Here is a 288,358-nt window from a genome sequence, read left to right as displayed (position 1 = left end):
AAGGTATGCTCTGTGGATTTAAAGGTTTTTTTGGTTGCTCCTGAGGAGGCAGATTTTGTTCCATTTTGACTAGGGAGCAAGCCAAGGTACTCATCTTTTGGGGGCAGGTGAGGGCCGGAGGCCTCACGTTGAATTAGCAATAAATTGGTCAAGGACAAATGTGCAGCATGTTTTGGCATTGGTAGATACAGGTGCAGAATATAGCCTGATATATGGCAATCCAGATAAGTTTCCAGGGGCCACAGTTCGTGTAGATGGCTATGGAGGACATATGATTGAAGTCAAAGCTGTGTCATTGCCACTGGCCATAGGACGATTACCCCCTCATGTGTACACTGTATATACATCCCCAGGAGCTGAATACATCTTGGGTATGGATGTACTTTATGGTTTGCATCTGCAAACAACAGTTGGAGAGTATCAGCTGTGAATATGGACAGTAAAGCCTATGTTACGGGGATATGCTAAACATGACCCACAGGTGTTACCCATGCCAAGACGTGTAGTTAACGTAAGGCAGGATCGCCTACTGGGAGGACACGCAGAGATGGGTGCCACTATATTGGAGTTAGAGAAAGTTGGCATTATTTGTCCAGCTCGTAGCCCATTTAATGCTCCAGTATGACCAATTATGAGTTCCCCTATACTGCTACATGTAGAACCTACAGATCCAACAGTGTTAGCGGATAAAGTATCGTCTCATAAACCAGGTAAGATATCTATTCCTGCCACCATTCTTTCTCAGGATGGCAAACTGGCATTTATCTTCCCAGAGGGGTGAGAACTTCCCCTATTGGTACCAATAACCCTTCTGTCTTTTGGCCCATAGTGTTCTGGCTGCAGGCACCAGAGTCGACTGGGTACCTACATACTTTTGTGTGACCAATGTGTCAGCCTACTGAATATGCACTGAACTGCCCATCAGTATGACTGTAGGATTCCCATGGAAAATCACAACAATGGTGACAACAAACCAGACATGTGTAGCTAATAGTGGAAAGGACAAAACTACAGGACAAGCCTTAAGGCATATTGAACAGACAATAGGTAATATGAATGTAAGGGTCATTTATCCTTGCTAAGGGAACATCATGGAAGATTCTGAACATGCAGATTGTATGGTATGGGACCCTGAAGGAGTGGATTGTGAGGAAAATGGAGTAGTTTATTCAGGCCCCCTCACTTCAGGTCTGGCTGGGTGTGGTGCAGCACATCCTTTGTAAACAAGTTGTGTGGGAATAGAGTTAGTGCACATGCGTGCCTGTGTATCTTTTGGCTTGTTGCTATTTTTGTGTGCTCTTCGGTGTGTGAGGTAGCATCTCTGAATTGCTGGTCAGCAGAGCTCACATCTAAAAATAAAGTCTATTATTTCTTCACCCACAGCTCCAAGGACCTTTTCCCTGTTACCTAGCTCATAGACCTGTGTGTGAAGGGTTTGTGATCCAGTCTGGACAATGGGCTTGAGGGGTCTGTGGGCTTCAGTCCTGACCCTAGCTCTACAAGAGCATACTTGATACCAGCTCTTTTCTCAATGCTTCGCATGGATTATCTCATTTAATAGAAATAACAACCTACTACTGTCATCTCTATTTTACAGATTAGGAAACCGAGGCACAGAGAGGTAAGTAACATAACTAAGGCTGCACTTGTAGGAAGTGGCAGAAGTGGCCCATCTACCTGGGCAGTCTAGTCCTGGAGCCTGCGGTCTGGTTGGAACTGCCAAGCTCTGCTGCCCCACCCGGTGGCTCCTGTGTGTATTCAGGTCATGTCCATGTAAAAAGGGGAATTCTGAGAGCCTTACCCAACTGCAGATGGATGGCTCCATGGAAACTCTCCTATAAGAAAGACAGGTTGCGGAACCGAACTTGACCATGCTTGCTGCAGCAGTGGGTGACAGTCACACACATGACTTTTCATGAGTAGAGAGAAAGGGGCTACATAAATCTTAACCTCCAGTTGCTCATTTTGAGAAGAAAAAAAAAGCAGACCCCATCAGATGTTCTACAAACATTTAACCAGTGCTCATAACCCAGTGCTGCGGGACAGGAGGTTCTCCAAACCCACATGGGGTTTTTCAGATGGTCGTTCCTCAAAAGAAAATGGCAGACCTTATTTGGAAACATGTTCTTCACAATCTCATAACCTTTTGCCAATTTTAAGGCTGTGTTTTTTAAAGGTTATTCCCATCGGCATCAGATAAAGACGGAAAATGTCCATTGGATTTAACAACTAGGAGACTGTTAATGTGGATAATTTCAGTGGATTAGTGAGGGTTGAAGCAGGTAGCAGACCCAGCACTGAATGGAAATTGTAAAGAAAAGATGATCTTTTAAACTCTTGTTTTGTAGGAGATGGAGAAAAATAGCTTTGAGCTATGTTTGATCACCAAAGGGAAAATAGATTTGAGACAAATCAACAGATGTTTTAAGATTCTTGAGCATAATTAAGCACTAAAGTGACAAAGGCTGTAAAGAGGGAAAGGACAAAATAATCAATGTCACAGCTCTAGAGTAAGCGAGGGGACGGGGATGAGGAGGGGGAAGCCAAGTTTCGCAAGGGGGATTGGAAGTCTCCTCACCCAGAGTGGATCGTTTCCACCCATCGTCATTACTTTCCCTGTGAAGTCCACAGGGCTTGGGCACTGTTCATTGATGTCAATGGCCATGACTGCTAGTTTGAACCTTGTTTTGAATTTCAAGTGAAGTATCCTGAAATAAATACTAGGGTAGGTATAACAAAATTGGTCAGGATTTTGTGCAGTAGCAGGGAAGAAAAGAAAAGGCGGGAATGAGAGGGCATAAAATGTTGCCATTTAAGGTCTTGAATATTTTATATTTAATGTTTTGCTAACAGAGACAGTTTGAAAATGTCAGTGCAAAATTAGTAAGAAGCTTCACATTCCCTACATATCCTCTATAGCCCTGTCAGATTACTGCTACCGTGTATATATTTTGTGTGTGCTCTTTTTACTTTGATTAACCAGGATGAAAATATATATACATATTTATATTTTTTTTATATATATACATATATCTCAAGTCCTATACCCTGCAGTCTGGTGATCAGCTTTCAAAGCCATGCCTCAAATAAAAGAATGTAGAAATCTACCAAAATTATTGAAACTGAAAAGTAGTTTTTGTAATAGTAAACACAGGAGTGAATCAGTATTTTTTGAGATGCTTCATTATGGTATTTAGAACTTCTGACATTTATTTGAAAAATGAAAATTAACATTTTTAAATGCTGAAGTGTGTACTTGGTTGAGTCTATAAGATAGAGTTCATTTCTACTCTCATGCTAAGCCTGTATCCAAAGCAGGAACAGTTGCTTTGACAAGAGTTTTTCCAAGAAGGCTACCTTTCAGGATCACTGGGTAGAGAAATCATAATCATGCAGAGAAACTGAAACCAAAGCTCTTACATGTTCATTCTATCCCACTGGCTGCAAAGCCCTTCTCAGTGAAAAGCAATATGTAAATCTTTGCTTGATTCGAGCGAGTTCTTGTCCAGGACACACTCTCTCCTTTCACTGAGTAACTTTCCAGAATACAAGTTTGTTTTGAGATATGCAAAATCAACAAAATCCAGCATATACCCATGATAGCCTGAAATGGGTGTGGGATTTCTTACACCTGTAAATTAATAGGTGTCAACCTATTATAATTATAGTTATAAAGAAATGTTAAGTCTCTCTGCAGTTATTTTCTGCAAGTTGTTTGCATTTTTTATTCACATGCTATTCCAAGACTCCCTGGTAATGGCTGCCTCATCAATCCTAACACCAGACATGTTTGAACAGGTCCAATTTCCACCAAACCTTCCCATTTAATTATTTCCCTTGTACCATAAACACCAATGCTCACCCCCTTCTTTAGCACTGGCCTGTACTGAAGTGTGAAATCACAGAGCTTCCTCCCCAATGATGGTGAAGGTGAAGGTGTTCATTAATAAGACAAAAAAAAAAAAATTGCCAGCATTTATTGCATGATTTTATACTAGGAACTGAACTAAGGTTTTACACACATTGACAATGCTCACAATAACTATTAGCAGTGTCCCCATTTTACAGATTAGGCAATTGAGGCTCAGGGAAGTTACCTGCTTCCCGAAAGATACTCACAGGCACCATATCCCCTCCCATAACTTCACTGCGAAAAATAAAACCAACAAATCAGAAAATCCTTTTACTTCACCCTTTTTCTGTACTCATGTGTTCTGTGCCCCTCCTGATACAAAAAAAAAAAAAGCAAGTTTCCCTGATCTTATCAAAACCCAGTCTTTCCACTTAAGTATGTGGTTCTCTCAAGATCTCAAGACATATTTGCAGCAGTTGAATTTTCTCTCTCCTGCATCTTTTTTCATTGGATCAGCCTATAGACCTGCCCTCATACTTCCCTTTTGTTTTTTTTTTTTTTTTGTCGTTTTTTCGTGACCGGCACTCAGCCAGTGAGTGCACCCGTCAGTCCTATATAGGATCCGAACCGCGGCGGGAGCGTCGCCGCGCTGCCAGCGCAGCACTCTACCAAGTGCGCCACAGGCTCGGCCCAATACTTCCCATTTTGAAGAACACTTTCTTGGATTCCTTATTCTTCTTTAGGTATCATACTATATTTGTGGTTTTTTCCTGTATTAAATTGTCAAAAGAGCTGTCTATAGCTTATGTCTCAAATTCCCCACCTTTCACTCTCTTTAACACACTCCAGTCAGGCTTCTGCCCTTGCCACTTAGAATCAGCTCTTGGGGGAGACAACTACAGTCTCTATGTAGCTACTTGCAGTATCCACTGCCTCATTTTACTTGACCTCCATAGCTGAACTAGAACTTAACAACCACAGGGTCATGGAAGATCCTAGGTCCCCAACAAAGGCCTCCCTATATCGTGTCTAGTTGCCATGAATATAAAAATGAAACCTTCCATGTCAGTGTTATTTTAGTTTGACAGACACTCCTGCAGGAAGACTCACATTACATGAGGCGTGAGACTAAGGCGTCTAAAGAATTTTCTGCACTTTCAAAGGGGCACCTGCTTCCGATCTGTACATGCAGGATGTCTGTAAGGGTTGTAATTTCATAAGAAATGAACTTTTACAATAGGGAAAATATCTAGAAAAACAGAAAAAGTGTAGAAAATAGAAAAATAATGAACTCCTGCAGGTGAGGCTTAACTCACTTATTAGAATCCCAATGCTAAATGCCCTTGCCCATCAAAAGATCTCAGAATATAGCTGAAAATGAATATCACCACCAGAGAAACTGCTCCTGAGTAGCAGAAAACTCCAGACTCTGAGTAAAAATTAGACATTGTTCATAACCCCACCGGACAGATCAGATCTTAAGGAACTGTGCTCAGTGAACTACCTCCAAGGTCAGACCCTACCCAGGAAGGGGTTCAATGATGAGCTCATGATCCCAGGGCAGGGGCCACTCTTGGACAAACCTGAGCCCCATTTTTGAAGATGATACAAGGATTATCTGGACTGAAATAAACAACTGCGAAGAAAGGGAGAAAAGTCAGCTGCTCCTATGGAAAGGCTGAAATATCTTCTGTGGTCATTCCGTCATTGATGCTGTGACTGAGGCATCCTCTAAAGCAGAAGCTCTTTGGAATAAGTTGGCAACTCAAATCTTCAATTGAAGTTTTCATTCTAGTTAGTTATTGTGTGCATTTCAAAAACAAAAATGGACCATAAACACAAAATTCACGGAACAAAACAATGAAAGTTCTGGACCTTCAGGAAGTACATGGAAGAAGGTGGCAGTAGCCTTCTATTCTCTGGAGACCAAAGGCTCTAGAAAAAGGTATGACCTTATGAGTTCTGCATCACACATTTTTTTTTCCCAGACCCGAATCTTAAATAATCTAATGTGCAACCTCTGGCAATCTCCTTGTTAGGGCAGCCTGCGAATCAGTGACCTCTCCTCCCGCCCTTACCATTAAACTAATACGTCCTTATAGCTCTTGTTATACCTGCAAGATCTGCTCATCTACTCTTGAAACAAACTGACTCTCTATTCTCAGAACCCAATACTTCCCTGTCCTGGTGTGTCTTCTGGGTTGTTAGTGCCGTAGGTATCGGTGATATCCAGTCTTTCACCCATGAAGACTTTCTTACAGTATCATTTCATGACTTGTATTTCTATTAGGTGCCTCCCCGCACTGGGTCATGACATGTTTTGAAAATAGTATACAATTTACTTCAGCCCAGATGGAATATATTTAAAACCCCTTTCTAAGGATGAATACTCAATTTTTTTTCTGCCTTTATAAAATCGTCAATCTACAACGCTCTATGCCCAGAACGTGTGCACTAGAAGAGACCCTTGCTTCCCTGTCTGTCTCGAAGACACTCAACATGTTGAATGAAGACAATCTGATAAGAAATCCACGGTCATGGTAAATGCTGACAATCCCCTCTGTCCAAAGGCCATTATGTTTTCACATCTGGAGACAGAGGAGGGTTTATGCTCTGCAACCAGATTTCCTTGGGTTAGGGAATTACACTTTCTGCCAGGAGCCTTGAATGCCCTTATTTTACCTGTTTAAAAGCAAGGCAGAAACCTTCTGCCTTGGACCAGATCCGCAGTCCGTTGGCACACTGGGACTGCTTTCTGTCTGGCTGCTCCTGCGCTGGCTTTGCTTCTCCACACATTCCACACTGCCTGCCACTTCCACCTGCATTTATATATCAATGTCTCCAGACCATTAGGGCCAGACGCTGAGGGCCTCATCAGAGAAATTTCTAGAGGGGATATATTGTGTATCCTGTTACTCCACTCTTGCTCAATATGTCAATATGACAATGTATGTTGCCCGTAAACAAGGTTACTTTCTCTCCAGTCAATGAGAAGCACACACAGAAAATGAAACAGAGGTAGGTTTACCCTGAGATTGTCACACAGAACATATTCCTGCTGGAAAGTGACCTTCCATACTTCCTGCCAGAGGAATTGGAAAATTATTTCTCTGTCCTGAAGTTGCTAACTTAGGATGATGTGAGTTTTCTATGGTTTCAATGTTTATCCCCTCCAAAATTCATGTTGAGATTTAATTGCCATTGTAACAGTCTTATGAGGTAGGACGTTTTAGAGGTGATTAGGTTTTGAGTGCTGTGCCCTCATGGGTAGATTTAATGACTTTTAAAAAGGGCTTTTGCTACTTTGACTTACTAATACCAGACAAAATAAAGTTTAAGGTAGAGTATTACCAGAAATAAAAAGGACCATTTTGAAAAAAAAATGTGTGTGTGTGTGTGTGTGTGTGTGTGTGTGTGTGTGTGTGTGTGTGTGTGTGTGTGTGTAAAGGGCTTCTGAAAGTGGGTTGTCTTTCTCTGCTCTTCACACTCCCGCCCTGTAAGGAACAGGGCTCTTCCCCTCTGGAGGATGCAGCGATCAGGCTCTTACCAGACATCAAATCTGCTGGTGCCTTGACCTTGGAATTTCCAGCCTCCAGAACTGTGAGAAAATAAATTTCTGTTCTTTATGAATTACCCAGTCTGTGGTATTCTGTTATAGTAGTACAAAACAGACCAAGATAGGGTTGGATCCTGCCAGAAGACACTTTTCCTAACACCTTATGGAGACACAGATAAAAACACTTGCATGCATGGAGCTTCTAGGCAAGCTCCCAGTGAACCATGAAATAAGGTGGGTAAACACATCAGGCTTTAGATAGTAATAAGTAATAAAGAAGAAACACTGAGCATAAGAAATGTTGGGTGGAGGGAGTGATGAAATTTGTCAGTGTTGCCTGAGAAAGCCTCACTGTGAAGGTGACATTTGAGGAAAGACCTTAGTTGACTGAGGGATGAGTTATATGGATATTGACAAAAGAGGTTTCCAGGCAGAAGGGATGCAGCAAGTGCAAAGGGCCCTGGGGAGGGAGAGGGCCTGGTGTTCAAGGAACTGCAGATCTCTCATGTGGCCAGCAGAGCAAATGCAGGGGAGCGGGGACTGTGGGGTAACAGGCCAGGGTTCTGTTAACAATGCTGGCTTTCACTCAGAATGTAACAAGAAGCCATTGGTGTGATTTGAGTGCAGAAACAGCATGATCCAAGTTAAGATTTTAAAGGATCACATCAGCTGCCACGTTGTGAACAGACCGCTTAGGAAGCAGTTTCAGACATTGCAGCAAAGGAGGACAGGAGCTTTGTGATAGCAGGGGAGACGGAAAAAAGGGGTAGGACACTGGGGTACATGTCAAAGGTAGAACCGGTAGGATTTGCTGATAATCTGACGTGGGGCATGAGAAGAAGTGAAGCTCCAGGATGACTCCAGGCTTTTGTTGGTGGCACCAAGGGTGTCTTTTTGTATGTGTTTGCTTGATGCTTGTTTTGAGTGGCTGGAAGGACTGAGTTACCATTAATTGGACAGGGAAATATTCAGAAGAAAAAATAAATTGCTAAAAGTGTTGGTGTGGTCTTACTTCATCTCACTAACTCTTTTTTTTTTTTTTTTTTTTCATCTGGCCTGTACGGGTATCTGGACCCTGGACCTTGGTGTTACCAGCACCACACTCTAACCAGCTGAGCTAACCAGCCAGGCCTCCATTTCATTAATTTAATCGATAAAATGTATTGTGCTGCAGTTTCATTGATGCACTATGCTAGATGTCAAAGACATAGTAAGGAATATGATACTGTCCTCACCCTCAAGAAATTCACAGTCTAGTAGAAGAGAAAGCCGTGTAAGACGGTGTTTCAAATAATTTACTTCTCCATCACGAGGATAAAGTTTGTTACCGCGGAAAAGTCAATTTATCACCCCAAGGAATATGACTAAACAAAATCATCCCCCGCCCTCATTAACTATGAAGAAATAACGTGATGAGGCTCCACAACGTTAAGTGAAAAGGTTAAAATGTCCTCATCCTGGGCGCGTCCTAACCGCTAAGCCCTAACCTGAGTGGGTGTCAGCATCCAGCCCACCCTCACCCCAAACAGGTGGACAGGTGACTTTGTATGAACAGAGCTGTGTCGTAAGAATAGCTCTATTTTTCTGTTTTCAACAATTCCCTTCATCTTAAAGCATCAGCAGTGCAAACCCAGAAGGACAGAAGAAGATAAAGGAATAAATCAACTGAAAATAAATTGACGGTGTTCTTCTGAACACAGCAGTTTGGCAAATTGTGGGAAAAGTGCCGACCCTAAAACTCAAATAGCCTGTCGCCATTCTGCATGCGCTGTTGGTTCAGGAGTCCTTTCTTAAGGTGTTAAGATTCTAGACTCGGGGTAAAAATGATCCCATACTTTATTTTGAATCACTTACTTAAGATACAATTTTTTAAGTTACACGTGGTAGATGTTCTGTGTTTCTCATCCCCCTCTCGTTTTTGGAATATACAAACGCTTCTTTCTGGTGTATATAGACAGCAGTCTTCAGCTATATGCAGCTTTCAGCCTGTCTGGATTGAGTGATTAGCATGTGGGTTCTGCAAATACTTGGCATTTTTTATTTCCTCCTATAGCTAAATTTGGTCTGTTATAAAATTTGGTGATTTCTCAGCAGGAACAAGAAAGAGAGCAAAATCAAAACTACTCATAAACTTTCTTCACAACATGGTTTAGTAGGTGGCAAGTTGAAAGAATTTACCAATTACAGGTTTGTTAAAACTATATGAGTTACTGATACAATCTCTATATGCTGAAATAAACTGCAGCTTACCAAGTTCTTCTTGCCTCTAACGAAGAAGGCTTGAAAGCAGAAGATGTTTGAGGATACCGGAGTGTCTCCATTGTGCAAAAGACACCACGTGGGTGGCAGGAGAAAAATAGGCATATCCCAATGCAATCTGAGTTGTAATCTATTTGCAGTACTGCTGGGCCAGATCACAGACCCCTCTGCCACATCCTTTTTGAAAGAAAAACTGAGTAGCCACCGGCAAAGTGGACATGCTTTATTTTTAGATGTGAGCTCTGCTGACCAGCAGCTCAGAGCCACTGCCTTCCATAGGGAAGTACACAATAGCAGCAATGAGCCAAGGGGTACATGGGCACATGTGTGCACTAACTCTACTCTTATGTAACTTGTTTACAAAGGATGTGCTGAATCACACCCAGCCGAATATGAGGCGAGAGGGCCTGACCAAACCAACTCCACTTTCCTCACAAGTATTAGTTAGTAATGTAAATTTGGGAAACTTCCTTAACCTTTCTGAGCCCTAGATTATAGATTATTAAGTAGAATATGGCAAGTATTAGATGAAATATTTATACAGGATGTATAATTAGATATACAACAAATGGTAGTTTTTGTTAATACTTCTGTGGTAGTCTCTGGCCAAGAAATCTTTGAAGTAAAGAACATGTTTCTTTGGGGCTGAGCTCTTTCCCACAGTAGAATGCTAATTCCAAGGGAAGATGACCTATTTCATGGTTGGTCAAGGCCTCTGACTTCTCTCCTTCTAATTCTCCCAAATTCCAGTGTTCTTTGAATGCAGACATGGAAGAGGAATTGACTCACTCGTTACCCTCACCTGCCAGATGACTTCTCTCTCCCATGCAAATGTGAGCAGAGCACTAAGTCTGTGTTCTAAACCACAGAGGATAAATGCAGTGGGTGAGTGGTTGTCTACATTATGCCCTAAGCAGGTCACAGGTGGGGTGTCCCGTCTGAAGGACACCGTACTCGTACCTACTCCATTGCTTCACCTTAGAGTCTGAATCCCACCCACTATCCAAAAGGCATCACTGTCAGCTGAAATCCAAGTTCACTTGGCCCCATTACCCCATTTACTTTTCTTCCTGGCATCTATTGCTGTCAAGAATCACTGCATCAGTTCCTCGGTTGCTCGGTTGCTCGTCTCCCCCTGGCAGCACCCAACTCCAGGAGAGCAGGAGCTGCACTGCCGCTTCACCGCAGCGTTCCTAGAGCAGTGCCTGATGCGGGCAGGAGACACACCATTTGCACACCAGTGCCACCATCAGCAGTGTGGGAGTTGGATGACGTAACGTCTCAAGCTCAGCCACAGGATCAACACAGCTCAGCCTCTCTCTGTATGGAAGTGACACTCACAATTTCCACTCATTTTTCTCTATCGTATGACCAGAGCAAACCTCATCCCATAGCAGTGCCAGGTGGGCTTTACTGGGAGAGAGGGAGAAACGGGCTTTCTTACTTGCCTTGCTGAGGGGTCTCCTCTCAATCCGGAGAGTTCTTACTGTGGGAGGTTAGTAGGATCAGAAATTCAGCTTCTAAACTCCCCACGTGGACCACGGAGCTTTACCTATTTGGATACCGGGGTTACTTCTCAGATTCTCAGCACCAGGGTAACTTCTCAGATTCATAGGTCCTACTAAAAATATGGCAAAGGTGAAGAATCCCAATCTTTCTCTTTCTGATTGCACCAACCCCAAGCAGAGACCAAACTGTCCCGGCTCTACACACCTGCTTGCTCAGAGTGTAAGCTGCAGCCAGACCCTCCCCACTGCTGCAAGTATACCTGGGAAGGACCTGAGGCCATTTGACCTTCTGTCAGAACTGTGTTCACTCCAGAGGATCTTCTGCAGCTCTGCAGGGCTGCGTGGCTGTCTCAGCTCCACCCCCAGTGGGGCATGACCCCTGGCTCAGTGGCTGCCGTCACTTTGTGGCTGTGCTTGAAACCCGTCTGCCTGTGACACTTCTCTGCCCCTGCAGACTCGGATGTTCCTTGCATAGATCATGACCACCATGTGCACAAGTGACTAAAATATGTACAGGAAAGGACACATGCATCTCTCTGTGGCCCAACCCATGACTAGGATCAGGAGCTTGCAGTTTCACCTGGTCTGAGACGCTGAAGATACTGAAATAAGCCACAAGACATTTGTTGAGATTTACTCAAATATTCTTTTATTTTTCTGGTTTCCCATTTCCTACCTTGGTAGGAAAACATCATAATTGTTACACGCAAGGCATTTAGTTGATTGTGTGTACTTATAAGAGTTCTGCCATGATTCTTATGGTAACATTTTCCCCTTCTGGAAGGCCAGGAGGCAGGTCCCCTGTCTCCCTCCAGCAAGGCAAGGACAAAAGGCCCTGTGAAATCTCTGTGCCACTCCTCTGGCCTGGGGAGGTGCCCCTACGGTGCCCCAGCATGCCATAGGTGCAGGAACCCAAGCATGGTCACTGCTGCTGCTGTCCCACCCAAGCCCACTTGGTCCCCAGAGCTACCAGGAGTCTGTGCGGGTTTGCAGGATCACAGCTACCAGCCCTGTCCAGCCCCACTGCCACATCCCAGTAAGGTATGCTGTGCCTCAGGGTTCCAGAGGTCAGTGCCCCAGCTCTTTCCACTTTTCCAACACACCTCACTGCCCCCGAAACCCAGATGTGCATTTAGGAGCCGGCCTGGGGATGTACTGGAGTAGCCACCACCGTTCTCAGACTTCTTCCCCTCCAACCTGCAGTGTTGTGCTGACTCACGCTCACAAGCCTGGATCACGCTCGGATGCGTTCTCCGTTTGAAGGCTCCACAACCACATGTGCCTGCTCACAAACAGGCTCCTGGCAGGCAGCTCCCCAAACTCAGCTGACCCACAGCAATGGGCAGGCTTGAATTCTTCCCCAGGAGGCTCCTCAGGGCTTCCGTAGAGTCTTCTCTAAGAGAAGATTGTCCCACCATTTTGGAAAAGATGCTCGGGAATTCCTGAATTCTAGCAGTGATGGTAAGAAGCCGCATTGCAATCTGGAAACCCTGCTAGAAAAAGCAGAGAAACTTCAGGCTGGACCTGAGCAGGCTGGAGCAGCTCTCCATATGACCGGACTGCCAGCTCTGAGACCTCTGACATATCTGAGTATTTACTCTTGAAAGGAGTTATATATCTTGATGGAAAATAATTCATTTATAAGTCAAAGGAAACTGAGAAAATGAAGACTTTGGGGAGAGGAGTTCTGAGGTGTGTGTCCTGAAAATGGATGGCAGAGTGAGGGGGAAAAGGGACTGCAGTGGGAAGGCTGAGGGCACAGACAATAAACTACATGCGGACACACCACAAGGTTTGATAGGGTTAGACTGAAAGCAGCGTGGCTTGTATTTCAAGCAACTTTGGTAAATCAGAGATTAGGTACTAGGGGGCATAATTATAATTTAGTAACTATTGTAGATTATAAACTATTATGTATGTGTAATATTAAATTATCATTCTACTTCGAAAAATAGTCTCGGTTGTTTATATTATGGCTATCTTGAGCCAGCGTTCCCATGGGCTCTCTGGGTAGAGCTGATCATATTTCATTTCTAGGATTACAAGTTTTAGGACTAAACCTGTAGTAATAACAAATTTATAAGCTGATAACCCTTTTCCACTGTTCTTCCCTTTCATGCTAACATTTCTTTTATGCTCTTGAAAATAAGTGTGACATATGCCCATGAAATGATTTTAAATAAGCAAATAATAAAGACATACAGTAAACATTGGAGAATCTCGAGTCAGAATAGATTCCGTGGCCTCCAACTTTATGTTTGAACCTGACCCTGCCGGAAATAGAAAGCATAGCTATCATACTAAGGAAAACCTTCAAGCAAAGATGGGCTGCCTTCTCTTAAATCTATTCTAAGTATAGAAGTTATTCTCTGTCCTAAACTCTAAGGTTCAGGAGGATAAGGATCATAATTATTCATTATTGATTATTCAATTATTCATAACAATATCTGATACATGGTAGTTCTTTAATAAATGTTTGCAAATGAGTAAAGAAATTTTCTATGTGATTATTTTCAACTTAATAAAATGAATAATCCATTACTGAAAGTGTTTTTACAAAAGTTAATGATTGATAGCCAAATTATAAATTAGGTAAAAGTGATCTGAGACATAATAGTATTGGCTAGAGGAAAATTACTTTGGTTGATAATTACTACACACGCACACACACATATACACGTACACACGTATCAGAGAACAATTTGGTGACACCTAGACTTGTTTGGTAGTGGAGTAAAATATTTTGAGATAGCATTTAAAAGATACTTATCTACACTAACAACATGAATACACTTTTGTTATGAAGAATGATACAGTATTGAGAAATGAAGGTCACTTTCTTCTTCCTTCCCAATCCCACCTCTGTGCAGGTATTTTCTCTTTTTTTATTTTTTTTATTTTTATTTTTTATTAGCACACAATAATTGTACATATTTGTGGGGTACAGTTTGATATTTCAATTAAGTATGCATTGTGCAATGATCAAATCAGGGTATTTAGCATATCTATCACCTCATACATTTATCATTTCTTTGTGATAAGAACATACAAAATCTTCTTGTCCAGCTATTGTGAAATATACAATACAATATCTTTTAACCATAGTGACCTTACTGTGCAATGAACAGAACTTATTCCTCCTATCTAATTGTAACTTTGTACCCATTGACCAATCTCTTCCTATTCTCCCATCCCCTAAATATTGAGATACCAATAATGGTGTAATGGAGTCGTGCTCAAAGCTCCATGGGGACACAGCAAGATGAGAAATTAGCCCTGTCCATGAAGACTTCGTAGAGAGGTGACCATGGAGGTGGATTACAGACAATTTCGATAGGACAGAGGAGGAAAGGTTTTCCAAGCAAAGAAAACAGATTCTCAAAAACCTGGAAGCAGGGTGCAAGCATCAGCTCCATTTTCATTAGAGTACAGAGGACATGGGGCAGTGATGCAAATAAGATTGGGAAGACAGGTGAGGTCAGACTGTCTATGGCCCTGCGCATGTAGAATTTTTCTTGCAGGCAATGTGGAACCACCAAAATTTTGAACTAAGCCAAAGCCTAAATTGTAAGATATTTTGAAATAATATTTTATCGAATACTTTGTAGACCTATGAGAGCTGGGCCATTGAGAAAATAGAGTGATATAGATGTCTGATAACGCTTCAGAAGAGAGGCTCCAACCTTGCCACGTCACTCCCTGGGAGGCACTGAGAGAAGCTGTGATGTCATGAGCCACGCTGCACTCCAGCGAACTCAACAAACTTAATTTAGTATCGTGTATTAATTAAGGCATTGCAAAGAATCTGGTTCATCATCCCTAACAAAACTAAGATGAATCCTGATTTTCTCATATTTCAATGTTTCATTTCATAATTGCACATGTGGAGGCAAAAGAAAAATCAAACTATCCCCAAGGCAATTAACTAGAATTAAATATGTAGGATTTCCCTGAATTGTTTCTTTAAATACTCTTTGGAAACTCCATATTGACAAATGTGTGATGGTCTTTACATATGAATTTTCTCTTTAGAAATGAAAGTACCTACTAAATTTAAAAATACTATTATGAATATAAATGGGATTTCAAATACTATGGGCTTCAAAATGTTTCTATCCTATATGATAAGAAATGAAAGCCTATAAGTACAAAAGTTATGATTCAAAGGCAAGTGTTTTATACTCTGTATATCCATTATGACATTTTATTTCGGGAAGACATCTCTCTGGAATAGTGTGACTTTACTTCTCACACTTGGTGGAGAGCTGTTTCTAGGTAAGTATATGGAGTTGTTTCAACAGACCTTAGTATTATAGATTTTCATGGCAACTACTTTGACTCCATTCTTTCTATTACATTGAAATTCAGTGACTCAGAGAGTCAGAGCACTAAGTATGTCTCTCTTTTCCTCAAGAAGATTTGTTCATGTATTTTTCATGGAATTTCAACTCTTTTAGATGATTATAGCCCTTCTGAAATTGCTGTTGTTCTATTGTCGTTTTCAAGGTCCACTTAGGTACCCAAACCTACCCACATTTTTATCCCTGGTATGGCAGTTTAGAAAAATGTAAAACATTACATAGCAAAATGAAGACTGTCTTTAAAGAAAGATGGTGATTTTTATCTCTCTTTAAAGGAAAGCTGTGGAGCTCTTAACCAGCTCAGGAGCCTGGAGAGGTTAAATAACTTACCCAAGGTGACAGCACTTGTAAATGGCAGCTGTGGTTGGCTCCAGTCTTCACAGCCTCTCACTGACATCCCAGGGCTTCTGCTCACACTAGTGTTACGCAACTGATGTTTCAACATGGGTATTTCTGGATGCCTGGACTCAGGCAGAGGAGGAGTTAAAATAATGCCTTTTTCTATGTTTATTCATTCAAAAAACATCTTTCACATAGCAGGTGCTGGACCCTATGTTTGCAACAATAAACACTGTTCTTGGCCTGAGGAGTGCTCAGCTGAAGGAGGGTGAAGTCTCACAAATAAAAAGAGAGAAGCACTGTGGTACGTTAAGTGCTGCCAAAAGGAACATGGAAGAGCAGGGAAGGAACTAAACCTTCTCCCACCGTCATAAAGTGTCAGAGCAGGAAGGAGATGTGGGCGCGGGATGCGCCGGCTCCCAGAAGCTGTGAAGCTGTGGGAGACAGCAGGTAACAAACAAGTGAGGGGCCGCCACAATCGAGAATTGGATAAATTCAAACTTTTTTTAAAACTTAAATCCTTAAGATAGCTCAGACCCTAATTTTCATTTGACCTTTTAAATTTGATAAGCTACAAAGTCCCGCCCATATTTCCCAAATCAAGCCGTTTCTCAATTTTCATTTTCCCCATTCTAACCAAAGCCACCTCTAGCCTCATAACGTGTTACAAGGATGGAATATTATTTGGTTCCCTAACTCCAGTCTTAAACCTTTCTAATCAACCCCACTTGTAACTGCTGGATGGATCTTCTTGGAATACATACTTGGCCATGTTATTTTCATTCTTAAACTTTTTAATGGCTTTCTGTGGCCAAAATAATTGGTTTTCAAGCTATGTTTGCAATCCACCCAACTTTTTCAAGGAAAATTTTAGACACAGAACTCCAGTGACTAACACAAATTAAAATGTAATTTATTTGCAGAAGAATTACTCCTATTACACTTTGGCACAGCATTAATAGGCATCGTTGCTACTACCAATTACAACTTAGAGTCTTACTACCCGCCAGCAGCCTCAGGATTGTTTGCGAGCATGTTAGAAATTCTGAATCCCAGACCCATTCCAGGCCTGAATGGAAAGCAGCACGTTAAAGATCCCCAGGTGACTCATATGCACATGAAGATGTGAGAAGCACAGACTTCAAGTACTCTAGCATTTTGAAGTCTTCTCTTATTATCTTTTGAATGATTTCCGCATCTGGCCCCAGCGGTCTTCATGAAGGTGAGCGTCCAACAGCAGCACATTTGTCACTTCATCTCACGCCTCCATGCTCCAGGTGTTCTGGACGCCTTTCTCTAGGACCATGTCCTGAGCTCATCTCCCTGTTGCTTCACTATAGCCTACTTGGTTTTCATCTTATTTCCTACCAGATTGAAAGCTTTCAGAGATCAGAAACTCTGAATTGTTTGGCATTCAAAGCGTTCACAAATGGAATGGAACTGGTAGCAGTCACTGGTAAGAGAAGTGAATAAAAGGTAGTAATCGAAGTCCAACGCCCTAGGCTCTAATTCCAGTCCTGCCAAAAACCAGCGTACCTTAGTCAAGTCACCTATACCTTACAATTCCAATTCTGCTTCTGTTACATGAGGAGTGCTTTTGAACTCTAGGATGACATTACACGTGAGTGGTGATGGTGGAGGTGTGTGAAACACCTGCCAAGACTATAAATTCCAATTTGTATTCATTGGTGTTAGAAAACTGATGTCCATTCTACAAATATACTTCCTTAAAAATACAAAATTACAGGGCCGAGCCCGTGGTGCACTCGGGAGAGTGCGGCGCTGGGAGCGCGGTGACGCTCCCGCCACAGGTTCGGATCCTATATAGGACTGGCCAGCGCACGGTCACGAAAAAAAGACAAAAAAAAAAAAAAAATACAAAATTACAGCTAGATAGGAATAATAGGTTCTAGTGCTCTATAGCACTGTAGGGTGACTATAGTTAATAATTTATTGAATATTTTCAAATATCTAGAAGAGAGGATTTTGAATATTCCCAACACGAAGTGATAAATGTTTGAAGTGATTAATATGCTAATTACCCTGAACTGATCACTACACATTGTATACATGTATCAAAATTTCACTCTGCACCCCATAAATATGTACAATTGTTGTGTCAATTAAAAATAAAATAAACCACTTGCTTACAAAGTTCACAGTTTGTTAAACAATTCCACTCACTATAGCAAAGCAGCTCACAAGACACACAAAAAAAGTACACATAAAAAAATGTAGAAAATACAAATAAAGAAAAATCAACACTTTCAAACCAAATTCCATGGATTTATTAGATTTCAGATTACATAATTGAGATTTACATTAGTTTGTATATTCACCTAAAACATCTCATTTCAAAAGGGCTTTAAAGAAAGCTTATAAGATGCTTATGATAAAAGCCATATGAAATCACAAAATGACATGAACTAAAATAAAGAAAAATAGGACTGGGAGTATGAAATGAAACAGAGAATGAGGCCCAAAGATGAGGTAAACTTCTGTTAGGACAACTGCTTTGTGTCTGTTCTAATACACAAGTGGCCAATGGAGATCGTGAAGTCATACTGAGCTAAGCTTAGTGCCCATCCTGGAAAGGGAGCCCTTCTCGGTCAAACAATTTATAAATTTCACAAGGTAAACACAAAGCAGGTGCTGAGAAACACACTTATTTCCGAGGTCTTTGTAAAGAGAACATGGTTAGGTAAGGAACTGTGCTCTCAGAGACATCCTATTAGGTGTCATGATGGGTTTTCATAGGGTATTTATTGGAACACTCCTTATAGTCTGATGGCATCAAATTCATTTTTATTTCAGTAAATTCAATTCTATAAGACCTGACAGGAACAGATGACAATGTCTCTAAAGATCTGACATCGTTCAAGGGTACATCTTAGAATATGTAGCGCATAAGATGGGCTGTGTCATTTTTATAATCAAGATTTGATGAATATTGGAGACAAAGAGGTGGAAACATTCTTCCAGTAAGTATCTGGAAGGTGCCCATTTAGTGCTGGTAGTTGAATGAAGACTTGTTTGTCTCGAGACAATGGGGCAGTGTTAGGTTGGCCACCTTTATGAAAGACAAGGGTAATCTGCCCAAAGGTCAAGCCAAATTTTATTAAGACAATTCTTTTGCCTATTTCCTAAGGCACAAATGGACAAGGAAAACCACAAAGCTATTGTTCTCTGTGTGACTCATAACTTTAACCTTGAAAAATTTAAAGCAGGTATAAGAGACAACTATGGAGTGCCAATGGGAAAAGAACCGTCTCAGTACACACAGGGAACAAAAGGATTTCATCGTACCCGGATTTAACTTTAACAAATGATTTTTTACTTTCTCCGAAACAGTATTGCTCATTTGGCCAGATGGAATGCTGAATGGAAAATTTTAATAGAGAACATTTTAAAGACATGGAAAAAATGGTGGTGCAAAAGTTCATCAAAACGTTACTGGCGTTGGGATTATGATTTATATTAATTTTTCTTTATACTTTATTTTTCGAAATTTCTACGATATGTGTGAATTACTATCACAATTACTGATACAATAAATATTAAACTGATTAAAAATACAAAGATAAAGATGTTATTTCTTTGCAAGTTTAGTGAAAACTGCTTTCGAAAGAGTTACCATGTATATAATTCTATAGTCAGCAGGGAGTCTGAATTTCTTGGCCAAAATACTCTGGCCTTTTTTATGGGAAAAAAATTACAAATTAATAAAGATGAATTGCCTGGAGATAGATTTTAATGAAAGTGAACATACAGCAGCAGCATATTTATTACCTTGAATTGATGACTTAATAGAGGCAGAACTGGTAGCAGAATGCATATTGTTTAAACTACCCAAGCACATCTGGTCTTATCTTATTAAACAAATAATGCAAATCCAGGTAAAATTAAAGACCTCCTCGTGTCCACTGGAATTATGACAGAAAACTTTCCACATAGCAAAAAAACATCTGAGGGAACACAGGAACACCTACAGAAAATACTTATTCAGGTTAAATTAGGTATGTGTTGGAACAGGAATAAATCTGAAAATTGATGAACACAATTAAAGACTTACTTTGCTTTAGGAAAACTTGAGAGAATTTTAGAATGAAGGAGAGAAAAATAAATGTATAACTACATTCTAAAAAGCAGGCAAGTTACGGATCCTACAGAATCACACTTTATTCATGCATGCATCTATTCATTAACCATAACTTTTTACACGAGCAGTGTGTGCCAGCCTCTGACGAGGCACTTGTGATAGAGTGGAGGGGTGAGGCTGATATCACAGAGCTTACAGTCAATTGGGGAGGAGCAGATAGCGCCCTAAAGCATGATATGGATATGTGCTTGTGATATAATAAATATTGTTTTTTGTCCCTGGTTCACAGCTGACACACAGTTCCTAAAACCCTTGGAAATCTCCAGATTGATGAGTGTCTTCTGCATGTTGATGAGATGACCAGCAGCAAGGGCCCTAGATAGCTTCAGGATGGGGCTGGCCACCAGAAAGACCACGGCAAGACTAGAGGTTGGGACTTTCAGCCTCACCCCCCAACTTCCAAGGAGGGGAGAGGGGCTGAAGATTGAATCGATCATCAGTGGCCAATGATTTAATCAATCATGCTTATATAATGAAACATCCATGAAACCCCCAAAATGACAGAGTCTGGAGAGTTTCCAGGTTGGTGAACATATCCATGTGCCAGAGAGTGGTGCACCCCGACTTCATGAGGACAAAAGCTCCTGAACCTCGGACTCTTTCAGACCTCACCCGATATACCTCTTCATCTGGCTCTTCATTTATATCCTTTATAATATGCTTTATAATAAACTGGTAATCATAAGTAAAGTGTTTTCTGAGTACTGTGAGCCCTTCTCAAGCAAATAACCAAACATGAGAAGGGGGTGGTGAAAACTCCAGACTGCGTAGCCATGCAAAAAATATGTCGGTACCCCGGGCACCCAATATTTGCAATTGGCATCTGTATTAGTCCGTTTTGTGTTGCTATAACAGGAATACCTCAGACTGGGTAATTTATAAAGAACAGAGGTCTATTTGGCTTATGATTCTGGGACAGGTGCATCTGGCATGGGCCTCAGGCTGCTTCTACTCAGGATGGAAAGTGACAGGCAGCTGGCAGGTCCAAGCAGATCACATGGCGAGAGGAAGCAAGAGAGAGGAAGCAAGAGAGAAAGAGAGAGGGGAGGTGCCAGCGTCCTTTAAACAATCAGCTCTCACGGGAACTAATAGAGAGAACTCACTCATTAACCCCCCCATTAGCATTAATAGCATTAATCCATTGATGAGGGATCTGTCCCCATGACCCAAACTGCCACATTGGAGATCAGATTTCCATGAGCTCTGGGAGGACAATACACCCAAACTCCATCAGCATCTAAAGTGGGGCAGTCTGTGGGGTCTGTGCTAACTCTAGGTAATCAGCATCAGAATTAAATAAAATTATAGGGCACCCAGTTGGTGTGCAAAAAACTAGTGAATTGGTTGGTGTTGGGGGGGAGACCCACACATCTGGTGTGAAAATTGCTGAAAATAAAAACAGCTCAAAATAGTGCTGTTTTAGGGAAGCCCCATAACAGATTTAGAGAGAGATGAGGGAATGAGTAATGTCTAATTTTTGAAGTTGCCTACAGTTGAATTGTTAATAATCCTTAATAATTGCAGCCAGCATAAGTAAAATGCATTAATGTGAACTCTTCACTACACTATCAGTTAACAAAGGGTTGTTATTCAATTTAGGTTTATCAGATGAATTAGCTGACACTGGGGACTTGACCTTCTCCCTCCTGTTCATCACTCTGTCTGGCCCACATTAGCATTCAGTGAGTACTTGTTGAATGAATGAATGAACTGTTAAGTAAGGGATTGCCTGTTCGGATCCTTACTGTTACTTTTCATTGCCTCTCTTAAAGGGATGCACAACAAAATTTTCATATATTTTAAAAAACATGTATGGAAAGAAATAGGGATGCTATAAAAATTGTCTGAAATTTGTCTTGGAAATGGCCTTGAAATTTTAAGGCAGTTTGAAAATCACAAAAAATTTGATTAAATACTTGAAAGTACTGAAATCACCACTCTTGTAAAAATCACAGGAAGTGCTGACCCAGATAGCATGCTACCAGGATAGCACTCTATTTTGGTGCATCGTGTTTGAATCTGTGTTCTGTTTTTCAGAATAGAACAGTACAGTACTTACTAGGAACGTTTTGTTGACATTTGCTCAGAAAAAAATTTCCCCTCTTACATGTGATTTTATTTTATAAAGCAACAAGAAAAATATTCCAGTAAGGCACAACTCTAGCTTAATATTTATGTAAAAATAATTTCTCCTTAAAAGATTATGTTTAAAAAGCATTGAAACAAATTATTCCTTAAAGAAAGAATTACCTGTATGATTTACCTTAGAGATTTGTCTACAATTTATTTTCTATTTCACATAGGCTAATTACCTAACCAAAGCTTTTACTTTGTCTTAATACTTTTACTAATACAAAGTAAAGACAAGACAGTATTAACTGTTCCCAGAGAATTCACAACCTAGCTATGTAAACACATCAAAAGATAATTAATATACTAAAAGTGAAAAAAAATCGTGAAATATGTGACAGTATATAAATAACAACAAAATCACATGATGCAAATAATTAATAAATAGCTCAGAGAAAAGACCCTCTACAGTGGGCTAGAGGAACTCAAAATGACTTCATACTGGGTTTGGACCTGGGAAGATCTTAAAGAAGAGAGAGGATTTTGACTGGCAGCCCAGAGACAGAAGAGCCTTCCAGCCTGGGGAATCGTAAAAGGGAATACAGTGTGGTAGATGGAAACTTCCTGTGACCTCTCTTGCCCCCTTTAGCTCCATATAGTCAGAGTAAAAGTTAAAAGAGGTATTCTATGCAAAATTGGAATTCTAGGGAGATCTGTGTTAAATATATATATTCATATATATGAATACATATCATAAGAATATTTAATACATATCATATACACATATAAATATATATAGGATCTGAATGACACGTATACGTAGATATTATGTCAGCGGGCTCAAATCCTATCTGTGAACACAGACTGCTCCCAGACCTAATTTCCTGACCCTCAAAGTTTGCTTTTCCTGGAAAGCCCCTCAAAGAAAATGCCATCCTTTCTTCATATCCATTGATTTCACTCTCAGGAGCTAAAATCATCCCACAATCGGCCAATGAGAAAAGCTCCAGGATGCAGTTCCTCCCATCACGCGGCAAGATCGCGTTTGCGTGGCCAGGCTCTTCGGTTCTCTGATTGGTTCCATTAGCAGCACTAAGCCACTGCTTCCACGTCATTCTAAGCTCTCCTTAGCCAACAACCACATTTTCCTACCGTTTTTCACAGGCCCCTTCAAGCTGACTTCTGCGAGGCTCCCAGCATGGCTCTAGTATGTGACATGGGGCCAGAAACCACTTCATTCAAGCACTCTGTCCCTTTTTTATGATTTTCTACTGATGCTGATCTTACCTTCTGCTAATGATTTAGCAGAAGTCCCAAAAAGAAATGCTGTTTCCCTTTTGATCTCGTTTAGCGTGTGGCACTCATAAAAACAATTCGAATTTATTGAGCACTTACTACGTGTGAGTATTCTTGTATTCAAGGCTCACAACCACCATTTCACATAGGAGGAAAAGGAGATGTAAAGAGATTAACAAGTTTGCCTATGGTTAAAAGAGAGCGTCAGCTTCGGCCCAGGCCTACCTAATTCTGATGCTAAGTAACCACTTTCCAGCCGGGCCCTACAAAGGGTTGCGTATTCTCCTAGCTTACTGAATTCGCTTCCCAACTCCTGAAGACACTTCCCACCAGCTGACGTAGGTTACCTTAGTCTTAGAGCCCTTTTGCTATTATTAATCTTTGTCAATGTTGTAGCTAAAAGTAACCTACATCTCTCATCTTAGAATCTTCTCAAATCTTCTCCCCTCTCTCCCTATCACCTCATTTTTTCAGTCCCATTCGTAGAAAATTTCTTCGAAAAATTGATTATATGCAACGTCTCCCATTTCCTCGCATTTTCTCTTGATATCATTCTAATTGGGCATTTGCCTTCGCCACTCCATCGAATCTGCGATGACTTCCGTGAAGCTAAATCCAGTGGCCAGTCCCAGCCATCACCTCACGAGCTCTCAGCCTCGCCTGCCACGGTGGCAGGCTCCCCCACCCAGGGGACACACGTTTCCATGGGCGCCTCCACACCCTTCCCTGAGTCCCTCCGTTTCAGCAGCCGCTCCTTGCACTACACCTTGCATCTTCCTCCTCCTCTCCCCAAACTCTAAGTACTGCAGTGACTCCGATCTCAGTCTTCCAGGCTCTTCCCTCTCTAACAGCTGTCTGTCACGTATTGATCTTACCCAGTTTCACGGTTTAAAAGCTCCCACCTTTATGTCTCCAGTTTCTCCCCCTTACTCCTGACTCGTATACCTAACTGCTTACACACTGACACTTCAGCTTCCTTTCCAAAAAGGGACTCAAATTTAACATGTCCAAAACCAAACTCCTCATCCTCCCCTTTAAACTTGCTTTTCGAGACATCTTCCCCAAACCAGCCCATGGTTTGGCCATTTTTTTTTTTTTTTTTTTGTCTTGGGCAAAAATGTGCAGTTCTCTTAACTCTGCTCCTTTCCCCTTACCTCACGTCCATCAGACTGCACTGACCCTGTGACACACAGCCTCGACTGCTGCCTCCTCCACACCAGCCAGCGTTCTTCCCCAGGCCACTGTCACCTCACACCTGGACCTCTGCAATAAACTCTGTCATCATGGCCCATCATCGCCATATACTCCCCAGGAGGCAGGCAGAGTGAGTTTAAGAATAATAATAACAATAAGCTAGATTATGTTAACTCAGCTGCTCAGATCCGTGCTCATTGGCTCTGGCTGCCACAACAAAGTGCGACAGCCCGGGTGGCTTACACAAGAGAATTGTATCACCTCACAGCTCTGGAGGCTGGAAGTCCAAGATCAAGGTGCGGGCAGGTTTGGTTTCTCCCAAAACCTTTCTCCTCTGCTTGCAGGTGGCACCTTCTCACTGTGTCCTTACAGGTCTCCTCTGAGCATCTGTGTCTCTGGTGTCTCTCCCATTCCTAATCACTTCATTTAAGGGCACCAGTCACACTGGATTAAGGCGCCACCCTTACAACCTCACTGAACCTTAATTCGAAGGCTTGGTCTCTAAATATAGTCACACTGGGGGCTTAGGCTTGAGCACATGAAACTGGTGGAACACAGTTCTGACCACACGGTGTCACTCAAAGATTTTCCATCTAGCTCAGAAACAAGCCAGTGTCTTTTCAGTGGCCATGTGCAAACATCCTTCTCTCCCCTCTCTCCCCAGCCTCTTTGCCATCCCTAGAACCAGAAGGCACTTCCTGTCCTTGTCACTGTTCCCCCTCAACACAGTCTTCACCTCACCCTACACACACCTCAGGTCTGTACTCAAATGCCACTTGCCCGTGAGACCTTCCTTCCTGATCCACAGTCATCGTTCCCATCTGCACGCCACATCCTCCTTTCGTGCTTTACTTTCCATCAAGACACTTGTCACCACCTCTCCTCATACTGACACGACATACATCTTACCTATTTATGTGCTTAGTGTCTGTCACTAAGCGTTTCGGTGGCTGAGGTTTTTGTCTTGCTTAGTGCCATTCTCCACCATCTAGAACAGGAACAAATAGTCTCCTGTCGAGGTGACATCATGACTGTTTTCAAGGGTATACTGCTGATAGGAATTATTATCTACTTCTAGGATTTATTTGATGTTGGCCAAGAAGTGGCCTCCACTTTCCCCTACTTATTAATAAACTTTTACTGGTTCTTAGACACTTTCCGGCTGCTGACTTTGCACAGCTACTCAAAATCCATTATTATTTCTTGTTTCTTTGCTGTATACTTAGAACATGCTGAAATCAGCACACACAAATTCATAAATTCAGACCTCAAGGGCTTTTCAATGGAAGCCCATGGTTTATTGAGTTGTTAACATGAATAATCGTACTGAAAGCAGTTGGAAATTTTAGACTAAAGAACAGAACATTTATTGAGTGCATACCAAGCACCGGGTACTTCATAGGTATACGGTTTCGTTAAACCCTTACAACCAGCCTATGTGTTATTAGTGTTACTACTATTAAATCTATTGATTTGATTGTCTTCTCCCATCCAAGAGCCTACACTATTACTTTAACTTGACAAAATTTGGTTTTTTTCTTCAGAGTATGCATAGTTAATTTACAACTTTTAAGAATTTTATAAAACAAGAAATATATCTCCTCAAGTAAGCTATTCTCCTGTCTGTACACGCCTCTGCCTTTTCTCAGGCATGTACACTTGGAAACAACCTTGCTCTCAGAGGCTTAGTGTAAACAGGAGCCCAGGAAGGGAAGAAGAGGTGCGTGGCCTCACCTAGAAATCTCCAGAGCAGAGGCTTGCAAATGACATTCTTTAGAACTCCTCAGAAGTCCTAAACAATTCTCCAAAACCTGCGTAATGTAGTCATTAAGAGTATGAATTCCTGAGTTCAAATTCCAGCTCTTCCATTTACTAGCTATGTATCTTAGAAAAGATATTTCTCTTCTGTAAAAGGATGGTGAGGGTGATGGTGTTGATGTGATAGTACTCATAGAGGTGCTATGAGGATTGGATGAGGAAAATGTGGTAAATGTACACAATGGAATACTACTCAGCCATAAAAAAGAATGAAATTCTGCAATTTGCAAGAGAAAATTATGTTGAGTGAAATAAGCCAGGCACAGAAAGAGACACATCACATGTCCTCACTCATACGTGGGAGCTAAGAAAGAAGGAAGGAAAGAAAGAAAGAAAAAGAGAAAGAAATAAGGAAAGACTACAATAAAATGTTGAACTTGCAGAAGGGAACACCAGACCTACAGTTACTAGAAATAGGAAAGCAGGAGGGAGATGTTGGTTAGGGAGTACTTGGGTAAGGGACACTATAGAGCTAGAGCTAGCGTCTGGAGCTCACAGACCCCTCGAGCCCATTCACAAATCCTTCACACACAGGTCTATGAGCTAGGTAACCGGCAAAATGGTCCTTGGAGCCTTGGTTGAAGTAGAAACGGTCTTTATTCAGCACGCACACACCTAGGAGTTAAACAGTCCCCTGAGAAACTCAGAAACTCAACTGCTACTGGCAGAGTACAAAGAAAAACTGAAACTGAGCAACTGTCAGCACAGAAAACATGCTCTATTTTTAGAGACGAGCTCTGCTGCAAGCTCTGCTTCACACACTCAAGAACACACAAAAGCAATTAACTTAAAAGATACATTGGTGTACATGCACACTAACTCCACCCACACACAACTTGTTTAGGAGAAATGTGCTGCTCACCCCTCCCTAAATGGAGGGAGCCTGACTAAATTATCCTATTTTCCCCACAGACACAAGGAGTAATTACAATTTGTAATGACGAACATGCTAATAATATTGATTTGATCATCACATACTGTACACAAATACTGACAGTCAATTCTGTACTCCATAAATATGCATAATAAAAAATAAACAAATACATAATTTTTAAAAAAATTAATTTAATTAATTTAATGTAATTAAATAATACATAAAAACGACTTAGAATTGTACCCAGAACCTGTAACAGCATTCAACAAATGTAAGTTATTATTCTACAGGTTGTTTTTTTCATTTGTACAAAGTGCCACAAATTTCTTTTCTCCAGATAATAAACATTAAGTTGATTTCCAGTCTTTCACCTTAATAAACAATGTCAAGTTAAACATGCTCGTGCACGTTTCCACAGGCATATGTGAAAATTTGCCTATGGCATACACATGGAACAGGAATTGCTGAGTTTGAAAAATGTTTGTCTTCATTTTGTCTGGATATTGCAAAATTGTTATCTAACAAGTTTGTACTGTGTTATGGCCCCCAGCAGTGAATGACATCCCCACAATCATTTGATATTATCAGGCTTTACACATGTGCCTATCTGATGAGTTTGCAATGACGTCATTAGATATTCCATTTTCAGTTCCCTGATTATAAGGTGGAAGACCTTTTCATTTCATTGGCCTTTCAGATGTCGTTTTCTGCCCACTGCTTACTTACATCATTTCTGCTCCAATATGTTGAGGTAATTCACAAAACCAGCCTAGTTCCAGCAGGGAAAAGCAGAGCCCCTCCCCCAAGCCCTGCCCCACCCCACCCCACTCCACCCCCCTCACCCCTCACCCCTCACTCCCCTCACCCCCCTCACCCTCCACCCTGGCAGTGGCTGGAGCAGCGCGTGCGCACGGAGCGGGAGGAGTCGTCGAGTGTGACGACTCTGAAGACCTGCCGCCAGGCTCCAGGGCCAGCTGTACTTAGCCTGCTCCCGCTTTTTCGTGAGGATTTTTAGCTAAATTTATAGGAATTACCTACATCTTCCAGATGGTAATTCTTTGTAATTTCTACAGTGTGTGGCTGGCCTTATCACATTTTATGGTGTCTGATTCATAGAGGTTGTCAATGTTAATGTACTCAAATCTATTGCCATTGTGTTCTATGAATTGTGATTTTGTCTCTTTCTGAAGAAGATCTTTGCTCTCTGAAGGTCGTGAAGCTTATCCTATGTTTTCCTCCAAATAGATTAAATTCTGGTATCTACGTTTGGGTCATAAACGATTTTGGCACTTTTTTAGTACATAGTTTGAGGTGAGAATAGAATCTATTTTAACTTGTTTTAATGTAACAGCAGCACAGTCTGTTGAAGAATCTAGATTTCTTCACTGATTTGTAACGTCCTTCTGTCATATAAGAAGTTTCCATATATTTATGTGTCTAGGGCCTCTAAGTTATAGTTCAATACTGTTTTATCAACTATTGCGTTCAAATAAGTCTTAATATTTGATTTGGTGAGCCTTCGGTTTTCCTTGGCTTTCCATGGTTCTTTATTTTACCATCCAAAGTACGACCAGTTTATCAAGTTCCACTTATTGCTGTTGCATCGAATTAAAAAACTTAGTTACACTGTATGCAATCTCAATAAACGTCTGACCAGGAATTTTTCTTTTTCTTTTTTTTTTAGAAATTGACAAGCTGATTCTAAAATTAATATGAAACCATCTAGAATATGGAAATCTAATAAATTCAAAGCCGTCTTTAAAAAGAATAAAGTTGGCAGACTTACACTATTTGATTTCAAGTTTTATTATAAAGCTGTAGTAATCAATATATCATGTGCTACTGGCATAAGGATTGACAAATACATCAATTGAACAGAAAAGAGAGCCAGAAATAAATGCACATCTCTATTGACTTCTGATTTCCAACAGTCACCAAAGCAATGCAATAGAGATAGAAAAATCTTTTCAACAAAAGGAACCGGAAAAACTGAATATCCATATAGGGAAAAAATGAACAATAACAATCACCTCAAACGAAATACAAGCATTAACCCAAAATAGATTATAGACCTAAATATAAAAGCTTAAACTATAAAGCTTCTAGAAGAAAACATAACAGGATATGTTTTGGGACAGGCAAAGCTTTCATTAATAGGACACAAATTAAAAACCGTAAAAGAAGAGGTTAATAAGACTATTAAAATGAAAAACTCTGCTCATAAATAGATACTGTTAAAAATGTGAATAAAAAAGCTACAGATTGGGAGAAAATATTCACATATCTGACAAAGACAACCTATAAAAAGAACTCCTTCAACTCGATCATAAAAAGATAAACAGCCTAATAAAATATGTGCAAAGGATTTGAACAGATACTTCACAAAGCATAACATATGAATGGCACATGAAAAACTGCTGAGCATCATTAGTCATCAAAGAAATGCAAATTAAACTATAATGAGATACAGCTACACACCCAGTAAATGCCTGAAATTAAAAAAGACTGATCACACTAGATGTTGGTGAGGACAAGAAGACTCAGAACTCATACAGTGTATGCAGGACTGTAAAAATGGTAAACCTCTCTGGAAAAAGATAGGGTAGTTTCTTATAAAATAAACACACACCTACCCTACGACTCAACAATTCTTTTCCTAGATACTCACCCAAGAGAAATGAGAGCATATGTCGGTAAAAGGATTTGTACAAAAATGCTCATAACGTCTTTATTCGTAAAAGCCCCAAACTGGAAACAGCCCAGTGCCATCAGTGAAAGAATGGGGGAAGAATTGTGGTATACTCCAGTGCCATCAGTGAAAGAATGGGGGAAGAATTGTGGTATACTCATTTAACAAAAGGTTAATCAAAAATAGAAAGGAAAGTGAACTAGTCTAATTTAATCCCAATCAAAATTTCAGTGTGTGTGTGTGTGTGTGTGTGTGTGTGTGTGTGTGTGTGTGTGTGTGTGTGTGTGTGTGTGTGTGTGAAAATGCAAAAGCAAAACAGTTGGAGAACTCACAGTTCCAGATACTAAGGCTTGGGAGCAAGCTATGGTAACTGACACAGAAACAGAATAGAGGGTCCAGAAATGCACTGATACCCACAGTACAGCACAAGTGACAGTGCCCGGTAGCGGAGGAAAGGACATTCTTTGCAGTAGGTGAACGGGGATTAATTAGATGTCCATGCAGAAAAAAAACATGCCTATTTCGTACCTCATATCATACATAAAAACCAATCATAGATAGAACATAAATCTAAATATGTTAAATAATAGAGCTCTAAGAGATATTATAAGGGGAGCTCTTCAAGATGCAGGGATAGGCAAAGTTTTTTACATAGAATACACATGCATTAACCATAAAGAAAATTTATGTTCTTAAAATTAAGAAAATTTGTTCATCAAAATTCATTATTAATACAGTGAAAAGGCAAAAAAAAAAAAAAAAAAAAAAAAAACCCAAAAACCCAAAACCAGAAATTATTTGCAAAACATATATTTGTTCAAGGGAATTGGATCAAGAGTAGAGAATTCCTCTTTCCATAATAATGAATATACTAATTTTCCTGATTTGAGCATTGCATACTGCACACAGTTATTGATATTCAACTCTGTTCACCACAAATATGTATAATCAATTATGTTTCAATAAAAAAAGACTTGAGAGGGCCGAGCCCGTGGCGCACTCGGTAGCGTGCTGCGCTAGGAGCGCGGCGACGCTCCCGCCGTTGGTTCGGATCCTATATAGGAATGACTGGTGCACTCACTGGCTGAGTGCCGGTCACGAAAAAAAAATATATATATAAAAAAGACTTGAGAATTCGTAAAAACCAAAGAAAGAAGAATAATCCAATTTATTAATAGGCAAAAAAAGCCTTAGTCACTTCACATGAAATAGTTTTCCAAATCTTTAGTCATTAAGTAAAAACAAATTAAAACCAAAATGAGATATCATTATATACCTGTTAAAGTGGCTAAAACCAAAAATGAATAAATAAATGAATAACCAAAACTAAGTGCTGACAAAAATGTGGAACAACTCAGACCTTTCTTGCACTGCTAGTAAAGTTATAAATTGGTAAAACCCCTCTGGAAAACATGCACACAGCCTATAACCCAGAAAGTCCAGTGCTAGGTATATACTTAACTGAAGTGCATGCATGTGTGTACCAACAATGTCCATAGCAGCATAAAAATTTAAAATTTGACTTATTTAAATATCTATTAATAGCAGATAAATTAATTTCAGTATCTTCATAGGGTGGAATACTATACAGCAATGGAAAACTGATGAATTATTGCTTCATGCTACACCATGATAAATCTCACTATAAGCAGTTTGGATTCAGAGAAGGAGAACAAACTGTGAGTGGTAAAATGCCGGAGACCAGCTCCAGTCGAGGTGGGGGTCTTTGAAAGAGGGATGGAAAGGCGGCGAAAATAATAAACACAGGCAGAGACCTCGGTTCCTTTGAAGCACGTTCTCACCCTGCAGGCTGTCAGCGCTGTCGCAGCCAGAGCAGCTAAAGCAGCTGAAGCAGCCTTCAGACTGAAAACAGCATTTTTATTTGTTACACAACACGGGGGGGTGTTAATGTGGGCATTTTAACTACATAAATCTTTAAATTTATTAAGCCAATAGTTAAACGGAAACTTTTCTTAAAATTACGTCAGTTCTCATAAAATTAATAATCTACAAAGTTAAATAAAACTCAGTGGTCAGCCAATTCTTTCTAGTGATTATATCTGTCGTGGTTGATTAGTCCGTGACTCGCCATTCTTGACGTTTTTCACCATTGTGTTTCTTTTTTTTTTTTTCTTGCCCTCGTATTAACCTTAAACTTATTACTACCAGCAAGCATAAATTAGTTAAATAAACCTTATATATATTTTTAACTTTTAAATACTATAAAAGAAAATGCTAACAATTATATTTAAAACTTATAAATCTAACAAACTTATAATCAACTAAAAATTTAATGATTCTCATATTTCTATAGGCATGAACCTATTGTTCATTTGGAAAAAGAATAAAGGATATTTGAACAGCTTTATCATGCATGTACTTAATATAACGGCTGTGTGGCCCAGTGTAAAGTGTCAAAGGGCACAGCACCATCCCTCACAAAACCAGGTGCGTTCTAAATTCCATCTATAATCTTTATTTTTAGGAGGGAAAGTTGTGCATCATATGTTTTTGTCCCAATATCTTACTAAGATGTTTTTATTTAACTTAGGACACCAATGAGTAACAGGGTTTCTACGCATTCTTTCTCATAAACTTAATTCTTTTTATAGTATCTTTTTCCATTAATTCCAACCATTCTCTTACCATTAATATAATCACCTGTAAGTGACGTTTGCCAACTTAAGTCATATTTAGGACGTCCCCTAGGAGGGTGCCAAATTTTTCCTTTTCCCATTTTATAACCCATATAACCATTTACCCAGATGGTGGGAAGAGGATGAGGATTTCTATTGTTTATTAATTTCTTCAGTAAAAACAATTGCTCATGGCTATTCATAACGTGTTTTTAAAACATCCATTGGTGTAATATATTGACTCAAAAGGGACAATTTGGAATTGTTCAATCTTCCCGGATCTTTTGTGGGATAATCTAATTTTATGACAACAACTGTTTGTGTGTCATTTTTTGCATCTTTTGGAAACTCAGGAAACTGCCACGCTGACCAAAACATCAAAAGAGAAGGCGAAAGCCGCACCACTATGCCAAGGCAGAGATCTTTACAGTGAAGGCAAGTGCTGGTAGCTGTGGCCGTGCCAGCAGCTCTCCCTCCGGGGCCTTGCCAGCTTGGAAAGGGCAGCCCAAGCTATTCTTTTCAAGACCCTGCCATGGCATGGACCGCGCCATCAAAAGATCTTTATTATAGGGATTAGAGCTTATGCAACTGTAGAAGCTTGTTAAGCAATCTATCTAAGGCTGATGCTACTACATCTGTTCTGGGCCTGAAGCCCATAGGGCTGGCAGGTGGAAAGGAGATATGGACATAAAGTAGGGAAGCCTCAACACACTGGAATCTACAAAATGAACTAGCATCCTACTCTCACTTCCCTGGAGCCTATGTCCGCTTCTCTTCACCTGCAAGTTTCTACGTGAATGACACAGGTGGTCTGCAGAAGAGCTGGCACCCTTGGCCACAGTTCTGCACACACCCCTGGTCTGGGGGAAGCTGGGGACATGGGGTCCCAGTTGCTTTCCTAAGGAGATGTCATAGAAGCTGAGGGCACCACAAGCCCAGCTGCTGCCGCATACTGACACTGGGCACCAGCTGTTCCACACCAGGGCATGTGAGCTGTTCTAGGGACCAACCTTGCTCCAACCCTTCAAGCACAAACATGACCACCACTTCACTTCCTCCTTCACCGTAATGCTCAAATTTGGTCATTCTTGAACCATTCCGGGAAGAGAACTCGAGGAAATAGAGTTCCAGGTAAGCTAAGGAGACATGATAATAACCTACTACACTCACAAACATAGTAAGCGGGAAATGTCACTTGGGTAAAGTTCAAAAACGGAGTCAGCTACCCTAGAGTCATAGAACTTAGAATGGTGATTATCTTGGTGAAGTAATGACTGGAACATGATGGGAGGGAGACTTCTATGGTGCTAATAACAGACTATTTCTTAATCTAATGGTGGATACTTGAATATGCAAACTTTATAAAAATCCATTGAGCCACTCACTTGGAATTTGTGAATATTTCTATTTTCAATTAAAAATAAACTAACGAATTTAAATGCTGCAATTAAACTTTTAATAACTCATAAAAAGAAAACCCCATAATATTGGAAATGTTTTTATACCTACTATTTGTTGCAAACCAATTCAAATATCATCTATTGCCTATTAAGATATCAGATATGAACCTAAATCGAATGAAGAATTAGGAAGAGAGATTAAGGGTAAATTTCTGCATTTTAGAAATCCAAGAATACTAATATTGCAGTCTGTGGTGCTTAAAAGGTAATATTAAAATTGTTTTTTCCATTACAACCAGAAATAAACTGGCAGACAAACTATACCCTTCTGTTGCAGAATTCATGTTGAAAAGGGAAAAGATTCCACCAATTTGATTACTATTCCAACTTCTATTTCCTATTATAAAGCTTAGAAAACTTTGTTTCTAATCTCTAGGATAAAAATCTGAATAATTATGTTACTTGAAGATTACATTTTTTTCACTGAGTACTAAAGATAGTGTTTTTTCTATATAAGCACAGAGTTTAAGAATATTTTTAAGAAAGTTTAGTTTTTCATTTCATTTTATAGATTAAATACTCAGGTATACATTCATCCAAGGAAGTACCATTCAAAATGTTTTTATAACAGTTTTCCAAGGAAAGTAGAAAGAACAGCTGAAAAGCTTCAGATATCTTAAATGAACAAAGGAGAAAAATCACAAATCCCAAGAAGAAATAATCCACTGTATGGAATAGTTGCCCATGAAAAAAAACCTATAAAACAAACAAACAAACATGAGTATCAGCCCTAGATATGGAAAAATAAAGTCATCTAAAAGAGAATATCAAAATATTAACAATTATTGAGTAGGTTAAAAGGATCTAATTTATAAAGTAGGAACAGAAAACCTATTAAAAGCACAGGAAGAGTTAAAAAATAATCAAATGGCTTGAAATAGCAATATTGTCATTCACACACAAAGAAAATTTAAATAGTAGAATAGACATAAAGAGAAAAGTAGTGAATTGCATCACAGACCTAAGAAAATTATCTAGAATAGAGCGCCCAGATTAAGAAGGAAAATAAACTGGCATTAATCTATAGCAATTCTAGAAGAACTGCTTTTATTTCTAAAAGAAAGAAGAGTGATAACGTTAGAAATAGTAATGAACAGCTGAAGTTTCTTCAGAATTGTTAAAAGGAGCCAGGCATGAAAACTAAGCAAGACAAGGAGTCCCAAGCAAAACAAATAGAAATAAAATCTATGCCATTAAATAAACTATAGCACAAAAATGCTCAACGGTACAGACAAAAACAAAGTTTAAATGGCAACACTGTCCCCCACAGATATGTACAATTATGTTTCCATTAAAAATAAATAAATAAATGACAAAATTTTTTTTAAAAAATTTAAAAATTCTCTCACCCTTTGTTTAGGCAGACTTAAGTTTAGACTATGTCCCGTTCTCCTCCTACATTGCAGTGGCCTTGCATAAAGTCTTCCTTATGTGTTTAAAAAAGTTAATTAATTCAATAGCAATAAGAAAAGAAAATGCAGATTGTCTACAAAGAAGCTACAATTTGAAATCATATTCCTCATTAGCAGTAGAAAATGGCAGGAAAAAGGATATTTCTAAAATGCTGAGGGAAAACAACAGCCAGCTTAGCTTCATGAAGCCCAGGTACAGATGAACTCAGCATGAGGGCCAAGTAAAGGTAAAGAAGACCGCAGAATGTAAATTCCTTGTCCTCCCCTTGTTTTAATTTTGCAACTGGAATGTGCTTGCTTGTAAGGGACGCCTAAGAGTGTGTTAAGGGTTAACAGTTAATTGCCTTTTCGGCTCCTGTAATTCTGTGGTTTTGCCTGGCTGTCAGCTTGGCCTGTGCCTGTGAGATGCTGGCAGGCTCGGTTTGCAGAAAGCCCCTTAACCACATTTCCTGTTTCTGTGACCCAGTTTAATGAAGCCCCTTACCCACATTGTGAAGCCCCCAACTTGGGTGACTCTGCCTGGACACAGACAGAGCCAATTAAAAGTCTTGCTTGCATGCTAAAGAAAGGTATATAACCCCAGTTTTCCCTGCATTTGGGGCCCAGGAATTTGGAATGGAAGTTCACCTGGGACCGCTAGCATAGTAAATCATCTGACTTCCCCGTCTCTCTGAGTGTCTGTGTTTCCTTGGTTACTTTTTCCATAACAAAGGCATTTTAAGATAAATGAAACACAGAGATAATTTACCACCCACAGAATTTATTAGAAAGAACAACTGAAGGCTGTTCTGTAGCAAAAAGTGAACAGAGCCCAGAAGAAAAGCTTGGGATGCAAAGTAATTGATTAATTTGTCTATGATTTTAAATCACCACTGACTATTGATAACAACAACTTTTGGAGGTATTTTTTAAAAAGTGTATACAGAATAGTAGAGAACAAGGTATGGGCAGGAGTGATCCTGACCTAAAACATTTTAAGGTCCTTTATTTTTTTTTTCCAAAGGAGTGTACAGATTTTGATTAACTTTAGACCCTATTCTCATTTTAAAAATTGAATGGTAACTATTAAAATAATACAAAAATCAGTGTGAATGAAAAACACGAAATAAGATAGGGAAAATAAATCCAAGTATGTTAATAATCAAAGTGTATAAAAGTAGATTTAATTTGCCAGGAAAAGTCAGATTTTTTGTGAAAATCTAGTTAATGATTCTAAACGACAAACTTAAACATAAAGAAAAAGATAAAGGGCTGGTAAAAGTTGAAAATATTTAACAAGTACAAACACCACCACTAACAACAAAACCACTGTACAACTGTATGGTATCAATATTAGTTTCAAGTAACATAAAATTTAAAGCAAAAATGTTATTAGCTATAAGGAGATTGATAACAGTTAGAGGAAAAATTCACTAAAAAGATACAGCAATCCTGACCTTACCAAAACCTACCAATAAAGGTAAAGAAAAAAAATAGTTGAAGTAATGCAATTCAATGCAACTCAATGCTGGAAAGAGCTTCCCCCACCCGCAAGCAGAGTTTGAGTGACCTGCGTCGGGATGGATGTGTTCACTACTGCTAGTACCCCAGCTTTAATTCTTCTTATTAAAAGAAAAGTTAAGTCTCAAAAAACCATCTGTACAAACTGCTTTAGCTTACTTAAGACCAAGGTGAAGATTGCCAAAACTGTTTCCTGGCCATGTCCCAAGGAACAGCACGAAATTGTCTCTAATTCACCATACGTTCTAAATCTAGCATATTCATGTCTAAATCCAACCATACTTAACATGCTTCTTACTTTCCTTTTCCTCATTGCATGGAATTTTAACCATGTTCTTTTAACAACTCCTTGTAGGAAATCTGACACCACCACCTCATTTCCAAAGTGAGCTGTTAAACCCAGCTTTAAAGAATTTCCCATGTAAAATGTCTGCTTTTTCTCTCCTGGCTGGCACATTTTTTGACATGTAGCATGACTATTTTCTCAATTAAACTGTATTTGATTGAAGATATAAAATTGAGATTAAAATAAATCTCTTTCATATACTCACAAGAGTATATAAAGGATATTTTTTAAAATTGCCAAAATCAAAGCCATTAAAGTGAGAGGTAAAACTATATCTATTTTTTTCCATCTAAAAATACCTGATTATTCTGTTACAGATTATTCCAAAGCATTTTAAATGTTTTTTTTCCAAAACAAACAAAAAAGAACAGAAGGCTAAAACTTTAAAACATAAATCAGACTTTTGAACAAATTCAGTTTATTTCATCATTAAAGATAATGAAACTTTAGACTATAGTTTCAATGTGAAATTGCAATGTTAATTTTGGAAACTGTTCATGACTATTCATGGTGAGGAAGTTTTAGATTCACTGAATATACATGTTGCACATTGCAGAAAGTCATAGCTTAAAACCCCTCTAGCCAAGAAACCTGTGACTTCTAATTCAAGTTAATTTATGTTATCAATTTGTGGATATGTAAATCTTTAGTAGATATTTTTATCTACAAAGACTGCAATAACAACAGTGACAACTATTTGTTTTCTACAATGTTTAGTACCCGTTTCTAAATGAGCACATTTAATAACATTTTTCCAAAAAAATGTTTTGAAATTTGAAAAATGTTTAAAGTGTTTTGAGCCTCTAGATGTTTGTTCCAGTGTGCTGAGACCTACCAAATTTGTAGCACAGTCCAGAGGCTCCAAATTTTTAAAACATTTTTCAGAAGTGCCTGTTGTAACAAAGGTATCTGAGAGGGAATATGACACAGAGGTTATGGAGTTACTGCAACATAAAGGAAAGTTTTTTGAGAATCTTATGAAGGTTACAGACCCTGTCCAGACAAATGCACACGTCCACAAAATTTTGTGTATAATTTTAGGAATTTCAAAAAAAACCTGAAGTCCAATCCTTAGAACCTTACTCTAGTTCAACCGCCTCACTGGGAACCAAAGCTCAGAGAGATGCAGGACTCAACATTCAGGGGCAGAGCAGACTGACCCCAAGCCTTGCTGTCTGGGTTCAATACTTTTTTTCCTGCACTGCACTCAAACTTGAAAGAGGTGACAGAAACATAAAGCAAGGCATCGCAATGCCGTGTTCCCATTAGATATGAGGTGAGCTCTAAATGTGATAGAAATTATGGGCATAATAACTATCTCCTAATATATTTAGTGGTAGAAAATAACCAAAACAAACAGCAGAGTGATAGCCTGCACACAAGTGGCAGAAGTAAGTCCCACAAACTGAGTGATAGTCATCAATATTAAGGTAGTTGTTGGATGAGAGGAGGAGGGAGGGGAAGGGAGGGGAGGCAGGCACGAATGTGTTCTTCAGCACAAAAAGAAGTATTAGTCTAAAAAGCCACACTTTGGCCAGGGTTCACACTGCTTAATCTACAGAATTAACTGAAAATGTGAAGACGGTATATAAGTCCATCATAAAGTAATTACAAAAGGAGCAAATATTGTTGTAACTTTTTTTGAACTCTCGGGAAGACAGACCCTGCTAAGATAAAGGCCTTTGCTCAAAGGGGCAGCTTTGTGCTTGTAGAGGTGAGTTCCAGGGTAGACACGTGTCTCCTCCCTGCTCAGAGCCAAGGTGCTGGATGGAGCCCAGTTTTCAGAAGAAAGAAGCCATTCTGCACAAGAAAGGGAGAAGTATTTGAAACTCCAAGTAGAGAGAAAGTTGGGAGAGGGGAAGACAGAGGGAGGGGAAGGGGGACAAAGTTGAGATGCCGGGGAGGTGGCGAAAGGACTAGGATTGGTGAAGTTCTTTTAAAACTCACAGAATGTTTTATATGAGCAGCTGCTTTATGGAAACCATTGAATGGGCTGAATGTTTCCTTTAGGGCGATGTAGGGGCCAAAACAAAGCTGTTGGTTCTGAGAAAACCCTTTGTGACAACAGATCATACTTCCAAAGAAAGTTACAGAATCTTCCCTGAAAATGTTTAGGCTAAATTAGTTATCCATTTAGATTGAGAGGATTTAGGTATAAAATGAACTGCAGTTATCAAAATCTACTAAGTATCTTCTTTAGTATTTTTTAGCCTGTGGTTTTTAAGATTCTGTGATTTGCTTTCTTCAATAGCCTTCATGTTTTAGACACCAATTAGAAACAAGAATTTCAGTTACCGAATTTAAATATATCTGTGAAATTCACTCACACACATAGATTTCATTACGTTCAGTGAAGCAAATAGAATCTGTTGTTATGAAAGGGACCTTTGACAGCTTGTAATTACATAAAAATAAATGCATCAGCTGAAGAGCAGAACAGAACAAAATTAAGACGTTGGCGTTGGTGGGTCTCATAACTAAAGTTGTAAGAAGCACTTAATACTCGGTAACTTCGCTGTTTTGTGTAGCGGTATTAAAATGGTAATGATTCACTTTGCAGCAACTTGCGAGTAAGTATTTAATCCTTCTCACATCATGAAAGTTAATTTTTAGAAATGATAGACTAAAATATGTTATATTAAAATCTGCTTAGTTAATTAAGCCATGGAAAACTAAGATGGCAATTTCAATGGGAAATCGATTTGATTCAAAACCAGGGCTAATTTTATAGATTATAAGTAAATGATTGGCTCTAATATTTATAATTAAAAATTCCAATATTAAAATTAAAAGTGCCATTATTAAATTAAAAGTTCATCAAAAAGATAAAAATTGGCATCGTCCAACTAGCTTTACAAATGGCGTGACCAAGTTTGGGTTGGAAGAGTTTACAGAAAAAGAACTTGAAGACTGGAAGTTTTTAGTGTAGTAATTAAAATTCTACCACTGAAGAATAATATAGGAAAGGAAAAACAATGCTTGAGATTGATTAGAATGATCTCCTACCTTCAGGCTCTGTTTGTTTGCACTAAGTTCCGATTATAAAGCCCAAAGCCCTCAAGTCGGAAGCTAAAATCCAAATTTAGGATCAGCAATCCCTGGTGTGCTTCCTTGCCCCTCAGCCAAGACCACCTTTCCTGGCCCAGGTCTGACCCCCTTCCCCACATGTGCAGCATCTCTGTTCAGAATACCCTCTTCCATCCGCATCTGTCAATCAGCCGTCAGGAGGACTCATTGAGAGGCAAATTAATTTCTCATCTAGGAATAATTCTACCAAAACTCATCCCACGGCCCTCTTCTTCCCTGCAGCTGTTTATAAGAATGTCATAGACACACAAACAGCCTGATGATACTTGAACTTCTCCTCTGAGGAAATAATGATCTGAAAAACAATTCAGTTTCAAGGAAAGAAATTTGCTAAGGACCAGTTAGAAAGTGGCTCATGTAATATTTCTGTATTTTTATTTTCAGAAAGCAAAGCCCATTATCTATGATTCCAAGTAAGGACATCTTTCAGGTATAAGATTTTATAAACATCAATTAATTATATATTTTGCTAACACTTCCATTAAGCTGATCAAAGTTATATTAGATTAGGTTAGATTAGAGTAGATCAGATTAGAGTAGATCAGATGATTAGATTAGTTTATCTGTGCATATAAGTTTCAAATGCATATTTTACTATTTAAATTTTCATTATCACCATTGTCTTTATTAGCAACCATTAATGAGGTTTCTTTTTTGTTGTTGTTACAAGTATTCATTTATATTGTATTTATTGAGTGCCTTGAAGTATAAGTAACACTTTCCCAGATCAAGGGAGTAATGAAGAGCGTTCCAGGCAGTGGTAGTAGCACGACTCTATTTGGTGAGTCTTAGTAGCCAACAATAGGGCAGGGGACTGTTACAGGCTTCATTTAAAAGCTAGTCTCAGATCAAAATTTGCCACACATACAGACATTCATTATAAAATCGGCATAAAATAGTCCTATAGCCAGTTCTGCAAATTGTATGAAGTCCACAGCACTTTTCACAAAAAAGGTCTCCCAAGGCAACAGTGACAATATTCTAACTGTAGAACTTTGTCAAGCATACTTTCACAGTCAGGCACCAGCGCTCTTCCAATCAGAGGGTGGACCGTTTAGGAATCCAATCCAAAGCTCCATCCTAAGCTACTTGGCTCTCAATATTGTTCTAGTGTATTCACACAATTATGCAGATATCTTTAAGATTTTTCTAGCCAATCCATATATCTTGAACAGCATGAATTTCACCAGTAAATGCCATTTCTAAAGCCCATTTTACTTATTAACAATCTACAGTTTTCATCAACAGAAACCAATTTCTGGCATTCGCTATGCTCACTTATTGACTGAATGCAAGGGCAGCTGAAGCACTCGTGGTAGCTACTCCTGCAGTGCGGTGCTTCAGAGGAAGGAAGGGTGACAGTGAAGGGGACAGCGAGAAAAGCTACACTTCTCTATGTATGCCTTGATTTATAGAGTTGACACTGAAATCAGAAAGTTTATTTACGTAATTGGTTTAAAAAGCAAAAAGAAGAACCTGCCAATTAATTTTAACCTGTGCTATAGACTGAACATTTGTGTCCCTCCAAAATGGAACCCTCATGAGTGGGATTAGTGCCAATAGAGCTTGCTTCTCTCTCTCTCTCTCTCTCCTCTTCACCATGCTAGGATACAAAGAGAAGACAGTCATTGGCAAACCAGGAAGAGGGGCCTCACCAGAACCCAACGATGATAGCACCCTGATCTCAGACTTCCCGACTTGAGAACTGCGAGAAATAAATTTCTGTTGTTTATAAGCCATCTGTCTATGGTACTTTGTTATAGCAGCTTGAATGGACTAAGATAACCTGTTTTCAATAACCATGCTGTTAATAAAACAATTGGTATTAGGACCCTGAAACTGACATCATCTAGCATGAGCTAACAGTTACACTTCTAGATACATACACAACAGAAATGTTTACACAGATGTACCAAAACACATGTACAAGATTAGTCATTTAACTAAAACTTGAACAAAATAAATGTCTATCAACAGTAAAACAAAATGTGTTCTAACTATCCAATGTAATACACAGCAACAAAAACAAGCTACAGCTATGGGCAGCTATACACATGAAGTCCATGAACTGTCCTGCAGAAGAATCTAGACACAAATGTATCTACCTACCTCTCATCCATCATGGCATCTCCTTCATTTAAAGTTCCAGCACAGGTAAAACTAGAATAGAGTGTCAGAAATCAAGGTAGCAGACCCCTTCGAGTAAAACGGAGGGAGTCATGTCTGGCACTGAGCACAGGCGAAGTTTTTCCAGTGCTAGTAACGTTTAAATGTTTTGGTCTTGATGTTGGATATGTGGACATTCACAGTATAATACCTCATTGAGTTGTACATTTGTGCTTTTTGTTCTTTTCTGTATTTTATTTTAAAATAAAATGCTCTTCAATTTCTGACTCTACCTTCCTACAGGTTCTTCAATCAAGGCAAAACTATTACAGCAAAATATTTTTGTTATAATAGAGATGAAATAAGTATACTTAGCCTATTTAGATGTACTCTTTACATTTTTTAGATTGCTAACATCCACTAGCATTTAAAATGTATTTTTATATTTTAGCTAATTTATAAAATTCTTAAAATTAGATGTTAAAAGTGGAAGGTAAAACCTGAGTAAATTTGGCCTTGAATTTAATTATTTTCAGAAGTAAAAACCAGGAAACTCCCCACATTAGCTTATATTTTTCAATTTATATGATGATTTTTAGTGTTATTGAATATAGTAGGCTTTCTGAATAAAAAGATAAATATAATCATGAGTGAACTTCAAAATTCAAGAGAAAATCACAGGGAAAGCTTTGGTATTCATTACTGATGTTTCCAATTGAAAATCAGAAAAGAATAAAATATATTCTTTTAAGAAATAACTGAATTGATTTACATATTAAAAATGTTCAAGTTTGTTTCAAAATTTTATTTAAGAGTTTTTTAGATTAAAAAATGTCACAAATTATTTCAGAATTTAAGATAGAATCAGTAATATTATCAGTTCACGGTCTCATCAGATGCAGCTCTAAAAATTCTATGAAGAAAATAAAAAATATTTCATCACCTAAGGAAAAATACATTTGTATTAATCCCTGTCTGTTGCTTATAACAAAATAACACAGAACTGGAAACTTTGTAAGAAAACAAAATTTATCATTTACAGTTTCTGAGGCTGGGAAGTCCAAAGTCCATCTGGTGGTGGCAACAGTGACCCAGAGGTCTCACATTGCAAGATGGTGGAGGCAGAGAGAGCAGAGAGAGCAGAGAGAAAGACAAACTCTTCTCTCTCCTAAAGCCCTCAGAACCACACCCCTGACCCCCATTTTTAATCCATTCACTGTATCATGGTCCTACAATCTAATCACCTCTTCAAGGCTCCACCTTTCAATTACCATAATAGGATTTCCCACCCTCCTAACAGTCATAGTGGAGGCCAAATTTCTAATACAGAAAACTTGGGGACACAATTCAAGCTTCAGTGGGTTTGGGGAGACATAATTCAATCCACTACAACATTGTATAATCATTACCCCAACTTCACAGTGCTGCTTGTTACACTTCTCATCCTGGATGTATATGTAGATATGATTATTCAATTCAATAATTTAATGATAACTATAAAGTAAAAATTTTGCTATACCTTATAATTGGTGTGGAATAGAAAAATGAAAGAGAGAGTTCAAACACGATAGAAAGAATGAACTCTGGCAGAGTCTACTAGCTTGAAAAGTAACATGTGGGACTCCGATTCAGTTAAGAGGGTGTTTTACCCTGGGCCTGAGAGTCATAGACAAACCTTGGCAATTTTACCTTTTACGCCTATGAAAATAAGTGGATAAAATACTGAGACATTTAAGAGAAAGCCGTGGTGAAAGGAACTTTCAAAGTCACCATTAGATGGAGTAGAGACACAGGCATTGGGTCTCCTTTTTTTTCTTGGTGAAGTGTCATCTTTCTGACTCTGTTTGGTTCAAGAAACAAGGGGGCTTGATGTTTGTTACTATAACTGAGAGAGAGGTTAAGTTCTTCTTGAAGGGTGTGCGTGAGGAAAATGGAGTCAGTCTAGTCAGGCCCCCTCGCCTCGTGTCCGGCTCGGTAGGATTCAGCACATCCACTGTAAACAAGTCACATAAGAATAGTGTAACTGCACATGCACACCCATACTCTGCTCGGCTCGTTGCCGTTGTTGTGTACTTTCAGTACAAGACACAGGGCCTCTGAACTGCTGGCCGGCAGAGCTCCGGACAGAAAGCATGTCTACTTTGCCACTGGCTGCCAGAATCTTTTTTCAATTATCTGACTCATGACCTGCACAGGATGGGGTAGAGAGGTCTGTGATCCAGCCCAACAGGTGTGGAAAGCCAGAGTAGAAAGGATCATGGCAGAGCCCAAAATGGATCTTCTCCATTCTAGCGAGATCCCACCTTACGTAGAGGTCTGCCTCAGGGGCGTCTGTGTCCCCACCCCCATCCTAAAAGCCCCATCTAAGATACTGGGTGTTGATAGTCAAGAGAGAGCATGCTGAGACATGCTGCATCTGCCAGTGTTCTGCAGCCTCTGACTTTTGCTAAGTTTGAGTGTCATGAATCTTGCGGTATGTGTGTGGGTGAGTGTGACATTTTCCCATCTAGCTCAGCAATCACCCACAGTAAACTGGGACTGGAACAAAACCCACAGTGTTTTGTATTTACAAAGGTTAATTATCTTGCTGTTACTTTAAAGTGCCCACAAAAACACCAAAACATATGATTTTTAACAAGATGTTTTTGTGACTTGGTTGAGTATCAATTATTCTTACGTGGTTTCTCGTTGTAGCTCTTCTTCCATAATCAATAAGCCATGGCTTCTGCTCACGGTGCACATTACCCAGGGGACTACATGTTGAGGGAGGATGACCAGAGTTTGTCACCTTAATTCTGAACTAGGAAACATACAACATCCCATATTCATAAAACAGTGGACACTTCAGCAATTTTCTCTCATTTTTCAATTATTAACAAATGCTGTTGATGAGATTATCTAAAATTGTGGTCTTGGTAGTTATGGCACTTGCAGTGAAAGTGAAGGATGAGATTATTGCCTAAACCTTACCAATTCATATTTTTTCGCTGGCTGTATTCAAGACTGGTGGGATTACATTCTGGTACGAGTGGTGGCATAGCAGAGCTACCAAATGAGCAGGTCAACTCCCACTTTCCCACCACTAGTGCTATGCAATGTGGAAAAAGGTGAAGGTCACTTGCCTTCCTTAAATTATTGTCGATAGTAGGAAAAATTATATTTATAACATATGTATACTAATATTAAAACTGAAAAATATGCATGAACCAATTAGAATGAAACTACAAAATGCTAGCTGTGGTTGTACTAGGTTAATGGGTTTTGAAATTTGTTTTCATGCTCTATTTCCCAAATACTCTAAGATTAAATTATTTTTGTAACTTATAAAAATGATCGTGTTAATATGTGTTACATGTGAAAATATGTTCTAAAAATAATGGGATTAAAATTACATATATACCCCCATCTATATATACATATATATTTAGTTAGCTAGTTAGTTCATTTTTCATCAACTTCAAAAAGTTCATGGAAAAATGGAATTAAATAATACAAATCCTTTCCATGAAATTTTGAAGTATCCTCATATGTTAAGATCTTTTCACTAGAATAGTAGAAATGCAGGCAACATTTTCCGTATGAATGAATAGAATCAATATATTAATTTTAATGCTATCTTTGATAGTGTCACTTTGACTTTCACTTCAATTACTTATATACATACAATTGCTTCACAAATCCATTTTTTATAGTTATCTTGTAACTTATTATGTTGAGGCTGCATGACGTACCTCGTGCATTTAATTCAATTTAGTTTAATTTTTATCAATTTTATATATATTTTAAATATGTGGTATGTTTATATTTGTAACTTGCTATTGTATATACAGAATTCTGAAAATTCAAATTATATCTCATACAATGATCTCATAATTAGGAAGTTGTTGATTAATAATTTGCTTTTCCAAAATGTTTGGAAATATTTCCAAATGTTTATTATTTAACATTCAGGAAACAAAGTAAAGAATAAGGATTAAGGAAAATTCCTGACATCACACACCCAAGATAATATTTAGTTTCATATTCTTTAAAACTTTTGCACTCATAGAGAGAGATACTTTTATTTTAAAATAAAAGCTATCATTTTATAAGACTGTTCTACATTTGTATTTTTTATCAATACATCAGGGATGCCTTTTCAAATCAACGTAAATTTACCTCATCATTTTAATGGCTGGTATTCCACTGTAAAGCTATAGATAATTCATTTACCCAATGCATAATTGATTAGACATTTCATAGACATTTCAATTGTTTACTAATTTTCACTACAATTAACAGCATTATAACAATCTCATAGTTTATCTTTGCAACAGTGCCTAAATATTTTATGAAAAATTCCTAGCAGTAGAATCACTGTTTGAAAACAAGCGTGTATTTTAAAAAGGCTTTTGATGGATAGAACCGTGTGTCTTCCAGAAGCATTTAACCAATAAAAACTCCTATTAGTAGTTTATGAAAGTGTCTTTTGTCCAAAACCCTTATATCACTGAATATTATTTTTTTCAATGTTTGCTAATCTAAAAAACAAATAGTACATCTTATTTTTATTAGCAATTCTATAGTTATTAAAATGATGGAATATTTTCCTTATATCCATTGAACATTTATGTTTCTTGTGTATGTATTGTCAGTTCATGTCCCTTACCATCATATTAATAGTTTATAGTTGCACAATTAGTTTCCTTTATTAGCTTTATTCTTTAAACTTTCAATGCTTAGGACAGTGTTTTCCTATCAGGCACCACTGGTACTCGGGAAAGAGCAAGTCTTCACACGAGGATTATCTCGTGTATTTCAGGATATATGTCACTCCTGGACCCAGCCTGACAGATGCCAACAGCACTCCAGGCTTCCTGACAACCAGTGTCCCGCTCACTTTCAAATACTCCCTAGGAAGGCATAAATATATTAGCAGAAGTCAAAATTGTACTAAATCATAAACCTACAAATCTGTTTATTATCTTCCAGTATTTAGTAGTAACAAAAAATTCTAAAGTGAATCTATGTCTATTTCCTTACTAACTAAACAGTTATTTTTCTCTCTAGGTGCTGTCAAGAATTTCTCTTTACTTTTGATATTCAAAAATTCTTAAATTGTGATCTCTTTAATTCCACTAAAAATTAGTAAAATTTTCCATACCTATTCATGTTTTTCTTCATTTTAAGAGGAGATTTTTTCATTTTTTGCCACTACATCTTTTCCTCTGTTGGCTCTGTTTTCTCTTTCTCTGTCTGAACTCCTACAATTTACTTACTGTATCTCTGGAATCCGTCCTCTACGTCCTTTGTCTTGTCTCCCCCCCAATTGCCACGTCTTTCATTTACCTCCATGTTATGAGGCCATTACCCTCTTCAGTCTTACACGGATTGTTTCCTTTCTAGTTAAAGTGCTGATGACACCTGGACCCCTCACTCGCGCGAAGACTTTAGGTCTCTCTTGTGGTCTGCAGAATTCTATTTCCATCAGACAAGCACCACTGAGACCTGCCAGTTCTCAGAGCATCCCTCACACTAGATGACAGAGCAGAGATTTTGATGAGTTGTTTCTGTAGTATCAACAGCAAATAACTAAAGGACAAGAAAAAGGGAAAATAAGTTTAAAAGCAAAAACATCCAATAGAGAAAAGCCCAAGAATGACATTAAATGAATAAAGGGGAAGGAAAATAAATGGTGGATAGAGGTAACAAAAGAAAAGTTGGCAGAAAGAGAAGGTGAAAAAAAGCTGGGGAAAATGACACAAAATCAAAGAGACTAGGAAGAGAAAAAGAAGGAAAGTTGAAATAAAAATATCTGTTAATACGAAAAGGAGAAAGAGGAAAGGGAAGAGAGTTGGGAAAGAATGGCAGGGACGGAGTGTACGGCACCAGCTTGCCTTTAAAATTAACTTTGTTAAAACAGTCTTTAAAGGATATGAAAATTCATCAACTTAAGATTTAGTTACACTTAATAGTGGCATGAAACCATGGCGATAATTTTAACCATTCTAGATTAATATTATGAAATCTGAAAAATGGATAAGGGCTTCTCCTATGAAAAAGTCCATGAAAATACTCACTGAACACAGAAGAAGAAATGTAAGAACTAACAGGACAATGATCAAAGGCATTATTTAATTGGACAATTGTCTGGAAAAAATGCATTTTTTCAGGTTGCAATATTTACTTTCAGACACTGAAGTACACTGCACATGCTGAAAGAGTAATGCACATATGGTATTAGGGGCAAAAAGAATATGTTCTGTCTCAGAATACACCTGACTTCTCCCAATACGTTTATGCACTGGAAGAATCTGAGCCATTAACTTTTATTTTATTCTATTTATTTATTTATTTATTTATTTATTTATTTTTATTTGGTCGACATACATTGTGGCTGATTATTGCTCCCCATCACCAAAACCTCCCTCCCTTCTCCCTCCCCCCCACCCCCCCAACAATGTCCTTTCTGTTTGCTTGTCATATCAACTTCAAGTAGTTGTGGTTGTTATATCTTCTTCCCCCCCCCGGGGTTTGTGTGTGTGTGTGTGTGTGTGTGTGTGTGTGTGTGTGTGTGTGTGTGTGAATTTATATATTAATTTTTAGCTCCCACCAATAAGTGAGAACATGTGGTATTTCTCTTTATGTGCCTGACTTGTTTCACTTAATATAATTCTCTCAAGGTCCATCCATGTTGTTGCAAATGGCAGTATTTCATTCGTTTTTATAGCTGAGTAGTATTCCATTGTGTAGATGTACCACATTTTCCGTATCCACTCATCTGATGATGGGCATTTGGGCTGGTTCCAACTCTTGGCTATTGTAAAGAGTGCTGCGATGAACATTGGGGAACAGGTATACCTTCGACTTGATGATTTCCATTCCTCTGGGTATATTCCCAACAGTGGGATAGCTGGGTCATATGGCAGATCTATCTGCAATTGTTTGAGGAACCTCCATACCATTTTCCATAGAGGCTGCACCATTTTGCAGTCCCACCAACAATGTATGAGAGTTCCTTTTTCTCCGCAACCTCGCCAGCATTTATCATTCAGAGTCTTTTGGATTTTAGCCATCCTAACTGGGGTTAGATGGTATCTCAATGTGGTTTTGATTTGCATTTCCCAGATGCTGAGTGATGTTGAGCATTTTTTCATATGTCTGTTGGCCATTTGTATATCTTCCTTAGAGAAATGCCTAGTTAGCTCTTTTGCCCATTTTTTAATTGGGTTGCTTGTTTTCTTCTTGTAAAGTTGTTTGAGTTCCTTATATATTCTGGATATTAATCCTTTGTCAGATGTATATTTTGCAAATATTTTCTCCCACTCTGTTGGTTGTCTTTTAACTCTGTTAATTGTTTCTTTTGCTGTGCAGAAGCTTTTTAGTTTGATATAATCCCATTTGTTTATTTTTCCTTTGGTTGCCCGTGCTTTGGGGGTCGTATTCATGAAGTCTGTGCCCAGTCCTATTTCCTGAAGTGTTTCTCCTATGTTTTCTTTAAGAAGATTTATTGTTTCAGGGTGTATATTTGAATCCTTAATCCATTTTGAGTTGATTTTAGTATATGGTGAGAGGTATGGCTCAACATAATTAAAGCCATATATGCCAAACCCACAGCCAATATCATCCTTAATGGGCAAAAGCTGAAAGCTTTTCCTTTAAGAACAGGAACTAGACAAGGATGCCCACTCTCACCACTCCTATTCAACATAGTGTTGGAAGTACTAGCCAGAGCAACCAGAGAAGAGAAGGAAATAAAGGGCATCCAGATTGGAAAAAAGGAAGTCAAACTGTCCCTGTTTGCAGATGACATGATCCTATATATCGAACAGCCTAAAACCTCTACAAAAAAACTCTTGGAATTGATAAATGATTTCAGCACAGTAGCAGGATACAAAATCAACACACAAAAATCAGTAGCATTTCTTTTCTCCAATAGTGAACATGCAGAACGAGAAATCAATAAAGCCTGCCCATTTACAATAGCCACCAAAAAAATAAAATACTTAGGAATTGAGTTAACCAAGGAGGTGAAAAATCTCTATAATGAGAACTACAAACCACTGCTGAGAGAAATTAGAGAGGATACAAGAAGATGGAAAGATATCCCATGCTCTTGGATTGGAAGAATCAACATAGTGAAAATGTCCATACTACCCAAAGTGATATACAAATTCAATGCAATCCCCATCAAAATTCCGAAGACATTTTTCTCAGAAATGGAAAAAACTATCCAGACATTTATATGGAACAATAAAAGACCACACATAGCCAAAGCAATGCTGAGCAAAAAAAATAAAGTTGGAGGCATAACACTACCTGACTTTAAGCTATACTACAAAGCTATAATAACCAAAACAGTATGGTACTGGCATAAAAACAGACACACTGACCAATGGAATAGAATAGAGAATCCAGAAATCAACCCACACACTTACTGCCCTCTGATCTTCGACAAAGGCACCAAGCCTATTCACTGGGGAACCGACTGCCTCTTCAGCAAATGGTGCTGGGATAACTGGATATCCATATGCAGGAGAATGAAACTGGGCCATTAACTTTTATTATCACATAATCAGATTGAATTAAATAAAATGAAGGAAAATGGAAGAGATCTATATAAATAGGAGTGTATTTCAATGAAATTTCAAAATCTATTGCTTTATAACAAATCATTTAACAGATCATCTCACGTAGGTGTTATGAGATTAGATGAAAATGAAAATGTTACATAAAACAAAAAGCTGCTATGGTTAAGGAGTGAATTTCAAAGAGAGGTGGAAAAATTTTGTTACATAAACTACCTGAGTTGAACAAAAGATAAAAGCAAGTCACCTCATAGTCACTGCACTAAAACACTGATTATTAACGGTGGTCCACTGGAACTCTGAAATAAATCTCCATTGCATTGCTCATAAATTTCATTCATGATAGTGAAAAGAAATGTTTTGAAATAATTCATGTTTATCTATAAAAATTAAGAGTGTATAAAAATCATCTGGAACATCTATCATCTTTGATAGGTGCAAGAAAATTTTTGAAGCATCCACCTTATTTATTGTTTAATATATTTGTTGCACTAATAGAATATGACAAAAACAGCATATATATATTTTAAGTACTACCTTATGTAATACTTATAGAGTATGAGCACCACATCATGGTGTTCAGCTAAATTTTATGTTAGTGTGAGCATAGTTATTACTATATTATAGCTATGTATATACATGAGGCACTTTCCAACAAATATCTGCTAGTTAGGACATTTAAGAGAATCTTCCTTATTTACATATCTTTGCCTTAATGTTAACATTCTGTTGGAGGAACCAGTTAAAAGTGTCTCATACAAGCAAGTATACTTTGAAAAAAAGAAATGATGTTGGCATTCCTAAAAAATGATAACTTACTAGATGCTAGAAATTGTGCTCTATATGAGTATTTTATGAACATTAACTCATTTATTTCTTATGACACTCCTATAATTGAAGTCTTAATTTTTACCCTCATATTATCAACTAGGAAATAAAGACATAAAGACTTTATACAGCTTACCAAAGGTCATACAATGATCAAGCAGAAAGAGATCAGAACCCACAATTTCTGGACTCAGAACTATATGGCCTTTACATAATCAGAAAGTTATTAATTTTCCGAATCATTGACTGTTAGAGATATGGTAATTTTAAATGCAGCGAGTCCACGTGTCCTAGAGTTAAGAAACACAGACACATTTAAATCTCTAGCTTTACTTGTGATGCATTCATGAATATAAACAAACTGAAAAGAAAAAAGGAGAACAGCAATTTTAAAACAAAAACATCAATTAAAAAAATTAGGGATTATTTTTGCAAGCATTTTAATCATGACAAAAATCCCGTAGGGATAGCTCTCACCAGAGAAAAAACTGTAGGGTCTAGGAATAGAACGTGGGTTAACCAGGACCTCTGGCACAAAGTGTTGTGTTTTCTCACTGCATTACAGTGTTCAACTGAATTTTAAAGTCACAAATTTAAAATTATAGTTTAACACATCACCTGTGCCAATTTACATACAAATATAGTCACAGCAAAAGCCTTTGGCTTATAGACAATCTTATAAAATATAGAGCTGAGACCAAAAAAGAAACCTAGAATAAATATGTCAGAAAGGGGGTGGATTTTATAGAAATCCTTATTCTCATTTTACTTTTAATTACAGAAGGGGAGAAAGACACTGGTAAAAGCAGAAATGAATTCTACACTTCATTGGAGTGTGAGAGAAAGAAAAAAAGCTAGTATTTATATGTACTTTTTCACAGCTTTTTTGAGATGTAATTCACATGCCATACAAATTCACACATCTAAGGTATACAATTAAAAGTTTCTGATGTATTCACAGAATTATATAGCCATCACCACAGTTTCAACTTAGAGCCTTTTTATTAGTCCTTAAATGTCTATTAACCATACCGTGTGATCTTTTGTCACTGAAATCTTTCAGCTAGTATAATGTTTTCATGGTACACCCATATTGTACCATGTATCAATAATTTATTTCTTTTATGGCTGAATAATATTCTACTGTATGGATATATTATCTTTTATTTATCCATTTATTGGATTGATAACATTTGGATTGTTGATAGACATTTGGATTGTTTCCACATTTTCACTGTTATGAATACTACTGTGAACATTTCTATACATGTTTTTGTGTGGAAATATGTTTTGATTTTTCTTGGATAGATAAATAAGATAAAATTTCAGGGCCACATGACAATGTTGCATTTAATGTTGCAAGGTACTCCCAAATTGTCTTCCAAAATGGCTGCAGCATTTGACATTCCCTCAAGCAATGTACAAGGGTTCCAATTTCTCCACATCTTCACCAACTTGCTATTATTTGTCTTTTCCATTATACCCTGTCTAGAGAGTGTGAAGCAGTATCTCCGTGTGGTTTTGATCTGCATTTCCTAAATGGCTAATGCTGCTGAGCGTTCTCCCATGTGCTTCCTGGCTATTTGTATATCTTCTCTGGAGAAATGTCTGGATCTTTTGCCCATTTTCAGTTGGCTTGTCTTTTTTTTAGTGAGTCCCTTATCAAACATATGATTTGGAAATCTTTTGTCCCATTTCATGTGTTTTCTTTTCACTTTCTTGATGGTACAATTTGTAGTAGAACCATTTTTTTTTCCTTTTTTATTTTTAATATTCAATATAGTTAGTTTTCGTGTCCTTTATCAATTCCACCTTTTCCCACCTTCCCCCATCAACATATTTGTTCACTTATCATAACAAGTTCAAGGAATTATTGTGATTGTTGTGTCTTCTTTTATTTTTCCCCTGTTTGTTTGTTTGTTTGTTTTATGTATGTATGTATGTATGTATGTATGTATGTATGTATGTATGTATGTATGTATTAGCTCCCACATAGAAGTGAGAGCATGCAGTATTTCTCTTTCTGTGCCTGGCTTATTTCACTTAATATAATTTTCTCTAAGTCCATCCATGTTGTTGTGAAGGGGTAGTATTTCATTCTTTTTTATAGGAGCATAGTTTTCCATTGTGGAGATATACCACAATTTCCTTATCCACTCATCCATTGATGGGCATTTAGGCTGGTTCCAACTCTTGGCTATTGTTAATAGTGCTGCAATAAACCTGGGAGTACAGGTTTTCCTTCAACATGAAGATTTCCATTCCTTTAGGTATATACCCAGCAGTGGGATAGCTGGGTCATATGGTATACCAATCTATCTGTAATTGTTTAAGGAACCTCCATACCATTTTCCATAAAGACTGTACCATTCTGCAGTCACAACAGTTTAGGAGGGTTCCTTTTTATCTGCATCCTCACCAGAATTTATCATTCTCAGTCTTTTGGATATTAGCCATCCTAACTAGTTAGATAATATCTCAAAGTGGTTTTGATTTACGTTTCCCAAATGCTGAGTGATGTTGAGCATTTTTTCATGTGTCTGTTGGCCATTTGTATGTCTTCCTTTGAGAAATGCCTATTCAGCTCCTTTGCCCATTTTTAATTGGATTACTTATTTTTTTGCTGTTTGAATTCCTTGCATATTCTGGATATTAATCCTTTGTCAGATGTATATCAAATATTTTCTCCCACTCTGTTGGTTGTCTTTTTGTTCTGCTAATTTTTTCTCTTGCTGTGCAGAAGCTTTTTAGTTTGATATAATCCCATTTGCTTATTTTTTCTTTGGTTGCCTGTGCTTTTGGGGTCATATTCATAAAGTCTACACCTAATCCTACTTCCTGAAGTGTTTCCCCTATGTTTTCTTTCAGGAATTTTATTGTTTCAAGATGTACATTTAATTCTTTAATCCATTTTGAGTTGATTTTGGTATATGGTGAGAGGTACTGGTCTAGTTTCATTCTTCTACATATGGATGTCCAGTTTTCCCAGCACCATTTACTGAAGAGGCGGTCACTTCCTCAGTGTGTAGTCTTGGTACCTTTGTTGAAGATCAGGTGGCTGTAGGTGTATGGGTATGTTTCTGGATTCTCTATTCTGTTCCGTGGGTCAGTGTGTCTGTTTTTATGCTAGTACTATGCTATTTTGGTTACTATAGCTTTGTAGTATAGTTTAAAGTCAGCTAGTGTTATTATTCCAGCTTTATTTTTTTGTTTGTGCTCAGGATTGTTTTGGCTATTCATGGTCTTTTCTTATTCCATACGAATATTAGAATTGTTTTTTCCATTTCTGAGATAATGTCATTGGAATTTTGATGGGGATTGCATTGAATCTGTAGATCATTTGGGGTAGCATGGACATTTTCACAATGTTAAGTCTTACAGTCCAAGAGCATGGAATGTCTTTCCATCTTCTTGTGTCCTACCTAATTTCTCTTAACAGTGGTTTGTAGTTCTTGTCATAGGGATTTTTCACATCCTTAGTTAACTTTATTCCTAGGTATTTTATTTATTTATTTTTTGATGACTATTGTAAATGGGCTAGCTTTCTTGATTTCTTTTGCTGCTAGTTCATTGCTGTATAATTTTGATAATGCCTAATTTGTCTATTTTTTTATTTGTTGTTTGGGATTTTGATGTATGTATCAAGCTTTTGCCTGACCCAAGTTCATAAAAATTTGTGTTTGCTTCTTAGAGTTTATAGTCTTAGCTCTTACATTAAGGCCTATAAGACATTTTAAGTTAATTTTTGTGTATGGTACAAAAAGAGGTTCAACTTTATTCTTTTGCACGTGAATATCCAATTGTTCTAGAACAATTTGTTGAAAAGACTATTCTTTTCCCACTGAATTCTCAATTAACCATGAACATAAGAGCTTATTTCTAGACTCAGTTCTGTTCTGTTGATCTATATGTCTATCCCTATGCTTGTACAATAATATAGACTTGTAGAAAGTTTAGAAATCAGAAAGTGTGAATTCTCAACTTTGTTCCTTTTCAAGGTTACTTTGCCTATTCTGGGACTCTTTTATTTACATATGACTTTTAGAACTAGCCTGTTAATTTCTGGGGGGATAAAAGACAGCTAGGATTTTGATAGAGATTGAGTTGAAGATGTAGTTAAAAAGGAATATTGCCATCTCAAAAATATTAAGGTTTCTGATCCATGAACATGGGATGCCTTTCCATTTATATATGTCTTTTAAAATTTCTTTTAACATTGTTTTTAGAGTATAAGTTTTGTACTTATTTGTTAAATCAATTCCAGAGTATTTTTATGTCATTGTGAAAGGAATTTGTTTTATTTCATTTTCATATTGTTTATTGCAACTGTACAGATATATAATTGATTACTGAACATTGATCTTGTATCCTGCAACCTTGCAGAACTCATTAGTTCAAAAAGGTTTTAGTGGATTTTATTTACAATTTTCTGCAAACAAGATCATGTCATCAATAAACATTTCTTCATCTCCAATCTATGTGCATTATATTTATTTTTCTTGCCTCATTCCTAAAACTTCCAGTGCAATATTAGCTAGAAGTGGTCAGGGTGGACATCTTTGTCTTGTTTCTGATCTTTGGAAGAAAGCAGTCTTTCAACACCTAGTATGATGACAGATATGGGTTTTTCATTGATGCCCCTTATCAGGTTGAGGAAGCAGCTTTCTATTCCTAGTTTGTTGGATATGTTTATCAGAAAAGAATGCTTCATTTTCTCAAATGCTTTTTCTTTGTCTATTAAGATAATCATGTGGTTTTTGTCTTTTACTCTCTTACTATGGTGCATCACAATGAATTATTTTCAGATGTAAAACCAATTTTGCATTCTTGGGATAAATCCCATTTGGTCAAGCATTTTATATGCTGCTGGATTCTGTTTGCTAGTAATTTGTTGAGGATTTTTATATTGATATTCAAAAGAGATATTCATCTGTAGTGATATTTTCTTGTGAGGATTTTGTGTGGTTTGGTATCAGGGTAATATTGGCCTCATAGAGTGAGTTGGTAAGTGTTCCCGCACTTCTACCTTCTGAAAGTGTTTGCAAAAAACTTATATCAATTCTTCTTTAAACATTTCGTGCAATTCACCAGTGAAGCCATATGAGCATGGGCCTTTATTTCTGGGAAGTTTTTGTACTAGTAATTCAATATCTTTATTTGTTATGTATCTATTCAGACTTTCTGCTTTTTCTTGAGTCAGTTTCAGTGTTTTGTGTCTTTGTAGGAGTTCGTCCATTTCATCTAAGTTATCTTATTTGCAGGCATACAGTTATTCATAATATTTCCTTATAATCTTTTTATGTTTTTAAGGCTGGTAATGATATTCCCTCTCTCATTCCTGATTTTAGTAGTATTTTCTTTTTTGTTGTTTTTCTTTTGGTTTGTTTTTTATCTGCTTATTTGTTTTTGCTTTTGCTTTTTTTGTCAGTCTAACTAAAAGTTCATCAATTTGTTCTTTCATTTATTTCCAACCTAATCTTAGTATTTCTTCCATTTACTTTATGCTTACTTTGCTTTTATTTTTTTAGTTTATTAAGGTAAAAGGTTAGATTATAGATTTGAGATTTTTCTTCTTTATAATGTAGGCTTTTATAGTTAAACACTTTCCTCTAAACACTGCTTTAGCTGTATCCCATAGGTTATAGTATATTCTGTTTTCATTTTCATTTATCTCAAAGTATTCATCTCCTACCCAATTCTTTTGTGCTGTTATTATCTAATATTTCACATTTCTATATGTTATAGGCCCCACAATGCAATTACATACATATTGTCTTATGCAATTGATTTGTAAATCAGTTTAGAGAAGAAAGTATACTTATGCTATCTTTTATAATTACCTATGTAATTAATTTATTGGTGCTGGTGGTGGTGGAGGTGTGTGTGTCTGTGTGTGTGTGTGTGTGCGCGTGCGCGCGCATGCGCGCGCGCGTGCGCATGCGTTTGAATTAATGTCTTACTTTCTGCCTGAAGAATTTCCTTTAATATTTCTTGTAAGGCATGTCTACTAGCTTTTGTTTATCTTGGAGGTCTTTATCTTGCCTTCATTTTTGAAAGGTAGTTTTGCTGGATATAAGGCTGTTGGTCGACAGGATTTTTATTTTTCTTTCAGCACTTTGAAAATGTCATCCTGTTATGGAAAGAACATGGTGAGAAAACAATCCCAGCCACTTGGAGAGATGGAGAGTTAGGAATTTTATTACGCTAGTGGGACAGGTAAACTAGCAGGACCCAGGTGGACTCGTGTCCTGAGATCCTGGGACCCTGAGTGCGGGGAGGAGCTGTGGTTATATACTTTTCTTGAGCAGGCATGCAAGCCTTTTATTGGCCCTGTCTGTATCTAGGCAGAGTCACACAAACTGGGTGCTTGAAGGAGCTTTACAAAAGCAGGAAATGTGGTTAAGTAGGTGCTGTTAGTTTCAATTTCTAAATATATCTTCGGCAAGCAGTTTTTGTGAATTTAGGTGGCTCAATCAAGCAGGCAGCAGAGCCACAGAAACCCAAGAGGCAGACTACTGTTTAATCAACTTTTAGGGGTCCTTTGCAAATAAGCACATTCCAGCTACAAGGTTACACAAGCAAAGGGCCTTAGTTCAAAGAACTTTCAGACCCCAATATTCCCCAATAATCCTACTGCTCTCTGGACTCCATTGTGTATGATGAAAAGTAAAATGCTAATCTTGTTGAGATTCTCTTGCATGTAAAGTCATTTTTCTCTAACTATTTTCAAGATTTTTGTGTGGTTGGCTTTTAGTATTTTCACGCTGATGTGTCCACGTGTGGATTTCTTTGTGTTTATCCTATTTGAAGTTCATGAAGCTTCTTAAATATGTAATTTTTTCATCAAATGTGTTTTTAATTTGTTTCATCAAATGTGTAGTTTTCAGCCATTAATTTTTTGAATATTTTTTCCGCTTTCTCTCTATCTCCTCTCCTGTAGATTCTTTCATTATACACATGCTTGTGTGTTCAATGGTGCCCTACATCTCTCTGAGGTTCTGTTCATTTTTTCATCATTTTTTCTCTCTGTTCTCTTGATTGCATAAGTGCTATCAATCTATCTTCGAGTTCATTTATTCTTTCTTTTGTCAGCTAAAGCTACTGTTGACCCTCTCTAGCGAATTTTCCATTTTGGTTATTATTGTTCTCAATTCCAGAATTTCCATCTGGTTCATTTTATATTTCCTGTCTATTGACATTTTCTATTTGTTGTAGCATTGCCAACATACCTTCCTTTAATTTTTAAGCATGGTTTCCTCTAGTTCTTTGAACATATTTAAATCAGCTGCTTTGAAGTGTGCTTTGTCTCCTGTATATTGGTCACACTTTACTGGGTTTTACTTGGTTGGGGGGGGGCAGTTACTGCATGTTTCATATTTTTGTTGGAAACTGGACATTCTTCTACATAATATATTATAGCAATCCTGGATTCTGATCTCCACTCCCCAGGTTTGTCATTGTCCTTTGCTTATTTCTTTGTTTGTTTAGTGACTTCGCTGGACTTGTTCAGAGAAGTCTGTTTCCTCCTCAGTGTGCAGCCTGTGATGCGATCTCCTCATAGGGTGAAACTTTGGGCATGCATACAATGTTCCTGACCACCCCCTCTCGGATGCCTGTGGGTTTTGCCAGGTTCCCTTTGATGGTCTCTTTCCCTTATCTCCCTGTTAAGCTTCTGTCTGGTCATCCTCTATTAGTAACACACCCAGTTTTTAGCCTCCACTAAGTGCTAATTGATTGCTCTATTATTTTTGACAACAATTGGGGTGTAAACTGTTCCATAAGGGGATCCAATAACAATCCAGTGTCCCTTTTCATAGGTAGTCTTTGAGGCCACTTTTTGAGGCTTCTTCCAACCCCAGGAGGTTTCTTTTTCATTTCTTTTCCCCTAGTTCTCTCTGTTAAATTTCCAGCTTGCATACCATTTAGCTTTTTGCTGCCCTGGAACTACCATCCACCAACCTCCTCTTAATTGCTTATTCACAAGATCTTCATTGTTTTTGACAGTGACTGCCCTTAGGCGTGAACTTCCCTACACTGTGTTCCAAATAAAATTTGTCCTCTTAGTGAGGGTTATGAAGTTCCCTATTCTTACAGCCTGAAACTTTGACATCAGCCTGCTTCTCGCAGAGTGACATCTCTGCTCTATGAGTGGAACACTGAGTTGAGACAGTAGCCCTTGGTCTTTTCAGCTTGCCTCTCCCAACACAGAACCTCCACCCTTTGTGACCTAAGGAAAGGGCAGAAGTCACTCAGTGTTCTTGGCCTGCACACTTGGGTTAGAACTTTCACCCTACAGTGGAGGCTGGGTAGAGGGTGGGTAGGTAGAATCCCAGACCTCTCATCCACGCTTACCTGGATTAGAGTTTATGAGACAGCTTGGTGCTCTGAGAATGAGAATGCTAGAGAACTACCACCACTGGGCAAAACCAAAACCCTGGACTGGTAACTGGGGGAGAGGGAGGCTGTCTTCCGGGCCACACCCAGCAGAGTAGAGCTTCCATCATACCGAGCTGGGCAGAGAAGGGTAGGAGTCATGGTTCAAATGTCACAAATTCTCATTGTTTGTACCATGATTTAGAGGATTTTTATTAATTATTTCTCTATTTGCTGTATGCCCTTAGGATGATTTCCAGAGACTTTAAATGATTGCTTTTTAACAGTGTGCACCAGGTATGATTGTTTTATTGGGGACAGAATCTGTGAAGATCTTCACATCACTGTTCCTGTGCTTTTCCTCTTTATATATACTTGTACCTTTCCTTTTAAAATTTGTATGTCTTTGTTTTATAATGTAAATAGTAGGCTGGTATTCTGATATAATAAATTCATAAATGCATACAATTTACAAATTCATATGCTTATACTGGCCTGTCAAAATCCTTCTTACTGGTAAGGTGCTCAGTTAGGACAGCCTGGAGACTTCACCCCTTATACCCAGGCCTGGTAGCTTCCACATGCCACTTGGGATATATTTAGCTTTTCTGTCAGGGAATCATAACAAGTGCTATGGATCCCCAGCGCTCTCACCATCCCAACACAAAACTGTTGCCAGTTTTTTCTTTCTAGGCCAACAAAAGAGAAGTTCTGGCTCTGAGAACATGTTAGTTTGGGCAATTAAAATACATCAACAGCTTCACAATTTTTGACAGAAATCTATAAACTGCATCTTTTACTGGTTAGTATGGACGGTTTTAGAGCAATCATTCACATTTCTTGCCATTATGCTTCCTGTGAAATATGTAAAAAATTATTATTATGTCCATAATAATATATCTCCACATCCATCTTGCTTATCCTTTATGAGAGCAGTATTTCTGAAGAACAGTCATCACTGTCTATGTAGGGGAATAAATTGTAGGGGAATTGTAGAAAAATATAACTTTAGTATACGCAGTTTTATAACAAATGCTTGCTAAAAACATTTTAAGTAAAGCAGCTTCTCAGAGGCCATACAAAGGTCAGGCGGGCCAAACCCACTAAACATTCCAGGGAGGGAATGACCCCCACCCGGTTCCAGGAACTGACTAGTTCCTTATCTAAAAGCCACCTGGCCAGACCCCGGGGAAGATAAACGATTGAGAAATGCGCTGTTCCTTGTCGGGGTACCAGCCTGCTAAAGCCCACCTGTAAATCTAAAGGCACCACAGATCTATCAGGGTACCAGCCTGCTAAAGTCTACCCATAAATCTAAAGGCGCCACAGGTAACCAACAACTCATCCTGTCACAAAGATCTGTTCAGAAAAACTGTATAAAAAGTGCTTGTGCTGTAAACTGGGGGTCGCTTCTGTCCAGGAGACTAAGTGACCCCAGCATGCTGGAATAAAACTCCTCTTGCCTGATTGCAGCGGTCTCTGTCTCATGGTCTTGGTGGAGTGAGCCATCCCTGCATGTGTGGGATTTGTGTGTGGTGCACGGGTCTTACATCTACCATCTGTAAGGTAGAGAAATAATTAGTGAGGTATTTCACTGGACTTTTCTGGAAAATTGACTTTTCCCCTTTTGACTTCTACCTTTGAAAAAGTTGGCTTTAAAAAGAGTGTAATCTTTTCAATTATCTGTTTTCTTTCTTTTTTTTTTTTTTTTTTAAGTTACGTTCTGTGTTTCCATTTGGTCCTAATCTTTGTGTTTCTATTTGGTCTCAAACATGACAGCATATTTCCATACGAAAAAATCATCAAGTCCACCAGTGTGATCATTTCCGGAATGCATTTGACAATCTGCCTCTTTAGCACGTGGAGCAAACGTCTTCAGGTGCCCGTCCCGTCCAGGCAAGGCTGCTACAACCAAGCCGCTCTCCTGCGAGGCAGGTGCATGCAAACCTGCGTTTGTCCACCAGTAAATAAACGACCGACGTACACCAGCACTCAGGAAAAACTGTAGTAATTACAGCCGAGAGCACCTCTGCAAGCCGAGAAAAAAACTTCATAAAGCGGCTTCTTAAAAGTCCCGGGTCAGCGCTCACGGTGCGGGGCGGCCTCAGGGAGCTGGCGTGGCCCGGGAGCTGGCGTGGCCCGCGACGTTTGCACCCGAGCGGAGCCTCGCGGCGGCGGGACGAGGCCGCGCTTTGCGGGAGTGTCCCAGAGGCAGCGGGGCCGCCGGAGCCCGAGGGGTCCCGGGAGACGTGCCGGGTGGAGGGACTCGGGAGCCTCGCCACGGGGGCCAGCCCCCACCCGGGAAGCCCTGAGACGCCGAGGACGGGAGGGCGCCGACGCCCGGGGGTGCAGAGGGCCAGGCTCGGAGGTGGGGAAGTCGCGGCTGGGGTCCAGCTCCGCGGGAGGCGCCTCTGCCCGGGGACCCTCGGGGCGTGCGGCGGCGGTGGCGGGGACGCGGGCGGGAGGGACGCGGAGGCAGACCCCGTGGAGCGCGGCTGGAGGGGCGCGGGGACGCGCGGAGGCGCTGGAGAGGCTCCGGGCGACGGGCGTGGACGGAGGCGGGACGGACAGGGGGCGCGCGGCGTCTGGAGGGGCGCGGGGACCCGCACGGTGGGGGCCTTCCCGGCGACGGCGCAGTGACCCGGCGAGCTCCTGGGGACTGCCCGGCCCCCGCCTCCCGCCGCGCCCCGGCCAGCCCCGCCCGGAGCCCGGGAGCACAGTCGTCGCTGCGGTCGCCGAGGAAGCAGGACGGAGCCGAGGCCCGCGCTGTCCGGGGAGAAGACAGCGGCGTCATCCCGTCCGGAATGAGGGGAAAGGCAGTGGCAGTTCGCGCTCTGGGACCCCAAGAAGTCCAGCAGGTAAAGAGAATGGCCACGTCCCCTGCCACCACCACCGCCCGCCAGGGGGTCCCGGCCCGCACCCCAACCTCTGTGTCCCCAGAAAGCGCTTTCCCGTGCCGGGCCCTTGAGGGCGCCGGGACCACCGTGCAGAGCAGTTGACGCGGTTGCCCTTTCTTGGCCGGAAAGGCTTTGCTAACTGATCTGCCTGCACTCTGAAGTAAGACTTAAATAACTTAAATAGGACTTAAATAACTTGGGGGGGGGGGACGGAGAGAGAGTGATGTGTGAGAGGACAGTGACTTTGTTCTCTGTAAACTGATTCTGCCAGAAACACTGAGGAAGCAGCGCGTCTGCCCCAGCTGAGGGCAAAGCTGCACGGGGGTTTCCCGACCAAAGAGCCCTAAACTAAAGCACAGGTGGCTGGTGTTATCTTCATCGGGATCATAACTTAACGATCCTCAACCGGTTATACTTGTCATCCCCCGTTAAGTGCCACTAGCTGATATTTACATGTTTGCGTGCTGCCACTTGGGTACGTGTGATAACGTTGTACAAGTGGGTTTGTAGTGATGCACTCTGTGTACGAGGATATACACGATATTCTTGTACTAATGCACCTGGGTGTTCCTGAAAGCCGGTATATCTGTGTTTGTAAGGCAGTGGAATTGTATGTGCTTGGATCTTCTTGTGCTTTTCTTCTTAACGTGAGCAGGCTATAAAGAAACTGTAAAAAATAGCTTGCACAATGTTATGCAAAAAAAAAAAAAAAAAATACTTAAGCTGAAATCTTGTTTTTGGTGATGAAATATTGACCAGGTTTGGTGCCTCTGGTATTAAAACTTCCTTTTGTGACAGTGTGCTTCCAAACAAAGTGACTAGCAAAGAGACATCCACTCCACCTGTGTGAAAAATATCTTACAGTGAACTTTCAAAGTTATACAATAGTCATATTTTCAAATATTCTCCTTTCCCTAAATTCTGTATTTTCACCTTTGGTATTTGCTTTTGCCGAATCAAATATTAGATACAATACTTAGTGGATGTTACATTTAAATCATCAGTAGGGCATGTGTCCTGGGTAACAGTTATAATCTACGAGATAATCTTTTCTTAATATCAGAAGAGTAATGCATTTAATAAAATTATCAAAAGTACGTAGCGTACTATAAAATAAACTTTCACATTTAATAAATTGTTTGCTTTTTTGAAACTACTAAAAACCTCTCTGAGATAATGAGAATAATAATCATTCCATTTTTAAAGAAGCATTTTAGTAATTGTGGCTAGCGAATATTTGAAATCACTTTTATTTAAATATGCATATACCTATATATGCACGCACTACTACGTTTTAATCAGCATCGTTTTGTTATTCCAAAGATAAGAAAACGATGCTGATTAAAACGTAGTAGTGTGTGTATATTTATCAGACGCTGATTTAGATGTTTATTAAGTAGACTGGATACAAGAGATTCTCTTGTACTCTGGGTAAAATAGGTAAGTATCTGTGGACATGGTTATAGTTAAACAAAAAGAGGTAAAGATAATTTTACTTCTTTTTCTGTAATTGTACTGTGGACATGATAAAGGTGGTATAATAATCCAAACATTTAATGATCTAAAGACTTTGCTTACGATGCTTTGTAATGTTGGAAATACCCCATTCCTTTTGTCTTCTGTAGTTAAATGTGTGTGAGATAAACAGAACTGGTTACGTGTTGACAGTGGTACTAATACAGTGTTTCTGTGCAGGTATTCCTCGTTTGAAGTATACATTTCTGAAAGTCTTCTGAGGACTTATAAATTATTAAACAAAGTAACTACGTTAGCCAACTTGTATTTTTAGCATATCAGTTTGTTATATGTGAGGGAAATATTTGTGCTGGAATAGGAAACAGCAGGTAAAGTAAGGAAACAGTAAATGCGAGATTCGTAATTATTTTAAGGTCATGGACCCTTTTCAGTATCTGGTGATAGTTACAAATCTGCTATCCAGAAAAATGTCTGGACCTAATACCTAACTTGAACTCTATTTCAATTAGGTTAATACCTAATTTAGACTCAATTTCAGGTGGGGACTCATTTCTGGACCTCTGGCTGAGAACACCTAGGTTAACAGCATGTAGGTGGGCTTGGTTGCTGTATAAACGAAACCTTGAGTCATTCTGTCATATCAAACTACATTATGTAGTAAACTATGTATCAATTCTGTTGTAAAGCAATGTAATCGTATTTAATATAAACATTATGTCAAACTACACAGTTTTATTACCAATGCAATTATTAAGCTTTGTACCTTTACCTCTGTGTTCTAGCACTTGCTTTGAAAAGACAAGTGCTACATTGATTAAGCTCCTACTTTAAGTAAGGCACTTTAGGTATTCCATCCCACTTTTTAAAAAAAAATGTTTTTATGACTTTTATTAGAAAAAATTGTTGATTCTTTACAGATTTTTTAATTGAAGTTTGATTGGTTGTACATATCTGTGAGGTGCAGTGTTGAATATCAATACCTGTGGGCGATATGTGATGCTCAAATCAGGATAGTTAGTACATTCCACATCACACAATGTAATCACTTTTTGCAGCCATCCACCTTTACATGCAGCTTGTGATTAGGACTCCAGTTAACATGGAAGGAGACTGGGCGCAGAGAGGCTGTAATTTGCCATAACAGCTAAGCTGCAGAGCAAAGTAATAACAAAGACTGACACCAATCCCATCCATCCTGTTATGGCACAAGACCCAAGAAAACGTTCCCCTGGTCAGCCAACATTTCATTCTTCTTGTGAATGCACATTATTCCAAATCACTCGTCCATATGACTAGTGCTAGTAATACATTTGAATCAAGGGAAAAGAAGACCATCACATTTTGTTGTGTGTGGAAAATATATGTTTATTGAATGAACAAATAAATTTCAAGAAAATATTTGGAGTGTAGGTTCTAGTTGCTGCAGAAAATGCTTAGGTCTGAGTTGCTTTCAACTGAAGTCACGTGAATATGGTAACTTAGGTTTACAGGATTTGGCAAAAATTTTTTTTTAGGAAAAAGATTTTTAAAAATTATTTTTACTTATACATATTTATGGGGTACAGAGCTGACTATCACTATTTGTGTACAGTATGTGATGATCACATCAATATTATTAGCATGTTCATCATTACAAATCATAATTACTTTTTGTGTGCCTTACCCAATTACTCCTTATGCCCCCTCCTGTGCTCGCTTTCCCACTTGTAGTAACTATCGGTCTGTTCTCTCCTGAAAGTTCACCGTCTCATTATGGTCTATTTTTCTTTCTTTGTTTCTTAGTTCCCACTTAGGAGTGTGGACATGTGGTAAAATTAAGTCATATAATGAATGGTCACCATTAACCCTTACAACCTCACAGACCTTTCTTTTGGAAGCTCTGTGGAGGTCTTCCTGTATGTCTTCCTCCTCTAATTTATATTTTTCTTTGACTTTTTAGTAAATTAAGTAAATACAAGATTTTGATAAAATAATATCTTATTAACCTAGTATTCTTTTAGCAAGTCTTGAGATGTGTTCAGCATAGTGGAATGGTGCTTCAGCCCATTTGTACTTCCTTTTTTATGAAAGATTTTATTACGTTTATCCTAAGTGTCAATTCTGTCACCCTTCATGTATCATCATATTTAACTGCCTCATTTTCTCTTCCCAGTTTCCAAACTTTGAGATGTATATCAGTGGGAAATGGAGTTCTGGTGTGGTTGACTCAACTGAAGTAGTAAAAGAGACATAGTGTGTCCCCCAAGTTTTATGTATTAGAAACTTGGCCCCCGCTGTAACTGTTAAGAGGGTGAGAAATCCTATTATGGTAATTGAAAGGTGGAGCCTTGAAGAGGTGATTTGATTGTAGGCCCATGCTGTAGTGAATAGATTAAAAATGGTGGTCGGGGTGTGGTTTTGAGGGCTTTAAAAGAAGAGGAGAATCTGTCTTTCTGTCTCTGTTCTCTCTGCTTCTACCATCTTGTAATGTGAGACCCCTGGCTCACTGTCACCACCACCAGATGGACTTTGTACTTCCAAGCCTCAGATACTATAAGCAATAAATTTCGTTTTCTTTATAAATTACCCGGTTCCATGTATTTTGTTATAAGCAACATAAAATAGACTCATACAACTACTAATCTGGATAACTAGAAGCCACTATCTTTTTGAGTATTGCTTCTCCCTGCTTTTACCCATCTCCTTCACTAATTCGCAATAGATATATGTTGGACCTTCTCATTTCTGTCCTCCGCTTAGTCTTCGGTTGCTGATTCCCTTACTCTACATCATGATGGTTTATTTCTGCAGTGGTTTGTAATTTTTGTGAGCTCATCTACTCTGAAGTATTTTTAGATAGGCAGCTCAAATGCCCTGGGTGTGGAGGTGTTCCCAGGAGGGCTTTTGCTTTTCCTTCTGTCAGGATCTCAGGGATTTTATGGGTCCTAGGCCAGTTTTTATGTAAATTTCATGGTTTGGGGTTACATTTGTTGTAAATTTGGTCAACCCACACCGACAATGGCACAGGTCTGTGGTTGGTGTGAGCTCGTGACTTTGCTTTCTTTCCAGCCACTTGTCCTTCTGTTGCAAGGGTGAAAAGGTGCGATACCTTTCCTCACCCATCACAAGGGTCAGGGCCGACACTCCTGTAACGAAAGACAGGTTAGCAAGAGAAAAGCATAACAAATTCATTTAATAAAAGGTTTACATGACACAGGAGCCTTCAGAAATGAATACCCAGAGACCCAAGGGAAACTGTCTATTTTCATGCTCAGGTTCGATGAACAATGGACAGACAGCCTCGTAGAAATGCGATTAGACAAAAAAGGTACGACCTCCCGGTAATAGACTGAGCGGAAAACCCAGCAAGCCTGTCTTCTCTGATTGTTCTTGGCCTCTGTGTAGCATTCCTTCCTCCTAGGTAGGGGGCAGGACCCCTCGGGAATAAGGGTTTTCAAGGGAGAAGGGAGAGAATGACCTTTCTAGGCTTTATGGCTTGCTTTGGGAAAGAGGAATTCTGATTTCTGTGACTCTCTCTGGGGGAGAAAGAGAGATGTGGGAGACAGGAGGGCAGGAGATGATCGGAGAGACACTGCTTCTGAGGCCTTCCGATCTCCTTCACTTCAAAGTACTCAGCATGCCAAGGTGCTGTACTTGGCGGTGTCATGTAAATCCACAGCCTTAGAGATGGAAGGGGGTCTTTTACCTTCCTTGCATGGTGGGGACTCTGGCCTTGCTCTGGCCAGAGGCCAGTTAGAATGTCCTTGGTGGGTATCGAGATTCAGCCTCAGCTTCCAGGCCACAAGGGGTCTAATAGCCTGTGTGCCACTATGAACGGCGTCACCTCCCACTGTCTCTGGCTTTGATTTCCATCCGTGTTTCTCGCCCTTGGAAATGTTTCGTTCTTTCCTATACGTTTGACTATGTATTTTAAAAGCATTATATTTTGTGAGAATTTGTGTGTCGTTTTTCTCAATGCATTATATTGGAAGGATATTCATTACTTTGGGGGGGGACAGTTTTCATGTAACTATTTTTAAAGAAAACCGTGAAATGAAGAAAAATTAAATGCTACATCATAGTCTGAGCTAGATTCACAAGAGAACTTTATGACATTCATCATCCAAAATTAAAATAAACTAAATTTTAACCATGCTTCTGGAAATTTAAAATTAGTTATAACAATATTAAATGATGTATTAAATAATATTAAATGATTATATAAATAAAGACAGTTCTTGGTTACTTATATTGATTATGTAATATGTGGATTCTTTAGGTTGATTTTCTAAACAGTTGATAATTCTTGGCCTGCCTTTACCATTAAGTTTTTTTAATTTAGTAATATTTCTCCCAAATGTTAGTTGGAAAGTGAGAGTGGGCATCAGGACTGTTTTATTATTACTTAGTAACCTTGGATTCCAGTTTGAGAAGCTGGTTGCTGGTAACTAATAGATTAAGTGAGGTTTGGTCGTTTCATGTTTTCTTGTGATATAAAACTCAAGAGCACAGTATGAATTTGTGATCAAAATGTGTACACAGTACCAGTTGATGTTAATTTTGGGAGGAGCAGAGGGATATAAGAATGTAGTATAATTACCAGATTTCTCTCTTTGATTAGTAGTAATAATAGACATAATAGACTTATTTTTAAAGTAGTAAAACCTGACTAAAACCTGACTTGCATATCTTATGGTATAGTTGATTTCCAATGAGCTATATCAAGGGTTGGCAAACTTTTCCACAAAAACTCAGATAGTAAATATTTTAGGTTTTGCAAGCCATAAGGTCTCCGTCACAACTACTCAAGTCTGACATGTGGTGGCAGCCATAGACAATACTTAAGCATGTAAGCATGACTGCGTCCCAGTAACATTCTGCTTACAAAAAAAACCAGCAGACCTTATTTATCCCAAAGGCCATAGTTTGGCCAACCTTGACCTATACTAATAGATGCAATCAACTATAGAGAAATAAAATGTTTACTTGTGAAGTATTTTCAACATAGATTGGAATATACATAAACGTTATTTTTTGAGAATTCACCTGATACAATATAGGGATACGGTCATACGGCTCAGAAAATTTGGCAGAGAAGGCATTAGCCTGTTGTATCTTTTCTTTACCTTCTCTACTTACTTTCTGCTGTCAAGATTCAGAGAATGAGACCATTCACAAACAACAAAAAAGTTGCTTTCCTCTGTGCAGCTGAAACTTCAAGCTGAGAAAATTAATGTTTGAAAAGCACATCCAATGTGTAAAAAAAAAAAAGAATTTGTAAAAGTTAGTTCAAAGAAGTATCTTTCTTTTTTTGAAAAATAATACTTTAAGAGTTGTATCACTGTGAATGTTTTACTCATTGCATTGCATTAAGAACCATTCTTCAATTTTACCACTATACAAAACTGTTGCAACAGCACCAAATGAAGAAAATTAGAAAACTTTATATGTGTAACCCATATTTTAAGTGTGGAAATGGTTTTGTACTATCAGGTAAGCCATGATAATTTGTATGGTTATTATTTCATAATTTCATTACTGCTTTCTTTAATCAAATGATGTGATCCAGAAGATCCTTTTAAAAGAAAAAGCAGGCTTTATATAAATTGAAAATAAGAAAAAGAATCCTAAAAAAAAATTTATAAAGTGTGCCTCTTCTGACATTTGAAAGATTTTGCAATTTCAATAGACTAAGTATTCTTAGTTTCATACTTAAAAAGGTTCCAGGTATTTTTATGTTGCCTAATTTTTAAAATATTTACTAAATATTGAAAAGTGATGTTATTCTTTGTTTGCTACCCATGAAACCGTTGGGAGATATTGTTCCACTTCATAGATTTTGGTTATGTGGAGATGTTTAAAAAATAAAACAAATGGCCCAGAGTAAGGAAAGGAAAGGTTTTTTTGTGCATATATTTGTTAAGAATATTTTCCTGAAAATGTTTTTCAGTAGTCTAAGTACTTCCATGAGAGTTAGAAAGTGAATCGAAGGTTTGGACATGTTGTTCGCTGGTAGTAGGACAAGAGAGTACAGCAGAGCCTTCAGAATACAGCAGCACGCAGCCTGTTTGTTCCAAGGGCACATGAATTCAGATCTTGTTGCAGAGAAGTGTGAGATTTCTTGCACGAGGACTGTTTCTGTGCTTGAGTTAGGGAAGTAATAACATACCATAAAAATAGAGCAGAGGAAATTTTTCCTTAGGATAACCTTTTGACCTGATTTCTAAGTTATATCCAAAATGTAGCTGAGGTCATTTGTCAATTCCTGCCTCAGTTAAAAAACAAACAAAACAAACAGCAGTTTATTTCCTGCACTCAGAAAAGAGAGGCCAGACATCCCTGAACAGTTGTCTGTATCGTCCCATAATGTTCTTACAGCTCCCTGGCCCTGGTCTCAAGCTGCCTACTGCACACGTCCGCCCGGCAGTCCCCCACCCCACACTCTTTGTCCAAATCGGAATGCTCCGCCGTTCGCTTCAAACCATTCCTGCTCTGGTTGGTTAATGTGGCTATAGATTCCACTCTTACGCTCCCGCACAGTGGAGCTAACACCTTTCCTGTGCCCACTTTACCAAGTTGGGGCTAGTTTCATCGAGCCTAATGCCACACAGCCCCCCAGTTTCAGGTCGGTCTGGAAGCCTCTGCCTCCATGATGCTATAGACAGCAACCTGGGATTCGCACCACCTGGGGCTGCTCAGCATAATTTACTCCACCCTTTCAAGCTTTCAGCATAGAAACCTGTCTTTGAACGTTCGTGGTCCCAGCCCCTTTGCAGCTGTGAAACGTGATGGAGCAGCCGTCACCCATTTCCCTGTCTGAGTCTCTCAGCCTCCTTTCCTAGGTTCCTCTTCCTGGTAGCTGGACCCACGCACATACCCTGAACTTCCCTGACACCGGTGCCATCTACCCATGCACCCGTCTACCCATGTGCGAAAAGTCCAGCTGAGGATCCGTCCTGCAGTGTGAGTTTCTTACCTTTATCCCAAAGGTGTTTTTTAAAAAGTCCCATCGTGTTCATCTTGACGGTGCCGCACGGTCACGGTCTCCAGCCTCAGCAGAACGGACCTGAGTGCGCCTCACCATCCAGTCCTCAGGCTTGCCATGTTCCATGTTCCGTCCCATCAGAGGCCACTCCACGCCTCCAGCGCCCTCCTATGGCCTCTGCCAGCCTGGTCCCTGCCCCTCACCGCAGAGGAGCTCTGTCCTGCTCGGCTGAGACCTGCCCGACCTGCGCCATGTCCCTCCACCCTCCAGGCGCCCTCTCTGCGTCCTCCCTCCTGCTTTCTCCATCATACTCAACACTGTGACTTCCGTGACCCTCCCCTCCACTGACACCTTTTCACATTTATGGATTAGCTCAAGATTAGGTGTATAATTGAGGATTACATAAAAGGAAGACTTTGAAAGAGATGGTGGCTGAATATATGTCTATTTTATTAAATGCAGAAAATAGATTATCAGCCTAGTTATAAACTATTTAAGTCAATCTTGTTTGGGACCCATTGTGGTACATTTTTGTTAAAAAATGTCTATCAACTTATTTCATTATAATGTTAACCCATTTGGGCAAAGAATGTTTTAAAACAATTTTTTGAACAATGAAGGAGCATGAACAGAATGAATATTGCAGCATTATCCTCAAGTCAGTAATCTGTATTTATATGAAACACAGCAAAGAATAAATGCCTGGTATTTCCTGGACTACATTTTGAAGAACAAATGTTGAGATGAAGAAAACAACAAAAGCGCATGGGGGGTGAGTGGGGGGGGGACAGTGAATTTTTTTAATGCAAAAATGAATTGACTTTCTTTTCTAACATCATTTCTTTCAATAGGAAACAAACTTATTTACTTTTATGTTTGATATGGAAGGAAAAAGACTTGGAGTTATCTTGCTCCTGGTGTATAAACAATTTGCATCCAAATATATTGGCTGTGTTCTAGAAGTTTGTTTGCAAATCCGAATATATTTTCTCAGAAATGTATCCTAATCTGTTATGTTCTAAGGACATTTTTGCAAATATTTTCATTTTAATGTAGCTACCTAATAATGTTTGTTTCACAAAACCTGAACATTATTTATAGCATCATTTCTGTAATGTATCAGAGTATTTCATGCTCAGAATTGGCCCAAAGAGTAAGGACACAGTGGGATGAGGTCACAGTGACAGTCTTGGTAGAAAGAAACCAAGTGTGGTTCTGTGGGGAGAATGAGATTGTGTGTACCCCTGTGGGCAGCTTAGCAGAGATGAGGTCGTGGTCACTTGGAGAGAGACAGACTAGCGAATGTGAGGAGGAATTTTTACCTCTGATATTTATGAATCAGTAATGAGCTATATGTCTGCACAGTACAGCCTTGATGTGAAAAAAGATTAACTATTTCTTTCAAGTATACAAAAAAATCAAGGCTCACTTTTGGAACCTAAAGCAATTACTCCATTCTGTTGAGTTGAAACCAGCTGTCAAACGTGACTAAGGCTTCAGTCATGCCCTGGGCATGAAGGGGAACTGAAGAGAATCATGTCACTCCCAAAGAAAGCCGTCACTTTGCCAGGTGTTGAAAGCGGGACGAGCTCAATAAAGGAATCAGGAATCCTAAAAGTCTGGCTTGCTGATGTCCCCTTTGTTTTCACCCTCAGTTCTGCGCCAAGTTTAAGCTTTTACCAGAGCTGAAATTCACTGTTTCCCTCTGTGACAGGATGAATGATTGTGACCACCCCACCCCACCCCCGCCAAAAAAAATTCACATGTGGAAATCCTAACCCCCAATGTGATGGAATTAGGAGGTGGGACCTTTGGGAGGTGATTAGGTCATGAGAGTGGTGCCCCCATGAATGAGATTAGTGCCTGTACAAAAGAGACCCCAGATTCAAATTCTATTTTTGGCAAAATTAGGAGACAACCAAAATCCAAACCTACAAAATCAGTGGAAAGTTGTCAAAAAGTGGGGACTGAGCAGGTATGTGTCTGTGAGGACACTGGAGCTGCAGACTCGGAAAACCCAGCAGAGGGTGCTCTTTGAAGGTAAAGGGTTTGTCCTGCACTGTGCAAAGTCTGAGTGTCTTATTTACAACAGTGAGGATGAGACACAGGAGCTGATGACAGGATGCAGAGGAGGCGGGAAATGAGGAGCCACACAGATAAGCCATATGTCCAGGAGGCAGTCTGTCTGTAACCTTGAAGCCCAGGACGGAGTGTCCATTGTTAAAAGGAGAAAGAAAGAGCTGACTGAGAAGGGAAGATCAGACAGACAGAAAAACTCTGGGTCATGAAGAAGATTACAGTCAGACCAGAACATATCCCACCCTGGTACAAACCTACTCAAAAGAGCTGATGAGAGGGAGAGAGAGAAAGAGGAAAGATACAAAGTGGCAGGTCAGGTAACTGGGTCAGTAGAAGAGACGAGCAGTATTTCACTGACCGTGTCAGTCCTTTCCATGTTGTTTCTACATCTAGTGTGTATCTGGACTGCAGTGTTTTGCAGCAGTGGTTGTCAACCCTGACTGCCCATTACAGTCACCTAGGGAACCTGAAAAAATGCTGATATCTGGAACCATATCTATACCAAGTAACTCAGAATCTCTGGTGGGGATCCCAAACAAGGGCATTTTAAGCATCTCCCAGGATGATTCCAATGTGCAACCACAACTGGGGACCACTGCTCTTAATGAGGAGGCCTCTGGCTCTCTGTGACCTCATCTGTCCTCCTGTCACACCATGTTCCATGCCTGCCACAGTTGTGTTTCTTAAACATGCGAAGGTCATTCCTGCCTCAGTCATTGTACTTGCCATTTCCTGTTTGAACCATGCTTTGCCCTGCTCTTTTTTTTTTTTTTTTAAGACTATTTTTAAAGCACTTTTAGGTTCACAGCAAAATTGAGTGGAAGGTACAGAGATTTCCCAATACCGCCTCCCCCACACATGCACAGCTTCCCCCACCACAGTGATACATTTGTTATAGTAGGTGAAGCTACACTGACACATCATTATCAGGAGAGTCCATAGTTAACATTAGGGTTCATTCCTGGTGATGTACATTCTTTGGTTTTGGACCAATGTATAAAGACATGTACCCACCATTATACTACCATACAGAACAGTTTCACACCCTAAAAATCCTCTGTGCGCTGCCTATTCATCCCTCCTGCCAAACTGTCTTCCAAACGGGCTGAGCCATTGTGCCTTCACACCAGCAGTGAGTGAGCGTTCCGGTTGCTCCACATCCTTGTCAGCATTTGGTGGTGTCAGTGTTTTCTGGATTTTGGCCATTCTAATAGGTGTGTAGTGGTATAAAATTGTTTTAATTTCCATTTCTCTAATAACATGATGTGGAGCATCTTTTGATGTGTTTATCTACCATCTGTGTATCTTATTTGTTGAGGTGTCTGTTAAGACTTTTGGCCCATTTTTGAATCAGATTGTTCATTTTCTTATTGTTGACTTTTAAGGGTTCTTTGTATAATTTGGATAATAGTCTTTATCATCTTTTGCAAATATTTTCTCCATGTCTGTGACTTGTTTTTTCATTCTCTTGATAGGATCTTTTGCAGAGGAGAAATTTTCAATTTTAGTGAAGTCCAATTTAGTCCAGCAGTTCTTTCTTTCACAGTGTTACCTTTGGTGTTTCATATAAAAAGTCATCATCAAACCAAAGTTCATCTAGATTTTCTCCTTGTTACGTTTTAGGAGTAAATGGCTTTGCATCTTACATTTAGGTTTATGATCCATTTTGAGTGAATTTTTGTGATGGGTTTAAGGTTTGTGTACAGATTTATTTTTCTGCATGTGGATGCCCAGTTGTTCCAGCACCATTTATTGAAAAGACTGCCTTTTCTCCATTGTATTGCCTTTGCTCCTTTGTCAAAGATTAGTTGACTGTATTTGTGTGGCTCTATTTGTGGGCCCTCTATTCTGTTCCATTGATGCATTTATCTATTCCTTTGCCACGATCACACAGTCATGATACTGTAGCTTTATAGAAAGTCTTGAAGTCTGTTAGTGTCAGTCCTCTAACTTGTTTTTCTTCAAAATTGTATTGGCTATCCTAAGTATTTTGTCTCTCCATTTAAACTTTAGATCAATTTGTCAACATCCACAAAATAACTTTCTGGCATTTTAATTGAGATTATGTTGAATCGGTAGATCAATTTTGGAAGAATTTACATCTTGACAATACTTAATTTTTCTATCCATGGATGCGAAATATTTCTCTATTTAGTCCTTTTATCAGAATTTTGTAGTTTTCTCATATAGATCTTGTATATATTTTTGTTAGAATTCTACTTAATGTTTCATTTTTGGAGGGTGCTAATGTAGATTGGTATTGTGTTTTTAACTTCAAATTCCACTTGTTAATTGCTGGTATGTAGGAAGGCAGTCAATTTTTGTACATTAACCCTATATCCTGCAACTTTGCTATAATTACTTATTAGTTCTAGGAGGGTTTTTTTTGATGATTATTTCAGATTTTCTACATAGACAATTGTGTCATCTGTAAAAAAAATACAGTTTTATTTCTTCCTTCCTAATCTGTATCTCTTTTATTTCCTGTTTCAGGATTTTCAGCACAATGTGAAAAGGAGTGGTGAGAGGATACATCCTTGCCTTGTTTTTGATGTTAGTGGGAAAGATTTTTGTTTCTTAGCATTTTTAAAAAATATTTTATTTTATTTTGTTGATATACAATGTGGTTGATTATTGTGGCCCATTACCAAAACCTCCCTCCCTCCTCCTTCTCCCCCCTCCCTCCCAACAATGTCTTTTCTGTTCACTTGTCATATCAATTTCAAGAAATTGCAATTGTTGCGTCTTCCTCCCCTGCCGGTTTTTTTTTTTTTTTTTTTTTTTGGTGTGTGTATTTATTTGTTTATTTTTAGCTCCCACAAATAAGTGAGAACATGTGATATTTCTCTTTCTGTGCCTGACTTGTTTCACTTAATATAATTCTTTCTAGGTCCATCCATGTCATTGCAAATGGCAGTATTTCATTCGTTTTTATAGCTGAGTTGTATTCCATTGTGTAGATATACCACATTTTCCGTATCCACTCATCTGATGATGGACATTTGGGCTGGTTCCAACTCTTGGCTATTGTAAAGAGTGCTGCGATGAACATTGGGGAACAGGTATACTTTCGACTTGATGATTTCCATTCCTCTGGGTATATTCCTAGCAGTGGAATAGCTGGGTCATATGGTAGATCTATCTGCAATTGTTTGAGGAACCTCCATACCGTTTTCCATAGAGGCTGCACCATTTTGCAGTCCCACCAACAATGTATGAGAGTTCCTTTTCCTCCACAACCTTGCCAGCATTTATCGTTCAGAGTCTTTTAGATTTTAGCCATCCTAACTAGGGTGAGATGGTATCTCAGTGTGGTTTTGATTTGCATTTCCCAGATGGTGAGTGATGTTGAGCATTTTTTCATCTAGAGGAAATGGATAAATTTCTGGACACACACACGCTCCCAAAACTGAGCCATGAAGATGTAGAAAATCTGAACAGACCAATAACAACAAAGGAGATTGAAGCTGTTATCAGAAGGCTCCCAACAAAGAAAAGCCCAGGACCAGATGGATTCACAGCAGAATTTTACCAAACATTCAAAGAGGAATTGACACGGATTCTTTACAAACTATTCCAAAAGATTGAAACAGACACAAATCTCCCAAAGTCATTCCATGAAGCAAACATCATCCTGATACCAAAACCAGGTAAAGATGTTTCTTAGTATTAAACATGATATTATCTGTAGGATTTTTTTGGAGATATTTTGGGGGGTTGGGGGGTGGCTGGCCGGTAACAAGGATTGAACCATGGACCTTGGTGTTTTCAATACCACACTCTAACCAACTGAGCTCACTGGCCAGCCCATAGATATTTTTTATCAAGTTAAGGAAATTCCCCTCTATTTCTAGTTCACTGAGAGTTTTTATCATTCATGAGTGTTGGGTTTTTTCCAAATGTTTTTTTCCTGCAACTTTTGATATGGTCATGTGATTTTTCTTCTTTAGCCTATTGATGTGATGGATTGGATTCATTGTTTTTCAAATTTTAAACAAACCTTGCATACGTGGGATAAATCTTACTCGGTCATGGTGTATTATTCTTTTTATACATTGTTGGATTCAATTTGCTAATATTTTGTTGAGGATTTTTGCTTCTGTGTTTATGAAAGTTCCCTTTCCTTGTAATGTCTTTGTCTGGTTTTGGTATTAGGGTAGTGCAGGCTTCATAATATGAATGCATATGAGGGGATGAGAGCGTCCCTCTGCTTCTGTCTTCTGAAAGAGACTGTAGAGAATTGGTGTAATTTCTTCCTTAAATGTTTGGTATAATTCACCAATGAAGCCACTTGGGCCTGGTGCTTTCTGTTTAGAAGGTTATTAATTATTTATTAAATTTCTTTAATATATATTGACCTATTCAGATTGTTTAATTCTTTTTGTGTTAGTTTTGGTAGATTGTGCTTTTCAGGGAATTGGTCCATTTCATCTGTGTTATTAAATTTGAGAGCATAAAGTGTTTCATCAGGTCTATAGTAACATCCACTTTTTCATTTCTGATATTAGTAATTTGTGTCTTCTCTCTTTTTCCTTAGTCAGCCTGGGTAGAGGCTTATTGAATTTTTTTGTCTTTTCAAAGAAATAGATATCGGTTTGGTTGATTTATGTTTATTAATTTCCTGTTGATATTTTATTGATTTCTACTCTGATTTTTATTTTTTCTTCTGCTTACTTTAGATTTAATTTGCTTTTCTTTTTCTAGTTTCCTAAGGTAAAAGCTTAGATTAGTGATTTTTAGATCTTCTGTTCTAATATCTAATTCAATGCTATAAATTTCCATCTAAGCTCTCACAAATTTTGGTGAATTGTGTTTTCATTTTTATTTACTTCAAAATATTTTTTTAATTTCTCTTGAGGTATAACTTTTGACTCATGTGTTATTTAGAAGTACATTGTTTAACCTAGTATTTTAAGATTTTTCAACTATCTTTCCGTTATTGATTTCTAGTTCAATTTCATTGTGGTCTGAGAGAAAACACTGTATGATTTATATTCTTTTATATTTGATAAGTTGTGTTTTATAGCACAGAATGTTGTCTGTCTTGATGACTGTTTCATGTGAGCTTGAATAGAATGTGTAATATGCTGTTGCTGGATGAAGTTGTCTACAGATGTCAATTACATACAGTTGATTGATATTGTTGTTGAGTTTAATAGTGTCCTTACTGATTTTCTGCCTGCTGGATCTGCCCATTTCTCTCTTTTTTCTTTTTTTGACTTTTTTTTATTTTTATTTTTATTGTAACAGTTGATTGTACACATCTGTGGGGTAAAGAGTTGAATATCAATACCTGTGTGCAATATGTGATGCTCAAATCAGAATAATTATCATATTCAACAATATACAGGGTCATCGCTTTTCATAGCCCATTACCAATACCTCCTTTCCCTCCTCCCCCTTTCCTACTTTAGTAATCTCTGTTCTCCTTTTGACAGTTCAATATATTATTGTGATTATTGTATCTTTCTTTCTTTTATTTATATGTTTATTTTTTAGCTCCCACTTATGAGCAAGGACATATGGTATCTCTCTCTCTGTGCCTGGCTTAACATGATTTTCTCTAAAGTCATCCATGATGCTGCAAATGGCAATATTTCATTCTTTTTTATGGCAGAGTAGTGTTCCATTGTGTACATATACTACATTTTCCTTATCCAGTCACCTGACGATGGACATTTAGATTGGTTCCAACTCTTGGCCATTGTAAATAGAGCTGCAATAAACGTGGGGGTATCTCTTCGACATGATGCTTTCCATTCCTTTGGGTATATACCCAGCAATAGAATTGCTTAATCATATGGCAGTTCTATCTGAAGTTGTTTAAGGAATCTCCATACCGTTTTCCGTAATGGCTGCACCAATTTACAGTCCCACTAACAGTGTAGGAGGGTTTTCCTTTTTCCACATCCTCACCAGCATTTGTTGTTCTCCATCTTTTTGATAATAGTCAGTCTAGCTGGGGTGAGATGATATCTTTATGTGGTTTGGATTTGCATTTCCCTGATGCTGAGTGATGTTGACCATTTTTTCATGCGTCTGTTGTCCATGTGACCTTACTCCTCTTACAGATGTTAAGGAGTTGTTGATTCTTCTGTTTGTTCAGTTTTTTTACTTTTTGTTAGGATGGAGTAGTGACTTCCACATTCCTTATATGCCAGATGTGAAACTGGAAGACTGCCCTGCTCTTTTCATGACTGATTCTTGATCATTATTCAGGTATCAGCTCATGTGTCATCCCAGGAAGACTTTCCTTGATGGTTACATTAAAATATTCTCCTAATCACCCTACTTATTCTCTTAATAAATGTGTCACCAAGACAAAAAAAAATGTCCTTTTTAATATTTAAATGAGAGAAACTTTAATATTTATTGACTGTTACCCCTCAGCTAGAATACAAGCTCTCGGAAGGCAGAGACCTTGTTTGTCTTGTTCAAGGTGGTATCCTCAGCACCTAGAACAGTGTTTGACATGCACTAGGTGCTCATTGAGTCAACAGCAGCAGCAGTAGCCCCGTCAGCGTCCTCTGGCCTTGCCATATAGCTGATTTATGTAACCCAAAACAACTCAGCATCCCAGAAAGACAATCTTAGCTGGTCATTAATTCCATTAGCTTCTATATAAAATAGTGGACATTTCCATAGACCTACCTAAAAATGAATTTTTTCCCTGTTTTAAATAAGAACTGAACTTGTCATCTATTCTAGCAGACAAACATAAAAGAAAATCAAACAAAAGCCAACTTTTAACATGTATGACCAAGATGATCATTGATGAACCATAAATAGACATTATTGACACACAACTGCTATTAATATGCATTCCATTTTGCTATAATTGTATTTCACCAAATATCAAATGCCCATTTTTCTCACATTTTAATAGCTCTGAAATTGAGATGAATATTACAATCAGTGGTATATTGTAGTTTAATTTGCAGAGATATTTCCTTTCTTAGTGGCACAAAAATGATGGTGTTTTAAAAATCATCAGTCTTAGATTTGATGAGATATGTTATGTGAAAAAGTCAAGGACTTTATCATGAGGTTTTCTGAGTACTTAATATGTTTATAATTTTTTTTTAAATTTAGAACTGTCATCTTAAATTTTCCCACTGGTTTTCTCTTGCAAATGGTCTTCCTCTACCTTCATCTCTGAGCGCCCCAGAGCATGTGATAACACTGGACACAGTCCCTCTCAAGCATATGTGTCAACAAAGAGGATGTGGATTTCTTCCATGACCCACAGGTTCTGTCTGCACAACTAACGGCAGGAAGTCATGCACACTGTGTTCACCATTTCTCTACATTTTGATACTTCTTTTTACTCTTGGTTCCATTACCCTCCTTCCATCTATCAGGAACTAAATGTATTCCTATACCACCAAAACCCTTGGGGGGAGAAAAAAGGCCAGTTCTTTAGATTATTGCATTGGTTTGACTAAAACTTGTATTTATTAGATTGTTTATGTTGTAAGCAATTAAACACCAACTGTACAATTTTGAACAAAGAAGACAATTTACTGAATGATGTAATTGAAAAGTATAGAATTTAGGCTGATTTAGGCATGCCTTCATCCATGGCCTCAAACATTACCATCAGTTTTTCTCCATTTCCCAGCTCTGTCTTCTGCTGTATTGGCTTATTTTTATGGCTGCTAACAAACCCAGGCTTAAAGCACTGTCAAATTCAAGTCAAGCAGAAAAGAAAGTGTATCTTCCTGGTCACTGAAACAAAAAGCAGTAGGATTTGGCCTGATTGAGCCTAATTGGCTTGGATTGCATCCTTCTAAAATGATGTCGATAGCCAAGAGAATGTCATGCTATGATTGGCATGTTGAGAAACAAAGGGAACAATGAACAAGCATGTACTTACAAGTGCTTTCTGAACTGTGTTCATTTTAAAGGCATTTTAATGTTTTTAATTTTCCATTTTTAAATGAAAAAATCTCCTCTTGAACTGTTAGTGAGCAAGTGTAATTTTATATTATTGTGGAGAAATACGTGGAGCTACCAGATTTTTCTTCTTGTTGCTGAAATTATACAAAATCTAATGCTTGATACCAAACAGCTTTATTTCTTTCATGTGAAGGAACTGGGTTGGATCATACATATATTATATAATGTGCTTAGACCAATACCCTTCATCTGTTTCTTTAATTGCAACCCTGCCTTTCCAATTAAAAAAAAAAAGACCAAAAAAACAGACTTTGTGATCATTTGCTTATTGAGGGAAGAATATATACATTAGTTGGAATTATTTAAATTAAACTATGCAAGATGTTTGTCATGGCCAGCTGGCATGTGGCAATGCTATTAGCTGAGAGAGAATAGAAGAGAGAAAAGTTTAGAGAACTTGGAGATATGATGAAAATGTAGAGACTTTGCAGCACGATGACTCTGAAATGATGATGCTTGTAAGTCCCCGAATGTGAGGTGTCAAAAGCTAGCATCCTTCTCCTCCTGTTGTCTTCCTCTCCACCGTTGTCTTTTTCCTCATGCCCCAACCTGGTCATCTTGTATACCCTTGTGACCTCAAGACACAGCATTTCGTTATCATCATCCCTTTAGTATCCAAATACATATTTCCAGTGGGAAAAGATTTTTTGAGCAAACAGAATTTTGAAGACTTCCCAGTAGATGAGGATGAAAGGCCAGCAGCACAGGGACTCTTGGAAGTGATGTGACTGGGACCATGCCAGCTCCATGGGAATTCCCACATCTTTGTCAGACCTGAAAGTACCCTGTGGTTTGGTCAAAGATGTTAACCTGCACACATCATGTCTAGGGAAGTTGTTGACAAATGATGTTAATTTGAAAGCTAAGCTATTAGGGGGGGGAAAGATAATTTGGTTTCATTGTGTAAAAATGCTGTTCTGTGGTCTGCCTGTGAGAGTTAATTACTAATTTGAACACATTAATGATTAAGTATAACATTTAGTCAAAATACCTTTATCATATCAGCTATATCATTAAGTAAGCCAAAATGCCTTTATCGTAAAGATTGCATGTAATATAATCTGTAATTCATGTATGTTGTTTCTTTTTCATAAATTCACTGTCAGCACTAAGAAATAATTGTAATGATAGCTAACCATTTAATGTATGTTTTACTATGCATCAAGCATCTTTTGTACATTATCTCATTTCATTATTTTATTAACCTCCAGTGGGAGATGATATTATGCCCAATATTGACAGGAGAAAATTGACCATTAAAGAAGATAATCAACTTACCTAACATTACACAACTATCTGGCAAAGAAGCTGAATTTAAAGCTCAGCTGACTCTAAAGCCTGGAATTTTTAGCCATTTGTTTTTATTATCTCTAGGGAAAGAAGTAAAGAAGATTTTAAAACTAAGACCCCGTAGTGTTAATCAGAGTCAGAGTACAGTATATCAAACAAGCTGTGAAACCGAAGAGGCTATCAGGAATCTGAATCTGAATCAGGGGATCTAGGAACCTGAGCCACAGTGGCCAACACCGAAGATCAGATTCAGAAGGAGGAAGGCCGGGGTTGAGGCTCACACCGCAGCACTGAAGGGACGCAGGTGTCCTGTAGAGGGGCGGTTGCCTGTGGACCTGAGCGTCTGCTCACAGTTCACCTCTCCCAGCTTTTACTCAGGGGTCGCCCCACCCCATCTCTACCCCAACCCTGATACGTTTACGATGTCACGGTTGTGTGTTGTGCGACTTCATGTCTGTGTTTCAGGGCCTCCAGGCGGCGTCCACCAAGCTCTAAGTATGTGCAGCTCCTTCTCCCTCTTTTTCTTCTCTGTCTTCTGTTCAAGAAACAAAGTTGGTAGCTATTTCAGGGTTCAGAATGATGATCTCCAGACTTACTTATGAGTTGATAGAAAACATAGCACTTAGGAGAATAACCAGCACATGTCTCAGGATGTGTTGACTTGTATACATTTAAAAATTATGTTCATGTTTTATTATATTGTGTGTAATGAAAAAATAACACTGGTTTCCCTCTACTCTTACTCAGCAGCTATCAACACAGAAGACAGACTTCTGACTTCTGTGACCAAATGTGTGGAGATTTCCCCACACTTCAAACAGGACATTTCCCAGTGGACACCCACTGAGGATCTTCTAATTCAATTCAGTTCTGACACTACCTACCTGGAGATTGTGTCAGATCCCACAGGTTGAGGGCTCAGTCCCCAGGACTGCCCCCACTTCAGATGCCAGTTGCAAGCCCAGGCCTCTGGAACTTGAATCAGGCCTCCCACAACCCCTTCCCCGGGTTCAGTTCGTTTGCTTGAGTGGCTCACAGAACTCTGGGAAACACATACTCACATTTACAGGTTTAGGATATTACAAAGGATACAGATGAAGAAATGTGTAGGGCCAGCTATGGTGGAAGGGCCATGGGGCTTACCTGCCCTTCTTGGGCGCGCCACCCTCCAGGAACTTCCACGTGCAGCTCTCTGGAAGCTCTCCAAACCCCAGCCTCTTGGGTTTTTATGGAGGATTCATTACATAGGCATGATTGATTAAACCACCGGCCTCTGGTGATCAACTTAACCCTCACCCCCTTGGAGGTGGCACTGAAAGTCCCACCTTGGTCTCCCCTGTGACCAGCCCCCTTCCTGAAGCCATCGTTAGCATATGGAACGACTCATCACTTTGGAGATTCTAAGGATTTTAGGAGTCGTATGTCAGGAGACAAGATGAAGACTAAATATATATTTTCACAGTATCACATATATCAACAAATCAAGTACGTTTGAAACACATGCAAATTTTAGAAAATTTAAAAGGATGAGTTAGTGATAGTTTGTGCTGTTGGAGACTCAGCTACCACTAGGTTTCTTCCAAATAGAATTAAGTTTTCCTTTATGTGCTTCCATAGCCTGTGGTTCATATCTAAGTTATAATGCCAGCCGTCCTATTGAGTAATTATTTAGCTATCTGCCTCCCCAGCTGGGGAAAAAAAGCTACTTAAGCACAGAAAGCATGGTTTACTTATCAGTTTATTTATTTAGCAGATATTTAATGAATATGTAGAGACTAAGGAAATATAGGTATCAAGGCTCTGTCCCTGCTGCAAATTTAAGGTCAAGTGACGAATGTACAGGGAACAGACAAGCAAACGGTCACAGATCATTCTATACACAGTGCCACGAGTACTCAGGAGGTATTTAGGAGGACACCAGGCTTTCAGAAAGGAGGAAGGTGAGTGAGAAAGGGTTTGAGGAGGCAAAATACTAACATAGAATAGTCCCTACCACCGTTGAGTAGATCCTCAGCAAAGATATGTGGTGGTTAAATGCTGATTTTTTTTTTTAAGTTTGAAAGTATTGAGAAAAATCGTAACCTATTTACTGCCCACTTTCTGAACCATCTAAGAGACAGACAAAGGATGAGGCCAGCGCAGGTCTGTCATTTTTGTTACTCGTAGAGCTGTTGAGAATGCACCCTAGGAGTGCAACAGTGGCTTCCTACTGCTACATTCTGGACAGGGACTCACACACACACACACACACACACACCCCGCAGGCAGCTCTGGATGGTGACAGGCCCCTACTGGGAAGGTGGCATCTGAAACTTGCAGCATGACAGATCAGTGCAGCCGGTATCCTCTCTGCAGGCAGGAAGCCCGGCTTGACATCCCTACTGAGCATGGAGTTGCTCATGCAGGCCCACCTCCTTGTTCCAGCTGGTTGAGGAGCTGTATAAATCCACCTTCCCTGGGAAGGAAGTAGTGAACATGGCAGAGTCCAGCATTGTCACTACAGTGCAAGGAACATTCTCATAGAAGGAGTAAGTGTTCCTGTATAAATGGGCATTTTCACAGATTTTCGTTCCGTAACCTACTTCCAGTGTCTCTGGGCACAGACCTTCCTGGTTCCTCCATATCCAGACTTCCAGTATTCTCTTTTTTGATTCTTTTCTTCCAAGTTTATTTTATATCAACTATTTTTTTCATAACTCCTACCATCATCTACTTTCTAATACCTGGCCAGAAATTCCTGATGAAGGTAAAAAAAATTTTAAGAACATCCATGAAATATAACTTGAGTATTTTTACTTGATAAATACTACTTTTCAATAAGAACAAATTTATTTACATTTTATAAATGCATGTAATCTTCTCTTTGATCATATCAGGTATATGAAACACCAAATAAATGTAAAAGGAAATAAGTTGAGTAGAATATTAATGTTACCAAGAGATAGGCACAGGTACCTTTAAGCAGTAATGTATCTTAATGTAAACTGGGAATGCGAATTGGGCTGCAACTACGATTCTCTGCAGGAACTCTTAATGTCAGACGTCAGCGCAGCAGCACTTCAGAGTTTGATAAGAAGTTATTTCAATCCAGAAGTCTGTGCTAAATGAAACTAATTATTAACCAGTTTTAGAGCAGAATAGATAACTTTTCAGACATGAAATTCAGAGAGTCTGTTTCCCAACCCCCCTTTCTGAATAATCATTTGAGGGTGTACTGCACCAAAGCAAGGGAGTAAATGAAGAAAGAACATGACAGAAGGTTCAGGGAACAGCAAGCCCAGCTCAGGAGAGCAGCAACTCCCAATCAGGACAGCAGCTGTGCAGAGGCGCCGCCAGCTGGAGAGGGACAGCAGGAGGAGATCTAATGACGGTGGTGGTTATTATTGGAAATCTGGCAGAAACTCAAGGAGATGATAGCGGTAGAGAATGCGAGAAATGAAAAGGAAGACAATTAGCTAATAAGGGAGGTAGAAGTTAGTCATCCCAGAAAGACATGATCCAACCATGACAGAAATTATTTAAATTAGGAAATGAAGGCAAGTGCATTTCCAGAAGAAAAATGGAATTGATTCCAAATAGTAGATTAAATTACTAAAAGCCAAGAGACGGCTAACCTTTTCTGAGGAAGACATATTTAGCAAAATTTAATCTCATAATAAAGAAGATAAAAAGGTATTCGGAAACTCCAGCAGCAAAAACCCTATGGGAGAGACATAGTGTTGCTATGAAACAAAAGATTTGGAGGGATATTTTTAAAAGTAGATTCCATTCAAAACTGATAATAGAAACATTGAGAGGCACAAGGGTTGCAAAATCAGTATTTGTCTCTGAAAGGAAACATAGATAGCTGTGAAAATGTGAACACTGCTTATTGCATTTTTACTTTTTTGGTCAGTCTTAAAAGGTGAACGGAGAGAGGGTTGGAGACAGCACTGGGGCGCAGGTGGGAGGCCCAGGGTCCTCTGCTGGAGAGCACAGCACCAAGATGCTGTCTGCAATTGCGGAGCAAGAAATGGATGTCTAAGTAACCTGTTGGAATCACAGAGGTGACCACAGAAGGACCTGAAAGGAATGATACTACTAGGTAGGAAAAAGGAGAAGATGGCTGCTGGGTCATAATGTGCCCGAACTAAACCAGCAGATCATATCCAAAGCCAGTCCACTGAGATACAGCAATAGGAGGTCGCTTAAAGGCTAAGCCCACGTATGAGAAGGAAGATGCTCAGACAGATGGAGGTGGAGAAGGGGTGGAGAGAAGCAGAAGGTAGCAGAGATTTTATTATAAGCCCGTCTGATCAATTTCCTCTTTGACATGTGTAGGTTCCATTTCGATGATGATTCTTAATGCATTTCCTGTGATTTTGACACTTCCATTCCCTGACAAACTGAGAGTCACTGACCAAGCAGTCTGTACTTAATGGAGTTGTGCTGTCTATGTCCTACAAATTATGCCAAGTGATATGTTCATGGAATAATAATTCAGAATCTCGTGATCCAGTTCAGTGATTACCAGTGGATAAGTCATGACGCTTCAAAATTTTCTCTTCATTTTCTCTTCCGAAACCTGTTTTCTTTTTCTTTTCATCCTTCTTACAACCTCTTATTTCTCCAGTGTCTCAGTGATTCCTTATTTATTACGAGTGGGGTTTTTCTGTTTTCCCTGACAGCACTGAATTATCATTTTACGCTAAGAATTGACTTCTAAACCCCCCAAAATTACTGTGAAAAACATAAAATACTTATAGTTAGTAGTCTAGTAATCAGACTAATGTTTTTATTGGTTAACAATTATACAGGGAATATGAATCATCGTTGTTAAAATGTGTACACTTGTGTGATCCCTATTTGCAAATAATCAGAGAACCTGGTGAGTATCATTCAAGCAATTACAGGCCAGTTGAAATCTCCTCTAGCTTTCAGTTGTGTGTAGAATTGTTTGATCACGTCATTTGCTTATGTTAAAGGACTATGGCCATCTGTTTCAAAGAATTATAACTTTAATTGATGGCAAATAATTGAGATGGTATTTTAAAAGCTTTAAAGTTTATCAGTTACAAAACAATTTAATTTTGTTTCACATTAATTTGCCCCAAAAACCATACTTTTATTACTATTATACTGACCTCTTTATAGGGTAGTTCCTATGATGTCATCTGGATTGTATGTTCTATTTTTTTTAAGGTTACTGTGTACATTATAGAATTAGTATCATAGGAAACACTGATAAGGCTGGTTTAACTATTCAGAGTTAAACTCACTGTGGGCTCACTACATGAGTTCGTGGTCTACTAGAGAGGACAGGTGTATAAACAAATGATGGCAATGGAAATACATAACCAAAGCTAAAAAATGCATATAGAAAGCTGACAGTGACATGAGAGCAGCCATTTAAAAGTCAAGCAGTAGTTCACCAGCAGAAGATGGGAGGTAAACCTGGTAAGAGATACAGCCTGGCTTCCAGTGTCGTTGTGAATTCTGTGGTTCCTTACGGAATCTAGAGCATAAGGGACAGGACAGATGGTCAGGACCCAATCGTAAAGGGGTGTGTGCTGTGTGAAGGACTCAGTACCATATCCTGGAGGCTTGCTGAGGGGCTTTAAGCAGAGGAATGGTATGGACAGAATGGCCTGTCCTCAGGGTCTCTCTGGCACTCTCTTGTCTCCAAGGTGTAAGATGGAGTGTGGCAGGATCTTCTACAGCTGTCAGGGAGGACAGAGAAGGTGTGTCCCCACGGGCAGGCCAGGACAGGAGGGCAAGAGGGCAGGCTGGGCAGAAGAGAGTGGAGAGGGGATGCACAGGGCGCAGGGACAGGCAGGCTGGGGAGTGAAGGAGGCTACCAGCCTGTCTTACTCAGCCCGTGGGGGATGGAGTCATAAGCCAAAAGGGAAAGATGGATAGAAGAGCAGATTTGGGGGGTCCGTGAGCTTTGTTTCGGAGGAAAGTCTGAGGCAGTTTGGGGAGATTGAGTCATAGGAACTCACAGCTGTGAGTTTATAGAGTCATGAGAACTAATAAAATGGAACTGTCATGTATTTGTCAATTTCAGCTGGGCCGTGAACACGGCCTCATAGGTTTCACTAGTAAATTTACAGCCCAGCTCTGTCCTTTTCACACTGTGAACTGTCTCATTCCCCATCACCACTCTCTCCCTCCACGGATAACCTTGCCTCCAACTTCATGTCGAAAATAGAAGTGATTAGGGCTGGCCAACTAGCTCAGTGGGTTAGAGCACAGCCTTGTAACACCAAGATCACAGCTTTGGATCCCTGTACCCGCCAGCCACCAAAAAAAAAAAAAAAAAAAATGTTATTAGTCCCAAACTGACCACATCACCACCAGAAATCCCCGATTTTCACTAGTTCTGAAAGTGATCTGTCCAACCCAACCTCTCATGCTGTGCAGCCGTCAACAGGGTTATCCATGCCCAGGCAGAAGTGAGGAGGGTGAGAGCTAACTGGTGACCGTGCTAGTCAGGAATGGGGCAGAGAGAGAACAAGGGTGAATCCTAGCAAGGACCCCAGAGGTGTGTGTGTGCGGCCGTGCTTGGGAGCACCTTTGTAGTGGAACGCTCAAGTATCAAATGGCCAAGCATCAAATGTCAAGCCAGGGGGCTTTCTGAGTCATTTCTACCCATGCCCTTATTAGCTCTGTAACCTTGAACAAATTATTTTACACCTAGGTGTTAGACTAGTTTTTCTTTAAGGTTTCTTGTAGCTTTAAAATATTATGATTCCATTGAAAACATATCAGATGTGTGTGTGTGAGTTACAAACTTAAGCTAGACTTACATTAAAAATGTTGAAGAACTTGTTTTAATAATTTCAACTAACCAAAGGCTTGTTTAGTTCATTCTCCTGAAGTACGAAAAGTATATGTTGATCGTATTAATGAACACTGTCTGTAAATGTGAGCACAGATTGAATACATAACTTGACTAATATTTTTGCAAAGCCATCCTCAAAACATTGAAAAGTTCATTACAACAAAACCAATCTACTGGTCGATGAAAAGGCAGGGCCCTCAACGTGGAACCTTTAAGTGCATGACATTTCAGCCAGAATACTGAGTTAGGAGTTTCAAATTTTGACTTTTCAGACATACACTGATACAAAAATACATCTCATATCATTATTGTTAAATATATTAGATACTTTTGTTAAGAATTGACATTTGTACTGTAATTTGACATCTAACTGAATTGCCATGGTAGGAGAAATACTAATGTGTAGAGAACTCATGAGAGATATATATAAGTATCTTATAAGTGTGTAATTAGTTGAAGCTGTTTCAGCTTTTGATTTGAGGCCTGCAGCTGTTGGTGTGACAGCATCAAGTTTCAAAAGAAGTTAGAGTAGGAATAAACAGATGAAGAGAAAAGGTCCCTGAGAAGAAAATAAAATAAAAATGCAACACATGGATTATCACCGCATTGCTTCCTGTTTTCAAGGTTTAGTGCTAAACAAGTTTCAAATATATAATTTAGTCAGTTTAAACTCATGCTGCAAACCAGGCTACGTAAAAATAATGCAAAACGAAAGATTAAGATTATTCAGAAGTTTGGTATTCCATTTTCTTTACATCTTATAAAAATTGAATGATCAAATTATTTTTAAATAAAGACAAATTAAGATCACATAATTACATTCACATAATTTGTTAAGAATAGTATGAATATTAGTTTACCAAAAAAGATTGTTATAATTTTAACATGTAGAGTTTGTTTACCTTTTGTTTATTACGATCATTATTTGAGGTGTTCTCCTCAAATATTAAAGTTTGTCACTTAAGAGGCTTAAGGAAAGTAATTTTTAAAGAGTGACTATTACATGATAGAATGCAGTTTATTTGAATGAGAGTAGTATACGTGTAATAAAGTCACAAGTTCTAAGTGTCCCATGTCAATTTGAAGTGATTTTTCGTGAGATTTCTATCAACATTAGGTTCTACTGGAATCTAGTCTCAGAAGTTTTTTTGCTATTCATTTGAAATAAAGTTTATTTTAGAAAGTTATAATTATATAAGACTATCATAATTCAGGGTTTAAATGTTGTAGTGTTGGTTTTGTAAGACGGTTCGGGTTTTGTTTTGGTTTTTTTTCCCGTTTGGTTTGGTTTTTGGCATCCTGAGAGCTGTGTCCTAGAATTGGTTCCCAAACAATTTTAAGTATGGTATGAGCTGTTTATGTCACTGAGTAAAATTAGATTTGCTTGTTGCTAATACGAGGGGATGAAACAGGAGACGTGGCCAAGCACGTGAGAGCCTTTTCTTCCAGGCATAGTTGATGAAGCTTCAGTCCTTCACTTTTGTTCTGTAAGGAATGAAAAGTTTGAAACAATCTGTCTCAGACAGAGCTCAGGCCGGTTGTAGTTAATTCACCAGAGTGCTCTTCAACATATTTGAGGTAAGTAATCAGTTTTAACTTGAATTTTATATAATTACAATGTGTAGCTTAGAAACCAAAGTTATAAGGTTTCTCGATTCTTTCCTTATAGATGACATAATAGTTAAAAAATTAAATTTAAAATAATGTTGACTAAATTATCTCAAAATAATTATATGTTAGTTATCAACAAAATATAGCTAACTTCTCATTTCAACTGTAATTCTGACTACTAACATGTATTTTTAGCATAATCATGTATTTCTAATATTCTCAATTTGTAGAATATTAGTGATAGCTTTTCTATAATATTGGGCATTAAATTGTATACTGTAGTTAGACTAGACTAAGTATAATCTTAAAGATCACCTACTTGTAATTCGAATCTTAAACCTTTGTGGTAGAATTACATTTGCTCTACATTTTATTGATAGTTTTGTTATGGACATTAAGAAATAGACTAAAATTCATGAGAACAAAAGTCATGTAGTTTTATAAGTTAGGAATAAGCAAAACAAGATCAAAATATCAGCCTGTCTCCCTAACTATTCGTGGAGTAATAAAAGGAAGAATATTCTCTCTCTAAATCAGGAAAAAATAAAGTGTTGCTCAAAATGTGTATCAAAAAGTAAACATGCACTAATGCTGTGGCTTACTTAAATTGTGGGCTTGCCCTTTGTGTTTCCTAAGTTGGTGTGTAGCAACTGGAAAACATAAGTTGTTAAGGAAAAATGCATCTCACTGGTTGGAAGGTTTGCCAGCAGAATGGAATAACTCACTAGTGCAAGATGAACTGCAAAATGAACTATGTTTATTTTTTGCCTATTTCTTAGAAACATTTTGTAGAGACGGGTACAAAGAGGCACACTTACACGGAATTTCGAAACTCATGTTTTCAAGTTGGGGTAACTTTATAGTTTCTAGAATTTATTTAACATTTTCTGTTGAAGCCAAATGACAAGTAATATTTTCATGTAGATAGATACAGAATTCCAAAGACTGATAAATCTAAGTTTCCAAAAGATGCCGGCTAAGCTTGTAGCTAAAATGCTAAAAATAGAATTGTTCCTTATTCTTTAAAAATGCAGTTTCTAAGCTTCAAGGTGTTATTGTGATTGTTGTATCTTTCTTTCTTTTATTTGTTTATTTTATTTGTTTCTTTTATTTGTTTATTTTCAAAAGGAGGGAAGACAACTGAGGTTACCAGAGGTGGGAAAGGAGTCAGGGAGGAGCTAGTAAAGGGCCATAAAAACCAATTGCATCGTGGGATGGGGAATATACTAACTATCCTGATTCGAGGTTCCCATACTGCTCACGACTGTTGACACTCACCTCTGTACCCTGTAGACGTGTACAACCAATCATGTTTCCATAAAAAAATACCTACTTTCTAGTCATTACACTAAATTGCAATTAAATTTAATATGAAAATTACATATGGATTGTAAAGGGTGAGCGGGTGTCCGATTTGCCCCGGTGTTGTCTATTTTGTACAGCCTGTGTCCTCCCTCCGCTCCCTGTTCTGTGGCTCATGCCGTGGTCTCCTAGCGGGAAGGGAAAAACTGAGTGGTCCTGAGGATGACTCTGCTACCCTCCCCTTCCTTTGGGACCTGCCTCAGCCCTCAGGACACCTTTCTTTCCTCCCCTCCTTTTCTCTCAGCCTCGTCACATCTGTCTGGCTTTACTCTTCACTGGACTGACTGCAGAGCCAGACAGTTCTGTGATGTTCTCATGAGTATTGTAGAATGCATGACCAATATACTTGTCATTTCAGACGCCGGCTTCATTTTTAATTGTATATGTTGTGCAGAATTTTATGCGGAAATGGGTACAGGAATATTTAGTATTTGTGGATTTGCAAAGGTCTCAAGACTTCCCTCAGAACCCCTCAAAATGCCACCAAGTCTTCTAGACTTCAGTGTGACCAATGTGTGGCGTGCCACCAGGGAAGCAGGAGGAGGCTGCGATTAGGGAGGGCTTGCTTTTGCCCAGGCGTTTGTGATTCATCCTAAAGCAGCAGCAGGGAGTCACTGGAACATATGACACAGAAGAGCAAGGTCACATTTATTCTTTGGAAGGATGGGATCACTCTGGTGACCATGGAGAATGGATTAGGGGTGCTGGAGGAGGCAGTGAAGGGTACCTTAAAACCTAGCTTCACCTTTGTGACTATGTTGACTCTAGTTTTAAAATTCTCAGTTGGTTTTACTTGTGAAATGTCTTTGATAAGTAAAACATCAGTGAAGAAGCAATGATTAAGAGTTTAGGCTGTGAAGACACCACTTTCTACCTATACAACCTTGTGTGATTTACTTAATTTCTGTATACCTCAGTTTCCTCATTTGTAAAAGGTGGGGAGGTTAATCACAGCATTCACCTCCTGTGGTTATAATGAATAGCAAGTTCAATCCATGGAAGGCACTTAAAAGTTTCTGATTTCTTAGTAAATAATAGCTTTTATCATCATCATCATCATCATCATCAATCACAGGAAAACATATAGCCTCTTATCCTGACCTCTGCTGACGGGGCGTCAGGGAGGAACCTCAGGAGAGGGGTTGTGAGTGGCCAGGATCTCCGGCCTGCTTCTCCCGATGCCCTAAGAAGGTGCCATGAGCCCTGCACAGGCAGGAGACTGCAGGCCGAATCTGTTTCTGCTCCTGCAGAGACCGTTGTCCACATGCAGTCATGGCTCTGTGGAGGGCGTGTGCATCCCAAGATGCAGATAGAAACCCTCCCTACCGTTCTCTAACAGTGGAATTTATGAAGGAAGGAAAAAAAAGACTTTTAGGTTTCTCTTGAGAATTTTCCTTCCATTTCATGTAAATAAAAACTTTATATGAAATATTCTAAAATATTTCTTGGTGAAACTCTGAAGTGTCCTGTCCCCATACTGGAATGCATTTGAATGTGTGTATTTGGCAGTGTTTGAAAGTCACTTTAAATCACCCCATTCCAACCAAAGAAAGGATGATGCTGAGGGTGGAAGTGAGGGGTGGGCCTGGAGCTCTGTGTCTGGTCTGTGACTGTCAAGGCAGTGGACATTGCACATCCACGTTTGATAGGAACCATAGTTGTATTGACCTCAAGAATTCCATTTGCTTTAAATCTGATTTAGAGTCTTGCAACTAAAAGGAAGTTCAGCTTTGTTGATAAATTGAGATAACTTTCTTAAATTTGTCCTTAATTTTGCATGGATATTTTACAGAGTTACAATTTAATTAAATGTTATTTTTAGGGACTAGGCAAATTGAAAGTTTTTTGGGGTTTTTTTTTTTTTTTTTTTTTTTTGAGAGTGTTACAGTTGTTTGCCTGAAAATTTTAGCTTCAGTACAAAAATCAAAAGATTTAATAAAATAGATGATAGGCTACTTTATTCTCTGTTTTGTTAATACAGTTTTCATGTGTAATTTTTCTTTCAGAGCATTCTAAGCTCTGTCTTCCTTTGTAAATAATGTCACACTTAAGGGTCACGTACACAAGATAAGTGGTAGTGCAGTCTACGTGGGTCCCGCTCGCAGGGCCAGTACATTAACTGGAGAGTGTTCCCTTAATAAATAACCTGTACAGGAATTGCATCTCAGGCTTTACTTCTAGGGAACCTAATAAGGATAGATGAAGTGTTCTACTGAGAAATCCATCAGTGTATCTGATCACTTTTGTAAGTCCCAGTTTTGCCAACAGCATTTGCTTAGGCAGGTTCCCCAGGAAACAGACTCAGATTTGCATGCTGGCTTATTTGGAGTGCACCTTCAATAGAAGCATCTGGAGGAGAGCGAAGGCAGCACACCTGGGCACAAGGAGATGTGGGATGGCAGTGTGGTTGCAGTGGAGCTGGGTAGACCTTCAGAGTTGCTCCCAAATGTAGAGAGGGGTCTGGGCGCTTGCACCCAGCATGGATCAAACGTTGACATATGATTATCCAAGGGACACATAGCCTGAGTGGGGTGACTCAGTGCATCTCTCCTGGCAAATGAGGAGTGGGTGTCCTGGTTCTGAAGAGTGACCCGGTAGCACACGGCTGGAGTCCCCCTCTTGCATCACTCAGATTCTTTTGCTTTTGTGTACTTAATTTGGGAACAGCTCCTCTGGGGTGCTCATTGGTCTGTTCCTGAGGAAGCTCCTGGAGGAACGTGAGTGGGATGCGCCGCAGCCTCCACTTACGCAGCTGCTCTCGGGACTGCAGCCGATACGCACCATGTCTCCTCCTTCCTGCCCCCAACTGCCCATCCAAGACTCTCCCCACTGTCATCTAACCCCTTTGGTGGTCGAGGGAGCCAGCCTGGTGAGGGGACCCTGACGTTCACCTCTGAAGGCTTGCAGACAGATGCATTTCTACCCACTGGGGATGTGGCACATTAATGGCTGTTGATCTGGGTTGCACAGACTGCCTCCTGGAGCACCCCCCGTCCTCACAGAGCAAAGCAGGGGCCTCAGCAATGACTCTCAAGGACTGTCCCACCACCCTGTCAGGTGGCGATAAGAGCAGTGGGTCCCATGGTCATGTACCTTATGCCACACTGCCATTGCTGTAAAGAACGTCACTTGGTTTATTTCCACATCATCTAGGATCCCACATCAATGGATCCATCTAGGATCCCACATCAATGGATCAAACGCTCTGTAAGTCCTCATGCTGGCTGAGGTCCTGCAGGCAGAAAAAAACCCACACCCAACCTATGTGTCAGTTCCAGTCAACATGGTGTAATCAACTGGCTGCCGACTGGCCACTTGGCTCTACTGAGGAATGGCCTGTGTTCAGGTTTGGCATTGGTGTGTGTTGAGCAGTACCTAGGTCAGCCTTGCTGACGGGAGCCCTTGCTGCTGGACCATGCATGGCCCCCATCCCTGCCACCATTCTAGGCTACCCTGCATGTGAGCCCATCGTGGGAGCACGGAGGAGGGCGACGGTAGCTGGCCAGTGTCGGCCGGCTGAGTGACTTTGGTTATTTGGTGCTTTGTCTACAGTGAACGCTCTGCAGGGTTTTACTGTGGATACAAAGATCTTCCCCCTTTGTGCTCAATGGGCCCATCCACAAGCCTCTTCTCCAGACTTCTCTCTCCTCCCTCTTCTAAACTCTTCCCTTCCAAGCTCTGATAAACCAGCCAGGCCATTCACCACCATCCGTGAGAGCATATATATCCTAGCCTCAGGTGACTTCTGTTTCCACGAGAAGAGGAGCAGGTGCGCTGCCTGCTCCTTTGTGGGGAGGTTTCTGCACACCACAGTCTTTCAAATGGCCCGTAGTTCTCTGCTGCAGATGGCCTGGCCTTATTTCAAACCCTAGAGGTCTGTGTTGTGACTCTTCCTCCGCAGCTTGCCAGAATACCACTGGCATCCTTTCCCATCACAGACATGTCAAACCCCGCAGGGGTCCCAGGATGTGCAGCCTCAGCACTAGGGCTGCCTGCACCACAGCCTGGACCTACTGCAGAGCCCTGTCTGGGCCCCCCTGAAAGCTGTCAGCCTTCTGTGTCACTCTGTAAATGTGTCAGAGTAATTTTTCCAAGTGGAATAGACTGCTTCTAGAATCTGAAGTGGTTTAAGAGGCATTATTTTTTCTTTACAATGGTGGCAGGTGCAAGAGACAATCATTTTTTCTTTTCTTTACTTTTTACTCCCTGTATGCCCTAGAACACTGGACCCCTAAAAACCTCACTAACTTGACAGATCCCAGGATCTTGGCAGGATTTATGTCTCACCTTCTAGACACGTGTTTTACTAACGCCTCTAATATATTTACCACATTTGCTCATCTGGTTTAGTTAACAGGATATATGGATCTAGCGGACAAATGCTGTGTTCCAAGAATGTCTAAGATGCCCCAAGTCCCTTCTGAGTATAAGAAGGCAGAGGGCAAGAGAGTTAAACATAGCCATGGGGCAAGCAAGCACTGTAGTCCAGCCACGAAAACGTGAGCCACTTCTGTCCTAACTGTGAGCTGAACGGGAAAAGTGCGTCTGCCAGCTGCATGGCTGCGCCCACGCCCCTGGGGCCATTTTCATCAACAGGAAGGGGCGAGGATGTGTCCCCTGGCACAGCAGCTGCAGGGGACGTCTACTCGGCGGAATGCTCCTCTAGAATATGTCTGAGTTTTCTAGGGCCACCCTGGTGAGTTGATGGGGACCCCAGCCCGTGTCCTGTGAGAGGGGCTGTCATCTCTGCCATTTCTCCTGGGATGCGGCGGGCAGGAGAGGACGCCTCAGAGCCCTCCTCTGGGCCTTCCCCGCTGCAAGCGCTCTTATGCCACAGGCTGAGAAGCTCCCCAGGTGTGCATTCCTCCAGCCACCAAATGCGTCCCTTTCGCTTACGTGTCTGTTCACCAGGGCAATGACTACTTGGTAGTTCTGTGGACTCACTGTTCTTCGGTTTATCACCGCATGTGTCCTCACTGTATCAGAGAGGCATTGATGACTTTGGGTCTCTGGTATCAATAGTAGAGCTAGATTCCATGTCCAGTGTCCTCAAAATGTCAGGAATTGCTCTTTCCGCCTTGTTGGTAACTGAATTAAATGGTCTTTGTTTCCCTTGGAGAAGGGCTGCGTGAGTCACTGCTGTCTGGACTTTCTCTGGTGTCCCAGGGTGCTTCCTTCTGGGGACATCGCCTCTCCTCAGTCAGGGATTTCCAGGGCTGGAAACTGAGCAGAGGGTTGGGGTGTGTGTATGGGGTGTCCCTCATTTCTCTCGATGTGTGGGTCGAGTCACCGCCCATCCATCTGCAACTCTCCAGCTGAGTGTAGGCCATTGCTTTCTCCAAGTGTCCGAGAGCCAGCCTAGCAGCGGGTCAGCACCATCTTCCTAGATCCTTGCCACAGTGTCAAATCCAGTGTCATCGGGAGATGGTCCGTATTGTCAGTGCTCCTTTACCCAGCTTTGCATTCTGTCTCCCTTTTTCAGCCCTCAGCATCCGTCCCCTCCTTACACTGCCCTGTGCTCTGACAGTGCTGAGTAGGTGCTGCCCATCCTTTGGGAGTGGTCCCTCTACTCCCTCATCGGGCACCGCACTTCTCTTCCTGGGTTTCATGAGATTTAATCTTTGTCGCTGGCTGGGCAGCCGGGGGGAGGAGGTGAGCGTGTTGTCACCTCCTCAAGTGGGAGGGAGGAGAGGGTGCAGTGTGCCACATATGTTCCAGGGACATCTGGAGTTGTCACTTCTTGAGTACTTTGTTCCAGATGTTTCATCCCGGGTCTCAGGGTCCCCTGCTACCCTGTGAGGGCCCTGCTCCTGACAGCAGACTGGCCTGGAGAGAGAACTCCGTCTTCTCTGGCACCCCCCTCCTGCACAGTGCCCGGCCAGCTCCTGCTCATGCTGCCCCCATTGCAGAGGAGGGAGGCTCCCCCTGTGCTGCAGGGAGGCCCTGGGCTCTGCCAGTTTTCCCTGCCTCATCCCAGCCTTGCATCACCTTTCCCCAGCGCCTTGATGAGCCCAGCAGAACCACGACTCTACTGTCCTCCTAATTGTCACCTCGTCTGAGGCCCTCGAACACTGCACACACCATGCCCCAAGATCACTGCCTTCTACTGGTGAAGGCTTTAGCAGTGATGCCTCACTGTGTGTCCTGAGCTGTCCCTGCTCCACCCACTGCCAGAAATAGGGTCCTCGTTGCCAGTGACTGACAGGTGACCCAGTTCCAAACTACCATTTTAGATTTGCTTCCCAGACTACGTCTGGCCACCACCTCTGCTGCGTGGGTTTCCCCAGGAAACACTAAGAGACGGAGATTTGCATGTGGGAGGTTTATTGGGGGTGCTCTAAGAGCAACTGTAGGGGAGCTGAAGAAGCTTGAGTGGCAGAGGAAGAAGTTGAACTGTGAAGTGGTGACAGCAGGGGCCTAGGCCAGGACATGCGATGTCCTGGGTTAAGGAAGGGGCCCAGCCCTTGAGCTGGCATTGGCCAGTCATTGGCTGCCCGGGGAGCTCACCTCAGGCGAGTCAGCTCTCTTTGGCAAAGGCAGTTCGTGTAGGGAGCAGGCGTGAGGTGTGAGCAGGAGATAGGCCTGGCTGCGGGAAAGAGAGCTCCTGGTGACACAGGAAGACTGTGGCACCCTCACTACAGCATCTGCTGCGGCAGCCTTTCTAAAGTATTTGTGTTTTTATAACTATTTGACTTTTTCCTGAATTTTTAGGAAGTCATTTTCTTTTCTTGTTTTACTTCTGTTGGTATGAACAAAGTGTAATCACATAGTACAACAATTAAATATTGTGTTTAATGGAGATTTCATGGTTGATTTATATTTATGCATCTAGTCAACAAGAACTGGCAGGGTTCTAGGTGCTGGGACCAGCCTCACAGAGAAAAAAACCACCTTGCCCTCACAGAGGTGGGACAAATGATATGGGAAGAGAGATGCAATATTTTTTAGATGTTTCATCAGATAGGATATAGGATAAAGGAGAGAAAACTTTTATTTAAAAATAATTTGCTAAGGTTCAGAATTAGGGAAATAGGTTAAAGCTGCCAGCAGAACTGACCCTCTGCACTGTCCTATCCGGTCCTCTAGACCCCCAGCCAGCCCTGTGCAAATTCAACCTTAAATAGTGGTTACATTCAAAGAGACATGTCAAAGGACAACTAAATAATTGTCCCTTTACTCTGAGCATAGACAATTAGAAGTCATTATTATTTTGGTGACTGCTTTGATTAAATCATATTCTGCTATCAAAATATTTTAAGAGAACAAAAATAGAAATGTTTAAGTTTTTCATATATATCAGGAGGAATTAACAGTAAAAAGAATTTTTACATAATATCTCCGGTTTACATATTTTAGTGTGAGTATACATGGAACACACATAAACATAAATTATATAATAATTTTAGTAAATTGGTATTTCAGTCTTGATTGTTTATGTTAATGACATTATTGAGTTCTTCTAATTCGATGTGAGTAATATGTGTAGTAATAGTTTCCAGAACTTTGTCAAGATGCAGCATCATCATGTTCTATGAAATATTAAGATGATCTGATTCAGAGACATGAATCTATACTTACTATACAATAATAATAAGTACTATGATGCTTTCTCTGTAGTAACATTATTCTAGGAGCATTGCATTTTCCATTTGGAGCTACGATGACAAATTTTATGGAAATATAGGCCTCCGGATATGTAGGATACATAAATACATTGGGGAATGTATCACAGCAACTATAGGGTTAACTGGATTGGCTGTGAATGTTATATGTCCAGTGATAATAAAATGGCTTTGTTTGAAAGAAGTAATCAGAGGGATGATAATCTTTATGAAACTTATAATTCTCATGACATTAAGTCATTGTAATTTACCAGCCAGGTTCACAATCCACATGTTGTGAGAAAGACAGTCAGCAGCTACGAGGAGTCAGATGAACCTTAGGACTCTGGGAATCACAGCTGTGAGCTTCATTCACAGCATCACGGGACTTAGAAGAAAACTGTTGGATCACTCATGATAGCAGGAAGATCTTTATGATGCCAGTAAACAGCCCTGTGAAACCCTCATGTGTTAAAAAAAATTCCTGAATAACTGAATAATTGAAAAGTATTGTTATTGGATGCTACATTTTTTAGTTGCTATAGCTTTCAGGAAAATGATGTGCAATCAAATATTCCAAATATTTGCAGGTACTTTCTGAGGAATTTGCAGATAACTTCTGGATAACAGAACACAAAACAACAAAAACTTAAAAATATATAGTTTTCTAAAAGGCTACATATTAAATCAAGAAATAAATCATCTTTTTCATTTGATATTTAATTCAGAGAAGTATATATATTTAAAGGCAAAGAGATAAGCCAGGGTCAAATAAATCATGCTTTTATGTGCCACTTTTGTTTGGGAGTCTTAGTGTTAAGAAACCATAAGTCTCCGAGTAAATCTTCTCTACCATTTTCTCCAGAGTTTTAGGAGGACCTCAGACTGGAGTAGAGTTTGGGGAAGGAAAGGAAGAAGAGAAATGGCAAAGAGAACTCCAGTTGTTGACGTAGCAGGTGCAGATATCAGAAAGAGACGTGGTTCCATGGACCACTTCTCGGGCACGAGACAAGGTGTCAGAATGACACAGCCCTGCGGTAGAGCGTTTCAAATGTATTCCATCAAATGTCAGGATGCATCCTAGAAGTGAGGTGATCAGGAGCCCCCAGCTGTAAGGAGAAGCCTAAGAGGCCATTTGGGTTGACCAGTTGACAGAACTGATCATCATAAAAGTTTTCATCACAGCTAAATAGAGCTTGTCTTTAAAACTCAGCCTGGTTTATGTGAAAGAAAAAGGGAAATACCTAAGATGGTAGAGCTGAAAAGCAAAAGTAGAAGCAGTGCTTTTAAGATGCTAATCTTCCTCCCAGATCCAACCTATTCATCTTAAGAAGGTAGAACTTTATATGATCTTGAACTTTAAAATATGCCGTTCAAGACAGTGCTTATGGGCCAACTTGCATGCTAGAGAATGGAGGATGCTTGACCACTTCAGTGTGAAATGAGGGAAGTTTCAGCCTGTGAATTATGATATGTGCATCAATCATACCATTACAGCAGTAAAAGGCTCTGGAAAATAATATGTAAATGTGTCATTTTCCCCTTTGTTAGATGGTTCCAGTTCTTTTTCCAGCTATTCGTGGAGTTTCTATTGAAGTTGGTATGATCTCTGTTAAAGAATAGGTATGAGAAACATATGAAGTCTGGGGAAAGATGGAAAGATTTAGGTTTTTAATCATGATGCTCTATCATAGACACGGAAATCTGTTCCACAAATGCACTGTAAATGAGAATATATTTTACTCAGTTGCTTTTAACAGTTATAATAATAGAGCCCCTACTGTGTGCCAGGCACTACTCTGGATGCTAAATATATAATGAACAGAGCAGACACCTTTACTGTTCTCGTGGAGATAAGAGTCAACAAAAAGTAAACAAATAAATTTATCATTAAAATGTTATGGAAAGAACTCAGTGAGGAAATGGTTCCAGTCACTTGGAGAGATGGAGAGTCAGGAAGTTTATTACACTAGTGGGACAGAAACATTAGCGGGACCCAGGTGGACTCATGTCCTGAGATCCTGGAACCCTGGGTGTGGGGACAGCTGTAGTTATATACCTTTCTTGAGCAGGCATGCAAACCGTTTATTGGCCCTTTCTGTATCTAGGCAGAGTCACACAAGCAGGGGGGCTTCAAAAAACAGGTCAGGGGCTTCACTAAGCTGGGGTACAGAGACAGGAAATGTGTGGTTAAGTAGGTACTGTTAGTTTCAATCTCTAAACTTATCTTTGGCAAGCAGTTTCTGTGAATTTAGGAGGCTCAATCAGAGCCACGGAAACCCCAAGAGGCAGACTACTTGTTTAACCAACTCTCAGGGGTCCTTGGCAAACAAGCACATTCCAGCTGCAAAATTAAAACAAAAGGGGGGATAAAACATTTACACTTTGGGGTCCACTTCGGTGAGTCCTGAAAAGAGTTATGGAGGAAATAAACAGGACACAGTTGTAGATTATACAGGACAAGAGAGACATGGAAAGGGTGCTCGTGGAAGGCTGAGGACAGAGGTGGCAGCCACGTGGTATGGACCAATTTTCCAGGCAGAGGAAACAAGCTGTACAAAGACTATGATACAGGGAAAAGCTTATTCTGTTTGGGATTGAGAGGGAGCCACTGTTGAGAAGGGCAGAGTGGGGTAAGACGGATCTGAAGAGGCTAGATCATATGGAGGGGAATCCCCTCTGAAGTGCAGTGGGGGGCCACTGAGTGAGTTAAACAGGACAGCACGTGCTCCTGCTACCGGCTGTCATGTGGAGAACTGGATGAAGAGGGGCAGAGTGGGAGACCACCCGTGAAAAGCTCCCCGCAGGCACGAAGGAGGAGCAGACTTGGAGCAGAGCAGCGGGGAGGATGGGTCAAAGCTGTACTGAGGATGTGGTATGACAAGGCTTCTGATGACGTGGATGTGGTGGTGGCAGGAATCACATCACGGGTGGCACTCGTTTCTGAGACAATCAGCTGGAAATAGCTGGTGCCATTCACTGAGATGGCAAGAGAGACAGGGGAAGAGGAGATTTGGGAAGAGGGGTAAAGTGATTGGAAATGAAGTTACTTTTTTAAAACAAGTTCAGTTTGAAATACCAAGTGGGGAAGTCAGACAGGCAATCATCGGGCAATTTTGAGTCTAGACTTCAGAGATATTTTAGGTAGATGAGTAAATTTTGGAATCATCAGCTTATAAAAAGTAGTTAAAGACATGGTAATGAATAGGATCCCCTTGAAAGATCAAGGGAAGAGAAGAGATGGTCCCAGAACAAGTTCAGGCATCATCCAACATTTAGAGGCCAGAGAGAGAGAAGGTTCTGAAAGAGGCTGAGAAGCCAAGTCCAGGAAAGTAGAGAGTAAAATTAGGAGAACATAAGAAAACAAGGAAAGTGTTTTCGTGGAGGGAATAGCCAACTCTTCCAACTAAAATGAACAGCAGAATAAACAAAACTAGGAACATAAGCAAAATAAGCTTAGAAAAGTGAATATTGAATTTGGAAGCAAAGAGGTCATGTAATCTCTCTGACATTAACCAAAGGTAAATATGATGTAAGAGCTTTTTCAGGAAAAAATATCCTTCTGCTAAAGACTTCCTCGTGCTCTTGAAAAGTCAATTTGACTTGGAAAGATAACGAGTCAAAATAGTTGAAAGACGTTATTCACCGTGTTGGTAAAATTTTCTTACGCCGTGGCTCACCACTGTAAGCTTTACTGCCTGTGCTCTCCCTGTGTGTGTATTTTTCAGGATGTTTTAGGTTAGCGTGATAGAAGCCCAAGTCAAGGAAATGCAAGCAAAGATGGAACTTATTAACATAAAACACATCAGGCAGTGCTGAACTTAGGACCTCAGATGGTGATGGTAGTACTTCAGCCTTGCTCGCAGACCCTCTCTCCCTCTTTCATTCTTCCAGATTTCTTCTCTGGCAGAATCTCTCCAAGTGGTGGGAATGATGGATGTTGGCAGTGCGGTATTAGGTGGTCCACTGTCTTCTGATACCAGAGGCAGGCTTTTCTCTCAGAGTATCTATATCAATTCCAGGACAACTGACACTAAATGGCTTGCTTGGATCCTATGACGTCCCAGTGCCATTCACTATGTCTAGACTGATGATATACCCCGGCTGGTCAGCCTGTGCCACATAGAAACCTGTGACGCTGGAGATGTGCCCACATGACTGACAGCTGGACCACAACCACATGGAGCTAGAAGGGGTGAATCTGGGACAGACAACAAAACAGTAGACAGCTCCTATAACATGATACAGAAGTTGACAGTAGGCGGCCACTGTGATATGATAGAGAAGAAGACAGTAGGTGCCAACTATAGTACACAGAAGGAGACAGTAGGCAGCCACTATAGTATAGAGGAGACAGTAGGTGTCAACTCTAATATCATACAGAGGTAGACACAGGATTGCATCTGGGCCTAATGCAGTTCCTCAATATAGCACTTTGTCAGTATTAACTCAGCTTTCACTGCAGCCGCTAACTTTTCCCTTGTTGATGCACGCGCGCTAGAACAGAGGTTGATGGTAGGTACAAACCAAGCCAAGAACTGGAGAAAGTCTGGTACCAAATAACACCTGGTTCTACTTAAGAGGCCAGGTAAGCAAATGCCACAATCTTTGTGAGGTCCTTAACGTGTGCACTTCATTGGACAGGCACCACTCTTGCTTGGTGGCTGGTCTGTGTCTTGCTTCTGACGACTCCATTTCTGGCTGTTGATATTATTCCTTAGTCAAGAACTATGTAATGACACGGTAAAACTTCATCCAGATTTCTGAGGGTACTTGATAAAAACCAGGACAAAACATTGAGAAAAGTATAATATTTGAATTTCCTGTAAATATAACACTATGTTTAAGAATGGGCCTATGGTTGAGGTAAAATATGACACAAGACCACAGTTTTATAAGCTAACGTATGCATGCCAGTGGATATGTGCTTTTTTTTTTCTTTTAGTCATTTACTCATTTAAATAAAGGTTTCTTCCCTGTTCAGCTCTGTTACATATTTAAGGGCTTATCCTGTTGGTTTGGTGTATTTTGTAAAGAACTGTTTAAAAGGGCAGAGTTTGCCATTTTATTTTAAAAATCAGTCCTGTGGTAAAGAACAGAAAATGACTTGATGACCTTTTAATCTGGGTGTGTGTGTGTGTGTCTGTGTGTGTGCAGGCACATGTGTGAGCACACACATGTATATGTATTTATAATAAGGTAGGTGTGATTTCGAGAATTATGCTGATTGTAACTTTGAATTAAACTGATAATTACAGTCCATTACTTTGCTCTATTTAGGTATGCCATGATGAGCAATTTGACTAAAAGATAAAACAGAACTATTCTTGAAATTACTTGGTCATCCTAAATGTAGGCATAAAGCTGAGATGAGTATGGTATTATTAACTTTGCTATTAAAAAAGGAATATATATATCAATTCTATAAATCTGAAAAAATACAGAAAAATATTGAGGAAATGCTATTTTAAATGAAAGAGACAAATTATAGGTGGAAAATGAGTAACTACTTTTTAGTTTATAGTATGTTTTTCTATTGATACATATTTTGATATGTATACATTCTATCTTTTCATTTAACATTATATCACTAATTCCCTAGGTCATTATATGTGTTTCGAACATATTTCATATATATAAAACATTAATTTTGTAATGCTATAATAATCCAGTGAATTAAGTACTCTAATATTCAACCCTTCATCATTTAGTTTACAGTTTTCACCATTGTAGATAATGCTAAAATAAATATCTTTAAGCACAAATTCTAGTTTTTATTCCTAGTTGTTTCTTTGAGATAAGTTCCTAGAATTCAAATTACTATGTTTGAGGTTCTTGACAAATATTTTTCTATAGGGGTCATGTTAATTCTCACTTTCAACAACAGAATAGCATGTCCATTTTTCAAATGCTTTGCCAATATTGACTATTTTCAGTTTTTAAATTTCCTTCAATCTTTAAAAACAGTAATAGCAGTTGTGTTTATTTGCATTTCTTCTATTCATAGTGAAGCTGAATGTTGCCACTATGTTCATTAGTCATTTATATTTATTTCTTTGATATATGTGCATATTCGTTGCTTGAGTTTTATTGGATTTTTTGTATTTTTCCTTAATTGAAATCATTTATATTTTAAGGGCACTACATTGTCCTATCTTTAAGGTAAGTATTTTTCCCAATTGATCTGCTATTAAATTTTTTGTCATGATGTTACTTTGTCATACATCTACATGGGTAAGCACCTGCTTATTACTTTCATTTTCCTAATTGTTGGAGACCATTCAGAGTGATGTGAGTTATGCTGCAAACAGTGAGGCAGAAAATACATTGAGAATCGCTGCTACTAAATAACATGGGAGTGAGCTGTTTCTTGGGAGTTTAAAAGAAAGAGGAGATAAAATGTGTGCATTCATTGTCAGTGCTAGCATGACCTCGCCAGCTTTAATTCCATCAGCACACTAACTCGCTCCTTCTCTGCCAGCTGTGCCTCCTGGAAGAGTAACTTGTATATGTACTGGGTGTCTCTCATTTCCCACTGCTCATGTGCTCATTCACCACCCCTGTGTGTGGGCTTGTTTCTGGACCCTCTATCCTTTCTTTGTCTAGTTCTTGATCCTTCTGTCACTAGCTCATTTTTTTCATTACTGTAGCACTAAGCCATACCACCACATCCAGTAGAATAAATCCCAGTCCCTACACATTCATTTGTCCAACAAAGATTTATTGATTGCCAACTGTATGCACATACCCATACTGGTCATGGTGATGTAGTCACCTGGTTGATTTCTCATGTGGATGCACTGTCATTTTGGGGTATGATGCATCATGAGGGAAGTAGTTATATAGTAAGAAATTACCCTTCTGTATATTAGAGCTAAGTGACGTGGCTTATGAAAGACAATTTTTGAAACTGTGGAAAAACGATTTTCCAGGAGTTTTCAGATTAGCGTCTGGATGCTATAAGAGGTTTGCTAAGCCCCAGTCAGCAAGCCCTATGGCCTGCAGGACCTTACCCGAGGCAGGCAGAATTCCCTCCCTTACCCTCAGCTGAATCCCCCAGGAAGAAATGAGGGTGCTGGAAAAGCCGCACGCAGTGGACATCCTCCACCTCGTACCCGGGGGTTACCCTGGCTGGAATTAACTACTGAGCGTGTGACAGGAAAGCACAGTGTAAATCAGATCTGTGTCAGAGTGAGCATGACCACCAAGCCTCAACCCCAGCCCTCTGCAGCGCTGCTCCAAAGACTTTCAGGTTTTGTTTCATCCATCGCTCTGAGCTTCCAATTTTACTGTATTATGACTAGAGAAAAGGATTTGCATGAGATACATGCTTTGGCATTTCTTCACACTTCCTATGACCTAGTATGTTGTCCGTTTTGTAAATGTTCTACGTGTGCTTGAAAAGTGTAAGCGTTTCCCTGTTTGGGGGTAGTGTTCTGTGCCCATTTAAACATTTGTAATTGTATTGTCCACGTTTTCTCGAACCTTTTTCATTTTAGTGGGCTTGATCTACCAATATGTTAAAAATCTTCCACTAGGAAAATGGCTTTCTCAGTTTTTGCTTGAAGTACTGTCAGCTTTCATTTGATATGTAGAGATGAACAGATATGGAATAAGCATATCCAGAAATGTTGTTAGACGCATACACGTGTGGCTATTTTATAGCCTCCTAGAGAACTTATTTATTTTACAGCTACAGTGTTATAGTAATACCTCACCCCAAGACGTCCTGTAATCGTGGGAATACGGGCACAACATACGTGCCAGGCGGCTCCTGGCTTTTGCTCCTATCCCACTGCCAAAGAAGGAGTGGCTGCAGTTTTTATCTTCTCTGGGGAAAGGGCGAGCGGTAGTGCGTTGTGGTGAGTGTGTCAGGCTGGAAACACGCACCACCTGTGCATGGGGGTGAAGAGTGGGCCCTGACACCAGTGATGGAGACGGTCTCCTCAAAATGGGTCCAGGAAACAGGCTCCTGTGGACCCAGAGGCTCTGGGAATTTGTGCTCCTTTCTCCCTCCTTCACTTCCTCTTGGAACCGCAGAGCAAGCCCTGGGCCCAGGATCGTCCCCAGCAGGTGCCCTAACCCCACATGCAGTGCTGGCTGGGAGAGGGACGGGTTGGATCTCTGCCGGGTGCTGAGTCTCAGACGCAGCCTGTGCGTGCTCGCGGGGTGGCCTGTGCACGTGGCAGAGCTGCTCCACCGTCGCAGAGCTGAGGGCAGGACTCGCACTTGTCACCTTGAGGTGGGCTGCACCTGCCTTTATCCCAAATGCTGCTGTTTTGCTTTACAGTCTATTTTACCTTGAAATCTGCTCTGTCCGATGTTGACGTTAGTTCACCGCTTTTGATTTTAACGTTTCTCTGGTGCACATTTCCACCACTTTGCCTTCAACATTGCATTCACTCATTCAAAAAATATCTATAAAGCTGTTAGCTTACATCTGTTTTACTCTATTGAATTTTTTAAGTTTCTTTACTTTTGGTGCTCTCCAGATTCAGAGTGATTTTATTTAATAAATTTGAATTAATTTATTCTGCTCAGGAGTCATTATCTGTTTTCAACCTAAATTGTCTCCAATTATAGAAAATTCTAGGCAATTACTTCTTTAATCGTTGTCTTTCCTATATTTTCTCTAGATACTCCCACTGGCTCTTCAGTAAGACATAGTTAGACCTCACTCATCAGTCCTTTAAACTTATCTTCACATTTTCCACACTTTATCACTCTGTGGTATTTTCTAAGATCTGCCTTTCAATATACTGATTCTCTGTTGAGATATGTGTAATATGTCAGATATAGGGAAAACTGTCTTTTTATATTTTATAACTTTATATAATTTATTCTTTGAGTTCTTAAATATAATTGAATTTCTCATTTCTAAAGGGTCTATTTAATTCTTTTTCAAACCCACCTTTTTATTTGTTTATTTTTTATTGAAACATGATTGATTATACAGATTTGTGGGGTACAGAGTTGACTATTGGTATTTGTGTACAATATGTGGTGATCAAATCTGGATAATTAGTATATTCATCATTGCAAAATATAATCATTCTTTGTGTCCATTAACCAATTTCTCCCTAAACTCTCTCCCCTTCTCCCCTTCCCCTTTTGCACCTGTTGTAACCACAGTTCTGTTCGCTTCTTCTGAAGGATCAATGTGTTACCTTGATTGTCCGTCCTTCCTTCCTTCCTTCTTTCCTTACTTACTTCGTTTAGTTATTTATTTATTTTTATCTCCCAGTTACCAGTGATATGCATTATTTCTCTTTCGGTGCCTGGCTTCTTTCCCTGAACATAATTTTCCCTGAGCTCATCCATGTTGCTGCAAATGGCACAATTTCATTCTTTTTTGTGGCAGAGCAGTAGATCACATTTTCCTTATCCAGTCATCTATCAATGGACATTTAGGTTGGGTTCATATCTTGGCTATTGTAAATAGAGCTGCAATAAACATGGGATTGCAGGTGTCCCTTCGACATGGTGATTTTCATTCCTTTGGGTGTATGCCCAGTAGCGGGATTGTGGGATTGTTTGTCAGCTCTATCTCTACCTGTCAAACCCACCGTTTTGAAAATCACATTATATTAACTCCTTTTGAACATCGTTCATGTATTTATCATTGTATCTCAAACTACTGGCAATGGCCTATTTAGACTAGGCATGTCAATACATGTTAGTTGAAATAAACAGTGTCATTTAGCAACATTTACTTAGTAGACACTGTGTTCGATTCACTATGTTACATGCTATGACAGAATCAAAGAATGTAGAAGGCAAAGTACCTATCCTTAAGGTTGTTTTGCTTTAAATAACACATAGGGGATTATGAATTCAAAATCATATAAAAACTGATAATTTATGCAAAAACGTATATATAATGTTTCATGTCTGGAGCCCTATTCATAAAAGATTGATAACTATATTTGAGATATACGTTTAAATCCAATCAAAATGAAGTACAGCATCAACATACTTTGAAGGATGATTAACAGGGGAAAAGGTATAATTTTTTAATGACAACAACAAATTATTTTAGAAAATCAAAGAGTCTATAAAAATTAATTTTGTTCAAGATATATTAAAACTCAAAATTTCTTATCATGGAACGGACTTTAAGTTCTAATATACTTATTTCATCAATGGTTTCTTGCCAGCATGAATACCACTTTGCAGTTGTTTGACCTCAACATGCTGAAGAATTTGTATCCTTCCCAGTGCTAATAATAATAAACATCTGAAGGAAGCTAGCTGAACTAGATAGCCTATAAAGTGTCTCTTAGCAAAAATTTAATATAGTGTTTAATAAAAATTAAAGCCACTTGTGAGTTGTGAGAAATATAAACTAACATTATATGAAATAACGAAATCAACTTTTTAGAGAAATATTTAAGTGTTCCTCCTAGTCATTTCTGTTTTCCTTATCTAGAGTAAAGGCCTTTTTTATGCAATGCAGTTAAAACTGGTAGGTGGCAGATTAACCCAAAAAATTAGGTAAAGTGGGCAGTCATAAAACATGATATATTAAGAAATAGAACTGGTTTTTTAAAAAAAGACAGGTTTAGGAACAAATAGCGGTGGTTTTGGTAAATACTCGTACAACTCACATATGGGAGTACTAGAAAGCAGATCACAAGCCTCCGGAAGTCAGCATGTCGTCAGTGTGTTCTGCTGAGGACCTGGTGCAGCCGCTCACTGAAGCTGTCAGTGAGGCAAGTGCACATATGTGGGGTGACTCGTAAATGAAAGCACATTCCCCAGTTTCCTCTCCCCTGGGAGGACCTCACCAGATGATGGCAGCGTTGGCTGAGTCTCCTTCCCAGTAGACAACTACTCACACTAGCCTACTCCGTTGTGAGTAGGTTTCAAATTACAGAGTATAAGTTGAAGAAAGTCTGAAGTAGCCCTCAACTTATTTTACTACTCGTTGTACATTTAAGTAAAATTGGATGTTTTTCCATTCAACATTTGTGTTAAGTTTATGCACATACTATGCCAGGTACCGTTCTAGGTGCTGTACAATAAACTAATAAACAGTTGAAAATCTCACCTCTCAGGGCATGAGATGAGCTTTTACAGTAAAATAAATAGGTAAAATATAAAGTATGTCATGTGGAGCTATGTGCTTTGGAGAAGAAGCAGGACGGAGCCTAGAGAGCCCTGTGGTGGAGCTGGTGGGGTCGTCGTTTAAGATGATCAGGGACGGCCCCGCTGACAGTGATCTCTGAGCAGAGAGTGGAGAGAGGTGAGAGGAGCCACGCGGTTACCTGGGGGAGACCTTCCAGGTGGAGGAGGCCATAAGTCAGGAGCCTGAGGTGGGATCGCACTTGGGGTACATGGGGGGTGAGGCCAGCGTGGCTGGAGCAGTAGAGAAGTCAGGAGGGGCCACGTCCATCAGGGTAAGGATTTGGGCTTGTACTGAGTGAAACAGGAAGCCATAGGAGGCTTTTATGCAGAGGTGAAATATGATCCAATTCATGTGTTAAAAGGACCACTTCGGCCTCTGTGTTGGAAGTTGAATCAAGGTTGTACTGACAAGACCTGTAAATGGATTGGATGTGTATAGAGAAAGAAAGGAACTAAGAACGACTCTAAGATTTCTGGCTTGAGCAGCTTGAAGGGTAAAGTTGCCATTTAGTGAGATGGAAAAGATTTTTACAAAAAGCGGGTTGGGGAAAACAGTTTTGTAAAGTTTGAGGTCCCCGTTGGATATTGGAGTCTTGAGTTTAAGGTGAGTCTGAGCTGCAAGTATATACTGGGGAGTCCTCAGCTTAAAGATGCATCCAGAAGGAGAAAATGCTTATAAAAAAGAGAAGAAGTTTGAGGACTGAGCCCTGGGGCAGGGAGATGAGAATGGGAAGGGGCAGCCATCGCAATGACAAAAATGCCAGGTAGGAAAAGTCTTTCAAGCAGGAGGCAATGACTCTAGGTCACGTGAATGCACGTTCTGTTCAGCAGAGAGGAGGCCATCGGTGACTTTGCAAGAGCGAGTTCAATGCAGGGGCATGTCTGGAAGTCAGTGGTAGAGAGAGTGGAAGACACAGAATTGGAGACAGTGAGTGTGCTCAGCTCATCCAAGGAGTCTTGCTGGATGGAGAAGTGGGGCTGGGGCTGGAGACGCTCAGGAGGCACCTGCTGTTTGCCAGGACACATATCACAGCCTGGCAGGTCACCAGTCACAGGTCACCTCACCCCTTCTGAGACTGTTTTTTCAATCTTGTATGTTTAATCCTTGTTAAGATTTTTTAAATATTTAAAATACCAGAGACCTCATATTTTTATGTTATCAGTCCCCTTCCCAACATGTCAGCTCTGAAGACACTTTAACATGGACAGCATGTTTCATTTTTATCCACCAGTCTGCACCCCACTTGGGATTAGCTCCTCATTCACAATCATTATTTTAGAAGAGTGGCCACGAGTACTAAATGTTTTCTCCATGGGCTGAGCATGTTCATAAATCGTAGAGTATTTCATTCACTATCTACACCTCATAGGATTTACTCCATCTATCCAGCCCCATTTTCTAGAAGGTAACTCAGTATTTGTCAAATTCGACAGTTCATTCATTCATTCATTCATTCAAGGCATTTAATTTGTGCCTATTAGAGTAGCCCCCTCTTATCCACGAGGGAATCGTTCCAAGCCCCCCCGTGAATGCCTGAAACTGCAGATCGCACCCAGCCCTACACTACATATATCAGCACTGTGGCCATAACTTCTGCAGTTTGAGACGTGACAGCAAAAATAGCATGAATTTCTTTTTCCTTTTTCACAATTTCATGGACAGAAGATCTGTTCTTACCGTAGACCTTAGCAACTTCAGCATATACTTTTCTTTCCTCAGTAAGTCAAGAGCTTTCACTTTTTCACTTAAAGGAAGCATTCTACAGCTTCTCTTTCGCATACCCGAATTGCCAGTGTCACTACTCTTGGGCTACATTATTCAGTCAAATTAGGGTTCCTTGAACACAAGGACTATAGTATGTGGCAGTCCATGTGACCACCGAGAGGGCTACTACACGGCTAACAGGTGGGTGGCGTCCACAGCATAGATGCACTGGACAAAGGGAGGATTCGCACCCTGAGCAGGACAGAGCAGATGGTGCGAGGTTTCATCGTGCTATATAGAACGCTGCACAATTTAAAACTTATGGATTGTTTATCTCTGGAATTGTCTACATAATATTTTTGGAGGGCGGTTGACTCTGGCTAAGTGAAACCACAGAACGTGAAACCGCAGATAAAGGGGACGAATGTACTTGTCAGTTGTACTAGTTTAGGGATGTGGCAATGAATCCAACAGAAAAGATTCACATGGAGTTTACGTTCTAAAGAGAGGGAGGCAATAAACCCGTTACAAGCGGGTAAAACAGGCGCCCGGTGCAGACCGAGGGGCAGTTAGGGGCATCCTCATAGCAGAACTGCCATCAGCCCTCCCTGAGCCACGACAGAAGGGTCTTAAGAGGGTCCTAGAGTTTCTCAGTTTTATGTAAGTGTGAACAAAAGCACACGTGGTGGACAGAATAACAGCCCCCAAAGACGTCAGTGTCCTCACCCCAGAACCCCTGCTCTGGTTACCTTACATGGTGAAAGGAGATGGAGAGTCTGTCTGTCCGTCTGTCTGTCCTTTACAGAAATTCTGCAGCTGTCACCATCATTGTAGATACTGATAAGCACTTGAAATAAATTTAATAGTGTGATGTGATAGAGAGTGACCGAGTGTCCGCAGAAGGCTTCTTTTAGGAGGTGACATGTGAGCTGCTACTGAAGGGTAAGAAGGAACCAGGAGGAGGAGAGGAAGTCACGGTGGCAGCAGTGGAAGGTAGAGAAGGGGACAGATTTGGGACACGTGTGAAGGCAGAGTAAGTGAGACTTGCTGGTGTGGGGCTTCAGGGAAAGAGAAGCAGCGAGGATAAGCTCCAACCTGGGCCGGAGCAACCAGGCTGGGGTGGGATGGACTTTCTGATACAGGGAAGACTGAAGGGGTTCGAAGAAATGAGTAAGTGAATAATGCCCTCATGAAATCAGTAAACATTTAGGTGCTGAATAATGTAGGTTGTCAGTCCTGGGTATTGAAAACACTGTATGGTAAATAGCACAATTTTATATAATCATTTAGAACATGGGAAAATGCCTATTGTTAAATTGAAAAGAGATTTAAAGAGTTATTTCAGACCATGACTTGTTTGTAATAAGGACACCTCCAAATCATCCCTAAAAATAAATGTACCACATAACCTTTGCATAAAGCATCCCAGAGAAGAACATTTTATTTTCTAATTTATTATTTTACTACATTTACAATCAGAAAAGTATTTGTAATCTCTGATTTTCACTTTATAGCTTAAAAAACACTTTATTTTGTTCCATATGTAAATGAAAAAATGAATAATTTTTTAAACCTCTTCATGGAGTTGGAATTGTTGCTGAAACTCTTACTCTACATAAAACAATGAGTATTTGTACACATTTGTGTAAACATTCTGATCTTTCTTAAGGTAGGTCAGTACTTAGGAACTTTATTATAGGCAAAGGTAAGTGTGGTGGGTAACTTGTAAAGAGCATTTTTAATTCTGAATAATTTAGTAGCTAAAGAAAGATGTAATTTAATCATTATGAGTGTTGGAGTCTCTCTTTTTTAAGATATACAGGTACCAGTCTGATTTCCTCCCACTGAGTCTTGAGAACTTGAGAACTTGATTATTTTAGGTTCATGCTTCAATTTCAAGTCTGACCCTGCTGAATTTTGGAAGCTGTATACATACATACATATATATGCTAATTTAAATTTAGTTATTTAAATGTATGTTTATTGATTTAAATTTATTGATTAAAATCTGAAAATATGGTCACTGGATTTCATATGAATTTGTCATATCTAAAGTATTTTAAATGGCAGATTAAATATCTCCCAGTGGTTGAAACACAGTGGCATGTTTCAAAGTAATATTTAGTTATCTTTTTAGAAATCATTAATTTTGAAAATCTATTATTGGAGTAAAACTATTATTTGGGGGGTCAGAGTAAATCAGTATTGACTAACAAGTTCTCTCCCTCCGCCCCCCACCTGCCCGCTGTCCCTGCCCCACGCCTGTCCTGGCAGATGGTCCGTGAACAGTACAGCACGGCCACGGACGGTGCCCACATAGAGAGGCCAGAGGACCAGGACGTCTACAGCATCGGCATTTACGGCTGGAGGAAGCGCTGCCTCTACTTATTTGTTCTTCTTTTACTCGTCATCCTCGTTGTGAACTTTGCTCTTACAATTTGGATTCTTAAAGTGATGTGGTTTTCTCCAGTAAGTACTATTTTTTTTCTGGTAAGCATGTTCTCGTTTTGTTTGCTGCATCACTTCATCTGTATTGAAGTGATAGGTTTCCTTTAATATAATTAATGTGTGTTTCTTTCCCATCTGGATCAGAATTTTCAGTAGCAAAATGTATATATAGCATTTACTTTTTTCCACCCTTTTTAAAATCTATGAACTATATACTGTGTTGGATTTCTTTGTTTTTACTGTAATTTTCTTCATTAGTCATTATTTCTATACAGGTGGAAAACTGTAATAATCTTGAGTTTTGCATTGATTGAGTCAAGATTGTTTAATGGTTATTTAATCAATTTTTTAAAATCTATAAATCATCTGTTTTCCTAATCTCGTTTATTTATAATTATACTATTTAGATGCCACTCTCTTATTTTTTAAAAATTTCATTCTAATATACAATAAGTTGATGTGCACACTTCAGCATTTAACAATTTTAGTAAATAAAATACCAGTAGTTCTAAGGAACTCATATATTTTTTTAAACATCATCATGTTTCAAAGATAGCTGTGTAGTTTTATATGCTCTGATAATACTTAGTGTACTTTTTAAAAAAATACTCATTTAATGTAGAATGCCTTAATTTTGCAAGATAGCTACAGTGAGATAAAAAATACTGCAAAGAGCATCACAGATGGGTCAGTCTGTTCCTCATATGTACCTGTAGGCGTGATATATGCACAGGCGCTTTCCAAGAACAAGAGTTGTAGTCCTTTGGTTTGATACACCTTCAGCTAGATGGTATCCTTCAATTTCTATGCAATTATTTCCATTTTGCCATAGTTCTATAGCCAGTAGACACATTATTTATTTTGTCTATGTAATAGCTATATTTTCACATATGCAAAGAGGTACCAATCAAATCAAAATATATCTTGAAATGTGTGTTTAGTGTATTTAATATATTTAAGTATATAATACATTATACATTGTGATTATTATAAATTATATATAAATAAAAATATATTATAAATACATATAAATGAATATATAAATATGCTATTTATTTATTTAATTTTTATTGAATCAAAATTGATTATACATATTTTGGGGGTTCCATGTTGAGATATGTTAGTCAAATCAATATTACTAGCATATATATTGTTACACATCATACTTATTCTCTATGCCCTTGTCCAATCTCTCCCCATCCCCCTCTCCCTCCCCCTCCCACCACTGATAACCCTAGATTTCTTCCCTCCTTCTGAAAGAATAATTGTTACTCTGTTGGTTTTTTTGGCCTAGATGATCTGTCCAATGCTGAGAGGTGTGATCAGGTCCCCCCAAATTATTGTAGAGCAGATGCTTTCTCTGTCACTCTGGAATGGGCTTTGTGGAGAGAGACATCTTCTTTTCTTTATCTCTGCTGGTGACTATCCTTGTGTCAATGCACTCCAGTGGCTGGCGGACCATCTGCGTGGTGGTTGTGGCGTCTAGCTGCTTTTGCGGCAGCCATGGTTGTTGTGGTAGTTGTGGTGAGCCACCCACATGCAGGTGATGTTTTTGGCATGCTCCTTGGTGCTGAAGGTGTGCATGGTTATGGGGGGGTCCGGTCCCTGGCTCGATCCCTCTGGTCCCTGAGGCACTGGCACAGTGTGCCTGGTTTTGGAGGTTCCAGTCCTTGGCTCCAGACCTCGGGTCCCCGGGTAAGCCCCAAGGTTCTGGTGTGGTGTGCCTGGTTGAGGGGAAGGGGGTCTGGTCCCTGGCTCCATGCCTTGGGTCCCTGGGGGGGGCCCCGAGGTACTGGCATGGTGTCCCTGATTGTGAGAGGGAGGTCTGGTCCCAGCTCCATTACTCAGGTCCCTGCGGGTGGGCACTGAAGTGCTGGTGCGGTATGCCAGGTTGTGGGAGAGGGCTTCGGTCCCTAGCTCTATGCCTCAGGTCCCCAGCTGGGCCCTGAGGTGCTGGAGTGTGTGCCTAGTTGTGGGAGCAGGTTCTGTCCCTGGATCCATACCTCACATCCCTGGGCAGACCTGAAGCACTGGCCGGAACTAATTTTTTGTATCCTTTGCTTACTTCTAAAGTGGGGGAACTTCCTGTGGGGACCAGCACTTGAGCTCTGTGGTTGAGCTAAATTGCTGCTTTTCTGCTGCTTCGCTAGGAAAGGCTTTTTGTGCAGCTCAGGTTATAATGGTTGACTTTATAGGTTCTTCTGGCTCTCCAGAAACTCGATGCACCTGAGTTGTGTAGAAATTCTGATCTGGGCCTGAGTCTTTTCATCAGACTGCACCACATGCAAGTCTATATTCCTGACCAGTCTCCTCTGAGTGGTCCTACACCGATCGGGGTGCAGATCAGCTGTCCTTGCTGTGCCCCAGTGTTCTCCCAGTGGGCCCGTCTCCTCCACTGCCCATACTGCAAACACTTCCCATGGGATGGGCTGTGTACCAATCCCTTGCGATGACTCACTGGCCTCTCAGTGGCTCCATTTTTTCAGTTGTTGTGGCTCCTCGCACCTATGTGGGTCCATGGGAACCCTATTAGTGGTCTTGGTGGCCTGGAGGCCACCAAGGCCCTCTTGTCCCCTGCCACCTCCAGGCAACTTCATCCAAAGGGCACAGATGCAGCTTTTGCTGGCTCCTGCTGCATGGCTCAGCAGTTCCAGCCTTAAAGCATCTGTGGCATGACATGGTCAGAGACGTTTTTTCTTCCTCTCATCGTGGCTTCTTCCACCTTCATGCACTCCGTAGGTCTCTCCTCCTCTTCCCCTGAGCTCTAGCAGCCCGAGCTTGACTGTTGTTGCTTTTTTACATAGTTGTAAATTGGTTGATTTCTGGGAGAGAGTGATGCTGGGGACCTTCTATTCTGCCATCTTGACCCAGAATCTAAATATACTGTATTTAAATTAGCCATATTTAAGTTGTGAATTCTTAAGTTAAAATTTATAGAAATTATATTTCTACAGCATCATAATGGCATTTGTTCATTGGACAGATTTTGTTCATGAAAGTAGCACAACATCCAGGATGCGTGTTTTTTGCACACCATATGCATTTTAATGTGTATACTTAAGAATTTTTATTTTAACATTATTTAGAGACAATCAAAGTTGAAGTCCTCAAGTTACATACTGTGAGATTTGTCAGGGACACTTACTGAATAGAGGGCCCTGCATCAACCTGCCATTAGCTTCTCAGATATGCAGGGTGTTAAGAGAGAAAATTTACAAAGAATTAGGCTCTAGAAGGGCCTGGGAGAAAGAAGCTGTCCCACAGCCCAGCAGGTGCTGAGTGAGGCCAGACTTCATCTTGAGTGAAGGAAGGTGTGTGTTATTTTAGAAATATTTGTGAATTAATCAGATTACAAATTAACCTTTGTAAACTGCATATCAGTGTACAGTATGTCTACTTTATGCTCCTGTCATACTTTGTAGCACTTAAAACTACGTTTAGGTATTACAGATTTAAATTGTGCCAGCAGCTGAGTCCGGTTCACCAGTTTGGAAGCACTGACCGCCGAGCTCAGCAGGACTCTTCCTGCCTTGCTGTGGCTGTTCTAGCCTGCCTTTTCTAGTGAGACGTGGTCATGAGAATGGCATTTTCTTCAGCCTAAAGAACCTGTTGCTAGTTGTTAGTGAGTATTCAGGATTCTTTAGTGCTGCACTTTAACAAAATAAGAAAAACTACCACTAACATTTGTGGGATCAAAAGCACTACCACATGGAAAGTGCCAAGCCTTAATCAAAAGATGTTGGGTAGATTTGGGGCTATTATTCTCAAAGCAAAATGACATAAATGATGTAATTCTCATATGTGTGTGAGCTTGATTCCTCGCTTTTGTAAATCTCTCATATGTTAGGAGGCTGTAAATTGTAAATTAATTTATGCTTTACTTTTTTACTCACTTGAAAGATCTCAATATTTAAGATTTCATCTTTTTTGGTTTATTCTTTAAATTTTATTTCATTGCAGTAAGTACACTTAACATGAGATCTACCCTCTTCACAAATTTTTAAGTGTGCAATACAATATTATTAACAATAGATACAAATTTGTATGACAGAATTTTAGAACTTACTCATCCCACTTGACTGAAACTTTATGCCCATGGATTAGTAACACCGCATTTTTTCCCTTCCCACAGCCACTGGTAACCACCATTCTACTCATTGATCCCATGAATTTGACCATTTTAGATACACATACTAGTTGAATCATGCAGTATTTGTCCTTCTGTGACTTGCTTGTTTCACGTAGCATAATGTCCTCAAGTTCACCGGTGTTGTCCCACGTTGCAGAATTTCTTTCTTTCTTAAGGTGAATAATATTTCATTGTATGTAAAAAGGTACTTCAAAAAGTTCAGGGAAAGATTCATATTATCTTTCAATTCTATATTTCCATGATCTTTTTGAATTACCCTCATATATACCGCATTTTCTTTATCCATTTATCCTCCATAGACAGTTAGCTTGTTTCCACACCTTAACTATGATAGTGCTGCCATGAATATGTGAGTGCAGATATCTCTTCCAGATCCTGATTTTCCTTCTCTTGGAATAAACAACAATCTATCTGAAAAGAAAATTAGGAAAACAATTTTACTTTCTATAACAACAAAAAGAGTAAAATATCTAGGAAATAAACTAAGGAGGTGAAAGACTTGTATACTGACAACCTTAAAACATTGATGAAAGAAATTAAGGACACGAACAAATGGGAAGACAGCCCATGTTCATGGATTAGAAGACTTAATATTGTCAGAATGTTCATAATACCCAAAGTGATCTACAGATTCAAGGCAATCACTGTCAAAATCCCAAATGCATTTTTCATAGAAAACACAATCCAAAAACTTACATGGAACCACAAAAGACTCCAAGTAGCCAAGTCAGTCTTGAAAAAACACAAAGCTGGAGGCATCACACTTCCTGATTTCAAAATATATTATAAAGCAACTTTAATTAAAACAGTATGATACTGGCATATATATAGACCAAAGGAACAGAATAGATACCCCAGAAATAAATCCATGTATACGTGATCAACTGATCTTTGACAAGGGTGCCAAGAATATACAATAGGGGAAGGATAGTCTCTTCAACAAATATTGTTGGGAAAATTGGATATCATATACAAAAGTATGAAATTGGACCCTTATCTTAAACTATACACAAAAATCAACTCAAAATGGATTAAAAACTAAAATGTAAGGCCTGGAACCATAAAACTCCTAGAAGAAAACATTTGGGGAAAAGCTTCATGACATTGAACTTGGCAATAATTTCTTGGAGATGACTACAAAAGCACAGGCAATGAAAGCAAAAATTGACAAGTGGGGCTACATCAGATTTAAAAGCTTCTGCACAGCATAAATAAATAAATAAATAAATAAATAAAGGAAATAATCAACAAAGTGAAAAGGCAACCTACAGAATGGGAGAAAATATTTGCAAACTATATTGAACTTTCTGAAGTACCTTCATATATAAGGAACTCCTAAAATGCAATAAAGACCAATTAAAAAGTGGGCAAAGCATCTGAACAGACAGTTCTCCAAAGAAGACATATAAATGGCCAACAAATATATGAGAGGATGTTCAGTGTCACTAATCATCAGGGACATGCAAACCAAACTCAGAATGAAATATCTCACACCTGTCCAGATAGCTAGTACTAAAAAAAAAAAAAAAAAAAAGACAACAGATGTTGAGGAGAATGTGAAGTTGGGACCCTCGTACACTGTTGGTGGGAATGCAAAATGGTGCAGCCTCTATGGAAAGCAGTGAGAAGTTCCTTCAAAAATTAAAAATTGAACTGTTGTATGATCTGTCAGTCCCACTTCTGGGTATTTATCCAAGAGAATGGAAATCATTTTTTAAATTTTTATTCATACATAAACCAGTGTCATTTCTTGAATACACGCAAAGGAAGTACTATGACTATAAAAGAACCTTTTCAGGAGCTTCGGCTCAGAAAAGGTAAAGTTAGACAGGGCTTTGGGCATTTGCAGAGAGCTATAAAATCTTGAATGTGTAAAAATTACCATGTAATTCTCTATCCAAACTCAGTATGATAGCCATCTATCACCCATACAGTTTTTAGTCAGGATACAGGGAAAACCATAATTTTCCAAATTAGCTGAGCTTAGCATGGTCTCCTCTGCTCAGACCCCCAACAGTGTAGCAATGGCATGTTTATTATTTTGTATGTATTATTATTTCACCCTGCTTTCTTTACCTCTTCATGCTTAAATAGTTCACTGTAGAAAACAGTAAAAGTAACTACCAATAATATGTTCCAAAATGCCAAGATAAAATTAGGGAGGAAAGCAAGTAAAACATCACAAAATGAAAACATAGAGATACCAAAGAATATTGATGCTTCAAAAAGATAAAAGAATAGGAGACCTGAGTACAATGTTGACAAGAGAACTGATCTCGGAGGAGGCCGAGCCTGGTTTTATCTGCCTGGCTGGAGTTACAAAGAACCAAAAACACGAGGATCTGCCAAATTCAGTTAGAATTGAAACTTCATGTAAGAGAAATTTACATAGTTTCTGTAAAAGACATCTGTTGAATATAAAGTAATATTTAGGAAATTGTAACAACGGATGCTGAGTGTAAATGTTCTAGAATATTCTGTCAGCCATTATAATAGTTAAATCAACTAGTCAAGAAAGTGGACATTAAAAAAATCAGTGCAATAAAGTGAACTATTATGTTTTTACTATGTTTACCTTCCAAAACTAATATGCAATATTAGTCTAGTTACAGTGCTTATGGGTATAGAATAATATCCATGAGTCATATCTGTATGTTAAAAAAAGGCATTTTGAATTTTTAATGACATAGATTTTTTTAAAACCTTTATAGTTATCAATATTTGCTAGCATATAAAATATTTTAGTGCATTTAATGAGTGCAACTTTAGCAAGGCAAGATTAACAATTCTAAGCTAACTATATTAACCCTGGAAGTTAGATTTTGGGGGCACTTGTATTTGGGGAAAAGAGGATGTGAGTAATCAAAGCAGAATTATAATACTGAATGTTATAATTAAGTTTATAGGTCTATAAAATACATCACTGATAAATTCTGTTTGTTTTCATATATGATGGTAAAAGGTAATATTGCTGCTTTTAGGAGGTCAAAAACGCCAAGTGGATTTATTTTTAAGAACAATTTAAAAGTAATTCATTTTGGAAACTAGCAATTAGATATCCATCAAGGATGTTCCCATTAAAAATCTTTTGTTTAGCAAAAGAGTAAAGCCTTAGTAGACAGTCTTGGTGGATATTTCCTTAGATAAATGTTTTGTCATTAAGCAGGCAGTGGTCATTCATAGGAAGCTGGGGAAAATGGTATTAGATGGCATCTTAATGACATTTATTTCAGTCCTGTGATTATAAAATCATTTGAAGAGGATTTAAAAATTCAGCTGAAAAAGAATGCAGATATACAAGGGACTACAAGCTGTCTGTGAATGTACCGTGGTCATGTAAGGTCATTAAAATATCACTATTTTTTAGTGATATTTCCTAAAATCTCCATTTGCATCTTACGAACTCAAAATCTGAAAATCCTGTCTGTACTAACAACATACGAAAACTTGAGTACCGTGCTTATCTCATGATATTTATTTTCTTCATCTCTAAAATGCTTGATTTATAACAAATGATTCTGAAGTCCATTCTGATGTAATTTGATGATATTATGTCTAATATACTTTATTCATGGGTTTTAGGCAAGTATTACTGTCTTTTCTGGACCAGGATTCCTAATCTTGTAAAACTTTTGTTGCTTTGGGTAACTGCAAATGTAGTATTGCGTACTAGCTCCATGATAACTTGGACTGTATTATGAAACCTTAATTTGATAGTAATAATGATAATCATTAAAATGACTTTGTATTGTTAACTGTCTCTATTTTATCTTTAAAACTACAGCTGATCTGTGTTTGTGGCAGAATTCTGAGCAGGCCCCAAGACCCCCACCCACTGGAGTTGGGTCCTGTGTAGCCCCTCCCCTTGGGTGTGAGGTGGGACTGTGATTTGCTTCTAGCCAATAGAATACTGCGAAGGTCATGGGCTGTCACTCCCTCCATTAGGTTATATGGTGGAGGGGTTTTGCAGATGTAATTAAGGTTCCAAATCAGTTCATTTTGAGTTCATCAAAAGGGAAATTATCCTAGTTGGCTCTGACTTAATCAGGCAAATGACCTTAAAAGTGGGACAACCCTTTCTAAAGAGGTTCTCCTGCTGCCCTTGAAGATGTGGCTGCCATGTTAGGAGAGGGTTCGTGGGGAGTCATAAGGCAGGTAACTGAAGAGCTGCTAGGTGCTGAGGGTGGCCACCTGCTGAGAGCCAGCCAGGAAACCGAGACCTCAGTCCTATTCCACAAGGAACTGAATTCTATCCACCCACAACCACACAAGCTCACAAGACCCCAAGCTCCAGAGCAGAACTCCAGAGCCTGGCTAACACCTTGACTGCAGCCTTGTGAGACTCTAAGCAGAGGACTGAGCAAAGCTGGCCCAGATTCCTGACCCACAGAACCTGAGATAAAAATGTGTAGGGTTTTAAGCTGCTAAATTTGTGGTCATTTGTTACATAGCAGCAGAAAACTAATACAATGTTACTAAATTATGCAAAAAAGTGTTTAATTTCCCTTTTGCTAGACATTAAAAAACAAAAAGAAAATAAAATAGAAAACAAAGAGCAAAAACTCTTAAATTACCTAAATGAACTTACCCAATGATTCATATTCTTGACCATTTATTAATAGAGAAATATTTAATATTCAATCTTTATATTTCTAGATATTGATCTATTTTAAATAACTGGGAAAGCAGCAATAAGATAAAACTACTGTATTTTAGCCTAATCTGATAGTGTACATCTTAACCGCTTACTACCTAGCAGAGGCCCAAGGATCTTTCAGGACCCAGCTGAGTCTGGGTTGCAGAGCAGGTGTGCAGACACGCCGCCTCAGGGTCATCTGAAGTTTGTTACTCTTGCAGCCCTTTCCCCACATTCCACATTCTTTCCTATGCAGTCCTTTGTCCTGTTTCATGCTGACAGTGCTGATATATGTATAGCGGCATTCTGCTCCTTAAGTGGTGAAATGAAAACAGGAGGAGGAATGTTCCTGAATGAGCTCATACATTCAAGATGTGCAAGCTTTCTGTCAGCAGCAGGCCATCTCATTACACACATCTCCACGGTGGTCTTCCTTGCAAATACATTCTCAGGATACAATTTATAAGAATTATGATAAAAGATGACAATGTAAGCTACTGAATTTATATTTGTGTCAATTCTCACTCACTTACTGAACTTAAAAAGACCAAATTTAGCCAAAATAAAAGTTACTTCTACTAATATATTTCCTGTTAGAATATTCAGTGTTTTACAAATATAGGTTTTATCAGATTGGGTAGAGATTTGTTTTGAGAAGACCTTACTGCATGGGTTACGTGAAAAGGTAGAACTTTTATCATATTTTAAGCGACTGTTAGTTTAAGTTACCTTTGCTCATCACCTACTTTGCTTCTCTTCATCGCCGACAGGCTGGCACCTCGCGGGCGCCCTACCCCTGCCACACGATGACAATCCACGGGTGACAGTCGGGTGCTAGGTAGTGTGGTTTTGCTCCATTCCCTGGGGCTCACTCCTGCTAAGAGCGGGCAGTGTCTCTTCGGCTGGAGGGATGCCTCCAATGACACAGGTTGTGAAGGGATCACAAAGGAACACATTCTCCAGCCAAGGAGGGCTGGAGTGGAAGCAGTCCAGTTTTATCTGGCACATGGGCTGAGGAAGAGATTTTTACTTCTCTTCTGTACCCATGTACCATGTTTGACACCTCCATTTAGCACTGATTTGCCCCTGGTCTGGCAGCCTTACGTAGGCCGTGCTGCTGGTGGAGATGCACCTGGCGCCGAGGACAGGCCTGTCCCTGCTCCTGCCGGTCCCAGCCCGCGCCTGCATGCTCAGCGCTCTGCCACTCACGCCCAAGTGGCCTGCTGCTCCTTCCCATTTGCTTTTCAAACTAATGGAAACTATGATTAAAAGAAAAATATGACACTGTGGCATTTTTAACCAGTACGTTGGCATTTTTTTCAAATTATTTATATCTTTCTAAAGGTATTCTATTGGCGCTTTCCAGTCTAAAAGCCAAATTGAAATTTTTGATTTATATGTTACTCAGAATGGGATGGAAGCAGAGGTCACAGACAGTAGGAACATGTACTACCTTAATGACATTTTCTTTCTGAGAAGACAAGATGTCATTAAGACCGAGTTTGGAGGAGGAAGATAAACCTAGAGCTATTCCAAGTGCAGAGGAATTTCATTGTCACTGGCACCCGTGACGCAGACTCTATTATGACTGCTGTCTGCAGAAGTGGATAGCACGTACTTTTAATTTTTATCCCAGGGATATGCCTTCAATTTTCCCTTTTATTGTAATTTTTTTATGTGTGATTTAACCATATTATAACAACTGGGAAATGAAGGCAAAGACACACGTAGTCTCTAAACCACAGGGTCTTGCTGTGAGGAGCGACGCTCTTCAGCTGGAGCTGGAGCTGTGCTGCACAGTCCTGTCGCGGGGCCGTAGGATGCGATCGATGCGCTTTACACGGCAGTCTATTCGCTCTCTTCCCTTTCCCACCAGTAATATAAAACTGTGCGTGTCTCTGCTCACATATTGGTTTTTTTCTCACAAATGCTAATGAATATAATATCTTAGAATTATAAACCAACCTAATCTCATTTTCTTGTTTACATTTTATTTTTAAACATCTACTTTAGAGATACTGTAAAATAGTGGAAAGAACATTAGCTGAGGAGTCAGACTAGGTAAAAATTGTGGCTTTAACTAAGATTATGTCAAAGCTATGATTCTTCGATAGCATGTACACATCTACACACAAACAGGATCGTTTGTGATTATGTTAATTAAATGCTCGGTTTAAGGCTGGCACAAAATTATGAAGTCCCTTGGCAAAAGTTGTTCTTTATTTTATTATATTTTTACTATAACATGAAAGTACCTGCCATCCTGTTAAACTTCTCATTGTAAAAACAATGTGGAAAGTCACACTCAGACAAAAAAAAACTGCCCCATTAGTAAAACATGGGTCTTGGCATAAATGATTTAGTAGGTGTTAGTATAATGAGCTGGGAGTCAAAAAAATAACTAAAACAAATACATATTTTGTCAATAGTCACCATTGCCATGTAGCCATAAGATTTGGACTATATACAACTATCAAACAAGGAAGTCAGACCAGTTTCAGATGTTCTGTCTGCCTAAAATGTGAAATAGCAAAATTCTGAAGATAGCAGTACTCAAAAAAATTAGATATATGGAAGAAGATAATTATCTACCTTTTGTTAGCAATGAAGGACATTAGAATTTTGAACGTGTTTCTCCAGAATAATCTCTTCATGACAAGGTTATCATTGAGATTCCACTAAACATCTAAAACTCTCTAAGGACTTACCTTCTAGCTTGGCCCACCGCAAGTCCCACACCCTCCAAGAAGCATTCTCCAAGTTCTGCAGCACACATTAATCAGGCCCTATTCTGAACTCTTGAATCTGTCTACACTGCTGGTGTACTTATTTATGTCAGAAAAACTTGGGGACCAGTAGAACCAGGTACTTTTTTGCATCCACCGCCATATTACAGTGCCTTGCACATCATTTGATACCTAATAACTATTTTATGATTCAAAAAATGAGTAAAAATGAACAATGACTTTCATAGGTGTATGTATGCATATAAAATTAACAATGACCAGGAAGGAATAACACAAATTTAGTGCTAGGTTAATACCACAAAATTACTGTAGGATTTACAGATAGGTTATGGGTCCAGGATTACTGTCAAAAATTTGTTCATCTACTATTTTGTTAATAGAATATGACTCTTAATGAGCCATGATATTTCCTCACAAATTCTTCCTTCTCTTTGCAAATGCACTTGAGTGAATTGTTCTATAAAATATATATGTTCTTAAAGTTGTTGCTTCCCAAAATTTGCTGAAAGGTATATATTGTTGTCTAACATTGACTTTTCTTTCTATCCAAATGTCCAGGTGAGTGGCAGTAAAAGCACCAGTCATTCTGTAATACAGTTTTCAGCTGTTAGTTGCATGAAATGATATGGACTAATCAACCTAGTGCTGGCCATCTGGTCTCTCTTACTTTAATGGCAAAGCATATTATGCTTAAATTGTATGGTCTGGGAGCCACCACACTATTGGTCATATATTGAGAAGCACATTCAGATACTGTGAAAATCTGTTTTTAATTCTGAGTGTTAGTAAATGATGGGAATCATGGTGATGAGTGTGATGATGTTGACAATGGGGACCTTGTGGTGTGCTTCAGAGTGTGTAAAGCATTACCACTGTGCGTGTGTGACATGCTCCTTACAATGCCACCTTTTGCAATCAGCAAATCAAGAGCCTGCCATTCAGAATATTTTATGGTATTTTAAGAGGAGAGTTTCTAATTTGATTTTTCTTCCCAAAGAGCCAGGTTCATGAACACCATTTATTGGGTAATCCTATATTTCCCCATTAGTCATTTTGCATTCTTTATCATATAATACATGGTTGATCTACCTGTTTGTTACTTCTTTTACCAGTGTTTTAGAACACAACGATTCCAATTATAATAAATGTATTACTGTTTTCATATATACAAAAGAGCAAGTACCTGTTTTAACTTTCCAAGTGTTCTGAGCACTGTAGCCTGATTATTCTTTTTGTCTTTGCGAACAGTCCATTATGAAAATTTTCAGTCATACATTTGAAAATATGAAATTCTTCATGAGGTTGCATGTCATTCTTATAAGGTGCCACACTCATCTTTCCTGATTTTCCCAACTGTATCATTCTATGTTGTATATTGTATTGTGTTATATTTCCTATTGTATTATATGTACTGCTAAATGAACACACCATCTGATAGTTCTTGGGCTTTTTCTGTCCCTTGGGTCTCCTCCTCTCTTCCCTGGAGTCGTCATTCTCCTGTGGTAGGTCCTCTCCTACTTCCTCCCTGCATCTTTTATTAGCCCTACTTTACAAGATAGAAAAGCAGCCTTACCCATGTTTATTATTTTTACCAGCACCTAGTATACTGCTACCACATAATAGGCACTCAGTAAAGTATTGGTAGACTTTAATTGAATTGTCAGAAATTAAATAGTTTTCCTGAGGTCACATTGCCCAAAAAATGAGATTTAGGGTTTGTATCCATTCCATTTGATTTGAAATCAACCTTTGTTTCCACTCAACCACCCTATATCATAAAGGGTGGCCGTTAAAAAAAAAAGTAGTTGACCAGTATACTTTCCAACCATGATAAAGAGTATTTACAGCAAACCAACAGCCAAAAACATACTTATACTGACAACCTAGAGGCATTTCTGTTGAAGCCAAGAACAAGAAAAGTATCACTACTGTGATTAGCATTTTCCTGAAAGTTTGACAAATGCAATAAGACAATTATTAAATAAAGAATAGAAGTAGATAAATAGCAGATGATTTGAGAAAAAATGTACTTGCAAATAATTTTAGTGTTGTCTTTTAAAATCCAGGAGAATTAAGTGAAAAATTGCTGAAGCAAATAAGTTTACAATATGTTGAGTATCAAAACATGTTAAAAAAAAAAAATCAGTGTTTTCTATATACCTATATTTTGGTCCGAACTAGTTAGAAAATGTACTGGTAAGAAAACTCACATGTCATATTGTAAAAAGTATATAAATTCTTAAGAACTTCTCAATTTAAAGGAATCCACTTTGCTGGTAGTACCAAAAGGAATCCTGAATAAAACAGGATATTCCATAATTCTAGATGAAAAGACTTAATACTAGCTTTATTCATAAGAAAGAATAATAAGGAAAAACTTGCCCTAGCAGATATCAAAACAGTCTATAAATCTAGAATAATCCAAACCATGTGTCACATCAACACAAATCAACCAATAGAACATAAAGAGATTTCAGAAACGGTGGAAATAGAAATTGGTAAATTATGTACAGTTACAATTTGTTCACTTTCTGAAGATGTTATACTTCATTGCCGCTCTATTTACAATAGCCAAAATATGGAACCAACCTAAGTGTCCATCTATGGACGATTGGATAAAGAAAAAGTGGTATATATACACAATGGAATACTACACAGCCATAAAAAAGATGAAATTCTGCCATTTGCAGCAACATGGAAGAGTCTGGAGAAAATTATGTTAGGTGAAATAAGCCAGACAAAGAAACAGAAATACCACATGTTCTCACTCATAACTGGCTGCTAGGAAAGGAGGGAAGGACGGAGCAGGGGAGGGAAGGAGGGAAGAAGAAAGGAATGAAAGAAAGAAAGAAAAGACCACAAAAATATGCTGAACTTTCAGAAGGAGAAAACAGACCTAAGGTCACTAGAGATGGGGAGGAGGAAGGGGTATTGGGAAGTGATAGGTCAGGCAAAGAACATAAAGAAATACCACAATTTGTAAGAATATCACAATTTGTAAATTAAAAAATGGTGATGCACAATATTGTAAATAACTAATGTCACTAAATTGTACACTTAAAAATGGTTAAAATGACAAAGTTTGTTATATGTATTTTACAACAAATAATTGTCTCTGTTTAAAAATTTTTTTTAATTAAAACATTAAAAAATGTTTAACTATTAAATTAATAATTATGAAGATAATATTAAATTAATAAATTTAAAAAATTAAAACTTGTTGGAAAAGGATAGTAAACTCAAACATATTCTATTAATTTTAAAATTATTATTGAACAGTAACCAATATTACTACATATACTTGGATAACTGTGGATTAAACAAGATTGCACGTCATATGTGTGTGAATTTCCTCACATGGAAAGTACTGTGCTGCTTTTACTGTACAAACATGTCAGTACATTTGAATGACGGTTGCTGGGGGCAACATTACTTTGTTAAAATTAGTGTGTCAGTTTGAATCTTGGGAAAACTAAAAGATATTACTGTGCTTTTAGATATTGACAATTCTACAGTGGAAATATGAGTCAAATTAATATATATACTGTAATTTTGCCAGGATATTTGTATATTTTCACTTACAGGTTTTTTATTCAGTGGTATTTTGGATCATTCCTAGGATTGTTTTTAATATGTGAATAGAGTTTGTAATATTGTGAAATATGCGTTTGGTCTTTGTCCCTGTTTCCTGGCATAAAACTCCTAAAATCCTTGGAATCTTCAAAATTATAAGTGTCTTTTTGTATGCTAAATGAGTTGACTTGTGACTGACAGCCCCTGGGTAACTTTAGGATGGGGGCTGGTCCCCAGAAAGACCCAGGCAGAATTAGAGGGTTGGGACTTTCAGCCCCAATTGCCAACTTCCAGGAAGAGGAGACGGACTAAAGGTCAAGTTGATACCAACAGCCAAGGATTTAATCAGTCATGCCTGAGTAATAAAGCCTCCATTAAAGCCCGAGGACTGGGTTCTGTGAGCTTCCAGATGGCAGAACACGTGGAGGTTCCTGGAGGGTGGCATGCCCAGGAAGGGTTGTGCCCCTTCCCTTGTGCCCCACCCTACACATCTCTCCATCTGTATCCTTTGTAATGTCCTTCATAAGAAACCAGCAAACGTAAGTAAGTGTTTCTCTGAGTTCTGTGAGCTGCCCTAGCAAATGAATCGAACCCAAGGGGAGGCCTACAGGATCCCCAATCTGTAGCTAGTTGGTCAGAAGCAGAGGCCAAACAACCGGGGGCTTGCGACTGACATCAGACGTGGGGCTGAGTCCTCAGTCTGTGGGATCTGGCGCTATCTCCAAGGAGATAGTGTCAGAACTGACTGCTTGATTGCTGGTGGGGAGAAATCCCCACTCGTTTGGTGACAGAAGTCTGCATTGATTGTGGCATTTACCTCACCAGAAAACAAGTTTTCTATCAAATGAATTATTTGGAGAGAGGGATTTTTTATAGCTGCAACTGTATTAAAGGGATTTTTCTTCCTCTAGGAGAAGAGAATATATTTTTAACTTTTTTCTGAAGGTCAATTAGAAGATATCATTCTGTTGAAATTAAATCTGCCTCTATAGTAAAATGCTGGGAATGAGCAATTTCATTAGATGAAATATACCCAGAACTGGTTTTCGTACATATTTCTAAGGTCTCACAAATTCCCACTCTTCACAGTTTAGATGATCAACTCACCCAATCTTTATCCTCTCTTATGTATAACCGACAAGAAAATTCAGTGTCCAACCCTCTTTGTGATTCAGAAGATACAAAGATCAAAATCTCACAAGTTGCTGAAATTACTATCAGAAGGGAAGTGAGAAATGGGTCTCTCTGTTGGAAGAAAACAGATGAGACAGTCACTGACTGTTTCCAGAATCCATCTTTAAACAAATCACACTTTAACCTTCCCACTAAATTGTAGGAATCCCTCAACTGCAATATGAACAGCCAGGATCACTGTAAAATTGAGAGGAAATTTTGTAAAAATCATATCACTGAAGAAGATCCATAGCAATGTTTTAGAATATTTAGACAGATAAGAAAATGTAAGCTTCCATTCATGCAGTCATTCTTCCTGTTTCTAGAGGGAAAATCTTATGAACTAGAACAACTTATATCTGATGCCTAAAGTTGTTACTAGCATCCTAGGAAAAAATGAAAGTTGTTTAGAAAACTACCAGAAGTGACTAAAAACACAAAAACCTGAAGCAAGCAAAAAATAGTAGAATAATTAAAGATAAATAAACTTGGGATTGATTTGATTTGATATTACCTACCAATGTTGGCATGAATCTGTGGAAGCATAACAAGGTTAAAAGTGATCAAAATCTCCACTGTACCACAAACTAAACTGCACAGTTGCTTACTATGCACTATTTATCATCCTAGGCCTGGGAATTGTGAAATAATACCAGTTACTAACCTACTATTTTTAAGTGTATTCTGAGCGCTGATACAAGCCATGGGCTGTGTATTATGGATCTTAGAGCTGCAAGGGCCGTTCGGTCAGTGACCACATTTCGTTAGGTTGTGTGTAAGGCTGGGTGCTACAAATACAGACCAGGTGTACAAAACCCACATGCAGCAGAGCTGGGTTCACATGAAACGGGTGGTCAGATTCTGTGGGAATCCGTGGGAGTTGTGACGCTTTCAGGACGTCAGAAAAGCCTTCACAAAGGACTTAGATGATGTGGGGACGCCGTGTAAGGGTGACGAGAAGTTGTGGAGTGAAGAGCTGACTGTGCCTAAAACACAGGGCTCAGCAAAGAGGGGCAGGAGGTGCGGCTGTGGGGACAGCCAGGGGTCAGGTGTGAGGGGGCCCGTCCGCCCGTCACTCACCTGTGCTGATCCTGTGCACCAGGTGAAAGCCATCGGAGGGTGTCAGAGGGAAGTGCCCTGTTTGATTCGCTCTTAGGGACATTCTTTGGGGAGCACTAAGGAGGGAGCCCTGACATGGAAGATGATGGGTTTGAGTGTTTATCGCATATGGAGTGTGTGCTCTGCCAGGGCTGGAAGCACAGGAGGACACCGTGGAGAGGTAAATGGCAAAGGAACAAAGTGGGGATAAAACAAATAATACTCTCCAGCCTCAAGGAAGGACAGGGTTGAAAGTTATGGTTTAGTCAGCAGTCAGATGCTACAGAATTTTCTAGTACAATGAGCACTGGAAGAGGACATTGGGACTTTATGGGGAGCGATTTCAGTAGAGCGATGACAGGGGCAGCCAGGTCGTGATGGGTCAGAGACTGAAGGGAACCAGGGTGGTGCTGTGGGCCGTGGGCTCTCCCAGGGTGCGAGGCAAGCTCCGTGCACGTTCCCTTCCACAGACACCGCCGGTCTTTCAGCTCATGCCACCCCCTGTGCGGGCCCAGCTGTCCCAGCACCGCAGCCTTGCTCCCCTCTGTGTTCGCACCTGCATTCCTCTCACCACTCATTTACTTACTTATTCAACCAATCCCCTCTCTGCTTCTACTCTCTCTCTGACACCACCCTGTCCCCAGGTCAACGCCCTGCCCTACATGGGCTCCAGCACACCACCCTGGGGGGCTTCGATGCTGGAAGGGCTCTACTCACCCAGGAGTCACAGTGACTGTAAACATTAAACTCTACTATTAATAGACATTATCAAATCGATTTTTAAAAAGATCATCTATATGCTGCTTACAAGAGACACAATTAAAACAACTAAAATTTTTGAGAAAATAAAGCTTGAAAATTAAAGAAGGAAAAAGCATACACCGGATCAATACTGACTAAATGAAAGCTGGTGTGAAATAAAAATAATATCACTTATAATGGCACCAGGAGATATGAAGTATTTATGCAAAAACTAAGCAAAATATGTATAAGATCTGTGTACTGAGAGCAAAAAACACTGAAATTAATTTTAAAAATTAAATAAACGGAAAAATAATGTTCATGCATTAGAATATTCAATATTGTTAAGATGTCAATATTCCCAAAATTGATACTTATATTCAGCACAATGACAGTCAAAATTCCAGCAGGAATTTTTGTAGAACTGATGAGCTGATTCTAAAATTTACATTTAAAGCCAAAGGAACTAGAATAAAGTGAAATAAGTGAAAAAAGAGAAAATATTGTACAATTCCCACTTGTACAAAGTACCTAGAGTAGTCAGATGCATAGAAACAGTAGAACGGAGGTTACCAGGGTGTGGGGAAGGAGGTCCGGGGGTCAGTGTTCAATGGGTACAGAGTTTCAGTCTGAAATGATGAAGAGTTCTGATGAAGTGTTGATGGGCGTACAAAAGTGTGGATGTACTTAATGTTACTAGACTGTACAATTAAAAATGGCTAACATAGATCTTGTTATGTATATTTTATCACAGTAAAAAATGCTTAAAGGAACTAGCCAAAACAATTCTGCAAAAGGTAAAGCTAGAGAACTCACTATGTGTTTTCAAGACTTGCTGTAAATTTGGAATCAATACAGGAAAATATTGGCAAAAGTCTAGAAAGCTGAACAGCATAGAGAGTCCAGAAGTAGAACTGCATGTGGCTGAGTAATTGTCAGCAAAGATTCAAAGGTAATTTAATGGAGAATGTACGAATTTTTCATTACGATGGAGCAAACGGATGTTCATATGCAAAATAGTGAATCGCTATACCTTGTACCATACCATGCAGAAAAGTTAACTAAAAATTTATTGTAGACCTAAAAGTATATACAAAAACTATAAAAATTCTAGAAGAGAACATAGGAGAAAATCTTTATGTCCTCAGACAAATTAAACTGTTTGAAAATGAAAAACTTTTGATCCTCAATAGACACAGTTAAATAAATACAAGCCACAAACTGGGTAAAAATATGTGCAAATTATGTATCAACAAAAGATTTGTATACAGAATATATTGAAAATTCTTAAACATCAAGAAATTAAACGCTCAATTTAAAACTGGGTTAAAAAAAAAAAAAACTAAACAGACATTTTACCAAAGGAGATATATGGATGGCAAAAACATGTGAAAAATGTTTAACTCAGTTATTAGGGAGATACAAATTAAAACACAATGAGATACCAGCATACACTTGTTAGAATGAGGGAAAACTGACAGCACCAGTGCTGACAAGAACGTGCAGCAACTGTAGCTCTCGTACATGCTTATGGGGATGTAAAATGGTAATGGCCACTTCAGAAAATTAAACTTTGGCCATTTCTTGTTTCTGATACAGTTAACCGTATGCTCCCATGCGACCAGTACATAAAGGTTTGCAGGAGCCTTCTTCACAATCATCAAAACCCAAATGTCCTTCAGCTGATGAATGGATAAACTGTAGTTGAGTATTCATCCAGTGGAATGCTTCTCATCAATTAAAAAAACAAATTACTGATTCATATCAGTGGATTAATATCAAATGCATTTTTCTCATGAAAGAAGGCAATCTGGAAAGGCTACATACTGTGTGATTCCATTTATTTTATATTCCGGAACAGGCAAAACTACAGGGACAGAAATCAGACCGGTCGTTACCAAGGAAAGGGAGCGGGGGTGGTAGGAGGGCTGCCGAGGGCACGGGCGCAGCTGCTGATGGCCGGAGAGCTGTTCTGTATCTTGATCGTGTTGGCGGTTGCACAACTGTATAAGCCTGTGAAAACTCGCAGCAGTGTTCACTTTTTAGTGAAATTTTACTTAGGGTAAATTTTATTGTTTATAAACTGTTTATTAGTCTGTTTCTGTTGCTTATAACAGAATACCTGGAACTGGGTAATTTGTAAGAAAACAAAATTTATTTATTGCAGTTTTGAAGGCTGGGAAGTCCAAGGTTGAGGGTATGTCTGGTGAGGGCCTTCTCTTGGTGGGGATTCTGTACCGAGTTCTATGGTCATGTGGGGTGTCACACGAAGGGGGGTGCAAGAGTGAGCAAAAGTGCTTCTTCCTCTCCTTACAAAACCCCTAGTGCCACTCCCATGATAACCATTCATCCATTAACCCATGGATCCATGAATGGATTAAGGCATGTGCGAGGGCAGAGCCTCCATGGTCCAGTCATCTTTCAAACACCATGTTGAAGACTGAGTTCCAACATGAGCTTTGGAGGGTCATTCACACCAGAGCACAATCTGTACCTCAATATATCTGGCTTAAAAAAAAAAAACAACACCTAAACAAAGAGCTAGGCATATTCTTTCGTTTTCAAGCATTGCGTGGTAATTTGTTACTTGCACAAGGTTATAAATTCACTTATCAAAATCACAGAATACTGAAGGTGAAAGGAGACTTACATCAGCTTATGTCAATTCCCTCATTTTTTCAAATAAAGTAATGGCCAGAGAAGGGAATGATACATGACAATGAACAATTAGCTGCGGCAATCTGATTATGTAAATTAGCTACTTCAAAGGCTAGGATTAGCGTTAGGGTTTTTTCCTGATATAACAACATAGAGTTCAGAAAACTGCTGGTATCCGTTCACTTGAACCCAGAAATTCAGCAGCAGATTTTCAGATTAGAATTTATAATTTTGAAATTCCACTTTATAACATAAAGTTCCTAAGTTTTAGGACATAAAATTATTTTAAGACATAAAATTCTACTTTAGAACATAACATTCCATTTTAGGACATAAAATTCCACTTTAGGACACACAGCTCCACACTAGGACATAAAACTTCCAGTAGAAATGTTTGCTAAAAAATGACTACTTATCCATACATTATGGATTTTATAATAGTTCTAATGTTGGTTTAATTTCATAAGCCATGTCTTATAAATGCACTGTTGGATCATGTGAGAAACTCTAAAATAGTGGTTGTCAAATTTCTTATGCTGTGAACCCCTTCTTCAAAACAAATTATCCACTGAACCACACGTGTGAAAAAGACTCTGGAGCTCGTCTGCCTGGATGGGAAGTGGCCCATGGGCAGTGTAAGGGGCTTGCACCAACGCAGAGCTAAGACAGCTGTCCCCGTTGGGAAGAGGACTGCAGTGGTGGTTCATGGATAGAATTCCACACAGAAGAACCACACATTGAATCTGGCTCTTGGTAATGGGGCTTGTCAACAGATGGAGTCCTTGAAAGAAGTCTGCGGCTTCTTATTTCTGTCTGGGAGTTCACCTGTCACTGTATACAGTGTGCTTTAATGTCATTTTCTGGACTGGACTGCTTTCCTTTTTTTTTTTTTTTTTTAATTCTGTCTATTCTGAGGGAAGAGAGGAAAGATTGAAATTCAATTTGTTGAATTTAGGTGCTTTCAAGACATTCAAAAGGGGGAGGAGAATCAGACAATTGTTTATATGGGTATTGAGCTTAGAAGGGAGAATCTAAACTGCAGGTAAAAATGAATGCGTCTTCCATTAGGATGGCTACTATTAAAAAACCGGAAAATAACAAGTGCTGGAAAGCACATAGAGAAACTGGAACTCTTGTGCATTGTCAGTAGGGGTGTAAAGTGAGCGGTGCAGCTGCTGTGGAAAACAGCATGGTGGTTCCCCCAAAATTAAAATTAAATTGTTCCAGCAACTCAACTTTGGGTATATACCCAAAAGAATTGAAAACTGGGTCTTAAAAAGACACTTGTACACCTATGCTTACAGCTTCACTGTTCACAATGGCTAAAGCATGGAAGTGACCCCAGGTGTCCATCGACAGATGAATGGATGAACAAAATGTTGCTATAAATACAGTAGAATATTATTCAGGCTTAAAAATGAAAGAAATACTGACATATGTATAGAGTGGATGAACCTCAAAGATGGTATGCTAAATGAAATAAGCCTTAGTCATAAAATCACAAGCATGGTATGTGTCAGTCTGTTTCTGTTGCTTATAACAAAATATCTGGAACTGGATAATTTGTAAAAGAAATGAAATTTATTGCTCACATTTCTGAGGCTGGGGAGTCCAAAGTCCAGGGAATACATCTGGTGAGGGTCTTCCTTGGTGCTGGCTTCAGCGACACAGGGTATCGCATTGCGAGATGGCAGAAGCAGAGAGAGAAACTCTCGCGTGCTCTTCTTTTAAAGCCCTCAGAATCATGCCCATGACAATTATTAATCCATTTATTAGGGCACAGTCCTCAGAATCTAATCACCTCTTCAAGGTCCCGCCTTTGAATTACCGTAATAGGACCTTCCACCCTCAACAGTTACAATGGGGATTAAGCTTCAATACATAGAACTTGAAGAACACAATTCAGTCCACATCCTGGTGTGGTTCCGTTTCTATGAGGTACTTAGAACAGTCAGACTCGTAGAGACAGAAGGTAGAATGGTGGTTGCCAGGGGAGGGGAGGAGAGGAGAACGGGTAGTTAATGTTCAATGGACACCAACTTTCAGTTTTTATGTCATCTACACTAAGTGAATCATTGCATAGTATATGCTTGTACTGAAACAACATAGTGCACCCCACAAAGATGTACAAGCAAATGTTAAAATTAAAAAAAAGTTTCAGTTTATAAGATAAAGAGTTCTGCAGATGGATGGTGCTGATGGTTGCACAACACTGTGAATATACTTGACACCACTTAACTGTACCCTTAAGAATGGTTAAGACGGTAAATTTTATGTTATGTGTATTTTACCACAATTTTAAAAATGGGAAAAAAAATGGATGAGTCTTCCGTGCTGAGATGCTCATGGAAGCCGAGTCACAGTGAATGCAGGAAAGGGCCGAGGACTGAGACTGAGGAAGCCAGAGGTCAGGGGCTGGGACTGAGACCGAGGAAGCCAGAGGTCAGGGGCTGGGACTGAGACCGAGGAAGCCAGAGGTCAGGGGCTGGGGAGGAAGGACGATCAGGTAAGGAGGCTGAGAAGATGGTTCCAGAAGTGGGAGGAAACCTAGGAGAGCACAGAATATGGAAACCCAGAGAGGACAGTGTTGCAAGAGGAAGAGGTCCAGTGTGCAATGCTGCTGAGAATGTAGAGGGGGGAGGTTGAAATGCCCACGAGACACAATAGCGTGGCGGTCACTGGTGACGGCAGAATTATGTCTCCTGTCCTGTCTGCTAACTCTTTATGGCTGTAAACTCCTTGAGAGCAGGCACCTTGAACAGATTTCTACATCCTTTTACTACTTAATGAACTCACATGATACACTTACAGTCTTAAGGGATTTAGGGTATTTTGGGAATTGTTGGAACTATTTTGCATCCTGACTGTGTTGGTAGCTACACAAATGTATACACATGTTAAAACTTGCAAAACTGTACACCTCAAAAGAATCCATTTTACTGTATCTTAATTAAAAATTTTAAAAATAGCAATGGCGATATTTTTTTTTCTTAATGGTGATGTGCTCTTGGGTGTTTGTTATAAACTGATTCTTTAAACCTTATATGTATTTTCTCAATAGTCCTTTGTATTTACACAAGATTTAATAAATATTGAATATTGAATAAAAACAACTAAAATTTTAAATATGAGGTTACTTGAAAAAGTTCATGAAAAAATAGAAGTAAAAGATAACATGAACCTTCCCATGAACTTTTTGAAGTATCCTCTTAAGGCATTTAGGAAAAATACAGAAAAGTTGGTAGGAAATGTGTGGAAATACTTGCACAACTTAAGTCAATATTAAGAGAAATGAAAGACAGCAATAAAAAACTCTGTATTGTTTCTTTTTTTAACAGACAGGAATGGGTCACTTGCATGTAACACAGGATGGACTTCGCCTGGAAGGGGAATCGGAATTTTTATTCCCATTGTATGCCAAAGAAATACACTCCAGAGTGGTAAGGAAATGATAAAAGATCTAAATAATTTTACTTTATGAAAAATAAATAATGGTTAAGCACGGAAATTTAATACATTTTGGAGGGGACTTCTTAGAGCAGATGCACACGCACGCCTTCATGATGAGCTCTTCGTAACGAGCTTGGCTTCCAGGTGGTGGAGCTTATCTCTGATATTAAATTCTAAAAGAACTTTATTTTCCTGTGCTTCAGACCTGACTTTGGTGGCTTCAGCAATTTAGAACATAATAAACTAAAGGTTTTGGAGATGAAAATCTTCACCCAAAAAAACTTAAATTTCTTTGCCTCAGTACAAGTCACATAAGCACACTTATTTCAGGGCATTCAAATTATCTGAGAAGCTTAGAAAGAAACTGGATTTATAGTAGTATGTTAATTATACTAATACATAGTAGTATATTAATTATACTAATTACAGGTTATGATCCTGTAGGATTCTCTGTAATTAGATTCAACATCACCATTAAATAATTGTGTCACTTTAAAAGTCAATCAGAATTTTCTTCATTTACCTCAGTGGAATTTATAAGACACATAGCCAAGAATAAAATACAAATAAGGTCAAACAATTTTTGTAATAAATCCTATTTTTCTGTATGTGATACTGTGGACTTTATAGTAGACATAAGCATTATTGCTATATTATTGCAGTGTTATCGATAAGTGGCGTTACTCCACCCAAATAGTTAAAACCTCATCCAACTATAACTTACCAGTTATTTAAGGAGCGCGTTCTTCATTTTCCTTCCATATTTCTGGATATGAAAGGATATTTCAGTCTCTCCTACCTGCAGAGGCTGTACCACCTGCTATAGGTGAATTAGAAAGGAGACAAAAGACTTACTACTAAGTACTAAGAAACACGAGGTCTTGTTAGAGAGGTAAACGTACTCCTGAACTAGACACTGGAACATTCACCAAGCTCTGCTACCAGGTACAGAACGATACAGCATAAAACTTACACATAAATACTGATCACAAAGGAGAAGTCCTAGTGACTGCAAAGCATGTAAGTAGTCATGGGCCCTGTTGTTTCTGGGAATATCTTATTGGTGGAAGGAGCAGACAACTGACCTTTAATATCATAGGCGGAGGCATGCGTGATTATGATTCTGTGAACTTATTCAGGTAACACACTTCCATTAATCGTGATGGCATTTCAACATGTAAAGTAGCCTTGTCATACAGGAACGTGGGGAACTAATGCAGCTTTTGTAAAACGGGAAGTATTAGAACTAATACTTTTCTCCCCAGAGGTTTGTTACCTGATCCCCCACTATATTTTTGGAAAAAATCAGACTGGTAAAATGGCCTGGTGCTGGAAATCAGATGACAAGATCATAGGAAATTTAATATTCTGAAATTAATAATAACTTTCAGTTATAGTTTATCTTACCAGACATTTCATCTCCAGTGTGCTTTAAAAAAAAACAGGGAGGAAAATTACAAAAAATATTTCAGATAATTGTAAATTAAAATCTCACAATGTGGCATTAATGAGGATGTCAATCAACATATAAAATTATAGTAACAATTTGAATATTATGTGATAACAGCTGTACAGTATTTTTTAATACGGCTTTCCAGTAATAGCAGTCACGGGACAAAACTATGCCTCATGGCTTCTATATGCACTGATACAACTTCCCTTTTCAAAGATGAGTCTAGGAAGCAATTTTCCATAAAATTAAAGAAAAGAAATTATTTTATGAATCTGTAAAATTTGACATGTAATTCATTTATCAATATTTCTGGGCTGAAAGAATTTCTTAAATATAATTCAACATGGTGATTTGGTCTCTAAAATCTGAATAATCAGTAACCCTTCAAAAGTAACATGAGGTCTTGCCAGGATTATGCTTTGAGTTCATGGTTTAAGCTTATCTGCCCAGCCCATTAACCCAAACATAGAGCAATTGTTTCTATTTTTTTTTTCTTTTTTTGTAATGATAATAAGAACTACAATTTATTTAAAATCTACTAGTGGTCAGACACAATATTTTGTGCTTTAGTTATAGGTTTTTTAAAAATTTATTTATTTATTATTACTATTATTTCTTTACATCAAAAGATGTTGTTGTGTAGTAGTAGGAGGGGCTGGTGGGAGGGCAGTAGGGAAACAGGTGGATGGGGGGCAGGGCCGGCCTGGTTGCAGAGGGTGGGGGGGCATGGCTGAGGCCAGTGGACTCCCCCAACTCCAGCTCAGGAGCCTGGGGGGTTTCTGAGAGTGGCTCGGTTGTTGCTGGGCTGGATGTGAATGTTGTGGAGCGTGGCTGAGGCCCTTGGCCCCCCCCGACACACACACAGTTATTTCTGATAAAAACAAAAAAGTTTATTTAAAAAAGATAGCCATGATCAAAAACAAAATGAAACAGAAATACACAGTAGTAAAGCTTTATTTGAAATGATCATCTGCAGTGCTCACAACCCTAAAAGAATCAAGGACTGCTTACAGCCAGAGACCCAAACACTCCTACATGGAAGGGAGTCCAGGCAGGACCATTGCATGAGACAAGGAGGAAGGCAGGACATAGCTGCAGCTACTGCTCGGCTTGAGTAAAGCTGCATCTCTGTGGGGAGGAGGCCAGGACTTGAATATCACTGAGGACAGGAGCCCTAAGCCACCATTAAAAGACAGGGAGGCCCAGAAGTCTGAATGAAAACAGTAGTAAGGACTTTAGACACCCTGGTGAGAGCGGGAAGGAAAATATATCCACATAAGGGAGGTTTAAAACTGAAATTGCAAATGACAAGAGGAAAAAAAAATACATACATATATATCCAATAAACTTTACAGAAAAGAGGATTGACATCCAACTAAATAAAAATAGTCAATCTGAAAATGCCTAGAAAAGCATACTTAAGATTGTCAAAGAGATAAAGCTCTTTTTGAGGAGTTTTCACTAAAAAAGCAAAAAATTATAAAATCAAAACAAATTATAGGGCAAAAATAATTGAATAGATTTAACCTCCTGCATTAAATACCTAAAAATTTTTTTTAAAATACATGAAACTGTTTTTCAAATATTGGAGAACAGGCAGCTCAGGAGACAGTGATCCCTGAGAGAAAGTAAACAAAGGCTGAGCCCTAGGATTACCCCCAGGTTACTGCCTGCAGAGAGTTTCCAGGCCTCAGCCAGGGAGGGGAGCCAGTGCAGAGGCAGGTGGTCTCCCTGAGTTGAGGGGACAGGATTTGGAGTCCAAGGAGACCAGGGCAGCTGGAGGTCACAGGGTAGCTGGAGTGCCACAGAGGAGGGGGCTGTTGCACACTGACAGAGCTCCAGAGATGGCAGAGAGCTCTCCCTCCCTCCACCCTGCCCCACCCCAACCCCCACTGAGTCTGTGGGTAAGAACTTCTCAGTGCATGTGTGTGAGGAGCCTACCTGACCCTGGGGAAATAACCACTTGAAGGAAACAGGTGAGTAACTCTGGAATTCACACAGGGTTGGGAACAGTTCGTGTTCCCACTGGCCACAGTGGAAAAACTCATCAGTCATGGGGCATCAGGTAGAATACCGAAAGGCATTGGCTCAGTAGTGACACCAGATCAATACTAGAACTAATGCTGCTCTGGTCCCATTTAACAGAGCTTCACAGTCAGCCTTGAAAGCCTCATGCTTTTTCCAAGTGACTTAGTGTGTTCCATCTGTGCACAAATCTCAGGGAAAGCATGACTGTGTGCAGGAGAGACACAAACGATGGAGAGACAGAAAAGACCCAAATCAGTCTCCTAGAGATCAAAAGTATAATAACTGGAATTTTAAAAAGTCAATGGGTGGCATTAACAGATTAGCAACAGACTGGACACCACAGGAAAAAAGATTAGTGAACATGAAGACAGCAATAGATACTCTCCAAAATGGGACACATGGAAAAGAGACTAAAAGATATAAACAGAGCATCAATGGACCGAGGGACATGTCACGGGGCCTTACATGTGTGGAACTGGAATCTCCAAAGGAGAGGAGAAAGAAAAGAGGACAATATGTGTGACAAAAACTTTAAACCCACAGATCAAACATGATCAAAGAACCACAAACAGAAGAAACAAGAAAACTCCATCAAGGCACATCATAATTAAATTGCTTAAAACCTGAGATAAAGAGAAAATCTTATAATCAGGCAGAGGAAAAGGACACGTTACATACAAAGGAGTGAGGAAAAGGATGACACTGGACTAGTCAGGAATAATTCAAGAAGGCACCGAGGCAGCAGCGTTAAAGCAGTAAAAGAAAAGGCCGGCCTAGAATTCTATACCTAGCAAAAATATCTTCCAAAACAAAAGCCAAAATAAAGACTTTTTCAGACTAACTAAAGCTGAAAAAAATTCACTCTGGCAGGCCAGCACTGCAGGAAATGTTAAAGGAAACCCTTCAGGCAAAGGAAGTGTAACACCAGACGGAAATCTAGATCTTCACACACCAAAAAGATTTAATACCAGAAATGTAAATATGTGGTTAAACAAAAAATTATTTTAAAACGTTTTAGAAGATACATGACTACTTAAAGCAGAGATAATGTATTTTGAAATTTATAACAGAATAAAAGTAAATGTTTGACAACAATGAAGCAAAGACCATGAGGAAAAAAATGGAAGTCCTATTATAACGTTCTTATATCATGTATAGAGTGGCAAAAATTACCTGAAGACAGACCATGATAAGTTAAACATGTATAGTATAAATCTAAGGTAAACACACAAAATAAAAAATATAGTTAATACATCAACCAAAGAGATATATATGAAATCATAAATACGAATTAATCCAAAAGGAGACAAAGAGAAATGAGATAAATAAAAAACAAATAGCAACTTGGTAGATTTAAACCATCTTTTATGGGTTGATTTGGGTAAACCAGCCCATATCAGCAATTACATTGTTATAAACATCCCAGTTGAAAGACAGATTGTCAGATTGAATGAAAAAGCAAGACCAACTATACGCCGCCTACAAGAAACCCACCTTAATTATAAGAACACAAGTATGTTAAAGTAAAAGAAAGAAAAGATATACTATATAGCACTAACAAGAGAAAGTTGGAGTGGTTGTAGCAGTAGCAGGCAAGGTGGATTTCAGAGCAGAGAGAGAAAGATTTCAGAGGTACAGAGGGTCATTCAGATAATATGAAGTAAATTCATCAACATTGATATAGCTAAACATTTATATACCTAACATGAAGAGCTTCAAGATACTTGAAGCAAAACTGACAGAACTATAAGAAAAAACAGAAATACCCACATTTGTAGTCAGAGATTTTAACATTCCTTTCTCAATAATTGATAGGACAAATGATACGAAATCAATAAGGATTTAGAAGACTTGAATAACGCTGTCGACCAATTTGATCTACTTAACATTTACAGAGCTGTCCACCCAACATCAGCAGAATACAAGTTATTTTCAAATGCACAGGAAACGTTTATCAAAATAGACCATATTTTGTACATAAACTGAAAAGTATTCAAGAAATACAACATATGTTATCTGAGCACCATGGATTTAATGACAACAGCAGCACAAAGATGTCTGAAGGTGTATTAGTCAGGGCTCTCCAGAGAGAGAGAATCGGTAGGATGTGTTATGATTATATGAGAGGGATTTATTAGGGGATTAGCTCAAGTGGCTGTGAAGAAAAGTCCCAGGATAGGCCGTCTGCAAATGGGATGCTGGCCGTGTGGCTCAGTCCACGTCCGAAGGTCTCAAAACCAGGGAAGCTGACGGTGTCCTTGGTGTTAAGTCCTGGAACCCAAAAGCTGGAGAGTCTCGAGCTCTGATGTCCATGGACAGGACAGAAGAGTGTGTCCAGCTCCAGCGGGTCCGGGAGAGATCCAGCTCTTTCCTCTGTCTTTTGTTCTCTCCCAACCCCCAGCGGATGGGACGGTTCCCACCACACTGAGTGCGGGTCTCTCCCACCCAGGCCACTCAGACTCTGTACTGGTCTCTGCTGCAAGCGCCGGCACAGAGACACCTAAAGAGACAGCTTTGCCAGGTTCTCCGCGTTCCTTCATCTAACCAAGTGGACACCTAGAATTAACCTTCGCAGAAAGTTCTTCAAATATATTTGGAAATTAAATGGAAGATTTATAAATAGCCCATGGGTCAAAGAAGAAATCAGAAGAGAAATTAAAGAGTATTTAAAATGAAAACGAAAAAGAGAAAAACAACACGTGAAATTTGGGGAATGAAGCTAAAGCGGTGCTTGGAGGGAAACTTGCAGTGCTGAACGCCTGTGTCAAGAAAGGCAGCCAGTGACTGCAGCTTCCTCTTTGAGAAGCTGGAAAAAGAACAAATTAAACCAAAAGTAAGAGGAAGACATGAAAGAAGAGCAGAAATCAACGAAATAGAAAACATGAAAACAACAGAGAAAGCCAATGAAATCAAAAGCCGATTCTTTTAGAGGATCAGTAAAAATTGATAAACCTCCAACCAGGTTGATCATTTTAAGAAAAGATGACGCAAATTAGCAATATCAGAAATGGTGGAGGGGACACCCCTATGGATCCCACAGACATCCAGAGAATGGTAAGGGAACACTATGCATAACTACATGGCAGTAAGTGTAGTTTTTCCGTGCACTGTTGGACACACATGCCTGCAATGCTTCAGCGACTAAATCAGTCTCTGCCAATCCCTTATTGGGTTCAAATCTGAAGTAGTTAATTATGCATATACGAGCATATGAAGTGGCCACAGGGGATTATCAAGAACTGTTATGGCAGCTTTGATCTATATTTGGGCCCGACCAAATACACCCTTATAATGTTGATGGTCTTTTCGTGCACCTCTCTCATAGCTCCCTGTATAGGTCACACACGGTTGATAAAAGACACCAGGTCCTGTGACTCTTGTCTACTCCCCAAGGCTAAATATAGTGTGAGTGACATGCCGTTTGTTTCAAATAAATACGTTGAGAATTCAATCGAGATAAATGGAAAAATAAAATTATCTCTTTTCTGCCTTGCTATGATTCTCTAAATGACAAAACAAATTTTAAAAGGACATCACTAGCTAATTATGAAAACTGAAAAACTCATTCATAATCTGCAGACTCCAGTTTCCTCATCTAGAAATGCAAGTAATACCCCCGTACCTCACAATAACCACCACGATTGCTTTTCTCAGGTATCTGCTGTTTAAAAATGTAGACTAGATAGCAAGTGCAGTTCAGTATGAGCTTTGCTGAGGTAATACGGAGAGTGTGTGCGTCACTTCGTTGTCCTGTAGACACAGCAGCTCCTGGCCTGCCACTGTCTGTTGAGTGCTTTGCACTGTGAGCGGTGCAGGCCCAGCTCGCGGTGGCGGAAGCTGGCAGGAGCTTGACTCTCGGTAACCAGAAGCCGGAGGGATCAGCGGCAGCGTCAGTGCCGCTCTCAGCAGTGCCGGGGCCAGCGCCCGCCCCTCGTGGTCACTGGACGACAGCTGGGCCGCAGCCAAGGCATGTACTGGGAAACGTGTGGCACTGGTGCACGCGTCCCTTTCACCAGGAGAGCAAAAGCTTGCCTAGAAACCGCCCCCCACCTCCTGCAGATCCCAGCCTGCATCTCATTGACCAGAACTGTGTCACTGGAGTAGCCCTTGCTGCAGGACAGGCTGGGAGAGCCAGCGCCGAGCCCTTCCAACCCTAGAGTGGAAGGCAGAGCAAGAGCGCTTGAGAGTGCCTGCGGGTCAGACACGCAGAAGTGAATCCCGAATAGCTCACTTTGTCTAGGCTTGGGGTGGATCTCACAGATCTAACCTGAGCCCTGTCCTCCCACTCCAGGACTGTGGTAGGAAAGAGCATGGGAGTGGCATCTAAAGATAGGATTCCACCATGGGACTGTCATTTGCTAGCTGTGAGTGACTTCCAGCTGTAATTTAAATTCTCTCTGAACTCAATTTCCTTATTATGTCCATGTTAAGAATAAGGTCCCTCCTTTATAATGTGGAGGATAAAATGAGCGTATTGATACTAAAATTATTCGTGAATTGTTAACTCTTATTGTCATGTTAGTTATTTTCTAACAGTGCAAAACAAATATTAACGTCACACCATAAAGCAAGTTGGAGAATCTCTGACATTCCCAAGGGCTCTTGAAACTTCTTTCCTTCTGAAAAAAAATCACATTATTCCCTACCACTTTGGAGATATTTGGTTTTCTCTGAGTGAACCATAAACCCATAAACCCATTTGCATCCAACAACCAAATTACTGCATTAACTTTGAAGAAAATTTTTTATATAAAAGCAAGCAATCATCTGTAATACAAAACCACCCAATCAGAATTATAGTAACCCAGAAATCACTTATGTGTATCTTCCAACAAAAAGTTCAAAGACATAGGCATCCAACAAATATTAAAAACTTTTTTGAAATTGCCAGAAGTCTTTGCGTCTTGAAAATAACAGCATATTCCTTATAGAAGAGTTGACCATTCTCTAATTTATCTTCTTAAAATATATTTTGTTGTGAACATAAGTAACAAAAACTGGAACTGTAATTCCTTTAAAATGAAAAGGCAATGATTAAACCTTGGTCATTTTAGATCTTTACCTTGAGAACTGACTTGGCACATTGTAAACAGTATTCACAGACACTATAAACCCGTGGTATTATTATATTTTCTGGGAAAAAAATTAATACCCTTTACTCTCTTAACATAATCCAGAATTTTTTGATAGCCACAAATTTATAGGATCCCAGGATCTGTGATTATGAAGAAATTATTTTATATAAATCCTAAACTTATATACAAGTATAAAGATATAATCATTTGCAATAGTATATGTTTTGCTAATTTTGTAAATCCTTTTTTAGGACTCATCTCTGCTTCTACAGTCAACTCAGAATGTGACTGTAAATGCGCGCAACTCAGAAGGGGAAGTCACAGGCAGGTTAAAAGTGGGTGAGTCCAACTTTGTCACAGTGGTTTGAATGCATGCAGTCCATGAGTAGTGCTAAATGGATGCACTGTTTTTCTTCTAAAGAATTCAAAGCCTTTTATGAAGAAAGTATGAATTTTCTAAGTATCATGCTGTGTTGACCACAGAGAGTAGTTAGCACTGCGGAGGGGGGTGGGGGTGGGGGGATACTCTGAAGTGTTTTAATTAAAGTTAGTTTGGTTCCAAGAAATAAAGGGCCATTCAAGCTAGTGCAAGAAACAGAACATTTGCTGCCAGATACAAAAGAATCTCCCGACAACCAAAGGAAAGGAAGTAAAGCAGCGGCCTCACGAGAGCAGAGAGCAGGCATGAGAGTCGAGGGTAGATGCATACTCCGTCCGTCCCTCCTTCCTTCCCGTCCTCCAGGTCTCTCCCCCCACTCTGTCCTCCCTTGTCCTCTCTCCCCCTTCCGGTGTGTCCTCACCCATCGTTTTCACTGGGAGACAGGGCTTCTGACTCCACAGGACCTACAGGTCCTATAGGTCCTCGTCTGCCTGGCAGTAGTTCCCAACACCAACCAGTTCAGTCTTCAATTATGCAAATTATAAATTCCCACCAGAAAACTCTACTCAGCCCAACTCACCTGTTCAACCAGCTGCCCTTGGGTCAGCTGTGCACACCCATCCAGTCAGCTAAGGCCAGAGAATAAGGTCACATGGGAGTGAAGTCACACGGAATCTTGCAGAGGGAGAAGAGGATTAGTAAGAAAGGATAAAGGTGAAAGAAATAAGAAAAGAGCAAAGCAGCTGGTGGAAGGTAGGCGTAGTCTCCACGCTGTCCACGTTGTGTAGGTTTGCAGAGTCTAGGGAGTCACATGGCCCTCGTGGCTACTGGGAAAAGATGAGAGGTGCAGCGCCACCACAGACTGGTGGCTTGGGGCCTCTCTTTTGTAACGGCTGTTCCCACAGAGCATTATAATGCTGCGTTGAAAACTACTGATGACTTTTTCAATCATACTAATACAAGATGTTCCATATTTTATGTTCTGCTTTAGTCCTTATAACTTACTCTGGATAATGACTTATTTCTCTTTTGCTTAGAAGTTTTGTTTGAACACTCAGTCCAGTGAAATTCTCCGTGGGCCTAGAGATGAGCCTGATTTTATCCAGCATGCATGTTTTTGAAACTTGTCTAAATCATTTTAACCACCGATAGCTTTTCAATGTTTGAGGGGATTTTGCCCATCATTTCTCATTCGTTCAACAAACATCTGTTTCTATACGCTGTTAAGTAATAACACGTAAAGAGCATATAATTATTTCTTATGAGCTTCAAAAGTAGAAGAACCTTTTTATACTTTTATGAGAATAATTACTACAAATATTTGTTTACTTGTTTATCTTTTTGTTAAATGCAGATTTTCACATACCCTACAAGGGAGTTTAGACATGATATAAACCTGCCTCTCAATCTGTAGGTTAAAAAGCAGAAGAGCTGAAATGCTAACTTGCTGAAGCTGGTTAAGTTGAAACAGGAGCAGGCAGGACGTGCTCCCCTCGGCCGGCCGTTAAGTTGAAACAGGAGCAGGCAGGACGTGCTCCCCTCGGCCGGCCGTGCTCCCACAGGCCCTTCTCTCTAATCAGATTTCCTGACATTGTGGCAGCAACTGCTCTAGTTGCTGCAAGTGTGGTTCCCGTGTCTGTCACCAGGATGCTACCAGGGATTATCCAGTTAAAAAAAGTTACCCCTTGAAATTGGTTTAAGCTGTTGACCTGAATCTTTAGTTTTAACCTTGTTGTCTCATGCCCGATTAAGTGTTTAAATAGGTGATTTCCATTAAACCTTTGGTTGGAAAATCTCTGTTATATCGAAGACCTTGAGCTAGGAAATATTGCTCAGCTCACCAAATTCAGGATTTTTGTCAGTCAGTGAATTCCCACAGTTGCAATCCTCCCAGCCTCACGTTTCCTGGAATAAGTTAAATTTAGCCAGTTTGAATATTAAAATGTAATTTAAGTGTTCTAGCCAAATTAATTCCATTTAATTACATGAATAACTATTTTCTACTAAACCACCAAAAAAATTGGCATCCCATACAAACAAAACCAAAAAATTATAATTAAATTCCAGAGTAAATGAAATATTAAAAAGTGAGCACTAGTAAATAGCATTTCAAATCTTTGAGCTAAATGATATCAAATCATAAGCAACAACAACAGAATCTTACTAGTGATCAATACAGCTCTGGTTATTACAGCTCATTTTCTTTTGATTTCAAATAATAGATACCAGTTCTGCAGTTCTGGTTTGCTTAAAAATAAGAGACATACCCAGAAGTATGAAAGCTGTGCTTGAATGGATTGGCGGGGCATGGCAGTCCGGGTTTTCTGAGAACCACCAAACCTATGATGCAGCAAATGTGTCCTGTGGAAACAACACCCAGCTGCCCAGCAACCTGCCATAGGTACAGAATGATCTGGTAGGACCATTGGCTTCTACGTCAGGGAGGCTCTACAGCAGTATAATTGCTACAAGTCCAATGTAGAGATTTTCAAATTACAACCAAATAAACCCACTGGGGGAGTTGGTGATGTTTATGGCACAAGTTGGTCACTGCCACCCAGACATTGATGTCACTTTCCTCAAGTGCTAAGCCATCTACTCTGCTACAGCCACAGTGTTGTGGATCCAGAACTACAATGACATGATGCAAAGCTTTGATCTTGCAGAGAAATAAGAATCTCATCAGTCCATTGAGTTTGCAAGAGTTCTTTGAACTTCTGTATTCAAAGAATTACCATAAGCTTCTGCGAATGACTCATACTCTCAGTGTGGCTGATGTCACGAACATCAGTATAAAACACGAGAACAATGCAGTGAATATGGCGTCACAGAATTTTATGTACCATGTTAAGAGACAACGGTGCAACTGCAGCCAAAATAGCACTGGCTGTGATGACTGAGCTCGATGGAAGAATCCTGTGGAATGAGGCCAGAACTCAGCGTTATCCCGAGTGCGGGCTTCTCTAAAGTCACCAAGACACGAGTGTCGGCTGCTGCTTTGAAATCCTTCCTAGAGAAACAGGAGAAAAGAAAAGCAAAATGAATCCATTTTCCAGTTCCACAAATAAAAAGGAGGAAAAAAAGAGCTTTATGATAATGTGTTACAGCCAGAATGCACAGTCAGAACACAGGTGTCCTTCAGAGAAAAGCAACCAGCCCCAACAAATGTACTTTTGTGGGGTGGAAAAAGAGAGAGAGAGAAATAGAATGAAACAACTTCCAAGCAAGTTTTACATTCCAAAGATGCCCTTTACACTCCTTTCTGCCCCCTGCCCCACGTGCTACCTCTTGCCCACCCACACCCTGTAGACAAACAGTCTTTTTAGATTCAGGTTTGTCCTTCCTCCATTTCCCTTGTGAAAATGAGCAGATACATTTACGTTTTCTTGTATCCCCTCAAACGAAGGCTACAACAGGTGCTCGTTTTTGTTTTACTTTTTTCACTTAGTATGTCCTGGAAGTTACTCCAGATCAATCTATAGGTATTTCCTCAATCTCTTTTACAGCTGCATAATACTCCACTGTGTGGATTCACCAGGATTATTCAGCTATTCACCCACATGTATGGGCATTTAGGTTGTTCTCAATACTTTGCAATTATAAATATTGACACAAAGAATAACCATTACACATGTATTTTATTTTGTTGGAGGTATGTCCTGAGCATAGATTCCTACAGGTGGGACTGTAGGTATGTACATGCTTAGTTGTGTTAGATTTTGCTTAATTTCACTGTAGAAGGTTGTGGCAATGTGGATTCCTACCAGTAATGCAGGAGAATTCCTGTTTCCTGACGCCTCAACACAGAATGTGTTATCATATATGCCTAAATTATTTCCAACCTGATAGGGGAGAAATGGTATCTCAGTGTTGTTTTAATTTGCATTTCTCTAATCATGAGTACATCTTGATGAAAGAATTGAAGCAGGTTCCCAATCTCTACCTCAGGTTGAGCCTCAGGATCTCAGTGTCGGCGTCTTGTTCTTAAGATGAAGATGGAATGTGTCTAGGGCTGGAACACGCTGGTTAATGTGTAATTTACTAACTGAAAGCAGTCACCTCATGGTTTTAAATAGCTGAAGCATGATGATTTCTTGCTTGAACTGCACATAGACATTTTTAACTTTCTGATGTAACTTGCAACCCGTGATTGTAACTTCTGTACTTGGCCCACCCAGGAGAATGGAATAACTCCACACTGAGGTGGTCCCCTCCCTCCGTAACCTTCCCTAGAAAATCTCTGGTGCTTGTAACAGACTCCTGAGCATACCCCAACTCTGTTGGCTGGTGGCTCTGGGTCGATTCTCACACTTGGTTCCCAATATACTTTATAAAATTATTTTGTCTTGATGGTCTGAATTTTGCACAGTAGTTTGAACATTTTTTTATAAGTGTGAGGTCCATTTTTATATCTTTGTCATGAATCGTCTGCTTGTGAATTTTTTTCCCATTTTCCTATCAGATCTGTCATCTTTTGTTCCTCAGTAGTTAAGGATTCTTCATATATCAGGGATCTCAGCTCTCTGCCCGGGTACGCATTGCTAATATTTCCTCCCAGTTTTCATTTGTTGTCTAACTTTATCATGCATTTTTAATCATGTAACACTTTTATTTTTATTTTTTATTGTTATATAGTCAAATATAAAAGCTTTCTTTCATTGCCTCTAGATTTTGTGTTATGGCTTGAAAGACTTTTCTACACCAAAGTTACAAAGGAATTCACCCATGTTTTCTTCTAGTGTTTGTGTGGTTTTATTTTTTTACACAGAGATCCCTAATCCATGTGAGGTTTATTATTGTGTGGTATGAGACAGGGATCTAATTTCATCTTTTCTAAATAGTTACCAAATTGTCTCAACACCATTTATTTAAAAGTCCATCTTTAAACCAGTGATATCAGATGCTATTATTATCAATTACTAGATTCTTTATGTATTTGGGTCTAATTACAAACTTTCTATTCTATTCCACTGGTCTATTTGTCTGTCCACGCCTGACTTTATAAAATATTTTAATGTCTGGTGGAACTGGTCTCCCTTGTGTTTTTTTTATTTGGTTGGTTGGTTTTTTCCAGGCTATTCTTATATATTTGTTTTTCCATAAGAACTTTAGTATCAATTCACTAATTCTATAAAATAGTTTGTTGGCATTATTACTGGGATTACGTTGAATTATAAATTAACTCTGGGAGAAATGACATCTTACAATGTTTAGTCATCCTATCCAAGAACATGGATGTCTTTCCATTTATTTAAGCATCTTTTAGGAGTGTTTCAAATTTTTCTCATATATGTTTTACATATTTCTTATCAAATGAATACCTCAGTATTTTAAATCATCTTTGTTGTTATTGTAAATGGCATTTTCTCTATCTTTATGCATTTAAACTTTTGTTTGTGTATATTGTGTGTCAATTTTATAAACTACTTTGCTAAATTTTTTGTTGGTTGAGCTGTAGTTTTATCAGAGTCTCTGGGATTTGTCAGGTACACTATTGTATCATCTGCACATAGAGACAGTTTTACTTCTTTACTCAAGCATTGATTTTACTTTTTTAGTTACGTTGACTAATAGCTCTAGTGCAGTGTTGAGTAATAGTAAACATAGTGGATATCCTTGCCTTGCTCTCAGCCATAGTGGAAATGCTTCTATTCTTTCTGCATTAATAAGATATTGGCCTCAAGGTTAAGGTACATCTATCTTACCGTGTTAAGAAAGCACCCATCACTGCATATTTTCTTGAATGTTTTTATAATAAATGTGTGTTGAATTTTGTCAAAGACTTTTTCAGCACCTGTAGAGATAATATAATTTATTTTTATTAGATTAGTTGATATTAATCATTTCCTCACATAAAACCAACCTTGCATTTCTGGAATACATCTCACCTAGTAATGGTATAGTATTTAATTAATTAATTAATTTTGGCAGCTGATGGGTATAGGGATCAAACCCCGGCAGCACCATGTTCTAACCAGCTGAACTAACTGGCCAGCCCAGGAGTTTTCTTAACGGGGTGTTGGATTCTGTTTTCTTCTTCTACTTAATTTAGAGTTTTTCATTCATGAGTAATACTGGTTTATAGTTTTCTTTCTTTTTTGCTGTCTTTTTATTGTTCAGGTATTGATGTTAAACTTACTTCTTAAAGTGCTTTCAATACTGCGGAATAATTTAAAGAGCACTGAGACTATCCAGTCTTTGAAGGTTTGTTAAAATTCTCTTCTGACACCATCTGTACTTAGTGCTTTTTTGTGGGGTAGTTTTTTGTTGTTGTTGTTGTTTTTCAAAATATTTTAATATTTATTTGTAAATATTTGTGGGATGTAGTGTTTTGTTTTAATAATACATGTCCTACACAATGATTCACTTAGGGTAGATAGCATAGTTTTGTTTTTAAATAAAGTTGTCCATTTCTTCTATGAACACAGGTCTGTGTAAACTTTCTAATTTAATGGAATCCCTTTTGGCAATTTCTATTTGCCTATGAAATAGTCTATTTTATCTAGGTTTTCAAATTCATCTGCATAGAGGTCTGCATTGTAGTCTCTCTTTTTTCTTAATTTCTTCTATTTCAATGGTTATTTCCTTTTTTTACCCCCAATGGTTATTTTCCACTTGTCCTTTCTCATTTTGTATATGTGTGCTTTCTGACTTTTTTTATTAACTTAGTTAGTAGTTTATCTATTTTGATAATTTTCTAAAAAAAACCCAGAATTTTAACTTATTAGATCTGCTTTTTTATACTATATTCTTCCTTAATTTCTGATTTTATCTTAATTATTTTCTTCCTGTGCGATCTTTCGGCTCCCTTTGTTGTTCTTTTTGTAGGTTTTTCTTTAGGAACTTAGTTCATGTTTTTATTGATAAAGGTATTTCATAAATTTTCCTCTATAACTGCTTTTCATGCATGTGATAGGATTCTGAACTGTGATGTTTTCAGTGTCATTATTTTCTTTAATCCTGTAATTTCTGTTTGTATTTCACCCAGAAGTTATTTAATAAGAAACTTTTAAATTTCTGGATGAGTGGACCTTTCTGTCTTTCTGTTTTTATCAGTGAATTCTAGTTTGATTGCATTGTGCTCAGAGAGTATTTTTGTGATCTTTCTACTTTATGTAATTTACTGATATTTTGCTCATGACCTAATATATGACCGGTTTCTGTGAGTGTGCCAGGGGCCCTTGAGAAGAATGTGTATTCTCTGTTATCAGGGCTTCAGGTTTAATATGTGTCGACAGACTTACCTTGTCAATTATGTTTTCAGGTCTTCGGTCTATTTCGCATTCACTTCCTCCAGTACTATCGTCATCCTTATGTGGCCCTTCACTAATGCCCCTCCTCTGTTTTCCTACAGTCTTCTCACTATGTCTGTGTCCACCACAAAGCCTGTGATGGGGCAGGACTTGCAGCAGGTTTTTCTCCTAGGACCCATAGTTATTTTGCAGCTTCTCTTCAAGTAATGCCAAGGGTGTGGTTTGTGTAGAATTTTTATAGTTGTGAAGCTCTTCCATATATTTTGGGGAAGAGCATTTTGGGAAGTTGATTACTATAAAGTCACCACTGTCATCAGCTACCCAGAAGTCCATCATTTCCAATTTCATAAAAATAACTTCATAGTATTATTTCAGTGGCTATGTAATATTCTAATGGATGAATATATACATAGATTATACATATGTGTGAATATATATATTATAACTTGGTTAAACAACATTAAAATATTGGGTTTAGATTTTTCCGTTTAGCTTATGCCACAATTCCTAATTCAGGCTGCCCTTGTAAAGGTAGTAGGTATTCAATAAATATTTGTTGGATGAATAAATAGAAGAATGAGTGGAAGATCGTGTAGAGCGAGATGGGCCAAGAAGCCAGTCTAAACTTGGGATAGGGTTCCAAGAGATAGGATGAGGTGAGACGGCCCGGCCAGGGTGGTCCAAAGTGGAAAAAGCTTCAAGTGCGAGTTTGAGCCATGGCCTTAAGGGATTTTTGGTCATGGAGAGGATAACGAATGGGAAACAAGACGGCAGAACTGCAACAAAGCAGACCAGGAATAAGAAAAGGGGGTTCACCTAAGGTGATCACAGAGAACACCCTAGGGCCCTTGCCTGGTCTTGGTAGTCCATGAACTCACAGTACATGGATGTGACAGACTGGCCTAAAGAACCAAGTCATGCTATACTGGTGTCAAAAATAAACCAGATCAAGTTAAAAATTTAAAAGTTTACTATGCATACAAAAAAATAGTTCTTGAACCAGGAGACCTCAAACCAGAACTGGTAAGAGGACGTACATAGCGTAGAGTTACACAAGGGCTTGTAAAACAAAAATGAAGATGTCGTTTAACCTCTGCAATGATTGGTTATTACTGTGCGGGTTTCCAGACAGCAGAGGATCGGGCAAAAGTGATCATCTTATGCCATTTTTGGAAGGTGACTTAAGTTTTGTTTATGATTATTGAGGCATTTACAAGAAATAACCCAAGTTTCACTTGCATGGCCTAACTGGCTTTGTCTGCTCGGGGAATTCTCAAGTCTGGTCTCCATTTTATTTTATTTTATTTTATTTTATTTTAACACAGATAAGGGTCATTTGCTCCCAGTCCAGTACTTTTTCTATGATACCATATTTGCAGCAGCAGAATATGTTCCCTTTTTTTTTTTTTAAGAACTTTCTGATATTTATTTTTAAATGATACTATCTTAAATTAGAGATATCATGAGGGAAAAAAAGATTGCTAATGAGACATATTGTATGAAGAATTTGATGGTATTTTCATTAGAAAAACCTTTAAAAGCCAATTTCAAAAACTTAGTTAGATCATACAACCTTGACTTTTCCTTCTTTGTACCAAAGTCTTTCATTAAAAATGGTATTGTACCAGATTGGTCTTTTCTTATCAACAACATAGAATTTGAATTTTATTTCTTAAAGATCTCTGCTGCAAAAAAATGTTACTTGCTCAGCTCTAATCAGTGACCAATGAGGTTATAAAAACCAGGAGAATGCTAACAAAAGTTAAAAGATTGATTACAAACTCAGTAATTATGGGCTTATCACTTGGAGAACAGTACAATTTCCTCTGAAGTGCAAACATATTTAAGCAGTCAATGTCTACATTTCTTTAGTGAAGTGGACATGGAAGGGTATTCACCTCTGTGCCTTTGCTCAGGTGGTTCCCTCTACCTGGAGTGCCCCATTCTCCCTTCAGCAGGGAGCATGAACTCTTCTTCAAGGTCATCTCAGATATCGTCTTCCCCTGGATGCCATTTCCAAGCCCGGGGAATGGACCAGGAATTCCTTGTCAGGACTCTTTCATGTTTATCACATAGCACTTATCCAATTGTCCTGAAACTAGGCTTAAATTCTTTTCTCTTTAGTGGATCATGAACTTCTATATGTTGTGAACTACGTCTCACTCACTTATATATCCTCAATTCTTAGCACGGTATGTATTCTTGTACATAAATGGCATGCAGTAAATTTGTGTTGAATGGAACGGACTCATTTGCTTTGAATAAAGGCTTATATGGCTTTGCTGCTTACACATAATGTGCAGCTGAACTCATTTGTTGGCTCTTTCATCAATGCATATTAATAGTTACAGGAAAATATTCATCATTTAGTGTAACCCCTTACCCTTAACAAAGCCTCCTGGAATTGTTATATGAATCTCCAGTGAACAAAACAGTGAAATCTTACTAGATAAATTATTCCAGGATTTTTCCTCAATTTTAAAGTCAGATAACTTCATATTCATCATTAAATGCTTATATAATAAATATGTATCAGTGACCCAGAAGAGGTAAACAGTGACCCTGAGTCTCAGAGGAGGCAAAAGACATACAATTATCAAAAAATAAAGTAAGGTTTTCTTAAGAAAAAGGTAATATAACATAGAGGAAAAAATGGCTTTCCTTTATAACTGCCACTTTCATCAAAAGTATTTATCTGTTTACTTAAATGAAGAATCATTGGAGGCTATTGAAGTACAAATTTATAAAATTATATAAGAATATATTGGTGACCATGTCCAAAACTGATTAATACGTTGATTAAAAAGGTTTATTTAATTTCTACCAGGCACCCAACAGTCTTGATGTCTACTTTGAGGAACACAGAGACACACACACACAAATTTTAAGAAATGACCCATTTTCTCAATAACTTTACTTTTATAGACAAGAACATAAAGCTAACATAAAATGACAGGGGAACTCTTGTAGTTTCTTGAGCAAATGATGAAAGCTGAGTTCTAGAGAGATTAATCCATGAAGCGGCCTGGGTTAGCAGGATTGGAAGAGAAATTAGGAAAGACACAGGATGAATATTGGGATCTGTTTATAGCTGAGTGTGTGGGTGAGGCTAAGAAACTCAACGCAAGCCCCGATGCCTGGGGGCGGTGTGCCCAGCACCCAGCACACAGTGAGCACCCAGCAGTCGTTTGCTGAGTAGATGACGAGTTGGAAGGCAGTGGGTCCAGAGCTCAGGTGAAGGGATTAAGCTTGGAAGTGAGAGTAAAATAGAAAGAAAGAAGGCGTGAAGAAGACAAAAATTTCTCAGGAAGAAGGGAAGGGCAAGACCGTGAGTGTTCTTCCAGGGAGCGTCTGTTCCTCATGGAGAAAGAGCTGGGGGCCTGCTGAGAACAAGGCAAAGAGAACTGCAGGGTAGGATTCACCTTCTGGGTTGACTCTGACCACTGATGTGAGCCATTTGTAAGATTGTCTTTCACAAATCTCACATCTCAGGAGGCAAAATCCTTAGCTGGTTAATAACCAAAAGAATACATATTTAATTATGAGTAGAAGAATTACATTATTTTTGTTAATTAAAAATCTGAAAAAATAAACTTTTAAATAATTTATCCATATATATATTTGATATAGGTTAGCATATGTTTGACATTAATTTTAATAATATGAAAGATTTAGGCTTAAAACTTGCAAAGTTTAATCATGGTATCAAAAATCTATTGGTAAATCCTAAATGTTTAGTTATTTGGTATTGCTAGGTGACGTGTGTGTGTAAAAATAGAGATTTCAACTCTGCTTATCATAAACACTTTATAATAAATTGTTTTAATTAATCCTTCAGGTCCCAAAATGGTAGAAGTCCAGAGTCAGCAGTTTCAGATCAACTCCAAAGATGGCAAGCCGCTCTTCACTGTGGATGAAAAGGAAGTTGTGGTTGGCACAGATAAACTTCGAGTAACTGGTATGTAGTAACTCTTGAGAAAAACTCTATCCCATGGAGAGCACTTCTGCAAAAGCAAATTGTACTTTTGGCGAGGATGCTCTGGAATCATTCAGGCAGATGAGAAAAGGTAGTTTGAATTTGTCAACTTTTCTTCATGGCATTTCTTTTGAAATTCTTTGTTGCCCTCCTGCAAGAATGAAATCCTCCTCACAGATCTTTGCCTGTTCTTTTCTCCCACTATGTCTCTTTATCTTTTATCTTTTATTTTATCCAGTATCTCTCCGTCAAACATACAATTTAAGTACCTGTTTTTCAAGTTTGTTATATTCCCATTATATCAGGTACTTGGATTCCCTCTATTTCTACAAAAAAAACTTTGCTCTTGTTCACTAATGGCTGAACAGGGTTCTCGTAGGACTCATTTTTAGGACTGAAAAGAAGAAATTTTATGAAAATAAGTTCAGAACATATTCTAAATTCATTTGCTGAGCTTCTGAAAAGACTAGAAAACATAAATAGTCAGACACTTGTTTAATCTATTTCAGTACTTTTCTGTACTGGTCTGAAAACCAATAGCAATGTGTCCCTGGTTTTCTTACTAAAATACACTAGGAAATCTAATTTAAAGAAATTGATTATTGCCTAATAAATAACAGATGAAGTAGCCTGAGTGCCTTTGTCATCAGAAATCCACTGTTGTATAGTATGGAGAATTTGGGCTCTGTTCTTATGTCAACAATTACTAGCTGCATGATCTCAGGCAAATTACTTAGTCTCTGTTGGCTGTTCCCTAACTTTTAAAACTGGGCTGGTAATATCTACTGCACTATCGTTGCTGGATTAAGTGGATAAATGTGCGCAAAGAACAGCTGAGTTCTTGGTAGAGTATTATTTGACAGCAGGGCAATAAAATGTGTAGGGAAAGCAGTCTAAGCCATAGCCCAGACTGCTTCAAACCCAAGTCACCCTTCACAGAGAATCAGTCAAATGAACCTTATCCTAGCCCAGCGCTCCTTTTAGGCCATGAGGTCATTAGTGGAACTGGTGAGAAAAATTGGTAGTCAGCTCTGTTGTTTATTACCCACATGTGCACATCAGAACACCTGCAGGGTTTGTCAAAATATCCATTGCTGGGCTTCAGCCCCGGAGCTTCTGATTCAGCATCAGGAATGGGACTTGAGAATCTGCATTTCCAGCAGGTTCTCAGGTGATGCTGACGCTGCAGCCCTGGGGACCACCCTGAGAACTGCTGCCCTGCAGACTTGCCTGGATCAGCGGGGAAAGCAGCACCCACCAGCACACAGAGGCTCACTCTCCAGCACATACGTGCAAGTTACCATTTCAGAGACAAGTCATTTTCTGCTCTTTTGTAATTTTTTTTTGTTTGAGGCACAAATTTTTCCCAAACTCCTCCTTCTCTCCAGTGATGATAAGTAGAGCAAATATACTGCCCTCTAATGACTGTACAATTTCCTTGTCATTAAGACATCACAGTAGGGCCGACCCCGTGGCGCACTCGGGAGAGTGCGGCGCTGGGAGCGCAGCAGTGCTCCCACGGCGGGTTCGGATCCTGTATAAGGATGGCCAGTGCGCTCACTGGCTGAGCGCGGTGCGGCCGGTCACAAAAAGCCAAAAAAAAAAAAAAAAAAAAACACATCACAGTAATAAGTAATACAGAGTTGTTGCCAGGGCAACCATGAGTGGCAAGTGTATGAACAGTGCAGTTTTGACCAGACTTTAACTCATCTCAGTTTTCCAATATGTTCTCGGCTTTTTGAAATTTTGTGAAAACCCAAAGAATTCCACAATATTGACTTTTCTCACTGTATCTCTCTATCCAAGGCCTGGCTCTCTCTCTATACCACGGTACTTTTTAAAGTAGTGTCTTTTTATTTATATTAAAAGACAATGCAAATGTTGGCATGAACATTTGAAGGATTCTCATATCGTCTGACTCAGGCTTTCTCAGCCTTAACATTTTGGGTCGAATAATATTTGTGGTGAGGGCAGAGGCTGTCCCATGCACTGCAGGATGTTCAGGAACATCTGTGGCCTCTGCCCCCTGGAGGTCAAGAGCATCCCCCATCCCACTGGTTGTGACGACCAAAAACATCTCCAGACGTTGCCATAAGTCCTTGTGGGGTGGGGTGTGGGGTGTAGGTTGAGAAGCACTGGCCTGTCTCAAACCTATACTGTTTCTCTGTAATTTATTAACATTTATTTAGTGTTTACTGTGTGTCAGTAATTAAGCTGAATATTTACAGTATAAAATAATTAAGACATGCTCCCTTTCACATGACACTTATATTTTGAGATGGAAACACAAGTCAATTTGTTGGATACAGTCTGGTAAAGACAGTAATAGCTGTTTGGGCAAAAGTCTGTAGGAGCAACCTGGAGAAAGGGGGAAGTTCTTCCAGGGTATGGTAGAAAGAGAGTCAGAGTGGGTCAGAGAAGGTTTCTCAAGGAGGGCGTCACCTGAGCTGGTCCTAGACATATGGGTGGAAGTTTAACAGGAAAAAAAAAAGTAAGGATTATCATCCTACAAAGAGTGTAGAGCGTGAATGGATATTAATAGACAATTGCTAAAAATAGCAATGGGCAACTTTTTGAGAATCAGACTGAGCTCCAATCCCAGCTGCTCCACTGGGCAGGTGCATGGCCTTGAGTGAGTATTTAACCTCTCAGTGCTTCACGCTACAGGTGTAAACATCTGTACCCACTGGGCTCTCACTGATGACTGAAGGATATTGTGCAGAATCTAACAAAGCAGACACAAGCCGGTTATGAAATTAAATTGCAAGTTTGCAAAAGATGCAGGGATTCAGGAAGTCAAAAATAATGTAGAAACACTGGAATCACTGACAGAGACACCAACAAAAGACATGAAAGTTAGATTTGCCAGCAACTGAAGAAGAGAAAATCAGCCATGACGGTAACATGACAGGCACTTCAAAGAGCAATAACTTTAATATCCCAAGATTGACATTCACCCTGGCGATAACTGACAATGCCCCTCAATTTGACTGTTGTAGTTTTACTGCCAATGTTAAACATTGAGCAAAGGGTTTCATGTGCCACTGTGGCAGGCAGAATTCTAAGGATGACCTCCAATGACCTTTGCCCATGTATAATTCTCTCCCATCTGAATGTGGGAGGATCTGTGAATGTGATGTGATTTCACTGCTGTGATCATGTTATTTATATGGCAGGAGGAAGATAATCTGGGTGGCCAAATCTAATCACATGAGCCCTGTACATGCAGAAGGTTTTGTTTGTCTGTAGCAGAAGGAGAAATCAGAGGAATTAAAAGGTCAGGAAGGTTTCACTGCTCTGCTGCTCTAGGAAGAGGTAGGGGTCCCTGTGATAAGGAACATGGTGGCCTCTAGAAAGCAATGGAGACCCTTGGCTCACAGCAAGAAGTGGAGCCTCAATCTTACCACTGCAAGAAACTGAATTCTGTCAACCACCTGAGAGAGCTGGAAAATGATTGGGTTCTTGCTCAGGACCTGCAGAGGTGAGACCCCCCCCCCACCCGCAAGTGGCTGCCATCCTGTGAGACCCTGAGCATAAAACCCAGCCCAGCCCATGGCATAAGGCTTGGGACCTCGGGACTGTGAGCTAGCAAATGGGTATTGTTTTAAGCAGCTGAATTTATTGTAATTTGTAACACAGAAATACAAAACTAAATACAATTCCAACTATGTTGGAAAATTTGCACTAGAAAACAAAAATATGATATATTCTTTGTTTACTTCATGTAATTGCATAGTTATTACAATTATGATTAAGTTTTGTTAAACATAAAATACGATAAGAATCTTTTTATAAACTTTAATTTTCAAGATCAATTCCCATTTAAACTTTTCTCCACTACTTACTATAAAAGATTGGTGCCTATTTTAGGTGAATTGACTCCAACTAGCCTTTAGAGTTTCTTGGACAGCACAGTCCACAGCAGTTGAAAGAGACAGAGCGAGACTCTCTCTACAGACTGGGGTAGAAAACCAATGCTTTCCTTCACTTTCCGCCCCTCTGGTCACTTGCACAGCTGCCCTCAACAAGGGCAGGATGAAAAGGCTCCTTCCTTAAGGTGGTGCCCTTCAAACTCCTGACTGCACTAAATCCTGATCTTGACTTGGATAAAGAAGCATATTTTTGGCATTGTGTTTGTCTTAATTACTTAAAGAATAAAATAAAACCTCTCTATTCTTAAACAACTTCCATATAGACTTTGTCACCTAGGAAACTGAAGAATAGTTTTGAAGTCAAATTTATGGAAGAGATTAAACAATTTCACCACCTCAGTTTGAAATTAACCTAGTCCTTTAAGTAGGCTCATTTCCCCTCTCAAAAATAGAATTGGTCAGCAAGTGACCAAAGTTAATGTCTCTCTTTTACTAACCCCAGTTACAGAACATATTATTGGAATAACATCAAAATGTCTTCAAAAAAATATTCTGCACCATTGCCAGAACTGACTTTCTACAGATGATATATTGTTAGTTTGGCTCCCCAAATGTATTTTTGCTCCTTGGCAATGATTTGCTAGGCTGGGTCCATTCCCCAGCATTTTTAAAAAAAACAAACAAACAGGGTTCTGAAATAGTATCCAAGTCTCACCACTAATAAGAAAAATAATACCTAGTGATAGTGCCAGTTCAATTTCTGTGCAGCTAAGTATGATTACTACATAAAGTCAAAAGTGACGGGGTAGAAATGCTGGAGTCACCCATGAAGCCAGTGACAAAAGAGGACCAGAGAATGAAGGTTTCAACTGAAGACATGAAAATTAATGAGGATAAGTCCAGGTCCCACACAAAGACATGAAAACAGGTATCTGGAAGGTGCTTAGAGATCACCATCCCCTTCAAGCACATATCGGGGGTCACAGCACACTGTGTGAAACAGCTGTGTAGGCAGGTGACGGAATCTGATACACCCGTTAACAGTCTTTCAGCTGAAAGGAACCCAAGACCCAACTAAAACTCACTATAAAGACGCATTTTCTCCCGTAGAAGTCTGGAGGTGGGGTAACTCCTAGTTAGTTAACTTAGTGGCCAAGTAACGTTTTGCTGCAGCTGCTCCTCTCTGCAAGTATGTGGACATTCCGAACCTTTTTGTTTGCAAAATGGTTTCATTAATTCCAGTCATCACCTCCCTCCGCAATGACTTCTGTAAACATCTGTGAGAGGACCTCGATGATCTGGCCCCATGAAGTTATCCTTCCAGCCTAAATTCTCTTCATATTACATTACTTTCATTTCTTTTGTAAGTAGCCTTTAGCTGGATTTATCTTTTTAACCCGTTCTAACAGACTTTGATTTTTAACCAGGAGTGTAAAACATTCACATTTATTTTGATAACTGCTCTATTTGGGCTTATCTGTGTCATATTATTTCATGCTTTTTATTTTTTAATCTTGTTGAGTTTGAATCTAAAATAAGCCTAGTGTTAGAGGAGATAGAAGGGAACTAGATTATGCAGAGACTTGGCCATTATAAGGATTTAGGACTTGTTTTAAATGCAACAGAAAGACATTGAATTGTTTTGCACAGGGTACTCCTTGATTCACTATACATTTTAAAATCAATTTAACCATTACAAAGGAAAAAAGATTGTTTGGAGAAAAGTATGGAAGCAGTAAGACCAGTCAGGAGGATGTTAACTGTAGCACAGGCAGTCGACAGTGGTGGCCTGGGCTAGAGGGAAGCAAATTACTCCAAATTAAGATCTGACATCTAGAGACTTGCCAGTGGATCAAATGGATGGCAGGCATCCGGGGAGAGAATCGTGATGGTATTTGTTTCTGGGTAATGGAGAAGCCTGAGGAGGACATGAATACATTTGCAGGGCAGAGAGCATCAACAGGTAATGTTTTAGATAAGTTGAAAATATCCACGAAACAGCCGATCACCTATGTCATGTCAGCTCTTAGGTGTGTGAGCTATTCTCTTGCTCAGAGCAGAAGTCTAGACTCGACACATAAGTGTAACATAGGCGTCATCGACCAGCTGACCTCACAGAAATGTCGACATTCGAGGGCAAATAAGAGTAGCCACAAAGGAGAGTGTGAAGGGACCGACAGCGTGGTGGGAGGAATATCACAGTAGCCATTTTCCTGGTGCCAGGAGAGACTGTGCTCCCAGAATTGGGGTCCAGGAAAGATGACAGAAATTGCCATTGGATTTATCATTGTGGAGGGTCATTGCAGTCTTAACGGGAGCATTTTCATTGGAGGATTAAAGGCAAAAGGCAGTTTGGCAGTTTGAAATAGTGACAGAGTAAATAGAATGAGACGTAGTGGAGACATTGCATGAAGTGTTGCAGTGAAGAGGAGCAGTAGAATTTTTTTGCCATCACTTGAAAAGTCTGTTTCAGTCTATAAATGCCCAGTGAATGAATGGAATTAATCTTATTTATCACTGTAGGTACAAAAATCTAACAATGTCTGGGTATGTATCATCCACTGTTTGAGCAGAAGTATTAATGTTGGGTTCTACGTATGTCTATGACTGAAGGAACCTAGAGACAGCAGCCTGCTGGCAAGGATGGAGCAACCTGGAGCGATTTGCCGTCCACATGCTGGGCACTGTCCATGAGCTCTTCACCTGCCTTCACCACCTATTCAGTACATCTCGTAGCACAGTCTGCGACATCTTCACACGAGTATCACTCATCGTGAAGTGCTCTAGGACCAGGAGAGAAGAACGGTGTCATCCAAATACCACTACTTCACAGCACAAACGACCAGATCATTTACTATGTCCAATCTCGATGACACGTTCTTACAAACAAAAATAGTTAACATTATAAGTTTGAACTGTTTTTGTTTTGTTCTGTTTTTTTCCTTTTTGGCTATACTTTCCTGTATAAACAATGTATATTATACAGGATCATTTTAATGCATGATTTATATAATGATATTTTATAGTGGAACATTCTTTCCCCCTCTGAAATTTAAATTATAAAACCTCAAACAATGTGTTCTGTTTTCCACAAGGAACAGGTGTTATACCAATTACATTCTTTATATAATCTTGGCTGGGAATATTTAAATATGAATGCGAACATAAAGGGAATATAATTGCATCGGAGATCAACAACCACTTCCTAAGAATCGTTTTATGAAAACCATCTAGGAAAATTCATTTATTATATGCAAATAGGTTCCGAGAAGTATTTACTTGGATACTGAATAGTAATGATAGAATCCAGATCGTACAATTTAGGCATGGACAATTTCAATGATAGAGAAACTGCTGCTCTTATTTTAAAATAATACATAGCCCTTAAGAGATTTTATACATGCCTAGGAGTACATCACCATAATCACATGTCAATATAATATCACTTGTTATGGTCAGTCATATTAGAAGGGAAGTAATTGCCGTGCATTTTAAAATAATTATTGAGTTAGATTTCCCTGTAACACAAAATGAAAATAGTGCCACTGACACAATAATTTCAGCTAAGGGGAAAAGAATTGAAGCTGCGCTCAAATAAAATTTCCCTATGCGACTGGAATGTATCGCACTTTCTAGCTTGGTTTTTAAAAGGGTATTATGTAGAGAGAGTAAAATGTGTTGATGCTTTTTTTCTCAGTCATCGTATCATTTTGCTTATATAAAAATAGAGATTAAATAGTTAGTTACACAAAAATTATGGCCCATGTTCCTTTTGTTTCTGTTATCTTAGCCATGGAAAGAAATCATTATTTTTAAATGATTAATGAAGCTCTTCTTTGGTTCCTGTAACAAAGCCTGTTTCAACAATGCAATGTAAACCACAATAAATCTCCTTATCATATGAAACTATACTTAGCATATCTCTACTTGTCTTATTAGTGACTGACTTCAGGTTTATTTTTCCTGACTTTTTCTTTCATATTTTGCATATCAGGAGAAGCAAGGAGGGGGAAAAAAGGATAAAGAGAACACAAGTATCATACATTTTACCGTGTTAAATTATTTCCTGCTCTACGGCAAACAGGAAAGGTTGTCTGCACTTCAGGCAAACCAGACATTGCACTATAAAATTTGATCAGCGCAGTTTATTGTGGAAACTCCAGTACTTAGTATGGCCTCATTTTACATAATGGTCCCCCATTATCGTTTAGGTTTGATTAAGTGATATTTAAGAAGATGTGACTTGTTACAGCATGTATGAGGATCTGTTTCTCATCTGAATATAATTTGCATGAATTATAATATAATTTTCATGATTTGTTAACTTTCAGTTATGTGTGTTCCTTTATTTCAGTTGATTATAGTTTTTATGTAAATTGTGTTACTAAATCTGGTTGTAACTTTAAAATTTCATTTCATACTAATTTAAGTCCCTTTTACTTATATGCCACAAGCTATTATTTCTTGAATGAGGGCTTTCAATGTGGGTTTTTGTCATGTCTTTATATTTAAACAAAATTACTAAGGAAGCAGTAATTATAATGATGAAGCTAATATAGTTAGTAATATTGTGGGGGAAATGTGAGGTTATTGCAAATTGCTAAATTACTAATGGCTGCAGACAAGCCTTGATCTGGTAAACTTTCACCCAGGCAGTTTTTTTTCAATACCTAGCATCAAAACTAGTACAAGGTAGATAAAAAAAATAAATAAACATTTTAATTTTTTCAGTATTCCCTAAAGAGGAAAGTCTGCACAGTGTGAGAAAGACTCCTGAGATCCTTTTGGAACCAAGACGGAGAGATACAAATTACTTGCAAGCTGCATCTACAGCCGCTAAGCCAGGGACATGCCCCAAGCCAGGGGTGGGGGCTAAGACAGGCACAGCCGACCTAGGTGAATCATGGTGATGTGTACAGGCAATGTGGTGCTACTGAAATCTGTGTGCTGCCCATAAAAATCAAGAGGAGAAATATTTTAAATATAATATGAAAGATAAATGTTTATGTCCATGTTGAATCCTTTCCTTTTCCACTGAACTGGATTATTCCTTTCCTTGAAATCCTTGCCACAACCTCCATATGTTCGTAAATGTCTATTTATTTTAAGACTCAGACCCACTGCATTTTCCTATCAGGTCTTCTCTGCTGCCTTAAAGTAATTCTTCCCACCAACGACCACCAAAATAACTTAGTTGCACTCTATGCTACTGGCTCACTGCTTTCTGTCATACTGTTTGTGTATGAGAAACCTTATAGTGTATAGATTAAAAGTGTGGGCCACAAATTCAAGTTACAGCCCTGCCGTTTCTCAGCGTGTAACCTAGTCCAATTAATTAACCTTTCTGTTCCTCAGTTTCCTCTTGGGTAAAATGGGAAAATATTACCATCGTGGTAGGGCTCTGAGTGTTAACAAGTTAGGACCCATCAAAGAGCACGTCACTCTCACCTGTGTCCCTGCACCCGCAGGGCCTTGCATACACAAGGGTGCTTCAAAAAGTTCACAGAAAAATAGAATTAGAATGTACACAAATCTTCCCATGAACTTTTTGAGGACCCCTTGTAATTAGGTTCTCAGACTAATGAAACTGGGAACACACTGATTCCTAGAAATTAGAAGATCCGGGAGAGGGAGCAGGGAGGGAGGTTTCGGTAATGGGCCACAATAATCAACCACATTGTATATTGACAAAATAAAATTAAATTAAAAAAATAAAATAAAATATCAAACTTGATTTTTCTATAAATATCCTGACATGCCTTAGAAATCAATGGCACAAGATAATAATTTTTACACATAAAATCTAGACAATTGTCAAATTACTATTACCTAAAATATATGAACCTATGCAATTTTCAGCAGGAGTTTTTTCTTTTTCAATGGGAGGGCAATTTTGCTCTTCAGTTTTAAAATAAGACCACTGATTCGTAATTGCTCCGAAAATTATATTCTGTTGATAGGAACCTAGTGAAATTGTGGCATTGTCAGAAGAACAGAGAAACAGTTGGGCCTATTTTTCTCCCTGCAACTCAAACACCTGCACTGACTAAAAGAACAAGATCTACTTGTGCTTTAATATATAGAATAAATCCTGAATTTGTTTAGGGCCACTTACTTTACTTTTGTTCCTGACACATCTTTGGTTTTGTTTAGGGCCTGAAGGAGCACTCTTTGAACATTCAGCGGAGACACCTCTGGTCAGAGCCGACCCCTTTCAAGATCTTAGGTAAGAATTTTTGTTCAAATATAAAGAAACTCTCTTATAGAAGACAACTGGATATGTGCTGGAATATTGTTAGCAGTGACGGCCAGATTGTTTCTTATTCCATTAGTTGTCTTTATTTTCAGAGCATTCCACTTATAACTAGTTTTTTTTTTCCTTTTTTTTTATTATACATACATGTGGGGTACAATGTTGATTTTCAATAATTGTGTACAATATGTGGTGGTTAGATCAGTACATTTAGCTTATTCATCATTACAGTACACAATCATTCTTTGTGTCCAATGAGGAAATTGTGGTGTAACTAGTTATTTATTAAAATCCAGAGTAGATCCAAAAGTCCGCCTGAGTCAGCACCCTGTCTCTGAGCTCCTGCCTCTCCACTCTGCCCATCCCCACCGCTGCAGCGTGCTCCGTGCTCCGCCAGCAGCCCATGCCTGCCTCCAGCTGTTCCTCTCCAGTCTGCCCTTCACAGTGGTATCGGAATGACTCTGCTAAATGTACACGATTTCAAATGCTTCACCGAGCCCACATCAGGCAGGATTTTCCAGAGTGCTCCACTTGGCACACCAGGCCCTTCTCAGGCTGGGCTGTGGCTGGCAGCCACCGCTCCCTTACCAGCACTGCCAGAGCAGTGGCTGCCGTAGCCTCCCACCCCACATTTTTGCACAACTTTTTCCACCTGACTGGGGTGCCCCTCTTCCCCTCAAAGACCTCATAAAGATCTGCTCTCCCCTCAAGTGTTAATTCGGATGCCATAGGGATGTGATTCATGTTATTTCACAAACTCATCGTTGTAAGCCTAAGTTTCCTGAAATTTGCTGCAATTCTTAATACAAAACATGTATGAACTTATGTTATACTATCCATTTCTACACCATCTGCAAACAAGGCAAAACTTTTGGACCTTTTAGTGGGGAAGAATGATGCTCTATATGGACCTGGAAGTTTTCAAAAGACATTCTTGAAGATGTCAAATTACATTTACATTAAAAAACCAAGTGCATAGTTAACCCATATTTGCAAAAAAGCTGGAAAACTTTGGTTTATCTCTCTTTTTTTGTCTGTGGTAAAACACACATAACATAAAATTGACCATCTATACCATTTTTAGTGTTAAGTACCTTCTCATCGTTGAGCAACCACCACCAACATGCATCTCCAGAACTCTCTCCATGTGGCAAAACTGAAACTCTGTCCCCATTAAACAACCCTTCATTCTCCCCTCCCCCAGCCCTTGGCAAACAACCATTCTACTTTCTGCTTGTATGAATTTGACTACTCTAGAGACTTCATATAAGTGGAATCGCACAGTATTGTCTTTTTTGTGACTGGCTTATTTCACTTAGCGTAATGTCCTCGACCTTTGGCATATCTTTACATAATATCCTGAATATATCAAATCACCCAGTTCCATATATAAATTTATTCTTTTTACAGAGTCTGTGTGCCTTTGTGTATTTCACCATATCACTAGGTGATACTGAATGCCATTTACTGCTGTAATTGTGTTTTCCAATAATAAATACATTTGTATTTTATAACAAAACCAAATAATGGTTTTTTAAAACAAATGGGCTTAAAATCTGAGCTTAAAGTATATGCAAAATAATTAACATAATTAATTATGTATAATAGGAGAGACAAAGTAGAGTAGGAATCCCAGCTTTCTGCACACAAGCCTGGTGATCTTGGCCAAACCTTTCTAGACTGTTTTTTCTCATATTAAAAATTACTGATAATACTTCTTACCTCAGAGCATTCTAGGAAAACTTTAATGAGATATTATGTTAAAAGTGTTTTGTATACTGAAAAGTCAAATATAAATAATCAGTTTTATTATTTTTATTATGCTAAATAGATGTTCACACCAAATAGATTAGGATCTAGGAAATTCAGCATTTCTCTTATCCTTAATGTCTACTTAAATATTAATCAAAACCAAAAAGTTCAATTTATCTTACCCATTTAAAGAACGTTTGTAACATAGAAATAAATTGTGGCTATGACTAAATTATAAAAATGTTCATTAATTCATAAGATCAATATTAAAGAATTTTTATAGTTAAGGAAGAACATGATTCAGTACCTTTCAGAATCATCTGATTCAGACCATTTTGAAATTATAAAATTATATGAATTGTAGAGATGCCAAACCATTTTTTTAAGTGAATTTCAGTGTTTTAAAATGTATAGATCTCAAAATTAAATAATTCATCTTATGTTGTCCCATTAGGACATAAATCTGCTCGCTTATACAGCAGGCATTTGTAAAAAAGAAATGGCACAAGAGTATTTATTCTTGAGGGAGGATTATGGAACCCAAGTGTTACAACCAAAGTGACTGAGAAAATAAAGAAGCTGTCAGGTCTTATTTGAGAAACATGGTATGGATGGAAGGTGTACACTAGCATTTACTGAATGCCTTTGACTGCCAGGAACTGTGCTCAGTGCCTTTAAATAATTTTTCTCATTTAATCATCAAATGATTAGCAATTTTATCCCCATTTTATAAAGAAGGAAACTGAGACATAGATAGTTGCATGCTTTAAGTCACAAAACTAAAAATGTAGCCAACTCATAATTCAAATTCAGTTCTGCCTCCAAAACCCATGTACATTCTGTTTGCCATCTCCCCCATCCCAAGTGGTTTCTTAAATGATTTATTCTTTTATTTACTCCCTGGACACCTCTGATTGATTATATGATAGTCATATTTTCTTCTGCTACTTCTTACCATAAACTATGTTTCACTTTTTATTTCTGGGTCCAAAAGCATTCTTGGCCTGAGTACAGTGAAAAAGATTCTAGACTATCCTAATTGACCTATATAAACATTTAGTGTGGATTTTGTAGGGTTAAGATCATAACACATTTACAAATATATCTCTGAAGTATGCATGTTTATCACAATTTAAATTTTGATATTTTCTCAAGTGAAAGTCATAGGAGATTGACAGTTATTATTTTAAGAAAGATAACTAACTTGTATTGAAATGACTTAGATTTTTTATGGCAAAGTCACTTGCAAGAAAAATACAAACTCTGACATACTGCCTTAAGGCTACCTTTCATTCATATATGATGTAATTCATTCTTTTAAAAAAATTTAGTAAAAATATAGTAGAGTGTTTATGTGCCAGAATCTACGGTAGGTGCTGGCAACATGGGATAAAAGGCATGGTCCCTGACCTTAATGAGTTTACAGACTATTGGAAAAAGAAACATGGAGATGAGTTAGAACAATATAATTAATTGTTGTGATGCAAGTATAAATTCTATTGGGGTCATAGGAGAATAGGCATAACATACTCCCAGGGTAATCTGGGATGATATCCCAGAGAAGGAAGTGTTTGAATACTATGCAATCCCATAGGGATAATGATGTCAATTAAGTAAGTTATTATTTGTAAATTGCTGGGAACAATGCCTACCACACAGTCATTAATATATATTGTCTTCATTAGATAAGTAAAATGAACAAACATGAAGACATTCACTCCTGTTGCAAACACTTGTAAATACTGAAATTTACTCAATAATAGTTTGTAAATATTAAGCCCAACTAGAAATCAAGCAAGAGTAATTCCTAGGTTCCAGCAATAAACTGGAAACTCACTCATAGCCAGAGCAGAGTGGGAGCTAAGCCAAGGTACTCACAGAGAAATCAGAATCCCATAGAGACCAGGACCTGGAACATTAATGCTAATATGGGGACCAAGAGTCCAAGCTATAGCCCAGTGTGCAGCCCAGTCTGAGAAAGCTCCTAATCCTGGCCTCCAGTGAAGCAGGTATTTCAAACAGTGTGCCCAGCAGCCTAAGGATGTTGCAAGAAAGATTACTGTCTTGGGCCATGGGTTGAAAAAAATCACCCAACAGAAATCATGAGCTACAAGTCTTTGCCTGGCCAAGGGAGGAGGACCAAATCTTTACAACCTCATAGTCTATGAACTCCAAGCTGGAAAATTAACAGTAAAACTGCACCAAAGTCTGTGAAACCCGTAGTATAAGAACAACAGAGAGAAACTACACTGAAGAAACTATCCCATTATCCATGACATAAAGACACCTATGGAAAACAACCCCTGCCAATGACAAGCTTGCTAGAAGAAAAAAAAATAAAGACGAACGGATAAAAAATCTGAACTACCATGGGGAATAGTTAGCAGCTGGTGCAAGTAATCCCCTAACACGTAAGTAGCAGAGCACAGTGAAGAGATTTTTAAAACAGGTACGAATAAAATTCTCAGAGAAGGAGGGAAAAAACAAGTAGAAATGCAAGGCAAAGACAAGATAGTTTGAAAATGTTAGATTTAGGGAATAACAAAACAGAAATTTTAGAAATAATATATCAAGTAATTAAAATAAAGTCAGTGGCACCAAAAACTTGGTTTCTCATATCGTTCTTCAATAAAATTTGCCAGGACTCCTTGGAGAAATGGCTGATCCCAGGGCTGGGGTGGGGAGTGTTCAAGACGCATCTTGAGCAGCTTGTACTGCCAGGAAATATTAACCAAAGGCAGTAGGTAGAGCGATACTAATAGCAGACGGAAGGAAGGCGAATTAAAAAATAACATTCATAGGACTCAATAGAAATACTACTCAATGATAAAAGGAAATATTTAACAAGTCAATTGAACAATTATTATCTTTTACAGCTTTAATAACATAAGCACTGAAATACAGAAGTGTTAAGTGACACAATTGTGGGGAAACGGGCAAATCCACAGGCATAGTTGGGGAATTTATTATGTTTTTCTTAGAATCAGAATTAAAGCAGCACAAAAATTATCAAGGATTTAAACAAATTACACAATTAATGAACTAGATCTAATTGATACATACATGAAATTCTACAGATAATGAAAAGACAGTTTATGTTATCTTTCAGGTACACAGAAAGTCACAAAATTGGCCAAATACTAAGTCAAAAAGCAAAGATTTATACATTTATAGTGAATTCCAGTAATCCATCATACTTCTGTTAGATGGTCAAAAGTTTAAATTTCAAAACAAATAACAAGGAAAAACTATAGAATATATTTACTAATAGTAGTCAAATTGGATGTCACCAGTAAAGAGATAAGTAATAAACACGGCTTAGAAACTAAAAATTAACTCATTAACTAACCTATGAGTTGGGAGGAAATGATAAGAGGAATCTTGATCTTTTTGTGTCTGAATGACAATAAAGATGTTAAAATATACAATGTAAAATGAAAAACTATTTGAGGGAAATGTACAGCATATTCTCATATATTTTATTAAAAAAGAAAAGACTAAAAATCAGTAAACTGAGCATTCATCAGATAAAGTAAAAAATTGGGGACAACCAAAGAAAGAAGGGAAAAAAATACTAAAGATAGAGCATAAATTAATGAGTAGAAAAAATTTTAAATACAACAGATTTCATAGTGTTGAAGAGAAGTGAAAAATATATTTTATAACTTTTAAAAGAGAGGTAGACAAATTTCTGTATGGCCTGAGAATTACTTGTATGACCCTGAAAATATATTTATATTTGAACAAAAAATGTTAAATTTGGCTGTGTTAACATTAAACTTTGGTTAATGAAACACATTATAGACAACATAATATAAATATAATAGGAAAAAGGTTAATATTTATAATATATATATTTTAATTCCTACAAATTCATTTTTTGAAAGTAATTAAAGAAACAGAAGATGAGTCAATTCATAGAAACAACAATGTCAGTAACAAAGTAAAAGTATGCAAGATTCTTAGCTACACTAGTCATCAGGGAAATGAAAAATAAAACCACACAATATAACACTCATCAGAATGAAAAAAATCATCAAGTCTGGAAATGCCAAATATTGGTAAAAATGTGGGGGGAAACTGCTCATGGGATTAAAAATTAGTACAACCACTTTGAGATGTACTTTGATCAGATTTGGTAAAGTTGAATATGTTTATACCGGAAACCCATACATTTTAGTACTTGGTAGAATAGGTAACCTAGAGCAGTACTCTTTGGAGTCATCCTAAAAGAATTTGTAAAAGCTATGAACCCATTACACGTTTTAAAGTTAACATCTAAATGTTCTGTCATAAACTTAGGTACTTGCAAAAGACATAATTTCTGCCATATTATGAACCTTGTCATTTCGAAGTAAAACTCTTTCATTACTTTTTAAATGTATCTCATGGAAACTAAAAAGCATGAAAATTTGATCCCACCATCGATGAATTGAGAAATACACAAACAAGCTCTTCTTGAAGAGTCAGAAAAGTTTTATTTTTCTCCACCTAATATTTCCAGTTCACTTCCCCACAATTGTTTCCTAATGTGCACTATTTAGTGACTGACAGTATTTCCTTGATCATACTATCTTATTTCTCCATAAGAAATATGCATATACATTTTAAAAATTAGTTACAGTGACCAGAGAATTTTTTTTTAATTTCGTTTGGTTAGAGTTATAATGTAAGAAGGAAACAATTGATCAGAACAATATAACTAATAAAATTTTTTATAGCAACAAAAAGTAAAATTGTATGGAAATGCATCTCTTAATAAATGGACAGAGCTTTGAAATTTTTGACAAATCTGTCAATGACTGTAACTTAATAGGAGTCAAGGTTAGGCATCAATCCCTTTTCCACTTTTTAAATAGATGTACCAAGAAACCTTATTCACGCAAATAAGTAGATAGGAATCAACAAAGTTTTATTTTAAAAAAAAAAAGAAGGTCACTCAGTGTTCCAAACCTTTCCAAATTGTATGATATCAAAAGTTATTCGTAATGACTAGCAGCTGAAATTTATTAGGCCCTTCTTCAATGTTTGTTGAAAGTAAAGGATTGGAAAGCACACAACTTGCCAAACGATTATCTCTGCCATCACTAGAGTCATTCAACTTGTCAAAACCCTCACCAATGTTTTAAGTTTTCCCTTGCATATTACCCTGGAGGTATTTATACCTCAAGACAATGCGTGGTAATAGATTCCAAATGGATGAACATACGTCTTTCTTTTGTAAAGTAGGAGAAGGTATATTGTTAAAGGGGAACTGAAAAGGGGAACCTCTGCAGTGTCCCACATGTCAGTTGCAGGCAGAGTCTCCCTCTTCCCATAACCAAGTGACTGTGACTGTACTTGCCATGTTGGGTAAACCACGAGAAAACTTGACATGTGATATGAAACAACTGTTTTGAGACAGTAGAGAGCAGGCAGTGAAAAACACAACAGAAGCAAATGAGGGGAGCCCTATGTCCACCCAAGCCTTCTGCCCCATGGTATCTTTAGGATGAGAGCACAGGGAAGGGGAATCCAATCAGGGCCTGGTAACCTCAGGGAGTGGAGGAGAAAGAAACCTGCCATTGGGAAGGCTGAGGTGCATGGAATTTGGGGGGCAGAGAAAGAGCTCCGGAAATCTGCAGAGGTCCCCGCATGTGGATGTGTCACAGATCACTCAACCACGCTCCTAAGTATGGGTATTTGATCTATTTTGACATTTTGTAATCACAAAAAATGTGAACAGGTATATTTTCATAGTTTTGGAGATGTATCTTCAGAGGAAATTTCTAGAAGAGGATTGTTGAGTCAAAAAGGTAAATTGTGTATATCATTTACTCAGATAATCCCAAATTCCCCTTCCTGGGACTTCCTGTCCATTGGGGTGTGCCAGTTTGCACACCAGCATTGCTATGATAAAATCTATTTCCCTATTCCCATGGCACACAACAAAATGTGTTTTAATCTATTTTAATTTTTGCCAGTCTGATAGATTAGAAATTATATCTCAACATAGTTTGCATTTCTTTTAAATATGAGTAAGGTGGAACAACGTTTCATATGTTACAAGGGCCATTTTTATATCTCTTTTTGTGAATTGTCTATTTGTCTTTTTCTATTTGGTTTTTATTTAGTTTTTTTCCTCTCAATTTTTAAGAGATCTTTATATATGGAATATTAGCCCTTCATCTCTGCTACATATTTTAAATAATTTCCCCCAGTTTTTAGTTGTCTTTTGACTTGTTTATGGTACTTTGTCATGTAAACTTTTTAAAATGTTTGTATACTCAAGTTTTTTTAATCATTTCCTTTATTGTATCTGGATTTTTTTTTTTTTTTTTTAAATTTTATTTTGTCGATATACATTGTAGCTGATTATTGCTTCCCATCACCAAAACCTCCCTCCCTTCTCCCTCCCCCCCTCCCCCCCGACAATGTCCTTTCTGTTTGCTTGTTGTATCAACTTCAAATAATTGTGGTTGTTATATCTTCTTCCCCCCCCCCGGTTTGTGTGTGTGTGTGTATGTGTGTGTGTGAATTTATATATTAATTTTTAGCTCCCTCCAATAAGTGAGAACATGTGGTATTTCTCTTTCTGTGCCTGACTTGTTTCACTTAATATAATTCTCTCAAGGTCCATCCATGTTGTTGCAAATGGCAGTATTTCATTCGTTTTTATAGCTCAGTAGTATTCCATTGTGTAGATGTACCACATTTTCCGTATCCACTCATCTGATGATGGGCATTTGGGCTGGTTCCAACTCTTGGCTATTGTAAAGAGTACTGCGATGAACATTGGGGAACAGGTATACCTTCGACTTGATGATTTCCATTCCTCTGGGTATATTCCCAACAGTGGGATGGCTGGGTCGTATGGTAGATCTATTTGCAATTGTTTAAGGAACCTCCATACCATTTTCCATAGAGGCTGCACCATTTTGCAGTCCCACCAACAATGTATGAGAGTTCCTTTTTCTCCGCAGCCTCGCCAGCATTTATCGTTCAGAGTCTTTTGGATTTTAGCCATCCTAACTGGGGTTAGATGGTATCTCAATGTGGTTTTGATTTGCATTTCCCGGATGCTGAGTGATGTTGAGCATTTTTTCATATGTCTGTTGGCCATTTGGATATCTTCCTTAGAGAAATGCCTACTTAGCTCTTTTGCCCATTTTTTAATTGGGTTGCTTGTTTTCTTCTTGTAAAGTTGTTTGAGTTCCTTATATATTCTGGATATTAATCCTTTGTCAGATGTATATTTTGCAAATATTTTCTCCCACTCTGTTGGTTGTCTTTTAACTCTGTTAATTGTTTCTTTTGCTGTGCAGAAGCTTTTTAGTTTGATATAATCCCATTTGTTTATTTTTCCTTTGGTTGCCCGTGCTTTTGGGGTCGTATTCATGAAGTCTGTGCCCAGTCCTATTTCCTGAAGTGTTTCTCCTATGTTTTCTTTAAGAAGTTTTATTGTCTCAGGGTGTATATTTAAATCCTTAATCCATTTTGAGTTGATTTTAGTATACGGTGAGAGGTATGGATCTAGTTTCATTCTCCTGCATATCGATATCCAGTTATCCCAGCACCACTTGCTGAAGAGGCAGTCCCTTCGCCACTGAATAGGCTTGGTGCCTTTGTCAAAGATCAGATGGCAGTAAGTGTGTGGGTTGATTTCTGGATTCTCTATTCTATTCCATTGGTCAGTGTGTCTGTTTTTATGCCAGTACCATACTGTTTTGGTTATTATAGCTTTGTAGTATAGCTTAAAGTCAGGTAGTGTTATGCCTCCAGCTTTATTTTTTTTGCTGAGCATTGCTTTGGCTATTCGTGGTCTTTTATTGTTCCATATAAATGTCTGAATAGTTTTTTCCATTTCTGAGAAAAATGTCTTTGGAATTTTGATGGGGATTGCATTGAATTTGTATATCACTTTGGGTAGTATGGACATTTTCACTATGTTGATTCTTCCAATCCAAGAGCATGGAATATCTTTCCATCTTCTTGTATCCTCTCTAATTTCTCTCAGCAGTGGTTTGTAGTTCTCATTATAGAGATTTTTCACATCCTTGGTTAACTCAATTCCTAAGTATTTTATTGTTTTGGTGGCTATTGTAAATGGGCAGGCTTTCTTGATTTCTCCTTCTGCATGTTCACTATTGGAGAAAAGAAATGCTACTGATTTTTGTGTGTTGATTTTGTATCCTGCTACTGTGCTGAAATCATTTATCAATTCCAACAGTTTTTTTGTAGAGTTTTTAGGTTGTCCGATATATAGGATCATGTCATCTGCAAACAGGGACAGTTTGACTTCATCTTTTCCAATCTGGATGCCCTTTATTTCCTTCTCTTCTCTGATTGCTCTGGCTAGTACTTCCAACACTATGTTGAATAGAAGTGGTGAGAGTGGGCATCCTTGTCTAGTGCCTGTTCTTAAGGGAAAAGCTTTCAGCTTTTCCCCATTCAGGATGATATTGGCAGTGGGTTTGTCATATATGGCTTTAATTATGTTGAGATACTTTCCCTCTATACCTAACTTATAGAGGGTCTTTGTCATGAATGAGTGCTGAACTTTATCAAATGCTTTTTCAGCATCTATAGAGATGATCATATGGTCCTTGTGTTTGAGTTTATTAATATGGTGTATCACATTTATTGATTTGCGTATGTTGAACCAACCTTGCATCCCTGGGATGAATCCCACTTGATCGTGATGAATAATTTTTCGTATGTGTTGCTGTATTCTGTTTGCTAGTATTTTAGTGAGGATTTTTGCATCTATATTCATCAAGGATATCGGCCTGTAGTTTTCTTTTTTGGTTATATCTTTACCTGGTTTTGGTATCAGGATGATGTTTGCTTCATAGAATGAGTTTGGGAGATTTGCGTCCGTTTCAATCTTTTGGAATAGTTTGTAAAGAATCGGTGTCAATTCCTCTTTGAATGTTTGGTAAAATTCTGCTGTGAATCCATCTGGTCCTGGGCTTTTCTTTGTTGGGAGCCTTCTGATAACAGCTTCAATCTCCTTTATTGTTATTGGTCTGTTCAAATTTTCTACGTCTTCACGGTTCAGTTTTGGGAGCTTGTGTGTGTCCAGAAATTTATCCATTTCCTCCAGATTTTCAAATTTGTTGGCGTATAGTTGTTTATAGTAGTCTCGAATGATTCCTTGTATTTCAGATGAATCAGTTGTAATATCGCCTTTTTCCTTTCTAATTTTTGTTATTTGAGTCTTCTCTCTTCTTTTTTTTGTTAGCCATGCTAATGGTTTGTCAATTTTATTTATCTTTTCAAAAAACCAACTTTTTGATTCGTTGATCTTTTGAATTGTTTTTTGGTTTTCAATTTCATTCAGTTCTGCTCTGATCTTAATGATTTCTTTCCGTCTGCTAACTTTAGGATTGGATTGTTCTTGTTTTTCTAGTTCTTTAAGGTGAAGTGTTAGGTTGTTCACTTGCCATCTTTCCATTCTTCTGAAGTGAGCATTTAATGCAATAAATTTTCCCCTCAATACTGCTTTTGCAGTATCCCACAGGTTTTGGTATGATGTATCATTGTTTTCATTAGTTTCAATAAACTTTTTGATTTCCTGCTTGATTTCTTCTTGGACCCATATGTCATTAAGTAGAATGCTGTTTAATTTCCATGTGTTTGTATAGTTTCCAGAGTTTTGTTTGTTATTAATTTCTAGTTTTAATCCATTGTGGTCTGAGAAGATACATGGGATAATTCCAATTTTTTTGAATTTATTGAGACTTGATTTGTGACCTAATATGTGATCTATCCTGGAGAATGATCCATGTGCTGATGAGAAGAATGAATATTCTGAGGTTGTTGGGTGGAATGTTCTGTAGATATCTGCCAATTCCAATTGGTCTAGAGTCTTGTTTAGATCTTGTGTTTCTCTACTGATTCTTTGCCTAGATGATCTGTCTAATATTGACAGTGGAGTGTTCAGGTCCCCTGCTATTATGGTATTAGTGTCTATTTCCTTCTTTAGGTCTAATAGAGTTTGTTTTATAAATCTGGCTGCTCCAACATTGGGTGCGTACATATTTATGATTGTTATGTCTTCTTGATGGATCAGTCCTTTTATCATTAAGTAGTGTCCCTCATTGTCTCTTTTTATGGTTTTTAGTTTAAAGTCTATTTTGTCAGATATAAGAATAGCCACTCCAGCTCGTTTTTCTTTTCTGTTTGCATGGTAAATCTTTTTCCATCCTTTCACTCTTAGTCTGTGTGAATCTTTATGGGTGAGGTGGGTCTCTTGTAGGCAGCATATAGTTGGGTCCTGCTTTTTGATCCAGTCAGCCAGTCTGTGTCTTTTAATTGGGGAATTTAAGCCTTTAACATTAAGAGTTGTTATTGAAAGGTGTTGATTTATTCCTAGCATTTTATTGGTTGTTTGGTTGTCTTAGGTGTCTTTTGTTCCTTGCTTTCTGATTTACTGTTTGGTTTCTTTGTTTGTTGGTTCCTTAGGTTGTAGATAGTGTTTTTGTTAGCTTGTTTTCTCTTCATGAATGCCATTCTTATTGTACTAGCGGGTTTAGATTTTTCTTAGGTTTTTATGGCAGTGGTAGTTATTTTTCAGGAACCAAACCCAGTACTCCCTTGAGGATTTCTTGTAAGGGTGGTCTTGTGGTAGTGAACTCCCGCAGTTTTTGTTTGTCTGAGAAATATACTATTTGCCCCTCATTTCGGAAGGATAGCCTTGCAGGATAGAGTATTCTTGGCTGGCAATCTTTGTCTTTTAGTATTTTGAAAATATCATCCCATTCCTTTCTAGCTTTTAGGGTTTGTGATGAAAAGTCTGATGTTAACCTGATTGGGGCTCCCTTATAGGTGATTTGACGCTTCTCTCTTGCAGCTTTTAAGATTCTCTCTTTGTCTCTGAGTTTTGCCAATTTGACTATGACATGTCTTGGAGAAGGCCTTTTTGGGTTGAATACGTTTGGAGATCGTTGAGCTTCCTGGATCTGAAGATCTGTGATTTTTCCTATACCTGGGAAGTTTTCTGCCACTATTTTGTTGAATATGTTTTCAATGGAATCTCCATTTTCCTCCCCTTCTGGAATACCCATGACTCGGATATTTGAGCGCTTGAGGTTGTCTGATATCTCTCTCAGATTTTCTTCCATGTCCTTGATTCTTTTTTCTTTCTTTTTGTCTGCTTGTGTTATTTCAAACAGCCCATCTTCAAGTTCAGAGGTTCTCTCTTCAACTTCGACAAGCCTGCTGGTTAAACTCTCCGTTGTGTTTTTTATTTCGCTGAATAACTTCTTCAGTTCAGCAAGTTCTGCTACATTTTTTTTCAGGACATTGATTTCCTTGTATATTTCCTCTTTCAGATCCTGTATACTTTTCCTCATTTCATCATGATGTCTAGCTGAGTTTTCTTGTATCTCATTCAGTTTCCTTAGAATTATCACTCGAAATTCCTTGTCAGTTATTTCAAGGGCTTCTTGTTCTATAGGATCTAGAGTATGAGATTTATTAACTTTTGGTGGTGTACTTTCTTGATTTTTTGTATTTCTGGTGTCTTTTTTTTGGTGTTTATTCATTGTGGCAGGGGGTTTCACAGTCCACCGGTTTGAGACTAATGACTAACTAGGATGTTGCTGTGGTTGCCAATTTGGTATGGCTCCCGCCGTGACTGCTCAGTTGGCCTCTAGTGTCTTGTGTGTGTGGTTGCCTCGGGTCTTGGGCTTCTCCGGGGATCCACCTTTCTGGTCAGCTTGTACTCTGCTGGGCTGGTGGATCACGCACCACAGGGTGTGTGATCTCTGTTGAGCTTTCACTTTCTGTACAGGACTTCTCCCCGTTCCGTGTGCTCTGGCCCAGGCTGTTAGATCGTGCAGTGGCGACCCCACCGGGTGTGTGGTTTCTGTCGAGTCTCCGCCTCCCTGGCCGCACGTCTCCCCCCTCTGTGCACACTGTGCTGGGCTGGGGTGTGTCTTCTGCACCCCTCGTCTATCAGCTGGGCCTTCAAGACCCTGCTCAGCACCGCCTCGCCCAGGAAGTCTACCAGGTTTCTGCTAGGCACAGACGACCGGTCTCTCTGGGTGCCTTTGTAGCACTGTGTAGATCTTTCTCGGGTCTTGTTCACCTTTGTATCCCCCCGGTATAAACCGAGTCTAGTGTCCGCCTGCAGCCTGCTCTCCGGCAGGTTCTAGCGGACCTGGGAACTCTCCTACCACACTATTCCCAACCAGAAATTCGTTAGGCTTTTTTCCAAACTGGTGGTCGCAGAGATGGTATCTGCCTCCCAGTAACAGGAAGTTTACCGGGCCGGAGTCCAGGGTGTGGTGGAGTGACAGTCGGCCCGCCCGTATTTCCTAGCCCTCCCAACACTGGTCGGGACGCCCCACACCCCCAGCCCCGCCAGAGAACCACGGAGGGAGTGGGAGAGGAGGCCGGCCCGCAGGGTCCGGAAAGCCCCGCGCCAGGCCAAGCAAATGGGCTCAGTGATGGCCGATCAGGGCGGAGCTGCCCGCACCTGGGAAAATGGAGGCAGCACTGGGGCAGTGAGTGGCCTGGTGGTGCAGGCGGGAGCCGGGTGGGCAACCACCCCCCGAACAGAGCTGTGCCAGGGATCACTCACAGTGCTGTGCCAGGTCGGGCGCTCGCTCTGTCTCTGGTTTGTTGCCTTCCGTGTTCTCGGCGCTGCCGCCTGGGGCTGTTCAGTCGCGGCACCGCTCGGGCGCTCCCAGGAATCTTCTTTAATGCCGGCCTGAAACCTCGAATCCTGAATAGGGCAGCTGGCCGCCTTCAGTGCGGCCCCAGCCTCCGGGATCCTGGCTGCATCCACAGCAGCCCTGGCGCCGTGTTCCCTGTTTCAAGACTCGCTTTTGCAGCTAAGAATCAGTTCTTTTCCTGCTCCACACTTCAAAGCTGTTGCCGGTAAATGAGGCAGCCTCTCCTGCCGGGGGCAAAGTGGCGTTGAGCCCCCACGACCGGCCAGCAGCAGCAGTCCTTCCTTAAGAGATGGCCAGAGGAAGGTCCACAAGTTTCCCGGCTGCCTGAGGCCCAGTGGCCACCTTTTCCACCTCAGCTACTCCGCGCCAGCCGCCGCAGCCGCCGCCATCTTGATGTATCTGGATTTTAAGTCTTAATTTAAAAGATTTTCCCTGCAAAAAGAGGAAGTTGTCACCCATGTTTCTTGTGTAGCTTTATATTTATAGTTTAGATCCCTGATTTATCTCTGAGGTATGAGGTATAAGGTGCAAGATCTGGGTCTAATCTTATCTTTTCCAATTGGCCAACCAGACATGCCAGCAACTAGACTATTATTAAAAACTCTACCTTTTCCCTTACAATTTGAAATACAACCTTTATCATATAATAAATTTCCCCACGCACTTGGGTTTATTTCTGCACTTTCTGTTCTATTATGTAGTATCTCTATTTCTGTGCCAGTACTAACTATGTTAACTAAATAGTCTTGCAAAGATATTTTAATGTCTGGTAGGGCTGAGGCAAGAAACAGAGCATGCCCAGGGTCTTAAGCAGGAGCTGAGGGCAGCGTCCCCCACCCAGAAGCAGGCGAGGAGCACATCGAAAATACCACTTCCACACAGGTGGCCCACCACAGCCACCACCACAGGCAGAGCCACCATGCAGGCAGCCCGCCAGATGTTTGATGGCAGTGACACAAGGAGTGTCACCAGTGAAGACCAGAAAAAGAAGAGGGCATCTCTCTCCTCAAAGCTGACTCCAGAGTAATGAAATAAGCAACTGCTCTACCAGATGACAAGACATCACTGTAGAGATACTAGAAATACAAAAATCAAAGAAAATATTATACCACCAGAAGAATACAATAATTCTTGAATACCAGACCCTATAGAGCAGGAAACCCTTGAAATGACTGAAAAGGAATTCTGAGCAACAATCGTAAGGAAACTCACTGAGATACAAGACTCAGTTAGACAACATAATTAAATGAGAAAAAAATCCAGGATATGAAGGAGGAAATTTACAGAGATTAACACATTACAAAAGAATGTAGCAGAACTCATGGAACTGAAAGAGTCACTCAACAAAATAAAAAACACAACCAAGAGCTTAAACAACAGGTTAGAACAAGTAGAAGAAAGAATTTTTTATCTTAAAGATAGTTTTTTTGAAATAACCCAGGTGGACAAAAAAAAAAGGAAAAAAGAATTTTCAGAAATGAAGACAATCTAAGAGACATGGCAGACAACCTTAAGCACACAAATTCAAATCATGAGTATTCCAGAACAGGAAGAGAAAGGAAAAGGGATGGAAAACCTATTCAACAAAATAATAACAGAAAAATTCTCAGGTGTAGGGAGAGACATAGCCATTCAGATCCACGAGTTCAAAGATCCCGAGACAGATTCAACCCAAAAAGATCCTCTCCAAGACACATTATAGTCAAATTGGCAAACCTCAAAGGCAAAGATAGAATCTTAAAAGCAACAAGAGAACAGCATCAAATAACCTATAAGGGAGCCCCTATCAGACTAACAGCGGACTTCTCAACAGAAACTCTACAGGCCATAAGAAAATGGGATGATATATTTAAAATACTAAATGAAAAAAAAAAAACTGCTAGCAAAGAGTATTATATGCAGCAAGGCTATCCTTCAGAAATAAGGGAGAAATAGTGTATTTTCCAGACAAAGAAAAACTGTGAGAGTTCACCAGCACACGAGCAGCCCTGCAAGAAATCCACAAGGGAGTCCCGAATCAGGAATCCAAAAATGATAATCACTTATCTTTCTAGCTATAGTTCTGTTCAACCTCTTTGTTTTTTTCATAATTCAGTTTTGGCAGATGGCATGTTTCTAGGAATTTATTCATTTCATCTGGAAGATCTAATTTGTTGGCCAACAATTATTTTGATTTCTGTAAATTTGGTTGTAATGATCCCTCTTTCATTCTGATTTTTATTTGAGTCTTCTCTCTTTTTTTTTTTAGTCCATCTAGGTAAAGGTTTGTCAATTTTGTGGATCTCATCAAAGTACCAACTTTTGGTTTCATTGATTTTCTCTATTTTTTTAAATTTTCTATTTCTTTTATCTATTCTGTAATTTTGATTATTTACTGTCTTTTCTAGGTCTGGGCTTAGCTTTCTCTTCATTTTCTAGTTTCTTAAGATGCAAAGGTGATTGCTGATTTGAGATCTTTTTTATTAATGTACACATTTACATTAAACAAATTTCCCCTTTAGCAAAAATAAATAATTTAATTTAATTTAATTTAAAAAGTAAATAAAATGGTATGGAATGCCAAAAAAAGTGTTTGATAGGGCTAGTCACACACACACACACACACACACACACACACACACACACACACACACACACGCCCTCATGACTTATCTGTTTCACCATTTTTCTGGCTATTCTTCCTTGCTTATTTTTCTGTATGAACTTTAGTATTAACTTGTCTAGTTCAAGAAAAGCTCATTTATTATTAGGATTATATTAAGTTCATAAATTATCTGACAGAAAACTGACATTTTTATATTTTTGCCCAAGAACATGGGATGTCTTTCCATTTGTTCAAAGCTACTTTTGTACCTCCCAGGAACATTTAAAAGTTTTTTATATATTTTTTTTTCACATTTCTTGGTAAGTTTATCCCTAAGCATTTTAGCTCATTATCTTTGTTGCTGTCGTACATGGGGTTTTCCTCTACCATTATATCCTCCACCTGTTATTGTTTTGGATATGAGGGCTGTTGATTTCTAGATGATAATTTTATATCTCACTATCTTGATAAACATTTTATTGTTTGGATCTGTTCGATGATTGATTCACTAGGATTTTCCAGGTATACTATCATATCATATGCAAATAGATGTAGTGTTACACCTTACGTCTCTAGTTGATGTCTCTTGTCTAATTGGATTTCCCAATATCTTCAATGCAATGTGAGAAAGAAAAGGAGATAATGAGCACCTGGCCTTTTCCCAGTCTGAGTGAAAAGCCTCTGGTGTTTCTCCATTAAGTAAAATGATGTGAATGTGTGCTTTATGAAGAGAGCAAATATTAATTTTTATTTTGTACTGAATGGGTGTTGAATTTTGTCAGAGGCTCTTTACCACTTATGGAGATAGTCGTGTATGTCTCTTAGATACATTAATATGGTGTTTTATATTAATGGGTTCTCTAATACTGAACCAATCCTGCATTCTGGGAATAAATCCTACTTGAACATGGTATATTATTTTCTTAAAGTAGTGTTAGATTGTGTTTGCTAATATTTTATCTAGCACCTTTACATTTCTGTCACTAAGTGATATTGGTCTTTAATTTTTTTTTTCCTTTTTATGTGCTATCTTTGTTTAGATAACAGTGTTATTCCTGCTTCAAGAATTAGGAAGTTTTTCTTCATTTTCAATGTTCTGGAATGATTTGTGGAGTATTGGGATGCTCTGGTCTCTAAAGATTTGGTAGATTTCTCCCTGAAACCACATGGGCCTGATGAAATTTTTAAACAGAGTTTCTGAATAGTTTATTTCTTCCTTTATGAAAATTTGTCTCTTTAAGCTTTCTACCTTTAGTAGGGGTCCATTTTGGTCTACTATATTTTCCTAGGAAATTATTCATTTAATCTCAATTTTCAAATGTATTTGTGTAGTGGTCTGAAAGTAGTCTCTTAGGGATTTTTTAGTTCCGTCTGTTTTAGTGGGTTTTTTTAACAACTCATTGATAAAAATCAATGTCTATAAATAGATGATTAAAAGTAAGGCATTGAATTGCCCTGACACCATTTGCATAAACACATCCTTAGTTCTGAGTATTTATTTTTAATTTATCACAAGTTATTATCTCAAGTCTTAACTTTTTTTTCAAGTCTACTTAACTTAAACAATGAAAACAATTTATGCCTTTCCGGTAGCTGACAACTTATGGTGTGGGTATTGTTTCCCTTAATTCTAGCAATTCCAAGAAAAAGAAAAAAATCATAAAATGTCAAAAGAAAACAACAGTAAACTTAGTTAATTCAAGAACTGACAACAGTTTGAAGAGTTTAAGTTTCATCCCATCACAAAATAGCAAAATCAATACTCATATCAGGATTCACTGAGATCTCTAGCTTCTGAACTGTGAAGTGCTGTTTAATCAAGAATGTGAAATATATGATGTAAAAAACCCATATTCCAAATGTAAATTTATAACTTGCCCTTTCAGGAAGGGCTTATGAATATATTAGTTTTAATTTTCTTTTAACTAAAAGGAATCTTTGAAGATTGAATATTTTTTCTTAACAAATAGAAACTTCTTTTTAAGATTGACAGATAAGATACAAAATACTAACCAAAAGTACTGAACTTGAGTTCTTAAAGATGGCTGTAATTTATAGTCCACTAACTCCTGCAATAAGTAAAAGTATGAGGCTGCCATGAAAGATTGAATTGGGCATGTCACAGATGGCTTAATTATAGCCATCATATCCAAGTGACATTCGTTATCCTATAATGCAACAGTCTTTCACAAATTTCTATTCATTGCAATGATTTTAGAGATTATTAGTATTTTTTCTATGAAGTACAGTCTTAATGAGTTTAGAAGATGATTTTATATTTTTCATGAGTTGAATTATTTATATATATACATATATGTTCAAGACAAAAGCAAACCTTTCAGAAATAATGAAATCACACTAATAATTTGGATGGTTATGAGATGGTGCCAATATTGATGGTGGGTGGCACTTAGTTCATTGCCATGTTATGCATCTTTTAAGAGATATGTTCTATGGAACTGTGTGTGTTTTCTTCTAAGTTGTAATGATAGGTGATCCAATTCAAATGAAAATATTTAAAAGGCAATAATGTTAATATCAGTGGTTCAAATTGTATCTACATTTAAAAGCATAGTTTCTATAAATTCAAGTGAAATACTTTAATTTCAATCCTCATACTCTTCATAGATCATAATGAATATCATAAATGAATATGTAACTATTAAAATGCAGACACTTGTGTAAACACAACACCATGTATAAAAATCTCTGTGTACAAAAAACATTAGGTATAGTAATGAGAAAGTAAAAACCTGTATTTAGATCTCCATAAATGTAAACATTATATCTGCATGGCGGTCAAGGCTGATGAGCAGTGGATTGACAGAGACTGGGAATGTTTAACTTGTTAATCATGCATTTATATACATTGATTTTTTCCCTGGGATGTATTTGACTACTATTAAAGTTAATTTACCCTGGTGGTATTTTTTAAAAATAAACCTTTAGGAACTTGGGTGTATGAGAAAACACTGCTTAGGCATTAAGGAGGGAGTGAGTTATTTTGTTTTTCCTATGTAGGTCTTTAATCCAACTAGTCCTTCTTTCTTTTGCCCTGATTTTCCTTTTTCCAACATTTTATTTTCTGTATGTTTGCAGGATTATGTTTCAGTTTTTTCTCTATCGGTAGATTTCTTGATTTGAGGTTTTCTTTTAATAGGTTAATGTGGCCCGTTTGTACTCATTATCACTGATTTATTTGCCATATTTCTATCATTTTGTGTTTATGTTTTATTTTCTGAGCTTTTTCTTTTCACTTTTTCTCACCTTTTTTTGAATTAAGAAACTGTTCCTTATTCTTCCCACTCATTATTCCCTCTAATGGTTCTGCTTTTATTCTTTTAATGATTATTATTTGTTTACCTGTATGAAAATGAATTAATACTTTCTAATCAAGGTGGTTAATACCACTCTCTTCATGAATAATACAAAAAATTTAGAAAGTTGTTTCCATCCAAACTTTCCTTCCCGTGGTTTTATTTCAACGTTGCTTTTCCTTAGGCCCCTGCTCTACTTGTTCGGGCGGTACCTGTTTAGCTTCACCAACACATTTTATTGGTTTTCCTGATGTCCTTCACTTTTTGCAAAATATTCTTCTCTTTTGGTTTTAATTTTCACTAGTTTTTTCAGTGAGATGGTAAACTTTCCCCTCTCTGAAATGTGAGGTTTCCTGCACATTCAGAGCTGAGTGCTAGTTACACTGGGCTGGATTCACATTTTTTCGGAGACCTCCGCCTTTTCCGAGCAGCACTGACATGGCCTGAGCAGCTGACGTGCCATATTCACAATAATTTTACATTAGCATTTTTAAGATAGTCATTAATTAGCGCCCTTTTGATTCCTTGTAAATACTCCACTTTTCATTCAGAATCCTTCTAAGATTTTTTCTTGTTCATCTTAACGATCCGCAGTTTTGCCATGAAGTGGGTGTTGGTATGTTTTAACCTATATGTGGTTATTGGTCAACTTCTAAAGTTTGAGGAACTCGTGTTCTTCTTCGGTTCTGGAAAATTATTAGCCATTCCTTCTCCATATGTGTGTCTTCCTCATTCTCTAGCATGTAGGGGTTCTTAACCTGTGGTCTGTGGACCCCTCAGGGACCCTTTTAGGAGGAAAGACAGTAGCTGCCTCTTTCCCCTTGATGAGCAGGGAAAAGTCACTTTTCCTCATCCCTTGCCTGTGACATGTCCAGCTACTGCTGCAGGACAACTGACTTGATTCCCATCATATCATCCTGGGGGTGAGGATGCGGGCAAAGAGGGGCTGACGTGCATGACACAGGGTGAAATGCTCAACAAGAAATCTCTCTCTGATCCAGAAAACCTCGTGTGTGTATTCAGAATAAAGTTTCTGAAGATGAATGTTGAAAACCCAGCAGTTTCTAAATGATGCAAGATCATCTTATAATTTGCTTTCAGTTATCTGCGTATCTAATTTCTCAAATTAGAAAAAAGATTTTGTAAGTGAAATTATTTTTCTTTCTTCTCCAGCCTCTAACCCACCACTGTGATCTTGATCCTTGATAGATCACTTAGCTGACAGCTTTCAACTTTTCTCCTCCCCAGTTCTAAACTTTACTCTAAATTTGCATGTTTCCTTTCTTTTACACAATCTTAGAAAGAAAAAAAAAAGAAAGGCTTTTTCAAGGCTGTGCTTGTCACCTAATTAAGCCCTTAGTCCCATCCCCCCTCATCCCCTTGATTCTGAAATCCTAGGCCGTTTGTCACTGTCCATGTCTGTGTATATAGGAGCTGCTTCTTTGCCTCCAGATAAATCCACATGCCCCCAAATGAAAGAATGACAATTTATTGCATCTGGTTTTATACAGATTTTATATTCATAGAATCCCTTCTAGTAGCCTATCGAAGAGAAATCTCTGTAAGCTAAAATTCCTCTTTTAAATTCAAAGCTGTGAAAATTCAACATGGCAATGTTGTTCTCAATGCCAATTTATAAAAACCCATGAGATGTTCACTGCTCAGTTTCAAAAAGCCTTATAAATTATTTTCCTGAGGAGGAAATCTGGTTAGTTTTGGTTTTTTGAAAACTAGAAAGAAACAAAATTTTAAGAATAATTGTATTTGACATCCATTATGGAAAACAGTGTGGAGATTCCTCAAACAACTACAGATAGAGCTACCATATGATCCAGCAATCCCACTTCTAGGTATGTACCCAAAGGAATGGAAATCATCATGTGGAAGGGACACCTGCACTTCCATGTTCATCGCAGCTCTGTTTACAACAGCCAAGACATGGAACCAACCTAAATGTCCATTGACGGATGACTGGATAAAGAAACTGTGGAATATATACACCATGGAATACTACTCAGCCATAAAAAAGAATGAAATTCTGCCATTTGCAACAACATGGATGAGCCTGGAGAAAATTATGTTAAGTGAAATAAACCAGACACAGAAAGAGAAATACCACATGTCCTCATTCATAACTGGGTACTGAAAAAGAAGGAAAGAAAGATAGAAAAGAAGGAAGGAAGAACAGAAGAAAGAAAGAAAGAAAAGACCACAACAATATGCTGAACTTTCAGAAGGAGAGAACAGACCTAAGGATGCTAGAGATGGGGGCGGGGAGGAAGGTTCGGGAGTGATTGGCCATAAGAATCATTACAATTTTATTGTAATTTAATAATTACAATAAAAAATTAAGAATAAATAAACAATTTTGAAATCATAAACTTTTCACCAAGATTTAGAGAAACAACAACAAAAAATAAAAGTTGTGAAATCCAAAACAAACAAAAAAGAATAATTGTACTTGAAGCCTTGAAATAAGATTTTTAAAATATGTATTAAGTGTGGAAGTGTTAATCAGTTTTCATTTCTGAATATCATTTTAATAGCTGTACTTATAAATGTGGAGCTATTTTGTATTAAGTTGTTTTTCCAAATGTTACATTTGAAAAAAATGATGGCTCCAAAAAACACATATAAGGTAATTTGGAGAAGTTTCTAAAGAAATATAAAATCATGTTCAGTTTAGTTTTAGTGCTGAGTACATTAAGTAGATTTAAATTTTTGGAAAATTAGAAATTGTGTGAATAGACAAGGTACCTATTCTTCAGCCATTGATAATTCCATGAACTTTTTTTCTCCCAATGAAAGCCTCGGTTTTCTTATCATATTTGTATTCATACTTCCTGATTTTTCATCATATTTAAAAAATTGGGGCTTAATCTAAACCTGAAAAGGCTTAAAATTGGAGCATCATTCACATTTTTTCAGTTTTCCCCCTTTTCTGAGTGGCACTGACATGACATGAGCAGCTGACACGCCATATTCTTAAACTCAGTGAATGTGGGCAAAGCATTGGAAAATTACTGAGTTCTATTTATTTTTATTTAAAAAGCAATACAACTGGCAAACTAAAAATAACAAAAGACAGAAAAAAATTAAGTTCTTTTGTCTCTCAGTACTCTTTAATGTGTTCATGGAAATGTATACTTCAGAGCAACCTAATCACAGCCCTTCAGTAAAATGTGTCTCGGTCTGGGTTGAGCTGAAATTTTTCAAGACTGGAAATGATGCAGAGGGTAAGCAGTCTGCTCTTCTAGAAGCATCCTCTTGAAATATGGTTAAACACTAGCGTTGGAGCTAGAATGTGACATCGCAAAGCATGGCACCTTGGCAGCTGAGCACTTTGAGCTGATGGACATCGGAGGCCTCAGGAGCAAGGCCTCTAACCTGCCCACCTGTCTCCTGCCACCTTTTCTCCCCCAAAGTGAATCAAGGTGGGTCATAGAAACTAGACCTCCTGTTCCCCAAAACAAGCTGTAAAACCTAGAAAGGTCACTCTCTCCCCTCTCCTTTCTCCCTTTAGGGGTCCTGCCATAACCTGGGGAGGGAACGCTGCACCGAGATGCCAAGAATCTGAACAGACAGCCTTGCTGGGTGCCCCCTCGGTCCTTCTGTCTAGTCACATTCATACACGGCTGTCCATTCTTCAGCAGAGCATAAAGACAGTATTCCCTGGTCTTTGGGTCTTCCTTTCTGAAGGCTCCCGGTCACATAAACTTTAAATAAATAAAGTTTTTATGCTTTTCTCTTGTAGACCTGTCTTTTGTGGTAGGAGCGTTGGCCATGACCCTTAGGATAGGTGAGAGAAGGGATCTCACTTTCCACCCCTGCAGAAGTAAATGATCGTATTGAGGTTACTTTTGTTGTAATTTAATAACTGATCTTGGAAACAGACTCCTTTTCACTAGGATCTCTAAGGTCACAGGTGGTTTGCCCAAAATGTGCCAGACCTCTAAAGGTTGCTGTGTGTTCTTTGGAAGAATGTAGGCAGTTAGCAGAGGTAGCACACAAGGCCGGCAGCCCCCAGGCCCAGCGCGTGCAGATATACCAACATGTCCCCCCCAAAGTAAGCCCAACCTTATTTGACCAACGAATTTTATAAATGTCAAGAGTTTTCTCATTTTCAAGGGAAGTGTTTAAAATGGGTAGAAGGTCAAATTTTACATGCTCAAATATAGGTGAGAAAATGAAACATTGTCTTCTGTAACAAATGACAGACAAAAGTCTTGCCAGTTAAAGGTGGTGATCCATAAATTTTAAAGTCTGTAAAGTAAACATTCAGTCACTTTGAATGCAAACTCATCCTCAGAGAACTCCCCCCTTAAGCCATCCTCTTCCTCTCTTCTCCCTGCTGCCCACCAACTCTACACTGCAGTGGGTAGGATTTCTGAATTTCTGAATTACGTGTCTTTTTCTATCTGTTCTCCTTCTTCTTGATCTGTAAACATTTTAGTGAAGTCAGCTTTTCAAACTTTGGGGCTGAGTAGCTGAAACATCTTTCAAGTGATCACAGTGTGCCATCTGGTGGAAATTCGGTCTTTTCCGGGCAGAGGCAAATAAGAGAATTTTTCTGGTCCCTGTATTCCTGGTTCTGTTCCTAGGTTTGGCTTCACCACAAAGAGATTCTGATAAATTTTACAAGCACAGATGAGCTGAGGCCAACCTCCATCCTGTCTATCAACTCTATCAGTCCAGTATTTTTCCAAAAGCAATCTTTCCATCTGACCTGCAATCTTTCTAAATTAAAAAAAAAAAAAAAAAAAAAATGCAAATAAAACCTAAAGGCCAAATTTACATTGTCTCATGACCCCATAACAAATGCATGTGTTGTCATTAAATCTGTCTTTTTCCCCAAACGAATTTGTTTTAGCTAAAAAATAATTCTGCAAAGTTATTCACAAATGGTACTTGTTTCTGGTGTGGTATGCCAGAGTGCTTAACCATGCCATCTGAAACTGCAGCACGGGCCTGGGGCTGTCTGATGTTTTATCTGTTGTAGAGGATGCTAATTTCATAGGCTGTCATTGATAGGGAGTTTATTTCTTCACTACACATTATTTCTGGATTTATCAATGAATAATGCACAATATGCTAGCGTTCAACAATGAGTTAAAGATTCTGTATACGTTATTAATTATGTTTCTATGCTAAGCCATTGGTTGAGGGATTGCTTGGGGAGCTTTGTTAATACTATTTTTTCTTGGCTTCTTTTCCTCATTTCAGGTTAGAATCCCCCACACGGAGCCTACGCATGGATGCCCCAAGGGGTGTTCATATTAAAGCTCATGCTGGCAAAATCGAGGGCCTTTCTCAAATGGATATCATTTTTCACAGTAGTGATGGAATGGTGAGTTCAGTAGATCCAGCTCCTATCGTATGTCTCGGCGATATTCCTGAGTACCATGTCCATTAAGGTATTGGTATATTAAATTTCTGGTAATTTGTAACAAAATGTTATAAAATGCAGGGAGTAGAAAATGTGAAAGGTAAGCAAAAGACAACTTAGCATTGAAAGAAGGGCCAGGAACGTTAAAATGATTGATATTAGGTGCAGACAGCTTCTTCAACTGGCATTTGTGCTGTGGTCACTTATTTTCAACTTTGAGAAAGCACTACAGAGCTTACAGAGATGATCAATTTTGCCACTTCTTGGTGACCCACCTTCTCTCAGTGTAGCTGTCACTAGGCGTTCCCTGCAAGTGGCAACCACCACCTGCTGCTATGCAGAGTGCTGTGCGTGCTCACACAGAATTAAGTTTAAGTGAAAATGAAAGGTGAAAAGCAAGAGAGATTTTGACAAGCCAACTAAGGATAAAATCTGGGACTTCACGTCTAGAAGTGGAACATCACTGATACAAGCCAGAGTGACGTGAGGCAACAGAGCACATGTTACTCAATATCATTGAGTACCCTGTTTATTTAAAAAAGAAAAAAGCTCAGTTTCGGTCAGCCAGAAAACCAATCATGTTAGGGATATTCTTAAATGCTCTAGAAGAAAAGCAAGGATTGGGCTTATAGACTGATTCCAATCTTATGATGCGACATTATAGATTTGTACAAACAACTGATCTCCTCTTCTCCCAGCCTACTCCTAGCTTTTTCATGTATATTAATTGCTCCATGAATTTTCTTTTAAATAGCTCCATCTTAACAACAATTTGCAGAGAGTGACATGGGTTTAATTGTTTGTTCTGCTGTTGCCTGGGTGAACATGCTGGAATAAATGTCTGTGGAAGCCACCTAAACAGTGAGAGGGCCTGTGACTTTCAAGCTCCTGCCCCAGCCTGAGCATGGCACCTGTGGCAGCACACGGACCCCACGCAGCAAACATGGTGCAGTGGCAGAGGGCTCGGCTGGGAGTCAGGAAGCCCGGGTCCTAGGGCTAGGTCAATTCTCTCACAAACTGTTTAAATTCAGGAAAGTTAAACGGCCCTCTCTGGGCCTGTCTCCTCATTTTTCAAATAGGGAAAACTTTGCTGAACTATGTCATGGGGTTTTGAGACACTAATGTGGTAATATGGATGACATCTTGAAATTACATGAACATTAATAGGAAGGTGTAGTTGAAATGCATGTGCACCTGCTACCGTCACCCAGCAGACTACGAGAGGCAGCTGCTAGAGACGATGGACAGGACCCGCCCAAGGGCTGCCTGCTAGTGGGACATCTGGCATCTGGAGCAGCCACTGCAGGTTGTGACTTATGAAGTTACAGTGTGAGGAACAAATAAATGCAGAAATGGAAATCAAGATTATGGAATCGCACTACTAAATCATAGTGTCACTACACACTTAAGGTGTATTACCTTCAAAAAATTAAACAGATTTAATTTTAAAATGATATTACTTATTTCCATGAATTAGGCATCATTTTTACAAGGAACACACAGCTGGAACCATAATTAAAGCTGATATTCCTTATTACCAGGAGCTAGTTCAAAGTAAAGAGACAGATGTCCAGCCTCTCATCAAATATTGTCTCATCAAGGCAAATGAAGACAAGCAAGGAGGCGGTATGTGGACTGCCAGTGGCTGGAGTCTGCTGGAAGACTAGGAGAATAATTGACCAATTAACTACAATAACGGGAAGAGCCACCAAGTTAAAAGCACGTCAGGGAGAAGCGAGTACTTACAGAGCCCAAGGCATTGGGCGGTAACCTAAAGAAATTCTGCTTTTTAAAAAGTCATGCCCATTTGATTTCCTTTAGTCTTACAATGTGCCAGGCCACACAGGGTACAGCCCTGCCTGTGATGCTGCTGGTACTGTCCCCCGCTGCTTCACATGGCAGGGGTCAGCCTCCCAGGAGGGAAGCAGCTTATTAGTAGACTGGAATTCATGGGTGAGAGCTACATACAATAAAGGATCTAACCTCACCGCCAAGAAAAAAATTATACCTGCCCACAGCATATTTTAATTCCTTCTAAAAAGTGAGTGCCCTGGGATGGGTAAGGTTTGGCTGCTCAGTGTGATGAGTCTTATTTCCTTACGTTATCAAAAAGATTTCCAAACCTCAGTCAATGGCTATTTGTTTGCATTTCAGTTGAACTAAGTTATAATATGACCAGAAAATCTAGCTGCTTTCACTTTATTTTCACTGGCGTTCGTCTGTGTGTCTATTGCTTTTCAGCATCTAAGAGAAGGCAGTGGAGTTTCAAATAATATTAAAAAGTTAGGGAAATGGTTGATAGCAAATAGGATGAATTTAATCATCAATCTTAGGAAAACAAAATCACAAATAAAATCAGGATAAACTTTAACATTCACAGGAAAAAACTATTAAGACAAATTGATTTCTGTGGACTATACTTTATCCTAATGGAGAGGAGATGACTTGGCATAAAGTCATAGTGGACCACAAGATAAATGTGAATTGGCAAAAGGATTCTATTATTTTTGTCAAATAATCCTGAAAGGCATTTTTAGGAGTTTAGCATCTTAAAACTTAAAAGCAATGCAGTTTATTGAACACACAAACTGCAAGGGCAAAACATGGTTTCACAATTGGTCATTTTCCCCAGCTGGACTAGCACAAGGGGCAAAAAAAAAAAAAAAAAAGTGGCCTCCCTCCAATTTGGAAAAGGAATTATTAAGCCCCTGCCTACATGTAAAATAGAACTAGGCTTTTAAAAAAATCAGTTAATTATGATATGACTTACATAAAGTCAGATGTCTATTTCACTTTCTATAAGGAGAACAAACTAATTTGTTTGAAGAATTTTGAGATATGAATTTCCTGTTGGTCAAGTTCATTCCTCCCCTAACATCTCATCTCTCATTTTCTCCCAAACAGCTTGTACTTGATGCTGAAACCGTGTGTTTACCCAGGTTGGTGCAGGGGACTCAAGGTCCCTCTGGCAGCTCGCAGAGACTCTATGAGATCTGTGTGTGTCCAGATGGAAAGCTGTACCTGTCTGTGGCTGGAGTGGGCACCACGTGCCAGCAGCACAGCCATGCCTGTCTCTGAGGAGCGCTTCAGCCTTCCCACTCGCTAAGGGGCACGGTGCCCACCTGTAGACCCAGCCGGTGCAGGGGACAGAGGACACACTTGCCAGAGGGACTGAGACAGAAAAATGTACCAGGGAGTGTTTGGACAAAACTACATGACCTCAAAATGGCACGTGGATGTTAGACACAAAAGTAGAATATCAAAAGACTGTGTTCATTCCACCGCACTAACTTTCTTCAGAATAATTTCAACTTTTCCTCACCTCCCTTCCATCTCTTGTACATGTCAGCGTACAATGAAATGCTGAGTTGCTGTGTGGAACTAATTTATGATGTTTGGCTGGGAATATGTAATGCCCTGTAAAAGTAGCACTAGTCAATACTAAAATGCCCCCGAAGCTTTGTACAGTGTTTGCTTTCTGTCACGCAGACCTCAAGTCCTTCCTTCAGTTTAATACAAAGTATGTCAGGTTTCACAAGAAAATCTTCAGGTTTTGAAAGGACTTTGGGGTTGATCTGATTTTTAATATGTAGTCAAAGGAATAAATTACACAAAATAAGTCATGCTTTCTATATATTATATAGTCAATGAGCAATAAAAGTCAACCTACATTTTTCACAGACTTCATGGTTTGAGTGTCTTACTTTCTTTAATCATCACAACAACCTTTCGCTAGGTATTATTTTTCCCTAAGTTATTGGTGACAAAGGCTCAGGACAAGTCACAAGGTCACATGGTAACCACTGAAATTAAACCAAAACATGGCGCATGAATTTGCATAGCCCTTTTCATTTAGAAAACTTGATATGCTGTCTCATTCCATCCAGAACACCAATGTATGTGATAACTGTGCAGATGAGATGAAACTTACTGGAAAAATGGAGACACTGAAGCCCAAAGAGGCTTTATTTTCCACCAAGATCAGACAGCTAGTGAGTGGTGGGACCCCTTCCTGCTCAGCCTGTGCCCTAACCTCTGCACGCACGACAGATTAAAAAGCTGGAGGTAACTTCATAGAACTAGACTCTCACCATCTGTGAAAATATGTTGAGTGCTAACTGGTTGTATAAGTTGCTATTTAAATCAAATAGGACACCCCAAAACTATGAAAAGTTACATTGTGTGTAGGCCACTTACCTTGTAAAATGCCCTCAGTCACAAAAAAGTCGTAAGATTTGTTTTTGTTCTATTATTTTGCCACTTGTTAAAATAAAAATCCCCAAACAGCTCAAGATATAGTCGACCAACAGCAGTGCAACTTTCAATTATAGGATTTATAACTATAAATACAAGTTCAAATTCATTTTCTGCAGTCTCATAATCAAAAGTAGAAAGTGAACTTTTTACTTTTAATGCTGTTTTAATAAGTTGTTCATTTAACAGTGTAGCCCACTTACAACAAGACCCCATCTTTTAAATTGCTAGCGTGCATAAACGTTGAAACTGCAAAATAAAAATACAGTGCTTTCTAAGCAGCTGAGAGAGAACTCAGCTCTAAACATAATGCTCCTCAAGGTTCCCAGGAGCCTGGGTGCTTTTCATTATAAATTGATATTCACCTTTTCCATTTAGTTAAATCCTGATTTTTAAAATCAATGACTGCTTTCTTCCTGTGACATTCCCATTGTATAGTACATAGTTCTGTTGTTTTGCCGTATTTACCTCCCGTTCCATGTTTGTGTGAAACAAACATCTTCAAGTCCAGTTGACATAGCAGGATCACCGAACACTTATAGATTAGTTTGGTTCTCATAGTACATATCCAGAAATGGTGCTTAAATGACAAATTGAGGTCAAAAAAAAGAATCAATAAGAAATTATGAAGAATAAAACCTTTTGAATAAAAGATTTATTTTTTTTAATTTTTTTTATTTTTTGCTCCTCAGCTATATGGATCATCGTGAAAGAAGTTATGAATAGCTAATTATTCAGTGATGAGTTTATCCTTTGTTAGCATCAAAACATTTAGATGGGCTGTATTCTAAAATGTACTACATAAATCTGTCTTCTTAGACACATTATACAATGTAATTTAAATTTTCATCGAAGGTCCATGGTCCATGGTTATGAACATACCTAATGAGGTATACAGACTGATATTCCTATTAACTAAGACTATTGAGTGTTGATATGTAAAGGATCCAAAAATAGCACTCACTTTTTCAATTTATGAACTGAGAAGTAGACACGAGTCAAAACGATGAAGATCAAAACATAAGCTTTAATAGTAAAGACATTTGATTTGCAGCAAAATGGACTTCCTAATACTTTACAGCTAAATAAGACATATGAACCTCTCCAGTCACAGACAGAACTACAGACTCCCAATTCCCATAGCTTACTACATGGAGGAGGCAGCCAAATTCGATTTAAAAGGGTCGAGCCACACGTGTCAGGTCCTTCCCCCCAGTTCACCCATCAGGTAAGTCTCTGGTTTTGGGGGAAATAGTGAACGAGGGTGGAACCCCTCACACTAAGGTTTTTAAGTTGTTCGTTTTTTGTAGTTTTTTTGTCTCCGTCTTTCCCTGATATAAAACATCACTCCTTTCTTGGCCTTGGCAGTATTCCCCATATTTTAAATTCCACTTCAAATTTACTGTGGTTTGGGAACTAAATAAACTTTGTATCAAGTATATACAGAGGTTGAACATGAGGGCCTAAGATGCTGCTAAGTAAAAAGCATATTTTTAACTGAATAGACAGTGCAACTTCAATTTTGTCTTCTTAGAGGCCTGGATCTTGTATCTAGAGTAAGTGAGGGAGTAGTACCCAGAGCCACTTATCAACTGTAAAGGAGAGAAGCATAAATTTTTAACACCTAACACATATTTTTTAGCTTTAAATAAAATTTAATTTGCTTTAGTATAAAAGTAGATTAATTGCATAATAGCAGACACTTCACACCACTGTGGTTTGAGGGAAACCCATAGGCAGGATGGAACGTACACCACCGTGTCCTGACACCTTACGTGATGATGCCTGCACAGAGTGCTAAGAGGTTTTATTTAATATGAATGAATGACACTCATTTAAGCCATACCTCTTAAAGATAAATGAAAAAAGTTTTAGAAGCCAAAGTTTAAGGAATCCCACTTGCAAATTGCAGCTTCAGCTCCTGTCCCTTCAACTCCTGCACCAGCATTTCCAGCCTGTAGGCCTGTCCAATGGATTTGGACTTGCCAGTCCTCACAATCACTAGTCAATGCCTAGAAATAAATCTCTTCACCACACTCACACACTCGCAGGTACTTCAAAAAGTTAGTGGAAAAATAGAATTATGAATCTAGGAACTCTTTGAAGTATCCTTGTATACATGAGTATGTGTGTGCTACTGGCTCTGTTTCTCTGGTAGAACCTTGATTGATACATGACTAATTAAAACCTTCTATAATTGCTACATTTTACCTGCACCACAAATGTTATCCTTGAAATCTATAAAACATCTAAAGTACAGAAAATGTCAGCTGGCACTAACAGAAGAGGTAGATCCTATCCATCCCCATATTAGACTGTGAACAACTCTATTTTGTTAACACTACTTTAGCATTTTACCCAAATCACTCTTGGGCTCTCAGCACTCCCTGCTCCCCAACCTGCTTTAACTAATTGTACTGTGCAGGTTTTTCACTCATTTCCTCATGGAGACTATGAGGAACTGGGCCATGCTACTGGGGATGTGCTGCCTGCTCAGGAGCACAGGGGACTGCTCCTGCCCTTCCCAGAGTGCGTGATGCTCAGGAGCAGCTGCTCCACACACCAGAGGAGAGTTTCCCTTGTCTTCTAAAAAGAAAAGCAAAATGTGGGGGACAAAAAAGCATAAAATAGTAAAATACATAAATTAGTTCACGTCCAAATTTCCTTACCCTCAATTCCAAAATATAAAAGTTCACAAAAACGAAAACTTTTCTAAGTATCTGCTGCAGACTATTAGTGGCAAAACCTGACCTGAATTCACATGAAGCTATTTATCAGGTTTAGTATTCAGCTCAGTGTGAATATTCATAGCTTCATTACAGAAATATTAATGTGTTTGATTACAGGTGCTGCCTGACCCTGGCCGGAGTGTTTCATTAAAAAGTTATATGCAATTGCATTAACTTTCTCAGCACCACACTCTCCCGAGTGAGCCACGGGCCGGCCCAATTGCATTAACTTTCTAAAATCAATTCTGAAACATCTGGATCCAAGGGTTTCATATAAGTGATTGTGAACCTGTATGTTTTTTAAGTCTAGAAAAACACCAAACTCCAACTAGATCAACTATTACCAAGGCCAGACAAGGTTTTCTGAGTAAATTTTAATATTCAAAAGTAATAAAATATATTCTAAGTGCTGAATCTGAGCTTCAAGGTAGAAAGCACTTTTTAAATAAAGCTGAAGACCCAGTATTTGGGCAGCCTCAGAAAAGAACACTTAGCCCTCATCTGCCTATCTTTGAAGGCTTGTGCCTCAGGTATTATAAAGATAAACATTTCCTGTCTGTCAGGGATCATGTGTGAATTAGCCCCAGACATGCAACTGTCTCCTGAGGCAAGGGAAATACCAATTCATTCCCTTAACTACAGGAAGAACATATTTAATGTACCTAGTTCCAAATGCATTTATACACCATATACATCAACTAAGCTTACTCCCTGAAAAAGTGAAATAAAATAAACTCTTAACCAATGAGCACCTAATAAACTTACTACATACCAAGCACTTTAGTGAATCAATCATGAAAAAAGAAACCTACTAAAATTCCAGCATAAAAATATATAAGAAAATTCTAACCTCGTATTTCCAATAAACACACACATATGCACATCAAAACTTAATATAGGAAGATATTAAGCTTGACTTCCAATGAACAATTTCTCAGGAAATACCAGTAACAATGACTTCATATGTACATTTTGCTTTATTAAAGTTATGGCACTTAATATAATAGCAGAAATAATTACATGATTTCACATCCAGAAGCAATATAATTATGGAGGCGCAAACATTCCTTATTATCAATAAAAGTAAAAAAGTTTTAACATGATCTGTAAGCCCTTAATTGCATAAAATATAATATTTAGCATCATTTACAGCTAGGCCACTTATATATAAACTAATTATCATTACCTTTCTTTTACATTCTGCAAAAAAAATATGCTAAAGTAAATAATATGGTGGGACACTTGAACATGATGAAAATTAAATGTCAGTTCTGAATCACTCAAGGGAAAAATACAAGTTGATAATTCCTCTTTTATAAGCTACTGGATATCATCACATTAATTTTAACAATATTTAAATGTTTTTAAAGTAAAATGCAAAAAAAAAAAATTAAGTACCATATTAAAGACAAGTTTTTTGGGGTTTGTTTTTTTTGTTTTTTACTGCAGCACCTTTAGACAGCAAAAGATTGCATACTGTTCAACCACACTATAAATTATGACATCTGTGGGAAATATGTACCCACAGACATAAAGCAAGTGTTCCACAGTTGATAGACATTGTTTTGGTAAGCAGTTTTCACAAACAATATCAATATCTAATAATAAGAACTGCCACCATTTTGAGTTTTCCATATGCTATCTTCATCAAATAGGAAGTCTGTAAACATAAGGCATTTTAAAAACACTTAAAATAAAGATGTAAAGTGCACCCAGTGCACCCTAAGAAGTACTACCTTCATATTCTGAATCAAGTAATATTCAGGATTAAAATACTGTACCATTTTTCAAATGTACTGAGTATTTAAGATGTAAAATTGCAACAAATTCACAATCAGACCCAGCTGATAATAATGCATCCAAGCTATCCACTTAAATAAAAAAGGATAAACTCCTAAGACTTAATTCCCCTTATATGTTTAAACCAATGATATGTCCAGTGTTTCATTAGCTCCTTCCAAAATACCATGTTAAAAACATAAGATTAACTTCATCCTAACCAGAGACATATGTAGACTCTTATTTAACAAACTGCTAAGCTTTGGTTATATAAAGTGCAGTTCAATAATGTGCCATCTCAATCATTCACATCTACTAAGTCTGCAGTCACCTCCAACTCAAAATTATTTTCTTTTAGATTCAGTTAAAGATTTTCTGTTGAAATTCATGTTAATAACCACTCCAAAATTCTTCAAGAACAATCTGCAATGTGCTTCACAATTTCTAGATAACTGGCAATGAAGCTCGATGAAGTACATATTTGTGCTACGACACATTAAAGATCTAGCTTTTTTTTTTTTTTCTTTAAATACTTTCACACTTTTTGTTGTATAAAATTTTCAAGTTTTATTATGATACAGGCAGTACATTCCATCACCCTCAAAGCAACCTCAGAAGTGAACCTGTCATTTGGGATCTGTGGGAAAGGAAGCAAATCAGGATATCTTGTTTTTAAACTGTCTACACCATAAGCTTCCAATGTGTGAACATCATTTGTCAGTCCTTCAAGCTGCTGACTATATTCCTCTATTTTCTGTGCAAGTGCAGTTGGTTTTACATCTTTATCAGACTTTCCCCTCACAGCATAGTCAGCTGCAATCAAAGCTAACTTGGTAGAAAGGTAACATTTAAAGCACACCCATTCATTGGCATTTTTATGAAGGTCATTCCTGGCAGCTGAAAAATTCGCTCTGGCTTGTCTTAACCATCTCCGTGCTTCAACTGGATTACCAACTGACTTGAAAGTGGGAGGAACAAAGAACCTTTGAGAGTAAGCTTGTCCAGCTGAGGGAGGGCATTTTTCTTTATTTTGTTGTTGCCTTTCAGATTTATGGCTCGTTGCTTCTTGATTCCACGAAGTATAAAATCTTTGAAACGAGTACTTGTCAGACTGAAATCGGGATGTTGAGGTTGAAAATGTTCGTCTTGAGGCCCTGTCTGCATTTTGATCTAGAAAAGCCTGTTTTTCTAATCTGTTGATTTCATTTTGCAAATGCTTAAAAACTTCATTAGCTACGTCATGATTCTCTGGATTTTTGTCAGGGTGCCATTTCAAATACAACCGCCTAATAATCTTCTTTCGTTCTGATTCTGGAAGTTTCCAAGCTTGCTCCACCACTGATGTCACTTCTTTTAAGATTTCTGGTAAAGAATTAACCTTAAGCTTTTTGGGGGAATGATGTTTTGAAGGTGAAGTCTTGTGGCTGTCTCTACCAGAGAAAAGAGGAGGAATGCTTCGCAGACCAGGGGCAAGAAACTCTGTAGGGCTGGTTGGTGTAGAAGGAGCACTGTCTCTGCTTTGAGAGCTTTCATCAGGCCTTGAAAACTTATACAGGTCAAGAGAGCTAACTATTTTATATTCACTATAACCAATATCAATCTGATATATCTTTCCTAGAAAACTAGAATTGTCAGCATCTTCTCTTTCAACTTCTTGTACAATAATTGCATATGTATATGTTGGCTGGTATGATCCATAGATATCACCACCTTCAGCATCAACAAGGTACCCAACATATTCTCCTGGGTAAAAAACATTCATTGGGTCCATAAGCAGAGTGTAATGAATTTCAGAAGGTATTGGTGTGCCTGGCATTGGAAGTTCCAGCTTTGATGGTTCTGTAGAGTCATATTTTACTCCTAAACTGTCAAGTTTCTCACTGATCCTATAAATATCATTGCATCCTAGCATAGCAATTAGATATGAGGTGTCAGAAATCAAATTGTCAGTTGCTGATTTAAGTGTCATTGCTAATGCTAATAGGAAATTAATGTCTTTACTGTCTGAATGTTGGATGTACAGCAGGATGACTGCATTACCAAATCTCTTCAAAAAAGCAAAAGTTTCACTTCTGCTGTGGGGAATAGGATTAAAACCTTTAACTCTTAACGTTGTTTGAAGCTTCTCAAAACAGGACACTTTCAAGCCTTCTCTTAGGGCTTTGCAAAGTCTTACAGCTTTTTCTTCATTGGCCAGGAAAGCGTTATCATTTTCATGCTTCATAATCCTAATTAGTCCCGTAATGAACTGTTCAGAAGATAAGAGTAACTGCAATCTTCCCTGAAGAGAACACAACGCTCCAAACTGACAAACTTTGGGAGTCTCTTCATCTAACTGTTCTTCAAGTATACTGCTCAATAAACGAGGTCTAAGTTTTTGAGGAAAGAGCATTATCAACTTAGTGTGAAATCCATGGTCTTTCCCTAAGTAGCACTGGCTGAGATCAACCAACATCTGCACACCAATATTCCCCTGGATTCTGCTTTTATAATGTGGTGCATCATCAAACACTAAGATGCTTGACTTTACCAACCTACCATCCTGGCTTGGAAGGTAAAGTGCAAGGTCTCGAACATTTTCAAGATCACTCCTCACCTTGACTGAATCATTCTGCAGACTCTTGAACAGACCAGAAACCACTCTCTTAACTGTGCGCATTTCATTAGGATCTAACTGTTTTCCTTCAGAATTTTTGAATATTCGGCTCAACACTTCAACATACTGCTTAGTTGAAATAATATCTTCAGTACCTAAGTGTTTGAACAACTGATGAAATGTGCCAAGTTCTAAAGGTAGTTTGTACAAATAAGGTTTAAAATCAGATTCATATTCCAGGTTTATCACTACCTCCTCAGGCTTCAGAAGTTTCCAACCATCTTCTACCATGACGAAAGCAACCCCCCGCAGCTGAAAACGGAACTCCCTTTTTTCTGCACTGAGAAATTCATATATACTCCTTAAGACTTTTGCTCTAGTTTTCACCATTTCTTCATCCAAAGTTGTTATGCTGCATATGTTTCTGCAGTTATTAATGACCTTATCAAGAGGGGGATCCAGGTTAACATTAAGCATATTTAAAACTTGTTCAAGCTGTTCTTGAGGACCAAGGTCACTACCTTCTTGTTCTTTGATACTCAAGGGTGTGGCTTTCTCTGGAAGAATAGGGCAGGATGTCCATAACAGCTGGAGCACATCACACTGCTTGAATTTCGGATTTACCTGTGCTCCATTGAACTTTATAAGAGGAAGTGTTCCGTTTACTTCTTGATATTGAGGGTGGAATCTAATGAATTCAGCAGGGGCTCGCTCAGGACATAAGAATGGTACTAAAGACAGTTCTTTCAGAAAATTTCCAGATAACAAATCCATTCGTTCTTGGAATATATGATGAAGAAGGATATCAACTGTATTTTGCAATGTTTCTTTAGACCAGTTTTCAGTATTAGCTCTCACACTGATTTCCTTAGCAAACTGTAACAACTGCTGCTGAGAAAGTATGTATTTTAGTCCAATATTTCTTAAGAATTCCACCCAGGATGTCATAAATGCAATGTGATTTTTTGGTTTTATAAGTTGTTCCAATTTTTTAAAAAAATCCTTAGGAATAAACAATTTTTCAGGAAGCATAACTTCAAAAACTCTCACAGTTCTGTCATAGAAATGTTTTGCTTGCTTTAGTCGACTGTTAGCATCATGGATTATCAACAAACTTTCCAGTTTTTCAAAAAGTTGTTCCTTAATCTCTGACAATTCCTCAATACTTGATAATCTATTCTTAAGATAGATCAAGTGCTCTAATTTTGCATCAAAAGAGAGATTTTCAATTTTTGGTAAGAGGTGTTTCAAATATACCTCAAGGTCATCTACAGGTACACAACCAAGCACTTCATACAGTTCCTTTAAGTGTATTTTTTCTTCAAGAAATGCAGATGATGATGACTGTGTCCATTTTTCCACTTCAGCTGAAGGGATATTTTTTGTAAGTACGTAGCATGTTCCAAATTTTGCAATGCTCATATAGCGGCCACTGATGGATTTGTAGCATGGAAGTGACTTTAAAATTTTTACGTCATCTTGGGACATCAAGTGACTCAAATTGCAGTTGAAATACATCAAAAGTGCTTCAAAGTCATTTTCTACTAATTTTTCGGTTCTAAATGTTGAAGTTTGGACCATATAATGTACAGCCTTTAAGATGCTTGCAGGGCTTTCTATGTTTGCTGTGTGACGTGACAACAGAGGAACAAATGCACTGTCTTTGGAGCAGATTTTGTTCAAGGCAAGCTGAATACAGCCAGCTTTCATCAGAGCATGAAAAGCTTTATCACTCTGGGCATTTGGAAAAACTGCAATGTGCATAAGGCTTAGAGGAAGCAGAACATCACCTTCAGGAACCACAAGCTGATTGGCTGAAACAGTAAACTTTGTTCCTGGAAGCAATGCCCAGTCTTTTAGGATATCAACAATAATATCGAATGTTGGTTTTATTTCTTCCTGATCTTCTTTCATACTCACAGATTCACTGATAAAATGCCATGTATTCTTAAGCCAAGACTCACTTGCAAAATTGTCTTTCCATTTTGTACAATTTTTGGTCTTATATTCACGAGGCAACACAGAGGGTAACAAGTCAGCAAAGCTGGAAATGTCAAACACTTTTGCAACTTTACAGTTCAATAAAATGTTACTGTACTTCAAATATAATGTATTCATAAACAAGTCTTTGCGGGATGGAATCAATTCATGGTATGTTGTTAAAAACTTGGGTCGTTTTGCATCAAAAGTTTGCAAAACACTGTCCAGTGTAATGAGAAGGGGCAGACCCTCAATTTCAATCTCATTTTCTTCTGTATCCTTAAAACAATAATCGACTAAAAGTTTTAAACTATGAAAAAGTTTTAGGTTAGTCTGCTGAAGACGACAAGGCAGCTTCCCAATATGGCAATTAGTGTCAGGAGAGGAAAATGTCATCAAAAAAGATCTAACATCAGCAGGAGTCACATAACTAACAGGAATATCTGCATCGACAAGACAGTGGTAAAGATTAGCAGTTTCATCACAGTTATAAACCAAGTTGAAGCCAATTTCTAAAAGTAGGTGTTTCAGTCTGTAGACATTCTCTGCTACTGTTTTGCGTGTTGTGATATTATAATCTGTATTTTTAAGGTGCTGTAATTCATCCTGTAGTAAATTGTCAAAAAATGGTCTAGTTTTACTTGAAGTAGACATATTAATCCAAGTAATTATCACTGCAGAGTGCAAATCAGAGCCATCAATATTTGGAGCCCGAACAACTGGTAAAAGACGTTTCATGTCTTCATGAATACAACTATAAAGTGCTTTCACTAGACAATATAAATCTGGCTGTAGATCAAGCCTGTTAACTGGGAAAAAGGACAAAAACTTCTTTAAAGTATCCTTTACAATATGAATAGGAGTGTTCTGTAAAACTGATAATGTTGGGTCAGAACCAGGGAAATATCGTTTTTTTAATTGGATTAGTAATTCAACATACGCAGGAGCTATTAATGCTGTCATTAAACTGTTATTCCAATCACTTCGAACACCAACTCCATTATCATCACGCCACAGGTTTCTTCTGGCTGAATCCAGTGCAAAGTGGCCATTCACATGAAATGGCAACCCCGTCTCCAAAGAAAGAGGCAAAAAACAGAAGGCTCTATGGGGTTTTTTATAGTTGTGAGTAATGCAGGCGGCCACACCACCACGTGGAAAAAGTGTAATATCCTGGTTCTTGTGAGCTGATATAACACTCTTAGATACTTTGTCCATACTTGAAAAACCCGATCTATTACAAATTAGCCATGTAGTAAGATTTCCTTCGGAGTCCTCTGTATCCATAGTATAGGTTATTTGCTGAACTGGAATGTCTTTGAGCTGCCTCTTTTTAGTAACACTATCAATTACAGATGCATGAAACTGTTTCCTTTTCAATCTGTCTCCATCAGTGATTTTGCCCTTTACTGAATACAGCACATTTAGAGCTCCAGTAGCTTTATCTATTTCACAAATAGAAATTTTTTCCATGTGGTTAAGAAACATTAGAAGTTCTGCCCCATCTGAGTGCAACTTGTCCAAAAGATTCTGCACCATTCTGTCTGATGATGGAACTGAGGAAATTTCTGAAACTTTTGCCATTTCTGCATTACGAAGAGGAAATCTAAACATTGTACAATTATCCAGTTTAAAGTGTGTTCCCAAATAAAGATCCAAAACATCTGAAAACTGTGTCCTAAAATCTGCATCCAAATCCCTAAACATGCGTCCAGGACTAACGGATGTGGCTCCTGGTGCGTATCTGGCATGAGGATCAAAAATGCACAGGATGTCATTGCCAGAAATAAAAGAAGGGCAATCTGTAATATGATACACAGAATTGAATCCTATTCCATACTGCCCGGTTTTATAAGGATTTCCTTCTTTGGTGCCTTTTCCAAGATTCTGAATTCCTCTAACATCGTCTTCTGTAAAAGGTTGGTTGTTGTACACACAGAGTGCTGGCCCTTGCAAAGGGGCCCACTTATCATCAAATATTCTATCAACTGGATGCTGTCTAGGGTCAAACACAAAACAGATTTCTGTGGCCTTTGCATCATCAGCATTTTGAAGAAGCTCTTTCAACATTTCCTTTTCTGACGGATAGGCATTAAGGATGCTCTTAATTCTGCTCGTCAATTTTTCTTTCTGTCCAAATTCCGTGCCAAGTGTTGTAAAACAGATGTTGGATGCATACCTTTCTAAGGCTTTGTGTCGCTTTGGTACTGCTCCTAGTTTTACAGCGACTTCTCTGGGTATATCAGCATGACAATATTTTACAGTGGTGTCTTTTACTTTTATCCAGGGACAATCATTATAGCATAATGATTTAGCAGGGAGGAGCATAAGATTAGTATCTGGCAATAATATTTTGCCATAATTTTTCTCACAAAATTCTTGTTTCTTTTCTCTAATGAGACTCCATATTCCTTCACTGATTATTCGTCGGCAAAGCTGAAATTTCTCTTCTGTTATTTGTTTTGCTCCTCTTTCTTGATCAACAGATTCCAAAACAAGTGCGAAGTCTTCAACAGTAAATGACTGTCTCACACCCATGCTTTCAAAAAGTTCACGGAAATTATTTTTGTATTTATTAGGCAACTGATAAAGGTATGGCGCTGCTTCAAAATTCAAATGAAAAGCAACTTTTTCTGAGTCAACATATGCATTCTCAACCAGAATGAAGCTAAAAGGTTTTAACTTTTCAGTAATTGATATCTTAACAATTTCATTTTGTATCATTGCTTCATGAAGGTATTTGTAGCAAGCATTGGTGATATTCTCCTGGTACAATGTAATTCCATCAACTGATTTTGCAACTTCTTTCAATTGGTTTATAACCAGATCCACTGTTGGCTTCTTAAGTAATCCCAAAAACTCTTTAACAGCCAGTGACACTGAACCACAGCCTCTAAAGGAATGGGAATTTTCATTTAGAAGTGGTTGCAAAAGACAAACTATATCTTGATGCTCAGCTGTATAAAGGTCAGTTGCTGCAAACATAGTTTCAGGCTTAAAACTGTTACCTTTCCAGTCCAAAGAAAAACCTGCTGGTTTTGTTAGAAATGGAAGGAAGGGGATTGTTTGATATTTTGCAGCAAAATCCTTTGCTCTAGGATCCCTTATTTTCAGTTTCTCATCAATAAGACTTAATAGGATACTACTTCTTAGACATGCAGCAACATGGTCACTTTTATTAATTTCAGCTACTGACTCTGCACGTTCTAGCATGTCATCCCATAAAATATCATCTTTTGCCATACCTAACTGAACTAGTTTAATCAAAATAATAGGATTGAGATAATCCTGAGTAGAACCATAAGGGAATCGCCCATCTTTAGTATCAAATAACTTTGCCACTCGTCCTTCAGGGTGGATTAATCTTGATGGTAAAACCAAAGGATGCCCCTCCAAAGAGCAAGGAATACATGGAGTAACACGAAGAATTCCTGAGAACTCATCAACTTTTTCATTTAGAACAAAATTCATTAAAGGATCTCTAAGTTCTGCTTCAATTTCTTGAATATTTGGAAAAAACACTTCTGAAAAAAACTGATGCTCTGAAAATGTATTTTCAAGCAGTATCTCTTTGCAGCCAGCTTCTTCAAATCCTAATTTTACTGAAGAAGGAAGTTCAACGGCACAAAGGTTTTTGGACCCAGTCTTCTTGAGGTATTTCAAAAATATCTTGAAGGCTGCTGGACCAACATCTTTCCTTTTAAGTATAGAGTCATCTAGAAATCTCACATTCTTCATGGAAACCCAAGTAGATCCATCAGAGAAGACTCTGGTAAATTCTTTCCCTTTTCCGTGAGCTATATCTTCATAAAATCCTTGACAAATTACAGAAAAATCATCATGAACTAAATCAGGATCAGGCCACACTGCATAGTAAGTATAATCAGTTAGCTCCCCACCAGTGGCCAGGTCCCGTAAGACACTGAGTGCCTGTAAATAAGCTTTCACAATAACATGTCTCATGAATATGGTATTCCATCGTCCTTTTGTATCTGTCTTCCAGACTTCTTTTCTATTTGAGGTAACAGCAAAGCACCCATTGATGTGAACGGGCAAGCCTGTTTTTATTCGTAAAGGTAAATAGCAAAACACCTCTCCCATGTGTGGTTTCACAGTCCACTTCTGGTCCTGGGTTTCAGAGAGTAGAACTCCTACTGCCCCACAAGGAACCAGTCCTAGTCTTCTTCCACTTTCACTCAGGGAAAACTTTAGAGCCTCTCCTGTATCCATGCAGGTACATATAAGCCACGTGGTGCACTCTACTGTTTTTTGTGACAATTCATCTGATGGCTTTTTTGATTGGCCAGACTTAGCCATTTCAAAGAGAGCAGCTGGGTCATCATCTGGACCTCTAAAAAGTGGAGACTGTAAATCAGCAATCCTTCTGAACACATGGTGAAATTCTTCAACTGTGATCTGAAGAATGCATGATGACTTTGGTGCATCACTAGGAAGCTTTTTATTACTGCCACTGCAAGTCTTCATAAGCTTAGCAGCTTCTTTTAAAACACTTAAGAGAGATGCACTCAATGCTTTGGAAGAGCAGGATTTTTTCTTAATTATTATTGTATCTTGTGCTAAGCTGGGATTGGTCTCCTCAATTTTTAAGTACTTCAAATACATTGAGTTTACACTCTGGGTGAAAATGACTAGCCTGTGCCCACAGAGACTAAATTCATCCACAAGAGAGTAAATATCTGCTGTATTATAGCAGGTACTACTGACTTCACTCACTTTTGCTTCCTGTTGAGTTCTAAAGGACAGTCGGAATAGAGTTCCATTGTAGCTGTAAGGTGCTTCTACAGTCAAAGGTAACTGACAGCCAAATATGTCTATAAATGGTTTGAACTGATTAGGAAATTTCCTAAGTCTTTTCTGTTGTTTACTCCAATTAATTTTGATCCCAGGATTAGATTTGTCTTTAATGTGTTTACTGATATGGTTTATGTTTGGATCAAACATTATCATGAATTCTCGACTCATAATGATAGGAATGTCAGTGATATGGTACACAGAATTAAATCCCAGACCAAATTTTCCAACTTTGTCAACTTCTCCCCTTTTTAAAGACTCTCCTAACCTAGTTATGTTCACAAAATCGGAATCTGAGAATTCAGAATTGTTGAATGACCACAAAGCAGGTCCATGGCAAGCCGCCATCCCTGGGTCTAGGAGATTCTCTCTTATGTCCATGTTTCTTCTCATATCAATCATGAAACTGCACTCTGTTGCATTTGCATCATCAGCATTTTGAAGTAGTTCTTTAAAAATATCTGACACTGAAGGGTATTCTTCCAGAATGTTTTTAATTCTTACAGTAAGTGGTTCTCTTTGTCCTGACTGCTCAAATCCCATGTTTTCAGGATTGATCAATCTTGTACTAAGACATGGAACTTTTAGCCATTCTGCAGTTTTCATGGGTATGTCCTCATGCACCAAAATGATTGGTTCCACTGAATCTTCAAGTAAATCATTAAGGTCATCGACTTTGATGTCACAATAACAGCATTCATGAATTGGCTTCATGATAAGTTTAGAAGGATGTTTGCTATGATGTATAGGAACTGGTGTATTAGGACTTGCTGGAATCTGATTGCTATACAGCCATCTGATAATATTCAACATAAGATGAAGATTTTGTTTGCTTTCTTGTTCACTGAGATCTTGGTCACTTTTGAGATATATCTTCTGAATGACCATGGAAATATGATCTGATGTCAGCTCCTCAATTGAACCACAGACCTTAAACAGTTGGTGGAATTTTGCCATGGTTTTAGGCACATTATGCAAATAAGGCTGAAGGTCAAGATCATGGATTGGTTTAATCACAGCTTGGGCAAGGGAACAAAATTTTTTGCCAGTCCACACCCATGGAAATTTTAAGCTTCTAAAGGAATCCTTCCCTTCATTTAAATGATCATGCATGAATCCATAAATTTCAAGCAAAATATGTTGGAACTGATAGTAGTCTTCATCACTAAAGGTTTTCGAAGTATACCAATCAACAACAATTTTAAAGTGTTTTAAGACTGCACTGATGCTAGGTTTTGTAAAGATACCTAATGCTTTTTCCAAGTTTACATGGATACTTTCAACAAGAGGAAGTGCTGAGCCAACTAGAATTGCATGGGCTACATCACACATGTCTGGTGGTGCACAAAGATCACAGAGATCGCCTTTCCAGACTAAAGAGCCTGGATAATTTGGAGGCCTCTCCTTGCAAGCTGGAACCCATTTTATTTTCTTCAACGTCATCTTTCCTTCAGATGACTGCAACAGCGTGTGATTCTTATTTAAAACCAGTAAGAGTGTTTTTGCTTTCTTCAGAACATCCCGATTAGGACAAGAACTGACCTGTAAGGCTTCAATTTTTTTTGTCACTTGCACAACATCTTTCTCTTTGAGACTGGCTTCGTTTTTTAAACCAATCTGTCTTAAAGAGTGAAGAATATCTGGTGAGGTAAAAACTGAGGGTGGAAAACAAGTTTCTTCTTCATTATAAAAGAGATCCTTTAGTACTTCTATATCAGGATCAAAGAGTTCACTAGCTGATACCATCTGTTCCTGTGAAATCTGAATAAATTTTAATGGCGTTAACCAATCAAGCACATTCGGATTCTCATTTTTAAGAGAGGAAAGATTCTCAAGAATCCATAACATAAGGTCTGTTACCTCTTCAGGTGAATAAAAGGCATTTTCAACATCTTTTAAAACAAGCTTTAAGCAGCTAGTAGTCTTTAACGTCTCTATTTTCAACATATTTGCCAAGCGAATAGTAGCTTCATCACTACTATCTATTATTGAAATAGAAAGTCGCAGATCTGGTGGAAGTTTGGCGGTATGGTGCAAGACTTTACAACCTTTCAATTTTGTATAAGAGGAAATTCCCTGACCAGATGAATGATTAATTCGTTTGAATATCATCAGTTCTTGAATTATTCTTTTCTCTCTTTCACTAGTATCAGTTAAACTAGCCAAGAACTTCCTCAAAGCATCTCTGTGTGTTGGAAGTAGCGAAGCTATTTGATTACACAATTTTTGCAATGGCATCTTCTCCATTATCTGCAAAACAGCACTTGGTAATGGCGAATGAATGTATTTTTTAATAACCGGATGTTGTATAGAGGCATCCAATTTTTTAAGGACAATCCCGCCAAGTTTTTGTACAATGTCTGCTAAAAATTCTGGAAGCTGTACTTCAGATTCATCATCTAAAATGACTAATGATGGAATCCTGAGTCTAATGAGTTCCACACATGTCTGACCTTCCTCTAATGTAGTTCTGGGGATAAGTGGCATCTCATCAAATAAAGTCAAATCCTCTGAAAAATGTATATAGAGATTCTTCCAAACCATCTTAAGCCATGAAACAGATGGGTGTTTTCTGTCTTCATCAAATGGATACCACTGAACGATCAACTCTCTGCCAGGCCAGAATGTGTTCACTACTTCTTTGATAAGACGTGCAAATCGTTCTGGATTTAGAAGCTGCAGCTGAGTACATGGTCTTCCTGTAAATAATATACAGAAATGTTATAAATATATACAATTCTACTGTAATAGCTTTCCATTCTCAAAGATAAGGTAGCACTAGAAAGTTGTCTTAAGTTTTAAGAACATGCAAAAATTCAGCATAAATGGGATAAATAATTTTTAAATAATAATGATAGAGAATCTGTACATAAATCATACTTATAATAACCTACGGGATAAACAATTCTCTGGAAAGTGCTTATTTTAAATAAGTACATAAAACACATTTAAATGTGTTTTTCAAAGTATCCTATGATGTTCTGTAAATGTAATCAACATGGAAAACAATGTTTAGTGTTTATTTGCCTACAAATAAAAGCATCAAAGAAAATGAAGATAAAGTTTACATATTTAAGGATAAAAACTGATAAGCAAACCCAATATGAATACCTTTTGTTTTACTTTGTTTCCAGGAGCCATTTGTCTACATGGGATAAAGAGAAGGGCAGAAAGTAAGGGCACAGAGATTGGAGTCTCAGTCTCAGGTGACCAACACTTTCTGTGGCTGAGGCAGCAAGGACACTTACATAGTTTCCTCTCAACCATTAACATGTGTAATTCAGGTGTCATTTAATCTTTCTGGGACTTGAATTATCGCCTCTGGAAAAACAGTGTGGACGAGGTTCTAGGTCTAAAGACCGACCGCTCGCTATACATGCCCAAACAAGGAGCATATCTACAACTTTTTCAAAGTAGCTTTTAACTAGCTACTTATTATCACTTATTGAAGTGTGTTCTTCAGTGCCCTGAAATGCTCCAGAGCAGGCAAAGGGGGCAAGTGGGGCGGTGCTGTTTGTGCCAGAGCTGTCTACCCTTAAAGCAGCTCTACTTCTGGATGTTTTAGAAACCTGGAGGCTAATAAGATTTTTTTTTTAAGGTCGGGGGGAGGTTTTTGCTGATTTTAACCACTGGTCTAGAAATTAACATTTTCTTTCTAGGTGCAGTCTGTGTTTCAGAGTATTTATAATATTTATAATACCATAGGAACAAAGTGAAAAAATAACATTATATACCTATAGGTATGTATTGTACCACAGGAAATAAAAGGCATCTCAATTTCAATCTTGTGGAAACTAACACTGGATTTCCTTCCTATGTACTTACAACTTCTAGACCCTTAAAGAGAAACTTTAGAAAATGTTATAAAAGGGGCAAACCTCAGACCCTAGAAACTTAAATTGCATTATTTTTTAACCAAGGAAGGACACCCTTATTTCAGAGGCCTAAGCTTTAGAAAGATGACTTTACCTTCTACCAAGAAATTACCCTTCATGTTACAATAAGGCATTTTAAAATTACCATCATAGAAATTTAAGCAAAAGCACACTTTTGCAACTTTAGGAGGGTGACAACACCCAAATTCTGAGTATTTTCATTTTCTAAATTGTGTGATTCAGGGTAATTCAAGTAGTAATATTTAAGAAATTATAAAATATTGCTAGCAGTCTGACTAGTGTAGCCTCTTTAGTCTATGAGTCCCATTAAAATATAATTTTACAACAATGTTCTTAAAAAATACTTACTGAATTGAATTAACTATAACAGAATATCCAAGTCATAACTAAGGCAAGGATATAATACTAAAGACACAAAAAAGAGTTAGAAATGAAAATTCAGAACACTCAGAAAACGAAAAACCAAATGTGCACACTTTTGTGTTCTGTTAATAATTACCACATGACATGCATTCTGTAGATAATCCTACCCAATATCCTTGCGTGAAATTTGGCACTACATAAAACATACCTACCTTCAGGAAAATTATCTGATATTAATGTATAAATAAAATGCCATAAAACACACAGCACACCACATATAGCATGCAACTAACACACCAGTCATGCTCAACTAAAAAACATGATAGAAAATAAAGGAGAGAGAAAATGTAGAAAGATACAGTGCTAAGTACGTTAAATCAATTCAATCTGAAGTCCGGAGTTTTATCAACTTCGTACTTAAGACATTTAGCTTTTAACCCTAAAGTATAAATGTTAACACAGAAAAAAACCTACGTGTCCTGGGTTAGAAAGCCATCAAAATTTTAAAGCACCTCTAACAGGATCTGCAATATAATTTTTATGGCATTTTAATAAATGACTTGTGTTTCTTCTGGTCTTAAAAATTATCAGCACTGTTAAAAGAGATTAAACTATAGTACTGACATTATTCCCAGAGACAGAAAGCTTTTAGCCAAACTATTACCAAATATGATTATTTAATTTAGAAGAAATAAATCAGTTCAATCCCTTATATGTTAAAAAAGAATAACATCAACACAATAAATCACCATTCAAAGATCTGACTCAGGTTTTTTATTATTTATATTTATTTATATATTTATGTTCAGTGCTAACTTTGAGAATAAGTTTCAACATGGATGGAAATATTATAATCTACTTAAAAATTTACTTAGCCAAGAAATCTCAGTCTGAATATTTTAACTAACTGGAAGTTTACTACAGTTGACCAGACTCTCTCAGAGCAGCACCCAGCTGGCAACAGTGACGATTGGAGGCTCTAAGCACAGTGACGGTTTCTCATACTTTTCTTGCACAGAAAGGGTCAGTGGCAGCTTTGATAGCTGATGAGTTCTACCAATGCTCCCCTGTGTAGAGAGATTCCAATCTCTTTGTAAATAGATATGCGATAGATACACTGAAGGTCCAAATAAACAGCATACTACAGATCAGTCAAATCATCAAAGAAACAAAAAGGAAAAGAAAGTTAAAAAAAAAAAAAAAGGAAAGATGAAACAAAAAACAGGAAGGACAGGGTAGCCTGCCTGCCCACTAAGACTCTAGCCAGCCTTCCACAATCTATCAGCGGCACTGCAGGCTAAATTTCTTCCCCCAAAATTAGCATTGACACCCTGCTACTGACTTCCTAGCTTTTGTCTTGAATAGATACAACAATGGGTAGAAAAAGCCCTGACATAGCCCAGATGATCCCTAGGGCAGGTGTTCATTATGCAGCTACTTACTTACATCAAGACTTTGCTTCCTTCTTTGATTATGCCTTACACAACATTAAAATATATTGATAAAGCTTTAAGAAAAATACAGCAACTATGAATAATGAGCCACTTTTAATGTAAGCCAAAAACAAATTTAATATTTATACAAATTATCAGTATAATAATGAGTTGGTTTCTAAATCAATTTTAGTATATATGCAGCCTGCTCCAAAGAATATTTATCATAAAAACAATTTGCATAAAGCAAATTTTGCATCTTCTAACTGTCCAAGTGAAACATGAACTTGGGGAAAACAATACCACAAGTTGATTCAAATTTTTTTTTATTTAAAAAAAAGGCCAACCACGAAACATCACTATAGGCATAAACAATCAGCCTACTGTTCCTAGTAAAAGCTGGGTCAGCCCCTGCACTTTTACTTGGGATGGCCAGGACAGAGTTTCCCTGCTGTCACTAGCCTCAGCACACTAAGCCATTCTCCAAAACGCATTGCCTTGAGGGCCTCTAACATCATAGTCACAGATGCCAGAATTCACTCTATCCTCTTTAAATCTGATTATTTACTTGCATGTATTATATAATAGAGGTGCATTCACTATCACACTTTCTCATTAAACAGCACAGCTTAAAATACAAATTTCCCCACAATTCTTTCATTTGAAACTCAATGTTCTATGAAATGAATGTTTCCAAGTCATTTAAATATGGCTTTATTGTGGTGTTTGTAACAATGGATATCTGTAATAGTATAGTTTCCTCTCTCCTTTAATAGTTATTACTGCAAGAAAAAAAGAATTTTTGACATAATATCTAGCCACTTAGGTAAATGAAAAAACAGGATTCAAAGACCCAAATTAACAAAAATATCAGGCTTCGAATGAACACAACATTCAGTCAGTTATCCTACCTGAATATCCCCAGAGAAGTTGTTGTGCTAGAATATAATTAAATCCAATCTTAGAAAAGGACAGAATTGTAACAGTTTTCACACAATGGCTACAGAAATTATTCTGTAACTTAAGATACTGCTATTTGTAGAATCTTTACACATCATTTTGTAAAAGAAAAGCCATAAACAAAACTCTAAACATAGAATATACATTTAAGATTTAAAGATGTATTTCAATGCAAACTAAATCCAAACTACATAAGGGTCAGAAGTCTCAGTTCAGAAAAAAAGCAAAGAAGAAAAAAGTACTTTATATATATATAAATTACATTTCATCCACATAAAATGATTTGATAAGCCACCAATGGAATTTTTGCATAGGCTATCATCATATAATATTCAGATTCTAGATAAGAACTGAGAAAGAGAAGAAATCTGGTTTTTAATAAGCGTCAGGGTATCTATACAAAGTAAGCATACAATTAATTTTGATTTTATGACAAAGAAAGGGAGATTCTTATATATTTCCACTGCTTATGGTAACAACCAATATTTATAAATTCTAAGAACTGTTCCATGGACATCTAACCCTCCTCTGCCTAAAGCAAGTCATTTATTTGATCAAGCAGACTGCTGCAACTCTAAGATGTTTGTGTATTTGGGTACCTTAGGCTAAACTTGGCAGCTAAGACAGAGACCACAGGTCTACCCAAACAAATTTAAGGTCTTCTAATCTTAACATCCTCCAGTTACCGGACAGGCAGGCATTCTGTAAGTCAGGCAATACTGACTGAGTGCTAGAGGGACAGAAATGAACTAGACATGATCACAGGCCTTGTCTTACATCTGATGGGGAAGGCAGGTGTAGATAAGTATGGCCGATTACACAGGCATAGATGTGTGAGTGCCACGGGAGCACATTCAGGTGCATGAAAGTGAGTCCGAGGCAGAAGAGGAAGGCACTGGCAAAGAAGACCACCTGCACCACACCTGAGAGAGGACAAGAACAAGCTGTCTTTAAGCACGACAAAGAACAGGGGAGATGACAAAACTAGGAAGGCGAAGAATAATAGAAAACATTTATGTAACCTTTCCATGTAGCAGACATCTTTACCATACCCGAGAAAACTGAGCCAGGCCATAAAGAGCCTCAGAGGAAATGTTAAGGATTTTGGCCTTTATGTAAGGAAAAAGGAGAAGCATTTAGAAAAGACTTTAGATAAGAGGTGGGAAATAATATTTCAGAAGGATAATCCTGGCAGTACTGTGTTGAATTAGCTAGAGAAGCAAGAATGGGGGGGGAGAGATTTTTGAGGTTATCTCCACATTCAGGAGAGTTGATGGTTACGGGAACAAGGGTGAGAGCGGCATGGGAGGAGAAAAAGGATCCTCCTGAAACTTGGTTCTTCTGCCCAACAAGTAGCTATGGAATTATAGGCCTGAACATTTTTATGGCACAAATCCTGCACAAAAATCTTGGAATTCTGCTATCTATCCACCTGAGGCTGGCACCTAAAAATGCTACTTTTTCTAAGGATTTCCATATATATATATATGCTGTGTAATAAGTACTGTAAATCACAACAAAGTTGTGTCAAAGTGGACACTGAAAACCTGTTCTCCCTCCAGCCTCGAAGTCTGCAGTCTTCCCCTGTACATTCAAGATTGAACACAAGCCAGCTCTCCCTGACTTGCCACTACCCCTCCATGGACCCAGTCTGCCCTCAGTATTTGATAAAGTACCTGTCACACTACATGACAGAATTGCTTTACACTGGTGTCCTCACTCAGCCGTAAGCTTCCTCAGTTTTACTCGTCTTTATATTAATTACATTTAGCATGATGGCTGGCATGTATAGGATATTGAAACAAATGTTTATTGAAGAGTCTTTGGTCATGAAAGGGAAGAAAGCATGTGACCACATCTAATAAATATGAAAATTTTTTAAAATATCAATAAGATCCTGGTGCCAATCTCTTAGGCATTTCTGTCACTTAACTGCTTTTTTTCTCTTTATTTCATCCAAAACCCATTTACCTGCTCTCTTATCTATTCCCCAATTTCTGATATTCACCTATTTACTCACATAAATTAAAACAGAAATTATCTAGACCTGAAAATTTTTTTTAAAAAAACCAAAACAATCATAATGGTAGTTCCAACTCTGCAAATTAAGCAAGTCATTTAAATCCTTCAATTTCTGTGAGCTTCAATGTCTCCATCTCTCAAATGGATATAATAGAGGCTCTACTATCTTACGGTTGTGGAAAAAAAACACAATAATAGAAGATACTGATTTGAAAATGAAATACTTAATTACAGGCACAATGACAGGACACAATGCCATCCCTGCCAAGCCCAGAAGACGGAGGCATTAACATGACCAACTAAATCTGTCAACCAGGCACTTGGCCAGACCCTGAGAATACAAAATATAAAATAATAATTGCTCTTGCTCTCAAAGATTTTATAGTCTAGAACAGTAAAAATATGATTGTAATAAAGCAAAGAGGATTAAATGGACTGGGTTCCCAGAGCAAAAGAGAGACTTTTACCCAAGACTTGCACGGCAGGGGTGGAGGTGCAGGGAGAGACATCAAAGAACGCTTCTTGGAGGTCACTCACGAGCTGATTGTTAGAAGATGAACAAAAGTTAGTGGGGCAAAGTGGAAGATGGAAAGAAAGTATTCTAAGCAAAAGGAACACTATGTACAAAAGTACCAATATGAGAAAACCTTCCTTCATTCAGGAAAAAAGCAATTACTCAGCACTTACCTTGAAGTAGGCACTGTGCTACATACTGATGATAAATCTGACAGGTTTCCCTGCTCTCATGAAATTATGAGAGCATTCATATTTATCGACCTACAAGTGCTTGTATGACTAGATCAGAGAGGGACCTTGAACAAATCAGCAAATTCACAATCATGGAAGCAAGTTTGTAATCACGGAAAAGTTCACAATCTGGGAAAGCCCTCTAGTCCATACTAGCAAAGCTAAACTTCTCCTAATAGAATCAGTATCCACTGGAAAACCTGAAGCAGGGGAGTGACATAATCAGTCAGCTGAAAAGGAGGCAGGAACGTCAATTGCAAGGGTGTAAAAATAATGTCATAAGAAATGATAGGACTTGTACTCTGACAATGGCAGAGGAATGAGACAAAAGCACTGATACAGAAAATTTCTGGAGACTGATCAACAGAACCTAGAAACTGTGAGGAACAAAGATGACGAATTGAGAATTCATTCTTGAGCAGCTTCGTGGATATTGTGTCACTCTCAATAGGATCACTCAAAAGGAGAAACAGATTTGGAGAAAGGATGAAGACTAAAGTCTTGGAAATGTTGATTTTCAAACACTTATGGAACTCCAAGTGCAAAATAATAATAATAGCTGCTATTTATCAGTATTTATTATGTGCCAGGTACTGTGTTGAAGTATATATGTAATGTATACATCATCTGATCTTCACAGGAACGCCTGCTATGAGTAAAATATTACAATAAAGCTTTCCAATAACCTGCCCTGCTGCAATAATGCAAATCTGGGTAAAATTCAATTGGTAAGATGTGAATGCTACCATTTTCCATTCAACTCTTACTCTCATTTCATTAACCTTGCAATAAAGCAATCCTGCATATTATGTAATCAAATCCATGGGGCCTCAAATATACCCTTATGGAAGGATGTTACTGTATTAGCATGTTATTAATGAGGAAACACAGTCACAGAGAGGGTGGGTAATTTGTTCGAAGTCACACAATAGAGGAATGAAGTTTGAGCCCAGATTTGTGTGACCACAAAGTCCAGGTTTTTAATTGCTACACTACACGACCCCTCTTGAGACTGGGGTGGTAACTGAAGATATATGGAGGTGACTAACACATGCATAGGAGTGCATGAGAATACTCGAAGTAAGGATCAAAATGAAAGAACTGAGAAAGGATCTCCCAATCTTACCCATATTTATGGGGTAAAATGAGGAATACAAGTTCACAAATAATTCTGAGGAGCAGGCAAAGAAGTAGGAAGACAACAAGAAAAAATGGTACTGTGAAAGGCTGAGAGGCTCAAAGACAGAGTGATAAGTAGCATCAGAGCTTCAGGGAGATCAGGTAAAATGAACAAAAAAGACCACTGGACTTTTTAGCACAAATCATTAATTGGTGACCTCAACCATACAATTTTAGTGGAATGATAGTTGAAGCAGAAGGTTGTTTGCAGTGACAATGAATGATGAAGATGTACAGACAATAAGACTCCTTTTAGAAGCTGGGCCATGATAGAAGATAAGAAAGGAAATGAAAGTCAAGATCTGTTTTGTTTTCCCTGAAATGCACAATACTGAAACATGTTTAATTGCTAATGAAAAAGAGACAGTACATGCAGTAACTTAATATTTGACTAAGAATTTTAAATGTGATACAAGTAAAAGGTAAAATTATCAAATAATGAGACAGATTTCGTCTGAGCTATAAAATTAGAGAAGTTCCCATTGCAGAGAAAAAGGATCACATTTCAATTTTATACAGCAGAACTTTCAAGATTGGCCAGTCAGTTTTTACCCATCACTCGTAAACAGAATTCCATAATGCTTTGTGTTAGCAAAACAATGGAGCAACCATCATTCAGAGCAAAAAGTATCAAATGTTGTTATATATTTGTGATGTTTCCTACCACATGAAGGGAGCTCCATAAACATAATACTCTTGGCCTCTCTTCTCCCATATTCACTAATAACCTCCAAAGGTCCAACACCACCAGGAAGTGGAATGACTTATACAATTAGTAAATTTAGAAAGAAAATCTGCACATGCTCAGTAAGCCTCTTAGGGACAGCTCTTCCATGCCCTATGTGTTGTAGGGGCAGGCCCTGTGTAGGGAAGTCTGTGGTGTTCCAGTGCTGCCTTAGACTAGATTGGTGAGTAATCCACTAAATTCTGGGTTCAACAGTTGAAATCCACTGGCTGCCATAAGCCATAATCTCCAATAGCAGAATGATCAGTGATGGGGTGACGTTTACATCTATCTGCTCAGCTCTTCTCTGCTTATGTCTTCACTAACTCAGATCTCAGGAAAGGAAAGCAAGGGTGCCACTTTCTGGGTCCCTCAAAGTCCCCACATTATCACACTCCCAAAACATTAAAACTATTAAGGGCAATAAAGCTATATCAAAGACTAATTTTTGTCTCGAACAAATAGTATAAAAATAATCAGGAATATGCCCAGAAGGCAGTTACCCATCATCCATATAATCAGTTAAAAATATTGAAAATGCTAGAGATCAGGGTTATTAAATAATCATGAGAATGGTAGCTTAACACTTACACTGAGATAAAGAAAAGTGACCATGAAAACAATTTCTACGAGGATGGAGCCACACATTGTGGGTGACAAAAAACACTAGACAAATACTTACTGTAACAGTCCAAAGAAAATTAAGCAAAAAACAAAGATAAAACATGGTATTTATAGTATGATCCCAAAATAACCAACCAGAATCCACAGCACATGAGAAAATGAAAAGACATATAGTGGGAAGACTCAACTTTGTAAAGATATCAAATTACCTAACAATTTATAAATTTAACTCATCCACAAAAATATAACAACAGGTCTGTCTTCTCATACACCTAGGGCTAGAAAGCAAGTTGTGGCCATGCTCTGTACCTCAAGATATTTGAAAAGTTTTGAGCAAGAGCAGTTTTACTCTATCGGCCTTCTATCCCTTTCACCTGATCTTGTTCTAAATAACTTTTGGCTGATTTCCAAATCCTTATCCACCTGAGAAACTACTTGCCAATAATGAAAATATTCTCTTCAAAAGAAAGCAATACATCACACCATGAAATACTACAGTAATAAGAAAATATGATCTATAGCTACACAAAACAATCTGGATGAGTCCAAACCCAAAGTCTACTCCTTTTATAGAAAGTACAATAGCTAGCCAAATTAATCTATGCTGTTAAAACCCAAGATCACGGTTACCCTTGAACAGTGTGACTGGAAAAGACAAGAGAAAAGCTTCTGGTGCTGGTGATCCTCTGTTTTCTGATCTAGGTTACACAGGTATGTTCAGTTTAGGTACATTCAGTTTATAAAATTCCACTATGCCTACATTTTATGATATGTGTACTTTTCTGTATGTACCTTATATTTCTTTTCCTTTTTCGCAGTTGGCTACTATGGGGATCTGAACCCTTGATCTTGGTGTTATAACACCATGCTCTAACCAACTGAGCTAACCTGCCAGCCCTGTACCTAATATTTCAATACACAGTTTTAAAACAAGAATATAATAGAGAATTCGAGAGAAAGAAACAAAAAAGGAGTTCCAAAACTTTGGAACAAAGAATGGCAGGGTTATAGGAATACGTGTTCAGAACCCCAAAAAGCTATTTTGAAGACGACAACTCAATTAAATGAGTAATCTAGATGTTGGAAAAATCAATCTCACAGTTACTATCTCCGTTACAGATCCCTTATGGTAAGCAACTTTACATGTTCATTTTCTTTTAATCTCACATTAACTCCAACCTAATTTGCTTTCCCCATTCCAATTCCTTTCACTTATATTTCAGTGAATAAAGATGTACAATTATTAGCAACTCTTCCTGAGTCACTGCTTTTGACAGAAAAGCACATGCTATAAAAGACATATCACAAAGACTATGCTTTCCAATGTTAACCAGTGGGACAAACACAGAATTTTTCTGGCCAATATTTAGCTCAGAAAAAGTTCAGGCAACAGTTTTGTAAGTGAAAAGATGCTGGCAAAAATTGAAAGATAGTATTAAAGTTAGAAACATGATGACTGCTTCACCCAAATCACTGTCTTTTTCTAGAAAGAATTCTCAGTAAAGGACACCATCACTCACCTAAGACCCCAAAAGTTGACGTTGTTCATTTCATCTGTCCATGTTTCCCTAAAGCTGATCACATCTAATTGCAAACCCAGCAGAACCACATAAAACTGTGGAGGGGAAACAGTTGGGAAACAGAGCAAAGACAACAAGGTGGAAGACCTGATCTCCAGGCACTCACTTCTAACAACCTCGAACTTAATCCTTCTCTCCTCACCTGTGAAATTTACTTAACAATCACCATCCTCATTACCACAAAGGCTACGAGGTATGAAGATGGGAGGCTCAAATGAGGAAAGCAATGGAAAAGCACTGGAAAAACTATAAATAAAGCACTATGCAGATGTAAGACATTGTTCTTGTAAATATACACCATCATACCATGACAGGAGCAATGTTTAAATACAATATTACCCTTGGATTGTTTTAGATGCCAGAATAGCTACTGAAACATCTTAAAAATATAACAATTATATTCGGTTGAACAATATGAAACTTTATTTTTAGGCCTAAAATGGGTAAATATTAATAGAAAACTTATAAAAAGTTTTATATTAAAGTTTTATATTTTTAGAAAGAGGTTTATTTTTTAAAAAATACTAAACAATTATAATACCTCGGGTTTGGGCAGCTTCCTTTAAAGCAGCTAGAAGGTGAGGCTTCAAGTTATCCAAAATAAATCTTCCTTCAAGACCTGGAAAAAGGGACCTAAAACATGAACGAGACATAGCCGGTTATAATAATCTAACAATTCTAAGAATAAAAAATCAATCATATATTTTCAAGCCAGTTAAACCTACTATTTTATTTTATATAAATTATAACACACACATCAAATCAAATTGCAATATACTTTTTGATCTAATATTATCTAGGCTTTGCTTTAAAGTATAAGGGTATCATGCACCATATTCAAATTCAGAAATACTCTAAACACCTTAGAATAAAATTAACTTTGTTTTCTGAAATGTCAATACACACCCTCAGGTACAAAGATAATATGCTATTTTAATTAATTTAAATTAAATTTCATCAAAACAATTCATTAGTGACTAATCTGACTTAGTCATTACTAGCATTTTATAATTACTGCTTTCAGTGTTCTGTTATTGAAATTTTAAAAAAAAAACTGCTTGGATAACTTTTTAACTAATAAACATTTGAATGCTTTATCACTTTAGAACATAAAATGTACCCTTCAATATTTTAACAAAGTATTTCTGCAAAAGTCTTCCTAACTATAAAATCTATATAGTTAACTGATGAATTTCATAATAAAGGAGTCTAAGTGTGGACAGGGTGGGAGAGCCCCTAAGAAGACACAAGCACTTTAAAAGAGTGATCTCTACCTTGGGTAATCTTCTGAGGTAATATAAATAACATCTTGATCTGATACAGATGAGGAGAAGGGGACAAAATGTCCATTTTGTAAGGGTAGCAGCTCCAGCCCAAGCAGCTCACTATAGGCCTGGTCGGAAAGCACGAATTCTAAAAGGTGAAGCTTTTCTTCAGCACTGCCCAGGTGTGTGCACTTCCTCAGCACCTGCCGCACCCACACGGGCGTCACCTTCCTCACAGGCGTCGCACTGGAAGCAGCAGTGAGCTGAATAGCAGCAGCCAGGTTCGCTGGTACTTTGGCGATCTGCTTCCCTGAGCTCTGGAGGTAGTTGAGCACAGTTTCTGTGTATTCCAAACTTTCATCAAGTTCTGAGAAGTATGCCTGCTCCAACGTGACCCAGTCATTGCTAACTGAATAAATCACTGCATTCTGGAACAGCTCATTAAACAGAGGCTCCAACACCAGCTGCCAGTGCACCTTGACTTTGCTCGCATCAGGCCAGAGCTTGTAGATGACGTCAACCGACAAGGGGAAATCAGAGCTCTTTTCTGTCTCCAGACGTTTTATTGAATCTAGGATCAGAGTAGCATAAGCTTTTGGGACAACATTCACAACAAGAAACTCATTCCATAACGCAGCCGGGTCTCTCCACTGGTCTAGCTCTCTCCATTTTATGCTCCTGCGGTTGTCCGTCAGGCCAAAGAACCCACTGATGTGAACAGGGAGTCCTGTTCTGCTTTCCTCACCAGGTGGTAAAGGAAGGAAACAAAATGCTTTTCCTGAGAAATCAGATACTGCTCCTTTTTCTTCATCATCTCTGCTTGATAAAGGCATGGCTATTCCAATGATTGGGACAAATTTCAATTCATCAGCTAGAGAGTCAAGTTCACTACTAATCCCTCGCCCACCTACACTGTTACAGACCAGCCAAGATGTCTTTTGTATATCCTTAGCACTCTCATCTTCTAAAGCTATATTTATATGATATGTTACACAAGTGATGCTATTGCTTGGAATCTTTTTACAATAGTTACTTATAGCAGTTCCCAGAATTTTTATAGAATTTGGCCGTTCATGTTTCAGGGCTTTATTCTCACTTGCAGTCACTCTAAACACCAGTTTCTCTGTTCCATCAGCCTCTCGGACATGTAAGGAGACATCCTGCACGCTTTTCAGAAAGAGCAGCACAGTGTCTGCATCTGCCCTAAAAGATTCAAACAACTCAAGAACTTTCTGCTTATTGTAGAGGTTGTTACTAAGCTGGGAAGGTTGCAGGCGAAGAGGGAAACGGAAAAATGTTCCTGGAAAATTGCCATCTACAAATGTTCCCTTGGTGCTTCCAAAAATGCCAATAAATGGTGCAAATTGGTCCGAAAGTTCACTAATTTCTTTGCTGTCATCTTTGAGATTCCAACATTGCCCTGATTCATGTGGACCAAAAAGTGTTTGATGAGGATCTAACATTCCAATCTGGTCACCACTAAAGATGCAAGGAACATCTGTAAAGAATACTTTAAGTCATGACAAACTCTGAAATTTAATGGACAATTATAATCACAATTAAAATGAATAATTATAATTACCATCAAAACATTACATATGAAAAAGATGAACCATAAAATGACTCAAAAACAAATTTATCTAAAAACAATTTAGCTTTGGAAATGTAATTCTTTGAATACGAAAAATAACAATTTCCCTTTTGATTCAATCTAATAATAAGTGCCAGGCATAAGACTTTCCATGATTATTGTCAAAACCTAGGATATATCTTCAAATACTCATTAAACACAAGCTGTAAAGAGTGTCTGGATTTTTACACTCAGCCCCCACAGCCATGTGAACCCAATTAAACAGAACAGAGTTGTATCCTATGCTCAAAAGAAAAACACCCAACTGTAGACTCTGAAAAAAGAGGGGCAGAAACACAATGCAGGAGATTCTGCCCCCCGAGTTACTCAGTAAGCACATGCCCTGCAGCAAGTGTGAAGTGAGTGTCCTTGCTTGGTCTTAATCCCTGTGCCTCTTGGAGGAGAAGTGCTTCTCACCATGCTGAGCCTAATTATAGTGAGGAGGGATACACACTGTTGTATATATAGCATGCCCCCTAAATTGATACCAACTGCTTCTCCTGTTCCTCAGCCAAAGACAGAGCGATATTTCAGCACTGACAGAAAAACAAGATGTGACAAACTCAGAGTGCTGAGAGAAGTTCCCCACCAGGTGCCTTCCTGAGGGCTTGTCACGGTGGTTCGAACATGTGTTTTGCCTTGCATGCTAGCTTTAGCACCTAAGCTTCAGGCATGATGCAGCTGCAGTGAAGGCAGCCTTTAAAAATCTATGGTCATCAACCACAGGTTCAGTTGTCACAGTCACCAGCTCCTAAGCTCTAAGGTACTTTAAGTAGCAAATGTCAGGTCCACCAATCCCATGGCTAAACCCATCAACACTGTGTCTGGGACAGCCCGCCCCTGCTAGACGGTGCCACACCCCCATGACTGAAATCAGGCCAAAGAGACTCCTGACATTGTAAAAGTATGACCTACAACCGTCTCAAATCCTCAGGTTAGAGAGCAGCTCCCAGTTAATGTCCCACATAAATGTGCTCATTCTCAGCTAGAGAATAAAATGACACTGAGATGCAGATGCTGGGCAATCAGCTGGTTTCTAACATCACAGTTCATTCCTACAGAACAGTCTCCTCAAATGTGCAATTCACATCTGTGCCCAACAACATTTACAAATCACTATGTGTTGCAGACCCGAGGGGTAACTTGCAAACAGGTGGATGTGAGAATATTAATATTCATGGATACCAGTTATATGTTCTGATATACAATTTAATGTAATTTTATTTTATAACATAGTCAACATTACGTAATATGATGTATTAACATTAATGTAACTTCCATAGGCTTACTAAAATCTGGCTATAGTTAGGATGACCCTACTTCCCCCTTGCCCAGGGCAGTCCCAATGTAGGACAGTTATCTGTGAGAATAATGACACCCTCTTTCACTCTCAAACATGTTCCAATTTAGACAATAAATTTTATGGTCACCCTAGCTATAGCTATAGCCCTGCCTAGTCATTACCTCCTTCTTCTGCAAAACACACTTAGAAACTAAATCATAACAAGGACCAATTCAACAAAAGAATTTTTAAGCACAAAACTATGAACTTTGAGTCTGGAAGAATAGCCATATATACTCTTAGAGATGTCTACACTAAAAGTTTCAAGTATTTCCCATCATAGCTATGAACCAGAAACCTCATAATCTTTTTAGATTCAAAATATGACTTCAAAGTAATCTTTAAAATACCTGTAAGTCTAAGAAGAGTAGAATTTTTATGAGAGAACAATATAGATACCAGAACTACTTCAAATATCTTCACTTTGTCAGTTATTCAATACCATTAGATATTATACTTTCCTCTTTAATATTCTGATATTTGTACAAGAAAATCTGTGATAATCAAGTTTGTTTGATTCTTGAAGACTTGTGGTATAAAATTTTTCAGAGTAACAATTCTGTGTTTTAGAAACTACGTTTCAAATCTCACAGAAAATGACAATATATTACACTGATTCCACTGGATTATGATGACTTTAACTTTTGGCATCATATGACAAAGTAAAACTTTGGTATAGTTACCATGGAAATTTTAGGAAATTCAAGACACACTGATATTTCACTGACATACTTCTTGCCATTGACAGAAGAATTTGGTAAAGATGACTTTAACACAGTATCATCTCTGAAGTTAACCAAATAAATTACAGAATACAAGCTAAAATATTTTCCAATATTAAGACTGAAAAGAAATACTATACCTGTTAAATGGTAGACAGAATTAAACCCAATTCCAAACCTCCCAACCTTCGAAGGGTCATCCTTTTTCCTGCTTCTCGCTATTTCTTGAATGCCGTGCCAGTCCTCTGGAGTGAAAATCGCATTGTTGTACACATAGAGAGCTGACCCTGGGTGTTAAAATGCGCAGGTAGGAATTCAGAAAGAGGTACACCAGAGTGTTCAGTTCCATTTCAACAGCTTTCTCTATACAAAATCACTTATGTGATGGGAAAATGGACAGGAGTGAATGGAGTAACTGAACTCTACACTATAATTCTAATTTTCTTCACAATAAAAATAAAAATACACATTAATGGTAAAAATTAGCAGCAGAAGGAATATGGTATTGTTCGCCAAAAATACACAGAGGAAAATTAAGGGTGTTATGGTACTCGGACACCTAAAACACAGGGCAAACAGGGAATTAATCAAAGTGTACTACACTTTGAGAAATTTGTTCTAAATAGCATATTTAAATCATTTTTTTTGTAAATGGAATTACCTGAAAATGTATTAAGGAGACTTGCTATCTAAAGAAGTTATGTGAGATGATGAATATGTTAATTTGTTTCACTATAGTAACCATTTTACCATATGTATCTATCTGAAAACAAGTTGTTTACCTTAAAGGTACACAATAAAATTTTAAAAAATAAAAATAAAGAAACTTTATTAATATATTATTTCATGAGGTAAAAAAAAATCCGCACAAATTTATAATTCTGCACAAATATTTCGGGAACTCCATTTGGAGACATATCTTCCGAAGTTCTAACATTCTTTGAATATATTCAACTAAATTAATTCAGCATACTTTAAAGATGATTAACGTTTTTCCTTAAAAAGTTATTGAGGTATAACATACATACAAGAAAGTACAGAGATCTTAAGTGCACAGCTCGATGAATTCTTACAGTGAATCAACCTGTGTAAGCTCCATCCAAATGAATTACATGGAGCGTTTGCAGCACCCCCAGAAGTCTTTCCTCGGGCTCCCATAAATTCAAGCACAGATATGGGGATGTTGGTCTAGTCTGTTTTGCACAAATGGCATGACTACTATTTTTGAAACAGTCCAGGCCAGGATATGAAATTAGTCAAGGCTGCAAAGGCCTTTTTGGAAAGGACGAGCACAGCGGTGAGGGTGGACTCTGGAGTCAGATGAGTTTGGATGTCAGGCCCAGCTCTGCATACTCAACTGCAGCACTTCAGGGAAACACAAGCCACTAAGGCTCAGTTTCTTCACATGTACAGTCAGGATGAGAACCAAATCTACCCACAAAGAAGTGCTGAGGATCCAGTAAGACAATACAAAAAAGGCGCTTGGCAGTACACAGTGCCCAGCACAGAGCAGACACCTAAAAATGTCAGATATCCTCACTGTTACAATCATTATTAGCATATGACACTGTCAATCTCTAATATAATACCATTAGTCTTCACAGAATATAACAAAATAAAATATGTAATTTGCATAATAAATATTACAGGAATATTTATAAAATAAATATCTTGTGATTACCCAACAGCTAAATATAGCTGGTTTAAAATGGCATCTAGCAAGCAGTATCTGGGTCTGCCTGTTCCAAATATCCATTAAAAATTCCTATGAAGACACAGAAAAAATGACCACAAAAAACTCACAACACTGAACACCAGGCCTGAGAGTGAACCTCTTGCCAGAATCTAGAAAGAACTCACATAACTACCAGATCTGTGGAATGGAATTAAGAAATCCAAGAGGTGATACATCCACATAACATTACCAGAATGTAGCAGACCACCAGCCTAAAGGAAGACCCACCTTCCTTCTCGCTGTCCATCCGAAAACTGGGCAGCCAACCCTTTACTGCCTATAGTGAAATTACAAGATAAAAGACCCTTGTTTGGACAAATTAAAATAAAAAGTATTTCATATGAAATGGTGAGCATGGTGAGCGGGCGAGCCAGGTTGGCTAAATGCATTACTTCTCAGCTAATTTCTGCATCTAGCAGGAAGAACCTATCATCTAATGCTGTAATCAAGGTACAATTCTGATCATACTCAGACTGGAATGAGGGAGAAGCTGAATATTTTGCCTTTGCCCCAATTCACTTGGAGTCTCACTGGCTCACCACCTCCATCACTGAGATCAATTTAAAAATACTCCATATCTATCCTGATCAAAAGGGTGTGCTTTTGATTCTGATGGCAAGATGAGAAAGGAATAAACAATCCTGAGCAAAGAACAAAAAGGTTATCTGGGAAGGAAAAGGGCCAGCAGCAGACCTGCAGTCGATTTTCTCCCTTTACCTAGGGAATACCCAAGAAAGAAAGAGATGACCCAGCCAAACTTCCTTCTGGGCAGACACTCTCAGAGCATTTACAAGGTGGGGAGTCCTTAGCTACTAGATTCTTTCAGAACCTGGAATTTGTACATTAATGAGGCATAATTCCCTTGAAAATGTCACAAGCTATATGATTATCAGAGAAAAACATGAACATGTTTCATGACTGAAATATCTCTGTAAAACGACAGTCGGCACACATCACAGGAGACCAACTTCACTGAATCCAGGCCAAGGTGTGTCCTAACGCAGCACAAAAGGACCTGGGGGACGGGGGGGTGCCAGGAGTCCCAGACTTCTACATGCTTCCTTCACCTGTGTGTCTTACATCCTTGAAATCCTTAGTAAAGTGTGATGCTGGGTAAGAACTCTTATTCTACTGCATCTGTGTTGACATTCTGAGCCTTTTGTTATGTCATTAAATAGAAGGGAACAAAAACAAGTTCTCATCTGCAACACTAAGTGCCAGTAAAGAGAAGAAACTGTGATCCAAGAAGATGACTGTTCACCTCTAACTGCAAGAGAAAGACATTCTTCACTATGCAAGAGTGTGAAGGGCCCTCAAATAAATGTCGTTAAATAAAGACATCAAAGATCACTGCCACCTACTTTTATGTCCACGTTTATTTTAAATTGGCTAATCCAATATCACTTTTAAAGAGCCTATCTATAAACATCCTTATGCACAAACTCAGTGAAATAAAATTGTTTCAAATATTTTTTAAAATGAAGTGAAGCGAAAGGTGGATGGAAAAATCCTAGACAGGAAGAATTCTGAAGTAAAACACTTCTATGATTTCTTTTATACTCTCACCTTTATGGTTCCACAATACATACATAACAATGAACACCAGTATGACACCAGACATAAGACATTACACATATATGATCTCATTTTATCAAAATAACTGAGAGAAAGATTTTTCTCTTATTACCATTTGAGCAGTGCGTAAATATGACAGAGCTGCCACATGGTGCACTTGTTTGTAGAGCTACACATGGGAGTCCTGTGTAGGACCAGGACTTAACCTGAAGTCCTTTGAATCCAAACTGGATGTCTTTCCACAATGGCTACAGTAAATCAAAGACTCTTAGAGTCAAGGAACCTTACAAACTAACCCTGTCACTATAAAGATGACCTGACCTCTAAGGCAACTGACCCCAGATCAGCAAGGTGGCAGTGGTCGGGACAAGAATGCAAGCCTCCTGATGGTGCTGTGTTCGGATCACAAATCTAATCTAAGAACGACTATATTAGCTATAATAAATGCTAAATATTTAATTAACAATAATCTTGATTACCCTCCTAAATCATAAAACATCTTTTTAAAATATATGATTTATATCTCTTTAAAAATGTCTAAAAAAGTCTGAATTAATCCGGCGTTTTCTCAATAACTTTCCATCACATATAGGCATTCATAACAATCATCCTCTTGACTTTGGAGCTGCACTAAAAGTCATGAACCTTCTTCACAACACAATTCAGAGCAGGAGTGAGATATCAGGAGTTGACTGATAATGGTTCTCTTCCCGTCTTTCCTTTCATTTTCCTTATTCCCTTCCTCTCCTTCAATCTTTCTTCCACCCCACTTCCAAACCAGGGTATCCCTGAAGCAGAAGATAATACACAAATGCACAGCCTCTTATAGCTTCTTTCCTAAGGTTAAGAAAGCATTACATATATGGAAAGAGTGTCCCTTTGTCTTACTGATGATATAAGATACAAGCTGACTGAATAGAGTAAGAGGCTTATGTAACTACATTGCTTTTTAAAATTTTGAGTTTTGACATTTTTATTCTTTATTCACTAAAAACACTACCTGGCAGAGAAACTTTCCCACCAAAACCAGAGAAAAACATCTAAAGAAGTGGAATTAAACATGCTAAGAAATGAAGTACAAATGATATTAGACTGTTTATTAAATGGAATTCTGCAAATCATTAAAAATCACCTGTTAGTACATAAAATAAAACTTGCTCCTAACTAATTATTGATTCTTACCCTGATATTGCGCCATATCTTTTGACCAAAGAGTCTCCGTTCCATATTGAGTCTCATCATATAAAAATTTAACTTCTGTGGCCCCAGCATCTTCTGCATTCTGAATTAATTCCTAACCACAAAATACACAAAAAAATAATATTTAATAATCTAGTAATCTAGTACTCATCTTTGTATGACCTACAAAATTTAAAAGGTAAATATATTTAAGTAAAGGAAGCCTACTATTTGCATCATTATCTTTTGGATCTGGTGAGGTTACTACTGAAAGCTAATTGTTACATACAAATGAGAGTATGACTGAAAAGTCCTTCTTCAATCATGTACACCTAAGATTTGGCTTTTAATTTTTTATCACTTAGCCTCTAAATACAAATCTGGGGTCTATTTGCAACTCTGTCTCTTATTTACAATCTACCCAAAGCTTTCATTCAAAAGAAATTATTCCATTTCCAAAAGCTGCACATATTATTTGTGGGAGGTACCTCATGCTTGAGCAGTTACCAAAAACAGAGCTTTATTTCACATTCACTTACCAAACTTACTTTCTCTTAGAAAAAAAAAAGAAAGCAAATAGTTTCAATCTATGTGCGCCCTTAAACAGTCTGCATTCTTGAGAGCTTGAGATATGAACATGTCTTTCTCCTATACTAAGCTGAAAGCTCCTTGATGGTCAGGATTGACTCATTCCTTTCATAAGGGAGGGAGTAATATTATTTGTTTGAGTGGATGGGTGGCCAGACCCCTGTAATGCAGAAAGGAAAGGGCAAACTGCAAGATTTACACCCATCAGGAGCCACAACACAATTTCCAATCCTGGACAGTCACAGTCACTTCTGCTCAACTACCACAAACACACTGAGCTCTAGTAAATTTGAAGGGAACTCTGGACTCTGAAATAAGATTCAACCCTAGAGCCAATCCCATCATCATCAAAACTTGCAATGAACTCCAGAGATAGTATCCCTAGCTTATTCTGAACCTTGCCTATAGTAAGGAAAACAGACAATAATTTTCTGAATAAATTCTGACTTAGAACAAACCAAATCAAGGACTTATGTTTTAAATGAATGGGTCTTTAATACAATAAATCACCCTTTATCATTAAACTAATGAACTTCTAACTTTGGGGAAAAAAACTTTTTTACTTCTCCAGAACCCTGGCAGCACTAAATTAGATGTAGGGATGGGCAAGAATTGAAGAGACCTTATATGGACACTGCTACATTCCAACAGTAATTACTTTATCGGAGTAGAAAAGGGATACAATGTCCACATGAAATTAAACAACTATAAGGAGGCTGAGGGAATAGTACAGAATCAAAGAGCTAGTTTTGAGATCAGGCTTTCAGTTTACCCTGAAAAGGTAGGGTTGGGTGTCTTATCCTACCAGCTGTCCAAACCCAAACATAAACATTTGAACCATACTTTCTACTGCCTCCTTATCAGCTACTAATTCCTCCAACTTACGCAACTGCCTTTTTCTCATAGGATTTTCAATTTTTTAAGACATATTCCTACCCTATTCAGTTTAACAGAATCCCCAGAAACTAGCAATCTTATTTACATTAGGATATTATAATATAAAAGATGAAAATAAGAATTAAATAGGTAGTAAAACACAATTTAACTTACAAAATAACAGCACTTTGGAGGTTGGATCTTATTTTCATTTAGATATCTATTTGTAATTTATTTGTATTTTAGGGAACAGAGATAGAGAAAACATAAGATAAAATCCCAAGTGCCAGGCTCCAACTATCACTTGCAAATTAAGTAAAAATAGAATAGGTAGCTTTTCCCCTAAACTGTAAACTTCAGGGGGATTGTTTTTTAAAATAATTCTCAGAAGCAGAAGCAATAAATTTTACACTTGCTCTTGGGCAAGTCACTACAATACCTCTGACCTGTTTCAGCAAACCACAAAAGATGGTGGTATAGGCGATTAATAAGATTCCTATTAAATTCAGAATGGTAGAATTCTATAAAATAGCCAAGGAACAAAGATTATATTGATCTGCCTACAATACAAATATACACAATAAGCAAGGTAGAAGGACTAACCCTCAGCTATTTGACAAAGGTTCACTCATACCACCATTGTCTGGTTTCTTAGGATCCCAGCCAACATATCTTCATTTTAAATTTATTCTATTCACTTCTCTCTACCCCCAAAACAACCCCATAACCATACTCTTCCCATATTCACTTTCCTAATAGATCAATATAAAAAGAGTTTTCAAATTAAACTTATGTGAAACACGTGCCTGCTCTGAAAGGACTTAAACTGCTCCAGTATCCCATATCGTATTACAATCACTAAAGATATAGCAATCCTCAGTTAGTGCCTACCCAAGCATTAGTATGTAAGATAAATAAGTAGAACAGACTCAGTCCTTATTGTCTAAAAATTTAGCATCTAAACTAGAAAATATAATGAGGGCTAAGACACTGATGGTAATAAACACTAAATAAGTTAATGAGAAGAAAAATGCATAATAATTGATCCACTTTTACAATTAATTAAGAATGTTCCTTATTAAGCTTAAACACAAAATCTAATTTCGGCAATATCTTCCTGTTGCTTTCTTTTATGGTTATTCAATTTTTTGTTTTATTTCTTAATGAGTATATTCATACTAAACAAATATATCACAAATAGAAATAAATAACTAAAATAATTTTCCTATTAAATAAACCCTCCCAAAAAGGCAAACCTCTAAATCCAGGAGTCACATGGGCATGTGTTAGTGGCCTCAGCATACGGACTGTGTGTTTGAGTGGCTGGTTGATTGGATGCTGTGTAATGCCCCTCTGCACAATGTTCTACATAAGGCATTCCTGGAAAGACACTGTGCTTGATTATAGCACATAGCAGCTTAGTGTGTTCCTTTACCCTGGAAACTCTTGTATTTATAGTGACTGAATTCTCAAACCCATCCCATCCAGCTATGCACTGCAGCCACGGAGATAAAAAATACAGCCACTCAAATCTAGATGAAATTTTAAAAATTTAAACACTAACAGGACCTCTAAGTAATTTTACTTCATCTCATTTTTATCAAAGTAAATCACACATAAACGCAAATATGCCCCACCTTAAGAATCTGCCCTCCTTCTGGATATCTTCTTAAAATGTCCTTGAGAAAATCAACCAGTGGTGGAGTTGTTTGACCAAATCGACCTAAAATACAGAATACATTTTAAATAATTTAGAAAAAAAAAATCCCATGACCTATCACCAATGTGTGATCTGGTTTCAAGATAGTACAACTCTACAAGTTATGGTTTCAGACATCTCACTGCAGCACTCTGGTACAAAAATTGATCTGACTAAGCAATTAAATAGAAAGTAAAGCAGACTCAATTTTATCAAATCTCAGCATATTTAACTGAATTATAGTTAGGTTTCAAAAAATGTCAAAAGATTATTATATTCAAAAATAAAGAGCATGGGGGAGGAAAGGCAGGGGGTTGCTATTTTCCAAAGCAAATGAAATAAATGGTGCTAGTTTGTGGGTGCCTTGCCACTAAATAATAAGTAACATATAGTTATGCCTATTACACATTTTTAATAGTCGCAAACTCAACCAGTGTTCTCACTGTTATGAAATTCGGTAGTCACTGTCTCAATGGCTATCCAGTGCAAGTACCCTTAACCCTTGCCTAAACTAGATATTCTTACATCAGCTGACCAGGTCACCTTCAGATAGATGACAGGAGGGTGAAGGGAAAATGGAGAGAAGGGAAGTAATTCCTCAGATGCACATATAAGAAAATCTATATAGGAGTAAAAAGATATCTGTGCTTAAAAAAAAAAATCATCACGTAAATTTATTTGCATTATTTTGGTACAACTATCCACCAAGACCAAGCCCAAACAAGACTCTGTTTCCACAGACTTCTACCCCATTCATTTTCATAACCCAACTAGCTCCACCACCCTGTTGTCCTCAGGCCTGAGTATCCCCTCATTGCATCCCAATGTTACATGCTTTCATTTCACTTCTAAAACACAATCTTTTTTAACCACTTTATTGAGTATGATTGACATACAAAAGCTGTAGATATTTATGTATACAACTTCATGCATTTGAAGAGAAGTATACACCCATGAAACCATCAAATCATTAATTCACACCATCAAGGCCATAAACTTATCCATCACCTCCAAAAGCTTCCTCCTACCCCCTTTGTTTTTGTTTTCCTTTTGTGGTAAGAGTACTTAATATAAAATCTATCCTCTTAGAAAATTTTTAAGAATATAATACAGTATTATCAGTCACAGGCCCTACATTGTACAGTAGCTCTCCAGATCCTATTTGTTTTGTATAACAAACCTTACACCCTTTGACCAGCACCTCCCATGTCTCCCTCCCTGCAGCCCCTGGCAACCACCATTCTACTCTCTGCTTCTTTGTTAAAATATAATCTTTATGCAACTAAACATGGCACATACTCCTCATGAAGTCAATATTATACCTCCCCCTTTTAAGCCTTTTGATTGAAGGTTTACAAAAAGATGACAATTTTTCGAAGTCAGATCTCCAATCCTGATCCAGTCAGATAACTGAAAAAAAGAAAATAAAAAGTATTAAAAACAATATATTCCCTAATATTATAGATTCAAAACTTTACCTCAATTTTTTTTTTCACTTAAGAAGTATTGTTTGTTAACTGTTCTTATCAGGAAGTTAGTTACTCTGGAGAAATGAATATTTCAGAGAATAGAAATTTAATCCAAAACTTGATTTAAAAATTTAAAGAATTTAAATTTAAAGGGTTTAAGGATTCTTCCTTAAATAATGACATATGATTAAAAATACATATATTTCTGCTTTAATACAATTAAAATTTTTTAATGATAAATCAGGATCATTAACATAAATAAAATCATTCTTCTGATCATTTCCAAAGTGTATTGCTCAGAACACAGAGCTATAGAACCCCAACAGATATAAGAACACAAAAGAAATTCTGCTTTTAAATTAGCTGTAATAATTTGGTTTTTAGGACATTTAACATTTATATGTATGGCAATTTAGAAAGGATTATACTAAGTGATATTTCTCAAATTTTAGTAGGAATACCTTTTTCTCTCATTTATTTTCAAAGAGCATCCTATAGTGTTCTTAGAAATACACTTTGTAAAATACTGTTACAGATGTTGCTACAAAGAAAGGTGTGATATGGAAGGAAGGGACAAATGAGGTTTCCAACCCCTGAAGTTGCTTGGTCTGTAACTACTCTGAAATTAGCTTTCTTGAAAAATGCCTGGATGTTCACTTTTCTTTTGGCGATTTTTCTGTTCCTCATAAAGGCTGGATGCATGTGTTACTATGATCCACAGGAGCAGTGTAATAAAGTGCCTTTTCTGAAAACTAAAGTAAATAATCCCAAGCCAGATCAACTTTCTGCCCAGTGATCTACTCCTAAGTGTTCGTAGGGAGTGATCTCTTACAGGTCAACAGTCTACACAACCTTACTCAAACGCTCTCCCGAAGGACCACCTGTCTAACTTACACTTCATTGACAGGGTATGAAGGACATCATTTACCAATTCAAAACTTCAGCATTTCCAACTGTCTACCACACATCTCACCTGGATATCCACCAAGGTTCTCAAATCTCAACCTGTCAAAAGTGAATTCACTAGCTTTCCTTTCAACAGTTATCCCTCATCTAGATTTTATATCACAATTAATGGTGTCACCATACACCTAGTCACATCAGCTGGAAAGCACAGAGAAAACCTCTCTCTCCAAACCACATGTCCCATCAGCCTCTAGGTCCCAGCATGTCCATCCTCCTCCAATCTCTCTCAAATCTAACTTGCTGTTCCTTCATTTCCAATCGTACAGGACTTTCAACATGTCTTGAACTTTTTATAACAATCTCTCACCTGGTCTCCTTACTCTTACATCATCCTCATTCTAGTCTCCATTTCTAAAATACAAATCTGAGCATGATGTTACAGTTCCCAGCTTATAAAGCACTTTTATGTACACATTCCCACTAAATCTTAAAGCAAGCCTGTAAAAACTAGTTAACTCCTTGCACAGGTGCTTCTGGAAACACGGATAAGAATATTCATAGCAAGACCACCGCTAACAAAAACAATACAAATTCTGTGACTATTAATACAGTGGGATATTATACAGCAATGAAAAAATGAATTAACTAAGCTGTACACAAATTCGGATGATATTAATAACATAATATTGAGGGAAATAAGCTAGTTCCAAGTTACTACATACAGAATAATAAGCTTCTTATAAACTTCATAAACAACTACAGTAAACAGAACATTGTTGAGGTTATATATTTAGGCTACATACACATGTGCACATAAACGCACAAACATATACATACATACATATACGTACATATACACACATAAAGATGCTTAAAAACTATTAAAACAAGTACAAAAAAGGCAACAGAATAATAAACACAAAGGGGTAAGGGAAGAGAGACAGGCTATAGGCTGGGGAGAAGACACAGAGATAAATATAAACTACTGACGGTGTTCTAATTCTCTGGTTGGATGATGTTATTATAAATGGCCATTCCATTGTTAGTTAGTTAATTAATTAATTATTAAAACAGAGCCATGCATGAGCCACGGATTATTAGTCTAAGTCAGTATAGCTAAGATACATTAGAATGAAGAAAAGCAGGAAGAGAGGAAGGAAGGAAATCTATAATGCAGAAGATATTTCCAGTTCTTAAAGAGGACTTGAAAAGGAAGACAACACTGAGTGGAATCAGTTAGTAAAATCTGGCTACATGGATCTGACAATGAATACTTTCAGCAGATCATAATCCATGACCTGGGAAATGCAGGGAAGTGATTTTCCAAAAGAGCAATCAAGCAGCACAGTAACTCAGCAGTGCTATCTGCTTTCTCCTCCTGCGCTTGCCAAGATTTGAGGGTTTTGCTTGTGCCTCTTCCTTTCCTGGTCCCCAAATCACTCCAACCAAGCAAAATAACTTTGGTCCTCTTCATCCCCAGATGCAATTGGCCACAAGAAATCTTAAAAGCTGCCCATTTCAGTCTTTCTATTTTGTTTTTAAAACAGGGTGATTATAAAATAATTTGAACATCTGGGTCTCTGTCCTTGCCAGCCTCACCCTCCTTTATAAACCTCAGAGGTGCTCATCTTCATTTGCTAGAAAACGATAACTTCAAATTATTAAGCAAACAACAATATTAATTGCAATCTTGATCTCCCAATGCTTCCTCCTTTGTTCAGCCATCAAAGACACAGGGAGATGCTCAAGATTCAAAAGTTGGGAGGGTGGGCATTTGTGATCAGTTCAAAAGAAAAGTTAAGTAATACTTCAAACTTCCTGGTTTGAGGCTCAAACGCATTTGTTAAAGAAAAAAAAGGATCAGGAAGTGGCACAGCTAGAGTTTATAGATTCAGTCTCTTCATGGAACTGGAGGTAAAAAGAGGCACTTTACAAATTCCACTTCCAGACCAGGAAAAGCAAAACAGAGACAAAGAGAAAGAAGATTGTAGATGATCCAGAAAGACTGAGGCCTATGTAAGTGCCTACTGCCGACTAAGTCCAATACCAACCAAGAGCATCAAGTGACAAGCAGTTGTCAACAGTGTTTTTTTCCTGCCGACCCTGAAATACTTAAAATTTTCACCAGTAATTCATATATAAAAGGTTCTAAGCAGCATCTGAATAAAAAGGAAAAGAAAACTCCACTTCCATGAAGGATTTGCTTATACACAGGTGACCCTTTTGATGGCACACCTTACTAAATTAACCAGGTCAACAGAGATCACAAGCCCATCCTCTCTGAATCAGGAGAGAATTGTGCCCTCTACTTGTTTTCTAGCTAACTTTCAAAGCTTATTTTAATGGTTTAAGCCCTTCCTCTCTTAACAAGCTTTACATTTAACTTTTATTTTATCTCCAATTGACACCCTGACAGATTCTCTGTGGTATGAAATAAAGATCCATAGACTTTGGAATCAAACAGACCAGTGTTCAAATCCTGACTTCATACTTCATCTCTCTGAATCTTGTCTGTACTCTTTCACAAAATAGACTAGCAATAACTAACTCACAAGGTTCTCATGAGTATTAAATAAGATGATATATAAAAAAAGTTCCTAGAACAGTGCCTGGAACACAGCTGCTCAATAAATGTTAATCATATTCCAACATATTTTACCAAAGCACAGAAAGAGAAATGTGCTAAGCATCAGTTACTTCCCAAAATTCTATCTCTAGTCCTGATCTCACATTATCCCAGATCTGCAGCTGCCTGTTGAATATCTCAATCCAATAAAGACCTTAGAACTGCTTAGAATTAGTTTTATGTCATTTACATTAGAAACGAGAAAGCAGATCCTAACACATGAATTAGTGTGGCCTCTGTTATACATACACAGAAAGAAGGACCTAGGTCACCCACCTGTTTCCTACATTTTCCTAGATGCTTCTTTGATGTCTCACCATCAGCTGAACTATATATAAAAGCAAACTAATCATCACACTTTCTCCAAAATTAGCTCCCTCTATGTACTTGCTAATTGAACCCATATTTTTCCTTTCTGACTCAAGGCCTGTGAACGTCCTTGGCAAGGCCTTCTGCCTTACTCTACACACACACACAAACCCAAGCCCCACATCCTTTGGTACCAAACTGCCATAATTCTGTCATTTACAAACTTTCCTCTACAACTTTTCCTTTCAGTTTCACCTTTACAGCCGCAGTCTGGAACCTCATTACCTCACACCATGACAAAAGTGTCCTACCTAGACCCCCTTCCCCCCGCCCGGTCTCAAACGCTAAGCACCACTGCCATTTTTCCCATCCCATTTCCATGCTTTTTGCAGACACCTGCAAAAATACTTCTACTGGCAAGACTGAGCCACAATTGAGCCTATTGGGTGTGACCACATCTAGAGGACAAGATGACAAAGTAGAGCCAGAGGAGTAACCAAAGAAGTGGGTATAGAACCAGGAGAGTGGGCAGGAGAGGAAGGTTAAGAGGTGGGGGTAGGCACAGAAAAAGAGATAAGAGTGACAAGCTTTGCTCCTTTTTGATTGTAAGTCCTCAGTCAAGTCAATGTGTGCACATCAACAAACACCGTGGGGAACCGATGAGGACTGAACCATCTGCTGATTAACCAGAATCTGTGTCTAAAAGTACAAGGAACCAGAAGGCTGACCCAGCCAGGTACACAGAGGTCAAGATTACACCTAAGGCTTAAAAATCACACGTACTGGGCAGGCCCGTGGCTCACTTGGGAGAGTACGGTGCTGATAATACCAAGGCCACGGGTTCGGATCCCATATAGGAATGGCCGGTTGGCTCACTAGGTGAGCGTGGTGCTGACAACACCAAGTCAAGGGTTAAGATCCCCTTACCGGTCATCTTAAAAAAAAAAAAAAAAAAAATCACATGTACCAAGTACTTCACCAATATTTGTATGGGGTAGTAAGGAAATCCAACATTTGAAATGTCATTCTCTATTGCTCAAGTATTCCTTGAGTGTTCAACTCTTTTTGACTCCCTTAAATGCTAGAAATGATGTTCGTTATCATATAAAAATGTGAAGATATTTATTAGAATAAAAGAATAAGTTAGTTTTCAGTAAAAAGTCTTCAAATAATTTCTTTAAGAAAATTGTAAAATTTTCATCAATCTTAAAGGATACATATGACAATGTGAAATATTCCTATTTTCCAAAGTTTTGATCTATCGCCATCATTTGCACTTTGGAAATTTTAACATAAGTTTACACCTCAAAATAACAGATTCATATTAAATTATGTCTGAAGATCCTTTCAGCCCTAAATTTCTGTGATTCAAAAATGCAAAAAAGCTTCCAAAATATAAAAGGCGAAGATATTTACCAGTATTCCAGTTAAATCTATAACAAATAGAAAAATATGGGTAATGATTAAGTCACTTCAAAGATAATGTCTCTAAATTGGAAAGAAAAAAAAAAATCTCTTCTGGCTATAATGCCCATCAAAAAAATTATCTTAACTGCAGGAAGTGAAGATTCAGATAAAACGGGGCTGGGAGTAAACTGAGCGTGCGTCCCCCGTGGCTGACACAAAGGAAACCCCGTGCGGTCTCGCTACTGGCAAGTCCTAACACAGATGGCAGGCCCGCGGATCTGCTCCGAGGCCCGGCCGCCTACCTCCCTGTCGCCGCGCCACAGCCGCTGCTCGGACACCGGGAAGCCGGTCTCGGCGAAGATGCGCTCCTTGACGCCGCGCGCGGTGCAGGACACCGGAACCGCCACGGTCCTGCAGCCCACGCAGCCGGGGAGGACAGTCACCCGGACCCACCTGTGCAAAAGGCAAAGGGACCCTCAGTGGGACCACGCGGGTGGACGGGACCAGCCCGCGGCACCCGCCGAGCGCGCGCCCTGCCGCGGGGACCCCGGGCGCCGGGACCCCCACGCGGCCTTGGGCCCGGTCCGGCCCGGGCGGGGTTACCTGTCCCCCATCGCGGGCGTCCTCGGCCGCGGGGCTCGTGTCCGCCTCCTCAAGCCGGCGCCTGGTCACGGCCGGCTCCGCCGCACCAAGAGGCCCGGCGCGGGCCCGAAGGGCGGGATCCTCATGGCATCGGCCGGCGCAGCCGCGGCCGAGCTCAGCCGCAGCCCCGGGAGCAGCGCCGGGGCCGAGGTGGTAATGCGAAAGGAAGCCGGGGCGGCAGAGGAGGAGCAGACGGCGGCGGCGGCGGCGGCGCGCGCCTCTTCAGGCGCTGCCCGCGGGCACGCGCCCGCCCGGACCGTTAGCCGAAGAAACGCCTCCCCGCTCCGCCCCGCCCCGCCGCGCCTCGCCCCGCCCGGAGCGATAGCTGAGGAACCGCCTCGCCCCGCCCGGCCCCGCCCCGTCCGCCTCGCCCCGCCCGGCCTAGCCCCGCCCCCGCTCTGCCCAGACTTCAAACAGATAATAGCATCGGTATTTGCGGAATGTTCATCTGGGGAGAGGAGATGCGTTTTCCCTGGTAGAGTTCGACAGTGCCTTAAAATGCAGCACTACACGTTTCTAGGGCCTACGTCGCCTTCAACTCTAACGACTTTACTCGATGGGAGAAGCATCTCCAAATAACATTGGCCTCTCAGGGATGAGAGGGGAACGTGGTGGTTGCAGAACGGTGTCTTCCCATTCGTTTCGCTAGTTTTTAAGGCACAGAAGTAGGAACAATGATTCGGTTTACTGGTGGAAGGAAAGCCAGCAGCAAAGTAATAGATGGCAGTGCACAAAAATACTTCCTATGCCATTTTAAAAGTATATGTAACTTATTTTGGCAATATTATGTTGTTGGTAGCCTGTGTCTCCCCATCACAACTGCAAGGTCCTTAAAAGCAAAGTGTGTGGGGCTTGATAAGGCCTCAGTGAATACCAGGCCCTTCCTTCGGTTTATTTCTCATAGGTATGAATGCCCATTGCAAAAAGAAAAAAAAAAGGGCAACATCTATTAAAGTAACTTGAAAGCTACATCGTGAACAAGTAAACTTGTTGTGCTTCTTATTTTAAATAGCTTGCATGGAATAAAATTAAATTTTAGAGTTGACAAAAAAAATGGCATTAATTAAATTACCACCCCCCCAAATATTATTATTACTCAGAATTCATCACCAGTAATAAATACACAGAACATCCTTACAGATGTTCCATCCCTCTTTCTTACCCAGGAGATTGATGTTAAGTCATGCATGCCTTTTCCTACTTGGAAGAGGTAAGCATGTTTTGTGAATTAGAAGAGAATATGGTAACTCAGTTTAAAGATCAGGCCAGAAAACCCTAACGGACAAATATTTACTTCTTTAATCAGGTAAGACTGGACAAGCAAATGCATTAGAATATCAACAAATGCAAAGAATGTGAGCTGTCTCTCATCTATCAAGTGACCTCTGTCTCTGGTCCAAGCACCACACTCAGTCATCAAGGACTGAACACTCAGCCCTTGCTATAGTGTCACAGCACACCTACCCCAGGACAAATCCTTCACATCTGAATCCTTTGAGTAAGACTTCATGGAAAACCCCTGGTTCTCCCAGCTTTCCTTACGCTCTTTTCTCAGGAGCCAGGAAAACAGGATGTAGTAACAATGTAACCTCAGGGTTGAAGACTTGAGAGACAAAGGAATGACCTTAACCAAGAGGCATTCACAAGAACTGAGGCAGACTCAGCTGGGGAAGGAGGCCAGCTGGTCAGAGGAAACTGAAATCTGGAGTTCAAAGCATCCTCTGAATGTGTGGTAAATGGATAGTCGGCGTGGGACATATAGATCTGGAACTCAGGAGAGATGTCAAAGCTGAGGCTATAGATCTAGGAATCATTTATTTAATCGTTCATATAATATTTCTGAGCCCCTGCTGTGTCCTAGCTGTACACACTTCTCAGTAACAGGAATACAACAATGAACAAAACAAAGTCCCTAAGCAGTTGTTTAACAGGTACAGAGTTTCAGTTTTACAAGACAAAAAGAGTTCTGGAGATGGACGGTGGTGATGGTGGCACAGCATTGTGAATGTGTTTAATATCACCCAACTGTACACTTGAACGTGGTTAAGATGGTAACTTTTAAGTTATATGTATTTTACCACAATTAAAAAAAAAAAAACAACTTGTTTTTTAAAGTAGCTCAGAAACACTAGAAAAATTGATGAGAAGAGGTGCCAACATTGGAGTGAGCAGGACTAAAGCCACATTGGGACCTAAAACTGCATGGGCTCTAAAAGATTTTAAAAGGACACAGGTTTTTTCTTGGCATGCGTTTCTCTGAGTTTCCTCTTTTCCCACAGTTATTTGATATTTCTAACCTTGATTACGGGGCAAGATGACATTATTTACATAAATGTAAAGTTGTTTCGGAGCCAGCCAGAACCTGGAAACTTGCAGACTTGCATGTAGTATCCAGACCGTGGGAGACCAAGGAAGACATCGATAAAGCTGTACTGATTCCAGCACTCCAGGAGGACCCTCAGATAACAGCAAGGACAGGAGCAGAAACCAGACGGAGCCTTGGCGAGACGTTGCACCTGGCTCTTTGCACGGAGCCGCCACAGATCGCAGTCCCCTCCCTCCTGCTTTTCATTTCCCACATTCCTTTCCCTCAAGCCCCTCTTTAAAAACCCCTCTGTAAATCTGAGTCTTTGAGATGGCTTTAGCCTGGCCACTCTCCTTCAGGTTTACTGTAGATATGGATTAGCCTAACATCTCTCCTCAGGTCACTGGGATTCCTGATAAAAGCTGACTTCTATTTTCATCAATATATGACTTTTGAATTTGCTTTTGAAAGAGGGCAGGCAGCCGACCTGTTCCTGGGAACAAATTTTGATGAGCCGAGCAAGGAGTTGAGGTTTGGAACCAATGGCACATGGGGGGCAGGTTGTGGGGTGGTTAAGACACAGATCAGGGTATGTCATCAGTGAGACATTTAACACGATACCTTAACTGGCAGCTGAGAATAAACCACAAAAGACTGCAAAGCCAGAAGAGCAAAATTGAACTTGGGCAGCTAGTAGTTGAACAAGACAAAAGTGACAAAATATTATAACAGGTTTTCGTAATTGATATTAGTGAGAGAAACCCCAAGTTCTGTAGGTTTCCTTGTCTCGTTTCTAAGGGTACAATGATGGTTTCTAATGTACATTGTCTATATAAACAATGGGATTATTTTGACAAAAACCATCAATAAATGTGAGAGTACTTCAAAAAGTTCATGGAAAAATAGAGTTAAAAGATAATGCAAATCTTTCCATGTTTTTATGTATCCTTGTATATGAGTTCCAAAAGTTTAAAAAGGTAGGAATCAACTTTAGTGAGGATCTTGAGGGTTTCAGTGATGAAGTGATTTGCTGAAAGTTATACGGCTGGAAGGTGGCAGAGCTAGGCCTGGGACTCAGGGCTTACTCCAAACCACAGGCTCTTTCCTTGCTTATAAAGGCTGCACTGATGGCGGTTATTAAAATCAATAAATATCTTTTATTGAAGACTAAAAAAAACCCCCCAAAACTAAAGTCCCTAATCTCATGCTTACATTCTAGGGAATGAAGACAAATAATAAACAAATAGACAAATAATGTATGAATTCCTCCTATGATGTCAGGGATAAGCTCTATTTAGGGGGCAGGGATTGGGGCAGGACAATATCACAGAGCAAGGAAGACAGGGTGTCTGTAGAACTCCTTCCTGAGCTGTGACATCTGAACAGAGGCTTGAATGAAATGCAGGAAACAGATTACCGAGAAAAAGCTTCTGTAAGAAGAACGCGGGCACAGAGCAACTGATAGTATCGACGCTTCCATCACCTTTGAGCTGGATTGGTACAATCACTTCCTACCTCGTCTGCCTTCTCTTGTTTCCTCCTCTCCAGTTAATCCCCCAACCTGCCACAAATGAGATTTGCAATTGGTATCTATCTTCTTTAGGGATAGCTTCCCAGGGCCTGAAAGAGGTTTTACACAGAATAGGTGCTCAAAAAATATGATAAACAGGACGGAAAAAAGGAAGGGAGGGAAGGAGGGAAAGAAGGTCTGGAAAACACAGAAAAGTAGAAAGAAATAAACTCAAACAATATTCATAGTTCTAGCACCCCAATAAAAGCAACATTTTTGTACACTGTCATTAATTTCAGATTTTTAATATGATTGCAATTATACTATGGGTACACAGTATTTTCAACATTTTTAACGTTGCATAAAGCTTATTTCTAATCTCTGTATAACATTTCATTGAGAAGAAATATCTTAGGCTAATTAACCCTATTGATGTTTACATGGGTATTTTAATTTATCAAAATTGTACTCACTTCAATAAATCTTTGTTCATGAATTTTTACCACTATTTATAATGAGAAGGAAATTTTCAAAACTGATGTATTCTAAGAAATGTATATGCTATGGGTCAAATGTGCCCCCCAAAAGTTTACGTATTGGAAACTTGATCTCCATTGTAACAGTGTGAAGAGGGTGGGAAATCCTGCTATGGTAATTGAAAGGTGGGGCCTTCAAGAGATGATTAGATTGTGAATGGATTGATTCATTCATGGAGTAACAGGTGTGGTTCTGATGGCTTTATAAGGAGAGCAGTGAGAAGGTTGGCTCTTGTTCGGCCCATTCTTGCCCTGTGACACCCTGGTCACCACAGAACCCTGTAGGGAGTTCCCAGTAAGAAGAAGGCCCTCACCAGATGTGCCCCTGAATGGTGGACTTCCTAGCCTCTGAACTTTAAGAAACAAATTTTGTTTTATCATAAATTATCCATTTTCAGGTATTCTGTTATAAGCAACAGAAACGGACCAACAGTGGAGCTGAGCCTTGACTCATCCCATAGGAGCATATTACCAAGAGCACCACAGCAAGAAGTCAAAACATCAGCCCCTTCTTTCAGAGTGAGTCCACACTAACAGCTCATGGGGAATCGTGGGACCACCCTTGAGTCTATTTCAATTGTAAAACTGTTCTATTGCACAAGCTGGACTCTAAAGGATAGAAGCAGAAAACAATGTTATTCCTTCTCATGACGCATTTTAACTCGTGCTTTCCTCATCCCTGGGTGAGGTATCCTGCAGGAACCCTGTCTTCCTGTCCCCGCCACCACTCCTGGGTGATGAACTTCTTCCAGTCCCTAAAGTGGACCCATTTTAGTAACCGAAAATCCTATCCAGGGTAATTAGCAAACTCCAGTCTGGTCCAATGCAAAAATTACTAAATAGCTACCAGGCTCCCCTTACTCTGGTCCATTCTCAGCCACACACATCATGTGGACTGCACTTTGGAAGCCTAGCACGAGGCCAAAAGTGAACTACCCGGAAACAATGCTTTGTGATTTCATGAATAGAATGTGTCTAATAGCATGCCTTTTATCAGTAGGAACCAATGAATTTGTCTCCTCTGGGGAATGTTTACCGGTTATGTAAAGACAAAGGTATAATTATTCCTTTGTTTAACAAGTCAGCAGAGGCTGTTAGCTGGAAAATAAAAAGGTGCAGATATTGTGGACACACAATACAGTTAAGTCCTAAAGAATGAGTAAAAACCATAAGCCAAATAGACAAAGAAAAAGATCCTTAAGGGAGAGGAAATAGCACCTGCAAAATCATGTAGTCAAGAGAAAACAATAAAGCTGAGGAACTTCTAGTAGCTCCGTATGATAGGAACAGAGGGTAAAATTCGTGGGAGAGCATAGATCACAATGATCCTGGAGAAGTCTGCAGGAATATGTTCCAGAAGTCTCCCTTATGTCATATACAGAGTTACCTGAACTGAACAGGAAGCCCCTTTCAGATGTTAATCCAGTTAGGTGATCATAACTGACTGCATTTTACAAAGATTCCTCAGGCAGCAGTATTAAGGATGACTTAGTAGGAGGCTTAAAATAGGAACAAAATCAAGAAAAAAATGTTATCAGTGAGATTAAGTGAAAAGCTTCAAGAAGGGAACCAGCAGTGCCATGTATCCCACAGGTAAAGTGTCCCTAGCATTTGACAACTAGGAGGCCATTGTTGACTTAGTTCTATGCTTCCCAACCTCCAAGAATTTTCCAATGACTGTAGGATCAAGTTCAAGTTATTCTGCATGGCATACAAGGCCCATCACAATTTAGCCCCAGTCAACCTTCTCAGATACCTCTCAGGCCACCCCACTACCCACAACATATTCTATCTCCATGACCAAAGTGGAATATTTACCATGAGCCAGGCACCTGCTAAAAGCCTTCTGTGAATTAGCTCATTTGCTCTTTCCAGCAACCTCGTGAAATATATAAAAGCTCAACTTTCAGATAAAGAAAAATAAACCTAAACATTTTACCTATCATCCTATGGCTATAACACAGGTAGCCCAGAGCCCGAGCACTATGTAACAGTAAATATTAAACTGCATGTACTGCTTCCTATTGCCAGGCCATCCCCATGTACCCTACCTTAGTTGCTCCCATCTGTCTGCAGTCCTTTTTCCATTACTGTCAGTCTAATAAATCCCTAAGTCCCAGTCCAAGAACCACCACTTCTGGCAGCTTTCCTTGACTCTTCCAGGCTATTTCTTTCTATATACCTTGTCTTCACATTGCTGTTACAGCACATACCATACTTGTATTCCTTATCATTAATTTTTATTCATTGCAATGGGGGCGCCTTTGCATTCTTCTTCATATCTTAAGGGCCTAGCACATGGTAATATTCAATAAGTGTTACTTAAGATGTTTGAGAGTTGAATGAATGACTGCATATATGGGTGCATTTCAACTTCACTCTTAACATTAGTTGCAAAGTTTTATTTTGGTTTTGGTTCTGCTGGAAATGCTTCTGGTGTAAGTAACTGATTACTTGACTAGCGATAGCTAAACCGATAAGGGTTTGTTTTTTCTCACATACCAGGAAATCTGTAGGAAGGCTGTTCCTCAACAATGTCAGGACCAGTGTCCCAGCGATGTTTTGGGTCTTCCTCTTCCTGTCTTAAAATAGCTAATACAGATCTAATATATATATTTAGTGCAGGAAGAAGGCAAAAGGGGAGACACTATCTTTATCTGTTTTATTAGAGAAACAAGAAAATTTTCCCACCTAACTTCTATTTCTCACTCACTGGCCAGAACTTTATCACATAACCACCCCTAGCTGCAAGAAAGGCAGAGAAAATGAATATTTAGTTTTTTTTAAGTCTCTATAGAAGAAGGTTCCAGCAAGAGAGTAGGGATTTGTGGGTGACTGTTGGATCACCCAACAGCACTATCTACAACATTGTTCTAATCTACATAGCAAAATATTTTCAAAGTGCCTGTAGAAATATTGAAAAACAATGTAACTGGTAAGTTTTTAAAAGCCTGTTAGTAACATAATCAGGACACATTTTTTTAAAAGGATATTGTTTAGTATTGATTTTTGTTTTTAAGTTCACTCAGTGACTACTATTTACTTAAAGGGAAGCATTTCATTTTTATTTATATTCCTATGAGACAGCTGGCATGTGCATGAGGTTGTGTATATGCAGTCGTGTGTGTGTGTGCGTGCTCTTGGGTATGTAGACGGCAATTGTTCAATTCTTTTAACACACTATGAGTCGTCATGACTCTGAATCATAATAAACTGTTATCATTGATGGAAGCCAGCCACAAGACTTTCAACTGTCTGTGCCCAGAGAGATTCTGTACAATTCGAAAGAGGAGAAACCTCTATATTTCCGCTAATCTTCTGTCGTATCCTGAAATGCCTTGTGCAGTTATGGCAGGACACGTACAGCAATCAAAGGAGAGGAACAGCAGGTAGTGCCCCACACCCATGACAGCAGGGCAGAAAAGGATGTCCAACGGTGTCACTAATAATAGTATTACCTCAGCTAGGAGAAAGCGCTGCATCTCAATGCTTATCTCATAAAGCCAACTTCCCTGTTTAATAACCCCCCTCCATCACAGCTTTCTATCAGATTCATCTGACTTTGGAAGAACAGACAAGTGCATTTCCCTGTCAGTTTGGGTGGCTCTTTGCTAGCTTTCTATTCATGCTTTCCTGGGGCATCCTGCACCTGATGTCTGCTTCCCCTCAGCCCTCCACTACCTGTCTTCAGCACCATCAGTGTCTCCTTACTCCTCTTCTTAGGTCTTTCTCAGAATGACTATTCAAATACAAATACTGTTTTTACAAAGAGTTTTGAGTTCAGTACATGACTACATGTGCAATGAATTGGTGATCCCATGTCTGCATAAAAGCATGGAAGACCACAGGTGGCAGTCAGAGTCTTGTGGAAGGTGTGGCTAGAGAAAACTAGAGCAAAATAGATGTAAATGGTGAGTGGAAGATGAAAAGTCACATAGCAATGGCTTCCCATGTCACTCAGTGTCAGAGACCTTCAGCTAAGGCCTTAATGGCCAATCTCCCCTTCGTCCCCTGCCTCATCTCCCTTGGGCTCAGTATCCCCCTGCCTCCTGTGTCATCTCCCCCGGCTCACTCCATCATGGCCACAGGTGGCCACCTTGAATCTGCTTTATGAGAGCAAAGCCATTATCTGTTTATTTCTCTGCTCTCTCCCCAGCACCTAGAACAGGGTCTGGCGTGCCAGAGTGTATTAGTTTGCTAGGGCTGCCATAACAGAATACCACAGACTGCATGGCTTAAACAACAGAAATTTATTTCTCACAGTTCTGGAGGTTGGAAGTTCAAGATCAAGGCATGGGCAAGGTAGGTTTCATTCTCAGGCCTCTTCTCATGACTTGTGCTCACACGACCTCTTCTTTGTGTGAGTGTGGAGAGAGAGGAAGCAAACTCTCTGGCATCTCTTCTTACAATGGCACTGATCCCATCATGAAGGCCCCACCCTCATGACCTCATCTAACCCTAATTGCCTCCCAAACACCTCACCTCCTAATACCACCACATTAGAGATTAGGGCTTCAACATATAAATTTGGGGGGACACAAACATTCAGTCCATAGTACCATAGGTACTCAATTAATATTGTCAAATAAGTGAATGAATGAATGCTCCTGACCCCTGGGTATCTTTGCCTCCTCCACCCCCTCTCCCCTTGCTCTAGTCTTGGTTTTCTTGGTGGAAAACTATAAATTCATTGTAACAATTTTATGGAGTAGTGAATCATGCTACAATATAGACGACCTTCTAAACCATTAGGCTAAATGAAAGAATCCAGTCACTAAAGACCACACATTGTATGATTCCATTTACATGAAATGTCCAGAATTGGCAAATCCCTAGAGACAAAAAGTATGTTAGTGTTTGCCAGGGGCGGTGGGGGGTAGGAATGAAGAGTGAGTGCTCGTGGGTTTGGAGTTGCTTCGGGGGATGATGAAAATGTTCTGGGATTAGACAGTGGTGATAGTTACACAATGTTATGAATATCCTAAAAACCATTAAATTGCACCCTTAAAAATGGTGAATTTTATGTGAATTACACTTAAAAGAAATTAACATAATTTTTTTAAAAAAGGTTTTTCCAGGACCACCATCTGTAGAATCCCTCTGGGCACAAAAACCTTGATGTGGCTGCCTCAGCTCTTCTGGGGAGCCTAGTGGTTTGCTCATTTGACTCCCTTCTTACGATGTCCCCAGTCCATTATCAGAATGGCCAGAACTGACATATTTACCCCCAAAAACATACATAAAGAAGATATAACAAAACTTCTTATCAGAACATACAAGTTCTTCTTTTCACTCTCATGTCTCACTACCCGCCACCAAACTCTCCCCACCTCCCAGCTGTCCTTCCACGCCAGGCTCCAGCACATGACGTTAACCCACCAGGTGCTCTCACATGACCTGTGCATAGATGTTCCTTCCTTCCTTCCTCAGTGTCCATTTCGGAGCATTCAACCCAAGACTTTGATGCCTGATGCTTCTCAAGGCACCAGGGCTGTGAGCCTCATCCTGTCTCTTAGTCCGCTTCCCCTCCCTAAGCCAGCAGCTCCAGAGAGCAGGGTGACAGCAGGGCGCCTGGATCCCAGCTCCATGGTCCCAGCTTGATGCACGGCAGCATCTTTCAGAAAAGACCAGATCCTCCACCACAAATGCTGGTGGCCCAGGTGGAATTTATCCAACAGGCCACATTCAATCACCAGTAAGACAGACAAATGACAAAATTTCCCTTCTCCTTGTGCTAATGTAGACATAATTGCTTAACTTTTATTTTTAGTTTCATTAAAAATGCTTTGGGAAATGATGTCATTTCTGAGTTAGCATTCCTGCTTTCCTACTTCCAAACAAGGCATTATGAATTCCCTAGAGTGCTGTAAAAGTTATGAGAAAACAGGATTGTACTGACTTTACATGAGGCTTTCAAATCTGTTATTAATTTTAATGAGAGCTGGTTGTCTGGTTGCCAAAGTAAAATCAACCAGTAGGGCCTTAAACATAGCCATGCTTGCATTAGAAAGGAAAAAGGTGACTCAGGCCCTCAGATATTGTAAAGGTGACACATCTTGACTGTATTGGCTATTTCAAGTAATATTAAAACCACACAAGGTTTCTAAATTCTTCTTCCATTTATGATAACCTTTGATCAAACATCCTCTTTTGCAACATTATATAGAAAATATAGAAATAAAGTAAATTGGTGATAGCATATGTACATTAAAATAAATCTAATGCATGCTAATAATTAGCATATTTGAGCCGAGTCTCAGCCCTAAATGAAAAAGAAGAAAAATTAGGGTATAAACGCATGAAATATTCCATCAAAAAACAGATTAAATTGAACATAAAAAAAGGAAATACTATGAACAGAAAACGTCAAAATACACTATATGTATTTGCTCACTTTTTCTGTCTTTAATTGTCCTGCTTTGTCCTTTATCTGCCTTAGTCACCCTCTCAGCGTGTGGAGGGGGTGACTCCAGCTCCCACACCTGCAGCTGGCAGGGAGTGGACACGTTGCCACCGCTCCAGGCTCGCTTCCTCCCTGTGAGACTGGACTGGTCACACCTGCCTCCCAGGGTGACTGTGAAGACGACTGGGACAAGCAGCGCCGCTCATTCCTGGGATGGGCACGGGCTCTGGGCACGGGCACCGCGACAGGAGAGCACAGGCCCTTCGTGGGGACCACATCTCACCCTCGGCCTCTCCCGGCCCGTCCTTCTCTCTTGTTTTGGCATCTGAGCAGTCAAAGGCAATGCCAGAAAAAATGTGACGTGGGCAAAGGGTGTTCTGAGTACCTTAAACCTCTCCATCTTGGCTGCTCCCCAACCCGCTCCCCAAGTGCCCTGCCCTTGTAATTGAGAAACATGAGTTTACTTGAGGGAAAAAAAAAAACTGATTTGTTTTTGTCATATTTTATTTTTAATATTTCTTGCTTATATTTGTTAAAGATTTTTAAAATAAAAAAAAAGTTCTCATTTATTCCATTTCTGAATATCTGGATTTGAAGTGATATTGTCAATGAGCAGTTCAGAGGATTATCATTATTTTATTTCTGTGCAGAGCCAATGCCACAATAACTTGAAAGACGAATCACAGAAACCATCCCCACAAAATTACAGATCTATAAATTTGTGAAGAATAACACTGTATTTTCTCTTTGCTTTTTAGTGAAAGAGAAGCATGCTACAGGCTTCCTCATATAAGAGATTATAAACAGCTGCACACATTTGCTGTCTTGTGGAACAATTATAGGAGCTGGCAGGCATCCACCACCACAGGGGACACAAAGAAAATGCCAGTTAGAAATAGGTCAAAAGGGTTTTTTTAAGGAAAACTGGGAATGAATCCATAAAAAACAAAATGACTGGATTTTACGTGATTACTACAATTAAACAGAAGCTTCATCTGTTCAAATCCTACCTTCTGCTCATTTCTCAAACCATTTCAAACTTTATCTTGATAGGATTTCAGTGGATAAATGCAATAGTTATAAAATGGAAAAAGAATATCTATTTACTCACTGATTATAAAAATGAATGTTTTCAAAGCATCAAGTATAAAATTTTTAATAGGAAAAGCAAATAATAACATTGAAGTGTACATTTTATTCAGAACACATCTAAACCTAAATCTAAATAAATAATGATTGTTCCCTATTTCTAAAACCTTTATAAAAATAATGGCTAAGTTATGTGCATAAAGAACTTACCAATTAGAAAACCATTCAGTGAAAAAAGAATATAGCTCATAAAACATATTTTTAAATTCATTGGCAACAAAATGATGATATGTGTTTTTGACTTTCAAGCCTTTGGTTTCATTTTCTGTTTCCTGAATGTTTTCTCCCTTGTTTTAAATAATCTGAAGAAATCACAGGTGCAGACTAAATATTGCAAGGAATAAAGGTTGGTCATTCTCAACACTCTACTAACACATCCAGTCGGCCACCATGTCTGAGTGTTCAGCCATGCGAAAAATATTTTGGATCCATTGCCTCCTCGTGTTCGTATTGGTACAGGTCCTTACCCTCTTACTCAGACCCAACTGCCCCCACTGTCCCAGATCATTTCCCTCCAATAAATCCTTCATATTGCCATAGAGCTATTCTATAATTGAGCATGTCTAAATCCCTCCCAGCATAAAGATACTTAGGACTTCGAGTTACCCACATGATAAAGTCCGAACGCTTCAAAGACAGGCTCACCTTTGCAGCCATCTCCTGCGCCTCCTTCCTGAGTGGCCCCCAGACTCTGCAGGGGTGGTCACATTGTCATACTTTTCTGAGTGTTGTTCGCACAACACTCAGCACGTTGTTTCCTCCTGCAGCGTTTGCCTCCTCCCTACATCTTCAACTCTTTACCCATCCCTGGTGTCCCCACTCAAAAGTCACTTCAATTATGAAACCGTCTTGCTCTATCCCGCACTGTTTAAGAAAAAACGGGACAAGTACATGACAGACAAGGTTTGTATCTCCTTTCTCTTTGTCTCTTAACACTTTGTGTATCGATCCATCCCAGGTCTTCCGCCTTGACTAATCCATGTATTTATGTGGCTGGGTCCCCCTCTGGAGACTGTGAACGCCTCCAGAGCAGGAAACAGGTCCCCATATCCCTTGTCCACCCCACCACTCTCTCCCATACCCCAGTGCCTGGCGCAGAACCCAGCCAGTGCATAAGAAGTGTATGAGGACTGAGATAAGTAAGAGGGAAATTGCAAGATCGTTCTCAGGAAAAAGGCTAACGTTGAAGCCTTAAATCTTATAATGGGAGAATATCCATTTTATATTTAAAGTCATTAATTGCATGAATGGAGTGCTGGAAACAAACGCTCCTTCACATTTCAGGAGGTAGCTCTTAAAGATATCAGAGATGGGAAGACTCTAATAACACTATTGAGATTCTGCCCCATCGATCAATGCCCAGCTTTCCCTAGTCAAGCCAATACAAAGTGACTTCCACCTTCTTGAACATCTTCAGCATTTAACTTCCACTCATCAGTGATCACATAGGCATCAAGCGCATTTATTCATAAACTACTGAAACTCCCTCTGGGTTACAATCTCTCATACATCATTCTACGTGCCACATCGTTCCCTGCCAAATCCGTGAATGCCATGGTGGTCACGTGTTTGGCCCCTCGTAAGCACTGTACAAATTTAAATTTGGGAAAGAAAAGTGTGCTCTTAATTTTTAAAATTTCCTTTCAGTTCTCTTTCCTTTAATAATTCTCTTATTGGACAGGTACTAATAAACTGGTTATTAGATAAGGTTGTGAGTTGATTTAGCCTTTCATAGCAAACTCCAACAATTTTTCAAAGCATAAGGAAGAGGTGCATTCCTTCACTGTACATCAGCTGGGGAAATATAATGGTGAAAAGGCAGACAGGGCCAAAGGAAAGCTGGGATTCAGACTCTGGAAGATCAAAGGATGAAGGAATGATCTGCTCTGCTGCAGGATCTGAAACATTTTCCCCCCTAAACTGCAAAACTGTTAGCATTTACTGAGTACTTATTGTCCTAAGGGCTTCACTCCAGAGCTGGAAGACCCTTTATAGATCAGCTGATCCCTCTATTTATGGCTGATATTAAACCATTTATCTGAGAAGGTACCATTCATTTGTGGGGGTGACAGTTTGAATCCATCCAGGTGATGCAGATAAGAGAAGGGTCCCTGGAGTTCACCCAGTGGAAAGCACAGGTCAGAGAATGCTGGTCCTTAGCATGAACCTGCAATTTAATTGTCCCTTAAGCTTAAAATCCATTCAAGTGACTTTTTAATTGTGAGAAATAATGTATATAAAAACTAACCTTTTTGGAACATAAGACAACCCAAAAGAAAAATTATAAATTGGAAAATGTGGGTTACTGAATTTTAAAAACCTTAAGTGAAAATAAACAACCAACAACTAGGCATGGTTTAAACAGTCAACTGACTGAACACAGATGGTTAAGGCAACTTATCCATGGAGAATCCACTTTATGAATCAAAGCAATGGGATTACGAGCCCTAACCTAACCCCTTGTGCAGTCTTCACTAAATGTTTAAGTCAGGTAACATTAGTGTAATTTCTTTTAGAAATGCATGAAAACAATCCCCTGTTCCAACATAGGAAGTAAGGGTTCTTAACAATCTCTTATTGTAACATCTTCTATGGATCCAAAGAATATGATGATAGGGTACTACGAATTAGTAAAATGTGGATATAATGATGGCTCTGAGTGTTTGCTTTTTCTAATGACCCTGGTCAGTGGGCAGAAAGAAATGATCAGTTGCCTTCATACTTAATACCGTATCTGCAAAGCACACTCTCTCCTTGCCAAACTCTATCCTCTTCTCCGGGTTTAGCAAGATCTGATACTGGAGGCTTGAGCTAAGCCTCCTTTATTTAAAAAAAAAAAAAAAAAAAAGGATGGTGTATGTGTACAAGAGGTATGTAGTACATCATTCTCTTTGAAGGACGATTTGCTCTGTTCTTCTCCATGCAGATAAAAGAATAAATTACAGTGTCTGAAATCTGTTCTTTTTTAACTCTGTGTTTAGCCACTATTTTCCTCCAACATGAGAAGCATCAATTCCTTTCTTTGTGTTTTTGCTTCTTGTGGTGAAGGGAGAATTTTAATTTTATGTCAACACATCAAATTGCTCAGCTACACCTGCATATGCCAGCATTCACAATAATACGAAACCACATTTGCACAGTTTTTCTGATCTTTTTTTTTTTTTTAGCATTTTCTACATTTTTCCAAGGGATTTTTTTCTATTCACTCTACAGGGGTTAGAAATTATCCTTTCTACAGAACCTATTTACTTAGTCTAGGAGCTGCTATAGGCTTCAAACTGTGTTTGACTCAGAAAAGAATCAGTGTTTAGTATCTGTACTGTTTTATTATAACTACTGCTCTATATCATAACATACTAGAAATAAGAATAATTTATAATAAAGGTTCAAATATAAGTCATTTTTACTACTGCTTACTTTTTAAAAATCTTGAGTCACTTTGACTCTAAGTTACCATTTCTATGTGGAATCCCTTCCCAACCACAACCAGGAGATTCAGTAAATGAGATAATTTTATACCCTAATGTTTTGTGCTGGATAACATGCTAATTTTATATTATTCTCATGAAAAAGCTATCAGTTGACTTTTCAGTGATGGTGGCCTTCCCATACAGTGTCAAAAGATAAATGTTAAATGGCAAATGATTTCAGTGGTTGTCACTGTCCCTCACTCAGGAGACTGCACTGCACTTGCTCTGGCACCACACACTGGAGTCCCTCCCCCCCCAGCACACTCCTGCCTGGCATGCAGCCACCCTCAGGGCTCCCCCAGGTGACCACCACACCGTTCGAGAAGTGCCACCACATGACTGTGCCCCTCAGAGAAGATGCTACCACAAGGTCTTGCCCTGGGAACTAGTGCAATTCGATGTCTAGGATTTGCTTTAAAATGCTGAAGCGAATTAAAAATGGGATATAAACAAATTGGGCAGATTTTCCATAGTTGCTGAATCTGCGTAATGGACACATGGATGCTCCTTGGACACGACAACATTTGTTAGAAGAGGTGAAGGGGCACAAAGGCTAAGCGTGGGATTTCTGTCAATTCCGCATAAAGGAGAGGGAAGCCCAAGCACCTCTCCGCATATTCAAATGTCTTCCATTTGTCCCTTAGGTCCCTGTCCACCCTTGTCTCTGGCCCGGCTGAGCTGTCTGGGCGACAGGGCTCGGGGGCACATTGGCTACAGAGGAAGTTAGCCTGCGGGAGCCCCAGCAGGAGCTGCGGGAAGGAGGAGAGTGAGGGGGATTCGTCCCCAACACCCCCCTGCAGCCTCACCACGGCCTGGCCGTGCCCTTCAGCCCAAGATCACTGTGCTTCTCAAGGGTCTCACTCTTCATTATTACTCTTAATCCTTTAACGTTCAAGTAATCGCTCCTACCCTAGTCCCGCAGGTCTCGGGCAGCGACAATGCAACTGCTACTCGCTCCAGGTTCCTCAACGCTTTCTCCTGGTTCCTCTCCACCCTTTGCATATAAACTCTCGATTGATCCTAATCTGACTGTTGAGCACCTGACTGATGCCCTCTCCACACAGTGTGACCACCCGTTCACACATTTAGAAAACAATGCCTTTGATGGCCAGACTTTGTGCTAGTTTCTGGAGGATGGAGTCACGAGAACGATGGTTCTTCTCTTCCCTGGGCACACTCGCTCTGTGTCAGACGCTGTGCTGAGTATTTGGCATTCGTGAGCTCGAATCTGACACATTGCAGGTATTATTTTTCCCATGTTATGTAAAAAGTAACTGATTCAAGGCCACAGGTCTGGCAAATGGCAAAGCCAAGATGCAAGCCAAGTATGTCTGGCTCAAAAGTTTGTACTCTTTCCATTACACAGTTTGTTTTCTCTTAATGGGGGTGGGAGGATATTGAGAGTTCATTTTGTTTTGTTTGGATGCAAAGGTATCTACGGAAAAGAGGAAGGAGGAGACACAGAAGGAACAAGACAGGCACCACCCTCCCTCTCCTGGCCACAGGTGAGGGACTGGTTTTGAGCCCAGGAGAACAGAAGGTGAAGCCACATCACTCTTGGAATCCTGGGTGGGGCTGAGTGCATGCAGCGTCTCCTCCCTTTCAGAAAACACGATTAGAGTGGACTTGAGGAGAAGCCACTCCCTTACCCTCCCCACCCTGCCCACTGGCTGCAGTTGCTTTGGGCTCAAGAGGTCTGCTGGGTACACTGGGACAATGCACTGGGACAACGTCTCACAGAGGGCGCCAGCTGCAGAGGCCATGGCACGGCCCTGCACCAGGAGGCTCAAGTGGAAAGAACATGAGCACACTTGCTACCAAGCCCACATGAGATGTCATTGCCCCAAGGACGCCCAGAAATAGCTGGGGAAGAATTTAAGCAGACAGGAGAAGCATGGGGGTTAAGCTCCTGTCAAGCAAGGGAAAGCTTGGCGCCATGGAGATGTGCCCGTAAATATTAATTGACCTTATTTATACTCATGAACTGAAACCCAGGAGGTGTGGAACAAATGCTAATCCTCTTGGTCCTCTTTGGACCCTGGCTCTACTTCTGGGTCACTGCCACTAGATCATGGCCCCAAGCCTGAATCCATTCCTGTCCCTCATCAGATGTGTTGGCTGGCTGGCTCATTTCCTTGGCCCTCTGCTGCCCACCTGCTCTTCCCTGTCCGGTTTATTTTCACACTTTAACTCCACTAGTCAGTCCAGGTCACTGGAATCTGCTCTCCCTTCTGAATTTTTGTTACTCCCATTGTGGTACCATAAAAAAAATACATTTGGTCTTTGACCCCAGTTCCTGGCACAGAGTTCCTAAAAGTCTTGAAATTTCCTGAGTGATAGGGACGTCTTTTGCTATTCATAAGGAACCGCACTTGACCATACCTGAGTTTATGCACCAGGAGGGTGACTCTTGGTGGCCCCTAGAAAGCTTCAAGATGGGGGCTGGTGGTCAAAGGGTTGGCACTTTCAGCCCACTGCCTGGTCTCCAGGGAGGAGAGATTGAGTTCAATCACCAATGGCCAGTGATTCAATCAGTCATTTATATGTAGTGAAACTTTGATAAATACTCTGAAACAATGGAGCTAAGGAACTTTCCAGGTTGGTGAACACATCAAGGTGCCGGGTGGTGTGCCAGGAGGGGGCACAGAACTCCACGCCGCGCACCCCCACACCTTGTCCTCTGCATCTGCTGCATGTGGCGGCTCCTCAACTGCATCCTTTATAGCAAACTATGATCTTAAGTAAAGCACTTTCTTGATGACTGAGTCATTCTAGCAAATTATCGAACCTGGGACATGAGGGTGGAGGGTCCTAGGAACCTTTGAATTTGTAGTTAGCCAGGCAGAAGTGCAGGTGGCCTGGGGACCCTGCTTGTGGCTGGCATCTGGAGTGGGGGCAATCTTGTGGGACTGAGCCCCTAACCTCTGGAGTCTGCACTAACTCTGCCTAGTTAGTGTCAGAATTGAGTTCAATTATAGGCACCCAGCTGGTATCAAAGAATTGGAGAATTGGTTGTTGTGGAAAAGCAACACAACACCTAATACTTGTTAATTGTTGTTAATACTCGTCTTAAATGTACTCAGCATTCCGACAGTGCCAGATGGTAAGGAAATACACCCTTATGGGAGAGGCTGACACATAAGCCACCAAAGAGCCATCAGGTAAGTAAGTACCAGTGACACCCTCCATCCTGGCCGGAGCTGCCATCCTCTGTCACCTGGATTGCTACACACAGCCCCTGGTGGACTTCCCCACCTCTACCTCTGCCCCTCTGCAGAGCAGCTGCGGGATGCTTTGAGAAAGCCAGTTGGTCACGTCACTCCTCGAAACCCTGCAGTGGATCCCCTCTTCCTTCACAGTGGTCTGGTGCCAGCCACCGCTTCCACCACAGCTCTGGCCTCCCCAGCCCTCACTCACCCACCCCAGCGTCCCGCCAGCTCCCAGCCAGGGGTTTTGCACATGTTCTCCTGTCTGGAACGTTCTCACCTAAATAGCTGACGACCAATTTCCTCATGTCCTTCAAGCGTTTGTTCAAATTTCATCTTTTCCTCAACGTCTATCCCGACGCCGCTATTTAAAATTACAACAGATGTTCCCATATAACCTCATTGGACTTCCTCTCCTTTTCCTTTTCCACCTTTCCTTTTATTCTGCTGTACAATGTACCATATAACTTATTTGTTAGATTTATTGTTTGCTTTCTGTCTTCCTCTGCTAGAATGTAAAATTTACAAAAGCCAGTATTTATACTGATTTCATTCCCTGATAACTTCCAAGTCCCTGGCACATAAAAACTGATGACTACCTGTGAGTTGAATGAATGATTTTAAGAACAAAAGCTTGTTTGGAGAATCCTAGTTGAAAGTACTGCACAGCAATAACCAGGTTAGATGCAGAGCCAGGCACGCTGGGCGGGCGTGGAGGAAGACAGGAGAGGCAGGTTGAGGAATGACAATGACCCTGACAAGGACCAAAGTTGAGACAGCCTCCCCTGAGACCTCTTTCAGCTAGGCCTCGTCCTTGGGCCCTGTCTTCAGCCTGCCTCATCTAGTTGTAGCAAGAAGAGAATCCCCCAGCCTTGATGTCTCCTTGTAGCAATTTTCTATCTGTGACCCCCACACTGCTCCTTGGCTTTGTTTTATTTTCACTTTCATAGAAATTCTCCTTATTAAATGACTGTCTTCTTGAACCATCCAGCAAATATTCTCCACTTCCAAATCTCAGCAGATGGTTTAGCTAGTCTTTAATGAACTAAAGATGACAAAAGTGAGAAATAGACTTGAATTGTTCAGAGAAGTATGCTCTTCTTCCCTCGAACAACAGTGAGGAATGAAAAAGACTGTCTCCTGAACCGCACGTTACTCAGTCTCCTCTAAGCCTCTTTTCAGCCAGGCCTCATCCTTGACTTGCCCAGCGCAATTGTTAAGAATTGTCAAGAATTATTAATTCTTGCTAAGCCAGTTTAGCAAGAATCGCCCCACTTTTGATATCGGACACCTTCCATACCTAATCAAATTCTCCCCATCTGATCATCCTGTCAAGTCAGTTTAGCAAGAGTCCCCCTTACCTCTCATGTCTCCTCTTAGTAATTTTCCATCCACTGACCCCATCACTCTGCTCTCTGGCTATAAATCCCCAGCAGTTTTTGCTGTATTCAGAGTTGAGTCCCATCTCTTCCCCTTCTGTGACAGTCTTGAAACCTACCAAAACAGTCCTGAATACAGTCGTCCTTACCTTCCTGAAAGTGTCAGAATAATTTTTTCTTTAACAAAGGATATGGCCTTGAGCAAGTCATGTGACCTCAGTTTTCTCAACCATCAAATGAGACCCACCCCTAAGAGAAAATCTCTTGGACACTGCCACCAGCCTGAATCAATCCCAAATACGCCACATTCCTAACACACTGCAACGACTAGAGCTGTTTGTTTCCCTGGAACCCTTAAGTGCATTTTCCCCAAATCTGGTCCACTCCTCCATATACCGGAATATGCCCTTTGCACTGTCACATACTGACGCTCTGGGGTTTCCCAAAGACAAAGGTGAGGGAGCCAGTTTCAAAGCAGCCTTCAACAGTGAGACTCTACATTGTAGCCGTTGGCTTATAATTTCAGGAAGACATATTCAATAATATATCTGCATTTTTTTTTTACTGTACACATAGCATTTTATATGGCTTATTATATAGATGATTTAACTTCCTTCTTTGTGTTAGTGCCGTGACTCTGAGGCAGCCTCCACCACCCCCACACGCACCGTCCTGTGAACTCACATGCAAACACCCCAGAGCTCAAGAAGCCTAGGCTGGATCCTTTTTAATGTTAAAAACGATCTTGTCCCAGGAACAAGAAGACCAGGCGATCAAATTTTACACATATGAAAAAAGTGTGTTTACAAGAAAAAAAACTTTACACTTGATGTTTTGACTCTCAACATGTCGACTCTACTCCATGTTTCCTAAATATTGTTATATCCAGTCATTGACATTTGTTGGGGGTGGGGTGGGTGGCTGGTCAGTACTAGCATCCGAGCCCTTGACCTTGGTGTTATGAACCCCATGCTTTAACCAACCAAGCTAACCAGCCAGCCTCAGTCATTGACATTTTAGCTCCAAGTAAATCGGAAATCCTAAAGTACCAAAGCCTATATAATGTAAATCTCTGCAAAGATACACTCAAAGCTAATTCATGCTTTTTTTCTAGCTACAAATAGAATTTATCACCTAGAGACTGCAAATACCAATGCGTCAAATCAATCTTGGTTGTTGAAAAACACGGTTCAGGTCAGCATCAATGATTCTATATAAGCACATCTCTTTAAAATAAGTGTATAAATGAAATTACTTGTAGCAAATCAGTCAACTGGTAAGTTAAATGAAAATGAGTTGGCCTTTCATTTGAAAAAGCACCTACTTCCAAAACTAGGGGGAAGATGAATATGCATGCACTTTAGAAGGTTAAAAAAATTCCACAGAAATACCACAGAGATAACACATATGATGATGTATAAGTACATTTCTCTCATGTTTAAAAAATTTAGCATCAGTAATAGAAGATTCATCTCAAATCACTTCTCATAATACTAAAAATATAGAAAAGTAATCAAATATTCCAATTGTTCATTACAAATCAAACCCATAAAGTAGTTTCAACTCCCTTGTGCATTCAAATATTTAAATAACAATCAGTCACAAAATTCATCCTGATATGCTAAGAGATGAGTTCTAGTGAAAAAGTAACATTTGGTTCCTCTAATGAGTAAACATTTTTGGAAGATAAAGAGAAAAATAAATAGTAAGGTTTCTTTTCAATGTTTCAAGTATGGAAAGCCAAATTTGAAAAGTCTTTTCATCTGTTGATACCATTAGGTTACAAGATGAAGTCTTCCTTGGCACTAAAATCTCAATTATTGAAGGTACTCCTTGAATACAGCAGTCAAAAATAATGAAAGAGTATTTTGTTATAATGCTTAAGAAAAAAAGAAGAGCACATAGAAATTTAAGGAGTAATTATAAATATGCATAAATACTATGCTTTTGCATTAATCCTCAAGCGTGTAAAATAAACATATGTTCTTATAAACGAACAACTACATTTGAGAAAAGGAGCAAGCATTACTTCCATCATCGTAGTTTGTAAAGGAAAAGCAGGGTGCTCTCTCTCTCCTTTTTTAGGCTATTCAGTACAAGTTCAAGTACTTGAGTACAGTTTATTTTATATTTTCTGAATAATTATATGGTCAGTGAGAGACACTAATATATTCATTTTATGAAGGAGAAAATGGATATGTCTAGTCAACTCTTTATTACAATGGCCACACCTACCTGTTTTTGCCTACCTATGTCTCATTTGGAAAAACTCAACAAGCCTTAAAAATCTCCATGCAAATTGTGGTCAGTTAAAACATTAAACTCATTTACCTATTCTCCTGGGTCTCCATGATTACTTCTGGAGTATCTGTCTGTGAAAATCATGAAAGTATTTTCTTTCTCCTGTGGGGAGTCTTCCGTTTGTATTTTCTCTAAATGCGCACTCCGTGTTTAGCTCCCACTGGCCAGTGAAAAGACTGTTTTTCCCTTAGTGTCCATTCATCATCTGATGTCAGAAAACATTGTGTTTTGTGTTGTGTTCCTTAAAGTATGATTTCCCAGTCTGATGATGCTTGCCTTCTGCTCCAGCAACCTACAGAAGTTCTTAAGGTAAAATAGTATTGATTAGCCAAGGGTTTTAGGCTTTCTCCCAAAGCAAAATTAATTTCTTTCCATCTGAGAATCTACTGTATTTCTTTTTGAAGGTGCTGGGGGAATGTGCTGTAGAAGTTCTTGGACTCAGTGCCTCTCTCCTACATCTCAGCAGATGCAAACTGCTTGTTGGTGAGAGAGCCTTTCTTCTTGCCCTGGTGACACAGGCATCTCGGCCTCACTTCTGTAATCCTGAAAGAAAAAAACAAGGAAGGGTAAAGAAGAGAGTAAGGAAATGTATTTGAAGTAAATGCACTAAAAATGTAATTCCTTATGGAAGTCAGCCATAGTTCTGAGCTCCAGCGACTTTCTAATTATAAACTGCTGGTTGCACTACACTCTGCCAAATCTCGTGAAGTTTATCCCTCTCCGCACAAGACAGGCAACCAACAAATGCACATGCATAGCTATATGAGTCGGTCTCTAGAAATAAGAAACACATCTACTTAAAAACTCAGTTTCATGTTCTCTCAATTTCCCTGGCTTCTTCCAAGTGGAAATATGTGCTTCACCTCACACAAGGTGCCCTGGATTGAATGTCCCCCAAGAACTTGATCCCCACTGTAACTGTCAACGGTGGGAAATCCTACTATGGTAATTGAAAAGTTGGGCCTAGAAGAGGTGATTAAGGTGATGGTTTAATGGTGGTAATGGGTGTGGTTCTTAGAGCTTTAAAGGGAGGGTGGATAAGGAGGTTAGTCTCTCTCTCTCCACTCCACCATTTTCTGCCTTGTAAGACCCCTGCATTGCTGTAAAGCCACCACCAAAGAAGACCCTCACCAGATGTGATCCTTGGACTTTGGACTTCCCAGCTTCTGAAACTGTAAGCAATAAATTTCATTTTCTTACAAAGTACCCAGTCCCAGGTATTTTACTATAAGTAACAGAAACAGACTAATACACAAGGTGTGTCTTTTTTCAAGAACAACACTCTTTAAATGTAAACCTACAACTTTACACATACAATAATTCATGTTTGAAAGCAAAACATCTGCCTTAGATAAAGAAGGGTAAAATGTGTCTATCAGAAAGGTATGGTTATGCTGGTAATATTATTAATAACCACTGGTGCCTGCAACAATCTAACGTTTTAAGAAATAAATAGAAGGGAAAAATGACAAATTTATTCAACAATGATAAGCCAGAGGTACACATGAGACTAGACTTTCTGCCCATTCACACAAATGTCATGGTTATAAAATACTTGACTATTTTCAAGGTGCTCTCTTAGACATTATCATATTATGGTTCTTTGAAGTAGACAGAACAAGAGAGGTAAAAATGCTAATATGTTAAAGAAACTTGGTGCAGGAAGGTAAATAACTACATTTAAGCTCACCCAACTAGGAAGTGATGGAAACTCAGAAACTGAAAAACCAGCTCCTATTTTCTTACTCTGTTTTAGCTATCCAACAACAATTCATTGTGGAAAAAAGTAATGTAGGAATAATAATCTAAGCTATACTAATTACATTATAGATTCTTGGAAGTTCATGAAAATCAGGAAAAGAACTCAAACTCACTACAAACTCTTTTCCAAAAACACTTCCCCAGTAACTCGCTACAATTAAAAATATTACTAGGGATAGACAGTCCCCAGTGTCACTCTCTCCCACAAATCAACCAATTAAAAAAGCAATGGCAGTCAAGCTGGGGCCACAAGAGCTCAGGAGAAGAGGGGAGAGACCTACAGAGTGCATGAATGTGGGAGAAGCCACAATGAAAGAAAGAAAATACCCCTCCAGCCATTTCAAATCCCAGCTGTTTCCAGACTGGAACTGCTGAGCACAGGGAACAGGAGCTGGCAAAAGTCACAGCTGTACCTTTCAGATGAAGTTGCTTGGAGATGGCTGGGGAGAAGAGGGCCTTGGTGGCCCCCAGGCCAGCAATACCACTAATAGAGTTCCTGTGGACCCACATAGGACTGAGGAGCCACAACAACTGAAAAAAAGGAGCCACTCAGAGGCTGGTGAGTCATCGCAAGGGACTGGAGCACAGCCTGTCCCATGGGAAGTGTTTGGAGCATGGGCAGTGGGGGAGATGGGCCCACCTGGGAAATACTGGGGCACAGCAAGGACAGCTGATCTGCCCCCCAATCAGCATAGGACCACTCAGAGGAGCCTGGTCAGGAATACAGAATTGCATGGGGTGCAGTTTGGTGAAAAGACTCAGGCCCAGACCAGTGTTTCTACACAATCCAGGTGCACCAGATTTCACTAGAACCGGAAGTACCTATAAAGTCAACCATTAAAACCTGAGCTGCACAAAAAGCCTTCCCCAGGGAATCAGCAGCAAAGCAGCAATTTATCTCAACCACAGAGCTCAAGTACTGGTCCCCACAGGAAGTTCCCCCATTTTGGAAGTAAGCAAAGGACAGCAAATTAGTTCCAGTGCAGAGTTTAAATGGTGGGAACAGCAAATAATCCAACACAGAACTGAAAGAAAAATCAAAGTACCCACAACCAGAGACAAAGTTTGATATTAACTAGTAGAGGTTGCATTTCACCAAACAACACCTATAACACCTAGAAGGACTGGAAGCCCCTTGGGCTACCAAACCAGAAAGGACGGGGACTGGGGGCTTCAGCCACACCCCCCTGACAAGTGCAACCACCCCAGAGATGACCACCAAGCCACCGCAGGAAGTGCCCCAAGGCTCCCCCAAGCCAGGGTGGTGTGTGGCCTCGGGCCTTGGCCATGGCCCCCCCACATCCCCAGCCAGCCTAGTGATGACCACCAAGCCCCACAAGAAGGGCCCCAGGTTCCCAAGCTGGGAAGCTGGGAGTCAAGGGCTCTTGCCACACCCCCCTGACATCTGCACCCAGCCCAGCAATGACCAGGCCACCACTGGAAGCCATCCCCACCCCACTCCCGGTCTCCCCTGTGGGAATGAGGGGGGGTGCCACAGGCCTCAATCCCACTCTTCCTCCTTCCTCCTGCTTCCATCACATTTTCTTCCCCTTTTCCCTTCCCCCCTCAACTGCTCTGCAACATCATAGAATGTAAAAAAATAATATTAAGAAAATAAAATAAAATAAATAAAAAATAAAAATATTACTAAGCATCATGAGTGAGATTAACTGAAACAAACCAATCCAAAACATTATTTTGCTTTTGTATAAAATCATAATGATGTAACTTTGCCACATATGAAGAATTAGAGAAATTCTAGATTTAAATTTAGGACTCAAGAATTAAAATTAAGAAATTAGATTAGCAAGAAGATGAAGCCTTTTGTATGATAATAGATTTTTCAAAATGGGACTTTTCCATTTGAAATGTTTAGATTAAGAGAAGTTATGTAGAATAAGGCAAAAGATTAGGATCAATTTCTTTGTAAAACCAAAAGATTAGGACAAATATTCTAAGTTATTAACACTTCTAAAATGATACAATTCTAGAAAAGTATATTTATTTTTAAACTCATCAATGATTCTGAGAATAGGTATTAATCCATATATGTCCTTTAAACTAAAAAGTTCTGTTAATTAAAATGTCCTTTTAAATGTAACCATAAAATATGAATGTATTGTAGAATAGGTGCAGGTTTCGTTGGGATCTTTATGATAGAAGATAAGACACCAAGGGGAACCTGGAAGGAGTTAGACTTCCGGCGCTACCTTCAGGGCTCGGCCCTCAGCCCGCACAGGTGATCTGCCTCTGTAGCAGGTCAGAGGGAAGTCGGAGGAGTGTGGATCTCAGCGGAACACTCGTGCGATCAGCCTCACTGAACCTCTAGCTCCAGCTTAGCAATATCTCTGAAAACACATATTCGGTAATCTGGAATATTAATTAGCTTTATATCACCAGGCATGTTTGATAAAATTGCTAAACAGAGAGCTCTGTGGCAAATTATTAAACTTTCCTTCTGATGGACAATGACACATTTGTTACGAAAAACAACCTTTAAATAGTGTTTCTTACATAACTCTGAACCCTTATAAATATATGATCATCAATCACATTGATTTCTATCATTCCTAACAAGATATGATGACTTTGCCCAATATATTACTAAAACCAAGACACACCTGACTTACCTTGATCGGCAGATCTAATAACCTTGTCTAGTAATGAGGGAGAAGGTTAATGTGACATGACTTGTTTGATGAAGCCACACTGGGTCTTAGGGATCACTGTGTCCTTGTCTAACACCTCCTGAATGCAATCGCCTTCAGATAATCCAATCTTTAATTTTAATACCACTTCAATTAACATCTAACCCACAATTTAGAATTCCCAAAATTATTATTCTTTTTTTAGACATTAGAACATTTGTACGTATTTATCTCCCCAGGACCTGCCCTATTTTTCATAATTCAGAAATCACCCACTGTGATTGAATAATTATATATGCAATGAGATAACGTATGTCAATAAGAGAAGGTGGTGCATTGCCTGAACATTAGTTTTGCAAACTGCATTAGCTCCCCTGATGAATCACACTCAATATTTTTCATATCTGACCTACAACATACCACTTTGGGGATCTTTGGCCCATCTGTGTACCCATTGTGTTCGATTACTTAATATTTTTCCTTAAAATGATTCTCTTGTTAAATAAATGTACTATGAAAGGGAACTTTCCATCTCTACCACAAATGGAAACCCAGTACCACGCACCACAAATGGAAGGTGAACTGTAAAGATAAGTAAAATAAATTCCATAGGTTTTTTTACTCAATTCTGGTTGGATACAAGTGCCCACCAAAAACAGTCTTTGACCTGCTCTTTCTTTATTAAACATGGGAATCAGTAAATGAATTTATGGGGAAATGTATATAGGCTTTAATGATTTCATTCAGAAAGAAGACTGAAAATGAATGAGTTAAGTATCCATTTCAAGAACTTAGAGAAAAGTCATGGGGATAAACCCAAAGAAAATAGGAAATGGAGGTGAGAGCAGAATTAATGAAATGAAAAACAAAGATACAATGGAGAATATCAGCAAAAACAAAAGTTAGTTCTTCTAAAAGACTATTAAAATTGGCAAACTTCTGGAAGACCGGTCAATATAAAAGCAAAAAAGTCACAAAAAATGTGGAGAATGAAAACAGGATGCATCAGAAATTTTAAAAGTAAGAGAATAACAAACGATTTTAAGGTAATGAATTTGAATATTCTGAAAATGGGCAAATTCCTATAAAACATAAAGTACAAATACTCATACAAGAATAAGTCAATTCTATTAAATAGTTTCAATCACTGATATATATAATCTCCTCCCAGAGAAAACATTAGTCTAGATGGTTTTATGGCAAATTCTACCAAATATTCAATAAACAGACAATTCTAATATCTTACAAATTCTACCAGAGAACATAAAAACAGGCAATAAGCCTAAATAATTTCATGAGGCTGATAATATACCCAAACCAGATTATCTAAACCCGATTGGGACAGTATGAAACAGGAAAATTAGAGGCCAATCTCACTCATGCACATAGATGCAAAAATTCAAAATATATACAAGTGTTAGCAAGCTGAATCCAGGAATGTTTCATAAAGATAATACCTTATGATCAAACTGGATTTATCATAGGTCAAAATTCAATATTTATTCATGACCAAAAAAGGAAAGAAAACAAAAATCTCTTAGTAAACAAGTAGATGGGAACTTCCTAAGGGCAAATTAAAGGGCAAACCTCATGTTCCACAGTGACAAGGAGTTTGCTATCTCCATTTCTACTCAACATGTCATTGCAGGTGGTAGCCTTTTTAAGGCAAAAAAGGAAGGAGGAGGAGGAGGAGGAAGAGGGGAACAAAACTGTCACTATTCACGGATAGATTATTCAAACAAAATTTAGACAGACTAAAGGAGTTAATAATAGCTAATAATAGTTCTTCAAGATTACTGATATAAGTTTGATTGCATTTCTACACACCAGCAAGAGTTTTGGTTTTTTTAAAGGTGTTTAAAAAAAATAGCCATTTGTTATTGCAAGAAAAAAATAAGTTACCTTGGAATAATTTTAATGAAAGAACGTGTATGAAATTTTCAGGAAGGAAATCTGCAAACTTTAACGGAAGACACTAGAAGCCCTTTAAAAAATGAACATGATGGACGGGAAGATTCAATATCAGTGAAATGTCAACTCTCCTCAAATAGATCTTGTAATTCAAAGCAATTCAGATCAAAGCCCCAATAACCTTTTAAAATAAACTTTGACCAGCTAATTCTAAAAGTTTTATGGAAAAACAAAGGAACAAGAATCACAAAAGACACTCCCTAAGAAAAGAGTGAGGGAAGGACTGCTGTACTAAATATCAAGCCTCAGTGTCAACTGCTATGGTTAAGTTCGTGTGGCCATCACCCCGGAACAGAGTGAAAAGCTCAGTCAGATCCATGAGTTAATGGAAACAACACCTGAGAGAGGTATTAGTGGAGTTCACTGGGAAAGCTGGGCCATTCTAAAAATGGTACTGGAACAAGTGGTTATCTATACAGAAACAAAAACAAAAACTTACCTAAACCTCACACTGTGCACAAATATCAATTCTAGATGATTAAGGACATAAGTGAGAAAAATCAAACCTTAAAACTCTTAGAAAGAAGAGTAATGCAGTTTCTTTATGGCCTCAGGGTAGAGAAGAAAGCCTTAAACAGCAACTAGAAAGCACTAACCACAAAGGAAAAGATTAAATTCAAACTATGTTAAAATTAAGAACTTCTGTTCACCTAAGGCAGACTACATAAACCAGAACATATTTGCCACACAGACAACGGATAAAGTACAGAAAGAACTCTTGAAAGTAAAAAAAGAAATAACCTAAGAAAAAAGTGGGAAACAGGCTTTAATTTGTATATACTGTTTTGTATGCATAGTATTTTCATTTAAAAATAATAAAAATCAAATTTGTAGTATAAATGTGTCTCATACATGGGATAATATTGAAAATAGATTAATAACATGGTGGAGAATATGTAATGACATTGTTGAAATAGTGTCTTTAATATCTTTCCTTTATGATCAAAATAGCTGCTAATTAAGAATTAGATACAGATGGAATGACAAAGTCTACATAGTTTTAAAAAGAGGAAAGAAGGGAGGGTAAGAGAAGGGGAAAGGAGGCAAGGACAGAGACCGGCAGTAGGTGTGCGATCTCATTTTATTCGATCCTGCTTTGAGCAGCCCCTAGTCCTTCCCTGAACGACCCGTCACCTGCTCACTGCTGTCACGGCATGCATCCTACACCTGTGAAACACTCTAGTAATAAACCCAAGCATTCCAAACTATTCCTTAGTCGTCCAAAGATGCACATACTACCAGCAAACTCTTCCTAATTTGCATTAAATTCTGGATATGGTATTTAAATAGCAGTAACTTACATTCATAAAGTCTTCCACAATTACATACATTGTCTCATGGGATCCTCAAGACAACTTTGTAGGACAGGTAGACCACACAGTTTTCTACATTTACAGGTTAAGAGACTGAAGCACAGAGTTTAAAGCATATGCCCAGAGCATCGGGGCATAGAGAAAAAGAGGACATGGTGACAAAAGTCCCCAGGGACAGTCTACAGAGTGCCATAAAGACTTTAGTCTTTCTAAAGTCTAGCAGTGGCAGCATCGAGGGAGAGGAGGGCACACACTTCACACCATCTCTTGGGGCAGTAGGCCGCTGCACAGTCACACCAAGAAGATGACAGATACAATAGGATCTCCGGACCCCTGGTTCAGAGACGCTTTGTCCAATAAACACAACCACTTCTCATGGATCAGTAAGGAAATGAGCACACCACAGCAACACCCACAAAGCATTTATTATACAGAATATTGTTTTATGTGTTGTCATGATCACATCGTACTAATCCAAGGCAAAAGAATACAGGCAATAGAAATATTAAAATGTCTTTTTTTATTTCCAAGTCATAATTTCACACACACACACAAACCTTTATTCAATTTAACAAATATGCATTTCTTGCCATAATTAAACATTCTAAATATGCAGATATGTGGGCATATATGCAAAGAATACCTCTGCTTGTAATGAGCTATATATTTAGTTCTACTTCATTTTTAGTATTTTAAACTACAGAAATGTTTTTGTTCCTTAGTTATGATATGCTTAACACTATACAAGATTTTATACTTATATGTTTAATGCTTACCCTGTATATACATCCTCATCTGATAACACATCCGTTTTTGAGTGCTTTAATAGCACATATTTGCCTTTATGAGTCCTTAACAATGACATTATACAGAAGATGAAAGCTAGTAGCCCTTTTCATGGCACCTATGTGATGAACGGAAGTCTGATGCAACTTAAAAAATAAGAAATTTGAACATTCAAACTCTCCATACTAGTAAATTCAAGAGGCTTCCTTAATAAGATAATCAAATTAATCATACCATAATAAGGCTGGTATTTTTATTGCTTTTGTGATAATTTTCTGTTTAGGTAGTTCTTTAACATAGCCAAGAAAATGAGTATATCCTAAATTTTGTATACAGTTGAAAAGTTATTGATAGTAAAAGTTAAGTGCAGTATAATAAGATTCCCTTGTAGAGGCAGGGCATTTTTAATTTAAGGTGATTTCACAGACATTATCTTATTTCAGTCTCCTAACGGCCTGGTGATCTGGTAGGGCATTGTTAATTCCATTTCACAGATAAGGAAACGTGTCCAGAAGAGTTAAGCAACAGCCCATACTGGACTTAAACACAGGCCTTTGACTCCCAGCTCCCGCCGTGTTGCCCACTGAAAACCTGACACAAGCACAGGTGTTCAAATGCAATTACCATTCCCCCTTTTGGGAGCAGTATGAATGGTGGCCAAAGCAGTCACATAATCTCTCTGTGTCCAACTTTCCTCATCTAGCTTGCCCTGTCTCCACCAGCATTGACATAAAGACCAGCATTGTGCCTAAAAATACTTAGTAAACTGTGGGCAGTTTTTGCCAATACTGAATGCCACCATTTTTGCTCATGCAATATATTTTAACACATGAAGTGGCACGAAATGCGTTCATGACATCCTCTGCTCACTGACTGGTGTCCTCCTCTCATGCATCAGGAACCCAAACAACCCACACTGTGCAATCACTGTCAGGGAACGGGGCTTGCCACCCAGGTTCCCTGCTGTGGGATCCCTTCATTTGGCTCTGAAAGCTGAAGCCTCTGGCCACGGCTCACAGAGGCACGGTGTGTTCATGCAGGGACCTCTTTGCCTTCCCAGAAAAAATATCCTATTTTGGCAACCTGGGCTTACCCACAGCATGAGGATTTGGCATTATATGTGATCTCATTTAAGGAACATACAGCTTGTGAACATTCTTTGAGTTACACTACTTGAAACAGAAACAGCCGGGGACTCAGGGCTGAAGTCATAAGCATTGTGTAAATAACTGGTGATGTTCCCTTCACCGAAAGCTGCCCTTTGGCAGAGACGGGCAGAGACAAGAGTGTGGGAAGATGAAGGGGTTCTAAGGGAGAATAAAGTGAACTTCATCAGAAAGAAGGAGGACAAACGAAATTCCCAAGAACTGGCACACAGACACCCGGCTCTCACCCCAGGAAATGACGAAAGGACTCTCTTGCAGGGATGGCAGAAAAGTATGACCAGGGGCTACCCTATCACTCTATTCTCTTCTGTTTGCTTAAGGGTGTCTGTTAAGTTTTAGAATGTATCTTTGTCTCATAGACTTAGAGCTGGCAAAACCCCCTCTGGGGGTGGGGATGGGGGAGGGGAGGGCTGTCCTGGAGGAAGGAAGGACACCTGGACGGCTCCTGCCCTGCTCGATGATCTTGTGCTGCAGTGTCCACAGGCGCAGCTCTCTGCCGCTTTACCCATCAGAATAGCTTTACTTTCCCTAGAGACGGTCTTTTAAAGCATTTGTAGCCAAGAATAGAGGCAGAACTGCCCTCAGCAATCTCCTGAGAATGGGGCACACATTCATTTGAAGATGGGAATTAAAAATCCACATTACTTTTTACCATGTTTGAACTTTTTACCATGCAGATTCATACACAGCTAAATCCTCTGGGAAATGGTGAAAACATACCCTTGGAAAGTCCCTAACATTACAAAGAGCAGAGAGCCAAATGCAGACAGACTTCAGGCCCACAGAAAGCCTCCACTGGAACAATCAGCAGAGTCATCATCTCACCCTCAGAGTCACTGTCAGAATAAAACATGAGTCAGCAAACACTAAATTGGTTTAAAATGGAACCTTTGCAAAATGGAAAAGTCAGATTCATTCACTCTGCAAATCAATAGAACAAAATGTAAGACACAGCAAGCATTATGGATGTCGTTAATGATAAAACTGTGTTGGCATAATGTGCTGTAGGAAAGGTCATGGTCGCTATAGCCATACTTGACCTCTAATATACATCACTATAACTGGATATGTGCATGAAGTGCAGCTCACAGAGCACCAGCAGGTAAAGCTAATGGTGAGAGCTACTCATCGTTTGTGTGTGCATGCGCGTGCATGTGTGTGATTAAAGATTTCCATGTAAAATGTACAACAGAAAAGATGCTATTTCAGATTTAATAAGAAAAATACATGAACTGTTCCCCCAGTGTTCCAAATCCTGTCTGTTATAAAAATCTTTCCCGTCTACTTTGCTGAAAGTTCCTCAAGAATGTCTTATTCACCTTTGACTCCCCTACTCAATCAGGTTCAGGGTCATGCACACAGATGATTCAATAAAGAGTGAATAATTTAGTCACTGTGGCCAATTTCCAGGCAATAAAACTACACACATGTTGTATGAAGTTGGCCTAGCCTCGGATTTCAGTCTGTCAACTAGCAGAGCTAATTGAGAGAGGCAGGGCTTAGGTGGCTAGCACTGGAATAGAAGTCCTCAGAGTCCTAGGTTTGCCTTTTGAAGCTCAATTTATCCTCAAATATAAAATTTTACATAAAAATAATATAACAAAGGGTGAATTGTATGGTATATGAATATCTCCATAAAGCTGTTAAAATAACATTAAAAATAGATTTAATAATTAAAATATAATATTATCTAGCTTTTTGAAGGAAAAAATAATAATCTTTCGTTTGTTTAAAACTAATTTTGGGGGGAGGAGCCTACCACGTACAGCCAGAGGCTCACCTGCCTATCATCTGATCTCTGAGATGGAGATTATTACACTATTATGGGTCCCATTTAAGAAGGTGAAACTGAGGCTCTAAGAGATTAAGTATCAGAATTAGTACGATGTAGATCCACGTTTCAAAACCAAGTCTGACTCCAAATAAATTCATTTAAAATCTTGGGTATTATCTTTTTCATTCTTAGCTGGGCCTCTGCCAAATACAAAGGTGAGTTGGACACAAATATGCTCTTCAAGATCAGAATTTCCTTAGGGTAGTCAATTAGCATAAACATTTATTAAAAAAACTAATAAATAAAACTAGTGGGATGTTTGGCATAATTGATGGAAACTGATAAATATTGGTTGTCATTTACGTTTTAACCTTAAAAACCTAACAAATTAATATCCTTAAGCTCAAAGTAACTATTATTTGATTCATCACTTAAGGTTCTGTTTATAAAGTGTTGTCAGATTTAGCAAATAAAAACTATAAGTTATAAACCCATACGCCAGGTTAAGTTTGAATTTCAGATAAACAACAAATAATTTTTTAGTATGTGTATGTCTTATGCGATATTTCTTGTATTTTACCTAGTAACCCTATTTGAATTTTGTTGTTGTTGTTGTCTGGACAACACAGGGATGGAACTCTGAACCTTGGTGTGATAAGCACCATGCTCTAACCAAGTGAGCTAACCAACCAGCGCCCTACTAGGATTGTTTTTTGTGTTTTTTTTTTTTTTTTGTGGTTAAATTTATCATTGCATTAAAAACAAGCAGAAAGCCTAACCCTCTATTACTATGTAAAAATGTTCAGACATTCCAGATACCTATAAAATTCAAATGGATACTTCTTTTGAGCACTTAGTACTTTAATGAAACAAGGAGGTCTATGAGATTTAAATGATTACCAATAATGACATTAGGGTGCTTTGACTTATTTTAAAATGTTGTCATTTCAAAACACATAAAAAGGACTGCAGAGCCCTTGCTTTCTGGCCCAGATGATGGACTCATGGCCTGATCTAGAACAGAATATTTAAAATGAATGTTTGTCTGGATGTAATGGAGCTAAAAGTGGATCATAGATCTCTCCTTACAAAACTGGAACCAGCATGGCATTTGGGGTTTTATAGCAGCACAACAAGCCTAACTGCCACGAGGAGGATACTGCGGCAGGAAGCAGGGTGCAGGGGCTGTGGTCTGAGGACTCACTGAGGCTTAGCAGGAGAAAACAACCTACATATCATCCAGTCAACCTCCCTTTTCACAAATAGGACATTGCTGGCGTTCTACTCTCTCTTCATCTTATATTTTGTAATCTGCAAAAGGCTATCATGAGAATCGAGAAACAACATTGTGAGAGCATTTATTCGATTGTTATAAACTGAGGATACCCCAAAGAGAGCTATCAGAATCACATACCAGTCCTTAAAGGAAACTTAAAGATTTTCTCCTCTATACCTCATATCTTAGAAATGTGGTTAAATGACTTTCTAATTAGCACAAAGAGAAGCCAAGGCAGGGCTAGAGCCACACCCATCGGTCCCCAATCCAGTGCTTTTTCTAACTTCGCTACATTCCCCTTAGGTAGGAGCACGATGGCTCGATTCTAGATCTTGAAATCTGACTCAATATGCTAAGTGTAGAGTTTAAGGAAAGAAAAGATGGCAAGAACAAAGGAGAAACACACATAAAATGGACACTAAAATAGCAACAGGACTGGCAACACAAAGAGCAAATCGCCACCCAAGCTGTCCAAGGTCAGAACAGCAGCGGGGACTGCTCTTGTTTCCACTCTGGCATTCTTTGCGTCAGTCACATTCAGCGGGCCTCACCTGGACTTGTGGCAGTTACAATCAATATCAACATCACTGCTGCCATAAGAAAGGGTTTAGGAAGAGCTGCACAAAGTCAACTGGCCTTCCCACCTCCAACAGAACACTCTCATGGCAGCATGAGAATACCAGCATTACTTTTACAGGTATGAGGTCCTAGAACAGTGTTTGGCCCATGGCAAGAACTGGATATATTTTTTCACTTCAAAATTCATTCCTTTGGGGAAGTGGCAATGAAACCACTTTAGCCTGCTTCACCACGGATGAATAGATGGGTAGATGGGGGGTGGGGGGGCTGAACAGGAAAATGACAAAACACTTAGTAGCTGCATTGTACCAAGAACTGTGCTAAGTGCCTTCACACGCATTACCTGGTTTCAAAGCTACGATAATCACCATCATCTCTACATTGGGAGCAGGAACTGAGGCTCACAGAAATTATGTGATTGTCAGTGACTGCAGAGTGACAATATGGCAGAGCTGAGATTTGCACCCAAAGCATTAGAGAGCAAATTCAGCATAAAGCCACAGTGTACGAGATACTTCTAACGTGAGTGAACCTTGGTCTTAAAAAGCTGTGATTGGGCTTTTCTTCCTATTCTGTGAAGAATAGAAAACTTCATATTAATGATGGAAAAGTTCTTACAAACCAAGCAAGGTGCAAGGAAAATATGAGAATATCGAAAATATGGCTTGGTTTGTTTGAGGGTAAACTAAAGGAGGCTTGAAGATCCAAGGAGATAAGAAGGGGGAAAGTGGCCAGCCAAAAAGCCATGGAAGGTAAAGAAAAGTGAAGAGATGAGCCAAGGAGGAGCGAGGAAAGGAAACTGGGCATCATTTGTCACACAGCACGAAGTAAGACTTCATGGGCAAGGTCAGGGAAAGAAAACTGGCTAGTCATAAGTGAAAGTATCGGGACTTAAGAACACTGCCTTAACCTAGTATGTATCTGCTATCAATGAGTAACTTAAAAACCGATGTGGGAAATTTACTTGCCATGTGACAAATAAAACAGGATTAAGTGTCAAATCACTTTTATCTGCCTTGGTGGAGAAATAAAGAACTCCCTTTCAATATACCTTCAGGGCAGCTTGTGCTTGGGAAACACATGGTCTCAACCTGCGTTCTGCCCTTTACTTAAACGGAATAGGCTTTCCCCGTCTTCCGAGACAGAATAAAATCAAAGCCAAACAATCAATATATTAGAACAAATCCAGCACTCTTCTCTGTGGTATTAACCTTGTTTTAAGAAACTAAAAGAAACAGCAAGAAAGATTTTGTTGTTAAAATTGGAATACTCTTTCTAAGAATGTAAAGATTACTTAAGAATAAAATTAAATACGTAAAATGTTTTTAACTAAAAGCAGGAGTTTCAAATATGATATAACTGTAATATATGCAATCAGCCGAGGACACACTGTTTAGGATGAGGACAATGACTACCACATCCAGCAAGACTCCTGACCCCACTCTCCGTTGCAGCAGTAGACCCACGGTGACAGACCCTGCAGGCGGGGGACATGTGAACGCCGGGGCGGCGGGTCTGAGCATCCTCCCCGCGCGGACCCCACGCACTGCAGCGGCGCGTCACCCGCAGACCCCAGCCAGCGGCCCAGACTGGACGTTTTGTAAAGAACTCGTTACTCACAGCCGCACACACGCTCGGGGAGTTTCTCAGTCCTCTCGTCCTCTCCCGGAGGCCGACGTCTTCAGGAAAGTGCTCCCCGGGGTCCCCACGCAGCTGCAGCGCCCGCGCCACCGGTCCCAGCCCTCCGCGGAGGCGGGGCCGCCGCCTGCGACCGCGTCTTCACTGCCCCGTCGCCCTCGTCATCTGGCTGCATCCTCCACACTCACTGGTGGCCGTCAGCATCACGGCCTGCGTGCCTTTGTTCTCACTCTGTGCCATCAGCAGGCTCCAGCGTGACTGCCACCGCAGCGGGCTCAGTGCCGCAGTCAGGAGCTCCCCCTACCCACAGGCCTTTTTTTTCTTTTTTAAAGGGACAGGACCAGCCCCAACCTTAGAGGTCAATAAGGAAGCAAATGCAGCACTGCAGCTCAGCGTGCCGGTGAACACAGCGCATTTTCTTTGCTCTTCACGTTGCACAGTCTGGTTTTAGGAGGTAGGTATGGCTAAGGGAGCAGGCTCTGTTTCACACCAGCTGCCTGACCTCAGCCGAGGGCTATGTGGGTCTCATTGACCTCATGGGACATGAAGAGTTGTGACCAGGCAATGTCCAATCTGGAAATCCTATAATGCACTAAAGTAAATCAAAAACATCAGCCACACACTGAAATAAAATATAACACCTCCGTGTGCTTTCAGCACATCTCATGCCAAGCTCAGCAAGTGCTTCCTGCATGTTATTCGGATTTCGGTAAGAAGTTTCAAAGGTTGAAAAAAAGCATTTTTACACAGTTTACAAAATGCTTTGTAAACTGTGAAATGCTATACAGTTGTAAAAATGGTCTAGGTTTTCATCGTTAGTGTCAATTTAACAATACAAATATTGTAACAATAAATCAAATAGAACTCTATTTTCTTGCTTCCTACTAGTGGGAACTGTGAAATACCAAGAGCACCTCTTTCTGTCCACAGCTTCCTTGAGTCCACTGTACTCCTCACCATCATCTCCTGGTAGAGCTGGCTACAGTGTCCACGTGAATCTAGAACTATTGGAGCTTGGAGAAAATGCCTAACCCCACTCAGCCAGCTCCAGACCTGAAAAGGCTCAATGACCTCTCCTGGAGGAAGACCAAAGCAGGCCCACACATCGCACTAACTTGGGAATGGCACCCCACCTCTGCCATCTGGCCCTACCCAGGCTGCCACATAAGATGCCAAATCTAAGGGCACTCTTTCTTCACATCCTAGTCTCATGGACTCAAATATGTATAACTTCCTGGGAGTTGGTAGGGAAACGTCTTATTCTAACAAACTCACCATTTATCAACAAGTAAAACAAGTTTTATCAGGGAGATATGGTGTCTTGAGGGGGCCCTTTTACTGGATTCTCACTGAAGTGCTGTTGGGCCACCAGCGGTCTGGCCTTGGTGGCATGCCCCTCTGGAGATGAGCCTGCACCTTCCAAGGCTACCTACTTCTAATGGTACCATTTAGACTGTCACCAAATTAATTAAGCAGGCATCTGTTGAGTACCCACTGTGCTCCTGGCGCTCAGCTAGGCCCTGGGGGCTGAAAGTTGAGTAGGCAGTGTCTTGCTCACCTAGCATGGTCTTCTTCAAACTATTACACTTTAAACTATCAAAGCCCTAGGGGGTCAAAAATTATAAATCATGAGAATGTGTAATTCCCCACTCCCCCACCTTCTAATGAAAGTGGGACCCAAGAAGGATTATTTTGTTTTGCTCAGTGTGGGGTGCTGGGACACAGCCACCTGGAGAAGAGGCAGGCATGCTGCAGGACAGGCTGGCCCAGCTAGGACAGACCCAGGAGCAGAGCAAGGAATCCTCAGAGGAGTGGATCCAGGCCACTGAGAGGTTGGTGAGGGCAAGGGACAGTGGAGAGAAGAGTTGAAGTGTGCCTGTGACAGGTGAAAAACTTTGGGAAGAGAGATCTAGAAAGTAAATTTTTAGGATGTCGTGCTATGGGTTGTGCGGCGTAATTCTGTGTACCCTCATCACGAGAAAAACCTTTAGTAAGAATTTCCTGTTTCTCCTCTACACACTTGAAGTTGTGTTTGGGGTCCTGAACGTCAGTGCTGAATATATTTGGGTCACAAAGACACTGTCGCAGGGGTTAGTGTGGAGCTCTGCTCTCTGGGCCAGGAGAACCCTGTGCCACGGCCTCCTCATCACCACCTCCAGCCCTGGGGAGTACCTCCATGTCCTCCAACCTCCCTCTCTCCTGCATCCTGCACTCAGAGGCTCTCTTCACCCCATGCCTAGTTGACTCCAATTGCTCCTTTGCTGTCTTAAAATACATACTTTATCATCAGAGGTGGCTCTTCACGCTGCTCCCCTACTTCCAAATGGCCTTATGTGCAGATGGGAAGGTGGGTGCCTGGGCTCAGCCTGCGACCTACATCACAGACGTGCAGCCAGCTGCAGAGTCCCAGGGTCTTGCACTGTCATTCATTTGGTAATACTTTTTGCATTTAAATGACAACATTTAGATTTTTTTCCTTAAATGACAGCTATTGTCAGTTATATATACTGACTACAAAGGTACTGCGTGTTTGTTTTAGAAAATATCAGAAATATAGCCCAGAGTCCTACTATCGGAAATAACTACCCTTCGTCTTTTGAGATATATATGTATATTCACAGATGTTGCTTTGCCTCCCACGGATTTGTCACCCCTTTCCCCTGGGTGATGGAGCCACAAAGGATTACTCAAAGCCCATCTCTTCTGAGCACTGAGAAGCCCCGAAGTGGTTAATCTCCTGGAACCCTCAAGAGAGAGGCATTCCTTTCATTGGGGAAATGAACCACAAATTGGGGTCATCTTCCCACATTTATTCTCCACACCAGGAAGTTACAGGAAGAGAACATAGGTGGGGTTATAGTTTAACAATATAGGCTGGTAACATTCAGAAAAACAAGCAAAGTGACATTCCATAAGGCAATTTAAGTGATCCACCAACAAAGCTTGATCTTAAATTCCTTCTCCCTACACAGCTTCCCAGTATCTTTACATATCAATCAGTAACTTGTCTGTCTTTGAACCAGCAACCTTGCTCTGTTACAATTCTTTGTCTTACAACAGAGACTATAGGCTGGGGAAAATTTCTTGTTTTTTGCAAGGTCAACATTTTATATGTACTTTTAAGAAGTTAGACTAAACCTGAAAGTACAAGAAACTAGGCCCTGTGAAATATATTTGCTTTATAGTACACTCCACCCACAGAGAGAGATAGACAAAATATATATTGAATATACATACAGGTTTGTACTCATTTTCCTAACTTAACATTATACTGGGAATATTTTCCTCTTTCATTCTTTGAGAACATACCTTTTGCATGGTATTCCTGCTTACATTTATACCATCATTTATTCAACGAGTTCCCTATTTCTGGACTTTTGGGTTGATATATATCATTTTGAGAAAGGTTAGACTATTTTGCCTACCTATTCACACTGCATAGAGGTGCCCAGTGAAATATTGGCAACTCAGAAACAGTCTCATAAGGTAGAGTTTAAAGTTTCAATGCCCTCATGAGCACTGCATATGATACTCCTTTCTATTGTCACAATAAATTGCATGTGTTTATATGTGGCTTTGTACCCATTCTGAAGGCAGTTTCATGTGCATCACAAGCCCTCCAATCGGCCACTGTCCAGATATAATAACACACCCAATAAACCATACAAGTTCAGTTACAATCATGGTACT

General features: G+C 39.0%; 2 protein-coding genes across 5 annotated transcripts; one reads left to right on the top strand and one right to left on the bottom strand.

Annotated features, from left to right (window-relative positions):
• The first annotated feature begins 91,207 nt into the window (after nucleotides 1–91,207).
• SGCG (sarcoglycan gamma) lies at nucleotides 91,208–199,531 on the top strand. Of its 2 annotated transcripts, XM_063103165.1 has the most exons (9): nucleotides 91,208–91,357; nucleotides 115,460–115,654; nucleotides 139,748–139,849; nucleotides 148,667–148,754; nucleotides 159,886–160,005; nucleotides 168,627–168,791; nucleotides 170,049–170,121; nucleotides 195,687–195,810; nucleotides 198,754–199,531. In XM_063103165.1, the coding sequence occupies exons 2-9, from the start codon at nucleotides 115,460–115,462 to the stop codon at nucleotides 198,925–198,927; spliced, it is 1,041 nt and encodes a 346-aa protein (XP_062959235.1). In that variant the 5' UTR covers nucleotides 91,208–91,357; the 3' UTR covers nucleotides 198,928–199,531. The 2 variants fall into 2 exon arrangements, with proteins under 2 accessions (XP_062959235.1, XP_062959236.1); XM_063103166.1 differs by lacking the exon at nucleotides 168,627–168,791 and having other exon boundaries at nucleotides 91,209–91,357.
• A 1,579-nt stretch (nucleotides 199,532–201,110) lies between these two features.
• Nucleotides 201,111–284,882, bottom strand: SACS (sacsin molecular chaperone). Of its 3 annotated transcripts, XM_063102892.1 has the most exons (11): nucleotides 284,651–284,882; nucleotides 269,787–270,299; nucleotides 247,158–247,308; nucleotides 241,461–241,548; nucleotides 240,077–240,162; nucleotides 236,979–237,090; nucleotides 232,627–232,773; nucleotides 228,802–230,290; nucleotides 228,069–228,160; nucleotides 220,603–220,629; nucleotides 201,111–216,698 (listed from the first exon to the last, which is right to left on the bottom strand). In XM_063102892.1, the coding sequence occupies exons 2-11, from the start codon at nucleotides 269,804–269,806 to the stop codon at nucleotides 205,147–205,149; spliced, it is 13,764 nt and encodes a 4,587-aa protein (XP_062958962.1). In that variant the 5' UTR covers nucleotides 269,807–270,299; nucleotides 284,651–284,882; the 3' UTR covers nucleotides 201,111–205,146. The 3 variants fall into 3 exon arrangements, with proteins under 3 accessions (XP_062958962.1, XP_062958963.1, XP_062958964.1); XM_063102893.1 differs by lacking the exons at nucleotides 269,787–270,299; nucleotides 284,651–284,882 and adding an exon at nucleotides 247,459–247,644; XM_063102894.1 differs by lacking the exons at nucleotides 220,603–220,629; nucleotides 228,069–228,160; nucleotides 228,802–230,290; nucleotides 232,627–232,773.
• Nucleotides 284,883–288,358: the final 3,476 nt, after the last annotated feature.

The sequence above is a fragment of the Cynocephalus volans genome, chromosome 7 (genome assembly GCF_027409185.1).
Source record: "Cynocephalus volans isolate mCynVol1 chromosome 7, mCynVol1.pri, whole genome shotgun sequence".
Classification (NCBI taxonomy): Eukaryota; Metazoa; Chordata; class Mammalia; order Dermoptera; family Cynocephalidae; genus Cynocephalus; species Cynocephalus volans.
This window is presented reverse-complemented; position numbering and strand designations above follow the sequence as displayed.

Excerpts from the sequence above, each read along its gene's own strand:
- SGCG (XM_063103165.1), top strand. The coding sequence starts at position 115,460 with ATGGTCCGTGAACAGTACAGCACGGCCACGGACGGTGCCCACATAGAG. Across the intron at positions 160,006-168,626 it reads AGATAAACTTCGAGTAACTG|TATTCCCTAAAGAGGAAAGT; the intron begins GTATGTAGTAAC and ends TAATTTTTTCAG. Across the intron at positions 168,792-170,048 it reads GACAGGCACAGCCGACCTAG|GGCCTGAAGGAGCACTCTTT; the intron begins GTGAATCATGGT and ends GGTTTTGTTTAG.
- SACS (XM_063102892.1), bottom strand. The coding sequence starts at position 269,806 with ATGGAGACCCAGGAGAATAG. Across the intron at positions 240,163-241,460 it reads AAAAGGCTTAAAAGGGGGAG|GTCGATTTGGTCAAACAACT; the intron begins GTATAATATTGA and ends TCTGTATTTTAG. Across the intron at positions 220,630-228,068 it reads GGAAGCTGCCCAAACCCGAG|CACAACAACTTCTCTGGGGA; the intron begins GTATTATAATTG and ends ATTATATTCTAG.